Source organism: Staurois parvus, unplaced genomic scaffold (genome assembly GCF_062004578.1).
Source record: "Staurois parvus isolate SC_StPar_1 unplaced genomic scaffold, SC_StPar_1.0 ptg000049l, whole genome shotgun sequence".
NCBI classification, from domain to species: Eukaryota; Metazoa; Chordata; class Amphibia; order Anura; family Ranidae; genus Staurois; species Staurois parvus.
Genome location: NW_028317845.1, coordinates 292,439 through 570,058, shown reverse-complemented (window position 1 = coordinate 570,058; position 277,620 = coordinate 292,439). Strand labels below are relative to the sequence as shown.

Sequence of the window (277,620 nt, the reverse complement as noted above, 5' to 3'; positions counted from 1 at the left end):
TTGGTGTCTCTGACATTAGAGATGAGCGAATCGAAGTATCCGAAGTGGAATTCGAGTCGAATATCGGAAAAATTTAGATTCGTGCCGAATCCGAAAAATAGCCTACTTCGGACGCGCGAATCGAAATTTTTCAGAAAATGGCGGCTGACATGTGCGGCGACGGAGAAGGGATGTCTGGGAAGGCGCGCAGACAAGACGCGCTGACCCATAATGCATTCCTCAACTACATGTGATCGCATCAGCCAATCAGCAGCCAGCCAGCCAGCACTGTGTAATGGTCGAGCTATAAATAGCGGCCATTTTGGAATTCTTCATTTGCCTGCAGTTATTGAACAGAGGCAGACCGCTCTGTACTAGGGACAGGGACAGAGTTAGGGCCACAGAAACGATAATTGGGGACAGAGAAAAGTTACTTAGGGACAGAGAACCATTACTCAGGGACACAGACTTGTTAATGAGGGCCACAGAATCGTTATTTAGGGACAAAGAAACGCTAGTTAGGGCCACAGAATTCATAATCAGGGACAGACAGAATTGTTACTCAGTGCCAGAGAATTGTTACTTAGGGCCACAGAAACGTTATTAGGGCCACAGAATTTTTACTCAGGGACAGACAGAATTGTTACTGAGTGCCAGAGAATTGTTACTCAGGGACAGACAGAATTGTTACTGAGTGCCAGAGAATTGTTACTTAGGGCCACAGAAACTTTAATTAGGGCCACAGAATTTTTACTCAGGGACAGACAGAATTGTTACTGAGTGCCAGAGAATTGTTACTCAGGGACAGACAGAATTGTTACTGAGTGCCAGAGAATTGTTACTTAGGGCCACAGAAACTTTACTTAGGGCCACAGAATTTTTACTCAGGGACAGACAGAATTGTTACTGAGTGCCAGAGAATTGTTACTCAGGGACAGACAGAATTGTTACTGAGTGCCAGAGAATTGTTACTCAGGGCCCCAGAAACTTTACTTAGGGCCACAGAATTTTTACTCAGGGACAGACAGAATTGTTACTGAGTGCCAGAGAATTGTTACTCAGGGACAGACAGAATTGTTACTGAGTGCCAGAGAATTGTTACTTAGGGCCACAGAAACTTTACTTAGGGCCACAGAATTGTTACTCGCACAGACACAGAATTGTTACTCGCACAGACACAGAATTGTTACTGAAGGCCACAGAACTGTTACTTAGGGCCACAGAATTGTTACTCGCACAGACACAGAATTGTTACTCGCACAGACACAGAACTGTTACTGAGGGCCACAGAACTGTTACTTAGGGCCACAGAATTGTTACTCGCACAGACACAGAATTGTTACTCAGGGCCACAGAACTGTTACTTAGGGACAAAGAAACGCTAGTTAGGGCCACAGAATTCATACTCAGGGACAGACAGAATTGTTACGGAGTGCCAGAGAATTGTTACTCTGGGCCACAGAAACTTTACTTAGGGCCACAGAATTTTTACTCAGGGACAGACAGAATTGTTACTGAGTGCCAGAGAATTGTTACTCAGGGACAGACAGAATTGTTACGGAGTGCCAGAGAATTGTTACTCAGGGACAGACAGAATTGTTACTGAGTGCCAGAGAATTGTTACTTAGGGCCACAGAAACTTTAATTAGGGCCACAGAATTTTTACTCAGGGACAGACAGAATTGTTACTGAGTGCCAGAGAATTGTTACTCAGGGACAGACAGAATTGTTACGGAGTGCCAGAGAATTGTTACTCAGGGCCACAGAAACTTTACTTAGGGCCACAGAATTTTTACTCAGGGACAGACAGAATTGTTACTGAGTGCCAGAGAATTGTTACTCAGGGACAGACAGAATTGTTACGGAGTGCCAGAGAATTGTTACTCAAGGCCACAGAAACTTTACTTAGGGCCACAGAATTTTTACTCAGGGACAGACAGAATTGTTACTGAGTGCCAGAGAATTGTTACTCAGGGACAGACAGAATTGTTACTGAGTGCCAGATAATTGTTACTCAGGGCCCCAGAAACTTTACTTAGGGCCACAGAATTTTTACTCAGGGACAGACAGAATTGTTACTGAGTGCCACAGAATTGTTACTCGGACAGACAGAATTGTTACTGAGTGCCAGAGAATTGTTACTTAGGGCCACAGAAACTTTACTTAGGGCCACAGAATTGTTACTCGCACAGACACAGAATTGTTACTCGCACAGACACAGAATTGTTACTGAAGGCCACAGAACTGTTACTTAGGGCCACAGAATTGTTACTCGCACAGACACAGAATTGTTACTCGCACAGACACAGAACTGTTACTGAGGGCCACAGAACTGTTACTTAGGGCCACAGAATTGTTACTCGCACAGACACAGAATTGTTACTCAGGGCCACAGAACTGTTACTTAGGGACAAAGAAACGCTAGTTAGGGCCACAGAATTCATACTCAGGGACAGACAGAATTGTTACGGAGTGCCAGAGAATTGTTACTCAGGGCCACAGAAACTTTACTTAGGGCCACAGAATTTTTACTCAGGGACAGACAGAATTGTTACTGAGTGCCAGAGAATTGTTACTCAGGGACAGACAGAATTGTTACGGAGTGCCAGAGAATTGTTACTCAGGGCCACAGAAACTTTACTTAGGGCCACAGAATTTTTACTCAGGGACAGACAGAATTGTTACTGAGTGCCAGAGAATTGTTACTCAGGGACAGACAGAATTGTTACTGAGTGCCAGAGAATTGTTACTTAGGGCCACAGAAACTTTACTTAGGGCCACAGAATTGTTACTCGCACAGACACAGAATTGTTACTCGCACAGACACAGAACTGTTACTGAGGGCCACAGAAACTTTACTTAGGGCCACAGAATTGTTACTCGCACAGACACAGAATTGTTACTCGCACAGACACAGAACTGTTACTGAGGGCCACAGAACTGTTACTTAGGGCCACAGAATTGTTACTCGCACAGACACAGAATTGTTACTCAGGGCCACAGAACTGTTACTTAGGGACAAAGAAACGCTAGTTAGGGCCACAGAATTCATACTCAGGGACAGACAGAATTGTTACGGAGTGCCAGAGAATTGTTACTCAGGGCCACAGAAACTTTACTTAGGGCCACAGAATTTTTACTCAGGGACAGACAGAATTTTTACTGAGTGCCAGAGAATTGTTACTCAGGGACAGACAGAATTGTTACGGAGTGCCAGAGAATTGTTACTCAGGGACAGACAGAATTGTTACTGAGTGCCAGAGAATTGTTACTTAGGGCCACAGAAACTTTAATTAGGGCCACAGAATTTTTACTCAGGGACAGACAGAATTGTTACTGAGTGCCAGAGAATTGTTACTCAGGGACAGACAGAATTGTTACGGAGTGCCAGAGAATTGTTACTCAGGGCCACAGAAACTTTACTTAGGGCCACAGAATTTTTACTCAGGGACAGACAGAATTGTTACTGAGTGCCAGAGAATTGTTACTCAGGGACAGACAGAATTGTTACGGAGTGCCAGAGAATTGTTACTCACGGCCACAGAAACTTTACTTAGGGCCACAGAATTTTTACTCAGGGACAGACAGAATTGTTACTGAGTGCCAGAGAATTGTTACTCAGGGACAGACAGAATTGTTACTGAGTGCCAGATAATTGTTACTTAGGGCCACAGAAACGTTATTAGGGCCACATAATTGTTACTCAGGGACAGACAGAATTGTTACTGAGTGCCAGAGAATTGTTACTTAGGGCCACAGAAACTTTAGTTAGGGCCACAGAATTGTTACTCAGGGACAGACACAGAATTGTTACTGAGGGCCACAGAACTGTTACTTAGGGCCACAGAATTGTTACTCGCACAGACACAGAATTGTTACTGAGGACCACAGAACTGTTACTTAGGGCCACAGAATTGTTACTCGCACAGACACAGAATTGTTACACAGGGACACAGAACTGTTACTGAGGGCCACAGAACCGTTACTTAGGGCCACAGAATTGTTACTCGCACAGACACAGAATTGTTACTCGCACAGACACAGAATTGTTACTCGCACAGACACAGAATTGTTACTGAGGGCCACAGAACTGTTACTTGGGGCCACAGAAACGTTAATCAGGGACACAGAATTGTTACTGAGGGCCACAGAACTGTTACTTAGGGCCACAGAATTGTTACTCGCACAGACACAGAATTGTTACACAGGGACACAGAACTGTTACTGAGGGCCACAGAACCGTTACTTAGGGCCACAGAATTGTTACTCGCACAGACAGAATTGTTACTCGCACAGACACAGAATTGTTACTCGCACAGACACAGAATTGTTACTCAGGGACACAGAACTGTTACTGAGGGCCACAGAACTGTTACTTAGGGCCACAGAATTGTTACTCGCACAGACACAGAATTCTTACTCGCACAGACACAGAATTGTTACTCAGGGAAACAGAACTGTTACTGAGGGCCACAGAACTGTTACTTAGGGCCACAGAATTGTTTCTCGCACAGACACAGAATTGTTACTCGCACAGACACAGAATTGTTACTGAGGGCCACAGAACTGTTACTTGGGGCCACAGAAACGTTAATCAGGGACACAGAATTGTTACTGAGGGCCACAGAACTGTTACTTAGGGCCACAGAATTGTTACTCGCACAGACACAGAATTGTTACTCAGGGACACAGAATTGTTACTCAGGGACACATAATCGTTTAATTAAAGAGTATGTCAGACAACATGCAGAGGAGTGGCAGAGGAGGCAATGTTTTAGGAGCGAGCAGACGTGGCAGCAGAGGAAGGGGTCGAGGCAGCACTATTCGCAGCCAGAGGCCAGTGCTCCCGGTGTCATCCAGCGGTCGTGTCTCCACCGACAACCCTGCCGTCATCGATTGGTTGGCTCGGTCGTCTTCCTCTTCCCAGGTCACCTCTGACACCTACAGCCAACGGTCGGTGGGTACGTCAGACACAACCGTTAGTTGGCATGGCCCGGGACCAAGCCCACTGAAATCACGTGTCCTCTACCTGCCCCTGTCCTTTGGTGTTCCCTCACCAAGCGAAGTATCGCATGCTGTGGGCTCAGCCCCACTGTACAGTGAGGAAGAACTAACAGAGGGCGGTCAGGAACGGGGGGAGACATCCGCCTTTTCAGCAGCTAGGCGAAGAAGTAGTGGCGAGGAGAGTGGCCCGGTAGCCGGTCTAGAGACAGGTCTGTCTCCTGACCCAGACGCAGCCGAGGGGGCTAGTAGTGAGGCGGAGACCCTACTTGATGATGAGGAGGTTGATCGCACTTGGCAGCCTCGTCGTCATCAGGCAATTTCTTCCGCATCATCAGGAGAAGAGGGTGGCAGCTTGGCAGTGAGCGAAACAGTCGGTGGGTTGCCCAGGAGACAGCAGCAGGGTCGCAGCAGTGTCAGTGGAAGCAGTGTCAGTGGAGCCAAACGGCCACGGAGTAGAGCACCAGCTCCACTGCAGCCTACCACCACGGCCAGTAGTGGTGCCGGTGTGCACGGAGGAAGCAGCAGTCAGCCAGTGAGGAGTATCGGGGGCAAAGTTTCCTACTCGGCGGTGTGGCAATTTTTCGTCAAGCCGCCCGAGGAAGTAAACGTAGCCGTATGTCGACTATGTGGCCAGAAAGTCAAGCGTGGCCAGGGGGCCCATGTTGGGACTATTTGGGCCATGTTGGGACAATGGGAGACCTCCCATTGCTGCTGTCTCCATCGCCACACTCTGCCATGTGCCACTTTCAGGTCTCCTCACACACTGCTGGTGTGTTGAATTTTTTGACATAGGGTGCTGGCAGATTACGGGCCTCCCATAGCTGCTGCCAGGCCCCTAATCTGCCATAGGCCCCTATATACCGCCTCCTCATGCTGCTGCCAGGTCCAGAGTCTCTCATGGGTCCCTGTACGGCCTCCCATTGCTGCTGTCTCCATCGCCACACTCTGCCATGTGCCACTTTCAGGTCTCCTCACACTGCTGGTGTGTAGAATTTTTTGACATAGGGTGCTGGCAGATTACGGGCCTCCTATAGCTGCTGCCAGGCCCCTAATCTGCCATAGGCCCCTATATACCGCCTCCTCATGCTGCTGCCAGGTCCAGAGTCTCTCATGGGTCCCTGTACGGCCTCCCATTGCTGCTGTCTCCATCGCCACACTCTGCCATGTGCCACTTTCAGGTCTCCTCACACTGCTGGTGTGTAGAATTTTTTGACATAGGGTGCTGGCAGATTACGGGCCTCCTATAGCTGCTGCCAGGCCCCTAATCTGCCATAGGCCCCTATATACCGCCTCCTCATGCTGCTGCCAGGTCCAGAGTCTCTCATGGGTCCCTGTACGGCCTCCCATTGCTGCTGTCTCCATCGCCACACTCTGCCATGTGCCACTTTCAGGTCTCCTCACACTGCTGGTGTGTAGAATTTTTTGACATAGGGTGCTGGCAGATTACGGGCCTCCCATAGCTGCTGCCAGGCCCCTAATCTGCCATAGGCCCCTATATACCGCCTCCTCATGCCGCTGCCAAGTCCAGAGTGTGTCATGGGTCCCTGTACGGCCTCCCATTGCTGCTGTCTCCATAGCCACACTCTGCCATGTGCCACTTTCAGGTCTCCTCACACACTGCTGGTGTGTAGAATTTTTTGACATAGGGTGCTGGCAGATTACGGGCCTCCCATAGCTGCTGCCAGGCCCCTAATCTGCCATAGGCCCCTATATACCGCCTCCTCATGCTGCTGCCAGGTCCAGAGTCTCTCATGGGTCCCTGTACGGCCTCCCATTGCTGCTGTCTCCATCGCCACACTCTGCCATGTGCCACTTTCAGGTCTCCTCACACTGCTGGTGTGTAGAATTTTTTGACATAGGGTGCTGGCAGATTACGGGCCTCCCATAGCTGCTGCCAGGCCCCTAATCTGCCATAGGCCCCTATATACCGCCTCCTCATGCTGCTGCCAAGTCCAGAGTGTGTCATGGGTCCCTGTACGGCCTCCCATTGCTGCTGTCTCCATAGCCACACTCTGCCATGTGCCACTTTCAGGTCTCCTCACACACTGCTGGTGTGTAGAATTTTTTGACATAGGGTGCTGGCAGATTACGGGCCTCCCATAGCTGCTGCCAGGCCCCTAATCTGCCATAGGCCCCTATATACCGCCTCCTCATGCTGCTGCCAGGTCCAGAGTCTGTCATGGGTCCCTGTACGGCCTCCCATTGCTGCTGTCTCCATCGCCACACTCTGCCATGTGCCACTTTCAGGTCTCCTCACACTGCTGGTGTGTAGAATTTTTTGACATAGGGTGCTGGCAGATTACGGGCCTCCCATAGCTGCTGCCAGGCCCCTAATCTGCCATAGGCCCCTATATACCACCTCCTCATGCTGCTGCCAGGTCCAGAGTCTCTCATGGGTCCCTGTACGGCCTCCCATTGCTGCTGTCTCCATCGCCACACTCTGCCATGTGCCACTTTCAGGTCTCCTCACACACTGCTGGTGTGTAGAATTTTTTGACATAGGGTGCTGGCAGATTACGGGCCTCCCATAGCTGCTGCCAGGCCCCTAATCTGCCATAGGCCCCTATATACCGCCTCCTCATGCTGCTGCCAGGTCCAGAGTCTCTCATGGGTCCCTGTACGGCCTCCCATTGCTGCTGTCTCCATCGCCACACTCTGCCATGTGCCACTTTCAGGTCTCCTCACACACTGCTGGTGTGTTGAATTTTTTGACATAGGGTGCTGGCAGATTACGGGCCTCCCATTGCTGCTGCCAGGCCCCTAATCTGCCATAGGCCCCTATATACCGCCTCCTCATGCTGCTGCCAGGTCCAGAGTCTGTCATGGGTCCCTGTACGGCCTCCCATTGCTGCTGTCTCCATCGCCACACTCTGCCATGTGCCACTTTCAGGTCTCCTCACACACTGCTGGTGTGTAGAATTTTTTGACATAGGGTGCTGGCAGATTACGGGCCTCCCATAGCTGCTGCCAGGCCCCTAATCTGCCATAGGCCCCTATATACCGCCTCCTCATGCTGCTGCCAGGTCCAGAGTCTCTCATGGGTCCCTGTACGGCCTCCCATTGCTGCTGTCTCCATCGCCACACTCTGCCATGTGCCACTTTCAGGTCTCCTCACACACTGCTGGTGTGTAGAATTTTTTGACATAGGGTGCTGGCAGATTACGGGCCTCCTATAGCTGCTGCCAGGCCCCTAATCTGCCATAGGCCCCTATATACCGCCTCCTCATGCTGCTGCCAGGTCCAGAGTCTCTCATGGGTCCCTGTACGGCCTCCCATTGCTGCTGTCTCCATCGCCACACTCTGCCATGTGCCACTTTCAGGTCTCCTCACACTGCTGGTGTGTAGAATTTTTTGACATAGGGTGCTGGCAGATTACGGGCCTCCTATAGCTGCTGCCAGGCCCCTAATCTGCCATAGGCCCCTATATACCGCCTCCTCATGCTGCTGCCAGGTCCAGAGTCTGTCATGGGTCCCTGTACGGCCTCCCATTGCTGCTGTCTCCATCGCCACACTCTGCCATGTGCCACTTTCAGGTCTCCTCACACACTGCTGGTGTGTTGAATTTTTTGACATAGGGTGCTGGCAGATTACGGGCCTCCCATAGCTGCTGCCAGGCCCCTAATCTGCCATGGGCCCCTATATACCGCCTCCTCATGCTGCTGCCAGGTCCACAGTGTCTCATGCCATGTGCCACTTTCAGGTCTCCTCACACTGCTGGTGTGTTGAATTTTTTGACATAGGGTGCTGGCAGATTATGGGCCTCCTATAGCTGCTGCCAGGCCCCTAATCTGCCATAGGCCCCTATATACCGCCTCCTCATGCTGCTGCCAGGTCCAGAGTCTCTCATGGGTCCCTGTACGGCCTCCCATTGCTGCTGTCTCCATCGCCACACTCTGCCATGTGCCACTTTCAGGTCTCCTCACACACTGCTGGTGTGTAGAATTTTTTGACATAGGGTGCTGGCAGATTACGGGCCTCCCATAGCTGCTGCCAGGCCCCTAATCTGCCATAGGCCCCTATATACCGCCTCCTCATGCTGCTGCCAGGTCCAGAGTCTCTCATGGGTCCCTGTACGGCCTCCCATTGCTGCTGTTTCCATCGCCACACTCTGCCATGTGCCACTTTCAGGTCTCCTCACACACTGCTGGTGTGTAGAATTTTTTGACATAGGGTGCTGGCAGATTACGGGCCTCCTATAGCTGCTGCCAGGCCCCTAATCTGCCATAGGCCCCTATATACCGCCTCCTCATGCTGCTGCCAGGTCCAGAGTCTGTCATGGGTCCCTGTACGGCCTCCCATTGCTGCTGTCTCCATTGCCACACTCTGCCATGTGCCACTTTCAGGTCTCCTCACACTGCTGGTGTGTTGAATTTTTTGACATAGGGTGCTGGCAGATTACGGGCCTCCTATAGCTGCTGCCAGGCCCCTAATCTGCCATAGGCCCCTATATACCGCCTCCTCATGCTGCTGCCAAGTCCAGAGTCTGTCATGGGTCCCTGTACGGCCTCCCATTGCTGCTGTCTCCATCGCCACACTCTGCCATGTGCCACTTTCAGGTCTCCTCACACACTGCTGGTGTGTTTAATTTTTTGACATAGGGTGCTGGCAGATTACGGGCCTCCCATAGCTGCTGCCAGGCCCCTAATCTGCCATGGGCCCCTATATACCGCCTCCTCATGCTGCTGCCAGGTCCACAGTGTCTCATGCCATGTGCCACTTTCAGGTCTCCTCACACTGCTGGTGTGTTGAATTTTTTGACATAGGGTGCTGGCAGATTATGGGCCTCCTATAGCTGCTGCCAGGCCCCTAATCTGCCATAGGCCCCTATATACCGCCTCCTCATGCTGCTGCCAGGTCCAGAGTCTCTCATGGGTCCCTGTACGGCCTCCCATTGCTGCTGTCTCCATCGCCACACTCTGCCATGTGCCACTTTCAGGTCTCCTCACACTGCTGGTGTGTAGAATTTTTTGACATAGGGTGCTGGCAGATTACGGGCCTCCTATAGCTGCTGCCAGGCCCCTAATCTGCCATAGGCCCCTATATACCGCCTCCTCATGCTGCTGCCAGGTCCAGAGTCTGTCATGGGTCCCTGTACGGCCTCCCATTGCTGCTGTCTCCATCGCCACACTCTGCCATGTGCCACTTTCAGGTCTCCTCACACTGCTGGTGTGTAGAATTTTTTGACATAGGGTGCTGGCAGATTACGGGCCTCCCATAGCTGCTGCCAGGCCCCTAATCTGCCATAGGCCCCTATATACCGCCTCCTCATGCTGCTGCCAGGTCCAGAGTCTCTCATGGGTCCCTGTACGGCCTCCCATTGCTGCTGTCTCCATCGCCACACTCTGCCATGTGCCACTTTCAGGTCTCCTCACACTGCTGGTGTATTCCATTTTTTGTCATAGGGTGCTGGCAGATTACGGGCCTCCCATAGCTGCTGCCAGGCCCCTAATCTGCCATGGGCCCCTATACCGCCTCCTCATGCTGCTGCCAGGTCCAGAGTCTGTCATGGGTCCCTGTACGGCCTCCCATTGCTGCTGTCTCCATCGCCACACTCTGCCATGTGCCACTTTCAGGTCTCCTCACACTGCTGGTGTGTAGAATTTTTTGACATAGGGTGCTGGCAGATTACGGGCCTCCTATAGCTGCTGCCAGGCCCCTAATCTGCCATAGGCCCCTATATACCGCCTCCTCATGCTGCTGCCAGGTCCAGAGTCTGTCATGGGTCCCTGTACGGCCTCCCATTGCTGCTGTCTCCATCGCCACACTCTGCCATGTGCCACTTTCAGGTCTCCTCACACTGCTGGTGTGTAGAATTTTTTGACATAGGGTGCTGGCAGATTACGGGCCTCCCATAGCTGCTGCCAGGCCCCTAATCTGCCATAGGCCCCTATATACCGCCTCCTCATGCTGCTGCCAGGTCCAGAGTCTCTCATGGGTCCCTGTACGGCCTCCCATTGCTGCTGTCTCCATCGCCACACTCTGCCATGTGCCACTTTCAGGTCTCCTCACACACTGCTGGTGTGTAGAATTTTTTGACATAGGGTGCTGGCAGATTACGGGCCTCCCATAGCTGCTGCCAGGCCCCTAATCTGCCATAGGCCCCTATATACCGCCTCCTCATGCTGCTGCCAGGTCCAGAGTCTCTCATGGGTCCCTGTATGGCCTCCCATTGCTGCTGTCTCCATCGCCACACTCTGCCATGTGCCACTTTCAGGTCTCCTCACACACTGCTGGTGTGTTGAATTTTTTGACATAGGGTGCTGGCAGATTACGGGCCTCCCATTGCTGCTGCCAGGCCCCTAATCTGCCATAGGCCCCTATATACCGCCTCCTCATGCTGCTGCCAGGTCCAGAGTCTCTCATGGGTCCCTGTACGGCCTCCCATTGCTGCTGTCTCCATCGCCACACTCTGCCATGTGCCACTTTCAGGTCTCCTCACACTGCTGGTGTGTAGAATTTTTTGACATAGGGTGCTGGCAGATTACGGGCCTCCTATAGCTGCTGCCAGGCCCCTAATCTGCCATAGGCCCCTATATACCGCCTCCTCATGCTGCTGCCAGGTCCAGAGTCTCTCATGGGTCCCTGTACGGCCTCCCATTGCTGCTGTCTCCATCGCCACACTCTGCCATGTGCCACTTTCAGGTCTCCTCACACTGCTGGTGTGTAGAATTTTTTGACATAGGGTGCTGGCAGATTACGGGCCTCCTATAGCTGCTGCCAGGCCCCTAATCTGCCATAGGCCCCTATATACCGCCTCCTCATGCTGCTGCCAGGTCCAGAGTCTCTCATGGGTCCCTGTACGGCCTCCCATTGCTGCTGTCTCCATCGCCACACTCTGCCATGTGCCACTTTCAGGTCTCCTCACACTGCTGGTGTGTAGAATTTTTTGACATAGGGTGCTGGCAGATTACGGGCCTCCCATAGCTGCTGCCAGGCCCCTAATCTGCCATAGGCCCCTATATACCGCCTCCTCATGCCGCTGCCAAGTCCAGAGTGTGTCATGGGTCCCTGTACGGCCTCCCATTGCTGCTGTCTCCATAGCCACACTCTGCCATGTGCCACTTTCAGGTCTCCTCACACACTGCTGGTGTGTAGAATTTTTTGACATAGGGTGCTGGCAGATTACGGGCCTCCCATAGCTGCTGCCAGGCCCCTAATCTGCCATAGGCCCCTATATACCGCCTCCTCATGCTGCTGCCAGGTCCAGAGTCTCTCATGGGTCCCTGTACGGCCTCCCATTGCTGCTGTCTCCATCGCCACACTCTGCCATGTGCCACTTTCAGGTCTCCTCACACTGCTGGTGTGTAGAATTTTTTGACATAGGGTGCTGGCAGATTACGGGCCTCCCATAGCTGCTGCCAGGCCCCTAATCTGCCATAGGCCCCTATATACCGCCTCCTCATGCTGCTGCCAAGTCCAGAGTGTGTCATGGGTCCCTGTACGGCCTCCCATTGCTGCTGTCTCCATAGCCACACTCTGCCATGTGCCACTTTCAGGTCTCCTCACACACTGCTGGTGTGTAGAATTTTTTGACATAGGGTGCTGGCAGATTACGGGCCTCCCATAGCTGCTGCCAGGCCCCTAATCTGCCATAGGCCCCTATATACCGCCTCCTCATGCTGCTGCCAGGTCCAGAGTCTGTCATGGGTCCCTGTACGGCCTCCCATTGCTGCTGTCTCCATCGCCACACTCTGCCATGTGCCACTTTCAGGTCTCCTCACACTGCTGGTGTGTAGAATTTTTTGACATAGGGTGCTGGCAGATTACGGGCCTCCCATAGCTGCTGCCAGGCCCCTAATCTGCCATAGGCCCCTATATACCACCTCCTCATGCTGCTGCCAGGTCCAGAGTCTCTCATGGGTCCCTGTACGGCCTCCCATTGCTGCTGTCTCCATCGCCACACTCTGCCATGTGCCACTTTCAGGTCTCCTCACACACTGCTGGTGTGTAGAATTTTTTGACATAGGGTGCTGGCAGATTACGGGCCTCCCATAGCTGCTGCCAGGCCCCTAATCTGCCATAGGCCCCTATATACCGCCTCCTCATGCTGCTGCCAGGTCCAGAGTCTCTCATGGGTCCCTGTACGGCCTCCCATTGCTGCTGTCTCCATCGCCACACTCTGCCATGTGCCACTTTCAGGTCTCCTCACACACTGCTGGTGTGTTAAATTTTTTGACATAGGGTGCTGGCAGATTACGGGCCTCCCATTGCTGCTGCCAGGCCCCTAATCTGCCATAGGCCCCTATATACCGCCTCCTCATGCTGCTGCCAGGTCCAGAGTCTGTCATGGGTCCCTGTACGGCCTCCCATTGCTGCTGTCTCCATCGCCACACTCTGCCATGTGCCACTTTCAGGTCTCCTCACACACTGCTGGTGTGTAGAATTTTTTGACATAGGGTGCTGGCAGATTACGGGCCTCCCATAGCTGCTGCCAGGCCCCTAATCTGCCATAGGCCCCTATATACCGCCTCCTCATGCTGCTGCCAGGTCCAGAGTCTGTCATGGGTCCCTGTACGGCCTCCCATTGCTGCTGTCTCCATCGCCACACTCTGCCATGTGCCACTTTCAGGTCTCCTCACACACTGCTGGTGTGTAGAATTTTTTGACATAGGGTGCTGGCAGATTACGGGCCTCCTATAGCTGCTGCCAGGCCCCTAATCTGCCATAGGCCCCTATATACCGCCTCCTCATGCTGCTGCCAGGTCCAGAGTCTCTCATGGGTCCCTGTACGGCCTCCCATTGCTGCTGTCTCCATCGCCACACTCTGCCATGTGCCACTTTCAGGTCTCCTCACACTGCTGGTGTGTAGAATTTTTTGACATAGGGTGCTGGCAGATTACGGGCCTCCTATAGCTGCTGCCAGGCCCCTAATCTGCCATAGGCCCCTATATACCGCCTCCTCATGCTGCTGCCAGGTCCAGAGTCTGTCATGGGTCCCTGTACGGCCTCCCATTGCTGCTGTCTCCATCGCCACACTCTGCCATGTGCCACTTTCAGGTCTCCTCACACACTGCTGGTGTGTTGAATTTTTTGACATAGGGTGCTGGCAGATTACGGGCCTCCCATAGCTGCTGCCAGGCCCCTAATCTGCCATGGGCCCCTATATACCGCCTCCTCATGCTGCTGCCAGGTCCACAGTGTCTCATGCCATGTGCCACTTTCAGGTCTCCTCACACTGCTGGTGTGTTGAATTTTTTGACATAGGGTGCTGGCAGATTATGGGCCTCCTATAGCTGCTGCCAGGCCCCTAATCTGCCATAGGCCCCTATATACCGCCTCCTCATGCTGCTGCCAGGTCCAGAGTCTCTCATGGGTCCCTGTACGGCCTCCCATTGCTGCTGTCTCCATCGCCACACTCTGCCATGTGCCACTTTCAGGTCTCCTCACACACTGCTGGTGTGTAGAATTTTTTGACATAGGGTGCTGGCAGATTACGGGCCTCCCATAGCTGCTGCCAGGCCCCTAATCTGCCATAGGCCCCTATATACCGCCTCCTCATGCTGCTGCCAGGTCCAGAGTCTCTCATGGGTCCCTGTACGGCCTCCCATTGCTGCTGTCTCCATCGCCACACTCTGCCATGTGCCACTTTCAGGTCTCCTCACACACTGCTGGTGTGTAGAATTTTTTGACATAGGGTGCTGGCAGATTACGGGCCTCCTATAGCTGCTGCCAGGCCCCTAATCTGCCATAGGCCCCTATATACCGCCTCCTCATGCTGCTGCCAGGTCCAGAGTCTGTCATGGGTCCCTGTACGGCCTCCCATTGCTGCTGTCTCCATCGCCACACTCTGCCATGTGCCACTTTCAGGTCTCCTCACACTGCTGGTGTGTTGAATTTTTTGACATAGGGTGCTGGCAGATTACGGGCCTCCTATAGCTGCTGCCAGGCCCCTAATCTGCCATAGGCCCCTATATACCGCCTCCTCATGCTGCTGCCAAGTCCAGAGTCTGTCATGGGTCCCTGTACGGCCTCCCATTGCTGCTGTCTCCATCGCCACACTCTGCCATGTGCCACTTTCAGGTCTCCTCACACACTGCTGGTGTGTTTAATTTTTTGACATAGGGTGCTGGCAGATTACGGGCCTCCCATAGCTGCTGCCAGGCCCCTAATCTGCCATGGGCCCCTATATACCGCCTCCTCATGCTGCTGCCAGGTCCACAGTGTCTCATGCCATGTGCCACTTTCAGGTCTCCTCACACTGCTGGTGTGTTGAATTTTTTGACATAGGGTGCTGGCAGATTATGGGCCTCCTATAGCTGCTGCCAGGCCCCTAATCTGCCATAGGCCCCTATATACCGCCTCCTCATGCTGCTGCCAGGTCCAGAGTCTCTCATGGGTCCCTGTACGGCCTCCCATTGCTGCTGTCTCCATCGCCACACTCTGCCATGTGCCACTTTCAGGTCTCCTCACACTGCTGGTGTGTAGAATTTTTTGACATAGGGTGCTGGCAGATTACGGGCCTCCTATAGCTGCTGCCAGGCCCCTAATCTGCCATAGGCCCCTATATACCGCCTCCTCATGCTGCTGCCAGGTCCAGAGTCTGTCATGGGTCCCTGTACGGCCTCCCATTGCTGCTGTCTCCATCGCCACACTCTGCCATGTGCCACTTTCAGGTCTCCTCACACTGCTGGTGTGTAGAATTTTTTGACATAGGGTGCTGGCAGATTACGGGCCTCCCATAGCTGCTGCCAGGCCCCTAATCTGCCATAGGCCCCTATATACCGCCTCCTCATGCTGCTGCCAGGTCCAGAGTCTCTCATGGGTCCCTGTACGGCCTCCCATTGCTGCTGTCTCCATCGCCACACTCTGCCATGTGCCACTTTCAGGTCTCCTCACACTGCTGGTGTGTAGAATTTTTTGACATAGGGTGCTGGCAGATTACGGGCCTCCCATAGCTGCTGCCAGGCCCCTAATCTGCCATAGGCCCCTATATACCGCCTCCTCATGCTGCTGCCAGGTCCAGAGTCTGTCATGGGTCCCTGTACGGCCTCCCATTGCTGCTGTCTCCATCGCCACACTCTGCCATGTGCCACTTTCAGGTCTCCTCACACTGCTGGTGTGTAGAATTTTTTGACATAGGGTGCTGGCAGATTACGGGCCTCCTATAGCTGCTGCCAGGCCCCTAATCTGCCATAGGCCCCTATATACCGCCTCCTCATGCTGCTGCCAGGTCCAGAGTCTCTCATGGGTCCCTGTACGGCCTCCCATTGCTGCTGTCTCTATCGCCACACTCTGCCATGTGCCACTTTCAGGTCTCCTCACACTGCTGGTGTATTCCATTTTTTGTCATAGGGTGCTGGCAGATTACGGGCCTCCCATAGCTGCTGCCAGGCCCCTAATCTGCCATGGGCCCCTATACCGCCTCCTCATGCTGCTGCCAGGTCCAGAGTCTGTCATGGGTCCCTGTACGGCCTCCCATTGCTGCTGTCTCCATCGCCACACTCTGCCATGTGCCACTTTCAGGTCTCCTCACACTGCTGGTGTGTAGAATTTTTTGACATAGGGTGCTGGCAGATTACGGGCCTCCTATAGCTGCTGCCAGGCCCCTAATCTGCCATAGGCCCCTATATACCGCCTCCTCATGCTGCTGCCAGGTCCAGAGTCTCTCATGGGTCCCTGTACGGCCTCCCATTGCTGCTGTCTCCATCGCCACACTCTGCCATGTGCCACTTTCAGGTCTCCTCACACACTGCTGGTGTGTAGAATTTTTTGACATAGGGTGCTGGCAGATTACGGGCCTCCTATAGCTGCTGCCAGGCCCCTAATCTGCCATAGGCCCCTATATACCGCCTCCTCATGCTGCTGCCAGGTCCAGAGTCTGTCATGGGTCCCTGTACGGCCTCCCATTGCTGCTGTCTCCATCGCCACACTCTGCCATGTGCCACTTTCAGGTCTCCTCACACTGCTGGTGTGTTGAATTTTTTGACATAGGGTGCTGGCAGATTACGGGCCTCCTATAGCTGCTGCCAGGCCCCTAATCTGCCATAGGCCCCTATATACCGCCTCCTCATGCTGCTGCCAAGTCCAGAGTCTGTCATGGGTCCCTGTACGGCCTCCCATTGCTGCTGTCTCCATCGCCACACTCTGCCATGTGCCACTTTCAGGTCTCCTCACACACTGCTGGTGTGTTTAATTTTTTGACATAGGGTGCTGGCAGATTACGGGCCTCCCATAGCTGCTGCCAGGCCCCTAATCTGCCATGGGCCCCTATATACCGCCTCCTCATGCTGCTGCCAGGTCCACAGTGTCTCATGCCATGTGCCACTTTCAGGTCTCCTCACACTGCTGGTGTGTTGAATTTTTTGACATAGGGTGCTGGCAGATTATGGGCCTCCTATAGCTGCTGCCAGGCCCCTAATCTGCCATAGGCCCCTATATACCGCCTCCTCATACTGCTGCCAGGTCCAGAGTCTCTCATGGGTCCCTGTACGGCCTCCCATTGCTGCTGTCTCCATCGCCACACTCTGCCATGTGCCACTTTCAGGTCTCCTCACACTGCTGGTGTGTAGAATTTTTTGACATAGGGTGCTGGCAGATTACGGGCCTCCTATAGCTGCTGCCAGGCCCCTAATCTGCCATAGGCCCCTATATACCGCCTCCTCATGCTGCTGCCAGGTCCAGAGTCTGTCATGGGTCCCTGTACGGCCTCCCATTGCTGCTGTCTCCATCGCCACACTCTGCCATGTGCCACTTTCAGGTCTCCTCACACTGCTGGTGTGTAGAATTTTTTGACATAGGGTGCTGGCAGATTACGGGCCTCCCATAGCTGCTGCCAGGCCCCTAATCTGCCATAGGCCCCTATATACCGCCTCCTCATGCTGCTGCCAGGTCCAGAGTCTCTCATGGGTCCCTGTATGGCCTCCCATTGCTGCTGTCTCCATCGCCACACTCTGCCATGTGCCACTTTCAGGTCTCCTCACACACTGCTGGTGTGTTGAATTTTTTGACATAGGGTGCTGGCAGATTACGGGCCTCCCATTGCTGCTGCCAGGCCCCTAATCTGCCATAGGCCCCTATATACCGCCTCCTCATGCTGCTGCCAGGTCCAGAGTCTGTCATGGGTCCCTATACGGCCTCCCATTGCTGCTGTCTCCATCGCCACACTCTGCCATGTGCCACTTTCAGGTCTCCTCACACACTGCTGGTGTGTAGAATTTTTTGACATAGGGTGCTGGCAGATTACGGGCCTCCCATAGCTGCTGCCAGGCCCCTAATCTGCCATAGGCCCCTATATACCGCCTCCTCATGCTGCTGCCAGGTCCAGAGTCTCTCATGGGTCCCTGTACGGCCTCCCATTGCTGTTGTCTCCATCGCCACACTCTGCCATGTGCCACTTTCAGGTCTCCTCACACACTGCTGGTGTGTAGAATTTTTTGACATAGGGTGCTGGCAGATTACGGGCCTCCTATAGCTGCTGCCAGGCCCCTAATCTGCCATAGGCCCCTATATACCGCCTCCTCATGCTGCTGCCAGGTCCAGAGTCTGTCATGGGTCCCTGTACGGCCTCCCATTGCTGCTGTCTCCATCGCCACACTCTGCCATGTGCCACTTTCAGGTCTCCTCACACACTGCTGGTGTGTTGAATTTTTTGACATAGGGTGCTGGCAGATTACGGGCCTCCCATAGCTGCTGCCAGGCCCCTAATCTGCCATGGGCCCCTATATACCGCCTCCTCATGCTGCTGCCAGGTCCACAGTGTCTCATGCCATGTGCCACTTTCAGGTCTCCTCACACTGCTGGTGTGTTGAATTTTTTGACATAGGGTGCTGGCAGATTATGGGCCTCCTATAGCTGCTGCCAGGCCCCTAATCTGCCATAGGCCCCTATATACCGCCTCCTCATGCTGCTGCCAGGTCCAGAGTCTCTCATGGGTCCCTGTACGGCCTCCCATTGCTGCTGTCTCCATCGCCACACTCTGCCATGTGCCACTTTCAGGTCTCCTCACACTGCTGGTGTGTAGAATTTTTTGACATAGGGTGCTGGCAGATTACGGGCCTCCCATAGCTGCTGCCAGGCCCCTAATCTGCCATAGGCCCCTATATACCGCCTCCTCATGCTGCTGCCAGGTCCAGAGTCTCTCATGGGTCCCTGTACGGCCTCCCATTGCTGCTGTCTCCATCGCCACACTCTGCCATGTGCCACTTTCAGGTCTCCTCACACTGCTGGTGTGTAGAATTTTTTGACATAGGGTGCTGGCAGATTACGGGCCTCCTATAGCTGCTGCCAGGCCCCTAATCTGCCATAGGCCCCTATATACCGCCTCCTCATGCTGCTGCCAGGTCCAGAGTCTCTCATGGGTCCCTGTACGGCCTCCCATTGCTGCTGTCTCCATCGCCACACTCTGCCATGTGCCACTTTCAGGTCTCCTCACACTGCTGGTGTATTCCATTTTTTGTCATAGGGTGCTGGCAGATTACAGGCCTCCCATAGCTGCTGCCAGGCCCCTAATCTGCCATGGGCCCCTATACCGCCTCCTCATGCTGCTGCCAGGTCCAGAGTCTGTCATGGGTCCCTGTACTGCCTCCCATTGCTGCTGTCTCCATCGCCACACTCTGCCATGTGCCACTTTCAGGTCTCCTCACACTGCTGGTGGGTTCCATTTTTTGTCATAGGGTGCTGGCAGATTACGGGCCTCCCATAGCTGCTGCCAGGCCCCTAATCTGCCATGGGCCCCCGTACCGACTCCTCATGCTGCTGCCAGGCCCGTAATCTGTCATGGGCCCCTGTTGTCGCTTGTTGGCATATTCCGCTCGTTCAGATGCTCCTTCTCCTGCTACTCCTCTTCACGGATTCCGTCAGCAGTCTTTCTTGGAATCCGTTTCCAAGAGACAACAGTTTGCGAGCACGCACCAGACGGTGCAGAAACTGAACGTCCTCCTGTCCAAGTTGCTGCTGCCAGGCTCGTAATCTGTCATGCGCCCCTGTACCGCCTCCTCATGCTGCTGCCAGGTCCAGAGTGTGTCATGGGCCCCCGTACCGACTCCAAATGCTGCTGCCAGGCCCGTAATCTGTCATGGGCCCCTGTACCGCCTCCCCATGCTGCTGCCAGGTCCAGATTGTGTCATGGGTCCCTGTACGGCCTCCCATTGCTGCTGCCAGGCCTGTAATCTGCCATGGGCCCCCGTACCGACTCCTCATGCTGCTGCCAGGCCCGTAATCTGCCATGGGCCCCTGTACCGCCTCCTCATGCTGCTGCCAGGTCCAGAGTGTGTCATGGGTCCCTGTACGGCCTCCCATTGCTGCTGTCTCTATCGCCACACTCTGCCATGTGCCACTTTCAGGTCTCCTCACACTGCTGGTGGTTTCCATTTTTGTCATAGGGTGCTGTATGGCCTCCCATTGCTGCTGCCTCCACCGCCACACTGTGGCTCCACACTCTGGTTTTGGCCCCGTGACTGGCCAAATGAGTGAAGTGTGCGGTGATTCTAAGATCGACGGCACTCATCTGCATGTCATACTGCCTGACAGTATTATTTCTCTTCCCCAGCAGACTCCAAGGGCATTTAAATTAAAGGTACAGTGTTCAGCACTAATATTAAGTCTCTCTGAAGCCTAGAAACACCCTTTTTTAAGTTAAATTCACAGCGAATATATTCGACTCGAATCGAAATTTTTCCACGAATTCGCCGAATCAGTCGAATCGAATTTTTGAATACTTCGCTCATCTCTATCTGACATCCCTAGTGACACCAATACAGTGATCAGTGCTAATAAAAAGCACTAACACTGTACTAATGGCATTGGACAGGAAGGGGTTAACATCTGGGGTGATCAAAGGGTTAACTGTGTGCTGGGTGTGGTTTACTATGGGGCTGTGTCTGTGTGCTTCACTGTAAGTACACTGCTTTGGATGGCTGTGCACAGCTATCCAAAGCAGTGTGCATGTACAAGGAGGAGATCTGTATTGTTTACATGGCCATGGCTGATTGACAGCAATGGCCACGTGCGCCTCCTATGCAAAATCATGTATATATATGTGATTTTGCGCACCTGTGCCACCCTGTAGCAGTATATCTGCTATAGGGTGGTCCAGAAGCTGTTGAACACCTCAACACAGGCAAACAGGTTTATCTCCAGGTTTATCTCGGTCCTGAGTGCTCTTGAGAGAAGATTACATTGGATTTGGTACCGTTTCCAATGATAGTATTAAGCCCGTACGTTTTTACTCCCTTCATGAACAGGCCATTTTTTCTTTTTTTTTTTGGTGTTTGGCACTGAGCTACTTTAGCTGGTAATTGCGCAGACATGCAATGCTGTATGCAAGTACAATTTTATATCATTTTTTTTCCCACACAAATAGAACTTTCTTTTGGTGGTATTTGATCACCATTGTGTTTTTAAGAAAAGACCGAATTTTTTTTTAACTATTTTCTACTTTCTGCTATAAAGCATATCCAATAAAAAAAAAATCAAATTTCTTCATAACTTTTGGCTAAAATGTATGCTGCTACATAATTACATAGTTAGTCTGGCTGAAAAAAGACAAAAGTCCATCCAGTTCAACCATTAAAAAAAAAGTTATAATCCTATACCCACAGTTGATCCAGAGGAAGGCAAAAAAAAACAGCACAGCATGATACAATTTGCTCCTGCAGGGAAAAAAATTCCTTCCTGATCCCCCCGAGAGGCAATCAGATATTCCCTGGATCAACGTTACCTATAAATGTTAGTATCCAGTTATATTCTGTGTATCCAAGAAAGAATCCAGGCCTTTTTTAAAGAAATCCACTGAGCTGGGCAGAACCAACTCTTGAGGGAGTCATTTTCATAGCTCTCACTGTGAAGAAACCTTTCCGTGTTTGGAAATTAAATTTCTTTTCCTCCAGACGTAGAGAGTGCCCCCTTGTCCTCTGTGATGACCTCAGGGTGAATAACTTCACACCTTGTTCACTATATGAACCACTGATGTATTTATACATGTTGATCATATCCCCCTTAATCTCCTCTTCTCAAGAGAGAATAAATTCAGTTCCTCTAATCTTTCCTCATAGCTGAGCTCCTCCATGCCTCTTATCAGTTTGGTTGCCCATCTCTGTACTTTCTCCAGTTCCCCAATGTTCTTTTTGTGAATTGGTGCCCAAAACTGAACTGCATATTCCAGATGAGGTCTTATTAATGATTAGTACAGGGGTAGAATGATATCTCTCTCTCTCTCTCTGGAGTCTATACCTCTTTTAATGTAAGAGAGGATTTTGCTCGCTTTAGAAACCACAGCTTGGCATTGCATGCCATTATTAAGCTTGTGATCTACCAGAACTCCCAGATCCTTCTCCACCATTGATTCCCCCAGTTCTACCCCCCTAGTATGTATGATGCATGCATATTCTTAGCCCCCAAGTGCATAACCTTACATTTATCAACATTAAACCTCATTTGTCACATAGTTGCCCAATTAAATAGTGCATTGAGGTCAGCTTGTAAATTGGAGACATCCTGTAAGGATGTTATTCCACTGTACAGCTTGGTGTCATCTGCAAAGACTGCAATGGGATTTTTAATCCCAGACCCTATATAGTTTATAAATATATTAAAAAGTAAGGGTCCCAACACTGAACCTTGGGGTACACCACTGATGACCCTAGACCATTCAGAGTATGAACCATTAACCACTACTCTCTGAATACGATCTTTTAGCCAGTTTTCTAACCATTTACATGTAGATTTTTCCAAGCCTGTAGACTTTACTTTACACATTAGCCATGTGTGGGGAACTGTGTCAAACGCTTTTGCAAAATCCAAGTATATCACGTCCACCGATACCCCGCTGTCCAAGTATACCACGTCCACCGCCACAACCCTGTCCAAGGTTTTGCTAACCTCCTCATAAAAAGAAATTAGATTTGTTTGACAACTTCTGACTTTCATGAATCTATGCTATCTGTTGCTTAAAAGAAAAAATATATATATACAGTATATGTGTGTGTGTGTGTATATATATATATATATATATATATATATATATATATATATATATATATACAGTATATGTGTATATATATATTATTTTTTTTTCTACAGAATACCATCGTTATATCCCTTCTCAACTATAACCCTGAGTTCTTTTTTGTATTATAATACATGGTTACCCCTAAATTTCATATAGGTGTCCTCATCCGATAACAATCTGGCCAGTTCATTATCATATGCTGTTTTATCAAGTACGACAATCGCACCACCCTTGGTGGGACAAATATGTATATCCTTCCCTGTGCAAAGTTTTTCCATTCCTAGACTAATGTCTTTACTCGCTATGAAATTCTTAATTTGTGCTGATTCAAGATCTTTGAGGCAGTAGAATCTTTTCTAAGCAAGGATGGATCTGTCTCAGAACTGCAGAGAAATTTTGTCATGGACCTTCTTCAGTTCTGTATGGCCCATAATTATTTTTGGTATGGGGGCTCATATTATTTGCAGAAAAAGGATGTGGCCATGGGGGCTAAATTTGCACCCAGCATGGCCAAACCTTTCATGGCCAAGTGGGAGGAGGATGTTGTTTTACATGATCGTAGACCAGAGACGTCGAGTCTCTTGCCTCATTTTTAGTTTTCCTCAATGACACTCAAAGGAGTAAAGTTTTGACCCATGAGCTCAGCTCAAATTCGGTGCATTTTCTTGATCTGAAAATATCTATAGTTAATGGTAGTCTCATTACTACCTTCATTTAAAAAATGGATAGGAATGGCTATATCCCTTTAGATTCCTGCCACCACCCTTCTTGGCTGTTGGCAGTACCCAAAGGACAATTTTTGCGCCTAAGGCGTAACTGTACCTTCAAGAAAGAATATGAGAGAGAAGCCTTGAAACTAAAATTTGAGATTTGTCGATAAAGGTTATAAAGCGGATCTTTTGGACAAATTAATCTGTGAAGTGGGTCAATATAATCGTGACAACTTGATTAAGGATTCAGAGGTTGTCCAGGGTGGTCATGATTGTTTTAGTTCAGCTTTTTTCACCACCTTTTCAAGCCAGCGTTATGTTGTTAGGAATATCATTCAAAAACATTGGTCAGTTCTAAAGAATGACTGCATTTTGGGTCCCATTTTACCGGAAGATCCCACTGTTATCTTTAGGGGTGCGGGGAACCTTAGGAATAAGGTGGCACCAAATGTGATGGATCTACCTATTAGGCCTGTGTTCTTTGCTAACCTAGAGGGCTATCATCTCTTTAAGGGTAGGAAAATAACTGAATTTACTGGTACATTGACAGGTACAACATATAAGATTTGATTGTTTAAATCATGTGCGACTAGACGTGGTTTACATGTTGAAATGTCCATGCGGTTTGGAATATGTGGGGCTTACAACACTCGCCCTCTATGTTCGTTTAAGTGAACACATCGCCAATATAAAAAAAGGTTTCAAGGAACACAGTGTATCCAAACATTATGCACTGAAACATAATAGTAATCCTGAGGGTACTACCTTTATTGCTTTAGAGAAATACATTTCGGATTGGCGAGGGAGCAATGCTGAAAGAACTATTTCTAAAGCCGAGACCAGCTGGATTTATCAGCTCAAGAGTTACTCACCGTGTGGTCTTAACATTGAGTGGGACATTCATTGTTTCATCAACAATAGTTCATTATTATTTTATGTATAATTCTTTGTATATAGGATTGTTGACCTTTTAGTCACAGAGGATCAATTCCCGATATATGCATGCCCTTTGATATTGATAGCTGGAGGGGTCATTTTTAGTGTTGATTTTTTGATCCTTTTAAATTTATCTTATTTATTTTTCATTTTTTATTTTTCATTATTTTCATTTTCTTTTATTTTTTAATATTAAAATTTCATTGGTTTTGCTCAAGAACACTAAATGGTGCTCTATTAGTCAGCTCTAATAGGTTGGCTTGTTAATTAGTAAGAGTTTTAAAATTTTTTGTTTGTCAACAGAAGGTGGAGCTATGTTTCAAATTTTGCACACCTTAAGTGGACTGATATAATTTCTAATTGCCATTTGGTGTTTTGGCACTAGATGGCGATATTTCTAGCTGAAGGATAGATTGATTATTCTGCAGGTGTACTTCCTGCTTGCTTTGCCAAGTGTGTCCAATCAAGTGTGATCCTTTGGGGCTTCAGGTCTTATGTAAGGAGTATGGTTAAGTGTGTGCGTGTGCCCCTAATGACGTTACCTGTGACAACGCGTAGGGCAGAGACACGTACACACGCTACTGCACATGCGCTACTGGCCGCGGCCATTTTGGAAACTGGAAAATTTGGATTTTTTTTTTGCCTATCAATGCCCAATGATGTTTGCTTTTATGTGAGTACAACCATACTTTAAATACATGTTGTTTTAATGGTTTTACACTATGTGGAGCACTCTTTTTACATGTTTACTGCTACGAGTCTGAACCTTATCCTGAGTGATGTAGCTACCCTAATTAAGGTCCATTGTTTGGAAGATCTCTACTTGCTCTCTTGGTGATCTAGAGGAGGATCTGATTGTCCGGCTTTCTGGGTTGGTTATAACAAAGTGCGATTGACCACTCTTAACAGGGGGTCATGTCTTTCTGTATATTGATTGGGGGGCATGGCCGGATTTGAACTGAGCAGGACGTACGATGGCTGAGCTCCGCTCCTCAATAATCCTTCCATTAATCCTGTGACAGCGGTTCTGCATTATTACCACCCACGGGCTTCACCCTAACAACGGTCAGCCTGGTGTGAGTGCCGCCTCTCTCTGCTATGTCGTCCAGCAGGTCAAAACCGGGTCGGCCCTCGGCTGTCTCCTCATGCTCCTCTCCCCTGGTGGCCATCTTGGCCACGAAGTTGACTCCTACAGCAGTGTCGGCAGGCTCGCAGACATCTTCGGCGACCATGGATGATCCTGGACAATCTTCGGCCGATATCTTAGCAGCCATCACCTCCTGTAAAGAGGCCCTGATCTCCAAGGTTGACTCACTGTCCACAGACATAGGACTTACCCATCATGATCTGGAGACATACCGCTCTAGGCTGACTGAAGCGGAATCGCGCATATCCCAGGTGGAGGACAGGTACCTGACTCTAGGGAAATCAGGGCTCCCCAGAGGCACTCCATGACAAAACTAGTGATATAGAAAATAGGCTCTGCCAGAATAACCTGCGAGTTATAGGCCTACCGGAGAGAGCCGAGGAAGCCCGCAGACATTGTGGAGCAATTCCTACCCACATTACTGCACCTCTAGAATCTTTCCCCTACCATTGTGGTGGAGCAAGCTCATCAGGTCCTCCTACCCCACCACCACCGAGCGATCCCCTGCGGTCTGTTCAAATCAAGCTTCTAAACTACCGTGATTGGGATATGTTAATATCGCTGAGTTTTTATTTGAAAACTTTGTCACTTTATTACGATTCCAGACCCCCAGGCCTGGGCTAAATACAAAATTAAAACACTGAGACATATTATTGGACACAATGGTTTACTCCCCTTCCCAACTCTCCAATCTAAATTTAATCTACCCCCCCGCATTATTAGCACAGATATCCTCAGGTTTCCCATGCCTTTAGTAACCAATTTCCAGGTCAACAAATATCTCTCTCATACTCTTAAGTTTGGCACTCCAACTCAAAGAAACCCACATCGGAGCTGTACCGATACCTCATGGTGGCAGCTAGCCCAGAGTCAACATCTCTACAACAGAAATGGAGGGTGGATGTCCCTAGCTTAGATGACGATGACTGGTCTGAGATGTAGGATTTCCCCTTTTCCTCCCTTATCTCTGCCAGAGATAAATTGATTCAATTTAAAATTGTGCATTGGGCCTATTTTACTGCACACTGGCTGTACAGAATGAACCCCTCACTTCTTTCAACCTGTTGTTGTTGTTAACATCACACTGGGGGTCTCTTTCGCATATTATGTTCCTGCCCAGCTATTGTGCAGTTTTGGCAGGAGGTGCTACAAACTATTGGAGGTATAGCACAAATTGTGGTACCTCTTGACCAGAAATATTGCTTGTTGGGGTTGATGGAACCCTTAATTCCCACAGTGGCTACATGTATCCTCCTTAATACACTGTTGTTTTATGCCCATAAGGCAATTACATTGTGCTGGAAGCAAACCTCTCCTCCCACAATACATTTTTGGAAGCATTTAGTGAATTCCAACCTCCCTCTGTATCAAGCCACTTACTCTAATATAATTTTTCCTTTTTTTTTATTTTATACATGTAATGGCAATGATCAGCGAATTATGGTGGGACTGCAATAGTATGACAGGCAAAATGATGCTAGGGAGGGACCTGACTTGCTACTGACATCTCCAGTGACTCTAAGACAGTGATCAGTGCTGATAATATGCACTTTCACTGTACTAATGACACTGAGCAGGAAGGGGTTAACATCTAAGGTGATCAAGGAGTTAAATGTGTGCCTAACAATGATTAGTGTGCTGTTTTACTAAGCAATGTGTCAGTTTTACTTTTTTTTCGGTTTTTGCTTTTCAGGGAGAAAAAAAAACGGCATATCACTGCTGTCTTAAGAGATCTCTGTGTTGCTGGGGAATAGAGGTACGTGATTGTACCTGTACAAGCCAACCTGCCATAGTAAGGCTTCCTTCACACCATGGTGCAGAGACATCGGTTTTTCTGCACACATTTTACAAGGACACAACGAAATCAATTGTTCTCTATGTGCCCTGTTCACACCACAACACTAGTATCACGTGCAGATTTTTTCTGTGCAGGAATCTGCAACGTGTATAAAACTAATTGCTGCATGCATGAAAACTGATTTAAACTGATGTCTCTGCAAGTGAAATCTTCATGTCAGTTTCGATCAGTTTTCCTGCACGTATGGTATGAATGAGGCCTAAATGCTGGTCGGCAAGTGGTTAAACTCTTGACCTCTGGAAGGTTTTACCCCCTTCTTGACTTGGGCATTTTTTTTGCTATTTGGCACTGTACTACTTCAACTGCCAATTGTGTGGTCATGCAACACTGTAGCCAAATGAAATTTAAATAATTTTTTTTCACATAAATAGAGCTTTCTTTTGGTTGTATTTGATCACCACTGGCTTTTTCTATTTTTTATTATATAAACAAAAAATACAGAAAAGTTTGAAAAAAAATATTTTCTACTTTGTTATAAAACATAGCTAATAAAAAAAAAAGTTCTTCTTAAATTTAGACTAAAATGTATTCTGCTACATGTCTTTGGTTAAAGGATAAGTTCACCTTTTAGACAAAAATAATAAATGCACATTTTTTTTCAGGTAAAAAAATGTGCATTTATTATTTTTGTCTGCAGGAGGCTGGAAAGCATTGCACCAGTGATTAGTAGATTGCTGATGCCATGCAGGTCTCCTGCAGACCTGTCAGAATATCTGCTTGCCGTACGGGATGTATAAGCAAGCAGATATTCTGACAGGAAGCTTCAATGAACTACCACAGCGTGCCACAGCGTCGTGGAATTTAATTGAAAACTACAAGCCTCAGCCGCTAAGGCTGTCGGGACTTGCAGTTCATCCATTCATGGAACTTATCCTTTTAAAAAAAAAAAATCCCTATAAGTGTATATTGATTGGAAGTTTTTTTATTGATTTATTTTTCACACTGTATACTTTTTTTTCTTTTGGATCAATTTAATGCTTTCAGCAGGGATGACTGTGACGGGAGTCACTTTGTGTGGGGGGCCTATGGAGCACAGCCCACTTTGGAGATGTGGGGAGGCCCCTGTCTCAGCTCCCCATATCCCTCTTATGTGTAAGTCACCCTGTGTCTCTTAGGCTACGTTCACACTAGCCTTGTGTGCAGGCGGCAGAGAGGTGTTTGGGAAGCGTTTTTACCGCTTCCCAAACGCCTCTGCCAACTCTGCACATTACAGCACATGGTGCTGTTCTAACAGGAGCGTTTGCGTCGCGTCGCGGCAAAACGGACGCCTCTGGTCGAGTCAGGAGGCTTTGAAGCCTCCTATTCTCGTCTATGGTGCCGCTCCGCAAACGCCCGGTGCGGTTGCGACACGGTTGCGGGGCGTTTGCGGAGCGGTAACACCACTCAAATGCATTATAGGCGTTTGTGGGGCGTTATTAACGCTCGGCAAACGCCTAGCAACCGCCGCTAAACCGCGCATGCGGCGTTTGCGGAGCGTTTGCCGAGCGTTAAAAACGCTCCGCAAACACCGGACCAACGCTTGCCAAACGCTATAGGGGCGTTTGGCAAGCGTTGGCAAAACAGCCTAGTGTGAACGAGCCCTTAGGGGCACAGTGTGACTAATGGACGCTGAGAATGAGGTTGGAATTACTTCAGATGTGACAGTAATATTTATTGGCTATATGATGACTATTCCTGGTTGTTGATTCTGAACTAGACATGTGAATTGAAGGAGCCGGACCGTCTGCTCTTTAGTGAGATCCTAATTCTTCCAACCATTGTCTCGGTGTGAACTCCCATTCATCTTTTGTTTGGATCACCCAGCTAGCTAACCTAATTGACTTACTGTTTAGAGTGTTAAGTCTATTTCTGTATATAGCTGCGTTTGCAAATGATCATGTGATCAGTCTCAGTGTGTATTGTATAAAAAGCCTGTTTGAGTTTAAAATAAAGAGTTCCATGTTTATACAGACTGGTGTCTTGTAGTCTTGTGTGGTCAGCGGCGGTATCCGTGGATCTGTGTTTGGACAGGGAAGCGGGAGTCTAATGGAAATACCCTAGTGCAGTCGGGGTCCGGTTTCATTACAATGACAAATACCAGGGACCAGCCTTACAGTAGCAGCAGAGTCTAAATGAACTGTCATAGATGTCACTTATCCTCCTGTTCCTCTGATGAAGCTGTTTGACAGCGAAACTCATTAAGCTTAACCTGTGACGTTACTACGCCAACAAGTGGATACTAGAGAGGCACTACTATTTGTTGTTACATGCTATATCTTCTTTTACTTCAATAAGTATATGTCTTTTTATAATAAATTATTTGGCAGTTTTACACTATGTGCCACCTTTGTTCCCCTCTATGAGTATGGATGCTGTCTGGTCCATTCTTGGAGTCTGAGGCTGGCGGAGACCTTTTCACCGTGAATGGATGCCTGGCTAATCACTGATGAACATGCTATTGTTATGGGGATCCAGTTCATTTGGTAAGAGGCCATTGTTGTCTGTGGTGGAGGGCACAAAGTGTTTGGTCGGCTTTTCAAGATCCTTACACTGGATCTGTGGATGGCTGATTGTTTCACTGCCTCTTTGAAATGTATTTTTCAAACTCTTTGTTGTTTCATAAACTGTGCTGAAGAGTATCACATCACAGAAATCTGAATGCCTTTTCACATAATCTGTCTCTTTGGACTTTATTTGGGTTTGATGAGCACCTATGATACATTTAGGTCCATATATTTTTGGACACAGGCACAATTTAATTTTTTTTCAGGTATTTCCAAAACATATTCAAGCTATAGTTATGTAATGGATATGGGCTGAAAGTGTACACTCTCAGGTTTAATTTGAGGGTATGTACATCCAAATTGGAGGAAGGGTTTAGGAATTACAGCTCTTAAAAGTAGCCATCGCCCCTTTTTCAAAGGACCAATAGTAATTGGACAGTTGAATCAAAAGCTGTTTTATGGCCAGGTGTGGGCAACTGCTTCATTATTTCTTTATCAATAAAGCAGGTATAAAGGTCTGGAGTTGATTCTAAGTGTGGTATTTGCATTTGGAATCTATTGCTGTGAAGCCACATCATGCATTCAAATAAGCTGTCCATGCAAGTGAAACAGGCCATCGTAAGGCTTCAGAAACTAAACAAATCCATCAAAGAGATAGCAGCAACTTTAGGAGTGGCCAAATCAACAGTTTGGTACATTCTGAGGAAAGAAGAACATACTGGTAAGCTCAGCAACATAAAAAGGCATGGACGTCCACGGAAGACAACAGTGGTGAATAATCACAGGGTCCTCTCTATGGTAAAGAAAAACCCATTCACAACATCCAGACAAGTGAAGGACACTCTCCAGTGATGGGCGTATCATTGTCAAAGTCTACAATCAAGAGAAGACTTCACGAAAGCAAATACAGAGGGTTCACCACAAGGTGCAAACCATTCATAAGCCTGAACAATAGAAAATCTAGATTAGACTTTGCCAAAAAAAATCTAAAAAAGCCAGACCAGTTCTGGAAAAGTATTCTTTGGACGGATGAAACTAACATTAATCTGCACCAGAAAGACAGGAAAAAGTGTGGAGGCGGCTTGGAACAGCTCATGATCCAAAGCACACAACGTCATCTGTAAAACATGGTGAAGGCAGTGTGATGGCATGGGCATGCATGGCTTCCAGTGGCACTGGGTCATTGGTGTTTATTGATGATGTGACAGAAGACAGAAGCAGCCGGGTGAATTTTGCAGTGCTTAGAGATATACTGTCAGCCCAGATTCAGCCAAATGCAGCAAAGTTGACTGGACGGCCTTTCACAGTATAGATGGACAATGATCCAAAATACACTGTAAAAGCAACCCAGGAGCTTCTGAAGGAAAAAAAGTGGAATATTCTGCAATGGCCAAGTCAATCACCTGATCTCAACCCAATTGAGCATGCATTTCACTTGCTGAAGGAAAAACTAAAGGCAGAAAGACCCACAAAGAACAACTGAAGACAGCTGCAGTTAGAGCCTGGCAAAGCATCAGAAAGGAGGAAACCCAGTCTTTGGTAATGTCCATGGGTTCCAGACTTCAGGAAGTCATTGCCAGTAAAGGATTCTCAACAAAATATTAAAATTTAACATTTTATTTATGATTATATTCATTTGTCCAATTATATTTGAGGCCCTGAAAATGGAGGGACTGCGTATAAAATTATATTTATGTTCAACCCCTTGAATTAAAGCTGAAATTCTGCACTTCAAATTCATTTTGATTGTTTCGTTTTAATTTATTTTGGTGGCATACAGAGCCAAAAGTATGAAAATTGTGCCCGTGTCCAAATATATATGGACCTAACTGTATGTGCATGTTTGCAGAGGTGATGAACAACATCCCCTGTGATAGCATGGGTCGTGACAGGTCCTCTTTATGGAGAAACCTAGAGTCTATTAGACCCCAGTCTCTCCTTTGGCCTCCAATTCAGTCGATGAAACACAAATTGGTCTGATCGGCTGCCTCACTGGCTGGTAGCCTCAACCATGATCCCAGTATAACTGCTTCAATACCAGGCCATATATAACAGTATGGCTGGACTAAAGCAGTTAAACACAAAGCATGTAGGCAAGGGACATGCCCACAGTAATGCAGATTATGAAGTGTTAATAAGCAAAAATGACTAGTTTAACCCATTGCTTTTGCTACTACTGTTCTTTTATACTGAATTTTTCAAGATAATAAATGTAGTGTGTTAGAGCTTGGATGAAAGATTTAGGAGCTCATTTGTAGTGGAGAGCGTATATTGCTTTCTGCTCTCTGTTCTGCACTGCTTTGCTATGCACACTGAGGCCCATCCCATTCAGGCTGCAGTGTGTAGCCAGCTAAGCCTACATAGTTCTCTCTGTTCATTGAAACGGAGAAAATCTTGTGATTTCTAGAGAATCAGTCATGTGACTTCAGGTCAATGACCACACTCTCTTCCCGGCTTTTTTTTTTCTTAACATTTCCACAAATTTTTACTGTGCTCTACTGGGTTCATACAGAAGGCAGCAGAGCGTAGAGCACATTTGCTGTTTTTTAAATGACCCTCTGAGGTTGCATATATACTGCTGGCTTTAGTGCTTTTTTGCCAAAGTCCCTTATTGAAGCGCCGTAAAAGCCTATATGGTTGATTTACTAAAGGCAAATAGGTTGTGCACCGCAAGTGCACTCCAAATGCCCTGAAAGTGCAGTTGCTCTAGATCTGAGTTGAACATGCAAGTAAAATAAAAAAAAAAAACTGCATTTTTGCTTGCACATGGATGAAAATAAATCAGAGATTCGCCTCATTTCAGAGCTTCCCTTCAGATCTAAAGCAACTGCACTTGCAGTGCACTTGGGTGTTTATTAATTTCAATGGCAAATACTCTGGCCAATGACATTAATAAACATCCAAGTCCTAAACGCAGTACCGTTTTTAGTATGACACTTGGCAGTTCATAAATACAATTTTTATATACAGAGCTATATACATTGAATCAAAAAGAGGGACAGTTAAAGACAGTTAAAGAGGAAAGAGGAACATCCTCTATTCTCATAGTCTCCTCTACTTCCTGTTACAGGGGTTGTTCAGGATGTTGTTAAGTTACTGTACAGTCTGTTGGGCACTCACTACACTCAGTAATTGTCATGTACCTGCTAGTGAAGCTTAGATGATGAGGGTGGCCTCTTGTGCAATTCCAATCCAAGCAACCCTGGTGGTGGAGACAGGGACCACCAAGTGAGCGGAAGGGCGCGGTGCCAGTAAGTTAGGGCAACGAACTTGGGAGATGCTGAGATGAGCAGGAGCAAGGAGCCAGTTCACAAGCAGTGTTCGGTAACAGCCAGGCAGACAGGTACAGAATCACGATTAGGTCAGAGACAGGCAGGGGTCAGCAACAAGCTAGCATCGAGTCAAACAGAACTGGGTCAGTAACATGATCAAACAGCCTTTGAGTAACACAAGTCACAAGATAAAGCTGGAGACCATCCAGCAATAATACTAGGCAGGCCTCTGGTTTAAATAGGCTGCTGGGTACCAGAATCTGTGGACGTGCATGTGTGCGTCGTGGCATGTACCTGCATGTGAGCATGAATGTTCTCATTCTACTAAGTTCTGGTATACATCTGTGCTCACAAATATGCGCATGAGCACATCTTGAAATGAAATGAAAATGAGTACTTCCAGCTTCAGGCTCCTGACAGTAACCAACAGACCTGGTCTGCAATGCAAGTCTATATAAGGCAGTTGCAATTAGAGGTGTGATTGTTACTCAGCTGTTGTATGTCAGCAACATAGAAATTATTAATATTATTCAGTATTTATATAACGCCAATAGTTTGCTCAGCGCTGTACATTATAATGGGAGACAGTACACGAGACAGTACAGTAACAATACAATACACGAGGGGTTCGAGGGCCCTGCTCCTTGGAGCTTACAATCTAGGAGGGAGGGGATAGTGGTATAGGAGGAAATAGCTGTGGGGGATGGAGTGGTGGGAAGAGCGGAGGAGATCAGCAATTAGGTGAGGGCTGAGTAGGCTTCTCTGAAGAGATGGGTTTTCAGGGTGCGCCTAAAGGTGAGGAGGTGTCAGGGATCGGTTGCTCTGCCGAAACGCGCCGGGCGGCGCATGCGCAGAACACCAATACACTCTAGCCGACAAGCAGCAGGACCTGGGCGATCGCGATTGCCTCGCAATCGCGGACACGCGCTTGGCACCAATGACAGCGCATGGTGCGCTATTTAAACGTGACAGGAGGTATGTCAATTGCCATTTGGTCTTTATTGTCCTGTTCCTGTTATCTGATCCTGTGAAGCTTCTGTTGCCGACCTCTGCATTGTTCCTGACTCTGCTGATTGTTTCCTGCTTGACCCCTGGCTTACCTGACCATCCTTCTGCCTGATCCTCTGTACCGCGCTGCCCGTTTGTTGCTGAACCCGGCTTGTGACCCTGACCATTCTCTGCCTGCTCATCTGGTACCTCGCTGCCCGCACGTTGCTGACCTGGCCTGCCTGACTATGCCTTACATTACCCTGATGATCCATCCATCCATACTGCACGGATCTGTCCCTGTTACCAGGCTTGCCAGCCTCTTCACGTCAGGCTCCATTTCCCGCACACCCCTGACGGCGCTCTCTACCATTGCCGGACATACTCAGGGATCGCGACCTGGTCTCAGTCTGCTCCAAGTCCATCCCCACCATCAGGGGCCCTGGTGAACAAGCAGATTGGGACTTAGACCCCGCGCCCTGAGGAACCCCGTGCTGTTGGCTGCTAGAGACACCACCAGGCGGTGCATGACAGGAGGGTAGGTGACAGTCTGATGGATTGGAGTAATGAGTTCCAGAGGATGGGGAAAGCCCTGGAGAAGTCCTGGAGATGGGCATGGGAGGAGGAGACCAGGGAACTGGCGAGTAGGAGGTTTTGTGAGGAGCGGAGAGTGCGTTTTGGGTGGTACATGGATATCAGGTCAGTGATGTAGTTTGGGGCAGTGTTATGAACAGCTTTGTACGTCAATGTTAATATTTTGAATTTTATGCGTTAGGTAATCGGAAGCCAGTGGAGGGATTGGCAGAGGGGGGAGGCGGATACGGAGTGGTTGGTGAGGTGGATGAGTCTGGCTGCAGAATTCAGGATAGACTGAAGCGGGGATAGCCTGTGTTGGGGTAGGCCGGCGAGGTGGGAGTTGCAGTAGTCAAGTCGTGATATGATAAGGGAGCGAATGAGTTGCTTTGTGGTTTCTGGAGTTAGGAACGTGCGTATTTTGGAGATGTTGCGGAGGTGGAGTCTGCGTGAATTTGTCAGCGATTGGATCTGGGGCTGGAAAGACAGATTGGAGTCTAGAATGACACCTAGTACTTTGGCTTGCGGGGTGGGGCTGATGGTGGCGTTGTTGATGCCAAGGGAGGAGGTGTAGATGGAGAAGAGAAGGGGCCCGAGGACAGAACCTTGGGGGACCCCAACAGAGAGGGGGAGTGAGGGGGAGGTGGCAGCGTTATAGGTAACACTGAAGGAGCAATGCGATAGATAGGAAGAGAGCCAGGAGAGAGCGGAGTCTCTGAGGCCAAAAGAGTATAGTTTTTAAAGGAGGAGGGGGTGGTCGACCGCGTCGAAAGCCGCAGAGAGGTCGAGGAGTAATAGCACTGAGTAGTGGGCTTTGGCTTTGGCGGTTAGCAGGTCGTTGGTGAGTTTGAGTAGGGCAGTTTCAGTGGAGTGTAGGGGACGGAAGCCAGATTGTAGGGGATCAAGGAGGTTGTTGTCGGTGAGGTGGGAGCTTAGGCTAGTATAGGCTAAGCGCTCAAGGAGTTTGGATGAGAATGGCAGCAGGGAGATGGGTCTAAGGTTGTTTAGGTCGGTGGGATCCAGGGAGCGGTTTTTAAGTATGGGAGTGATGTGCGCGTACTTCAGAAGGGAGGGGAATGTGCCAGTAGAGAGGGAGCTATTGAAGATGTGAGTGAGGGAACGTAGGATGGAGGAGGAGGGTGATCGTAGGAGTTGAGTGGGGACAGAGTCAAGGGGGCAGGTGGTAAGGCGAGCTTCAGAGAAGACCTTAGTGACCTTTTCAGTGGTAGCAGGGTCGAAGGAGTGGAGTGTTGAGGGGGTTTGAGTATGGGGAATGTTGGGCGGGGTAGAGGTCTGGACAGTGGTGAGGTCGAAGGGGAGGAGTGTTGAGGGGGTTTTTGTGTGAGGGATGCTAGGTGGGGTGGAATTCTGAGCAGTGGTGATGTCCCTGTGAATTGCGTCGATCTTGCTTTGGAAGTAGTTAGCAATCTCGTGGGCGGTGAGTGAGGTACTGGGTGGAGATGGGGGCGGAGAGAGCAGAGAGTTGAAGGTGGAGAAGAGCCGGCGAGGGCTGGAGGAGAGGGTATTGATGAGGGTTACAAAGTAGACTTGCTTGGCAGCATGGAGGGAGGAAGTGTAGGTGAGGAAGGTGGATTTATATCGGGTGAACGCTTGTTGGGATCTGGTTTTGCGCCATAGTCAGTGGCTTTGGGTTATGCAAGTCTGACAAGCTGGTGCAACCACCGTATCACTTCCACACACCTTGGTACCTGCAAGCTTTCCACATCGGCAGACCTGGGATTAGCATGGTGTGTGCTGCCTGGTAGAGGGGAGTGAAATCAGTGAATGTCCTTACGTTGATCTCCCTTAATGTTACTTACCCAGAAATGATGTGTAAAATGTTACTGCTGAGTCCTAGTGTCTCTATCTTCAGCCAGTATGGCTGTGGAAAAAAGCTAGTAGAACGCAATTCCATTAGCTTCTCTGGAGAACAGGAAAAAAGTTTAAAAAAATAAAGTTCCACTCAAGCACATAATATCTTAAAAAAAAATTTTTTTAAACCCCACACACATACAAACTTAAATGCACACGTTTCTACCTCTTTTTGCTTATAAAATATTTACTAAATTAATTGATGAAGGGAAATGCTACCAAAACCTTTATTTGCTCAACATCAAAAAAAAAAACTATACAGATCACTTAATGTAGTACTAAAGTCCAAACATTTTGTACTGACATGCCCCACTTCTTCTACCTTTCCTACTCCCTACCCCCCCAAACACTTACCTGTCACCACCGCTGGATTCAATGTCACTCACCTCTTTTTCTGGTTTTACAGGAGCAGCTGGAGGCAGATGAGCCATGGGCTCCTGCTGCTGTCAGTCAAACTCCTGTGAGGAGGGCACGTGGCTTTCCACTACTGGGTTTTAGACACACACAGCTCAGCATAGGACCTGATGGACGCACAGGTGCCACCTTTGCAACCACCCTGCTGCAGGAGACACTTGAAGTAAGGGAAGAGCCTACCTCACTGGCAGGGACTGCTAGAAGAGAGTGAAAGCCATGTTTTTGTACAATATCATTGCACAGAGCAGGTAAGTGTTACCTCTTTTTTATTAAAAAAATACTGTAATGTATCTTAAGTAATGGCAGAATGATTGCTAAATTAACAATCCCATAGTTATAATGTTTAAATTGATATGGTCCATCAACAATAATGGAGCTCCAAATTTATTTTTTTCAGGACTACTTTACAGAGAAGCTGTAGTCTCTTGAATTCTTAATATACTGTACACTTGCAAGAGAGATCAACTACCAGTAAAAATATTCTATGATTATTTATTAATGTTTCAATGAAAAATTTTGTGTCTAGGTATAAACACACGTGAACAGCCATATTTGCTTATTGCATATGCAAGCTCTGCTTTGCAGTTTATACACCTGAGTTGTCCTTTACTACTTTCTCAATTCAAGGCTGTGAGGTGATCAATGCATGGCAAAGGATTCCCAGAACTCTATGGTTAATTAAAGAGACTGCACATCAGAGATGCTCGCTTTTAGACACATTTTGTCTAAATTAAACTTCAGATTGAATCTTTTAATATGGTATTCATCACCGGGATATGTCACTGCCTACAAGACAAACTGCTGTGTTTCACTGCGTGGGTGGTAGTGGCTGTGGGATGATGTGTGGGTTCCAAGCAGTAACCACCCACACAGGTGTGAACCTAGCCTTACTCAAGTGATAAAACTATATCTATATATAATTCTACCACTTTACAAAACTCTGGTTAGACCACATCTTGAATATGTCGTCCAGTTCTGGTCACGAATCTTCAGGAAAGATGTCCTTGAACTGGAGAGAGTCCAAAGAAGGAAAACAAAGCTAATAAGGAGTCTGGGAAACCTCAGTTATGAGGGACAACTACAAATATTAAACTTATTCTCCCTGGAGAGGAGATGCTTAACCCCTTCCCCGAAGCCTCCTGGCCCTTTAAGACATTCTAAACACCAGGAGGTGGAGACTGGCTTTCTGATTATGTTGACAGTAGAGCATGCACTCTCAGCACAGCATTGTTTACATTTAGGACACATATATGTGGCCTCTTGGTGTTAACCACTTGCCCTCCTGAGGATTTACCCCCCTTAATGACCAGGCCTCTTTTTGCTACTCGGCGCTGCACTAATTCAACTAATAATTGCGCGGTTATGCAATGCTGCACCCAAACGAAATTTACGTCCTTTTTTTCACACAAATAGAGCTTTCTTTCGGTGGTATTTGATCACCTGTGCGCTTTTTATTTTTCATGCTATAAACAAAAAAAAAAGACCAACAATTTTGAAGAAAAACAATATTTTTTACTTTCAGCTATAAAAAATATATAGTAAGCTGAAAGTTAGTTATAAATTTAGGCCAAAATGTATTCTGCTACATGTTTTTGGTAAAAAAAATCCCAATAAGTGTATATTGATTGCTTTGTGTGAAAGTTATAGCATCTACAAACTATGGTATAGCTGCTGCAATTTACGCCATTTTTTTGCTATACAGCGCTGCGGTAGTTTAACGGACGATTGCGTGGTCATGCAATACGTTACGTAAATGAAATTTACATCCTTTTTTTCCCACAAATTGAGCTTTCTTTCAGTGGTATTTGATCACCTGTGCGTTTTTTATTTTTTGCGCTATAAAAAAAAGTCTGACAATTTTGAGGAAAAAAAACAATATTTTGGACTTTTTGCTATAAAACATGTCCAGTAAAAAAAATTTAAAAATCAAATTTAGTCATAAATTTCTGCCAAAATGCATTCTGCGATATGTCTTTGCTAAAAAAAAAAACCCAATACGTGTAAATTAATTGGTTTACGTGAAAGTTATAGCGTTTACAAATGGCAGGAAAGATACTGGGATTTTTTTTTATACTAATAATGGCGGCGATCAGCGACTTATGGCAGCGATCAGCGACTTATGGCGGGACTGCGGTGGACATTCTGACACTGGGGGGGAACTGACTTGGGGTCACTGATATCCCCAGTGACACCAATACAGTGATTAGTGCAAAAAAAAAAACACTGACACTGTACTAATGGCACTGGAGAGGAAGGGGTTAACTTTATTATTCACTGAAAGGGATAACTGTGTGAGGGGAGTGTTTTACTAGGGGGCAGGGGCATGTACTGCAGGGAACACCGCTGATCGGGAGGGATAAACTCTTCTCTCCCGTTCAGCCTGTCAGGAGCTGTCAGGGAACTGACAGAGAGGAGAGCTACTGCAGCCCTGCTCTCTGTCAGTGATTGCCGCTAATCGCCGGGACATGGCCGGTAACAATCGGCTGTGACCCGGTGACTGACATCTGCGGCCGTGATCGGCAGGACAGGTAGGGTGGTGGCACACCTTGCGAGCACCCCCTACCTGTTTTGAAAACACACGTTTTAAAACTTGGTTTTCCCCAGCCGTGCCGCCCTGCGAACGTATTCTACAGTGGCTAGGCGGCATGTGGTTAAAGCCCACCCACCAAGAGGCTACATATATGCATACAGTTGGCGTGAAGAGGCTGAGTTAAGACTGCATTACAGAAATCTTTGAATGGTGACACTAGCATTGTGAGAAAACTATTTAACCTAAGGTCTCTAAAGAAGACACTTTGTGATACAGTGAAGTTGGACGGGAAGTGGTTCAATCTTTAACTGTGTAAGGGGTTCTTTAGTGTTAGAGCGGTAGGGATATGAAATTCCCTTCCACATGTAAGTATGACGATTGGGCTGCAGCATACTGCAGTTAAACAGCACATATCCCAGTGTACCGCTGCTATCTTGTGATTTGATCAGACTAATATACAATTATTACTAAAATAGAAAAGAGATAAGTGTTTCTCTGGAAGTGTTTGCCTGTCACACATTACTCTATGGGTTGTTTGTTTATCAGACATCTTTTTAAAATCTTCAAAACCAACATCATATTCTTGTTAGTAGACTGCCTTAATATTAAGTTGTCATTAAACCCACATCATTAAAAACTGTCAGTACATGCTGTATTACATGCTGTTCATACTCAGTCGCATTGGGATTCATTTTCTGTATTCTTAAAATAAATAAAACCTGTCCCCGCTCCAACCTGACCCTGTGTAAACCAGCCATTGCCACATCTACTGAGCATGTTCAGGTTTCTGTACCCTTCTAAGCTTTTCATTTTCTCCTTTTTCTTATCTGTGCAGCCCACATGACTAGTCACATAGAGGTTGATTGACTAAAACTGGAAAGTGTAAAATCTGGTGCAGCTCTGCATAGAAACCAATCAGCTTTAATTTTTTTTTTAATCAAAGCTTAATTGAAAAATCTGAAATTGGAAGGTGATTGGCTACCAAGCACAGCTGCACCAGATTTTGCACTCTCCAGTTTTAGTTAGTCAACCCCATAGAGTCTCATATGTAGTCGTATGCACAGTGGTAAATGACAGCCCACTCCCTCCCTCCTTCTCCATGCCCCCTAAACACAATGGGGGTAGGATATTACATGTTGATTGATGGAGGCTTCACCTCCCTGAATTGTAAGCACATACAAACAATAGATGTAGACTGAAGGGGTGTGCAACACATGGTGCTTGGCAGAAACTCCCTCTAGATAGCCCATACCATGTTTTTGCATCAAAATAATGAAGATTTGAGTTCAAATGCGTATTTGTATGATAATTCAAAACATTTATTTGATTTTATGTATTTTTCCTTTGTATTTTGAAGGCTGTTTTTTTTAACATGTGACCATCGACAGAGGACTAGAAGCCCCTCCTGCAGAAGTTTCCCTGCAGATGGGCTGGGTCACATGACAGCTGTATATCAATTATGAAAAAAGGTACTTAGTGGTTTGTTTTTTATTAAAATTAATACAGTGCCATCATCCATATAAATAAAGAGAAGGGATAATGTAAATTAAACAGTCTGTGTTTAGCATCACTTTAAATAGATCAAAAGGGAACTGTGGTTTAGCATGTGTAGTTCTTACATAGGTATCAGCCTCAGCATATTATACCTCTAATAAATAGTTAGACTGCAATTGTTAATTAAATATTTCACAATGTCTCATGTCAGTGCAGTAGTTAATCCCTCTCTAGCAGACATAGGGAGGGGGGAGGAAGTAAGAATGTCAGAACATAATGGGATTGCCTAGTAGGGAGCATTGACCTGTTTTCAGTTCCACCACACAGAAGCCTCTGATATCTGCTGCAGTTACTGCATCCCACAGATAGTGCATCAATGGAATTCTACAAGTTTCTCTTACATTTTTGCAAAATTCAACTTTATTTCCAGTCATTTATCTGATATGACACATATGCTTCAGTAAGTACAGATTTTGCTGTACACATTTCCCATGTTACAATGTTTCTGTTGTATTGTTGTTTCTTTATGCACAAGAATTGTTATGTAGTTTAGAGTGAACCGCAGAGATGATTTACAAAGTGACAAGCATTTCAGTTAGCATTCGTAGAGTAAGCTAGCAAAGTTTACCTGTTCCTAGAATGGCTAATTCAGCATAGTTTGTTTTTTTTTAGCTACATGTGTCATTAGTTATATGGCTTACTTAGTGTTTCATAATACTTTAGTGTAAACAATATTTTATTTCAGGCATTGAAAAATACACTTGTGTCCCACCTGCCCTTACAGGCACCAGGAGTGCCAAAGAACCCAACCAATGTCCATTAGCATCAAGCACTGCTACTTTGGGAGCCATGCTCCTTCTTTTGGGAACCCAACTCAAAGCACCTCTCTAAAAGGTGAATGACATGTATATTGGTAGGGGACCATGAGAATTACTTGCATGACTAGTGTGCCAGGCTGACAATGTGGGGGGTGTAAGGGTACTTTTTAAACATGTTTTAATATGAAACATGTCAAGCTTACGGAAGACTGCTAAAAATGTATTTAAAGTTATAGTCAACACCTCTATTAGAATCTATTTTCAACGTTCTTGGCTTGGGGCTGAATAGTGCTGCTTAAAGCCTGTTAAATCCTTTGTTTTTTTAGACTAACGTGTACAAGGTTAGAGTAAACAATACATATATGTTTCAAGTCTAAAGCTGGCAATACAGTATTCGATTATTCGCTTAAAAATGTCCATTTGATGACTGGATGAATTTAATTTGAAAGTACTTTGTTTGAGTTTAACATTCTATTTTGGAATGAATATAATTTCCTGAACAAAAACCACATACACTGAGAAATATGTTCTCTCAAGAACACATTTCCATCCTCGTACTTCGAATTTCTCGTCACTCCATTCAGACATGAACAATGATTTGACCCCACTAATAATTAGAAAATCAAGCGAACATACTTATATCTAAATTCTACCAGTGTATAGCCAGCTTTTCAAAACAGAAATATGTGTATGTTGTTACTTATCGAGACCAATTGGTTTCTGTGCAAATCTGTAAAGCAAATCTGATCATGAAGAAATGGCAAAGCAAGCAAGTAAAATGTGCAATTTATGTTCAAATGATTTTAGGTAATCTGCGATTAGAAATTACTAACATGTTATGCATATTTTTTTTTATCTTTAACCAATATATGTGGAGGATTTGATTTTTCTTTGGTTATAGCATCATTTTGTGAATTAGAAGAGCTATTTATTATGAACTGCCTGAATGCAAATGGAAATGGAATGTTGCAGTGAATGGGATAGGGAAGCTAATAAAAAAAAACTGCCTTGATTCAACAAATGTTTCAGAAACTATGAAAAAAAAAAAAAGCTTTCCAATCAAAAGCTTTACCTTATTTAACCATATCATATATTGTGCATATATAATTCCATGATGATATTTTCTTCCCTATAATATAATGTTAAAAGCAGATAAAACAATACAATTACATCTCTTCACAAATCAGTATTTTACATGTCCTCACAGATAACCTGGTCAATAAATTTCCTTGAATAAAATCTATGTACAGACCAGGTAAATAAAACATGTACTGTATAAAGGAGTACTTGAATGATGTCTTTGTCAGTGATGACATTTTATTTTAAATAAATTTAAAATGTTTAATATATTATTAAAGATTTGTTTGGAGATTTTGTCAAGTTTATGTTGTGAATTTTTGGTAAAGTAACATTTACCAATTCTCTTGAAGCATAATTATTATTGATTAGTAGAACACTTAGATGGAACCTAGAGTAGAGTTTATAAGCACTTTGCTTGTTTAACTTTCCTTGGTTTACATTTCAGATTGTCAGTCTAATTTTGATGTCACTATGAAGCAAGACTATGGTAAGCATTGTTGTAGTGTATATGAGAAATGGATTGTCATTTATATTTCAATATTTTTATTGAGAAACCAGCATATTAAAGCGTAAAACAAGATGGCAAACAATAAAAGAGAAAAAAAAAGGGGCCCACCCGCATGGTGGAACAAGATGTAGAATCATAATCATAACACTGGTAGGTACATAAAAAGATTAGCAGACAATAGCATTACAATTCACATAAGAAATGTCATAGCCATCAAAACATACAGGTTTCATAGAACAATAAACAAAAATTGAATGAAAATGAACCAAAAATAACAGAGAGAAAAAAAATGTTTCAACAAATAGTAGAAGAGGAAGAGAGAGACGAAAAGGAAAGTACTCTCAAGTGAAAGAAAGAGAGAACAAAAAAAAAATATATATATATAAGGGGGGAGGGGGGGGGTCAGCTGCCAGACACTCACGATACAGTAATATAATTAATCCAAGGATCCCAAGTCCTCTCAAATCTGGACACATCATCAGTGACGATACTCGTCAGTTTATCATTAACCATTATCCAGTTGAGTTTTTGTTTCACTCTATCCAGCGGGATCAAGGATTGTTTACAACTCCTAGCTATGGTAATGCGAGCCGCCAATATGATATATAAAATCAATTTAATCAATTTTTTGGGAACATCAGAGGGTAGTATATTAAACAAGGCCACTTCCGGTGATCTACGGATATTAATTCCTGTCACTGAGTAAAGAAAATTAAATATGCGGATCCAGAACCTACTTACGACTGGACATTTCCACCAGACGTGGAACATGGTACCCTCTTGACCACAGCGTCGGAAACAGCCAGATGAAACGGAAGGATACATTATGGCTAGGCGAGCAGGAACCAAATACCACCGAAGTAGCGTTTTGTAGTTAGATTCAACAAGATCAGTGTTAATCGAAATCTTCGATAGGGCATGGGTCGCAGTCCGCCAGGTATCCAAATCTAATGAACTATTTAAATCCCGGTCCCATAGAGTCATGTAAGATAATTTAGTTAGGGGATCAACCAACAAAGCATAAACAATGGACAAGCAACCTCGCATCATCCCATTTGCCCCACAGGAGACCTCGAGGGAAGTAAGCGCACAAGGTTCTGTGAGTAGTCTAAGTTTGCTATCAATAAAAGAGCGAAGTTGATGGTAACGAAATATCTCTCCACGAGGCATCCCACAAAAATTCACAAAATAATGAAGAGACCGAGGGCGAACCCCATCCAAATAATCCCCAATACGTAGCAAATGGATTGTCATTTAGGGACAATATTATAAACAGCCATTTTAATAAGTTAAATACACAAATTTAAAGAAAGGGAAATCTAAATGTCCAGAGGGCAGTGGCAAATGCAATCTAATTCAGCAAATATGCAGACATCACCAATGCTTTATAATGACAGGGACAGTTGGGTAAATGTGCAAAATATTAATGGCAAATGTCCAGGAATTGTTCAGCAAATATGTTTAAAACTATGGCTCTTAGTGTGTAAAGACGTTCTTGGTCTGTGCTTGTAATGAAAGGCCTTTACAAGATTATTCTAAGACAAAATAATAAAGCCTACTGATGTGTTAATTGATCCGTTTATTTAACAAAGACCTATGACCAATGACAGCAGTAAATATAGAGCCTCCATTGACAAATCTCAAGGGAATGTTGGCTTTATATACATGTTTTTTCTTTTGTATGGTCGTGACTAAAACTAGATAAAAAAATGTTTTGTTATTTTAGTCAGTTAAGTATGAAATACTGTGCATAAAACAGTGCAGCGCTAAGGTTATGATTCAAACCAAAAGAAAGTATTGAACGATATACTGGTATTAAAAGTTCGATATAAATGACAGTCTATGTGACTATAAAGTGCCAAGTGACTGTTTAAAACTTGATGGTGGTGCTCCGTGGAAAAATGGCAGAATTACGCACTCACCAGATGCGTAATAGTTATACGCATTAAGTATCACATCCAAAGGTTTCCTCATCAGATATAGGTCTGGTCAAGGCTTAGGTGTTCCTCCCTTTGGGTAGTAGTCAGCAAATGCCCAGATGACAAATTACTCGGATCCAGGTAACCAGAGGTCAATTTAAGGGATAGGTAGAAGAGGCTGTCTGCTTACAGGATAACTTCCTTCTCTGGGTAAGGCAACTGCTTATCCGCTTTGAATGGCTTGATGCTCTCCTTCCACTCCTCTGCACAGCTCAGGCCTCCTCCTGCTCCTCTTCACCGATCCCCGTGGATCTGTCATTTATATCGAACTTTTAATACCAGTATATCGTTCAATACTTTCTTTTGGTTTGAATCATAACCTTAGCGCTGCACTGTTTTATGCTGATTACCTTGAGTGCTTAGCTGCTGATTGGATAGCGCTCGCTTTTACTATTTCAAGTATGAAATACTAAACTATTTATTTTGCATTCTCATATATAGCCAGCAGGTGACACTTTAAGGTCATTTTCACATGTTTATGAAGCTCAGTACCTTAACTGCTTGCCTTCAGCCCTATAGCAGAAGTACTGCTAAAGGGCGGCAGGGCTGCGCAAAATCACAATATACACAATATATGTGATTTTCATTTACGGGTAGGGGGCCTGCGTGCCGCCCTACCTGCGCCACTATTGGCAACTAGAGATCACTGGGTCCCAGCCGGCGATTCCAGGGACTCGGCAATCGTCGGGGAAAGCTGACAGAGGAGCTTGTAAACAACACAGGTCTCTCTCCTGTAAGCATAGATATACTGTTTTGTATCTCTGTGCACAGCAGAGAGATATAAAACAGCATGTCTCCCTAGTAAAACACAACACAGTGCACACCGTAAAATGCACACAGTTAACCCTTTGGTTGCCCCCGATGTTAACCTTTTCCTGCCCAGTGTCATTAGTACAGTGTCAGTGCTTTTTTTTTTTTTAGCACTGATTACTGTATTATTGTCACTGGGGATGTCAGTCCCCCCCAGTGTCAGAATGCCCACCGCAGTCCTGCTATAAGTCGCTGACTAGTATTAAAAATTCCAGTATATATACCGCCATTTGTAGACGCTATAACGGTCACTTAAACCAATTAATTTACACATATTGGGATTTTTTTTAGCAATGACATGTAGCAAAATACATTTTGGCCTAAATTTATGAAGACATTTTTTTTCTGTTTTTTATTTTTTTTATTGGCTATGTTTTATAGCAAAAAGTCAAAAATATTGGTTTGTTTTCAAAATTGGTGGGTTTTTTTTGTTTATAGTGCAAAAAATAAATACCGTAGAGATGATCAAATACCAATGAAAGAAAACTATTTATGGTAAAAAAAAAAAGAACATAAATTTCATTTATGTACAGTGTTGCATGACCACACGATTGTCAGTTAAAATAACTCAGCACCACGTCGCAAAAAAATGGCCTGGTTGGGTAGGGGGGTAAAACCTCTGGAGGGCAAGTGGTTAAAGCTGAACTTTTGTTCTAGTTACATAGTTTGTTGTCCCTCACTAACATATGAGGCTGCTGCATGTGTTGTATAAACTGTATGTAGCGGAGGCTACATACAGCATACAGCACTATGTTTCGGTCCGAGCCGAGACCTTTGTGTCTCAGACCTGGAACACAATAGATTCTGCCTGAGTGGCGCTCAGCCATTCAGTGAAAGCGTGTATTCTATCAATGAATAGAAAGCTTCCTCTGATTTAATGGGTTAGAGAGGTGGGCTAATGAAGTTAAAATTTAAAGTAGAACTATAGGCAAAACATTTTTTCATTTTGGATAGAGTAAGGAAGGGTTTAACCCCGTCAATTTATTTTTTGCCATCTGTGTCCCATTGGGAAGATTTGCCTTCACTTCCTGTCCCATAGCCAAAATATGAAGTAAGAAAATCTCTGCAAACTAAGGGAATTCCTTGGGGACCCCAGGCCACCAGAACTAGTGTCCCAATTGGATAATTTCCCCCTTACTTTTCTGGGGACAACCCTAAATTTGGGGTTTCTTTTACTTTCACTTTCAATGATAATGGTAAACAGGGCAAGGAAGTCTCCCTAATGAGGACACATACAGCAATAAAAACTGACAGGAGTTCTAATCCATCTCCCCTCTATCCAAAACTAAAAAATAAAGCCTAATAACAAAAATAAAGAATAACAAGATAAGTAACAATAAACATTTCCAGTAATAAAGCATGTGCCTATTTTGTTGTATGAGTTTTTTCATTCTGCTACATTATGTAAGTCACACTAATTTTATATAATTTTAATTAGCACCGTATGTTGATTATATTCTGTGGCAAATGTATAGTAGTGCACATTAAAGTATAACTAAGGTTAAAAGCACCTGTATTTCAGGTGTCTTATCAGACCTGTTACATAAACCTCTTTCTGGCCCAGTGACCCTGATTTCTTTAAGCGTGTCCGTCTGAGAGATGGTCAGGATCTCTGCTGTTCTCTGGTCCATGCCCTGCCTTTCCATCTCATGTGGTTTGTCCACTGGTGCAGTAAACACGCCCTTCACCGACAACTGACCAGCACCATCCTGGGCTATAGCAGCAGAAATGCTTCCCACCTGGCTGTTAGGAGTTTAAACCTTATTTGACTCACTTTTCATTTGAAATCTTATTTGACTCACTTTTCATTTCTAAAAAAAACCTTTCTCATATATCATATTTACAGGAAGTAGTCCAGCAGCTTACCCAGAGGCAACTTTTAACACCATCAACAAATTCAGAAATAAACCACTTCTTTCTTGTTCCCCTTTGATCTGTACAACCAGCCTTTCGGTGCTCCACCTAGTGGTACTCCGCAGTACCAGACCATCTGACTGTGGAGAAGACACCCCAGTATAGATTGGCTGTACATTCCAAAGTTCAAGCAGGATGCAGACCAGGTGCAGATGCAGGAACGTAGGTGTGGCAGCAGGTAGGTATGGCGGTAACCCGAGTGCAGGCCAGGTGTGGGTGCAGGAACGTATGTGCAGCAGTGTCAGACAAGCCGGGTCAGGATCAATTGGGCAGATCAGGTACAAGGGAGCAGGCAAGCAGATAGTCAGGGATAAGCCGGGTCGGTGCAGGCAAAGTTCTTTCTTAGTCAGGGTCAGATCAGATACAGGCAACAGAATCAGGTTATCAAGTACAGGATGTTATAGACCAGCAGGCATAGGCTAAACTGTGTTGGTGATTTAAATAGCCCGCCTTGCGGTGAAATGTATGCTAGTGTGCATGCGTGTAACCGCACGCTCCAGCGCACTCGCACCGCCTCGGCGGACAGGGATCTGGCGCACAGATGCATGATGGCGAGGGAGCGATCCCTGACACCAACTATCCCAATCCATTGTATATGTGCTCAATTCGCTAGTGCTCCTCAGCACCGATCCATCCACCCAGGAAGACACATAACAATATATGGGCTTAGTTGCAGATCCATTGCACAAATCACTTTGGATCATGTCAGACTTGGATAACACCTGTTTTCCAATTGCTGGTTGCAAAACCTCACATCCACTACTTTGCTCTGGTGGTGCTTAATGAATTACCCATACATTTGCATTTTTCACAGGCTGTATTAACCCGCTGTTTACCTGAACACTTTCAGTATTAGTACACTGCACCAACAAACTCCAATTACAAGGTGCAGTTCCACTGTGCCCTGCATGAGTGACATCACAGTTGTCCAGGGCAACCTCTGGCTCCAATACATGGAGTTCCCTGGAGATTTCTAAGGACCCCTGTGCTGTCTTAACACCAGTTGCTATGGGAAACGACCCATCTTTAATTACAGCTTTTGCACTTCAAGAGCTCAGGGTTTTCCCTACAGCAGTACATTTCTCATCATCACCAACATTATCAGCATTTTTAGCTCTTGTGGGCTGAACTAGCCTACTACCAACTTGTGACTGGCAGACATTAGTGACATCACTTTCTTTTTGAGAACCATGCACAGGTTTTTTTTAACCCCAGCCTCCCCACTGTACAAGTTCCTCTCGAACACATTCAGTGGCTCAACTAACTGGTGTCACTCCTACATCAGAATGGACAGTCCTTCTCAACATGACATTAGCAGTCCCAGCCATGGTTTTGTCACAGACAGTCTTACCCACCACAATAGTAGGTGTTGCCATCTTCATTTGAGTACGTCGTCTCATGAACCAGTCCTCAGCTGCACTTTCCTTGGCAACTTTTGCCTTGTGGCCCCAAGGTGAAGTTACAGACGCCCTCATAGGCTCCATGGACTCTCTAGCACCCCCTGCAGGCACAACAGGTACTTCTTCCCTGTTGCCAGAGGTGGCTGCCAACATTTTAAAACATGAATCTGGGCTTGCAGTTGAAGACATTTGCCCAGTAGCAGCTGGGACAGGTAAAGATCCCATGCCCCCACTGACCACATTCCAGGCAGGGTACATTTGCACAATTATCTTTCTTGGGACACTAAGCCACATCTCCACTGTAGCTCCTCCTTCCAGGCAGTTCATTTTCTCCTGTTGCCATGGGAGACTGCACTCTCCAAGCAGAACTTTACTGGCTCTTTCCAACACACTGTATTGGCTCCTTCTGATGCCACTTGCCATGATCCTTGTACGACATAGCCCCCAGTACACTGACAGCCCGACTGGCCTCCTCTGTGTTGATATGGGCAATCACTCTCGGTCCTGGCCTCTGGTCAGCCCCTCTCCTTGCACATAGCATGGGCTTCTCTCTGTTGGAGCTTCCCTCAAGCCGTGACATATTAACATTTTCCACAACAGCTACTGGTTTAACTGCAGCAGTGTTGCCAGGGGAGACAACACCCTCCCCCAGGTATGGACATCCTGCAGCTCTCTCCTTGTACTGAAGGTTGGCTTGCTTTCCTCTGTAGGTTGGCTCAATGCTGCCAGGTGCCGCTTGCACCAGTCCAGATTCACCAACATTTGAATTTCCTGGCTTAGCTGAGGCATGTGGTATATAACCCTCTAGCCATAGTATCCTTTTCCTTGCTTCAGCAGGGATTGCCTCCTTTTTCTGCTTTGTCCACCCCATCCTTGCAGTCACGCACACAGCAGTTTGTTACACAGTGTCTTTAAGGCAAGTTCCTTTTCTCTGGCAGGTTCTCCTCACCTACACACACAGATAGTGTAGACTTATGCACCAAACACAGTTCATATAACAAATGAACTTACTTCATTGCAGGGATCTCTGGTTCTGCTCGCTGCATCCGCCATCATATGTGGGAACTAGCATCAAGGGTAGAGCTTGTAAAGCTCACAGTCGCTCATTTCCTTTTTTTTAAAGGCCGTTTTTGCCCAATTTTATTTAAAAGAAAGTTCCATACAACATAGGCTTTGTGTGTATGTGTATATATATATATATATATATATATATATATATATACACACACGCACACTATATTGCTAAAAGTGTCCCACTATTGGGACACCCCTCCAAATCATAGGGTTCAGGTGTTTCAATCACCTCCATGGTCAGAGGCATATAAAATAATACACCTAGGCATGCAGATTGCTTCAACAAACATGGCTGAGCAGCTGCATCCAAGCCTTACATCCCCAAGTGCAATGCAAAGCGTCAGATGCAGTGGTGTAAAGCACACTGCCACTGGACTCTAGGGCATTGGAGACGTGTTGTCTGGAGTGAAGAATTATGCTTCTCTGTCTGGCAATCCAATCGATGTGTCTGGGTTTGGTGGTTGCTAGGAGAACAGTACTTGCCTGACTGCATTGTGCCAAGTGTAAATTTGGTGGAGGGGGAATTATGGTGTGGGGTTATTTTTCAGGGGTTGGGCTTGGCCCCTTAGTTCCAATGAAGGGAACTCTTAAGGCATCAGCATACCTAGAAATTTTGGACAATTTCATGCTCCCAACTTTGTGGTAACAGTTTGGGGATGACCCCTTCCTGTTCCAACATGACTGTGCACCAGTGCACAAAGCAAGGTCCATAAAGACATGGATGAGCGAGTTTGGGGTGAAGGAACCTGACTGGCCTGCACGGAGTAATGATCACAACTCAATAGAATACTTTTGGGATGAATTAGAGCGGAGTCTGCGAGCCAGGCCTTCTCGTCCGACATCAGTGCCTGACCTCACAAATTGCTTTTGGAAGAATGGTCAAACATTGCCATAGACACACTCCTAAACCTTGTGGACAGCCTTCCCAGAAGAGTTGATGCTGTTATAGCTGGAAAGGTAGGCCAACTCAATATTGAACCCTACAGACTAAGACAGGAATGCCATTAAAGTTCATGTGCGTGTAAAAGCAGTCGTCCCAATACTTTTGGCAATATAATGTATGTGCCAGTTTTTCCAGTATAAATGCAGAATAAAGCTATTTAATTAGATAAAACGTGAGGGCTTAGAAAGCGCTTACAAGATAGCAGCTATATGCACCAAAAAGGAACCACAAACCTTCTCAATAGATAATAAGAACAAAAATAGTGCTGCGCTAAAACATAATGCAATATATGTGCATAATAATATATACTATGATGCAAATTGAATAATAAAATTATATCAATATATAATATGCATAATAAAAACCGTCCCATGAAAAGTGTAGGATAAGATAATAACAATGGGAGTTGATTCCCAGCAGTAAACTATGTAAACAGTTCTTCAAATCTTAATATAAATCTGTGTGGCCCCAGTGTGGGAAATGATAATCCGGTGGAGTGCGATAAATGGTAAGATTGCAAACTCACCAGAAGCGCAATCTTAATGCGCATTAATCATTTAAATCAGCCAGAGGTTCTCCCATCTAAAGAGGTACAGCCTGGTGCAGGAATCACCTCCTCTGTCGTTCTGGACGCTTATGATGCACTATTTTTGTTCTTAATAAAGTTAATTAATTGTTTTGTAGAAACTCTTGATACATTCTCTTTTACAAGTGAAAACTAAAAATTTAATCAAGACATTCTTGGGAAAACATTATACACCGTCATGAGCAAAATAAATGTTCATATCATTGGACAGAATTACATTTTAAGAAATGTTATTTCAATGATAGCATATATTAGAATATTTTTTTTTATAATAACAGGCAGACCTTTGATTTTGTTAGAGAAGGGTCAATGCTGAGAAACACAGCAACCTAGAAATTGCAGCAATGCTGTATATTGGATAAACTGGATGTTTCAGGAAAATAAACCGTATGTTCTGTTGGCCTTCCTGTCATCACAGGCAAATGTCAATATGAAAGGTATCTGACAGCTTAGCTTTTTTATATTTTGCTTCTATGTGATAAAATCTTAGTATCTTTACAGTATAAGCATAGGCTATTTTCAAGCATGCATTTTATGGCATGCAGTTAAGGGACAGAAATTTGCAGCTGTTAAAATATGAGAGGGATGTCACAAATCTAGAGACTGAGGTGACTGCAAACCTGTAAAGGTTGTATCAAGGGCAAAGGGTAGATGATGCACCTAAGCCCTAAGAATGAATGAAGCCAGAGTCGTAATCTCATACTAGAATAGAGTCTACCATTCTGCAAACCTCTATGACCCTTTTAACGTTTGGGCTCATCAGAATCATGCCCATGCATGAGAATGATTTGCAGAGATCCAAGAAGTAGCTATTGTAAAAAAATATTGACAACCATCTCTCAATTATGTCAGTACTATAATGCATTTTCTAGTGCAATATGTACATTTAGGCCTACTTACTGATAATTTTTTTACCTTGTATTTTTTATTATAACTAATGAAAAGAAACCAAGTAACTCATAAATATGTGTGTGAATTGTTCACTTTTAAAATGGTTGTAAACTTCTACATGTACACAGTGATGTGACAGGCCTCAGGTGATACACAATGAAGAAAACAAATTCTACCACATAAGTTGTACTTGTTTATCTGCAGTATTCTCTTCTCTACAGCCATCCAAAGTACAGAATTTATACAGCTTGTCTGAGCTTTTAGAAGGCAGGGGGCAGGGAGCTCTAAAGTTACACTCAGTGGAGAGAGCTGATTGGAGGGAAGGGAATTCCCCCCCCCCCCCCTTTAAACAGTACACAGGAACAAAGCTGAGGCTGTCAATCACAGTCTGTGTGCTGGAGCTCCATTCCTATTCACTCCATTCACCTTCTTACTTCTTGATGTCAGGAAAACCTGCCAGAAGTGACTTATGCAGATAGCAGAGAAATGAAGCAGTGGACAGAAATGACACTTGTGCTGTGAATTGAAGCAAATACATACAATAGAGGCTATATGCATTATACATATTTTATGAAATATTTTATGTCAGAGGTTTACAACCACTTTAAGTTATTCAATTTTAACTTGCTGTCTCTCTGTCTGGGACTTGTGCTCAGGGAAATTATATAATTTACCCCCTCTGGGAACATTGAATTGCTCCCTGTCCTCCCAGTCCTTGAGAACCCAGCTCATTTCATTTGGTGGAGTACCAACAGCTTTGATGATATATACTCATTGCTGACTCTCACAAGTAGCAACTATGGGATACCCACAATATCCCATAACAGGAACATTTCTTTTACTTGCAACTACATCATTTTATCATATCTTTGCTAAGGGACACATCCTCTCTCAGCATTTTGCACTGTTGCTATAATGACCCATATTCTACTTGCCTCATCTCTTTAACATACATCTCCCCTAGGCTGTCCACAAAACATAACCCAACAACTTATCAAACAAAGTGGTATGCTGATTTGGGTATGTCACTTCTGCCTGGGGACTGGCAGGAGATTTGGGCTGCAATTGTTAAAAGTTATAGAAATGTCTTCTTATTAGAAAACACCTATAAAGTCCTTTACAGATGGTACTATACCCCTGCTCACTTGACTAAATATATTCCTACTTATGTTTCAAGATTTTTCAGGGGTTGCCTTGAACTAGGCACAATGGCATACATCTGCTAGATCTGCCCCTACCTTAACCACTTGCCTACAGGGCACTTATACAGTGGGGCAAAAAAGTATTTAGTCAGCCACCAATTGTGCAAGTTCTCCCACTTAAAAAGATGAGAGAGGCCTGTAATTGGCATCATAGGTAGACCCCAACTATGAGAGACAAAATGAGAAAAAAAATCCAGACAATCACATTGGCTGATTTGGAAAGAATTTATTTGCAATTTATGGTGGAAAATAAGTATTTGGTCAATATCAAAAGTTCATCTCAATACTTTGTTATATATCCTTTGTTGGCAATGACAGAGGTCAAATGTTTCCTGTAAGTCTTCACAAGGTTGGGACACACTGTTGCTGGTATGTTGGCCCATTCCTCCATGCAGATCTCCTCTAGAGCAGTGATGTTTTGGGGCTGTCAATGGGCAACATGGACTTTCAACTCCCTCGCAAGGTTTTCTATGGGGTTGAGATCTGGAGACTGGCTAGGCCAGGACCTTGAAATGCTTCTTACGAAGCCACTCCTTCATTGCCCGGGCGGTATGTTTGGGATCATTGTCATGTTGTAAGACCCAGCCACGTTTCATCTTCAATGCCCTTGCTGTTGGAAGGAGGTTTGCACTCAAAATCTCACGATACATGGCCCCATTCATTCTGTCCTGTACATGGATCAGTCGTCCTGGTCCCTTTACAGAGAAACAGCCCCAAAGCATGATGTTGCCACCCCCATGCTTCACAGTAGGTATTGTGTTCTTAGGATGCAACTCAGCATTCTCTCTCCTCCAAACACGACGAGTTGTGTTTCTACCAAACAGTTCTATTTTGGTTTCATCTGACCATATGACATTCTCCCAATCCTCTTCTGGATCATCCAAATGCTCTCTAGCAAACTTCAGACGGGTCCGGACATGTACTGGCTTAAGCAGGGGGACACGTCTGGCACTGCAGAATCTGAGTCCCTGGCGGCGTAGTGTGTTACTGATGGTAGCCTTTGTTACGTTGGTCCCAGCTCTCTGCAGGTTAGTCACTAGGTCCCCCCGTGTGGTCCTGGGATTTTTGCTCACCGTTCTTGTGATCATTTTGACCCCACGGGGTGAGATCTTGCGTGGAGCCTCAGATCGAGGGAGATCATCAGTGGTCTTGTATGTCTTCCATTTTCTAATTATTGCTCCCACAGTTGATTTGTTCACACCAAGCTGCTTGCCTATTCCAGATTCAGTCTTCCCAGCCTGGAGCAGGTCTACAATTTTGTTTCTGGTGTCCTTCGACAGCTCTTTGGTCTTCACCATAGTGGAGTTTGGAGTGTGACTGTTTGAGGTTGTGGACAGGTGTCTTTTATACTGATAACAAGTTCAAACAGGTGCCATTGATACAGGTAATGAGTGCAGGACAGAGGAGCCTCTTAAAGAAGAAGGTACAGGTCTGTGAGAGCCAGAAATCTTGCTTGTTTGTAGGTGACCAAATACTTATTTTCCACCATAATTTGCAAATAAATTCTTTCCAAATCAGCTAATGTGATTGTCTGGATTTTTTTTCTCACTTTGTCTCTCATAGTTGAGGTCTACCTATGATGCCAATTACAGGCCTCTCTCATCTTTTTAAGTGGGAGAACTTGCACAATTGGTGGCTGACTAAATACGTTTTTGCCCCACTGTACCCCTTTCCTGCCCAGGCCAATTTTCAGTTTTCAGTGCTGTTGCACTTTGAATGACAATTGCGCGGTCGTGCAACACTCTACCCATATGAAATTTTTATAATTTTTTTCACACAAATAGAGCTTTCTTTTGGTGGTATTTAATCGCCGCTGGATGTTTTATTTTTTGCTCTATAAACAAAAAAATAGCAAAAAATTTGAAGAAAAGGTTTCTTTGTTTCTATTATAACATTTTGCAAACAGGTAATTTTTCTCCTTCACTGATGTGCGTTGATGAGGTGGCACTGATAGAAAGCACCGATGGGCACTGATAGGCAGCACTGATAGGCAGCACTAATTTTATATCAGGATTTATATAGCACCAACTGTTTGCTCAGCGCTTTAAAATATAACGGGAGACAATACAGTTCAATACAAGAGGGTTAGGAGGGTCCTGCTCCTTGGATGGGCACTGATGAGGTGGTACGGATAGGCAGCACTAATGGGCACTGATAGGCAGCATTGATGATCACTGATGAGGTGGCACTGATAGGCGGCACTGATGAGATGGCACTGATTAGGCGGCACTGATGGGTGGCACTGATGGGTACAGGTGGGTAGCACTGCTGGGCACAGGTGGGTGGCACTGCAGGGCACAGGTGGGCGGCACTGCAGGGCACAGGTGAGTGGCACTGCAGGGCAAAGGTGGGCGGCACTGATCATTAGTGCCGATCACTTCTCTGACAATTGCCGGTTAGCGGCAGTACTGTGACAGCGCGAGGAAAGCGCAGCCGATAACCGCCAACTGTATTTACCCGGTGATCTGCTGTGTCATTGGACACAGCTGATCACGTGGTAAAAGGCCGCTGTGGTTGGCTGTTTACCATATCACGTGATCAGCTGTGTCCTGCGGACACAGCGATCACCGGCGGCGCCATTGGGGGCGTGTTCTGGAATGACGTCCATGGACGTCGTTCCAGAACTAGACAACCACGTTGTAGCCATCTTTTGGCTATAGCGTGGTAGGGAAGTAGTTAAAGTGTTACTAAACCCACAACAGTAAAATCAGTCTGTATATGCAGTAAAACACGCTTGTTATACTCACTGTGGAACCTAAGGGGTTAATCCTCTGCATTGTGTAAAAACTCTGTTTGATCCTGTCTTCTCTGATCTCTCCTTCTTCCAGTGTCTCCCTCTTATCTCCTGATAAGAGATATAGTGTGGAGACACTCTGCATATGCTCAATTTAGTGTGTATTGCTAGAAAGTAGTGCATGTGATCAGCAAAGGGCCAATCCAGACAGAAGTCAGGGATTCCTAATGAACATACATGAAAACAAACTTCTGAAAGTATGGTAGCCTTGAATTTCGTATACACAACCCACTGTCCCTAATAATTTCTTACTAACAATTTGAACAGTAGACAAAACTACACCTCAGTTTCTCCTGCCTCTTTCTTTTGATTTGGCGGTTTTGCTACCGCAATTATTCACTGGGTTCTATATAAGATGATAAATGTAATAAGTGATTACAACCTTTTGTCTATACATGAATTTAGCCAATCCTGACATGGCTAATACCAATAAAGTTAATACCAAATGATAACAACTGTGCAAAAAATAAAGATCGAATTTATTTACACAGAAAAGAAGCTTGCTATTAATCAAATATAACAAAATATAATGTAGCCGATATAACATTAAAAGTAGTAATATTACAATGCAAATATTATTATTATTTATTTATTTCAGGTACTTATATAGCGCCGTCAATTTACGCAGCGCTTTTACATATATATTATGCATTCACATCAGTCCCTAACCCTCAAGGGGTGTACAATCTAAGGTCCCTAACTCACATTCATACATATACATACTAGGAACAATTTAGACAGGATCCAATTCACCTACCAGCATGTCTTTGGAGTGTGGAAGGAAACTGGAGTACCAGGAGGAAACCCATGCAGGCACAGGGAGAACATACAAACTCCAGGCAGGTGGTCCCGTGGTTGGGATTCGAACCAAGGACCCTAGTACTGCCAGGTGGAATTGCTAACCATTTAGCCACTGTGCTGCCCGAATGTTACCAATACAAAGAGATGACTACAGGAAAGAAAGATACAGAAAAGAAACATAGAATAATACGTTACACAGACATCCTGATGACTGGGCTTCCATAGAGGAAAGGACAAAGAGGTTGTGTGAGTCTCGTTTTGGTGTTATATACTCTTTGCAAAAGACCACCCCTAGACTCACCCACCCAAGTAAATTCACACCTTTCCACATATCTTAACCTCCAATGGGTGGGCTCAGAACACTGGTCAGTTTAGTTAAAGAAAAACAGGAATTTCCAGCTGCCTTCCCCCTCACCTCAACTGAGTTTTTTGAAGTGGCATCCCCCACAGAGATATTTGTACATGACAGCCAGACAATTCCAAGGCTGGCTTATACTTAGACCCCTATCAAAAGTGCACAATAATGTTCATGAAGGTAAAAATTATTATAGGCCCAAAACAGCCATTACACTTTCTACTCCACCACTCTCTTTTGTGTACCTACCCCTTAATTCCTTCAGCCCCTAAAAAAGCCCAGTGCCCACCTACCTGCCGCCCCCTCGTTTTTTCCACAGTTTCTTATCACACGGCCCTTCCATTTCCTCCTAATCTAACATTCTGGCTATACCTTCATACCTTTTTACCCCTTCTTGGCAATTCTGTCTCTCTCAAATGTTGACCTCTTCTAATATACTATACTTCTACCACTAGGAAAACTTAGCAGCTGCCAGGGCCACCCTGCTGCCTACAATGTACCCATGGCCAGGGTTGCACATAGGGCAGTTCAGCCGGCCCTGTAGGAACATTATTTATATTTTCCCTGGGCCCCATCAGTTTTCCTCAGAGGAGGCGAGGAGCAGAGCGGGATTTATTTATTTTTTATTTCTTTTGCAGGCAGCCAAAGCCGCGCTATGTTTTGCAATGCTGATCAGTTGCGACCGGCCACGGCTGCTCACAGACAGTTCATTGGCGGAGTGATTATCTTTTCCTCCACTGAGGATGGTGGAAGGTGAGGTGTAGCCCGGTGGCAGAAGATTCAATAGAGAGGTGGCTGAAGGCACAGGCAGCAATGGGAACAGTGTACAGGCAAACTCACAATTTCAGTTTTCTGAGGCACAGACAGAGATACAGCCATACGCTGTATACAGAGAGACATACAGCACTTTCTGTACTTTGTGATCATCATCATGATAATGATGATAATGATATAGATCACATAAGCGCAGTGAGATACTTCCTGTTCTTATTTGCACTTGTGTTTGAGGGACATTAAAATGTGTGGCTGAGCCACACTTTTACTGTCCCCCAACCATGCCCCATTATGCTGCAAGGACACTGCCACTGTTGTATGGCAGTAGTGGTGGGGTGTTGCGTAAAACTCCCCGTTACTGTACTGTGGTGACAGTGCCTTTGCAGCATAATGGGGAGTGCTTGGGTGTCCCTCAAACACAAGTGTAAATAAAAACTAATAAGAAGCATCTGAGTGTGTGTAAATCTGCCAGACTGTCAAGTGGAAATGATCCAATAGCCGTGCAGCTTGTAGATCACTTCCACACCCCCATGTGCCCTGCCATGCTTCCCAGGCTCCATGCTCTCATCAGCAGACCTGGGACATACATGGTGGGTGCCACCAGTAGAAGGGATGGAGATCAGTGCACACCTGTTTACTCATCTCCCCTTCCTGTTAATGACCTAGAAGCAACGTGTACATTGTCACTTCTGGGTCCTGGTGTCACTGTCCCCAGACAGGATTGGATGATGTTAGCTGGAGACAAAACCGTCTTCTGCAAACTTCAGCTAATCCATGAAGAAAAGGTATCCAGCCAATGAGGTGCCACGCAAGCTGTGCTGCACACAACATCATTTTCTCCCAGCTCCCCAGTCAGTCTCCACACTAACATTGGCAAGGATTAGCTCCGTGTGGAGTTTTATTTTAAAGTTGGGGATTTATTGGGTGTGGGGGGGGGTACAAGTAGCTGGTCTTGCCCAGGGTGCAAAATAGTCTAGCACTGGCCCTGTTCTTAGTATGTTAATGTCTGTATGATGTTACCACCATTTTCTTCTTAAATTGTCTCCTTGTGTTTGGCATAACAAACTCTGAAAACTCTAAAATTTAATAAAACAATTGTAAAAGAAGACCTAGGTGCAGACCTTTCAACCTAGTTTCATTTTTCAAAAACATGACTAGCTGTGATACGCAACACATGTGAAATGGTTAAAAGCCATTAATTTATGGCTATGTAAATGAGGCAAGGAACAGGAATTAGACTGCTAGCACTGAGGGTAAAGTCCAGCACTAAATGAGACAGTGAACAGTGAAATATAACTCCCTTTCCTGGGAATCTTGGCTGGGAAGCACACATAAGGTAAAGGAAATCTTTATATAATATAGAAAAGTGGATTTTATGTAGCGATAAAGAAACATCTCATTTCAAGGGAATGTAGTGTGCTACATTTAGTAATTGCTCATCTTCAACTTAGGGCACAACAACATAGATTTCCAAGAGTGTTACACTGTACGGTATGCAATTCTAAATACACTGGCTTAGCAAAATGGGCAGCATTGTTTATTTTATGTGACCAGATTTGTAGTTAGAGTGGTTTTGCTTGCTAAATGAATTTTTTCCTTCTTAACAACATGAAAAAGTGTATCTTGATAATGATGCTTGCATTCTGTATTTTATAATAGAATTTTAATGTGTAAATAGTGCTAAAAAACAGGAACTTTTTCAGGGTAAATCTTTCACGCTAGAGATTAGGGAGAGTCCGCATCTGTAGAACAGAAGTCAATATCTCTACCTAAATGATACGTGCAATAAAAAGAAACAGATAAATATTTATTCTGTATCAACATTCTAACATGGTTTGAACAGTAAATTAACCCAGGCTTTTAGGCCCAGTTCACACTGCTGCGACTTGGGATCTGACTTGTGAGACCCCAAATCACATGACGTGAAATCCCATGGTTGTCAATGAGAGCTGTGTTAATTAGCACTACTGAAGACTTTCTGACTTTAGAAAAGGTTCCTGTACTACTTCAAGGCGACTTCTGTCCGACTTGTGCCTATAGACTTTCATGGAAGTCGCCTCCAAGTATCGTCATCTATATTGATGTGATTTGGATCCAACATTACTGGAAGATTACCCAGGCATTCCCTGAAAGTCACTTCTAAGTCGCATAAAGTCAAATCAAACAGCATTTTTACACAATGCAGAGGATTAACCCCTTAGGTTCCACAGTGAGTATATCAAGCATGCTTTACTGCATATACAGACTTACTTTACTGTTGTGGGTTTAGTAATACTTCAAGTGTTGGCAGTTTCCTGGTAAGCTAAGATGATCAATGACAACTAGCCATAGGGCTGTTTGTTACCCAGTGAAAATATTAGCCAACTCTCATTTAGTTAATATTGTATTCATTTGTCTGTAAAACTGCAATTTACTTAGTGGTTCACTTTAAGAATAATTTTTCAGGATTTTCACAGGCAAATGTTCCTCTCTAGCACTGAATATCATTCAGTAAAAAAGCTTTGGTGTACATGAATAGATAACATCTTTACAGACGCAAAGGATGTAAGCAGCCCATACATGAATCATTTTTTTCATTCAACCAGCAGGTTGAACAAAAAAATAATGACTTGATTCCCCTTCCACATGTTTTTGGTGGACAGGGGAATCCTCCCACTGAGCTATTGTATTCTGACAGCTGGGAGACTTCCCCACCATCATAATACACTGATCAGTGCTGCTAGCTATAGCCTGCAGTGCTGATCAAGGAATCAAAAAACTTACAGGGTGGTTGTATAGAAGTTGATCGGTAGATCAACTTCTGTGCAACCTCCCTGCCCATACATGGATTGACATTCAGCCGGTCCCTGCTGAAATGGCCAAATTTTGATCCATGTTTGGCCACCTTTACAGCCATAGAGTCAACTTACTATCACCTTACTATCACACCTATATGAACTTGCTGGACATACCATTCCAAAACTATGGGCATTACCATGGAGTTACCTCCACTACTGTGTTTATAACAGCCACTACTCTTTTGATAAGACTTTCCACAGGATATTTAATGTGTCTGGAAAATGGTATGCACATTTAGCCAAAAGTACACTTTTGAGGTCAGGTACTGATCCTCGACAAAAAGACCTATCTCACAACTGGCATTCAAGTTTATTCCAAAGGTACTCAGTAGGGTTGAGGTTAGGGCTCTGTGGTGCAATTTCACTTTGCAAAGAATACCCAGTCTGCTGTGCTGGGGGAGAGGTTTATGGGAAGGCTGAAGGAGTATTTAAACTAGGATTGAGGGGGAAAGGTGAATTAGAATATAATGGGGCAGACCCTAATGGTGGGTGTAATGGGGGAAGATAGGGAGTGTTGTGGCAGGTGACAAGATAAATTTGTCAAGCAAAGTAGGTAAGTTGGAAGCTTTGGTACATGAAGAGAACTATGATTTAATTGGTATTGGTATTGCTGAATCTTGGCTTCATTCTTCCCATGATTGGGCTAATAACATTCCTGGCTATGCTCTCTTTCAGAGAGACAGGGGGTAAATGTAAAGGTGGCGGTGTCTGTCTCTTTGAGATCTGATCTTAAAGCATATGTGAAAAAGGAGCTTGTTGATGGAGAGTGTGATGGTGTTGAAGCATTATGGGTGGAACTGCCTATGGGTGTGTGTACGTCAAAGTTAATTATTGCAGTTTGGTATAGGTCAACCAGGGCTAATGAGGAGGTGGAGAATAAGCTTCTTGCACAGATATAAAGGGCTGCAAGGGTTGGAACAATGATGATAGAGGGAGAGATTAACTACTGTGAAATTGACTGTAGTGTTATTATTATTATTATTATTATTATTATACAGTATTTATAAAGCGCCAATAGTTCGCTCAGCGCTGTACATTACAGAGGGGGACAGAACATGTGACAGAACAATACCAATACAATGCAAAACATGAGGGGATTGAGGGCCCTGCTCTTTCGAGCTTACAATCTAGAAGGGATGGCACTGCTGGAACTGTTAAAGGGCAGAAATTTATAAATATATTACGAGCCCCAACTATAAATAATGCTCTGCTGGACCTTGTAACCTCAAACCATGCAGAGCTTATTGCTAATGTTCATATAAAAGAACATCTGGGTAACAGTGGCCATTACATGGTTTAATTTAATGGTAGCTGTAAGCAACAAACACATACTGGAAAGATAAAACATTTAACCTTCAGTGAGAAAATTTTCTGAGACTGAGGGCTGCTCTCCAAGACTTAGGGCTTGTTCACACTTGACTTCTTCCCAAACGCCCCTATAGCGTTTGACAGGCGTTAGACAGGCATTTTACAAGCGGTAAAAATGCTCCCCAAATGCCTTATGCGCGGTTTTGAGGTATTTTATAGGCGTTTTACCAGCGTTAAAACTGCACCACAAACACCTATAATGAACTTAATGGTATTAACGCACCGCAAATGCCCCACAAACACCTGCCAGGCGTATTATTCCTGATTCTACATGAGGCATCAATTTTGACAGGAGGCGACGCTAACACTTCAGTGTGAACAGCACTGTGTGCTGCCATGTGTATCATGTGTTAAAAACGCACCACAAATGCCTGCTTTCAACGCTAGTGTGAACTGAGCCTCAGACTGGGAGGGAATATTGTCATTGAAGAATATAAAGCAGAAGTGGGAATGCTTCAAAACTACTGTATGCAAACACAATGCAAAATATATTCCAATGGGCAATCAGTCTAAAAGTTACAATCTAAGTGGCTCATGACCAAAGTTAAAAGGCTACAAATAAGAAAATAGTATTTAAAAAATATAGAAAGAACACTATCATCATTTAAATGTTAATGTAATAAAATATGTAAAAAGAAAATCAAGGCTGCAAAAACTCACAAGGAACATCAGGTTGTAAAAGAGAGTAGGACAAATCCAAAAAATTCTTCAAATATTTTAATAGTAAAAAGGTCAGGTTTGAGAATGTTGGTCCCTTACAAAATAATTTTCAGTTGGTGACTGGGGACAAATAGCAGGCAAATTTATTAAATACCATCTTCAGCTATGTGCATACAAAAGTGTCATGGGGGAGCTCACTTCCATAATGGGAATGGTATTGACATAGCCTAAAATGAACCACTATGGCTCCAAAATTGATATAGTCTAGAAATATGTATACAGATTGAAGGCGTCCTAAAAGATTTGAGCTTTGTTATTTCAGAACCATTGTTTCTAATTTTTAGCAACTCCTCAATGACTGGCATAGTACCACTGGATTGTCATAAGGCCAATGAAGTGCCTATATTTAAAAAGGGATTAAAGTCTTTACTAAGTAACTACAGACAGGTTAGTGTAACTTCCATAATTGGGAAGATATTTAATAAAAGATTACATAGATCAGTTTTTGCTAGACAAAAATATTGTAATCATTAGTCAGCATGGATTCACAAGTGAGAAGATGTCAGAAGTAACCAAAAACGTTGACAAAAGAGTGGCTGTGGGTATTGTATACTTGGATTTTGCCAAACCATTTCGCACAGTTCCCTACACACAGCTAATGTGTAAGTTAAAATCTACAGGATTTGAAAATTCATTGTGTAAATGAAAAGCCCTTATTCAAAGGGAAGTAATTAATGATTCATACTCAGAATGGTCTAAGATTATTAGTGGTGTACCCCAAGGTTCAGTGTTGGGACCCCTACCCTTGTTTATATATATATATATATATATATATGTATATAATATAGTGTTTGAGGTTAAAAGTACCATTTCATTTTTGCATATGACACCAAGCTATACAGTGGAATCGTCCTTACAGGATGTTTCCAACTTACATGCCAACCCCAGTGCATTGTTTATTGGGCAACTATGTGGCAAATGAGGTTTATTGTTGATAAATGTAAAATGATGCACTTGGGGGCTAAAAACATGCATGCATCATACATACTAGGAGTAGTATAACTGGGGGAATCAATGGTGGAGAAAGATCTAAGGGGTTTTGGTAGATTATAGACTTAAAGTGTTACTAAACCCAGGACCCTGCATTCACTATATCTGGTCACCCACAGTACACAGAACATGGAAATGCAATTATTTTTGTAAATATAAACTGCTAAATACCTTTTCTCATCAGCAGTTAGAGCAGTTTTGTGACTTCAGCTGACACTGGTTAAAGCTTGTAGGAGGAGTTTTCTTTCTGCTCTAGGAGGATGCAGAACCCCTGACCTCTGTGTGGATAGTGCTGATTGGCCTCGTGCTGATCACATGCACTCTCCCAAGTAAAAAAAAACCTCTAGCAATGCACACTAAACTGAGCATGTGCAGAAAGGCCATGGGTTCAGTCTGTCTTATCAGTGTGGATATTTGAACAAGAGAAGGGGCAGAGAAGTCAGGATCAAACAGCCTTTTTACACAGTGAAGAGGATTAACCCCTTAGGTTCCACAGTGCGTATAACAAGCATGCTTTACTGCATTTACAGACAGATTTTACTGTTGTGGGTTTACTAACACTTTAATAATAGTATACATTGCCAAGCTGCACTTTCTAAAGCTAGCAAAATTCTTTCTTGTGCTAAAAGAGATATGAACTCCAGAGAGAGAGAAAGACATCATTTTGCCCCTGTACAAATTATTGGCAATACCTCATCTAGAGTATGCAGCTCAGTTTTAGGTATCGGTATACAAAAAGGATATTGGGGAACTGGAGAAAGTGCAAAGAATGGCAACCTAACTGATAAGGGGTATGGAGGAGCTCAGATATGAGGAAACATTAGCTGAACCAAATTAATTCTCTCTTGAGAGGAGACATTTAAGGGGGATATGATGTATGTATATGTATAAATACATAAGTGGTCCACATAGTGAACCTGGTGTAGCGTCATTCACTTTATAGTGAAAGTAAAGTCCACTTTAGAAGTTGCGCCTACAGGTAAGCCTATAATAAGGCTTACCTGTAGGTACAGTGAACATCTCCTAAACTTGCACTGTTTAGGAGAAATTCACATAACATGCACCTAGTGACGTCACCAGTGCATGCGTTCTGAAGACGGCATATCGTGCCGGGCCTTCAGATCTTTGTGCTGTAGCCAAGGGCTCCTGCGACAGCCCTGGCTATTCATACAGCTGAAGCCCACGGACCTGGAAGGAAGACAGATGAAGATGGCAATGCCAGGGAGCCGTGACAGCGCTGCGCTGGAGGGCTCCATGTAACGGTAAGTCTGTCATAATATACTAGTATGCGGTACATTATAACCTAAACCTGCAGGGGCCATTGTTTTTTGTTTTTTTTCTTGCGGTTTACTACCACTTTAAGGTCACCATAAAGGACAAGGACATCTGGAGGAAAAGAGATTTAGCCAAATCCCTCCAAATATGGAAAGGCTTCTTCACAGTAAGGCCTTGTTCACACCATATGTGCAGAAACACTGATGAAAACTGACGCGCAGGTTTCACTTGCAGAGACATCAGTTTTTATGCACGCTTCAGTGAGTTGTGTAAACAGGGAACAATTAATTTTGCTGTGCCCTTGCGGAACGCATGCAGAAAAACTGACGTCTCTGCACTATGGTGTGAACAAGCCCTATGGACTGTGAAAATGTGGAATAGACTCACTCATAAGCTGGTTCTGGCCAGCACAGTAGATTGCTTTAAAAAGGACCTGGATTCTTTCCTCAATGCACAAAATGTAAGTGGATACTTATATTTATAGGTATTAGCTCCAGGGGTAGTTGATCCAGGGAATATGCGATTCCTTCTTGGGGAATCATGAATTTGTCCCCCCCACTGGAGCAAATTGGATCATGCTTTGTTCTTTTTTTGCCTTTCTTGTGAGTCAAGTGCATTTTTTTCCTATTGGTTAAAACATATGTATTTGTGTCTTTTTTTCAACCAGACTACCTATATAACTGCTGTATGTATGTAACTATGTACATAAAAAAAAATAAAAAAACTAATGCAGCCACCCCATCTAAGAATTGGTAAGCTGTAATATAATACACTTTTGTTTTTAGGTTTAATACCACTTTAAAGGCTTGTTTACATGTGGTTGAGCTGCAGTTTTACCACCCCCCAATGGCTCCTCCCTAACCCCTTGTATACAAAGGTGCCTTTGTAAACATCACGGTAGACAAGTGGTTAAACCAAGCTCACAAGTTTGATACTGGTTTTAAGAACCGTTGAAGGGCTCTCTGATCTAAATCTGCTAGTACATCTAACACCCCCCCTCCCTCCAGATTGACAATGCTGCTGTCCAAAGCTACTCCTGTGCTCCTTCAACTAGAGAGTAAGCTAATATAGGAGGTGTATTATTGGCCAGATCACCAGGTGAAAACAGCAGGTAAAAAGCTTAAAAAAGAAAGAAAACTAATGCAGCCATCACACTTATTGATTGCAAAATATTAAATGTTTGTTTTTTTGGCTTAATACCATGTTAACTGAACAAGCTGGAGATAAAAGCTGATGGTTGTCAAGTACAGCTGCTTCAGATTCTGTCTTCTCCTGTGTTTATAACCCCCCCCCCCCTTTATATATAATATTGTATATTCTCTATTTTATAAAAATAAAAAAAACATGTTATCAATTGCTCACCTATATCTGTGTAGCTCATGTATTTATCATTTTATTTCCAGAAAATAAAACGCATACAAAATACTGAAAAGCAATGGTTATTCTTCAAAAGGTATGATTATTCTTTATTTTCTTTTCATGAAAAAAATGTGGCCTTTTGAAACTAATTTAGCTTTTAAATTACTCATGCTTGGTATATAGTTATGTTACAGTTGTGTTTTCTGAGTTACTGATCTAGAACAAGCATGCAGATAAGTTGTTGGAAATTCTTTTATTGTTTTTTTCACAAAGATATATAAAACACTACAATACAGGTAACAGCAACCAGGGTTGGATGTAACCTGTCTAATGTGGGGGTGCAGTAAACAATGTCAGTGGGGCAGAGGATGGAAGGTCAGCTGACCTTCCATCCTCTGCCCCAGTTTGTAGGGGAGAGTTCAAGGGTCAGTAGTAAGCGAGGCAGAGTTCTGGGGTCAGTAGTAAGCATGGCAGAGTTCAAGGGCCAATAGTAAGCAAGGCAGAGTTCAGGGGTCAGGTGTAAGTGACGCAGAGTTCAGGGGCCAGCAGTAGATGACACAGAGCACTGATTTTCCTAAAAGTGGGAGGAGCTTGTTGTACATGTAAAACATAATGTATAGAATGCAAGGAGTGACATACAAAACAACATATAGAGAACACCATCAGGATGAGCCCACCTGTTCACATCCGATTCACCCCTTACATCAAGAATCACCGTTAGTAATCATCCTCCCCCAAGGTCCCAAGAGTTGCCCCCACACAACCGCAGGGTTCCCAGAGTAATCCCCCTTACATCAGGGTTCCCAGAGTGATTCCCCTTACATCAGGGTCCCCAGAGTCACCCCCTAACATCAGGATCCCTGGGGTTCATTAGCCTTGCCTCAGGGTCCCCAGTGCCACCCTAAAATGAGGGTCCCTAGAGTCACCCCACTTACATCAGAGTCCCTAGAGTCACTCCCTTAAAGGAGAGCCCCCAGAGTTTCCCTAGTTACATCAGGTCCCCAGAGTCGCCCTTTACATCAGGGTCCCCCTCCTCCTTACATTAGGGTCCTAAGAGACCCTCTTGACTTATAGGCAGCAGGAATGAAAGATAAAATGAAAATGAAATAATCTAAAGCTGGCCATAGACAGATCAAAATATGGCAGGTTCAGCCAGAAATAGCCGAAATTTCAATCCATGTATGGGAAGACTGGTTGTACTAATGTTAATTTATTGATCGACTTTATCATAACCAGTTTGTCTGTTTTTTTTTTTTGTAAGATTACTGCCGGCAGCTGTAGCTGCGGGCAGTGATTAATGTATTCTGATGGCTGAGAAAACTCCCACTGTCAAAAAACAATATCTCAGTGGGAGGGATTCCCCCATTAACACAGACTGTGTTAATGAGGGAATCCAGCAATTTTCTTTCCTTCAACCCGGTGTTGAAGGAAAAAAAATTGCATAATGTATGGCTTGCCTAAGAGTAGCCAAACAATTAATTGCACAGACGTAAAGGGTTAAATCAAAGTAAACTTTCTCGCCTGATAACAGAACCTTCAGTGTACACAGCCTTATTTACTGCCCAGCTGATTGTGTACTTCCACCTCCACTCTATACTGACAGGTCAGGCAAGCATGCATGGACGATCAGTGCACATAGTTACATAGTTAGTCTGGCTGAAGAAAGACAAAAGTCCATCCAGTTCAACCATTTAAAAAAAAGTTATAAGCCTATACCCACAGTTGATCCAGAGGAAGGCAAAAAAAAACAGCAAAGCATGATCCAATTTGCTCCTGCATGGAAAAAAATTCCTTCCTGATCCCCCCCGAGAGGCAATCGGATATTCCCTGGATTAACTTTACCTATAAATGTTAGTATCCAGTCAGGGGCGGACTGACAACTCATGGGGCCCCCGGGTAATAGGGGATCATGTGGCCCCTGTGTCCTTGCCCACACTCAAAGCACACCCAAAAAGCCTATTAAAAAAAGGTGCCAGGGGCATTTCATGGGGCCCCCTACTGACCCCGGGCCCTCAGGCAGTGCCCGAGTACTCTATTGGTCAGTCCACCCCTGTATCCAGTTATATTCTGTGTATCTAGGAAAGAATCCAGGACAGCAATTCACTGAGCTGGCCAGAACCAACTCTTGAAGGACTCTATTCCACATTTTCACAGCTCTCACTGTGAAGAAACCTTTCCATGTTTGGAGATTAAATTTCTTTTCCTCCAGACGTAAGGAGTGCCCCCTTGTCCTCTGTGATGACCTCAGGGTGAATAGCTCTACACCGAGTTCCATACATTCCAGCTTAGTTTTTGTTACTGCTGGGCTGACTGTTAGTGTACAGTGATCGTTCAGTATAGAGTGGAGGTGGAAATACACTATAAATACATTTCCTTTAATTCCACAATGCATTCTGTGCCTTCTTTTAAAAGATGAGAGCTGCTGGAGCTTTCAATGAGACCCTGCCTATATGCAGTGCACCTTCCTTGTCACGTTCCTGGTAGTAGTTAGCGGCTGGGCACAGTATCCTGGGATGGAGGCAGGAGAGAAGGCTGTTTACTTCGGTGTGGCACAACTGAAATCTGGGGGGGCACAAGCCACCCAGCACCCCCTAGATCCGGCTATGACAGCAACATACATTGTTGTGCAACAGCGCTAGTGGCCAGCATAGCCCAGGTAAAAACAAAGGAAAATTTCAAGAAAAGACAGCATATCCACATAGGGGCATACAACATTTTTCAGTGCCAGTCTGCATATTATAACCTTGGTATCAAGAAAGAAATACAGACATACAGTTGTGTTCAAAATAATAGCAGTCAGACATCACTAACCTGATCAATCACTGTTTTTGGTAGAAATTATATTTCTACATGGCAAATAATTTACTAGCAGATGTAGTAGACTAATAGAAATCCAACAGACCCAACAGTAATGACATGCATGCTGCTGATTCTGTGTAATTGAATCACTAATTGAAAGGGGCATGTTCAAAATAATAGCAGTGTGGAGTTCTATTAGTGAGGTCATTCATTCTTTGAAAAACAGGTGGCAATTATTGCCCTTATTTAAGGAACGAAGGCAGCAAATGTTGTACATGCTGGTTACAGTGCATTTCTCTCTGAAATTCTGAGGAAAATGGGTCGTTCCAGACATTGTTCAGAAGAACAGCGTACTTTGATTAATAAGTTGATTGGAGAGGGGAAAACATATAAAGAAGTGCAGAAAATGATAGGCTGCTCAGCTAAAATGATCGTAAATGCTTTAAAATGGCAACCAAAACCTGGAAGACGTGCAAGAAAGCGAAAAACTACCATTCGAATGGATAGAAGAATAGCCAAAATGGCAAGGACTCAGCGAACAATCAGCTCCAGGAAGATCAAAGAAGGTCTAAAGTTACCTGTTAGTACTGTTACAATTAGAAGACGCCTATGTGAAGCCAAGCTATCTGCAAGAAGCCCCCGCAAATTCCCATTGTTGAAAAAAAGACGTGCTGAAGAGGTTACAATTTGTCAAAGAGCACATTGACTGGCCTAAAGAGAAATGACGCAACATTTTATGGACTGATGAAAGTAAGATTGTTCTATTTGGGTCTAGTGGCTGGAGACAGTTTGTCAGATGACCCCCAAACACTGAATTCAAGCCACAGTATACTGTGAAGACAGTGAAGCATGGTTGCGCAAGCATCATGATATGGGGATGTTTCTCATACTACGGTGTTGGGCCTATTTATCGCATACCAGGGATCGTGGATCAGTTTGAATACATCAGAATACTTGAAGAGGTCATGCTGCCTTATGCTGAAGAGGAAATGCCCTTGAAATGGGTGTTCCAACAAGACAACGACCCCAAACACACCAGTAAACGTGCAACATCTTGGTTCCAGACCAACAAGATTGACGTTATGGAGTGGCCAACCCAATCCCCGGATCTTAATCCAATAGAAAACTTGTGGGGTGACATCAAAAATGCAGTTTCTGGGGCAAAACCAAGAAATAGAGAAGAACTGTGGAATGTAGTCCAATCATCCTGGGCTGGAATACCTGTTCACAGGTGCCAGAAGTTGGTTGACTCCATGCAACACAGATGTACAGCAGTTCTCGGAAACAGTGCTTATACAACTAAATATTAATTGATTCAAAGGAAAGCAAAATCTTCAAACATTTTTCAGTTTATATAGTGAATGTTTGAGTTTGTAAAGAAGAATACAAACACTGCTATTTTTTTTGAACAGTCTAATATTCACTTTTCTTCATTTTTTTTTAGAGGAACAACACAAATTTGATATATTTTTCTTCATGTTTTGATTTGGAATAGAATGTGTAGTGTTCCCAATGCATTTGTGTGTATGGAATCAAAAGCTATTGTAAGGTATTTCGATCGATCGGGCAATCAAAGTAACCAACACACACGTATTTCCCCACAGCTATTAGAAGGATTTTGAGCTTTATTCACTTTTTTCAACACACTGCTATTATTTTGAATACAACTGTAGCTTCCACTGGGTGTACTAAAACACTGGCCCACATAGTATTATAGGAGAGACGTGTAAATGTAGCACAATGTACAGTATAGACAGGGAGCCCATCCACCTACTCAAAGATGTTTAACTATCAATGCAAATACAGTAGACATATTGTTCACCCGGCCGCCCTGTACTCTACATAGCCAGCACACCTCTACTGGCATGTGTAGCTTTATAAATGGGTAAGGCTTTCCAGGGCATGATAGGCAGTAGATTTCTTTCCATGAGAGTATAATAAAGTTCCTGGCATAGTAAAACAATAGGGTGAGGAGAGTAGGGATCACTTTTGTGGGGGCCAGGGGGTCTGTTAATCCCAGTAAACAAATCTCCACAGAAGGATAAACACTTATTGTCCTTACTGACTGTACACTTTGCATGACATTCAACCAAAAGTGTTGGATAGCCGTCAAATCCCCAAAAATATGAATGAAGTCAGCATCAGGGGAGCTACATCGCCAACAAGCAGAGGATTGTGTGTGAAAATTTTGGCCAGTCTAACTGGTGTTAGGTAGATTCTGTGTAAGAATTTACACTCACCAGCCACTTTATTAAGTGCACCTGTTCACTTGTTAGCACAAATTGCTAATCAGCCAATCACATGGCAGCAACTCAATGCATTTAGGTATGTAGGCTTGGTGAAGATGACTTGCTGAAGTTCAAACCGAGCGTCAGAATGGGGAAGAAAAGGTAAACAACATTAAAGCATGAATCCATCCTGCCTTGTATCAATGGTTCAGACTGGTGGTGGTGGTGTAATGGTGTGGGGGATATTTTCTTGACACTAACAAGGTGTCCCTAATAAAGTGGCCGGTGAGTGTATATTGAATGAGGTGGTCTTTTGCAGACATAAGTCTGGTAAGGGAAGAGCCGCATACATTGTCCCAATCGTCCCCATCTAAAGTTAACCAACCAAGCATTTTGACAGGGCATGAGAAGCTTGGCAGTGTCAATACACTATTGTTTATATATGGTGGATAGTGCTTTAATCAAGGGGTCACGCAATACCAAGCATGCAGATATGTTATTCTGTCTTCAGTTTAGAACTGTTTGTTCTGGGTCAGTGACTTAGAAAGCACTGCACCTAGAGATAACCAAGTAACAAGCATTTTCAGAAAGAGGTCAGCAGGGGTGTTCTTTATGTTTCTGTTAGTACAGGTTTCATTTGACTACATCAGCCCTGGCATTTTTCACTGCCTTCCTTACCAGGCCATTTTTCTGTTTTCAGCTCTGTGATACTTTGACAATTACACAGTCATGCAACACTATTTAACAACCCTTTTGCTTTATGTTTTTTTTACTAGATAAAGGGAAAAAAACTTTGATAAGTAGACACCCTAAGGTGATCTGATTTTTTTTCCACAATTTTTTGGAAATGAGAAAACATGTCGGTATTTAGGTGGATTAAAACGTTTTGCTTAATACAGCTGCACTAGATGCATTAAATGGACAGGTCATACACAGATGGATCAGGAGGTGAAGAGTTCATACAAAGATCAAACACAATGATAGGGTCAATGCACAGATGTGCAGGTGAGATTAGAGATAGGGTGGGGCTGACATATACTGTAGAAAGTTGAATGACAGAAGGGAGTATTTTATTGCTGTTATGTACTGTACTGTATTGCACTGGTGCTGGCTGGTGGCCAGGAAATATTGTTGCTCTCACACACCTTTTGGTGACAGCTGGCCAGTATGTGACATATGGCTGCTACCTGCAGGCAGTGTTTACATTCTGTGACGCTGTGATTGGTCACAGTTATCACAAGGCACAGAGCCTCTCCCATTGGCTCTGCATCTTACCTGTGATCTGCTGTATCACATCACAGCATCAGCACAGGATTGTGTGCATGCAGGCACGTACAGGAGATCAGCTATTGGAGGACGTGCCAATATGTCCTCCGGGGACAAATAGAGGACTGATGTCAGTCAATAGTCTTCTAAAATTCACATGATGATGCTGGTCTGCTATATAGTTCATAAGATTTGCCCAAGAAAAAATGATGACAGACGACTCCGGTTGGTAATGTGATGTAGTCATGTGACTCTGGGGGACTTATTCTGCATTACACTGTGTAGGCATGAAACGTGGAAATGCTATGCAATCAAACAGCCTCCATGAGTAGTAGTAGAGTCAAAGAGTTGCTAGTGTGTTCAAGCACACTTACTGAGCTATAGTACTGAAAGTGGCAGAATAATTGCTGTTTTATTGCAAAGGCCCAACTATAACAGATATGAACTGTTACCCAGCTTGGGGTTGAGATTTAGTGTCAGATAGATCAAGTATACTGTATGTAAACCAATGATGTAAAAAAAAGTTCTGAATAGGATTTCAGAAGTTTTCAATGTGTATAATATAATGCAGCAGATTCCAGTGCCAGAGTAGTTGGTGTGCAAGGAGGGAGTTAGAAAATAAAAAATGAAAATGAAATTTGGAGCAGATAACACCCTTGTTGAATCAACAACATCAAATAATGTAAAAATAATATAAATGTGCAGCACTCCTTCTTAAAACATATAAGGCCTCATGCACACTGGTTTACTTTAAACACTGTTTCTCCTTATCGTAGATAAAAATGCACCTAAGCCGCATTTTTTTCAAACACATTTAGGAGCATTTAGCTGTGTCTGGGTGTTTATCTATTTAATTGGTCAGAATTTTAATTTATTCTGCCCACTGAAATGAATAAATACTCAAGCGCTAAATGCACCTAGTGGTTAGACGTATTTAAATGTACTTAGTATTTTTTATACCCAAAACCTGATTCTTCTGTGTTCAGGAAAAGGAGCTTTGACTGCTTCTAAATACTGCTGTTCCTTAACTCCTCTACAATCCTACTGTATGTGTGCATGGACAAAAAATGTCAAAAGCCTCAAAATTGTCAGTTTAGGAGCAGCAGTGTGCATGAGGCCTAACCATTACATAACTCAACAAACCAACTATTTCTTGCAAGTGTAAAATTAATAATGGGTGATATCAAAAGCCCCTTGTATAAATTGCATCATTCATATACACTCACCAGCCACTTTATTTGGTACACTTGGTCATTTGTTTGGTAACACAAATTGCTAATCAGCAAATCACATGGCAGCAACTCAATGCATTTACATATGTAGACGTGGTGGAGATGACTTGCTGAAGATCAAACTGAACATCAGAATTTGGAAAAAAGGGGATTTAAGTGACTTTGAACGTGGCATGGTTGTTGGTGCCAGACAGGCTGATCTAAGTATTCAAAAACTAATGATGTACTGGGATTTTCACACACAACCATCTCTAGGGTTTACATAGAATGGTTTGAAAAAAGAAAATATCCAGTGAGTGGCAGTTGTGTGGACAAAAATGCCTTGTTGTTGTCAGAGGTCAGAGTAGAATAGGCAGACTGGTTGCTGTGACATTCAGCTGGTAGGGTCAGAATTTGGCATAAACAACATAAAAGCATGGATCCATCCTGCCTTGTATCAATGGTTCAGGCTGGTGGTGGTGTAATGCTGTGGGAGATATTTTCTTGCACCAGCAAGGTGTACCTAATAAAGTACCTAATAAAGTGGCCAGTGAGTGTATACAAATACCATAAAATGACCAAATAAATCATACAGTGAAAATAATCAAATCATGCATATAGTCTGTGCAAAAAACATAAACAGCCACATAGCACAGTCCATAAAAAAGACAATCCCAAAATATATGCATGATTTGAGGATTTTCACTGTATAATTTTTCTTCAATATTTTATGGTATTTATATTTATGATACAATTTTGTATTTTTTGTCAAAAAGCATTTTATTGAAACAATTTCATATATACAAAACAGCATGTTCCAGAACGTTCAGAGTCATAATGAGACTATACTGTTACAATGGGGTTTCAAAGGTTTCAAAGGTACAGTACTCAACAGCATATCATAGGAATACTAGTCAAAATCCATGCCCTACACAGAGTCACTGAGAATTACCCCGCCATCCTGCTGCGCAGTTGAGGCAGGCTACGTCTGAAGACAGTAGGATACAATAGATAGAGTGATACAATTTAAGGTGCTTTTTATCATCCAATATTTATTTTACAGTTGCAAGAAATTATTGGTATGTTTATATTGTTTGTATTGTTTTACAATGTGTTATGTAAGTGTTACACATTTTAAGAAGGAGCTTTGGACATTTCTATAATTGTTTTTAAATTATATTTAAACAGGGTGTTAGGTTTACATTAGGAAGGGTTAGTGTATGTTTTGGGGTTACAGTGTAGACTATTATGAGTGGGCCTTAGGGTAGGGTATAGCTGTCTACTCAGGCAGCTCTTTAACTGTAGTGCCAGAACACTGCTGGCCCTAAAAGTTAACATACAAAAACTTGACAAACAGGTTGCACCCCACTGGCTACACAGACATTGATTTGAATTAGACACCTTGACACAGCATTGTGCCTATATAATGCATACAGTTACTTAAAATGGATATGCCCCAAGAGAATTCATTTCTGCAATCAGTGCAGTGACTGATTATGTAGCTGCATGTTCTTTTGTCAGATTGGTGATTTACTGCTTGTCCTTGAATTTTTTTTGTGTGACAGATTTTCAATCTGTTGTCTACATACTGTAAATCAGTTCATAAGTATCAGTTACTCAATGTTATGCATGCTTCTTCTTATTTGTATAGCTTTTTTCCCTCAAATAATATTTTTTGTCCTAGTCGCTCGGTACCAGTCTACGAATTCAAACTTATCTCAGCTCAGCAAACCCATGGCCTCGGTTGAGCAGGCCATTAGTGCCTCCTATAAACAGGCCAGTATGAATCATTTATAGTAGGCTTCCCAGCAGAATAGTGTGTAGTATTATAGCGTTAGCTTCTTACCTTCCCCTGCTCACCTCTACCCACTGTCTTGACTTTAAGTCACAGTTATTTATCCATGAAGTTAACATTTGTGTTTCATTTTTAGTCTCTGTGTTATCATTTAGGCCTGGTTCACATTAGTGTGATGAGTTTTGAATGCAATTTGAAATGAGATACATAGAAGGTGCTGTGCACTTTTTGTTTGTGGGTGGCTTGCGATTGTCATGCGATTTTAGTGCTGTGTGGTTTTGGACATGATTTTATGGCTTGGGGCTACTACTACTATTGCTACTGTCCTGGACATGAGGAGAATACATTAGCAAAAAACTCACCAAAATCGCATTAAATGGACATGTACATGAGTTTTCAATACATTTCCATTTAAATCTAAGGGCCACAAAATTGCACTGCATTGCACCAAGGTAACACAGGATCCTTCCAAAAACCTACATCACACTCGTGCTGCATTGATGTGAACAGCCACCATTGAAAACAATGCTATTTCTATTGTCATGCAATTCGGTGTGACTCAAGTCGCATAATTGCACCAGTGTGAACCAGGCCTTAAATATGCTTTGATTACAGCAGCATATTTTTAACTTGGATATATGATTCACCTCTCGCTACCTATTCTTGGTGTAGAACCATAAGCAAATAAAATAGTTTATATGAGTAGTGGCATCCTTGCCATTGTTATTTGTTAAGAATATAGGTAAAAGCCAAGCCTAACAAGCCCATGGCCATTCATAAGTTGTAATGTTGCAGAGTAGGGCCAAATAAAATATTCAGTTAATCATAACGTTTAATAAATTCTCAGTATATTCACAGTTTAAAGTGTTACTAAACCCAGGACCCTGCATTCACTATATCTGGTCTCCCACAGTACACCAAACATGGAAGTGAAATTATTTTAGTAAATATAAACTGCTAAATGCCTTTTCTAATCAGCAATTAGAGCAGTCTTGTGACTTCAGTAGAGCACTGGTTAAAGCTTGTAGAAGTAGTTTTGTTTCTGCTGTAGGAGGATGCAAAACCCCTGACCTCTGTCTGGACAGTGCTGATTGGCCATGTATGATCACATGCACTCTCCCAAGAAAAAAAAAAAACCCTCTAGCAATACACATTAAACTGAGCATGTGCACGTGACTATGGGTTCAGTCTGTCTTATCAGGAGATAAGATGTGGACATTTCAACAAGAGGAGGGGCAGAGAAGAAAGGCTCAAACTGCCTTTTTACACAATGCAGAGGATTACCCCTTAGGTTCCACAGTGAGTATAACAAGCATGCTTTACTGCATATACAGACTGATTTTACTGTTGTGGGTTTAGTAACACTTTAATTTCTGTGTTTGGCTGTTAAGAGCTATTGCACAGTGCACATGGTTTTATGCTGCAACTGCTAGTGTGATTAGTCATCCTAGTAGGAATTTAATTACTGCACCCTCAGACTGCTGTTGCAGAATTATAAGAATACATTGTAGAGGTAATACCATTAAAGTTTTAACAGATGTGTACCTAAAACTGGACAAGAATTTAAACTGACATTGGTGGATATGCCAAATAATTTGAAATCTAATTTTTTTCATGGGGATACTTAAAGCGGCAGTAAACTCTTCCTAGAAAAACAAATACCGGTCCCACCTGCAAGTTAATGCCATAATGTGCTAGTATGCACCGCATATTGCAGACTTTCCTTTTGTTGCATGTTTCCATTAACATAGCATAACTTTGAGCCCCCATTCGCACCCATGCAACTTGTCATGCGATTTGACAGTTCAGATTGCATGATATGTCACACCCTATTATTCGCAATAGAACCGTTCGAATGCATGAAGGTAAAAAGCTTGAGCCTTTAAAACCACTTTAATCTTATTGAATATTAGGATTCCCAAAAAGCCTTGAGCATCAAGAGAACGCATGTCATGTAAGAGACAGAAATCTTGAAATTCAAACTCACTCTGATGGCATTCAGAATTATGTGAAATTTGTGAGGGATTCAATGATTCATTGTGTAAAAAGTGTTTTTTGAGGGTGAGGCGTCATGCAAAATTGTTTACATCAATGAGTGTGAAAAATAAATCAAAATCCTGTGAAGGTGCGAAATTTAATCCTCTTGATAATACTGCTTGTTCTTCAGCCAACAAGCATAATCAGAGTAATTGAGAACCAGATTAATTGTGGACTGAGAGTGTTTCTTGACAGTCCAGCGTTTCTTTCTTATTCTGTTCTTTTGGAAAAACGTTTTTGACACCCCCCCTTTGGTATTTTTTTTGGCTTGGGGGGAGTTGCTGTCTTCTGAGAAGGTATCCTTCAGTTTTCTCTTTCTATCCTTAGTGCCAGATGCAGGTGCAGAGGCAGAGGCAGCTGTAGCCTCCCCTTCAGTATCTGACAAACTGACTCTCTTGGGATTGGTTATCGGTGTGGAAGACGTCAATAAGGATGGATTGTTTGGATTTACCTGAAATGTTAGATCTATTCTGTAGTTATCCACTTGTATACCATGCCCTCCTCATAATCTGATTTGTCTCTAAGAAATTTAGATCTTTTTTGTTTGCAATATGTCTTCTAGGTCATTTTCATTTCTCTTGCTTGAAAATCGGGCTGGGTGCGAAACCTCTCCAAATTGTACTAGCACTGTGATTTCATTTGTTAGGGCTTCAAGGCATTGTTTCTTGTGTTCCACAATTAATTCATTAGTTAGAAAGAAGTCTTATCCAATACCTGAGTCCAACTGGTTCTGAAGGCTTCATCCTCAATCTAAAAAGATAGGAGCTTTTTTAACAAGCAGTATTATCAAGAGGACTGAGTTCTCTTGACTCTCAAGGCTTTTCAGAAATCCTACTATCCTATAAGATTAAGACTCCAGAACATTTGGATGTCACCTCAGCTCAATGGTCCGATTTCTATCCAGTACAGTCCAGAGGTGAAAATCTAGACTTGTTTAAAAATTAGTTAAACAATCTCTTTGGCACGGGAAATAAAGAAGTCTCTGAGATATGATGGATCCAATCTGAACCAGAAAGAGAAGAGAATTCTTCAATCATTAAAATATAATTTGAAAATCACTATTAAGGAAGCAGATAAAGGGGGTGCAATTGTAGTATTAAACACAATTGATTACCATCGAGAGGCACTGCGACAACTATCTGATCCACAATTATACTAGTCCCTTACAACAAATCCCACTCCTCTATATAAACAACAATTAGAATGCGTCATAGAAGAAGCCATTTACCTGAACATTTTAAAATCAGAGGAGGCAAAGAAATGAGTGCCTGGATATCTAGTAACACATATTTTCCACCATTTACCCAAGGCACACAAGACTGAAGTACCCCTAAAAGACCTATAGTTGCCAGTATAGGCTTCTTCAGTGAACCTTTGGGAAATCTCATGGATAATGTGCTTCAGCCATCGGTGACCCATTTGCCTTCTTACATTCAGGACACGAAACACATCATGCAGGCTTTAGAGAATTTCCCCTGGATGGATAACCTGAAATGGCTCACCTGTGATGTATGGTCATTCTATTCCTGCAGTCAACTTAGTCTAGACCTTCAAGCTTTGAAATATCATATGGATTTATATGTGGAGTATGACCAAGAAATGAAGTGTTTTTTCTTGGAAAGTGCCTCCTTTCTGTTGAGACACAACGTCTTTATATTTGATCAGAAACAAGGAGCCTCAGTGGGAGCCAGGTTTGCACCCATATATGCCAATCTCTACATGGGCAGTTGGTAAAAACAGTTCATCTTCAGTAAATCCTTATAAACATCTGGTAAAACATACTTTCGTTATATAGATGACCTGATCTTCATTGTAGACAGGGATTTGTCATTTGAAGAATTTTTCATGTATTTGAATATCAACACATTAAATCTAAGGTTTACAGGAGAACAGAAATCGAATGCAATCAACTAAATGGACATTACTCTACAGGGCTCTCTTCAATCACAGCGTTTGAAAATTACAACATTCAGAAAACGGACATCTAAAAATTCCATACTTCACGCATCCAGTTCTAATCCTCGACACGTTATTCATGCTATTCGCAAAGGACAATTCACCTGCCTGAAGAGAAACTGCTCTTTTACGAAAGACTTTGAAACTGAGGCCAAACAGATGGATAATATGTTTCTTGAACTAGGCTATAACAAACATGTAGTCAGTCAAGCTTATCAGTCGATGACTAATATATCCAGTAAAATACCTCCTTAGTGACAGCAAGGCCTCTAGCTCAAGAAAGAAAACTAAAGTAGCTACTACATCTCTAGTATTTCAACACAGTATAGCAACCAATGGGAGTATAAGATGCATTATCTCTTGATATTTACCAATATTACAAGGTGACCTGGATTAGAACACCATTTAATCTGAAAATGTGAAGTTTGTGGCCAGGAGGGCAGAAACAATTGGTAACATAGTCTCTCCTAGTCTTTCTCTAAAAAAAAACAAGCACACTTGGCTACATACAACAGTTTTTTTTAAATGTAATACCACTCACTGTTGATTGCTGGGGACCCTGATACTGTCACATCTTGTGCAAACGGCACTGACTACAACATCAAACAACTTGTCAATTGCCATACTCGGTACGTAATTTTTGTAATTACCTGCTCGATATGTAATATACAATATGTGAGTTGTACCACAAGATGTCTATGTGACAGAATGCAAGACCACCTATACGTTATAAAGACCAGAAAAGACACAAATATTTCCAAACATTTCAAACTGCACCATAACTCAGATACCAGCTCTCTTAAGGTTATAGAGTGCATAGATTCCCCTTCCAGAGGTAGAGATCAATTTTCTCTTCTCTGTAAAAGAGAAGTTTTTTGGATCTTCATACTTGAAACCAGATACCAAAAGGATTACATTTTGAGTGGGATGTTACCCACTACTATGAATAGCATAGTCTTTAAAGTAGTTTTCTTTTCCATTCTTCCCGTCGATTTCTTTCCAAAATTTTTCTATTGTCTTTTTCATGTCCAAAATTATGTCCCTGATTTGGACAACAGAGCTTTGGTTTTAAGATTTTTTATTTTTCACACTCGCTTGTTTTACTTCAATTGATCTTTTTGTTTCTTGCTTTTTGTTTGTTATTGTATTGAATAAAGAATGTTTTTTTATTTTACATTTTTTTTACCCACTTTTTCATGTTTTTTATCTTTATTATTTTTTTCAACATTTACTCATTTTCTCATACACATTCTTCTTATGTTTATCAGTCTCATTTTTATTTCTTCTTATACACTATATTGCCAAAGGTATTGGGACACCTGTCTTTACACGCACATGAAGTTTAATGGCATCCCGGTCTTAGTCCGTAGGGTTCAATACTGAGTTGGCCCACCCTTTGCAGCTATAACAGCATTTGTGAGGTCAGGCACTGATGTCAGACAAGAAGGCCTGGCTCGCAGTCTCCGCTCTAATTCATCCCAAAGGTGTTCTATCAGGTTGAGGTCAGGACTCTGTGCAGACCAGTCAAGTTCCACCACCCCAAACTCGCTCATCCGTGTCTTTATGGACCTTGCTTTGTGCACTGGTGCACAGTCATGTTGGAACAGGAAGGGGTCATCCCCAAACTGTTACCACAAAGTTGGGAGCATGAAATTGTCCAAAATTTCTAGGTATGCTGATGCCTTAAGAGTTCCCTTCACTGGAACTAAGGGGCCAAGCCCAACCCCCGAAAAAAGGCCACACCATAATCCCCTCTCAACCAAACTTTACACTTGGCACAATGCAGTCAGACAAGTACCATTCTTCTGCCAAACCCAGACACGTCCATCGGCCAGACAGTGAAGCACGATTGGTCACTCCAGAGGCGGCGTGCTTTACACCACTGCATCCAACGCTCTGCATTGTACGTGGTGATGTAAGGTTTGGATGCAGTTGCTCAGCCATGGAAACCCATTCCATGAAGCTCTCTATGCACTGTTGTTGTGCTAATATGAAGGCCACATGAAATTTGGAGGTCTTTATATATTGACTCTGCAGACAGTTGGCGACTTCTGCACACTGTGCACTTCAGCATGCACTGACCCCGCTCTGTCATTTTACGTGGCCTACCACTTCGTGGCTGAGTTGCTGTTGTTCCCAGTTGCTTCTACTTTGTTATAACACCACTAACAGCTGAGCGTGGAATATTTAGTAACAAGGAAATTTCACGGAAGGACTTATTGCAACCTATCACAGTAGCACGCATGAATTCACTGAGGTCCTGAGAGCGACCCATTCTTTCACAAATGCTTGTAGAAGCAGTCTGCATGCCTAGGTGCTTGATTTTATACACCTGTCGCCATGGAAGTGATTGAACACCTGAATCCAATGATTTTGAGGCATGTCCCAATACTTTTGGCAATATCATGTATATTTCTCTGTTTTTCAGTTTTAGTCTCATTTTATAATATATTTTTGTGTTATATAGTTTTTTTCTACAGTTTTTCTTCTTTTTTTTATTTTGTTTTCATACAGTGATTAATTTTCTTTATTTATTATTATTTTCATTCACATTTTTTTCTTCATTTTTTCTTTTCTGCTTTTGTTACTTAGTTTTTTTCTTGTTATTTTTAATTAATTTCTATTTATCCTCCTGTTTCTTTCATACATATGCACACACCTGCTTGTGTTTCACATTTATTATCATCACAACCAATGATGTATATATTCTCTGGCGCTCTGTATCCTCCTCATTTCTGTGACCAAGCCCCAGTGGGCAAGGTGAAACATATCAGAGGGTGTGGCTGAAGCGGCGGCTGTGGCCATCATATCCTATACATACCGGACTCACAGGGCTGGTTAGAGCAGCATTCGTCCTAACACGGAGTAACTGGAAGCATTCTGAGACGCTGCTGCTTCTCTCCATATACCAGCGGGATTACTCACTTTCAGCTTCCAGCTTGGAGCGACTCCACAAGGTCTTTTTTTACAGTCTGTTTCTTCACAAGGTCTTTTCTACAGTCTAACAAAGAGTTACGAAATTATGAACCGCCCTCCTGCAATGTATGTTAATGATGAGTAAAAAAAAATATAAATATATATATATATATTTATTTTATTTTTTTACATTTGCTGTGTGAATAGGAACACATAACAAACATATAGTAGGGTTTTGTCAAATTTGACTGCAAACTGTATGTTTAGAAGAGTTCTTGAACAGTAGCTATGCACCATGTCGACAAAGAAAAAGCCTGGGAACGGCACTCACGTAATGCTGGGTCCTTCTCTACAAAGGAAGTAAAAGAAGGGACACTCTTTTGTACTATACATTCACTTCCACACAGAACTACAGTACCTGTATTGTTAAAATGTCTGCACCATACCAAGGTACCTGCATTGGAAGAACCACAATTCAAGTCAGTTAAGGAAAGATTTTAAATACACTGGCTATGTAATGTATTATCCTCTGAGTAGTATGAAATTTACATAAGAATAAAGATTAAAAATAAAGATTCATACCATGCGTGCAGAAAGTAGGATAGGTTTTTTGAGGGCCATGAATGGAAATCTCTTTGATCTTTATTACACCAAGTTATTTACAATTGCACACATGCAATTACAGGTTGTCCTTTGATTGCCATTTACATGGTCTGGAATTAACAAAATGCATTATAGAAAATAAATTCATTTGTTTTCTTTATGGATGAAGACAGTTTATAGCTCAATCTTACCTAGAAGTAGACACCAGATTTTAGCAAGCAAGACGTTCTGTGAGTTTGGAATCATATGTGATGTTAAACATTACGGCACAAATTTGTGCATCACTGAATTTTAGTTCAATGTATACTCATTGCAGTTTACTAAAGAATGGTAGCGCTTTTCTAAATAAATTGTGACTTTTTGTTTGGATTGTGTAATGCTTATGTGCTTGTTTATGTTGTGTTCTTTTATCTATTTGTGTTTAATTTTGCAAGTCCTTATCTAGGCTAGTACTGTTTGGCAAGGTCTTTTTGTTCGAATTTTATGCCTGATCAGGCAAAACATAATTCATATTTCAATATTTTAACTAGGCTTTGGTTAAAGCCCTTTTCAGTTTTTGTCTGTTTCTCAAAGCTTGAAATAATTCTTTGAAAATTCCAAAACTGCATAAAATGTAAAAATCTTCTTCAGAAGTAGGCTACTTTAACTCATTAATGAAGTGCAAAAGCAAAGAAACATTTGAATATGCCTATACAGGCAGTCCCCGGGTTGTGAACAAGATAGGTTCTGTAGATTTGTTCTTAAGTTGAATTTGTATGCAAGTTGGAACAGATAAATTTTTTAAGTGTAACTCCAGCCAAAAAATTATTTTTAAGTTTTGTATAGCATAGGGAAGTAGGGAAGGGTAACGGCCATGCACTGATGTGGAATTACTAACAGGTCTACCAGACAGTAGGTGGTGAGCAGCAAGATGGCCACCTAGTGGATTCCGGGACCAGCATGACGTCACGTTGCCTCCGTTCTTACGTACAAGTCATATGTAAGTCAGATGTTTACAACTTGGGGACTGCCTGTATACGATTTTTTGTTAAAGTGGTTATAAACCTCAGAGATAAAATATGAACAAATTATATCCCTGTATAGTGTGTACTTGTCTCAATTAAGAGCACTAAGTGTAATTTCTGTCTGCTGCTTTATTCCACTGCTTTCTGCATGCGTCAGTTCTGACGAGTTCTCCTGATGCCAAGAGAAAAATAGTGATGGGAGGGACCTCCAGCTCTGGAAGGCAGTGTGTCACTTCCCTCAAATCAGCTTTCAGAGCTCTCCTTACTGAGCTCTCCACCCCTTTTTTCTGAACTCTCAGACAAGCTTTAAAATGTAGTATTTTGAATGGATGTAGAGAAGAAAAGACTGCAGATAGACAAGTACAATTTATGTAGGAAGATTTGTTTCATCTCTGTGTATCACCTGAGGCCAGTCACTTCACTTCACATATGTAAGGGTTTACAACCACTTTATTTTTTCTTTTTAACTTGTATTTTACTTTCACTCTTTTTGCACAAATGTTTGCTGCATACCATGTGAAACATAGTCCAAAAGTATCAAGCCTACACCACATTACTAGCCTATGAGTACCTAAAATGTACTCATACTATAGTCAAATTCACTTGGAGTAGTAAGTGGTTTATAAAGTACATGGTTTATAATACGAAGAAAAGATAAATCTGCCTATAATCTGAAAACAGGGAGAACATGTGTGGCTTGAAACTACTTCTATAAGCAAAGTGCCCATCGGTGCAGTGGTTCAAGATTCTCACAATGGAGAGACAATGCTTGAAGATGATGATGGCAAGGTAAGTGCTCTGTCTATTCACTCAGTCTGTCTATCTATTCATAGTTTGCATAACATAGTTTGTATTCCAATAAAATGTAACTTTTTAGTTCCATTTTTAGTCTTGAATGGAGTAGTGGGAGATTTTTTCTCTGCTCAGCAAATGAAGAAAATGTCTCTAGCGTGCACATAGACAGCAGTAAAATAATACAACAATTTCAAGCCCTTTCTACTCTACTAAAAAGGGTTTTGTCTTTTTTTATTCTATTGGTGTTATGTCTCTGTCCCAAATGGAGAAGTTCCCATCATTTCCCAACAGAAACACAGACAACAATAAAAAAAGTTGATTTTTATAAATCCTTTCCTGCTCTATAACAAACAAAAATGAAAATTGGCTGCAGTTCCACAATAACTTTTGTGAACAGAGCTATGAGCAGCCCTACACAGATAGCTGTACATACTCTAAAAAGAAGTGTTATGAATTTTTAAAACACCACTGACATTTGTGTACATCAGTGAGGCTTTTGAAGTGAAATTGAAAGTAAAATGTAAGCTAATATGTAGTCTGAAAAATTAGTTTGGTGTTCATATGTGAACTATGTTTCTGACTAAGAGTAGTCCATACTGAGTTGAGTGCAGTCACCATCTACAGTGGGGCAAAAAAAGTATTTAGTCAGCCACCAATTGTGCAAGTTCTCCCACTTAAAAAGATGAGAGAGACCTGTAATTGGCTTCATAGGTAGACCTTAACTATGAGAGACAAAATGAGAAAAAAAAATCCAGGCAATCACATTGGCTGATTTGGAAAGAATTTATTTTGCAAATTATGGTGGAAAATAAGTATTTGGTCAATATCAAAAGTTCATCTCAATACTTTGTTGGCAATGACAGAGGTCAAACGTTTCCTGTAAGTCTTCACAAGGTTGGCACACACTGTTGCTGGTATGTTGGCCCATTCCTCCATGCAGATCTCCTCTAGAGCAGTGATGTTTTGGGGCTGTCGCTGGGCAACACGGACTTTCAACTCCCTCTCAAGGTTTTCTATGGGGTTGAGATCTGGAGACTGGCTAGGCCACTCCAGGACCTTGAAATGCTTCTTACGAAGCCACTCCTTCGTTGCCCGGGCGGTATGTTTGGGATCATTGTCATGTTGGAAGACCCAGCCACGGTTCATCTTCAATGCCCTTGCTGATGGAAGGAGGTTTGCACTCAAAATCTCACGATACATGGCCCCATTCATTCTGTCCTGTACATGGATCAGTCGTCCTGGTCCCTTGCGGAGAAACAGCCCCAAAGCATGATGTTGCCACCCCCATGCTTCACAGTAGGTATGGTGTTCTTTGGATGCAACTCAGCATTCTCTCTCCTCCAAACACGACGAGTTGTGTTTCTACCAAACAGTTCTGTTTTGATTTCATCTGACCATATGACATTCTCCCAATCCTCTTCTGGATCATCCAAATGCTCTCTAGCAAACGTCAGATGGGCCTGGACATGTACTGGCTTAATCAGGGGGACATGTCTGGCAATGCAGGATCTGAGTCCCTGGCGGCGTAGTGTGTTACTGATGGTAGCCTTTGTTACGTTGGTCCCAGCTCTCTGCAGGTCATTCACTAGGTCCCCTCGTGTGGTCCCGGGATTTTTGCTCACCGTTCTTGTGATCATTTTGACCCCACGGGGTGAGATCTTGCGTGGAGCCCCAGATCGGTGCAGGTCTATAATTTTGTTTCTGGTGTCCTTTGACAGCTCTTTGGTCTTCACCATAGTGGAGTTTGGAGTGTGACTGTTTGAGGTTGTGGACCGGTGCCTTTTATACTGATAACAAGTTCAAACAGGTGCCATTGATACAGGTAATGAGTGCAGGACAGAGGAGCCTCTTAAAGAAGAAGGTACAGGTCTGTGAGAGCCAGAAATCTTGCTTGTTTGTAGGTGACCAAATACTTATTTTCCACCATAATTTGCAAATAAATTCTTTCCAAATCAGCCAATGTGATTGTCTGGATTTTTTTTCTCATTTTGTCTCTCATAGTTGAGGTCTACCTATGATGCCAATTACAGGCCTCTCTCATCTTTTGAAGTGGGAGAACTTGCACAATTGGTGGCTGACTAAATACTTTTTTGCCCCACTGTATATGGATACTTTGGCAACCTGGAAATGGGCTGGGCTTTCATAGTCTATGCTATACTACACTAAATGGCCAAATGTTTGTGAGCCACTGACAATCACACCTACATTACACCCAGTAGACCTGGGAGCTGGTGGTATCAGTGGTTGTGCTGAAGGGGTCACTTCAGACAATTTTCTCTTCTCAATGACCTACATTTTGCATCCATTTGACCTCTATATTTTAATTATGTGGTATACATTTTCAATAATTAGTACCTGATAAAGCATAAATTAACATAAAGTCTAAGTTGCATCAAGTTTAACAAGAATGATGATAAATATGAGTAAATGTTTTGCATATCAGACAAGGGTTCTGCATGGGTGTTTTAAATAAATCACTTGGGTACCAACAACCCTCATTTATCACAAATTTGTAATATGGTGTAACCCCACTATTGTTCCGATATGCAGTATATCACACCTAGTATGAACTGTTAAAATTTTATCCAAAGTTTATTGTTGAATAAAGATCATAATAAAATCATTTTGTTATTGATGCTTACAAACATTCAAGTATGTGCATACATTTTTAATCCTACCTTCTTAGTCTCTCCTATCCAGTTGTATGACTGTTATACAAAATGTCACCTATAATTTACATGTTAACATGTCCCACTTAATGCAATGGGGTAACCCAAATAAGTAAAATCATTATCTTTACAGTTGGCAAGAGTTGAGAAGTGTTAAAACCACTAATAGGTTTTCATGGCTGTCTAGGTCCCCATTGAGTAGCTGTCTCCTCACTTTTTGTTCACTCATCAGGAAAGGTAAAGGGAAAATCTTTCCAACATGGATACAATAAAAATGACAAAGTTAGAACATCAGCCAACATTATATATCCTCTTAATTTCCAGTTTGGTCACTGAGATAAGAAGTGACTGAAAATCTATCTAACAGGGACACAGATAGCAATAACAACCAATAATGTTCTAGTTTTTGCCCAGTCTATCTAAAACGTGAAAACATTTTTGCTTTAAAGTGGCCTTTTAACCCCAATAATATCCAAAATGCTGTTAATATATTGAATAGTATTTAATATGATTTTGTCTCTCAGGAACACTGGATCTCTGCTCGAAACATTAACAGCATCCATCCCATGCATCCAAGCTCAACCCAGGGAGTGGAAGATATGATCAGACTGGGTGACCTTAATGAAGCTGGTATTGTCCACAACTTGCATATCCGATACAAAGAGAAAAAAATATATGTAAGACACCAAGATTTAGAAATACCTGTGTATCTATAATTACTTGGCAGAGGATAAAAGGCACATTCTTAAAGATACAGGTTTTCAGAAGCAGTAAATGGGCTGGAAATGGTATTGGAGAAATTCCAAGTCAAATAGATTATGTGATATGCTCTATCCAATAAGAAGGTTTATGTTGGATGTATGTAGTGTTGATAATAACTTATCGGTGTTCTAAGGGATGGTCCTTTTTTTTCTACTCTGGAATTTTTATTCTACTATACAGTTCTGTAAAAGTATACTGTATTGCTGTGTGTCTTTTTTCCTGTCTTCCATCTTTTGGCATATGAACATGCTACACTATATTACCAAAAGTATTGCGACACCCCTCCAAATCATTGGATTCAGGTGTTCCAATCACCTCCATGGCCGCAGGTGTATAAAATCAAGCACCTAGGCATGCAAACTGCTTCTACAAACATTTGTGAAAGAATGGGTTGCTCTCAGGAGCTCAGTGAATTCAAGCGTGGTACTGTGATAAGTTGCCACCTGTGCAATGTCTATCCATGAAATTTCCTTGCTACTAAATATTCCACGCTCAGCTGTTAGTGGTATTATAACAAAGCAGAAGCAACTGGAAACAACAGCAACTCAGCCGTGAAGTGGTAGGTCACGTAAAATGACAGCAAATGCTGAATCGCACAGTGAGCAGGAGTCGCCAACTGTCTGCAGAGGCAATAGCTAAAGACCTCCAAACTTCCCGTGGCCTTCAGATTAGCACAACCAAAGTGCATAGAGAGCTTCATGGAATGGGTTTCCATGGCCAAGCAGCGGCAACCATGCCTTACATCACCAAGTGCAATGCAAAGCGTCAAATGCAGTGGTGTAAACCACGCTGCCACTGGACTCTAGAGCAGTAGAGACATGTTCTCTGGAGTAACGAATCACGCTTCTCTGTCTGACAATCCGATGGACATGTCTAGGTTTGGCGGTTGCCAGGAGAACTGTGTTTGCCTGACTGCATTGTGCCAAGTGCAAAATTTGGTGGGAGGGGATTTTTTCTATCAGGGGTTGGGCTTAGCCCCTTAGTTCCAGTGAAGGTAACTCTTAAGGCATCAGCATACCATGACATTTTGTACAATTTCATGCTCCCAACTTTGTGGGAACAGTTTGGGGATTGCCCCTTCCTGTTTTAATATGACTTCACACCAGTGCATAAAGAAAGGTATATAAAGACTTGGATAAGCTAGTTTGGGGTGGAGGAACTTGACTGGCCTGCACAGAGTCCTGACCTCAACACCTTTGGGATGAATTCGAGTGGAGACTGCAAGCCTGACCTTTTCATCTGACATCAGTGCCTAACCTCACAAATGCTCTTCTGAAAGAATGGTTAAACATTCCCATAGACACACTCCTAAACCTTGTGGACAGCCTTTTCAGAAGAGTTGAAGCTGTTATAGCTGCAAAGGGTGGGCCAACTCAATATTGAACCCTATGGACTAATACTGCAATGTCATTAAAGTTCATGTGCTTGTAGGCAGGAGTCCCAATACTTTGGCAATAGCAAAGTAGTGTATTTCGTGGGTTAAAAAAATGTGAGGACACATCTAATGGGTCCTTCATAGACACTGTTTGTTCATTCTTCTACATTTATAAGTAAGGGACAGAAGTTTTGATTTGACATTTAAGAATAAGAGAAATATTTGGTGCACTAAGAAGAAAAAAAACATGTATAATGTGATGGCTAGTATATTAACCACACAAGTAAAGTCCTTAACGTCCAAAGGTGGTTAAGGGATAATTCAACAATGCTTGACTCAGTGGCAGCCAATTCAAAAAAAGCTAGAAGAGACTCTGTGTGAACCATAAAAGAGAGAGAAGCAGCGCCATCTAAGTGCAGCAATATAAGCATATAATGTATTGCCACAAAATTGGCAACTCACAATAGTAATAAAAATAATACAGTTCAAATAATACAAATAATTAAAACTGTGAAAAATTATATATAAAAGTCCAAAGAAAAAAGTCCAATGTCCCAAAAAATTATAATTATTTACTCAAACTTCATAAATTTTCCAGCTTGCTTACATCTTCTGTGAAAAGCATTTTATTGATCCACACTCACCAAATGCTGTGAATTCCCAAACTGGTATAGCTTTGAGATGCAAAAAGGCAAGCCTGCAGGTGGGGTATGCTGTCCTCAGAAATGATATTACTCTTTATGTGATTTCCCACTGACTCTCCTTTCCAGATATTTCCTCATATAGCGATAAACATAAAAGAAAAAGATGCCAATGATATATTGCTATATACCGATAAAAAATGTATTTTATAAAAAATGCCAAAAACACCTTCCTTACACTCACATAAGGTAATTAAGCACCAATTTTCATAGGATTATTTTATCTCCTAAATCACAGATGGTAATCCACCCTTATCTTTCTCCAAGCTCTCATTCCTGGATGGACGGATGGATAGGGGTACTTTATGACCAGCTTGTTACTCTCAAGCCTTCGCTCATGATTCCTCCTTAATTTATCCCGAATGCATTCTCATGGATGGATGAAAAAGATGCAAAAGAAAAATATACCAAAATAGCGTAATACTGTTAAAAACTATTTAATACTCAAGTGATGCTCCAAATGCACTCACATTATCAAGCTGAATAAAAAGCCTTTTTGTATATAAATCAGGACTCCTCAAACTTGTTTCAATAGCCCCTCTGACAAGTCCAGCTAGGCAGACACAATTGATCAGCTTTGACAATGAAGAACTGGCAAACATTGTGGAATCAGACCTCTTTGCCCACACTAAAGATGGCCCCGGGAAACGCCGCATCAGCGTGCGTTCCACTAACCGGAAGTGAAGTCACGCATACAGAGTTGGAAACGGAAGTTACGTCAATGTGTTTCGCCTTCCCACAAGGCGAGGTCATGGACCACAATACTCACAATAGTATTAGTCAAATGAGCGCTTATCAAATTGGTGTCAACCGCTGTGCAACTCCTGGCCAGTCCTGCTGCAGGCAGGTCTCCAAAGCACTGCCCCTGGCTGTGGTGGTGGTTCCCAGTACTTTATGGTTGGTGTGGATCATCAGGGCAGGCGGGAGTGATGTCAGCTCAAGGTACAGCAGCAGTAGGCGTGGTATGCGTTCGGAGCATGTATGCTCCTTCATCAGGCCATAGAGGGGGCATAAATTGGCAAATGATAGTGGAGGACTATAGGGCCCAGCCAACTCATGGAGAGGCCCAAGTGTCATCATAGGTTAGTACAAAAATCTTATCAAGCCTCCCTCTCTTAAACTAATTAGACTAAGCACTCTTAAAGTGTTACTAAACCCAGGACCCTGCATTCACTATATCTGGTCTCCCACAGTACACAGAGCATGGAAATGCAATTATATTAGTAAATATAAACTGCTAAGAGGGGGACACTGGAAGAAGAGGTGTAACAGAGAAGTCATGATCAAACAGCATTTTTACACAATGTAGAGGATTAACGCCTTAGGTTCCACAGTGAGTATAACAAGCATGTTTTACTGCATATACAGACTGATCTTACTGTTGTGGGTTTAGTAACACTTTAAATTAAAATACTATAAAGAAAATAAACATATAAGGAGGATATTAAGGGAAAATTTTGTAAATTAGGCATGTATTGCAGCTTCAAGACCATAAGGTTCCTGTATGAATAAATAAATAGATATGTGAAAACAAAAATGTTTATACATAGAGAAGTGATTCCATATTATTGAAAATGTGTATACAAGAATTCTAGATGATAATAATAATGCTAGCTGTGACATTTGGGAAAATGAAAATAATGTTGAGCTAGAGAAAATAAATAAAGAATAGAACTATAAGAATCTTGGAAGGATGGCCAGCTACTGGAAATATTAGGAAATGGATGTAACTATGTATAAGCTGAAGCACTAGAGGTATCAAGTGAGTAGGTGTAATTATAGAGTATATGATAATCACTAGCTGGAACAAACAAAGCATATGGTGTACAAACAAACATGTAACGTGGATCAATTATAGTGCCGAAAGAATTAGGGCAAAAAATGGCTCCAAGAGGGGCTGTGGAAACTCCCTATACAATTCCACCGCTAAAAGACTATCAGCTTGCCTACCAAAAAAGGGGAGAACAATGGAGGCATTGCCAAGGAGACACATCCATAAAATATTTAGAGAACTGTGCTGACTTCAAGTTCCTCATTCAGTTCTCCAGGGGCCAAAGTGTCCAAGGTATAGATCCAAAATGTCTCTCTTTCACAGAGACAGAGCGTTCCGCTGTTGGTAGGTCATGCGATGTGAATTCAATGACCCAGACCATCAGACCCTGAGAGGATTTTTGATGAAATTCCAGGAAGTGCCTTAGGACACTGTGTTTGTCAATGCCATCCTCAACAAAACGACAGTGTTCCTCAAACCTCTTCCTGAGGGTCCAGATAGTACGGCCCATGTACAGCAGGCCACATGGATAAAAGAGACAGTAGACTACATATTCAGATGAACAGGTGTGAAACTCAGAAATAAGGTAAATTTTACCTTTCGTGGTAAAGTCTTTTTGTCCATGTCAGACATGCTTGCACATGAGACACCTAGGTTTATTGATTTGACGCTTACATCATCTACCTGCAATTTTCATGCAATATTCAGGAGTAGGGTTGTAGTTCCTATATATTGCTTTACTTTTATTTTTTTGTTTGTGGGGGGGGTGCACATTTCTTTGTCACAATGTAATTACCTGTGTTTCAGACATACACTGGAGCTATCTTGGTAGCTGTTAATCCATATGAGGAACTCCCGTTTTATGGCACTGAACAGATCAAAATGTACAGGAATCGGCGAATTGGGGAACTTCCTCCACACATCTTTGCTTTGGCAGATACTTGTTTCTTCAACATGCAGAAAAATAATAATGACCAGTGCTGTGTTATCAGGTATGCCAGAAGTAATCAGTGTGATTAGTCACAGGGAACTCTATTTAGTCATTTAGTTCAAGTCATCATAACAGTTTAGAATAGAATTAGGTCATTCAAAACCCAGGAATACTATGCAACACAGTAATGCTATACAACTATATCATAATGCTTTGGGGGAGTAGAATTATATTATTGAGTATTCAGCAGGAGAAGATGGAGATTTTCTGTTGTTGTATCAAAGATATGTAAGATGCCAGGTGCTGACACAGCACAACTTTCTCCACCAATATCTACATATGCATATTTCTCTAATAACGTGTACTTTAAATTGTTCACACCAAACCATCTTGTCATATGAAACATTTTAGGGAGTACGATTGGCTAAAAGAGCTCTGTCTTAGAGATGTTAAGTTTATCGAAAGTTGGAAGCCATGGAGAAAAAATGTTTTTCTCTTTGTTTTGTCCCGAAAAAAATAAAATTTTTCAAAAAATTTAAAATTATTCAGTGTGAAGTAAGTTTACAAGTGAAAAGATGTTTTGCTACACTGGGAATGTGAAATGCAGTGTATAATTTTTATACATCAAATAAAAGTACAGCGTATTTAGTAAATAAACTAAACTTGCTTTTTACAATTTGTGATGATCCAGAAGCAGCACAAAGTGTTTCTGGAGTGAGACGTGAAAAGTTACTTGCACTTTCATTATGATCCTCAACACTTAATTATATAAAGCATTTTTTAATGTCTTTTGGGCACCTCTGGCATGTAAGGATCGGTTTTGTCATCCTTGTAGCATTTGGAGAAGAATATTTCTTCTCACAATATTTGCAAATTGAGAGCTTTGCTCTCAGCAGAATTGCACTGTGGAAATGTTTCAAAATTCTAGATGTTGGTATCACCATTTTACTGAAAGAAGGAAAATAAAAACTAATTTAATAACCAGACTATAGATAAACATTCTGCTGTACTTATCCTATCAAAGAACATTAATAGGAATCATTTATAGGTTATGAAAATAAACTAATTTGTCAGACAAATCGGCCCTTTATCTGTCAATTAAGGCCTGAGAGAAGGACAGAAACTATTGTCTACTGTATCCCAACAATCACCCAACTGTAGAAGGTACAAGATGGAGCCCACAAAGAAACTAAACTGGGGCCTTTTCCCCACTGCGCCCCCTAATGGCATAAATGCATATTTCTCTTGTTTGAGAACTGCATTGAGAAGTACAGAGTTACTTGAATTGTATTCCAGGATTTGCTTGTCTTCAGCTGAGATAACTTAATTTAAGACTTTAAATAAATTCTCAAACATCTTTCATTAATATCTTCATGTTATATAGTTTCAATACCATGTCATGGATATATTAGCTATTATTGTAAAAGAGCATAGTCCACACTACTCTTTTTTTCAAGGATTTTTCATCTCTAGTCCTAGGTTATTGTCTACACTTATTTGGTTGAACAGATTTTTATTATTGACAGAGAATGATGAGGATCTGTCATCTTCATTTATGCAGTGGTAAAGATGATTCCATAGGCAGACGAACAATGCTTATATAGAGATGTTGGAATGATATGATAGCAGTAATCTATTAGCCTTGGCCATCATTTTGTTTTTAGGAACTCTATTAGCCAATATCTATTAAAAACCAGGCAGTCTACAAATACAGAAGCTAGTAACATATAACAGATGTGAACAGCTTTCCACAGATTATTTGTTTGGTCTACACTATGTATTTCAGTGGAGAGTCTGGAGCAGGGAAGACAGAGAGTACAAAGCTAATGCTTCAATTCTTCGCACTATCAACTGGGCAGCGTTCCTGGATGGAGCAGCAAATTCTGGAGGCCAATCCTATTATGGAAGGTAAGCAGACTAAATAATTGTGATGCAGAGCAGTGGTCTTAAAGTGGTTGTAAATTTCAGACATGAAATATGAACAAAGCATGTCCCTCTATAGCAGCGGTTCTCAACCTGTGGGTCGCGACCCCTTTGGGGGTCGAACGACCCTTTCACAGGGTTCGCCTAAGACTATCGGAAAACACATATTTCTGATGGTCTTAGGAACCGAGAAACCGCTCCTCTATCCAGGCGGGTCTGCCCACATGCAGATCAGCCCCCCCCATCCTAGAGATGACATGTCCCTGTTCCCGCTCGGCCCGATCTTCCTCTGCCCATTAAATCTATCCCCCTCCCCCGTGTGTTCCGGATGATCGGCACTGTAGCTGCAGCGATCTGGAATGTCATGAGCTGCACATTCTCCTACCCAGGGAAGAGCTGTGTTATAATGAGGAAATGTGAGGCTGTGTGGCTCCCGGAGATGAATTGCTACAATATCCTAGCTGCTGAGCCATGGTCGGCCCTCCCTGAGGCCGCCTCCCATACGTATTCCACTGCACTGCAGGACGCTACAACTCCACGTCTTGTCTCCTCGGAGAACACTCTGTCAGGGAGCGAGGAGCTAGACACACAAGGAGGTGCAATTAAAGGCAGGTTTATTAATATCAAAATAAGACAAGAGTCTATGCAAGTCCAACAGTGGAAATCGTAGCCAAAGCCGGGATCAAGAGCCAGGAAGAATCGTCGCCAGAGCCGGGATCAGGAGCCAGGAAGAATCGTCACCAGAGCCGGGATCAGGAGCCAGGAAGAATCATCACCAGAGCCAGGATCAGGAGCCAGGAAGAATGGTCGCCAGAGCCGGAATCAGGAGCCAGGAAGAATGGTCGCCAGAGCCGGGGTCAGAAGCCAGGAGGAGTCTTAGCCAAAGCCCAGTCGGTATCCAGGAAAGCAATGGGTAGCTAAACAGGAGCTTGCTGCTGTGCCAGAGACAGGGCACGAATGTAATGAACAGCCACAAACAGCAGACTTATATGTGATAAGCCGCCACCTCCTGGGGGAGGAGCTGCAGAGGGCTGAAAGCATAAAGGATGCCACAATGCTTTGCAGACACCTAAGATAAATGCCAGCACATGGAGCAGCACAAGGTCTGAGGAAAGGTAGGACCTTGACACACTCTCAGAATGATGGACTCGGCACAACAGCCTTCTATACCCTGAGCAGCACGGTTGCTAGGTGACGGGGACGCTATGCGCGTGCCTTGTGTGTGACGCTGACGTGGTGGGTGGGCTCTGTGCTGGAGACCGGGAAGCCATACAGCTTACCGACTCTCCTCTCCTAACTCGCTGTAGAATACTGCAAATTTTTTTTTTTTTTTGGGGGGGGGGGGTCGCGACTTAATGACCGAGGACAAATACATACAGCCATGATCTGCATAATCCAATGCAGGGGCATGTAAACAGTAGAAAACTAGGTGTGAGAAGTGTAAGGTGGACAGGATTTTTGGAGGAATGGACAGGGCATAAGGTTATCAGCTGAGGGGGTGGCTCGGTGCCATGAGCGGGACGTATTTTAGAGGATGGATGCTGGGAGTTGAGAGCAGAGATCAGGTGAGCTGGTCATGCATGGGAGCTTATATGGGGGGGTAGCCATCATCATATCCAGTGTCACAGCAAGGATAGTTGTCAGTGAGCAGAAATGCTGTCTGTGTTCAGCCAGACAAGTTGTTCCTCCTGTTCCCACTGTCGTTCTTCCTGCTGACCCCTATCCTTGTTTCATCTGACCCCTGTCCTCCGTCCTGCTGACTCCTGTCCTACTCCCTTCCAACCCCTATACATTGCCCTGCTGACCCCTGTCCCCTGCCCTTCTGACCCCCTATACACTGCCCTACTGATTCCTGTACACTCCCCTGCTGACCCTCCATCCTTTGCCCTGCTGACACCCTGTACACTGCCCTGCTGAGCCCTGTCCTTTAATCTGCTGGCTCCTGTCCTATTCCCTGCTAACCCCTGTATGCTACCCTGCTGGCCTCTGTCCTCTGCCTCGCTGACCCCTGTCCTACTCCCTACTGACCCCTTGTACACTGCCCTAACGATTTTTGTGCTGACTTCCCATCCTCTGCCATACTGACACCCTGTACACTGCCCTGCTGACCCCTGCCCTCTGCTATGCTGACCCTTGCCCTCTGCCCTGCTGACTCCTGTACACTGCCCTGCAAACTAATAGGCTCTGTACACTGCTGTACAAACTACTGATCCTGTCCTTTGTCCTGCTGATCCCCTGTACACTGCCCTGCTGACCTCCCATCCTCTGCCCCCTGACATTTTTTTTTACTCCTGTACACTGCCCTGCAAACTAATAGGCTCTGTACACTGCTGTACAAACTACTGATCCTGTCCTTTGTCCTGCTGATCCCCTGTACACTGCCCTGCTGACCTCCCATCCTCTGCCCCCTGACATTTTTTTTTACTGTACCCCGACATCAGACAGGCTAGATCTGACCCAGTTTACAACCACTTTAAGTCCAAAAACGTTTACTAAGTTTGTTTTACTTTTCAGCCTTTGGAAATGCAAAGACCATCAGAAATGACAACTCTAGTCGTTTTGGCAAATACATAGAAATTCACTTCTCCAAAGACAGTGTGATTGAAGGTGCTCGTATTGACCAATTTCTCCTGGAAAAGTCACGTGTATGCAGGCAGGTCTGTCAGCCCTATACATCATTTATCTACTGCTACCTTATAGTTTGGAAATGACAGAACTATACTATTATGTATAAAAATCTTTCTGAAACTGGTAACACATATTAAAATCTGATTTTACAGTTTCCTTTTGGTTTATCAATAAATATGCTTTTCACCAGAAAAAGGAAAAATGGAGTAGTAAACTTACTAAACATCCTTTTTACAGGTACCACATCCTCTAATTTATATGCTTTAGCAAAGCCCCTCCAAAAAAAAGTATTAGGACTTTAAAGGCACCAGAATTAATAAAATTAAATATAAAACTTTAAAATATTTGTATTATAATGATTAAAATTCAGCATTAAAATCCATCAAACATGTCACTGGAATTATAGATCACATTATACATACTGTATGCATATGTCAAAACATAGTGTACATGAGCTATTTGACATTTTTTGTTATAGATGAAGAAGTAAAAATGAGGTATCCACATTCAACAAGTTTCACAGGTCAACGCCCGATTGTTTAGGAAAGAAAGGAAAATATTTTCCCTTCATCTAAAACACAAATAGGCAGGTTGTATTTTTCCAGTATCCTGTCAGAAATGCAACAATACCCAAGTTGTGAACGCAGAACCTATCTAGAACCGCAGCAGCATGTTCACATATACTACCACCATTTTAAAGAAGAACAGAGAAGACATCACCAGAAATAGGTGGTTCCCAAGTGTTCAGTGTTAGACTATAAAGGAGGGGAACAACTTGATACCAAATTGGGAAACAGGTGGTTAGCTCTGATTGGAGGTCCTCCTCACAGAGTTTATATCATGATCAAATGGTAATTACTTTAACTGCAAAATGCATATCCCACACATTCCACATTGTTACTCTTTATTCTTTGGCTCAGAATCGGTATTTTGTATATATACTCATAAAGATATTAATAATATTGTGGCATAGATTCCAAATGTATTGGGACAAGTAGTTACATAGGCTTAACAAATTCTATTTGGTTGTGTTTGAGTGAGGGTGTCACATAAATAAAAAACCTATTTGGGGCACATTGTTACTAAACTTTACACAGTCTATTTGATTACATATTGATAAGGACATCACATAAAGAGAGCAATATAGATATCCCAATAACAAATAAGCCAGCAAACCTAATGTGGGGCTGAACAGTAAAATAAGATCCATATACATAGAATTACTTTCTGCATACACTATCTGCACAGAACATGGTTGCACTAGGTAAGAAAATGGTGGAAAACAAATGTGGGCATCTGGCTAAGCTAGATCAGCTTCAGGCTAAAGTGACACCTGGACTGAATGGGGTTTATTTACTAAAGCTGGAGAGTCCAAAATCAGACTCCCTTCTGCATAGAAACCAATCAGCTTCTAACCTCAGCTTGTTCAATGAAGCTTTGGCAATGAAACCTGGAAGCTGATTGGTTTCTATGCAGAAGTGAGTCTGATTTTGGACTCTCCAGCTTTAGTAAATAAACCCCAATGAGTCTATGAGTTTTTAACTCTTTCTTTAAAAATTTAGAGTAATCACATTATTGTGGCCTTGTGGATGTGGTTTTCTGGACAAATGGGTTTCGCTCCCTGTTGTTTTGCCAAGAACTAACTTATATGATATTGTTTAGGTCACTTGTTGATTAATATATACAGGCAGTCACCGAGTTATAAACATCTGACTTACATACGACTTGTACTTAAGAATGGAGGCAGTGTGATGTCAGGGAATTGAGGGCAGCCATCTTGCTGCTCACCACACGCTGCCACCTACTGTCGATCAGACCTGTCAGCAATCTCACATTACTGCATGGCCAGTTAACCCTTCCCTATGCTGTCAAAAACTAAAAATTATTTTGTGGCTGGAGTTACACTTAAAAAATGTACCTGATCCAACTTCCATACAAATTTAATTTAAGAACAAACCAATAGAACCTATCTTGTCCCTAACCCGGTGACTGCCTGTATAGGAGTTTATATTACATTGAAAAGTGTAATGTGATATATTTTGTAATAGATGGATTTTTGTACAGAGGAGGACATCGCCAAGTAAGATCGGTGGACCTGGTAAGATCAATGGTTAACATCCAGCTTAACCAGGTGTCCACATTTGTTTTCCAGCTTTTGTTGCTTAGTGCAACCATGTTCACCCTAGTTTAGCCCTGGAGGAGATGCAGAGCCTGTACTGTAGAGGACAGAGCTGAGTGTTGTCAATTTTGTCCCCTCTGTTCTGGGCCTTTGGGGAGATTGCTGGGCATGCTTTTTCTGGTTTGTATCGTGGCTCATGTGCTGTGGTGTCACAATGCATTAGGTGGCTGCGCCGCAATGTCATCAAGCTGGCACCATTTTGGCATCAAAACATACAAAAATGTCAGGGGATCTGGCATACTCTGGAATATATAAAGGTGGTGTGCTCTCCATATTGACAGGATATTCTGTTGGCTTTGAGGGTTCACAAAATAGAGGATAATGAGCTATGTTCCCTCACTTGGGACAATTTATACTGTTATGCAGATAATATTTCTAAGTATATGGATCTTATTTTTACTGTTCAACCCCAAATTAGATTTGTTGGCTTATTTATTATTGGGATATCTACATTACTTTCTTTATGTGATGTCCTTATCAATGTGTAATCAAATCATATATATATAAAATACTGACTTTAGACTCCTTGGTCATAGAGCAGGTGCCCAACAAATCCCAGGTGCCATGTCGCCATGGCGAATAGAAAATATGGGCTGGCGCCCGGGCTGTTGTCAGCCCCAACGGTGTAGCATAGGGGAGCGCAGCCAGGCTCAACATTGCCGGACATCCTGCAGAGGTGTGTCACTGCCTCATGTGTGAGGCCGAGGGGGGGGGGTTAGGGAGGAGCGGCGTTGTAATGGCGGTTTAAAGGAGGAGACTGGCGGGAATGTGAAGGGTGGGTTAGGGGAGATGCGGGGCTGTACATTAGTAGGAGGGGCGAGTCAGAGGAGGAGCGGAGCTGGCAGGAAGTGTCCCCTGAGCAGGTCTCAGGGACACTTGCCGCTCCGGGAAGACTCTTAGCCTCACCTTGGAGCAGAAACTGGCGGCGTGACAGCCAGTGTGGCCATCTATCAGTGCCCCATCAGTGCCCATCACTGCAGCCTTATCAATACCCCATTAGTGCAGCCTCATCAGTGTTCACATCAGCACAGTCTCATCAGTGCCCAACAATGCAGCCTCATAAGTGCCCCATTAGTGCAGCCTCATCAGTGTCCATATCAGTGCCCCATCAATGCAGCCTCATCAGTGGCCCCCTCAGTGAAGCCTCATCAGTGGCCCCATCAGTGCAGCCTTATCAGTGCCCCATCAGTGCAGCCTTATCAGTGCATCCTTATCAGGGCCTCATCAGTGCAGCCTCATCAGTGCCCCATCAGTGCAGCCTTATCAGTGGCCCCATTAGTGCCGCCTCATCAGTGCAGCCTTTTCAGTGCCCCATCAGTGGCCCATTAGTGCAGCCTCTTCAGTGGCTCCATCAGTGCAGCCTCATCAGTGGCCCCATCAGTGCAGCCTCACTAGTGCCTCATCAGTGCAGCCTCATCAGTGCTGTCTCATCAGTTGCCCTATCAGTGCAGCTTCATCAGTGCCCCATCAGTGCAGCCTCATCACCGCACATCAGTGAAGAAAAATTACTTATTTGAGGTTTTTTTTTTTTAATTCTCAGTCTTTTCTTCATGTATTTAGTAACAAATAAACACCCCAGTGGTGATTACATATGACTAAAAGAAAGCTCTGTCTCAAAAAAGATAAAAATTTAATTTGGGTACAGTGTTGCATGACCGTGCAATTATCTTTTACCCTCGGTTCACATCTGTGTGGGTGGTGCCGCTGCGGGACCCGCACAAATACCTGCAGCAGCACCACACACACACAGAGGAATGTGGCACCCACAGGCGGGTGCCATTAATTCTTATGGCATGCCGCCTGCACTGCATATTACAACCATACTGGGAACCTCGGTCCCCGTGCGGCCTGCGATTTCCAAAGTAGTGCAGGAACTTCTTCCCTACGTGTCCTGAGGCACGGGAGTCCATTCAAATGAATGGACTCTCGTGCCTGTGCAAATTGCGGCCTGCACGACTGTACAGATGTGAACCAGTGCTTAAAGTGTGTCAGCTCTGAAAGTTGAAAATTGGCCTGGGTAGGAAGGGGGTGAAAGTAACCAGTAGGCAAGTGGTTAAAAAAAACTGGCTACTAACTTTTTTAGCTGGCTCCTAGATTCAAAGCAAATTTGTCAAGCCCTGTCATAGAGTATAGAGTAACAATGTGGAATATGCATTTTTAGTTAAAGTAATTACCAATAGATCCTGATATAAACTTATTATGTTGTAGTGGGAAAGAAATTAAACGTCTTCTCTGTTCTTCTTTTAAATGGTGGTACTACAGTATATGCGAACATGTTGCTGCTGTTCTAGGTAGGTGCGCTCACAACTTGGGTATTGTATTTATGACTTGATATTGGGAAAATACAAACTGTTTATGTTTCCTTTCTTTCCTGAAGAATCGGGCATTAATCTGTGAAATGTGTTGAATGTAGATACCTCATTTTTACACCTATCACAAAATAGTCAAATGGCTCATGTACAATGTTTTGACTCCAGCAACATTTTTGATGGATTTTAATGCTGAATTTTAATTGTTCTAATAAAAATCTTTTGATGTTTTATATTTAATTTGAATGATTACGTTAATAGTCTTAATTAGTTTTTTTTGGAGGGGCTAAAATATACTTTTCACTTTTTGAATATTCATTGCTGTTGTGTTCCACTTTAAGTATAAATCATTGCAGTTTTTTGTTAGATTCATTCTCTTATGCAGGCCATATATGGGTCGAATTCTAAACAAATTTTCTTTAGAAAATCTGAAATTTTGTGTGTTTTTTGTAATCTGATTGTAATCCGATGGGAATCTGAAATGCAACCAACCAAGCTTTCAATTTCACCTCATGTTGCTTTTGTGGCTGGGAATAGTCTTTTCTTTCTAGGTCATAGCTCATGTTCATTTCTTTTTCAATTATATTTCTTGCACGATTCTCCCATCATTGATTAGATATATTTTTGTTTTTCAACAAATTTCCAATATGTCCAATCACTCAAATTCGGTGGCTGCACAAAAATCGGCCTAAGCTGCACCTCACTAATGGTGTGAAATTCGAACAAAAATTCTTAGTTACAATTTTCAAAAGACAATTTATTCAGAATTCGACCCATGTATGGCCTGCATAAGTTACATTCAGTTGTTTTTCTTTTGCATATTCTGTTAGATCCAGCTGTGGAAAATGATTGATGCAAAAGCATTGCTAGTATGCTGCGCTTTTTGTAAAGTGATCTTGCAAAGAAGTGTAAAGGAAACAGTATAATACCATCTGTGTGCATTCAATATAGGAGTGTTTGCTAGTTAATCAGGAGTGGAAAATTGGATGTTTTGGCATCCATATCTATATTGTCAACTCTACAGCAGAAAACTTCAATGCTGGTGGCTCTAAACACTGTCAGGATAGATTCACACATGTGCATTTTCATTTTCATACAGTAATGTTTTCTGCATTCTATGGCATTTTTCATGCATTTCTCATATGCTTCCATTGAAATCTAGGGGATCAAAAATGTGCATTGTTGCCCCTGAATTTTTTTTCAAGATGTGCAAAAGAGAAATGCACAAGTATACATGAGCCACATAGAAAATAACAGTAATTGTGATTCATTTTCATGCGTCAGTCAATGGGCACAGGTGTGACTGAGGACTCACTTTCTGCATTCTCGCACAAAGCAAAGCACCTTGTGACTGGATAGTATACAACCTCTGGTGCCACTAAATACTTAAAGTGTGCTATCTAGTATCTAGACCCACTCACTGCAGTAACCACTTTAAATATTAGAAACAGTGCAGAGCTAGATTTTTGTGTGACCTTTTGCCAGGCTCAAGCAGCGGCTTGTGGAATACAAAACTTTAAAAAAAAAGTTTATATTTTTAAAGAGTTTTGGGGGATACTGAAAGATTTGTGATTGGTGGCCAGGCACATTAAAGGTACTGGGTGCCTCACTGGAGGGTGCCTTCTACCGAGCTTCTGGATCATTGTTTTGTGTGACCCCATACCAAGCTTACTGTGAGTTTTTTGCTACTGATATAAAGGATAAAAGCAGAAGTATAATGGATAAATTGTGTTGTTGTTTGGTGCTGTCCAGTATGTATAGTAGAAAGTTGCCTTGATTATACTCTTTGCAAACATATTAGTATGTGCTAACTTTGCCCACTTCAGTCACTCTTGCACACAATCATTAATGTGAAAATAGATTTTACTTATAGTATTTTTAATTGCTCACATTTTTGTCATCTATTAGGCTACAGGAGAGCGAAACTACCACATATTCTACTGCTTCTTACTCGGCATGAGTTCGGAACAAAAGAAAAAGCTAAACCTTGGCAACTGCTCAGACTACAAATATCTGACTGTGGTATTGTCACTCATTTGTGTGTCTCAAATTTTCCTTGATGACTATATTTACACAATCTATTATCTAGTTAATGTATAACATATATCAGTTTATCAGCTATATCATACCTGTACACAATGTAAGGTCTACAGGGGTATTGAGTAATTCGCTTATTGTAGTATTTGTGTATATTTGTAATATTTGTGTAAAAACAGATTGAGCAGATTCAAAATTGAGAAAGTTTACTTCCTGAGCTATTAACTAGCTTTTGGTGTGTATGTTTGTATATTGTCCTACCTTTATGATGATAGCAATGATTTACTTAGATCTAGACCAGAGGTATTGAATTACAATTCAAGGATGTCTGGTCACTAAAATTTTCTTCTGGCCGAGGTCCGAATAGGGTGTGCCCATCAGTGTGCCCCCTTACATTAGGTGTCACCATCAGAGTTCAACATTACATCATATAATGCCATCACATCATGTGTGCCCATCAGAGTGCTCCTTTACATCAGTTGTCCCCATCAGGGTGCCCCTTTACATCAGGTATCCCCTTCACAGTGCCACCTTTCATCAGGTATTCCCTTACACTCAAAGTACCGCTTTCAATCATACTTCCCCATCAGATGGCCCCTTTACATCATATTCCCCATCAGAGTGCCCCTTTCCATCACATGTGCCAATCAGAGTGCCCCTTTCCACAGTATGTGCCCATTTGTGCCCCCTTAACATAACATGTGCCCATCAGAGTGCCCCCTAACATAAAATGGGTCCATCAGAGTATCCCTTAACATAACATGTGAACGTCTGAATGCCCCTTAACATAAAATAAGGGGCATGCTGATGGGCACATTTTATGTTAAGAGGCACTCTGACGGGCACATTTATATTAAGGGGCACCCTGATGGACATATCTATGTTGTGCCTATCAGAGTGCCCCTTAACATTCAATGTGCCCATCAGAGTGCCCCTGTAAGACAACACCCTACCTTGAGGGCAGACAGGAGCTGTGCTGGGATTCTTGCTGAAGGATGCTTGTGTACAGGTGGGGAATGGGAGCTGGAGAGTCAGTGAGCTGCAAGGGGCAGGTAGGTATATCTCTAAAATGGGGGGCAGGGAGACATGCCTAATGGGCAGAAACAGTGAAGGTGCCTTCGCTACCTTAGGTTCATTTACAAATGGCCTGATCATCACCTGTGTATCACATCTGGAAGCCAGATCAGAGGCACTTAATGGTTTATGGTCAGCCCTCCACATGTGGTTAAACTGACTTGGAACTTTACTTAACCAATAAGGGTGTGCCAAGGAACTGTTTGAAGCAAGGACATATCTCATACTGGCGCAAAAAAATAATTAAAAAGAACATTGCGATGCCTCACCAGGATAATTCCCAAAATGTGGGAAAATCTCAAATATTATAGATAATAATAATGATTAGGCTGACTCACCAAATCTTGCGGTGGTGTCCTCAGGACCAGAAAACATGCACTAAAAAGGAAAGAAACCAGGGGAAAGAGACCCACTGGCACAGAAGTCCTAATGAGATTTCTCAGCTGTATTGACCGGATGGACTTTTACACCGCTTACTGGCTACAGTAACCAAACATACATTTGGAACCATACATCGTGGATTCTTAGCAACTGGGGTTTGCATGCTGGGTGAGAGTATCCTGACAATCATTGCCGTTACCCTGTATGACCTCTGTACCTGCAATACTGCATATCATACTATGGGCATTTACAGGCTGATTGCAGAACATTGTGACTTTACCAGGACTGTATTACCACATTTACTCCTATTCCTGGCTTGTTCCATACTGATGAATTACCCCCAGGCTATTTAGCTTTACATTAAGCTTACTATTAGCCATTCTATTTAACCACTATTTCCATGCACCGGATAATTACTAAATCTAGGATCCCATTTACTGCAGCCTATCATCTTGCTGTCTAATAGATACTACAGGATTTGTGGTCATAATATATATATATATATATATATATACTGTCTTTCCTATATTGGGTGCAGCACCAACATTTAGGTGTCTCAGATACACCCTATTGGGTGACCACCCTCATACAGGGAATACTGGCAGTTTATTCATGACTGACTCTATCTATCATTGAGGATATCAAGAAATTGAATGAATACCGACTCTGCATGCATGTCAATTCCATATGATTCCATCTGATTTATAACCAGCCTGACAAAATGCTCTGAGTATCATCTGCAAATTTCAGATTCATTGTGCAATCAGTAGGTCACAGTCAATTACTCCCTCTCCATTTACTTATATAGCACCAATCTAGGTGCATACTCTACCTCTATATGAGGCCACTTCCATGATTGGAGAATCAATCAGTACCTAGTGACCATTCACCTCCAACTGGGGAGTCAAAGTGCACTAAATCCATCTGACCTCTACCACTGGACAATTTTGTGCTATTTATTGATTGTTGTTTTTATATCAGATATTTGCACTCTGTGAGACCCTGCATCATATCTCATATTCAGAGCCATTATTATGTACTGAATTTGCTGCACATGTTCCTTCTTCATTTTTTTTCCATTATATTCATTCTCTTTCTCTCCTGGCCTATTGCTGTTCTCATTTTTCATTGTTCCATTCTTTCCATCTGAGTCCATTATTCTATTTCTCAGTGAAGGCTGATTGCTCTGTGTGTGCATGTGTGTATGTCAGAGTGGCCTGGTTCCCGCAACGTGGGCTGTCCTTCATATGACAACGTTGTCATTTTAATTTTAAATTTAGTTCTGTGTTAGGTGGAGGTCGTCTGTGTTTTTTCTAATTTGTTCTATTTTGTTAATAAATATTATATTATATTTTCAGCCGCTGTTTGTTCTCATTAGGACTTCTGTGCCAGTGTGTCTCTTTCCCTCTTTCCCCCTGGTTTCTTTCCTTTTTATTGCAAATCTCATACTGGTCTGACCATGGAGCTTGATCAATGCAATTTATTTATTATTTATTTAATTTAGTCTCAACACTTTCAGTGTATTGCCCAATATAACTTAGTTTTCTCAGATGCAAAAAGAGAATACAACAGTTTTACAATGCATAAATAAATGTTTTTTTGCGCTATCTATTTAGTTTATAAGCTAACTAGTGAACACAAAATCATCAGCATGATTAGGACTTCACTATGCAGTACTGATCACAGAGTAAGTACTTGATCATAATGTTAGTAATCTTCAGAGATCACAATTTAGAAATTCTTTAGACAATTTCTTTAAATCAGATTTCTCCTGATCCTACTCTAGGGCAACTGCATAGAATGTGACGGACGCAATGATACCAAGGACTATGCTGAAGTCCGCTCCGCCATGAAGATTCTCCTTTTCTCTGAGCAAGATCAAGCTGATATAAACAAACTTCTGGCAGCTATTCTTCACTTGGGCAACGTGGAGATTCAAAGTATGTATTGTTAAACTGGATTTTATTGAGCAGTGTATATATTTTTGTACATGATACAAAAGTACTGAAGATTATTTATATTCTTCATGTTGATACTTTAAATAAGTATTTCAGTTCTGGATTTACATATTCCTTTAAATGGAACTTATGTCTAAAACTATACTTAACATAAATCAATAAGACACATCAGCATTGCCAATCTATTTTTTAAGTGTCCCTTTTGAGCCAATAAAACATCTACTGTTCTCCATCTTAGATCATATGATCTCAGGCTATCATTACTGCAGAGAATCAATTGATTGTATTCAGCAGTGAAATAACGAAGTGTTTTAACCTATGTATATCCAAAATTTAAATTCAAAGAATGAATGAATAAAGCCTTAGAGTTTATCCCAAACTAAAAGGCATTTGTTTTATTACCACAACGTAAGAACTTTTCCTGTCCTGTCCAGTGCACATCTGTATTTGGCTATATATTTCCATTTCTGAAGAACACTATGCTCTCATTGAATTATTGCTACACTCTCCTACTAATCTGTTGCCGTGGTAAATCAGGTTGTTGCTTTCCCTCACTGCATTGGTATAGAGTGGTTGTAGGAGAGCCTGGTTTCTCAGAGAGGAGTTTTTGTTTTTTGACATTGTTGACCTTAACCTAAGTTTTTCATATGCAAATAACCCCTTTCCAATATGAGCTTAATAATAAACAAAATCGGGTTATACTGCTGCTTAAAGTAGAAATGGACACTAGGCACATGGAAAACTGTAAACCGGCCTGCTTGAGACTATATTCTCTTATACCTGCTCAGTTTTAGCAAACAAGTACTCCAAAGAAAGGATTATAGCATATGTGGTGAGGGAGTACAAAAAATCATATTTTCTCTATCATTCACTGAGGGACAGAGCTTGATAAAAGGTAACTTAGGGATATCCAAAAGCAGTTAAACATAGAGGCAGATACAAAAAAGCAACACAGGGAAGCAGCCAACAAGAAAAAACAAAGGGGAAAACAGGGGAAGTAAGTAGCTGCTTGTAGAACCTTGCAACCAGAGCAAGCATCTGCCAAGGCAGATGGCCTTATAGAACTTAGAAGACATATGTACATATGTAACGAAGACCAGGTTGCAGCTTTACAGATCTGAGACACAGAGGTCTGATGACTAAAAGCCCAAGAAGAACTTCTCTGCCCTAATTTATCTTGCAACTCAAGCCTGCACAGCAGTCTGTCGAATCTATTTAGAAATAGTGAATCTAGAGGCCGGATAATGTGTTTTAGGTAATACTAGAGTGAAAAACAGGGAATCCATCTGTCTAAAAAAGCGTTGCCCAGAAGGTAAACTCATCAGGACAGTCCTCACCACAAAGCAATGGAGAGAGATCTCCTTGAAGTGAACCAGTGTCGGACCCAGGTAAGGTAATAAAATATCCTCATTTAGGGTGAAAAGTAGAAACCACGTTGTATAAAAAAGCAGTTCCCAGATCTCAAACAAATGTGTCTTTATGTAGGATCATAGGACAATGCTAATAACTCAGAAATCATTCTGGTAAAAGTGATGTCTACAAGAAAGGCTACCTTATGGAATAGAAATGCAAAGTAGAAGACCCAAATAGGTTCAAATGGTGGTTTTTGCATGCCCCAACAAATCCCCCGCCCATGCATACATACCTCAGTCTGAAAATTGCAGCCTCCAAGAATGGTTTACATCCCAAGCTGCACATCTGCTGGCTGCACCTGTGCAGTAGAGCCCTATAGCAATCTACGGGGCCTATCCACCTCCATCTTCAGCTACTTGCAGGCTGTTGGCTGAAACGGAAGTCTTGCAGAAGTATCTGCAACGCAAAGCTTATCTGCTGTCACCAAGAGCTTGCAGTCCTGTTCTCTATGACAAGGGCTCCCTCTGAAGGGAGCAAATGTGTGGCAAGACAAAGAGTGTGTGTGAGCATGCAATAACTTATAATCAGTGCTGCATCGTGAGAAAATCCACCAGGGAGAAGTGGAGGAAATTTCAAATAGCAGTTTGGGCTTACATTTCCCAGGCCACCAGAAACATAAATACACATGTCCGATGGGCAATAAATAGGAGGATTCCTCATTTTGTAAGATTAGGATTAACAATAAAAAATAAACTCAGAAAAGATCTTTTGAATCCTACATACTGTAAAATGTCCAGCTTTTAGCTACAGCCACTTCCATGACAAAAATACTGACTTGACCTAAAAACAGAGTGCTTGGTTACCTGGAACACTGATAAATTGTCATTTCTAACTGCAGGACTAAAATAAAAAAAAAAGATGCTATACTTATCTGCTCTGTGCAATGATATTCCACAGAGCAGCCCCTTATCTCCTCTTTTGGAGTCCCACTTTGGTGCTGTCCACTCCCTCTTTCTCTGGGTGCCCTCATAGTACACTGTGTGCCATGGGGGTACCCATGCAGGTGTGCTCTTAAGCCAGGTTCTGTGCATCCAAAGACACACACAGCGTGGCTCAGCCACGCATCCTGCATTTTCCTCATTTGAGTTGACTGACAGCAGCAGGAGCCTATGGCTTCCGTTGCTCTCAGAGTTTCCTGTGAGACTAGACAGCAGCGCTGCAGCCAGGATAGTGCTGAAGCATGCAAAGACTAACTGTTTAGGGATAGGGAACAGGTATTGGAAGGTTTTTTTTTTCCTTAATGCAGAAGAATGCATTAGCGTGAAAAAAAAAACGTTTGCTTCTAGAACCCCGTTAGAAGTTGGAACTGGGAAAACCTTTGCTTGATTGCCCTCCTGTTCTTTTTGCATTGAACTGTATTGTAATTGTACTGTCCCCCTTATTGTAAAGCGCTGTGTAAACTGTTGGCACTATATAAATCCAATATAATAATAACAGGAGATACTGAATCTACCATTAGCTCTTGATAGGAGAGAAAATTCTTCTAATTCAAATAAAAAATAGAGCAGCAGTTAAAGAGGTATTCATTTTCAAGAGGAAACAATGCAAAACTGGGCAGGTGAGGGATTATAGACTCAAGGGAGTTGGCCGTCAGATTTCTGTGTGCCTAGTGTCCGTTTCTTATGGGGGCATCAGTTTAACCCTAGCTTGCTTACAAATAAGTTTTGTCTGTCAATAGACAATAGACATTTTATGGCTTTTTTCTGATAAATTTGATAGACTGTTCCTTTACAAGATTTAGGTATTGAACCTTTCCATTATTGCAAACACTGGTATATAACCTATTTTTCTGATTCAAAAATTACATTTTTAATTTGTTTTTAATTACACTATCATTTCATCTATATGATAGGAGTATATTTGTATTATGCCTTGCCTCTTTTATATAGACATTGTCCTGTTGTGACTTGTAGGTGCAATGTATGGAAATATTGACAGCTGTGATGTCCGTGAGTCAACCCACTTGTCTACTGTAGCTGCTATGCTTGAGGTATTTATAAACATATTTTACTATCTCTCATCTCTATACCCTGGCGCGATAAACTGCATATTATGCCATGACATATCTGACTGCCTTCCCTTGCTTTATAAGTGGTCCGTTTGGGTACACAGGTCAATTGTAAAGTAAAAAATATGAATCAAAATCAAATACTGGTGAAGTACTTCCAATATGATATAACAAATCAAATATATAACCTCATACCATAACCTTTTATCATAAACAGATCCCCCCAGTATCCTTTTGTGAAAAAGCTTTTTTTTTAATTTTCCTTGCATGTGATTGGGTATTCCTTGCAAAGTAAATTTTTATCTCATTTACAAAGCTCTGGAGCAATTGCACTTGCGGAGTGCAACTGCACTTTGTATGGTTCACAGTAGTACAACCCCTAGCAAAAAGTATGGAATCACCACTCTTGGAAAATGTTCATTAAATCGCTTAATTGTGTAGAATAAAAACAATCACAGACATGTCTCAAAACTATTTTTATTTAACACTCCAAACTTCTGGTTTTAAGAAACACTTAAAAAATTTAAAAAGAAAGAAAAAACTGTAGTCAGTTGTAACTGTTTTTGCAGATTAAGCAGAGGAAAAAAATTTGGGATCACTCAATTCTGAGGAAAATATTATGGAATCATGAAATATACAGTACAGTAAACAACTATTACTTTGTTGCACCACCACAGGCTTTTATAACAGCTTGAATTCTCTGAGGCATGGATTTAACTATCTACAAGCAGTATTCTTCATCTATCCGGCTCCAACTTTCTCTTTTTGCAGTTGCCAGATCAGCTTTGCAGGTTGGAGCCTTGTCATGGACCATTTTTTTAAATTTTCACCATAGATTTTCAATTGTATTGAGGTCCGGCCTATTTACAGGTCATGCCATTGATATTGTGTATCTTTCTTAAAGAAAAGTTTTCATGTCTTTTGCCTTATGGCAAGATGCATTATCATCCTGAAAAATGATGTCATCATCACCAAACATCCTTTCAATTGATGGAATAAGAAAAGTGTCCAAAATCTCAATATAAACTTGTGCATTTATTGAAGATTTAATGACTGTCATTTCCCCCATACCTTTACGTGACGTTCCAGCATCATCACCCTGCCCAGTGCAGATTGGTGATTCATCACTGAATATCACTTTTATCCAGTCATCCACAGTCCATGATTGCTTTTCTTTAGCCCATTGTAACCTTGTTTTTTTCTGTAGGTGTTAATGATGGTTTTTGTTTGGCTTTTCCGTATGCAAATCCCTTTTCTTTTTAGGCAGTGTCTTACAGTTTGGTTAAATACAGTGGGGATCGAAAGTTTGGGCACCCCAGCTAAAAATTTGTATTAATGTGCATAAAGGAGCCAAGGAAAGATGGAAAAATCTCCAAAAGGCATCAAATTACAGATTAGACATTCTTATAATATGTCAACAAAAGTTAGATTTTATTTCCATCATTTACACTTTCAAAATAACAGAAAACAAAAAAATGGCGTCTGCAAAAGTTTTGGCACCCTGCAGAGTTAATATCTTGTACTGCCCCCTTTGGCAAGTATCACAGCTTGTAAACGCTTTTTGTAGCCAGCCAAGAGTTTTTCAATTCTTGTTTGAGGTATCTTTGCCCATTCTTCCTTACAAAAGTCTTCCAGTTCTTTGAGATTTCTGGGCTGTCTGTCACGCACTGCTCTTTTAAGGTCTATCCATAGATTTTCAATTATGTTGAGGTCAGGAGATTGTGAAGGCCATGGCAAAACCTTCAGTTTACGCCTCTTGATGTAATCCCCCGTGGATTTCGAGGTGTTTTTAGGATCATTATCCATTTGTAGAAGCCATCCTCTCTTTAACTTCAGCTTTTTCACAGATGGCATCAAGTTACCATCCAAAATTTGCTGAAATTTCATTGAATCCATTTTTCCTTCTACTCGTGAGATGTTCCCTGTGCCACTGGCTGCAACACAACCCCAAAGCATGATTGATCCAACCCCATGCTTAACAGTTGGACAGAGGTTCTTTTCATTAAATTCTGTGCCCCTTCTTCTCCAAACGTACCTTTGCTCATTCCGGCCAAAAAGTTCAATTTTAACCTCATCGGTCCACAGAACTTGTTTCCAAAATGCATCAAGCTTGTCTATATGTTCATTTGCAAAGTTCAAACGATGATTTTTGTGGTGAGGACGTAGAAGAGGTTTTCTTCTGATGACTCTTCCATGAAGACCATATTTGTACAAGTATCTCTTTATAGTGGAATAGTGTACCACAACTCCAGTGTCTGCCAGATCTTTCTGGAGGGATCGTGCAGTGAAACATGGGTTTTGAATTGTTTTTCTCACAATCCTGCGAGCTGTTCTGTCTGATATTTTTCTTGGTCTTCCAGATCTTGCTTTAACTTCCACTGTTCCTGATGACTGCCATTTCTTAATTACATTTCGAACAGAGGATATTGACATCTGAAAACGCTTTGCTATCTTCTCTTCTTATAGCCTTCTCCAGCTTTGTGAGAGTCAACTATTTTCAGTTTCAGTTTTCTAGACAACTGCTTAGAAGAACCCATGGTGCTGATTGTTGGGGCAAGGTCAGATGAGTCTGAGCATTTAAAACCTTTGAGATTGACATCACCTGGTCTTCCCAGACGATGATTGAGAACAATCCATGACACTGGCAGGTCTCAGCTTGGCAAAGGGAGCAGTGCATGCTATAAATTCTGCAGGGTGCCCAAACTTTTGCAGACGACATTTTTTAGTTTTCTGTTTTTTTGAAAGTGTAAATGATGGAAATAAAATCTAATATTTGTTGACATATTATAAGAATGTCTAATCTGTAATTTGATGCCTTTTGGAGATTTTTCCATCTTTCCTTGGCTTCTTTATGCACATTAATACAAATTTTTAGCTGGGGTGCCCAAACGTTCGATCCCCACTGTACATTGACTCCAGTTTCTGTCCATTGGTTCTTCATTTGTTTTGTTGTGCATTTTCTTTTTTCAAAGCATATTCCTTTAGGTTTTCTATCTTGACACTTTGATGTTTTTCTTGGTCTTCCAGAGCGCTTCCCTTTTACAACCTTCCAATTTGATTTGCACTTGGTCCAGATTTTAGACACAGCTCACTGGGAACAACCAACATTGTTTGCAACAATCCGTGATGATTTATCTTCTTGAAGATGTTTTATGATCCTCTCCTTTGTTTCAACTGACATCTCTCATGTTGGAGCCATGATTTATGTCAATCAGCTTGGTGCAACAGCTCACCAAGGTGTGCAAGCACTCTTTTTAACTGCAGACTAATTAGCATATGTAATCTGATGCAGATGTTTTAGAACTGCAAAGTACATGGTAATTCCATAGTATTTTCCTCAGAATTGAGTGATTCCATATTTTTTTCCTTTACTTGATCTGCAAAAACAGTTGCAACTGACTACAGTTTTATTTCTTTTTTTTAATTAACCTTCCTGGCGGTATTCCCGAGTGTAGCTCGGGTAAAGTTTCAGTACCAAAAACGGTAACCCCGAGCTACACTCGGGCTTACCATGCGGCGTTGCACAGGGATTCCCTACAGCGCTTACCTTGTCCTTCGCTCCCGCGATGCGTCCCCTGCAGTGTCCCCGGCCATCTCCTCCGGCCGATGCCGGCATCTGTCTTCCGTGTTCCAGTCCCTGTGACGTCGGGACGTACGGGCGCCGGAACCGGCGGCAAATTTGAAAATGTAAAAAAAATGACATTTTTTTAAATTGATTATTTCATAGCAAAACATTCCTGTATCAAAGCATTTCACATACATTTTGTCCCTACTGCTTTGTCCTGTGCCCTGCCTGCATTTTGACTGTTCTTTCTGCCTGGAAACTTAGAAAAGTCCACGGCGTCCAAAAAGCGTCCCTTTAGATCAAAATCGGTTTTAGACTGGCTAGAGAACAGCGATAGTAAATCAGAACTACTTGCAGAATTGAGTGATAATGATTCATGGGGAAATTCGTCATCAGACACTGAAAATTATTTTGCGACTTTGCTCAGTGATGTGCGAACTTGGCGCTATATTTCCCCTATCCATCAGACTGTCGTCTTCCCTCCTCACATTCAGGCGCTCCCTCAAAACCCATCTCTTCAGGGAAGCCTACCCCACCCTCACCTAACGGCCATTCTCCCTCTTTCCTCCCACCCCTCATTCCCCTCAGCCACTTCCTACTGTACCATTACCCCCTTCCTCCTAGATTGTAAGCTCGAAAGAGTGGGGCCCTCTTCCCCCTCGTACGTTGTTTGTTACTGTTGTACTGTGCCATGTATTGTCCCCCCCCATTGTACAGAGCTGAGCAAACCTTTTGGCGCTATATAAACGCGATGTAATAATAATAATAATAATAATTTCAGTGTTTTTGGTTTGATTATATTATTGAATTAAATTTATTATTATTATATTATTATTTTTTATGAGTATTTATTAAGTAATTACTAAGAATTGCAGGCCTACAATACATAACACCAAATTTTCATGCAAACAAAATGGTACCGCTTTTGGTACAAAATTCCTGACATAATCATACCGCCAGGGAGGTTAAACAATTAAATGAACATTTTCCAAGAGTGGTGATTCCATACTTTTTTGCCAGGGGTTGTAAATCAACCCCATAGTCCATGTGGAAGTCCCATATACCAACCAATGTTTGTGCAAACTTCAATCGTTATATTAACCACTTGTCGCCCGGCCTATGGTCAAATGACGGCCAGGCGAACACTTCATCCCTCCAGGAGGGCCTTATATGACGTCCATCCTGGATCGCGCTTTGCGTGTGCCCGCAGGGCCGCGCTGTGGCAAGATCTGTCACCGGTCATGTACCTCGGACACGGCCGATGACAGATCTGTGTACTGGCCCCGTTGTCAGTACCATGTGACCTGCTGTGACCAATCACAGCAGGTCACATGACAGTTGTATACAATGGCTGGCTTCCTTTCATGCCATCCATTGTATACAACTGTGTCTAGCTGTGAATGGTCACAGCGATCACATGCACAAGCTGGGCCAATTACAGCCCATCTGTGTCATGTGATTAGCCATGGGCAATCACAGCTAATCACAACAAAAAAACCTGAATGAATCGATTTCATTCAGTTAAATGCTTGCTAATAGCAAAGACATTCTTTGCTATAAGCAATCAAATTGTGTAATTAAAAAAAAATACTGATCACTTCCCCAAAGCAGTACAATGTTACTATGGTAACATTATACTACTTTGGTCATAGTGTAATATGAAAAAGAATCTTAAAAAAAGAGCAAAAATGTAATAAAAATAATAAAAAAATTGAAAAGAAATTATCATTTTTTTTTTCGTACTGTCACCAGTCAGTGTTCCTGATCACCGCCACTCCAGTTATATGCTGACGCTGTACTACATTGGTGACAGTATGTAAAAAAAAAAATTGTGAAAATAATTTTTTTAATTTCTTCATTTTCCGAAAAATTATGACAAAAAATTACAACTTCAAAAAACTCGCCATGCCTCTTATGAAATACGTCAGACTGTCTACTTTGCAAAAGGGGGTCATGGGGGATATCTGTGCTGTTCTGACATTTTTGGGTCTCAAGAAATTAGATTGGCTGTCAGTACTTCAGGACTGATCAATTTTCAGATATATCCCATAGTTTGTGAACTCAATAACTTTCCTACAGACTAAATAATAAATCAGTATTTATTATTTAGTCTGTAGGAAAGTTATAGAGTTCACAAACTATGGTATATATCTGAAAATTGATCAATCAGTATTTGGGTTAATTTCACCAAAGAAATGTAGCAGAATACATCTCGGCCTAAATTTATGAAGATCAATTATTTATTTGCAAACTTTTATTACAGAAACAAAGAAAAACGTTTTTTTTTTCAAAATGTTTTTTCTTTTTTTGTTAATTTAGCAAAAAATAAAAACCCCAGTGGTGATTAAATACCACCAAAAGAAAGCTCTAGTTGTGTGAACAAAATCATAACATTTGGGTACAGTGTTGCATGACCGCGCAATTGTCATTCAAAGCACGAGAGCGCTGAAACCTGAAAATTGGCCTGGGCAGGAAGGGCCTGGTATTGAAGTGGTTAGTTCTTGTCAGAACAGCAACATTACTTTCTTCAGCATGAACAAATACCGCCATGCCTTTAACCACATCTCATGGGTATCTCCTCACCTTATATCATGGACCCCACTGCAAAAGGAGGGTCAATTGCGCTTTTATATTAGAGACCACAATCTTCCTCAGCATTCACCTGGTCATTACTGATCTCCCAGGAATAGATATATTATCCACTTCAGGTCCAGGCACTTTCACCCCCTTCCAGTCCAGGCCAAAGGCACACTTTGAGTGACAATTACTTAGTCATTCAACACTGTACACATAGTACATTTTTATATTTCAATGGTTTTTATTAATTTTTAAACAGTATAAAACAGAGGCAACAAAACACGCCCACGCAGGGGCTATCAATTGTACAGATAAAAAAAATGCAAAATAAAAATAAAAAAAAAACAGTGCTCTAACGCCAACAGGGCAAAAGGTACGCCCACGCAGGGGCTATCAATGGCACATAAGTTACAAAACATTAATGTAACTGACTATAACAACTAAAGACAGCTGTCCACTGTTATACCAAAAACAAACAGAAAGAGCGAAAGGAAGAAAAAACAAAAAAACAAAGAGCAGGGGTCCAAGAGCGCCAATACCGAACGCCATTACATCCCCAGAATAGCCGGGGGGAGCATGGGAAAAGCATATTGCAACCACGGCTCCCATATTTTCAAAAATTTACGCTGGGAGTCGTTGCAGATACTCGACATCTGTTCGTTGAGCATCATAACTATGAGCATACGATCCCGTATCCCAGGAAGAGGGACAAACGGACTCTTCCAGGCCTGAGCAATTGTTCTAGTGGCCAATAAAAACAAATAGGAAGCCAACATCTGCTGGTGAGCTAAGAGGTCCGGTATGGGGCAATGAAGCAAGGCATACCGAGCATCCCGGCGTATGGAGAGATGGAACAAGGTGAAAAGGAGGCCAAACACACGAGACCAAAAACGAAACAGTCTCGGGCATGGCCACCAGATATGCAATACATCTCCACGATGGCCACAACCCCTGAAAACATCGATCACTACAGGCAGGGTTAGCCTGGGCCAACCGAGCCGGAACCCAATACCAACGAACCAATACCTTATAGGCTGCCTCCAGCGTGGTCGTATTAAATGAGCATTTAGCTATGAGTGACCAGGCCTTATTCCAGTCCTCCGGAACCACAGCCACTCGCCAAGTCGCGCTGCCACTGAACAACATATGAAAGATAAGTATGCGACAAGCGTCTGTTCAGAGCTGCATAAAGAAGGGATATAAGGCCTGGGGTGCCTGGACGCTGCTGGCAAAGCTGTTCAAAGGCAGATTTCTGGTACGGGAAAGTAGAAGTGCCCCGCAGCGAGAGCAGCCAGTGCCGCAATTGAAGGTATCAAAAGAATTCCGCCGGGGGGACATCCCAGGATTCCCAAAGAGAGTTCAAGGTGGGGAAGGACCGAAAAATCAAAAAGTGTTGTACCTGCAAAAAACCATTAGTCACCCACCAAGAAAATGCCCTTGGGTGATCTAAACCCGGTGGGAAAAGAGGGTTGTTAATAATTGGGAACAAAGGCAGAAATGGTGACATAAGGCCACTGGAGTAACATACCAAGTCCCAGACTTGTAAGCCATGGAGCAACATTGGACTCAGTACCATAGGGCGCAGGGCAGGGGGAAGCCATAGAAGTGTAATGATAGTGATAATACTTAGTTACATTAGGCACCCCAAGACCACCCTGGAGTCTATGAGCAAAGAGCGTATTTCTGGATACTCTGGGGTGCTTATCGGCCCAGATAAAACGCATAAACTTCGCCTGAAGCAACCGAAGAAAATGAGGGGGAACCCGCACTGGGAGTGTGCGAAAATAATATAACAATTTCGGCAAGATGGTCATTTTCACCGAATTAACCCGTCCTATCCAAGACAGGTGCAGAAATTGCCAAGAATGCATAAGAGAAGATAGCGAGCTAAGCAATGGATAATAATTTGCAGCAAATAAGGAGTCATAGGTGGGGGTCAAGCGAATGCCTAAGTATTCAAGAGAAGAGGAAGCCCATTTGTAAGGGAAGTGGGATTGTAGGCGCGAAACCAAATCTGAAGCCAAAGTAATATTGAGAGCGACAGTCTTATCCAAGTTAATACGGAGACCCTAAATCAAGGAGAAGCGCTCAAGAACCTGTTGCAAATTAGGAAGCGTCATCAGGGGGTTAGTAAGAGTCAGGAGGGCATCGTCCGCAAAAAGGTTCAGCTTGAACTCCTGTCCCGCATAAGGAACCCCAGATACATTGCAATCGGTCCGGAGCACTAAAGCCAGTGGGTCAAGTGCCAGGACAAAGAGCGCCAGGGACAGGGGGCAACCCTGTCTCGTCTCTCACCCAATAGGAAAGGGATCTGAAAAACACCCAGCGTATTTAACGGAGGCCGAAGGAGAAGAATACAAGGCTTGAATCCAAGAAAGAATAGAATCCCCAAAACCCCAACGAGACAGCACAGACCGCAGATATTCCCAGGATAGAGAATCAAAGGCTTTATATATGTCTAAGGACAATAAGAATCCCGGGATTTTCCGCTGTTGCAGAAAATGTATAAGATGGACCACCTTATGAACGTTATCACCCGCCTGCCTTCCAGGGACAAACCCTACCTGGTCCCTGTGGACCAGGCTACGCAATATTTATTGATGCGAAAACTAAGGATCTTGCCCAATATCTTCAGGTCTTCATTAAGAAGAGAAATGGGCCGGAAGGCTTGCAGTTCCTGTACATCATCGGTCGTCTTAGGAATCATGGCGATATGCGCTCTAAGCGCGTCTGGAGAGGGCAAGGAGCCCTGTCGTAACTCATTAAAATAGTCAGCCAAAAAGGGCGCCAACAGGGCTGAGAATTTCTTATAATAGAGACCGGAGAAGCCGTCGGGACCTGGGGCCGCGGTGGACCGTAAGGATTTGATAGCTTGGAGCACTTCCGGTACGGTGACACCGGCGTTGAGGGCCACATGTGCTGCCTCGGATAACCCAGGAAGTCGGAGATCTTGAAAGAATGCCTCTGCTTGAGCCACGGGGAAGGGATCTGGTTTAGCGTAGAGGCGCGAAAAGGAAGTCTGAGAAACGGGAAACAATCTGCTGGGGATTAGAAGTACAGCCACCTGTGGGAAGTCGCAGTTGGATCTGTTTATGGGGTTTCCCCACAGAATTGAGTTTCCTGGCCAGCATCGGCCCGGCTTATTAGCACAGGAATAAAATTTGTGTTTGGTCCAACACAGGGCCCGTTCCGCCTCCGAAGAGGCAAGTAGGTCCAACTGTGCCGCCAGAGCGTCCTGAGCGCGTTTATGGGCCGCGGATGGAGATGACTTCCAACGCCCATCTGCAGAGGCCAGGAGAGAATGAAGCTCCAAAAGTCAGCGCTCCCGCTTCCAGACCGCCGCCAGCTGTATAACATGACCCCGCACCGTTGCCTTATGCGGCTCCCATAGGGGCACAGCCGAAGAGACCGATTCCGAGTTTTCCGTGAAGTATGTTCGTAAGAAAAATTCTATTTGTTGGCAGGTAGTCTGAGTGGTCAATAAAGAGTCATTGATGCGCCAATGAAAAGGGCGCCATTCTGACCCAGAGAGGGCAAGGAGGAGTACCAAGGGATCATGGTCCGACCAGGGGGAGGAGGGAATAGTTATCCGCCGGACCAAGGGAAGCTGCTGATAATGCATGAATATATGGTCAATTCTACAAAAACTGTCATGAGGATTTGAATAGAATGTAAAGTCACGCTCAGTTGGGTGAAGTTCCCTCCAGACGTCCACCAGCCCCGCCGTCCGCAAGAGAGAGCGCGTACGTTCCTCCAGCACTAAGTCGTGAGAAGGGGCTGCCCCCCGTGCATAGCGCCTATCCAATGTGGAATCCAAGGTAACATTTGAATCTCCCAAAACAAGAAGAAGACCTTTGGAGTGTTGGGAAACAATGGTGCAAAGATGCGAAAAGAATTTATGCTGAAAACGATTAGGCGCATAGTAACAGACAAAAGTAACCTCCTGGTCCCTGAGGGTGCCTTGCAGAAGCAAATACCTGCCCGTGGGGTCCGCTATTTTCCTTACACAGACAAAAGGGAGATTGTGTTTGAAAGCTATCAGTACACCCCGACACTTCTCAGGAGCCGAGGCCGTGTAAAAGGTGGAATAGTGAGGTGAAAGATAACGTTGAGCTGAGAAAACCTGGTCTCTTGTAAACATACCACGTCAATTTGTTGCGATTTGAGGTGATGAAAAACTTTAGCCAGCTTCTGAGGTGAATTGAAGCCTTGAACATTTTGTGAATGTATTTTCAAAAGGGGCAAGGCCATGGCAGCATCAGCATAGCACGCTCAACAAAAAAAGCATAAAGCAGCCAACAATTTCTACTCCCACTGGCGATCGGACCGTGGCGTCCCGGAACCCTGCATAAAACAAAAACAAAAAACCCAGAGAAGAAAAAAAAACAAAGAAAGAAAAGAAGAAAATGACACAAGAAGTATATACAACAGTGCAATCGTGTCACGCCAGTGGTGACGTGCATTCTACACTCGAAGGATACCAGTTAGGGGTGGCTCTACCACCAGACACATGGCTGCAAATGGAAACATCAAAAACATAAGCCCTCAAGGGGCAAAAAGGCAAAAGGGCAATGAACATAATAGAACGGGGTACCAAATAAGAATACTATGAGTCCCAGGACCGAGAACCTCCATGATGACCTCCCCATAGAAACCCGGAGAACCATGGGGGCTAATCGCCTCCCACCCAACTGGCCTACCAGGTCAACCTCCCACCCCGGAGCCCGAGGGAACCATCACCCTATGCCACCAACAGAGACCCGAATAACATCACCTGGGCCCAAAATAGGCTGCAACAGCAGAAAGTCATAGTCCTTAAGTCCAGGAGGAGACCCCCCCAACCAGGGATGGAACCCAAGGGAGCAAGCTGGATTAGTCCCAACCTGGAATGCTAACAAACCAGGAAAGCCCAAGGGCTAAACTCACGGTCCCGTCAGAGAAGTGCATTGGTGAAACGATACGTGGGAGGTCCAAGATGCATCTTCAGCCTGGAGAAGAAAAGGAAGGACTTGATCGCGAAGGGGTCTGAGGGAGGGCCCTCTTGCTGTTGGACGACCGCTCCCAGATGTGGCCCGGAGGAAGTGGCCTCGCCAGAGATCCACATGAATGAGCTGGGCTCTGATCAGCAGCTTCCGGCGAAAGAAGGTGTGAAGATTCCAAGAGAGAATGGGCCTCCTCCGGCGTAGCAACAGAGTGACTGCGGCCCTGGTAGTTGAAAGTGAGGCGGAATGGAAAGCCCCATGCGTATTTAATACTGCATTTCACCAGGACCAAAGTGAAAGGCTTCAACTGGCGGCGCTTCTGAAGAGTGGTCTGGGAGAGGTCCGCGAAGAGCTGGTAGTGTTGCCCCTGGAAGCTGAGATCAGGGTTGTTTCTGGCCACCAAGAGGATAGTTTCCTTAGTGCGGTAATAAGTAAACTTGATGATAATATCCCTTGGGTCCCATCCGGCCGTCTGGGGCCCAATGCACGATGCATGCGGTTAAATTCGAGCCGGTCAATGGGGATAGCGGGCGTCAGCTCCTGAAACAGAGCAGTAGCGGTGGAAGTGAGATCTGCGACCGTTTCCAGGATACCCCTTAGCCGCAAATTGCCACGGTGGGAATGGTTTTCAAAATCCTCAAGCCGTAGCATCGTGTCCGCCAATTCTTTCTTGAGGTCGCACAAATCCTGTTCGTGATTTTCAATGACCGTGGCCGCAGCGTCCATTCTATCCTCGAGATCGTTCGTCTGGTTGCCCAACTCCCGAATTTCTCGCGAAAGACGGTTGGCCAGCTTGGAGGTAGCGGAGGACAATTACGCCTGCAGCATGGATTTGAAGCAGCGCAGGAGCTCAGCATCCCACAAGCATGGAATTGGAGACTGCAGGGATGTCTCTGCTGCCAGGTCTTCCATACCACTAGGATTCGTGGGTAGCGGCGGCGGGGGACCCGAAATCGAGGCCGGGGCTTCACTTGCGGCCTCCGGCGGAAGCCGCGAACTCGTGGCCGGGGTCCTGGAAGCTTCCAGCGGCCGGCCCAAAATCAAGGCCGCGGCTTCAGCCGCGACCTCCAGCGGGTAGGCCGCAAATTCCGGCACGGCCCACCGGGTGCTGGAGGCATGGGCCGACGGTGTTTTTTTGCCCATTGGGGTACCTGGAGGACAAGGGGCCAGCGAGCAAGCAGGGGGACTCCCCCTGAGGGTCAGAAATCGGCCGATGTGTCCGGCGGCCAAGGGAGAAATTCAAAAGGCAGCCATCCTAGTTGCTGCTCCCACATATTACATTTTTATCCTTTGTTTGGGAAAGATAGAACTTTCTTTTGGTGGTATTTGATCACCACTGGGTTTTTTTATTGTTTGCTATATAAATGAAAAAATACTGAAAAAAAATTTTTTTTTTGCTTAGTTTTTGTTATACAATTTTGTAAATAATTTTTCTTCATAAATTTAGGACAAAATTAATTCTGCTAAATTTGTGGGGTAAAAATAACCCAAAACAGTTTTTATTATTTAGTCTGTGTGAAAGCTATAGAGTCTACAAACTATGGGATATATATTTGAAAATTGATCAGTTGAGATCCTAAAATGCCAGACACTGGTTTGGCATATGGCAGTGATCAGGACGCTGGTATGGGGTATGGCAGTGATCAGGACATTATCATGAGGTATGGCGGTGATCAGGACATTAGCATGAGGTATGGCGGTGATCAGGACACTGGTATGTCAGTAGCCAGGACACTGGTATGGGGTATGGGGGTGATCAGCATGCTGGTATGGGGTATGGCTGTGACCAGGATGCTGGTATAGGGTATGGGGGTGATCAAAATGCTAGTATGGGGTATGGCAGTGATCAGAACGCTGGCTTGGGGTATGGTGGTGATTAGGGTGATGGTATGGCATATAAGGTGATCAGGATGCTTTTATGGGGTATGGCAGTGATCAGAATGCTGTTATGGTGAGGATCAGGGTGATGGTATGGGGTATTACAGTGATCAGGACACTGGTATGGGGTAAGGCAGGAATCAGGATGCTGGTTTGGGGTATGGCGGTGATCAGAATGCTTGTATGATGTATGGAGGTAATCAGTGTGCTGGTATGGGGTACAGCGGTGATCAGGACACTGGTATGGCATATTGGGTGATCAGGATGCTAGTATGAAGTATGGTGGTGATCAGGATGCTGGTATGGGGTAAGGCGGTGATCAGGATGCTGGTATGGGATATGGCGGTAATCAGAGCGCTGGTATGGTGTATGGTGGTGATCAGCACGCTGGTATGGCATATGGCGGTGATCAGGGTGCTGGTTTGGCATATGGGGTGATCAGGATGCTGGTATGGGGTATGGCGGTGATCAGCGCACTGGTAAGGTGTATAACGGTGATTAGGGCGCTGGTATAGTGTATGGCGGTGATCGACGCGCTGGTATGGGTTATGGCGGTAATCAGGATGCTTGTATGGCATATAGGGTGATCAGGATGCTGGTATGGGGTATGGCAGTGATCAGAACGCTGTTATGGGGTATGGTGAGGATCAAGGTGATGGTATGGGGTATTACAGTGATCAGGACACTGGTATAGGGTAAGGCAGGAATCAGGATGCTGGTTTCGGGTATGGCGGTGATCAGAATGCTTGTATGATGCATGGAGGTAATCAGTGTGCTGGTATGGGGTACGGCGGTGATCAGGATGCTGGTATGGCATATTGGGTGATCATGATGCTGGTATGAAGTATGGCGGTGATCAGGATGCTGGTATGGGGTAAGGCGGTGATCAGGATGCTGGTATGGGATATGGCGGTAATCAGAGCGCTGGTATGGTGTATGGCGGTGATCGGCACACTGGTATGGCATATGGCGGTGATCAGGGTGCTGGTTTGGCATATGGGGTGATCAGGATGCTGGTATGGGGTATGGCGGTGATCAGGGCACTGGTAAGGTGTATAACGGTGATCAGGGGGCTAGTATAGTGTATGGTGATGATCGACGCGCTGGTATGGGGTATGGCGGTGATCAGGATGCTTGTGTGGCATATAGGGTGATCATGATTCTGATATGGGGTATGGCAGTGATCAGAAGGCTGGTATGGGGTATGGTGGGGATCAGGAAGATGGTATGGGGAATGGTGGTGTTCAGGACGCTGGTATGGGGTATGGCAGTGATCAGGATGCTGGTATGGTGTATGGCGGTGATCAGGGGGCTGGTATGGTGTATGGCGGTCATTAGGGCTCTGGTATGGTGTATGGAGTTGATGAGGGCACTGGTATGGTATATGACAGTGATCAGGGTGTTGGTTTGGGGTATACGGTGATCAGGACATTGGTATGGTGTATGGGGTTGTTTTGTGCGCACTGGGACAGGTGATAGGGCCTCTCTACATTATTTATTATGTAAATACTGGGGCAGTGATCAGGGACACAGGGGCACTAAACTGGGGCACTGGGTTGGCTGGTACAGCAGTGTGTGAATGTACACACTGAATGTACAGGACAGCGGGCGTCAAGGCATCTGGCAAGACAGCGGGTGTCAAGGCATCTGGCAGGACAGCGGGCGTCAAGGCATCAGGCTGGAGAGCAGGCATCAGGTCATCAGGCGGCCTAACAAGGCGGGTTCTCAGACAGCTGACCAGTTTGGATACTGGCAGGATGGTACTGGTTGGAAAGAATTTTCGTTTCTTCTTGGGTTTAGTTACTGAAGCACTGCAAGTAAGTGCAGGGCTGTAAATGGAGGGAGCAGCTAAAGACAGAGAAGAGCTGGAGGATGGAACAGAGAAGGGAGCAGTTTCTACAGAGGACTTCTTTACAGAGTTAAAGGCAGGGTAGGTGCAGCGAGTGGGAACAGGGTACTGACATGTGGTTGATAGCAGGGTATACTGGGCTGTAACTGGGGGTGCTGTGGGAAATGGAGGAAGAGAGCTTTGAGCAGAGGAATTAGAAGCAGGACTGGGTTGTTGCAAGCTGACTAAGGCTGGGTGTAACAAATCTGACCATGTCTGTAGTACTGCTTGAACAAAGCTCAGCTTACACATAGCCTGTCTGACCAAAGACTGCACTGCGTTTATACAATCCACTAGCATATGTTGTGAACATGCTGAATAATGCTTCAAGAAACAATCCGGATCATCCTCCAACAACCATACCAGTGACTCTACTTGATCCATACTAAATGGCAGCAAAAAGTCATCCCTGCTTTCAGGGGTACTGGACAAAGCCAATTCAGCACAAGCCTGGATCAATGGCTGCACCTCAGAAAACAACCTGCCCTGATCTACTAGGTAATGAGCAACCCACATGTGCACTCTAGCAACTGATCCCTGGCATACTCCTTCAGAATCTGATAGCCGTATTCTCTGTCTTCTAAGACTAGCAGAGACAAGTACTCAACCTCCTTAGGATGCATCCTTCACAAATAACAGCCAAGATGGCTTCCCTGTGCAGCCACTTCTGGTCAGGACCTGACTGGCACTGATTGCAGGGCTGGTGCTGCTTAAATATACCTCGTACAATCAGCCTCAGGTGATGGCTTGATTGCAGGAGTGAGATCCTGGCTGCTGAAAGCACCCGCTGGCAAGCACCGGTACTGCAGCCCACACGGCAGGTGAGCCCATTCCTGACACACCCACTGGCAAGCACCGGTACTGCAGCCCACACGGCAGGTGAGCCCATTCCTGACACTATCTATGTAACTATGTATGCAGTGAAAAAACTTGATAATTGGTTGCAAACTGTGATCATGATAATAAATAATGAAAAACATCTTTTAAATGTCCATGAATAAGTGAATGAAAAATGTTGTAATCTTCCACCCATGATGCACTCTTGTGAATTGTTATCAGTGAAGCTTTCACCAAAACTCTTGTAGGCACTCCTTCACTTTATTAATGTGAACTTTAAACAGAAAAGGTCTCAATCCTATTTATAGCCAGGACAAGGCTGGTTGTCCTCTGGTGGATGCATACTGCTTAAACTCCTGTGGAGCGAGAGGAGCCAGTTGGCTGTGTTGTACAGATATTGTACAGCACTGCCCTTTTGAAGCTATTGCAAGACTGAAAGATCTTTTTTATATGCACAAGTGAGTGTGTCTCTTTTTTGGAACAATAAAAGGTTTATTACAGAGAGCACTCCTCCACGTTTTTCTTTCTTTGTATCTGTAAGCATGAGTGATGATTCTGGAGTTCAAGCAATGTTCTTGGTGGGGTTTCTTCACCTTATGCTTGCAGCTCACTAATTTCTGTTATTCTGTGTGCAAGATTTTTTGGGGATATTATTGATTCACTGTATATCTGAGTGGACAAATCTCCCCATCACATCCAGCAAACGAATTGAGAAATGCTCAGATGGTTTATATGAGTCTTTTATGCTAGGAGACTGCTCCTATGCCTGTGACACACTACTGCTTAATATCTGCCTTTCCTTATTAATAATCATAATAATAATATAAACTAACTCTTGCTGCATGCCATCTCTTGAGGTAGACCAGGCATTTATCCCATTGGGGTTGTTCAGGCTTGTTCACCTCAGGAGAGAGACATGTTGTGCTTGGCATGTATCCTCTGCTTATGATCTGCTGCCTCACTGAAATGCCTGTTCCCCTGCTGCTAGATCTCCCCCCCTTCTTGTACCCTTTTTAGCTGCACCCCCCCCTCCTCTTTTATGTATCCTTAATTCTCCATTAAGCTGAGCTGGGGGCCATATCCCACAAGCACTGTACTTTACTTAATTTTGATAGCCCTAATCCTATATGAAAGCAGTATAGCCGGGCAGTGAGTGCCTTACAGTTATAGAAGAGCACCAGCCTTTTATACGATATGGATCACTGGGTTCATAAGAACGCTCCATGCTTGGAATATGTCTTTGTCCTTTCGGAATCTAACTTGTTCACCTATTTTGTGCTTAATTGAAAAGGTTATTACACATCCTGCTACACCTTTGAGTTACAAGGAAGAGGACCATTCTTTTTTGCCTCCTTGCCCTATGCCAGGACATGCATCTACTACTATAAATGGGTTATCCCTGCTTCCTGTGGATGGTGCACCTAGGATGCACTGATACAATCTTAACCTGAAGTTGAAAATATGCCTTTTAGCCCCAAGGATACTAATCTCTACCTCACATTTTATTACATCTATCCATGGGCCAGACAGGACACACCAGAGTCTCCTGTCCACCTTTCCCACATAGAATACCTACAGTCCTCAAATGATGCACATTGAAGGTTCAGGAGGATTCTTTTATTTCTCCATTTTTTCACTGCCTCCATTAGGAGAGTACCCTCTCCTCCCTCCCCCACCACCCCAGACCTATCTCGTTCTTTACTTAATTCCCAATGGCTAACATACAAATTGCCTCTTTAACTGTCAGGGCAAGTGAATGCAGCAAGTAAACATCCCCAAATCCTTTACAATATGCATAAATTAAAAATACAAATTGGTAAAACTCCTGTGCTATGCAACCAATATTTGTCTAAATAGGTTCTTAGCTACTATCCTTGACAAAATCTTGGGGTATAGCTTTGGTCTCCAATCCTTGTTTTGGGAAATCATTGTGGAATTAATAGATCATGAGGGTAGATATGTTTTCCTCAAATGCTCTGCTTTCAGAAGATATTTACTTTGGACAGCATATACTCTACGGTCATGTCCCTACATTGTTTACTTTGGCCAACATATAGCGTTTAAACCAGGGTCATATCTGTACATTATTGTTGACTCTTTTTCATATTGATTTCTTCAGAGAGGAAATACTAATCTTGGGTGATGATTTTAATTTGCTGCATTCATTGGATGACAGGCAAATCTTATTTTTCGTTCTCCTCACTGAACAGACTGAAAAAATGCCTCAACTTATTATGGCTTGTCAACATCTGGCAGATATGACACCCAAGACTAAGGATTTTCTACAGTATATTCAAACATACATAAATCCTATGGCAGGATCTACTTTTTGCTTCTCACATACTGTAATGTTCGTACGTACTGGGCACATGAATAGCTGTGTGCAGCAGCCATTTTGTTTACGCCACAAGTCTCTTCGGCCATTTCTTCATAAGGAAGCATTGCACAGTGTCCTCCCCCCCTTACAATACACAGACTGTTAACAGATGCCAAGACCTTGTTGCCAGTCTATTGATCAGACACCCAGACCTCTCCATTACCCAGGCAGCACAGTGGCTAAATGGGTAGCACTTCCACCTGGCAGTACTAGGGTCATTGGTTCGAATCACCACCTGCCTGGAGTTTGCATTTTCTCCCTGTGCCTGCGTGGGTTTCCTCCGGGTACTCCGGTTTCCTTCCAAACTTCAAAAACATGCTGGTAGGTTAATTGAATTCTGTCTAAATTGGCCCTAGTATGTGTATGTATGAATGTAAGTTAGGGACCTTAGATTGTACGCCCCTTGAGGGTTAGGGACTGATGTATATGTACAATATACTGTGTGTGTGTGTGTGTGTGTGTGTATATATATATATATATATGTGTGTGTGTGTGTGTGTGTGTGTGTGTAAAGCGCTGCGTAAATTGACGGCACTATATAAGTACCTGAAATAAATAATAAATAAATACACAATCCACAATTTCATCCCTAATTTAACTGTCACCATGCTTGAACAATCCAGAGAACTAACAGATATATCAGTCATAAATATCTCAGCTGAAGGGAATAGGCAATCCACATTTCTGCTTGAATGATTATCAGTCAAGACTCTAAAACCTCAGCATATTACATAACTCATGAAGTATTGACAGCACAGCCAGAATATAGACATATTCACCTTTATTAGTTACTGGGTAGCATTTTGAACCCAAACACCCCTATGCATTGAGGTACCAGAGTGGATTAGACCTCCACACCCCTCCTATGAGAAATAGATATTAGAAACATGTAATATCAATATCGATACTGAAGGTAATTTTATGCTGGACAATAATCACGGAACACGGTAGGAATTCAGAAATATCAATACTTTTAAGAAACTGTATTTGGGACTTGTTCATCACGTGGTGACCTCATGCAGACTCGCTCCCAGGCCATGCTATATTGACACACAGAGCACTGCTTGACTACCCCCCTCCCGCTCTCCCCTCACTGGCTGTGATGACAGCAGCAGGAGCTAATGATGGATCGAGATGGACAGTGCTGGGTCGGGTAGAGATCAGACTCTGATAAGTATTATGGGTGGGGGGATAAGGGAGAAATGCACAGAGAAGGTTTTATTTGCCTTAATGCATAGAATGCATTTTTACATTTCTTCAGTTACTGGTTTACAGGGCCCCCTTCCCCCCAAAGCACACCCCCATGTAGTAGCCATTTTTAGTAAACTGCAAAAATATTTTTGAAAAATGCTTAGAGGTATTTTACTGTGGATTTTGAAGCAGTAGATATCGCTTTGTGAATGGAGCCCATAGACTTAAAGGGAGACTATGTTTATTTATTTTTCAGATATACAGGTAAATGTTTTCATCCTAGTATAAATTATTTTACCAATATTTTTATTGTTTGCAAATCATTTTTCTGCGTATGGTTTGATATTTCAAATGTATATGGGCATTGTTATTACATATGTAGGCACTGTTTATTGTTGTTGCACTATGGTTGTGTCCCAGGAACTGTTAATGTATACTTTTCGGACGAGATCTTTGACGATCTCTTCTGTTGACATTTAGGTCAAAGGAATGGAATTGAGGAATTGCCTTATCAAACACACCATTATAGTACGAGGAGAAAGTGTTTCCATGCCTCTGACATGTTCCCAGGCATCTGATGGCAGAGATGCTTTTACAAAGGTAATAACATGTGCAATTCTCAAATACTGAAGTATTAGTATTAGTGCTCTAGTTTAACAGTTAATAAAAGTAAAAATCAATTTATTTTCTAACAACTGTTAAAAAAAAGACAGGATATTGCAGATCTATGCCATTCCTGCTTGTGTTGTAGGCTCCATCAGCGTTGGATTTATACTTTGTGTCCCCCACAGGCTAACTAATTCATCCTTTACTTCCATTGTGATTTTGCATAATGTTACTTTTCACATGATGTACATCTTATGTCACATGTTAAATACATGACATACAGCTTGTGTTACATGACACTTTGACAGTGCAGTGAAGGAAGGACGGATAAATTTCTTGGTTTTCCAAAGTTCCTATTTTGTCACTGATCAAGAAGTCTGACGGAAGACCACCTATGGTTGTGGTCACCAGAAGGCCATGGGCAGTTTAACACCTTGCAGTGAGCAGGTATTGTGATTTATTAACGAAGCAAACATGAACAAATGTGTTGCATGTGCACACACACTTTGAGAGGCTTGATAGAGCACTTGGTGATCTGGCTGGCCCTGGGTCACAGCTTAACCCCGTCTAATGAGTTTAACTAAAGTTCATAGACTAAATCACTGTATCATAGTGTTTAAGTAGCATCCAGACTTCTGGCATGCTCTAGGATCTCCTGGTAAATAAATGTAGGTTAAGAGGTTAAGAATATATTGTCACACCTAGACTTAATCAAGCAAGTTGCATGGGGAAAATTGAGGGATTTTGTTTTTTTGAAAAAGCTATTAGAAATAAAGGTTGGTTGCATAGAAATCATAAAATATTTTACAGGCAGACACTTTCTAGAGTTTCTTATATTCCTCACTAGTGCTGCAGATCAGGGTTCAGCTACCATTCTACAAATGTAAACCAATAAAGTTGAAAACGGATTTGATTATGGAAGAAGAGCACTACATAAATTGTGTTGTACTGTATTCTATTGTTTTGTATTATATGATAAACAAAATAGTTTTATTATGTCCATAGATAACATTCCTAAATATACAGTTTTAAGGAAAACAGAACAGTGAGCAACTACATAAAGTGTCTTGTTTGAATTTTCTATTATAGGGCATTTATGGCCGAATGTTCATGTGGATAGTGAACAAGATCAATGAGGCTATTTTCACGCCAATGCCCAAAGAAGGAGCAAATGAACGCAGGTCTATTGGATTATTAGACATCTTTGGTTTTGAACATTTTAATACTAACAGGTAATTTATAAAAAAAAAAATTATAATTTATTTAAAAAAATGCCAAAAACTCCTAAACTCAAGTTTAGGAGCTGCCAGTGTACATGAAGCTTTATGGGGGCTGAGATGGGTGCTGCACCCAGAAGGTTTTTTTTTACCCTAATGCCTAGAATGCATTAGGGTACAAAACCTTCTGCCTTTAGAGCCACTTTAATACACTGTTAAGTTAGTTCCTATGAATACATGTGTAGCACCCTCTAGTGTGCTACTAGAATAGTGTAGACAATTCTATTGTGTAACTGTGTGAGTCTGTGATTAATGTTGGGTTACTGCCAATCAAGCTGGTTGGCTTAACAGGTTGGGACTCTATTGCCTCCACCTGGTTCTGGAGGACCATTGGAACCTTCCAGAAGCCAGTTGGCGGAAGAGTTAGAGACCTAATCTGCATGTTTATGTGAGTCTAACCAATCCCAGGTTTGGAGGCTCTGGTAGAGTGGTGGACCAAACCACAAATATGGGAGAGTCAGGCTGGCAGGGGAGTCGGGTGGAAGATAGAGTGCTGATGAGACTGTCGGTGGCCTATGAGGGGTCCCCTAGATCTATCCTAAAGAATATTCCCTTATTTTTCCCCACTGTGTAAGGCACAAGAGGTATTAATGAAACATTTTGAATGAAGGAAAAAACAATGTCTAATATTAAGTATTTTGTGGCTTATTTCTATCACACACCATTTCATTTCAGCCATAACAGTACTTAGATACCCACATAATTATCTTTTCAGCTTTGAGCAGCTCTGCATTAATTTTGCCAATGAGCATCTGCAGCAGTTTTTTGTGCGTCATATATTCAAGCTGGAGCAAGAAGAATATGCTGCAGAGCAGATACAATGGCAGCTTGTGGATTTCTCAGACAACCAACACACATTGGACATCATTGCTCTAAGGCCCATGAACATCATCTCACTTATTGATGAAGAAAGCAAATTTCCCCAGGTAAGGCTCTAACAGCAATCCTGCAAACAATTAAGCCTTACAGAACAAATCCAGTCGAATGTTACTAACCACTGCTAGCTATACCAGGATTCAAATAAAAAAGAACTCACAGACAGTATATTTAAATTTTTTCTCATGCAAAGTAAAACCTCATGTATTACTGTTGTAAGCTATATAAATCATGATGCATTGTTATGTATGTTACCTAATGTAGTATGGTACTTAATAATCTGAAAAAAGAACAAGGGGAGTCATTTCCTCCTAATTCCCTGCAACTGTTTTTTTTTATAATTGTATCTTCATTAAAGTTTCCAAACTATTACAAAAAAAAAGGAAACCATGTACATCAAGTTTCAGAAAAGGTCTCTCAAATGAGCAGATGATTTACAGTCACATTGCACAGTGTATCGGGTTTCATATATTCAAGTACTCAATGTCTGTAAAGTGTACAAAGAAAACAGGAAAGCAAGATCTTAATGAGACGGATTGACATCAGACATATGCATATGCTTCAGCTAGGGGTGGGACTAGCCAATTCCAGGTGATTGCATATCAAAGGTACATATGCCAAAATAAGGTATATAAAACATAAAGGGGACATTGGCAATATTAAGCAATGTTAATACGTTATGGAGGAAGGAAAAAAGATGAAGGGATATAATTAAAAGTACAATTATCCTGGGACCGATTGAGAAGAGGATAGACCATACTCAGACCGGTCCTATGACTGTAACACAGTAGAGCTATGAGGTACTCCATTCTCCTAATGTCCTCAACAGTATTCAGTATTTGGGAAAGAGAGAGCGAATTAGTAGATAGCTAGCATATTGATATAGCTCTTCCTGCAGCAGTTAAAATATGTAACATCAATTCCTTACAGTGTTTGGCAATTTTGGGTATAGGCAAATCCAACATAAAATGGACAGGGTCAGAAGGGAAACAAGTTTCAAATACTGTAAAAAGCATGTGCGAGACAGATGCCCAAAAAGACTGGAGGCGCGGGCACAGCCAAAAGATGTGGTATAAAGAGCCCAATTCACTGGCATATGTCCAACAAGTTTTTGATAGTGTTGGGTTGGGGGAGTTCCTCGGGGGTTTTGTACCAGAACATTAACACATTGTAAGTAGTCTCTCTCTGTACCATCCAGCATGAGGATTTGGAAATGGAGTGCCATATATTTTCCTGTTAATTGATAGAAATGGGGTGGCTTAACACAGAAGCCCATTTACGCATATAAGAGTGGGTTTCTTCAGTTAGTGGAGCTGATTAATTGAGAATTTTATAAACAGAAGATATTAAATGTGGTAGGTATGGGCCATGAATGCAGGCATATTCAAATTTAGTGGCTCTTTTTAAAGTTACTATAAGTGATAAAGAAAAGAAACAATGTTTGGAGGTAAGAATAAGAGCTGATTCACAGATGTGCAGTGCAGATTGAAGCTCAGGTTTCACTGCTAATTGATACAGTAGTTGTTCAGCGGTTCATATCAGGTTCAGGATAGGATTAGCTCAGGATTTTATCCTGTTCTGAAACGATTCCCATAGAAGTCAATAGCCTGTAATCTGCACCTGAAACTGAAGGCACTGCTCAGAAATCGTACTTGACTCTTTTTCAAACTGCAATCAATCCGCATCGCCAGTGCGCAGGATATATGTAAACAGGTACCATAGGAAGCAATGTTTTTTCACATGTCATGTGGATTGGATGTGGTTCAAACCACAACCAATCTGCATATATGTGAACCGGCACTAAAAGAAGTGTCTTGGAATGTGTTTCTTATAGTCGAGTTCATCAAAAGAATGCAACTTATGGGTGACCAAATTTACAAGGTGGGGGCGCGTGGCCAAGCTGCCGATGTGAGAAGATGCTGAGCCCTTAGCTGCCACAGAAAATCTGCTTGTTATCTGCTATACAACCTCCTCATAGCCACCTAAAATGGAGAATTGTCCGTACTCAGAAGTGGTCCATGTGCCTCTGTACGGGCTGCTGGGGTTGCCCAGATAAACGTGTGACCTGTGGCGCATGAGAGCAGAGAGTTGGAGGCTGAGTTTTAATATACTATATGAAAACTATCCAAATACCAGGATCGGTGATACCTTTAAGTCCTGAAGGGGGATTCCACCACTATTGTGATACCAAATCCGACTTGGAGGATTGGGCAGTTGGCTGCACCTAATAGTATGAAGGCTTTTTGACCCTGTGGGGTTGCTTCATGAAGGGGAGGGGGCAATCTAACCGGTGACGGATACCACTTTTTTTCACCTGCAACATTTATGGTTATTGCTGAGTTTTCATTATATCCAGCTATATTGAAGATCACACACATGGACGATTGTTTTAGTTTTGTGAATAATTGGTGGCACTATTTTTTGTGTACAATTTTGCATTTTAGTTTAATGTTCAACAACTTTTCATATTCATTTCTTAGAGTGTCACTTTTTTAAATTTGTTTTTTCACTAGTCTGTTGGCTAGTTACATAGCAATTAGTCCCAAATGTTGGGGACTTGAGCACGGTATATATATATATATATATATATATATATATATATATATACAGTATATATATATACTTTTATATGTGGGCACTTGTCACGTGTTGGTTGTACATTTATGTGGAAGAATTTTTTATAGTCCTATAATATTGTTTTTAGTCAGGTTAATTTATCCTGACTGTCTTATTGTTCAGTTTAAAAAGGCTCGACTAATGCCATTTGTCAGTCATCGTTTAACTGAACCTTTTGAGCATCTATTTTTTGCCAAGTGTTTATCACGTGTGGTTCAGAGATATTTGTTATTTTACCCTGTTTAGGGACACAAGTGTGTTTGTGCATTGTGTGTTTCTTGTTTCTTTTTTTCACTATTTTTTTCCAATTTTTTCACATTTATTGATCATTATTTATGGTTACTATTGTATATGACTGCATGGTATTGTTAAGCATTGTTTTTTTTATTATTTTACACAGTAGATTATATAAGGGGATCACTATTAATCCTATTCTGGAGTATGCAGTATATATAAGTATAGTGTGGGAGCGCAGCACTAAAATGGTTTATAAGCAACAATTGTATGGTAAGGCAAAGAGCAAGCAATTCCACACTAAATGTCAATACTTTGCTGACTGGGAAAACACTGGCCATCTGCTGGCAGTTATTGCTAGTTCTCAGTCTCAGCCTAGTTATGACACTTCCATTACTACTGCCTCCAGGGTGCTTACACAAGACCCTAAAGAGATTATAGGAGCATTTCACTCTTTCTATGAAGATTTATATTGTAGCAAGGTGCACTATACACCACATGTATTGTCAGACTTCCTAGATGCCCTAAAGCTCCCTTGTCTCACTGTATCTGATAGGAAGCTCTTAAATTCCCCATAACATTGTAAGATTTGGGTAAAGTGGTAGCTGAGACTTCGATTAGTAAGGCCCCAGGTTTGGACAGCCTACCTTCCAAAATATATAAAAGCTTTGGGGACATCCTATTACTGGAATTATTAGAGGTGCTTAATTCATCTTCTGACCTCCATTGTCTTCCTGAATCTATGAATGTGGCAGGTATTATAGTGATTCCCAAATCTGGTTAAGACTGTCTATATCCTGAATCTTACCGTCCCATTTCTTTACTGAATTTGGACATTTAGATCCTTGCGAAAGTGTTGGCCAATTGTCTGCATACAATTATGCAACGCTTGATTCATCCCAATCAATCGGGCTTTATACCCACCAGATCCAAATCCATTAATAGCCGCAGGCTCTTCCTAAATCAGAAGCTCCACTCTGATAATATGAGTAACAGGGCCATCCTATCACTGGACGTAGTCAAGGCATTTAATAGTGTTGAATGGCCATATCTGTGGGAGGTATTGAGGCTCTTTGGCTTGGGACACTGCTTTATTAGATGGGTACAGTTTTTGTATTCTGCCCCGAAAGCCACCATGCTGGTTAATAGATCACACTCTTATTCTTTCCAACTAATGACAAGTCCTTTATTAAAAGGAAAAAAAAAAAACAATGTCCCCCGCATTAGATCCAACGTCAATCACGATGTCCGCCGCCCCGAAAAAGAATTTTAAAAAAAGGCTCCGCTTCTGACGATGGCCCCCCGGCCGTCTGCCTGCTCCGGTGCTTTGACAGTTCTTAAATATGTAAGGGGCGGGGCCACCCGGGGACATAACGCACGTGACCCCACCCCATGTGACATCAACAAAATAATCTCAGTGTACCTTATGTACCGTTGAAAAAACAGAATTAAGATAATTTTGTGTTTTGCCAGCAACCAATTGGATGTCTCCTTGAAGTTCAGGGTACTGCCTTCATAATCTTTGCAGTTTGAAAATTATGTTTTTTTACTAGATTGTATCCTACTTGTAAGGCTGTATAACATCCCACTGGAATCTGTAACCAGCTATTTGTTATTTTTCTTTTCTTTTACTAGGGAACAGATGCTACCATGCTGACCAAACTTAATAGCATTCACAGCAAAAGTAAAATTTACATTGCTTCTAAAAGTGTGCATGACACAAAGTTTGGAATAAACCATTTTGCAGGAGTTGTATATTATGAAACAGAAGGTGAGTATTAGGCTACATTTGCACGGGTGATTAGCACACCGTGCAATTTTTAGCAGCAATTATCTCCGGATTCCTGCAGCTAGAATGACAGGTGAGTATGAATAGCTGGTGTGGCTCAGACTATACAATGCAATGGCAGAATCAGTTATTCATGATTGTTTTCACAGCCAGCGATTCCATCAAGTTAGGGACAGATGATCATTGTTGGATGCTCTCTGTATACATCCAGCCAAGATCACTGCAGGTAATAGATGACTGTGCAAACCATTGTGAAGAGTTGCAGCCATCGTCAAACTGTCAGTGCATTGTATGAACTGAGCAACTACAGCTATTCATACGCACCTGTCACTCAAGGTGCATGATTTGCAGATTCATGCCGCTGGATGTGGCAGGGTGTGCTAATTGCCTGTGTGAATGTAGCTTTATAGAAGATAAGCTTTAGCTTCTGAAACCTGTTGCCTTTGTTTAAGTAATATTTACATTTTGATGACCACCAGATTCTATATTATCATTTTCTGCTGTGTAAAACCTTTTTTAATTTATGTGAGCTGTGATAATATGCTAAGAATCAGGTTCCAGTTTTGTGGATAATGCTTGAAATGTTACATTTTAGCTTTAAGGGAGGATTTTCTCTTCTAAACAAATGCAGTTTTGAGCTACCCATCTTACTCAGTGCTGCCAATACTGAGCCCAGAAGATAGACTACTTCCTACTAACCCACCATGCTCCCTCTCAATCCTCATTCATTCATCAATTCCACCTCCCCCCCAACACACACACACTCACACTCTCACATGCACATTTCCCTACCAAGCTATCCCCTGACCCAACCTCCCCAAACTAAGTTGCCTTTTTTATAAACCCAACTACAGAACAGGTTACTTTAGAAGTAACAAAAATTTCTAAACAAAAGCTTACTGAATATTCTGCATTACTGAACATACATGTTACAAGCAACATTAGAGTTGATAATGTTGTAATGTAGCCAATAAACACATTCTAAAAAAAACAGTTGCAGTTTTAAGGATGCATAATGTTCTATTTTTTTCTGATTTAGGATTTCTGGACAAGAACCGTGACTTGCTGAGTACAGATTTTATCCTTATGATCCACTCCTCTACAAATAAATTCTTGAAGCAGATCTTCCAGCTAGATAAAAATACTAATAATGCTTCAATTCGTGGAATTATCCGAAACTCAGGCTTCAGCGGCCAGAAGGTTGTTTCCATACTTTCAAAACTTGAATAACTTGGGCCTTTGTCTTCTAATTTGTTTTATGCACTTTTATTGTCTCTGAAAAGAACATTTCACATGATATACATTTTCATTTACAGTTTATTTTCAATAGAAACAGTTGACCTGGCCCTTTATTGATATTCAGGTCCACAATGCCCAGTATAGAAATGCTTTATTACCATTGTTCTACACCATTCTTCTTTAAAATTCCTTACTGCCTTCTAGCAAATCCACCCCTTCCTTTCTACAACTCTTAATTTGCTGCTCAGCTTCTCAACTCTGCCATGGACTGAAGAAGGGAGAGAAATGTCATACTGGAGCATTGTGTTATAAAGAACACAATTGCCTAGGCTTTCAGCTGAGAGGTAAACCAGCATTTTCTATGGAAAAATACCATAGCTCTAAATATAGATAGTAATAGTAATAAGAAATCAAAAGAAAATGTCATAACTCTCAAAAACTTTCATAACACAACAAATACATTAAACTGAAATAAAAATTAAGATAGTTTAAGAACTACTGGACCTTTTGACAGTAAAGCCTAATTTTATGTTGCATAAATAATAAAGTAGATGTAAACAAATAGTACCCATTTTCTCTTAAAATTACTTGCCTGTTCCTGGTTGTGCCACTTTTTTTTTTTTAGTAATGTAATGTAACTATTGCACATACAGAACCAGACAAGTGGTTATACAAGATTTCCAGTCTAAACAGAAACATTCCTATATAGTTTCTAATGGCAAAGATAGATCTCCAAATATAACCTATCAGGCAAGTAGGACAACTCTAAGTATTGGAACATTACTTAGTATTAGGACAACATGTCCCAGGTTTGCCAAGTAGAAGTTCATTCTAAATTAAGCAGTGTTTAATCCTTTGTGTCCTCTGCTCACCTGCAGATCTCAGACACAAACAAGTCTTTACCTACTCTTGGAGGACAGTTCAAGCAGTCACTGGAACAGCTAATGAAAATTCTGGGAAATTGCCAACCTTACTTTGTTCGTTGTATCAAGCCCAATGAGTTTAAGAAGCCATTGGTATGTGAAACCTTTTTTGTAGATATTGTTTGTAGAGTTGCTTTAGAAAGCATTTAAGAGAAAACATCGCCATCTTCATACCTGCTTTTCAGTTCATTAATTGCACAACATGTTGTGTATATTAAAATTACACACAAGATAACATGCTTCTCTAGATGCTTGACAGTAACAGATATATTGTGGCATAGATATCTGGGCACACGTTTTTAAGGTCAGCAATTTATTGCATGTTATCTCAGTGCCAAATATTGGCCCTGTCATTTTAGAAGAAAAACATTTAAATTGCTTGACACAATATTATCATTAATGGTAGGAATGTGTACTAATTGTTTCATGATACCATATTTTTATTGTAATTACAGAAATGTTTATGGCACATCTTGAGTTTGGGATTCAATTTATGGCCTAGGATGAGTTTTAGGGTTAGATATAGAGTCTAGGTTTAGGGGTTCAGCTGAGATAACATTTCAGGTAACTTAACCACTTGCTCTCCTGAGGATGTACCCTCCTTCCTGACCAGGCCATTTTTTGCGATGCGGCACTGCTTTATTTAACTGACAATTGCGCGGTCATGCAGTGCTGTACATAAATGAAATTGATATAGGCCAAAATGTACTCTGCTACATGTCTTTGATAAAAAATCCCAATAATTGTATATTAATTGGTTTACATGAACGTTATAGCATCCACAAATGGCGGTATAAATATTGGAATTTTTATTTTTTTATACCAGTAATGGTGGCGATCAACGACTTATTGCGGGACTGCGACACGCATTCTGTCACTGGGTGGGAACTGACTAAATGCCACTGACATTCCCAGTGACACTAATACAGTGATTGGTGCTAATAAAAAGCACTGACACTGTACTAATGATACTGGTTAGGAAGAGGTTAACATATGGGGCGATCAAAGGGTTAACAGTGTGCTGTGTGCGTTTTACAGTGTGTGCTGTTTTACATTTTTTTTTGGTTAATAATTGTGCTCATAAATATCGTACTGGATACATATTGCTGATGAAAATAGGACATACTTTTAGTTCAGTGGTAAACAGTTAAAATGTATCTAAAGCCAAAAAGCCAAAACGTTTTCTTTTTAATTTTGGAAAGAGTAGAGAATAGTTAAAACCACTGTCACACATTTTTGCTGCCTGTGTCCCAACAGGAAGATTTCGTTTTACTTCCTGTGTTGGAGACATAATGGAAATTAAAGAAAATCTCTGTAAAGTAAAGGAAATCTTCTGTTAGACAGTTGTTACCCAAACAAGTGCCCCCAGTTTTTTTTTCTTTTTGCTCTTGTGTTTTTGGATTGGGTCTCTCTTGACATTCATATCAGACCACCATTAAGGATACAGATCTGGTATGTATTTTTAAAGGGAAACCCCACATCTTTATTTGTGTGTGGTCCTCCATTACATCTATACTAGAACCTCATCTCAAACAACATAAATTACTTTTTTTCTTTGTCAGTTTTGCTGCAGTAGGCTGTATACATTGTGCACTTCACAGGCAAGGGTATCCTCCAAGCATGTTTTTTAAAGAAATTTAGCTTTTTTTATGGTTCGCTTTAATGCAATGCAATACGCTTGTGACCTGTGTTTGGGGTGTTGTTAACTTTTAACTGATCCTCGCAGCAGATTGCAAGGGCAGTGCGATCAGAATACGATGTTGGAAGCCACATGGGACTGCTCTTCCACACCGCATTCTAGTGTTAACGAGCCCTGACAGCAAAAAAAAAATAAAATTCTACATGCGTTCCCAGCTCCACTCAACTAAAATGCTATCACAAAAATCATATTTATCTGAAGAACATTTCATTAGTTATACTCTATTGAGTATACTGATGTAGAAGTGAAACTTACTGTACTGATGAATAATCGTGTCAGCAAGGAAAAGCCAAAAATGTTGTTAGTGCAGACACCTCAATTTTCAAGTTCCTAAGAGACATAAAAACTGGATGGGGGATTTAGCTTACCAGTATCTACCTTCAGCTGAAAAATAAGTTTTGAATGGATGGATTTTTAGATTTTTAAACTTACAAAGGAAATTTTATTTGTGCATTTAGGAAATTTAGGAGACTTACTTTCCAGGTCGAAATAAGGTAGAGGCCACTACAATGAATTGATTTAAATGGGTCAAGGTTAGAAGATCCACAAAGGTAACATTAAAAACTCTAATGTCTTCAACTTTAAAATGTTTTCTTTGTGTTTCTCAGCTCTTTGATCGTGAGCTTTGTATTCGGCAACTAAGATACTCTGGAATGATGGAGACCATACGAATCCGAAAAGCAGGATATCCTATCCGATACATCTTCTCTGATTTCTTTCACAGATTTCGAGTGTTACTGCCATTAGATTCTCAAAGTCGCAATAAGGTAAAATATAGCCCAGTCTGATAAATGATCGTGTTTAACCACTAGCCTACAGGGCACTTATACCCCCTTCCTGCCCAGGCCAATTTCCAGCTTTCAGTGCTGTCACACTTTGAATGACAATTGCGCGGTCATGCAACACTGTACCCATATGACATTTTTATCATTTTTTGTGACAGATAGAGCTTTATTTTGGTGGTATTTAATCACCTCTGGGTTTTTTATTTTTTCTTAAACAAACCAAAAACCACAGAAAATGTTGAAAAAAAAATTTTTTTCTTAGTTTTTGTTATAAAATTTTGTAAATAAGTGATTTTTCTCCTTTACTGATGTGCTTTAATGAGGCTGTAGTGATGGGCACTGATAGGGTGCACTGATGGACACTGATAGGTGGCACTGATGGGCACTGATGTGGAGGCACTGATGGGCATTGACAGGCATCACTGATAGGCACTGAAAGGCAGCACTCATATATGGCACTGATAGGCGGCACTGTCAGGCAGCACTGACTGGCACTGATAGGCGACACTGAATGGCACTGTTAGGTGGCACTGACTGGCACTGTTAGGCGGCACTGATAGGCAGCATTGACTGGCACTGATAGGTGGCACTGATAGGTGGCACTGACTGGCATTGATAGGTGGCACTGACTGACACTGATGGGTGACACTGAAAGGCAGCTCAGATGGGCACTGATATGTGGCATTGATGTGCACTGGTAGGCACTGAAATGTGGCACTGATGTGGCATGGATGAGCACTGACAGCTGGCACTGATAGACACTGACAGGTGGCACTGCTGGGGCTACACAGATCATCAGGGCACACTGATCATCAGTGCTTTGATGATCTGTGTACATGTCCCCTCCGAGGAATGCTGATTACTGGCTCTCCTCTCCTCACGAGCTGTCAGCGTGACAGCTTGTGAGGAGAGAAATGCGGATAACCGGCATTTCCCTGTTAAAATGTGATCAGCTGTAATTGGACACAGCTGATCACATGACCAAGCTGACATCTTCGGCTCTTTCTGTTGATCGGTGATCCGCTATGTCCAAGGGACACAGCACACCACCGATCGCTGCGCTACGCTACGCGCTCCTGGAGCTGCGCATGCACAGTTAGAATGTCATATGACGGCCTCCCAGAACGAGAGAACCGCTTTGCGCCCATCATTGTACTATATGGCGGGTGGGAGGCGGTTATTATTATAAAGACTAGCAACATTGAAAACCTTATCTTTAAAAGCCCTGCTCCAGCCAAAACTAAAATAAAGCAGTTTTGGCTGGACTGATAAATTTGCAGTAAGTCAAATTATTGTAAAACTGGTCTATTGTGTTTTGTCTACTTTATAAAACTATTAGTTTGAGGGGTTTTAATAGATTAAATTAAAGAAAGTCATTCCAAAGCAAAGAGTAGTAACAAAATAACATTACTAGGTTTAGCAAAAAAACATTTTTAAACAATATGTTTTTCTTGAAGTTTAAGGATGTTTACAAACAGAGAAGAAAAATAGGCCCTAATGTCATCCTCATGATGTTCATGATCAATCATAAATGACCACAAGAATAAGCTATTTCAGTAATGTTGTACAATCAGTATATCAGGGATAGAGACTAATGAGGTTAGTCAGTTAGTTTTGTGAAGATAAGATCCATTTACAAATGGTTTCTTGTGTGAAAGAGTTTGGACCGTCACCAATCTAATGAAAAGGGCCAAGAGTGGCTTAGGGTTTAAGAAAGAAGGGAGTTATAGAAATAAAAGATCTTTAGAAGAGAGGGGTTAAAGAGGGGAGGGCTGTCCAGGTGATAGCATGTTAAGCTATGAAATTCACTCTTTCAAAGTATTAGAGCATACAGATGTTCGCTGGGTAAAGAATGATAATTTTTTCCCATTTTACATTTTTTGAGCAGTTACAATTTTGTCAAATTAAGCACTTTTATTCCACACAATATTCATTTATGAGATCTTCTCCAACTTTCTATGAAACTATCTGCCATAAATATCCAAGAGGCAAGGGTATTATCTCTGACTTGTATAAAGATCTGATTAGTGATGATCCCACACAGAAATTAGATTACATGTTAAAATGGAAGTGAAGGTGTTCTAACCCTTACTCCTGAGAAATGGAATAAAGCCATTGGTAAAATTTGCAAATTCACTAAAATATAAAAGAAACTGATTTGAAAGCATTCACCATGGTGGTACCTAACCCCAACTAAACTGCATGCCATCTATCCCAAAGTATTCCCGCATTACTTCAGAGGTTGCCCTCTCCCTGGCAATTTTGTATTTATCTTTTGGTCCTGTGTTAAAATTGGTCCAGTCTGGTTTAAGATTGATGAGCTAGCATCTAAGTTAGCGGGAAACCTTCTTAAAATCTCCATGGTCAACTGTTTGCTCTTCGTTCTGGTACCTAAAGCCTCTCGTTCCTCTGGGGGTTGATAAACACCGCTTGTGTTGCTGCCCATTGGGATATCAACTTTCACTGGAAATCAATTGATGTACTTGGTGTGTGTATCAGAAACCGATTAAACTCCATAATGCTTGTAAAACAAATGTTTCATACTCTGCATCATACTATGCCCCTTTTTCCATAAACAATGGGATCTGTGGCATGATTGTTAATCATTATTTACATGTTTTTCTACCTGATTGGATTTATAATATGTCACTTGTCTTGTTCCTTTGTGACTTAGAAATTTGCATATATTCATACCAACCATGTCTACATCTTGCTCTTTTGTCTTTTTTCCTGATTGTATTAATTAATTAAGTAGCTTCCAGTTTTTGTTGTGCTGTTCACAATTCATGTATCCTAAAATACTGAGCATCTTTCAGGATGTAAACAAAAAAAAAAATCAAAGTGCGCTAATAGAAGTAATAGTGATATAGTAAAGTGATCACCAGGTTAATAGGCTGCAAAAATCAAGGCAGTCACAGAGCAGTATTCAAGGAAGCCACACCTCTGAGAACTGTGAGTATCTGTTATGACAGCTATGTATATATTTACTTTAAATTGGAGGAGCAAGATTAGGTGCAGGTGTCTATTTTTCACATATTTTAGATATTTTAGGTGCTGCAAATTTAGGAAAGCTCTTTTATGTGGATAATTGATGCTCATGCTGTCATGTAAACATTTTTACATACTTTTTGCATTAATTTCATTTGCATTACTGTTGCAAAAGATATAAATTTCTCTTTATTAGTGGGATCATCAGGCTTGCAGTGTTGATATTTGTGGTGCTGTTATTGGAAAACATGAAGATTGGAAAGTAGGAAAAACAAAACTTTTTCTAAAGGTAATGATTAATAGTACTTTCTTCAAATGTAGATATAAATGTATCTATTTAACCCTTTTGCTGTCAGCTCAGTTTTTTTAAGCCAGTAGATTAGTTAAAACCCCCAAACAGTCTATATTCTCTGAAAGCAGAGATATTGGAAAATAAAATTTTAGTAGATTATACAGGTCATCAGTTTAGAGTTACAGTAACTGTGAATAATGGAACTAGAATTTCTGCTCTCACTCTGGCATGTACAGATATATGTAATATGTGTAATGAAATCTATACTTTCATACATAGGTTCCTCCAGCATATGTGTGTATGTACATATTTGCATGGGGATGGGGCTCAAAGTTTTTGGAAGGGGTTTTTAAGTGCTTGGGTGTACTTTTTAGCTTTTACATTTTTTTCCACTTAACATTATTGATATTACAGCCAGACCAATAGCCCCCCTATACGATAGTATACTCCTATACTGAAAAGAAAAAGGACCGAACTGCTAAGTATGGTAAGGCTATGGATTCTTTGGGCACAGTAAGAGACCACACAATAAAATACATATAACCATTTATTGGCATAAAAGAATCATATGTCCGTAATAGGACCCATTGTACAAAAGATACTATTCAAAACAGACGCTAAGAACAAAGCACATAAAGTTGAGCACAAACCCCCCTCGTGTATAGTAAAGGATAACCACTCAGCACGTAGTGACAACATACATATATTTTAAAATACGGTCAACACTATTCGCCTGTGCATTTGGCTTCTTCAGGACCGTAGCTTAAAGATGAGGGAGAGTAGTGCTAGTGCATAAAGAAAATACTAAATAAATATACAAACAAACATATAGATGTAAATAAGGTGGACACAATATACATACAAGAAATGAGGCTGAGCTTACGTGGAGACGGTAAGTCAGTGGCATAGATATCTGGAGGGCGGACATAGGGGACCAGGGATGGAGGAGAGGCCTGAGCACAAAGGCCAACCTTAATATAAGGAATTTCTATAATAGGAAATATATAAAAATGTACCACCAGGAACAAATGTAAATAGAACCATATGGTTTAAATTGGCCAGTACTCACAGAAAATATATAGATTGTTAGTTTCCAGTACAGACAGAACAACCTTATCTCCGCAAGAACATAAGAAAGAAAGAGAATGGCTAGAACAGTGGTGGGCCTGCAACATAACCATATGTTAATAAGATAAGTTAACCAAGATAAATGTACTTGACATATAAGGCAGGATACAAGTTACAATCCACCTGCATATCTGACCAGCAAAAGTAAAGTAGTGACCTGTTCACATATATAATCTCAGTCCAGCCGGAATCCCAGATATTCCCATATATTTGAAAAGCCAGATGAAATGGCAGACTAATTGGCCGATGAAACCAATAGTCATCCGAAATATGCTACTTATAATGCCAAACAATAATCAGTGACAGGCTGACAAAAATAGAACAAGAGGGAAAGCACACGCAGTGTACATTTAAGTACTCAACCTTAATATGGCATGCGTGTATGACATCACAGTAGGTTTGCACCCAGATCTTCATAGGCATCCTCTGTGAAAAAGATGATAACTAAATAAAAACCACTGTAAGTAGGGAACTGAACGTGTACCACAAAGGGAGGTAACCCCCTAAAAAAACGGCTATAAAGGTAATACCTGTCAGAAGGAAACAGAACACGCCACGCTGCACCTGATACCCCCACCCGGCCGCACATGGAAGGCCGCAGGGAAGCATGGCCCAAATCCAAGATGGCGAGGTGTACGTCACCCCTAAATGGGCCCGCATGGATGACGTCAGATGCACACGCGGCCTCAGGAAGTGGCGTGCAGACCATTGGCGCAAGCACAGTGACATAGAGGAAAGTCCCCAGGAGAGGAGACAAAAAACGACCACTCCGCAGTCACCATCCCAAAGGGGAGAATGGCAGGCAGGCAAATATGCCCGCCCCCAGACAGGAAGCACCAACACCACTCCACAAGAGGCCGAAAGCCATCCGATCAAGCAAATAATACCTAGAAATACAATAATAAGGCATAACAAATAGCACTGCAATCTAGTACAGATAAAATAGGCGGATACAGTTAACAGCAAAGGGATTCAATACATTCACAGAGATGACCATGATAACACCTAGACCGACAACAGAGGGTATACAATTATTGAAAAGGCTTATAGCTTAAAGCTTCATTTAACCCTGGAGGTGAGGTGGCTTTCAATTGGTAAATCCACCGTGCCTCCCGTTGCAAGATATATTTATCAAAATCCCCTCCTCTGGAATTTTCCTTGATACGTTCTAATGCAGCAAATCTAATTATCTCGATATTATGTTTATGGCATAGGCCAACATGTCAATCTATAGGGGTAGATAGTATGCTATTGTTGATGTAATATATATGATCTTTAATCTTAAGCCAAAATTGGCGCTTAGTCTTGTCTACATAAAAGCCTCTGCATTGGTAAAACATAAAATAGACAATTCCTATAGTTTGACCATTGGGTAAGTATAGTGATTGATTCTCATAAATCCAATTGCTGAAGTTACATTTCCCGCATTTCCATGTTCTTAACGTGTCCTCATCATTAGGAAGCCCCACTTGTTCAAAATGACTCCTAGTAACCGTGTCCCTGATGGAGCGGGCTCTTTTATTGGTAATTTCCGGATAGTTTTTAATATATTTCTTGAGCATAGTGTCATTAGTGAGTAGATACCAATGTTGTTGGAGCATGTGACATATTAACACATGTTGCTCAGTAAATGGTGTAATAAGCCTCACTGTATTCGGGTCATTTTGAGTTCTGTTGTGAAATAGGACTCTCAAGTGGAGCGGCAGACTTTATTATATGCTTTACGAAGAGTAGTACGTGAATAACCCCTTGATGTGAGAGGTAAGCTTAAGGTTAAAGTCATTCAGGTGAAGCGCTGCCGTAAAATCAGTGAATTCCTGAGTCGAGCCTATCCATAGGACAGTCACGTCATCAATATAGCGTACTTAAAGCAAAATGAATGGACAAAATTTGCTAAATTTCTCATCTAAGAACAGTGCCCCCATCCTACTCTATTCTCTACCTGGGGGGGTAGGAATGCATGCTGTTCTCAGATGAGAAATCTCAGATGATCTGGTGCAGACCTACTGTGATGTCATACACGCATGCCATATTAAGGTTGAGTACTTAAATGTACACTGTGGTGCTTTCCCTCCTGTTCTATTTTTTGGCAGCTTGTCACTGATTATTGTTTGGCATTATAGGTAACATATTTCGGGTGACTACTAGTTTCCTCGGCCAATTAGTCTGCCATTTCATCTGGCTTTTCAAATATATTGGGATATCTGTTGGACTGAGATTATATATGTGACCAGGTCACTGCTGTATCTTGTCTTATGTGGCTAATACATTTATCTTGGTTATCTTATCTTATTAACATATGGTTATGTTGCAGGCCCACCAGTGTTCAAGCCATTCGCTTTCCTTCTTATATTCTTGCGGAGATAAGCTTATTCTGTCTGTACTGGAAACTAACAATCTATATATTTTCTGTGAGTACTGGCCAATTTAAACCATTTGGTTCTATTTACATTTGTTCCTGGTGGTACATTTTTATATATTTCCTATTATAGGAATTCCTTATATTAAGGTTGGCCTTTGTACTCAGGTATGGCTCTCCTCCAGCCCTGGTCCCCTATGTCCGCCCTCCAGATATCTATGCCACTGACTTACCGTCTCCACGTAAGCTCAGCCTCATTTCTTGTATGTATATTGTGTCCACCTTATATTTATCTATATGTTTGTTTGTATATTTATTTAGTATTTGCTTTATGCAGTAGCACTACTCTCCCACATATTCAAGCTACGGTCCTGAAGAAGCCAAATGCACAGGCGAATAGTGTCGACCGTATTTTGAAATATATGTATGTTGTCACTATGTGCTGAGTGGTTATCCTTTACTATATACATGAGGGGGGCTTTATGCTCAACTTGATGTGCTTTGTTCTTAGCGTCTGTTTTGAATAGTATCTTTTGTAATATGGGTCCTATTACGGACATATGATTCTTTTATGTTAATAAATGCTTATATGTATTTTATTGTGTGGTCTCTTACCATGCCCAAACAATCCATAGCCTTTCCGTAGTTAGCAGTTCGGTCTATTTTCTTTTCAATATTTACAGGATTTGGCACTAGGAAGCTTGTTTTGATAGTTTTTATACAGGTTCTCTTCACTGAGGAATAAAGAACCCTTTCAGACCTGCAGCCTTTGATCAGTGTATTCTCACAGCAGAGGGTGTTTGTGTGGATGGATGAATCTGTTTTTTTCAGCTTGTTTTCATAAAACAAAAAAAAAGAAAAGAACCATGTATCGCCAGCTTTAGTTCTGCTTTACCTTTATTCCCCCATTCCTCCATGGTCCAGGACCCATTTCACCATTCCCTTTTGCATGAGGGTTCTGGGCTTAATAGTAGCCTCCTTCAATTCAGTACCATACACCCAATTTTACTCATACCATTACGACTCACATTCTGACAGTGTGGGTCAAGCAGACAGTCTATTGAAGAGTACAATGGGAGGTGTCCTGGACAGGCGCCATATGCCTGACCAGTAAAACCAGGCTTGCCCTGGTGTGGTGGATCTCTAGTCTGGTTCTAGAATTGGGAGATCCTTTTTCACAATGACTTGGAAGGTGCTCACAATGGATGCCAGCCAGTTGGGATGGGGGGGTCCTGGATACCCTCCTGGTATCTTGGTACAGGGGTCTTTGGAAGAAGCCAAGCTTTTGAATTATAACCTGGAACTCAGAGCAATTAGGCTCTCTCTTCTACACTGGAGCTCTGCAAGGTCGCCTGACCTGGACTCAGTCAATGCCACAGCAGTGGCCTACATCAACAACCATCAGGAAGCCATCAGATGTTGCACAGATCAAACAGAAGTGGACCTCATTCTGGCTTGGACAGTACTGTACTCCATGTTCTGTCCCTGATCGCCATGTATATTCCCGGCATGGAAACAATTGGCAGGCAAACTTCCTCAGCCATCAACATCTGAATTCCAGAGAATGATCTCTCCATCAAAAGGTATTTCTATCCCTCTGTCACAGCTTGGGGAAAACAGACATTGACCTTCTGGCATTCAGGTTCTACAACATACTCAGCGGATTTGTCACCAGAATTAGGGGTTTACTTTTACTTCTTGTCCCTGAGAAGAAATTCCTCCAAAAAGATGGAATTCCCTTCTTAAAGTTGTACAGATGTCAGTAAAAAAAGACAAAGGGACTAAACAATCCCTACTCTATCCAAAATTAAAAAAAATATTTTGACAATGTGTATACTTTAACCCCTTACCATTGCCGCCTTCCGGCCCTTTAATAGGATCTAAATGTTGGGAGGCGGTGGCGGGCATTCCGTTTTTTGACCGCTGTGATTGGCAGGCATGGGAGCTTTCCAGTACCAGTATATTCCTGAAATGGGAGCGCACAGTGAGCACACTCTGAGCACAGTAAAGTATTTACCTAGGGCTATATATATGCGTTAAAGCCCACCCACCAAGAATCCATATATATATGTATGCTCCAGGTCGGCGGCAAGTGGTTAACTAAACATTTACTAAATTTGAAGTGCAATAAAAACAGAGCACATAATTAAATTAGCACATTTATATTTACTCAGGTCACATGAGTCATAGTACACATTTGACTTTTATATGCAATGAACTTAGAATTTAGTTTGTGCTTTTATTATATTTACTCTAAAGATGCTAAAATATATCACAAAGTAGAAACTATTAGCATTTCCATTACTGTATAGCAGGCACATAACAAGCCGTACAATGAAGTACTGTGCAGTCAGTGTGTGCATATATATATATATATATATATATATATATATATATATATATATATATATATACTGTAAGGCTCCATGCACACTAGGAGCTGAAAAATATGCTGGAAAAACACTGAATAAAAAAGTGTTTTTCCCTTTTGTGTGCCAGCGCTTTGCCAGCATTTAGCTGGTTGTTAAGGAGCAGACTGGCAAGCTGGCCACTTCATCCTTAACCACCGATGACACCCTGCTGAGAATTGCCGTACACGAAAATTTGGAAAAAAACAGCGTGGGGTCCCCCCCCAAATCCATACCAGACCCTTATTTGAGCATGCAGCCTGGTAGGCTAGGAAAGGGGGGGACAAGTGAGCACCCCCCCACCTTCCCTGAACCGTACCAGGCCACATGCCCTCAACATGGGGGGGTGCTATGGAATAGGCGGTCTCCCTCCCAAAGCACCTTGTCCCCATGTTAAATGGGACAAGGGCCTCTTCCCCACAACCCTGGGAAGTGGTTGTAGGGGTCTTCAGGCAGGGGACTTGTCGGAATCTGGAAGCCCCCCTTAACAAGGGGGCCCAAAATCCTGACCCCCCCATGTGAATGAGTATGGGGTACATTGTACCAAAAAAATAAATGTGCCCCGGAGGAGATCCAACATCAATCACAATGAACGTCGGCCGCTGACCCGAGCCCACAAAAAAAGGTCCGAACCTGACGCTGGCTCCTGCCATCTAACAGCTCCGCTGCTTCCCACCACTAAATAAAATAAACTAAGGGGAGGGACCACCCAGTGACCCTGCCTCCTTGTGACATCATCAAGCCAGCATGCCCCAGCGTTCATAGTGCTTGACGCTGGATCTACTTCGAGGGACATTTACTCACTTGTAACACAACCTGGGGAAGAAGCCCTTGTTTCCATCAACATAGGGACCAGGAGCTTTGAGGGAGGGGGAAACAATGTTGAAGGCATGTGGGGGGGGGGGGGGGATCGAGCCATCAAGGCTGTATGGTCAAATAAGGATGTGGTATGGATTTTGCGGAGGGCGGACCCTACACCATTTTTTAAAAAAAATTTGCATTGGGGTTCCCCTCAAAATCAATACTAGACTTGAGGGTCTGGTATGGATTTGGGGGAGACCCCACGCTGTTTTTTTGGCATGGGGTTCCCCTTAAAATCCATACCAGACCCGAAGGGAAACGATTGGAGGGGACCCCCACGCTGTTTTCTTTCTTAAATTTTTATTGCCGGCCATCTTTTGTTTACATTCAGCTGTCAGCGGGAAACCCTGCTGACAGCTGATGAGTCATCTGTTGTTAAGGATGTGGCAGCCAGCTTGCTTGCCCGCTCCTTGACAATCACCTATTCACTGGTTGTTAAGCCCACCAGCAGCCACCACTAGAAAAAAAAAATGCTGGAAACTGGCTAGCAGCATTTAGGAGCATTCAGCATTTTTTTTCTACCAGCGCATCACTCCCAAAATCGCAAAAAAGCATTTTATTCTGCTTCTAGCAGCTGAATTTTCAAAAACTCTTTTAGCCTACAATAGTGTGCATAAACACAAAGGATAACACTATTTGCTTCTAGGGGGGGAAAAAAAAAAGTAGCTGCTAAAAAATAAGCTAATGTGCATGGAGCCTAAATGTTTCTGCGATATTTTTTTCTTAATTTAGAACTGATGTAGATGTTTGCTTGTTTTTATTCTTTGTTCAGGATTTCCATGACACCAAACTGGAGGTGGAGCGTGAGAAATCCCTCATTCACAAAGCTGTTGTTATTCAGAAGGTTTTGAGAGGATATAAAGACAGGTAGAGTAAAATTGCATGCTAGTACTCTTGGTTAAGTTGTGCTTTCTTTCTTGTGACTCTACTGGTGTTGTGTCTCAGCAATGCAGGCAGACTTTTATCAAGTCAGAATCGTTATTAATCACACAAGCTTCCAAGTACTCCCACTCTCTCTTAACCACTTGCCCTCCAGATGATTTACCCCCCTTCCTGACCAGGCCATTTTTTGCATTACTTTAACTGACAAATGCGTGGTCATGCAGTGCTGTACATAAATTAAATGTATGTCCTTTTTTCCACAAATAGAGCTTTCTTTTGGTGGCATTTGCTCACCTCTGCGTTTTTATTGCGCTATAAACAAAAAAAGGCCGACAATTTTGTAAAAAAAAACAATATCTTTGACTTTTTTCTATAAACACGTCCAGTAAAAAAAAAGTAAAAAAATCAAATGTCTTCATAAATTTAGGCCAAAATGTATTCTGCTACATATCTTTGCTAGAAAAAATCCCAATACATGTAAATTAATTGGTTTATGTGAAAGTTATAGCATCTACAACTGTCTAACTGCCACTGACATCCCAATGACACTAGTACAGTGATCAGTGCTAATAAAAAGCACTGACACTTTACTAATGACACTGGTCAGGAAATGGTTAACATGTGGAGCGATCAGGCGATCAAAGGGTTAACTGTGTGCTGTATGCTGTTTTACTGTGTGTGCTGTGCTGTGACTGACAACCCATGGGGCCCCTGGGCAATAGGGTATCATGGGGACCCTGTGTCCTTGCCCAAACTCAAAAAAGCCTATGAAAAAGGTACCAGGGGCATCTCATGGGGCCCCCTACTGACCCCGGGCCCTCGGGCAGTGCCCGAGTTTCCAAATGGTCAGTCTGCCCCTGGTGCTCTGTGTGTTTTACTAGGGAAAAATGTGCAGAGAAATACACAGCAGCATGTTACTGCTGGCAGGAGAGAGACCTGTGTTGCTTACACACAGGTCTCCAACTGGGACCCGGTGACCGACATCTGTAGCCGGCAACGGCGGTGCGGATAGGGCAGTGCACGCACCCCCTACCTGGAAATGCAGATCACGTATATGTACTTGATTTTGTGCAGCCCTGCCACCCTGTATCAATATTTCTGCTGTAGGACGGTGGGGAAGCGGTTAAAGTGGAACTAAAATCCTGATGTTGCTAAATGTGAGCAGGCAAGGTGTTTTTTTTGTAAAATAGATATGCAAGGTCTCTTCTGCAATAAAATCAACTTATGTGCCTGCTCTCAATGATCTATGGCAAGTAAACTTAGCATGTGCAGATTTCAACAGTTCTCCAAATTCCTTTTTGTGAATTGGTGCCCGAAACTAAACTGCATATGCCAGATGCGGTCTTACTAATGATTTGTGTAGGGGCAAAATTATGTCTTTCTCTTTCTGGAGTCTATTACTTCTTATAATACAAGAAAGTATTTCCCTAGCATTAGAAATGCAGTTTGGTATTGCATGCTTTTATTAAAACTTTGATCTACCAGAACACTCAGGTCTTTTTTTTCCACGGATGCATGATGTATGATGCATGCACGTTTTTAGCCCCCAAATGCATAACTTTACATTTATCAATATTAAAACTAATTTGCCACATAGTCGACCAATTAAAAAGGGCATTGAGGTCGGCTTGTAAATTGAAAACATACTGTGAAATTATTCCACTACAAGCAAGGTGTCATCTGCAAACACTGAAATGGTAATTTTAATCCCAAACTCTATATAATTTATAAATATGTTAAAAAGTAAGGGTCCCAACGCTGAACCTAGAGGTACACTAATAACCTAAGACCATTCAGAGTAAGAATCATTAATCATTGCTCTGAATCTAGTCTTTTATCCAGTTCTCTATCCATTTACAAACTGAATTTTCAAAGCTTGTAGACTTCAACATGCACATTAGCTGTGTGGGGAACTATGTTAAACGCTTTTGCAAAATCCAAGTATACTACATCCACAGCCACTCCTTTGTCTAAGTTTTTGTTTACTTCCTCAAGAAATCAGAGGTGTTTGACAACTGTAGTTTTTTTGTGAGTCTATATAGTCTATTGCTTAAAATATTGTTTTCTAGCAAAAAGTCTTTTATATGATCTTTTATTAAACTCTCAAGCATCTTCCTGAATATAGAAGTTAAACTAACCAGTCTGTAGTTACTTGGTAAAGACTTTGATTCCTTTTTAAATATAGGCCTTGTAGTACTATGCCAGTCAATAAACAGCCCCTAAAAATTGGAAACAATGGCTTTGGAATACCAGAGCTCAACTCTCTGGGGACACATGGGTGCAAGTCAACTGGTCCAGGTGTTTAATCACCTTTATTTGTCGGAATGTTTCTGGACTATATTGATTTTGGGCCATTGTGGTTCTTTTGAGTCTATGTCAATATTATAACCATTATAGACTTCAGCTCCCCCATTTTCCATTGTATGCACAGAGCTGAGGAAAGTATTTAATACATTTGCCTTCTTTTTGTCCCCAGGCACCAACTTTTAATTATCTTGTAAAGGGCCTACAGACTCAGACATGACCTTTTTACTACTAAAGAATAAGTTAACCCAAAATTTAATATTCCTGATATGTTTCTCTTCTACCATGTACTTGTATGAAAATGTATTCTGTTCTATTTGTGTTGCTTCCTTTGTGTGAAATCCCTGGTGTTCCTGCCAGTCACTCTGCTTTCCTAGTAAAAACTGAACACACTAAGCATGAGAGCAAAGAGTGGTCCGTTATCTAGTTATGCTAAAATTCAGCCTGGTCTTTTTTGCTGACAGCCCCCCATCCTGCATAGGCATTTACAGGGAATCTGGGTATGTGATCATTTTAAAAAAAGGGGAAAAAGGTATTTATAATGTTTTTTATATGTATACACAAATATGTTGCCTTTCATTTCTATTTTAAACCGAATGGGTTGTTTTACAAGGTGAAGGTTTACATATACTTTAACATATTTGATGAATTTTTGGTGGCTTGTACTAATATCTTCTACAGCCTGTCATTCGTTTTGAATTTTTGTGGCCTCGATTTCCTTTTTACATATTCTGTTATATTCTTTGTAACTTTTAAATTATGATAGTGTTCCTTCATTTTTATATCTTTAAATGCCTTTTTCGATTTACAGCTTTTCTAACTTTGCAGATGAACCACATAAGGGTTGATTTACTAAAACTGAAGAGTTCAGCTCTGCATAGAAGCCTTCCAGGTTTTTTTTGTCAAAGCTTAATTAAACAAGGTAAAGTTAGAAGATGAGTTGCTACCATGCACAGATGCACCTGATTTTGTACTCTCCAGTTTTAGTAAATCAACCCCAAAGGTTTTATTTTTAGCCTTTGAGGGCTGTTTTTTCTGTATCAAAAATGCATGCATAGTTATCTTCATGTATTCCAATGGCCCTAGTTCACACCAGCGAAGTCAGTTCCAGTCAGTTTCCTGTGCAGAAAAAAAGTTGAACATAGTGCATTTTTTCTGCACAGAACTGTGCTGGAACATGGCCAAAGCATCAAAAACGCATTGGAACGAGTGTGGTGTGAACTGTAAGCAAAACCGCTTCTGGAACACATTGTGGAGTGCATTTTTGTGGTGTGAACTGGCCCTTAAACGTATTTCCCACAAGAATATATTTTGCAGTGTGTTTGCATACAGTCAATTTGAAACATTCCCATTCTGTTCCGTGTTCATCAATGGAAATATTCTCTCCCAGTGCAGGGCTATTATACTGTAGCTAACAGCAGTGTTTAAAGGTATAAATAATACACAATGACATATAAATGTACATGATGCCAGAAACAAATAGAAATAGAAAGATATGAAAGTGAAATTAATGTCCTCCAAAAAATCCCAAAGTACCCCAACATGTCAAAAAGTTATTATAGGTTTCAAACACTAAAAAAAAGTAATCCAGAGATACAGCAGAGATGTGCATCGGAGGAAAACTCAGAAGACCTCTAAATCCCAAGAAAGTAGTGGTATACTACACCACGCCTGTTGCACTTGGGTGGCGTTGTATACTACTACTCTCTTGCAGGGGCGTATTTACCGCAAGGCGTTTACCTAGGGTGGCATTTGTCAGGGGGATGGCACGGTGCCGCCCCCCCTTTCCCCTGGTAGAAGTGACACAGGACACAGAGTGATCTGAGTGCTGGGACTGGGAGCAGCCGGCACTCAGCTCTGCTCATTATGTGTGCAGTGGGGACGCGGACCGAAGCAGGGTCCATCTGCAGGGGCACCAGAGCTGAAACCGCACCAATTACACTGATCTGAAGCTCTGTCCCCAGCTGGTTCCCAGCAGAGTGCACCAAAGCCGCCTCCCTCTCCTCCGCTGTCTACATGTACGTGGGAGGAGGAGGGGGAGGAGGAGAGACACCGCTGTGCATGTCTGTTCCTATCTGATATCTGTACAGATTTTCTTATATTGTTTCTGGGCAGAGAATGGGGACAGAGTGACCTGGAAGGGGAGGGGAGAGGATCTATGCTAGAAGTTGGTTTTGAATATTAAATCCAAAATCACACAAGAGCACAAGCCCTCTCCCTTCCCAAAGCGCCCCTCCAGCACATATCCACCCCCCCACCTCCCTACTAGCACAAGTGGAGGGTGGTCTGTACTGAGAGAGGGGGGGGTCTATAATGATGGAGAAATGTGTGTATTTAGTGGGAGAGGGGTCTATAGTGAGGGAGGGGGGATCTATACTTAGAGGGGAATGAGGTCTGTACTCAGGGAGGGGGGGGGGTCTGTACTGAGGGGGGACTATACCTGGTGGAGAGGGGTGTCTATACTTGGTGGATAGGGGGTCTGTACTGAGGGGGGGTGTCTATACTTGGTGGCGAGCAGGAGCGTATTTACCGCGAGGCAGAATTTTTCAGGGGGGGGGGGTGGTACCATTGGGGCAGGGAAGTGGGAGGGGGGGTGGAGGCAGTGGTCAATTTTTGTGTTTCCTTATGCAGCACAAAACTAAATACACCACTTCTCTCTGGGGATTTGGAGCTCTTCCGAGTTTGCCTTCATTGCACATCTCTGCTTCTCTGCTATATCTCTGAGGACTTTTTTTCCTGTTTAAAATCTATAACTTTTTGACACATTGGAGTATTTTGGGGTTTCTATTAATACTTTTTTGGAGGACATTAATTTCACCTTTATATATTTATATTTGTGTCTGGCATCATGCACATTTAAATGTCATGGTGTATTATTTATACCTTTAGACACTGCTATAATTAACTAATCTTCCAGGAGAAAGTCTTGCTTATAGCGCTGCACTAATTGATTTTTAGTTTTTATATACTTTGTACTTAAGAGTTGTGCCAGCTGCTTTTAGAATTTAATGGGCCATAACGTGAAAATTTTCTTTTTGCAACATTCTCTCCCAGTCTAAGTCTTGGAGAGCAGCCCTCAGCCTTAGAAATTTTTCTCAAAATGAAGTGTTTTTATCTTTCCAGTATGTGTTTGTTGTTTAAAACTTACATTAAATGAAATCATGTTATGGTCACTGCTACCCAGGTGTTCTTTTATATGAATATTAGTAATAAGCTCCACATGGTTTGAAATTAAAGGTCCAGTAGAGCATCATTTCTCATTGGGGTTTTTAAAAACTGTAAAATAAAATTGCATTGTAATAGGTTTAAACATTTACGCCCCTTTTTTAATGTTACAGTCAATTTCAGGATAGTTAAAATCCCCCATCATTAGAATTGTCCCAGTTCTTGCAGTCCTTTCTATCTATGCAAGGAGCTGAATCACCTTCTCATTAACACTGGGTGATCTGTAACAAACTTCAGTATTTAACCACACCGTCTCATTCTCAATCAACAAGGTCCTCTTTCAAACTCAATATGAGATCACTTCTCACATAGGGACAGACACCGCCACCTTTTCGTTTTACCCTGTTTCTTTGAAAGAGCATAGCCAGGAATATTAATGACCCATTCAGGAATGAAGCCAAGATACAGCAATATTAGTTAAAGTGTTACTAAACCCAGTACTCAGCATCTACTCTTTCTGGTCTCCCACAGTACACAGAACATGGAAATGCAATTATTTCAGTAAATATAAACTGAAAAATACCTTTTCTCATCAGCAGTTAGAGCAGTCTTGTGACTCCTATCAGTGTCTAGCTGAGCACTGGTTAAAGCTTGTAGGAAGAGTTTACATTCTCCTTTCACAGCACTATGAGATTGCATAACCCCTGACCCTCTGTCTGAGCAGTGCTGTTTGGCCCTGTGCTCATCACATGCACCCTCCCAAGAAAAATAAAAAAACTCCCTAGCCATACACACCAAACTGAGCATGTGCAGAGTGTCCCTGAGACTGTGTTCTATCAGAAGATGAAATGGGGAATGTGGAAGAAGGGGAGGGTCAGAGAAAACAGGATCAAACATCCTTTTTACACAATGCAGAGGACTAACCTCTTAAGTTCCACAGTGAGTATAACAAGCACCCTTTACTGCATATACAGACTGATTATACTGTTGTGGGTTTATTAACACTTTAAATCTTTTCATGCACCAAAGCTTTGAACTCTTTTTGCACTTGTGTTTTTCATATGGTTTTTTTGTAGTTAAAAAAGTACTATAAGGCTAGATTCAAACTAGAACGTGGTGCAGGAAACCCACGATCCGTGCACGTTTCCTGCGTCGTGTTTAAAATGCACTGCAGTTGCGATCTGCAGTGGGTGTCATTATTAAGGTAACAACACTCCAAATGCAGGTCACAGATGCAGTGCATTTGTCTGTTCCAGATCTTGTGGAACAAAATAACAATGCGTTCCATTTGCAGGGCATTTCTTTTGGTGTGATGCAGTGCAATTTGAGCCCATTCAAAATGAATGGGCTCAAATCACACCATACTGAATCACAGTGGCTGTGTCCATGAAGTTATGTTGTGCTTATGTGTGATAATAATGATCTTAGTGTATTTTTAGTGAAAACAGTGATCTATGCAACTATTGCAGGGCCTAAAAAATCGACTATTGCCGGGATTGTATTTGGGTCAGTGTGTCCTACAGTACAATCTCCCCAGGTCAGTCTGACTTGAGGGGATTATATTGGGGGACAGACTGACCTGGGGGGAATTATACTGGGGGACAGACTGACCTGGGGGGATTTTATTGGGGGCAGATTGACCCAAAGGGGAGGAGGATTACACTGGGGGGGATTATACTGGGGGAAAGACTGACCTAGGGGGGATTATACTGGGGGACATATTGACCTGGAGGGGGGGAGAAGGATTATGCCAGGGGACAGACTGAGCTGGGGGGATTATACTGGGGACAGTTTTTTGTAACCATGCCCCTTAAGCCCCTGCCACTGTTAATGCACTCTATATCACTAATTTACTTAATATGCCCTAAGATGCTCCAGGTCTTTCACAATCCTAGCAACACCCCTAGCACTTTTGAAAATCATGCCCACTCCTCACTATGGTGCACTAAGCACACTGCCTTTTTTTTTCGGATCAAGCAATGTGGCACAAATTATGATTTTGCACACAGACCCACTGACTTCATAAAATGTCCCTGCTGTCACCACTCCCTACTAGATGAGCTACTCCCCCAGCTGTTAGCGGTAGTAGTGACATCTAAGGTTGACATCTCTGAATTTGCCACACCCACATTTTCACCCAATTTGGAAAATGTATTTGGGTGTTCAAACACAGGACTGATATTCCTTTTCTGCGAGCCCCTACCACTCCCTCTAACTTCAATAATCCACCTCTGTACATGATCATCGTGACTTTCCTCTCCACTCTCCACATCAACCCCATTAACCACCTGCTTAGTAAGCATAAGGCTCTGTACCAGGCAGTCAGTTTCAGTCACTGTTGCAATTTGCTCCTCCAAATCTTTAATGTGAGCTTCCTGAAGGGCAGTGGGCTCACATCTGTCACAGCAGTATTCATTCTGGAGCTGTGGCTTCATCATTGCATACATATGGCACAACGTGCACTGAACAAAACCTTCAATCTTGCCAGCACTCATTATCCCAGTTACAATACTAATATTACTTATAGGAAGTTTAAAATAATACTTTCAGGTGGAAGACTCCATTTTCCTTAACTCCTGTTGCTTTCAACTCCTGTTTTTTACATCTCCTCAATTCCAATGTGAGAAAGCTCAATGCGAGTTAAACAGATAGTTATAGAACACCTGAGAACAATGTGTTTTAAAAACTGATAGCAAAGTTTCCAAAGAAGAAGATAAAACACTTGCATCACAAGCAAACACCAAGCTGTCAAAAGCACTCCTGTTTTTTTATTCTCCACTTGGTCAAAATCCCACTTTGTTCACCACACCAAAAAATAGAAGAATTTAAAATATTAGGATTTAGATGCAGACCGGCCCGCAATGACAGATCTGCCGCTGAGCAGGGCGGTCGTCATAGCAACATGACATCATACGTGTGCCCCGCCCCTTACAGCTCACTTTCTCTCCGGTTCCTGCTCCCTGCCTGTACACAAGCGTCCAGCAATGATCCCGGAACAGCTCCTGTCTGCCCTCAAGGTAGGGTGTAGTCTTACAGGAGCACTCTGATGGGCACATTGAATGTTAAGGGGCACTCTGATGGGCACAACATAACGTGCCCATCAGAGTGCCCCTTAACATAACATGTGCCCATCAGAGTGTCTCTTAATATAAATGTGCCCATCAGAGTGCCCCTTAACATAAAATGTTCCCATCAGAGTGCCCCTTAACATAAAATGTGCCCATCAGTATGCCCCTTATTTTAATTTAAGGGGCATACTGATGGGCACATTTTATGTTAAGGGTCACTCTGATGGGCACATTTAATGTTAAGGAGCACTCTGGGCACAACACAGAATGTGCCCATCAGAGTGCCCCTTAACATAAAATGTATCCATCAGAGTGCCCCTTAATATAAATGTTCTCATTAGAGTGCCCCTTAATATAAATGTGCCCATCAGAGTGCCTCTTAAAGTGTGCTCATCAGCATAACCCTTATTTTTGCCCCTTATGTGCTCTGACGGGCACATTTTATGTTAAGGGGCACTCTGATGGGCACATTTTATGTTAAGGGGGCACATACTGTGGAAAGGGGCACTCTGATGGGCACATGATGGAAAGGGGCACTCTGATGGGGAATATCATGTAAAGGGACACTCTTATGGGGAAATATGATAGAAAGGGGTACTTTGAGTGTAAGGGGGCACTCTGACGGGAATACCTGATGTAAGGTGGCAATGTGATGGGAATACCTGATGTAAAGGGTCACTCTGATGGGCACAACTGATGTAAAAAAAAGTACTCTGATGGGCACACCTGATGTGGTGGGAATACATGATGTAAAGTTGCACTCTGATAGCGACACCTAATGTAAGGGGGCACACTAATGGGCACACCTTATTCTGACCTTGGCCAGAAAAATTTTTTTAGTGACCAGACCTTCTTGAATTTTAATTCAATATTCCTGATGTAGACCATGCTCCTTCCCATCAAACTAGGAACTATATTTTCTGACAGTCGTTAGAACTTACTATAGATATTTTATTTGGTATACTTCATGCAGCAGTCAGACTGATGCAATAGTGTAAGTGGGCACGGAAGACACAGTTTCCACTGAACTTAATACATGTCAGAATTTCTTAGCTCCTCCAGAAAACCCGTGACTTGGGACGTTTGGGCACTAAATTTAAAAATAGAAGTTGAAGAGTGACATCACTTGAGAGAGAGGTGCCTTCTGGGTGGGAACACGTAGTGCTGTGATGTTTCTTCTGGAAGCCACTATTTACATTTTAAGAACCACTAGTTTGCAGGTTCCCTGGGTGCTTATTAAAATCTGGAGGTGGAAACTTGGATGTATCACTAGGTATCAGTGTTAAATCATTTAGTGGGGCTGCAGGTTTACTTTAAAACCCAGCATTTTGTTTTAGAAAGTGTAGGGAATGGTGATAACCTCTGTCTGTCTCTTTTTGTTTTGCCATCTGCATACAGTTGCCAAGATATACCCTATTTATTTTTTACTTGTCTATTAAAGGATACATGAATTCCTTTACTGTCTGGTTATCACCAGGAATGGACACTGGTGATCTCAGGAGATTGTGCATATTTTCTACAGCTATGCTGTTCTTTGTTGTGACGATATTTCTAATATTAACGGCTGCTGAAGGATTCATACTGGATATATTAAAGGCTACATACACCTTTACAAAAAAAAAATAAATGTACATTTTTTTTGCAGAAACAAAGTGAATTTATTTTTTTTTTTCCTGCAGAAGCTTGGAAAGCATTGTACCCAGTAGATCCCAGGTGCAATGTGGGCTCTATCAGACATTTCCTCCGGCTTTCAACCCATACCTCTATATGGACTTTCTGTTTGAAAGCCAGAAGACTATGAGAGTGCTCATCTATGCCTCCGCAGCCCACTGAAACTACAGATCCATCTGTCACAGTGGCAGATGGTACTTGTAGCTTATTTATTCACAGGAATCTGTGAATGAATGAATTGACTGTGTGGGATGAGCCATGCTGTTTTTAAAAAGTGACAGCAGGTGTAGGGAGAAGAACCCCTTACTTCTGTCAGAGGGAGGGGGGATTGGGGGAAAGGGGGTAGGAGTTGGAACATGTTCCTCCCTAAATACGGGTAGAACATGTTCCAAAGGTGAACTTAGCCTTTAAATCTTGAAAGTCTTTACAGTCAGCTAATGAGCACAGGTTTTCCCAAGTTTTACTGACGCTGTCTCTGAGACAGCCCTGAATTTCTGGAAGTTTCCGAGCCAGCTACAGACCAAGTATGGAAATTCTGTTAAGTTCACACAGGACTCCATCATTCAGCTCAGGTCAGTATGTCTGGGGATTCCTTATGGAGGCATTAGTCCAAAGCTGAGGCAGTTTCCTTTTCCCTGTCTCTGTAACTAACATTTTTGGCTACCTAGCAGGCTTACCTAGTAGGCTACAGCTGCATCACAGTTCCAAATCAAGAGGGGAGCACTCACAGTGGAAGCTCTCCCTGGGGATTGGTGTCATCCATTACACGGCAGTTTCCAGTATCCATACGTTACATCAGCTTTGCCAAGAAATCATTGGTGGTGGATTACAACCCTAAGACTGTGGGCACAGACTTTTACAGTTATGCTCGCATGAGAATGGGAGCCTGCATGTACTCACTTTGTAATAGCAAGTATGCTACTAATAGGCAAGCTAAAAATAAGCGGTACCAAGAAAACTCATTGATCACAATGGATGCTGGTAACGTCAGTGACATACTTCACATTCTGGGCAAAACTCATGTGCATGTTCTTGCTATTGTAGGCTGAGTGTCCGGTTTTACTTTATGTAGGAGCAACACAGTGGCTTAGTGGCTAGCACTTCTGCCTTGCATCACTAGGGTCCACTGTTTAAATCCTAGCAAAGACACTAACTGCATGGACTTTGCATGTTCCCCCTTTGATTACACATTGTCTAACTGGCTAGCCTGTGTAATTCATTTAAAAGAGATTTCTTCACTGCTGAAATTGATCACTTGCCTATAGTAAGTGTGGACAAATTGCTGTAATCTGCTAAATGCTTCTCAGTTTGCACATAGTTCTGCAATTAAGTTGCGATGTTGCAGAATTCTTGTATAATAAGCGTTTTGTTCCAAATGGTGTTCAAATGGTGAGCTCTGCTGTGCTCTTGTGGCAACCCCATTTTAGGAATCTTAGACAACCTCCTACTGAGGGAACAGTTGGTGCATGCTCTGTCAGGCCACATAGCTTTCCAGAAGTTAGAGTGGTTCAGGTAGATTTTGAACGTTCAGAAATGATGACTGAAACCAACTTGTCTTGAGTATCTTGGTCTAGTCCTGGACATAATACAGGCCAGAGGTTTCCTTTCAAATAAGAAATGTCTGAATCTCCAGTCCAGGGGTTTTCCAACCCTTTTCAATGAGGTCCTGGGCCTGGTGAAAAAATTCATGAGGCAGTTCCATTTATCCAATTTCACTCCTGAAATCTACAAAGTAAAATTCTGTTGTCAAGGGTCAGATTTCTGTCCTATCTATTATGTTTCCAGAGTCAGTCAACCCTCTCTCTAATCATTGGATTCAGATGTTCCAATCACCTCCATGGCCACAGGTTTATAAAATCAAGCACCTAGACATGCAGACTGCTTCTACAAACATTTGTGAAAAAATGGGTCGTCTCAGGAGCTCAGTGAATTCAAGGGTAGTATCGTGATAGGTTGCCACCTGTGGAATAAGTCGATCCGTGAAATTTCCTTGCTACTAAATATTCCACAGTCAACTGTTAATGGTATTATAATAAAGTGGAAACAACTGGGAACAACAGCAACTTAGCCGTGAAGTGGTAGGCCACTTAAAATAACAGAGTGGAGTCAGCGCATGCAGAAGCGCACAGTGCGCAGAAGTCACCAACTGCCTGCAGAGTCAATAGCTAAAGACCTCCAAACTTTGTGTGGCCCTCAGATTAGCACAAAAACAGTACTTAGAGAGCTTCATGGAATGGGTTTTTATGCCTGAGCAGCTGCATCCAAGCCTTACATCACCAAGTGCAATGCAAAGCGTCAGGTGCAGGGGTGTAAAGCACGCCACCGCTGGACTATAGAGCAGTGGAGATGTGTTCTCTGGAGCAGGGGCGGACTGACCATTTGGAAACTCGAGCACTGCTCGAGGGCCCGGGGTCAGTAGGGGGCCCCATGAGATGCCCCTGGTACCTTTTTCATAGGCTTTTTTGAGTTTGGGCAAGGACACAGGGGCCCCATGATCCCCTATTGCCTGGGGTCCCCATGAGTTGTCAGTCCACCCCTGCTCTGGAGTGATGAATCACGCTTCTGTGTCAGGCAATTTGATGGATGTGTCTGGGTGTGGCAGTTGCCAGGAGAATGGTACTTGCCTGACTGCATTGTGCCAAGTGTCAAGTTTGGTGGAGGGGGGATTATGGTGTGGGGTTGTTTTTCAGGCATTGGGCTTGGCCCCTTAGTGAAGGGAACTCTTAAGGAGTCATCATACCCAGACATTTTGGATAATTTCATGCTCTCAACTTTGTGGGTACAGTTTAGGGATTGCCTTTTTCCGATCCAACATGCATGTGCACCAGTGCACAAAGCAAGGTCCATAAAGACATGGATGAGCAAGGTTGGGGTGGAGAAACTTGACTGGCCTGCACAGATTCCTGACCTCAACCCGAAAGAACACCTCTGAAATGAATTAGACTAGAGACCGAGAGCCAGGTCTTCTCATCTGACATCAGTGCTTAACCTTACAAATGTGCTTCTGGAAGAAAGGTCAAACATTCCCATAGACACACTCCTAAACCATGTGGACAGCCTTCCCAGAAGAGTTGAAGCTGTTATAGCTGCAAAGGGTAGGCCAACTCAATATTGAGCCGTGCAGATTAAGACTGAGATGCCATTAAAGTTCATTTAAAGGCAGACATCCCAATAGTTTCAGCAATATAGTGTAGCTTCCCTCATCTGTTCTCCTGTGACTTAAGGTAACGATGACAGACTGCTAGGCCACCATTCCGCAAAAAAAACAATAGCTGAGGACGCACATATAACCGGAACCTAGCTGAATCCCAACAACCAATGCACCGAACGACGTGTTCACCCAAACCCCACCGAGCAGCTTCCGTAGCCGCCCCAATACGAAAAGAATGGGACGAGTAGTGCTCTGCACCCAATCCCAATGCTTGAAAACACAGTTTAAACACTGCCCCAAGTGAGACAAAGCCATCCCATTTTCATGCAAAAAGAAAAACCCCAGGAATAGCGGGTCTCAACCCAAGAAATCCCCGAACGGCCGGAACAGGACAAATCTGGGACTCTGGATCCCCGCCAACTCCACCCAAGTGCCCCGACCCAAACGATCCATTTTTGACCTGCACAGAAAAATACGTAACCCATCACCCCGAAAGACCACATTATCCACAGCCAAACCACCCTCATCCCGCGTGTTCCGACTAACCAGCTCCCCAACTCGAAAAGCCCCAAAAAAGGCTAGCACAAATGCCTCCCGAAACAAAGTAGCCTCGTACAATGAGGCACAAAGACCATCCAACTGGCCCACCACCCCATGGAGAACCTTAAAAGAAACAGGCCATCTAGCATCAGGAATTGAACGGCCTTTTCGATAACCCCGCATAGCCTGCCTAACAAGGAAATCTATGCTAACATCACAGCGCCCCACCAATTTTAAATGGAAAGCCAACCCCGCCAGCTTCTTGGATATCAAAGATGCAGAAACACCAGCTTCAAAATTCCGACCGATGAAATAAAGCAGGAGCATCGTCCACCCCGGACCCACACCCAACCTCACTCGCCAAATCCAGCCATTCCCGCCAAACCTTTCCGTAAAAGGCCCAAGTGGGCTCGCAAACCAATTGTCTAATCAAGGCTGCAGAAGAGGCAAGTTGACGCTCCACAAATGATCCGGGCAAGAGATACCACACTGTTCCGCCTCCGGTGCCAGCTGACGAAAGCTGTCCCACTGGAAACGAGACAGAGCATCAGCCACCGAGTTATTCACACCCGGAACATGAACAGCCGAAACAAAACAATTAAGACGTAAACAGTCCAAAACCAAGTGCCGAAGCAAACGAACCACAGGCGTAAAGGAGGCCGAGACACTGTTAATGGCATGAACCACACTCAGATTGTCACAACAAAAACGAACCCGTTTATTCCGAAAAACAGGACCCCACAAAGAAATAGCCAAAACAATCGGAAAAAGCTCCAGTAAAATGAGATTGCGCAACAAACCCGCCTTCCTCCATTGCAACAGCCACGGACCCGCGCACCACTGACCCTGAAAATAAGCCCCAAAAGCAGTCGAGCCCGCCGCATCTGTAAACAATTCCAAATCAAATTTAGATACAGCCGCATCCAACCACAGTGATCTGCCATTGTAGGAAAAAAGAAACGTCCTCCACACCCCCAAGCTCACAATTCAGCAGGACCCTGTGATGCGGGGCAGCCACACCAGCCATTGCAGCTGCCAAGCGCCTGGAAAATGCACACCCCATGGACATGATTCGGCAAGCAAAATTCAACTTACCCAATAAGGACTGCAAATCGCGTAGTCTAATTTTTTTGCACTTGCCCACCGCAGTTACCAACCCCCAGAGCTCCTCCAACTTATCCAGAGGCAAACGACATTCCATGGCCACCGTATCGATAGTAATGCCCAAAAAACACAACTCTGTGTGCGGACCCACCGTCTTATCCGGAGCCAAGGGAACGGCAAAATATTCGAATACATGCTGCACCATGCTCAGTAGCGACGCACATATGGAGCTTCCCGGGGGGCCAATGCACAAGAAATCGTCCAAATAATGGAAGATGGATGCAAGCCCAGCAACATCCCTCACTACCCATTCCAAAAAGGAGCTAAATGTCTCGAACAGGGCACAACCGATAGGCAAACAACGATCCACAAAAATGGGTCCGCGCCATTTGCAACTCAACAGACGGAGACAACTGGGATGTATCAACAAGAGGCGAAACGCCGCCTCAATATCAGTTTTTGCCAACAAGGAACCCCAACAAAACCGCCGCACCCACGAGACCGCCGCATTGAACAAAGTGTACGAAATGGAACACAAATCCGGGTCAATCGCGTCATTGACTGATCCCCCCCTCGGATGCGACAAGTGATGGATTAGTCTATATCTATTGGGCTTCTTTTTAGGAACAACACCCAACGGCAAAATGACCAGATCAGGCATCGGCGAGCAAACAAACGGGCCAGCCATACGACCCAAGGACACCTCCTTGTCCAGTTTTGCAAGGACAAAGTCCGAATGCATCCGCGCCAATCTTAAATTATCCGCCGCGGGAGGAACAACCGCCAACGCACAAGGGATCATAAAACCCTCCACAAAACCCCGCTGCAACAGGCAAGCCGCTGCCCTATCAGGGTACCTCTTTAAAAACGGCACCATCCTTCCTACTCTCACCAGCGTCATCCCTTTTTCCAGTGTCACCACCCCTCCCCCTTTCCTGTTTAAAACACCGGGACAAGGAATGGATCCCCCCACAGCCCGCGCACTCGTGACGAAATCGGCACCCAGATCCAAACTTGCAAGACCCCTCATTGAATTGCCAGCAGTATCCTTTTTTATGTGCGACTGGCTGCGCACCAGAAGTTGCATCTCTGGCCCCCTCTGGAAAAGGATGAGTGGTCCGCACAGGCGTCATCAGTTTCATCCACAAACCTATCTCCTTGTGGTCCCAACGCAGAGACGGCGGAACCGCCTTCCGTTGCCGAAACTGTTCGTCATAATGCAACCACACAATGCTCCCATAAACCCGCTGCGCTTCGCTGATAGCATCCAAGTAACAAAAAAGAGAAGAACAATGTTCAGGCGTCCGCTCCCCAATAACAGAATGGAGAAAGCCTGAAGCCAATTAGAGAACGTGCGGGGGATCAAACAGTACTGCCATTTTTCCTCCTCCTCCCTCTTACTCTCATTCGGCCGCACTTTGTCCAAGTTGAATTTCTCCCACAATAACAAAGAAAGGATCGCCACATATTCACCCCCCCAAATGCGCTCCTTCACCTCTTGCTTCTTATGAGCCCTTAAGGGCCCCTCAAAGCACACATAAACCTCGCATTTGGCCGCATCCGCCAAACGCACCCCATCAAACCCCGGCACCGCTTTGTCCCCGCTGTGAGCCCCTGGACCCTCAACAGCCGCAGCCCCCCCAACCGCCTCAGACTCAGGGCCAGAAGAACCACCCACTGCCGGAGCCACCACCGTTCTAAAGACATAAGTAGCCCCAGCGAACTGCGGAACTGGAAATACCCGAGGGGGAACCACCCTGGCAGCGTCTCTACTTTCCACGGTGACAACCCCGCCTCCCGAGGTCGCATCCTGAACAGCTGACCACACAGCCAAAGATGGCGCCAAAGCCTTCCACGTCGGGCTTGCCGAGCCCCATAGGAAGGCCCAGCTGCCGAAGCCCCATTCTGCACCAGAAGCCGGCGCACGGGAGTGCCGTCATCCTCAGCCGTGGAGGCCCCAGCGATCTGAGAAATTGCTTGCAGAATGTGAAGTATTAGTGTCAGAATCTGTTACAGCATGCTGTGAGTTAATATCTGTCAGTCTAGGTTTAGATGTTGCTGGGCTCTCAATAGAAGAAGTAGAGAAAGCAGGGGAGACAGGATGCAGTAAGATAGAACTGTTTTTCTGCTTAATAGGTGTCACAGGAGAAGCTGCAGAGACTTGCCTGTGTGCTGAGTGAGAGGAGAAACCTGAGCTGCTGCTGCTATGTTGGGGATTGCTGTGATCCAGCCGAGGGGGAAACTCTGTTAGTCCAGAGTTCGCTCAGTCCAGGCCCTGACTGATTGTCAGCAGATTGGCCTCTAGTGACTCTGATTTTAATCAAAGTGCCAAAAAATAGAGAGCAAATAAGCATGTGCAGAGCAGGGTAAGACACTGTATTTCTGGATTTTAAACAGTTTAGGCACTTTTTTTTAATGTTTTACATAGCTATACCTGCAAAAGGGGCCTGACTGAAGTGATCTGGCAGGACTTAATTTTCTGACTAAAGTTCCACTTTAAGGCATAGGTGCTTTAGGTGTCTTTGAGCTGCAGGTAGTCCCTAGTTTTCTGTTGTTTCTTGTGTGTTTGTTAGGGCTTTTAATCTGTGTTACACCCCTCTGTTGGACTGCTTTTGGACATCCTGACATAGTCTAAGAATCTTTGAGTCTCTCACTGGATGAGAACGAGAATAGGATCTTTTTTAGTCATTGTACAATCCTTTTCTTGGAGACCATTAAGGGACACAGACCTGTGTTTATGCCCTCAGTACTACTTTGCTATGAAACTGAGGCATGCTGGCATTAGGCAGGGTTATCCTGTGCTGGCTAACAGTTTTTGTTGTCAGTGTCCATTTCTGCTGCAGGCAACAGTATAACCCGACAGTCTAACAATTCCTGTATCCCTCAAAGGACTCCAAGTAAAGGAGTTTATCGTGAATATAAAAATCCTATTTTTTCCTAATAACCATTGTTGCTGTGACTGACAGCAAGGGAAAATTAAACATTTTAAGTTATCACTGAAACAGGAATAGAGGGGAAATGTAAAAGGAACTTCCTTAGTTTCTCTGTTCCTATTGCTTCTTAAGACAGAAAGTAAAGGAAATGTTACTTCCAGGGCAGCACAGTGGCTAAATGGTTAGCACTTCTGCCTGGCAGTATTAGGGTCGTTGGTCCGAATCCCAGCCACGGCACCACCTGCCTGGAGTTTGCATGTTCTCCCTGTGCCTGCGTGGGTTTCCTGCGGGTACTCCGGTTTCCTCCCACACTCCAAAGACATGCTGGTAGGTTAATTGGATTCTGTCTAAATTGTCCCTAGTATGTGTATGAATGTAAGTTAGGGACTTTAGATTGTACATCCCTTGAGGGTTAGGGACTGATGTGAATGTACAATATATATGTAAAGCACTGCGTAAATTGACGGCGCTATATAAGTACCCACAATAAATAAAAAAAAAAATGTTTTCCAATGGGCCACAAACAACAAAGACTTGACAAGGGTTCTAACCATTTCCTATGCTACAAATGACTAGAAAAATGGGTTTTAAAATGATTCTAAAGGCCTTCTTTCCCTAAAAAAAACAAACATATTATGCTTACTTGTTCTGTGCAGTTGGCCTCTGAGAGATAGATTCAGATAGGCTGTTCCCAGGTAGCATGTAGGGAAGCTAGTGAGGATATTTGGACAGCCAAATAATACTATAGAATAATGTATATAGGCGAGCTCTGGAAATAAATATGAAGCAGATTGCACAAAGGAAAAGGTAACAACTCCTAAAAAACGTGATATAAAGTGCAGCGCTGAGCAAGTAATTAATCAATAAATTAATACATATAAAGAGGAACATCCAAGTGCAACGTATATGAAACTTCCAATGATTAAATTTAAATACAGAATAAAAATGAAAATGGGTGGAACAGTTAAGTATACCATATAAGAGCTCTTAAAAGTGCAAACGGACTTGTAATTCAAGTGTGGTATTAATATCCATATAATAGTAAGGCAAATTAGCCACAATTATAAGTATCAGATAATCATTGTCAAATGAGTGACAGAATAGAAATAAATAAACTGTTGAAGTCCATAAAATATATTAAAATATATTAGTGTCTGTAGGTGCAGCAATCTTAAGTGCAGGTTAAACTGTAGGTACAAAGCAAGTGAATGGGTCCACCACCTCTGTCCAATGTAAACTCATTGGAATCAAACATGTAAAACAGGTATAAAGGAAATACCAAGATGGCCTCCGTTGCTTGCTTTGTACCTACGGTTTAACCTGCACTTAAGATTGCTTTACCTATGGACACTAATATATTTTAATATACAGTTGTGCTCAAAAGTTTACATACCCTGGCAGAAATTGTGAAATTTTGGCATTGATATTGAAAATATGACTGATCATGCCAAAAATGCTCTTTTATTGAAGGATGATGATCATATGAAGCCATTTATTATCAAATAGTTATATATAAAACAAAGTGAGCGCTTATTAAGTGAGAGAAAATATCAATGAGTAAGCAGCTAGTGGCACAAGAGGGGATCACAACCTCCTCTGACTGTATAAATAGATAAATAAAGTGCAGCGCTAAAGCATATCAAAAAAGTTATTTGTTGTCAAAAAGTTCATAAGATGTCGCGATCAATACAATGGTATACACAGCTAGAAGAATCCAGTGGAAATGACAGAAATGCGCACTCACCGACCGCGCATAGGAAATGCGCATTTGTGTGTTATAATCACAGGTATCAAGCTCCCTCAGGACGAGGTGTCATCAGGTGGTGATCTGCCAGGCTCACAGGACCTCCTTAGGATCAGGATTAAAAACGGCCAGGTGAGGGCTCCCTCCTCCAGATATAGCTGTGTCTGCCAGTCTGATAACCCCTCAATAAGGGGTAAAAAACAGGAAAATGCCCATAGTGTAGTATTTCAAAAGTTTATTTGATAACACATATAACAGGACAGGTCAGTATAAAAAACTGGCAAACAGCCAGAAAGTGCAAGGTGAAAGGCTGAGGTCAGCCTCCCCTCTGAAGATGTGCCTTAGCACGAAAGGCCTCAGGAGGAACTGACAGCTTGTGACGCCTCATCGCCGCCCAGACCACGAGGAGGTCTGGCGGCCATTTTACTCTAGGTCAGTACTTGTATCTTTCACCTTGCACTTTCTGGCTGTTTGCCAGTTTTTTATACTGATCTGTCCTGTTATATGTGTTATCAAATAAACTTTTGAAATACTACACTATGGGCATTTTCCTGTTTTTTACCCCTTATTGAGGGGTTATCAGACTGGCAGACACAGCTATATCTGGAGGAGGGAGCCCTCACCTGGCCGTTTTTAATCCTGATCCTAAGGAGGTCCTGTGAGCCTGGCAGATCACCACCTGATGACACCTCGTCCTGAGGGAGCTTGATACCTGTGATTATAACACACAAATGCGCATTTCCTATGCGCGGTCGGTGAGTGCGCATTTCTGTCATTTCCACTGGATTCTTCTAGCTGTGTATACCATTGTATTGATCGCGACATCTTATGAACTTTTTGACAACAAATAACTTTTTTGATATGCTTTAGCGCTGCACTTTATTTATCTAATTATCAAATAGTTGTTTGCCTCCTTTTTAAATCATAATGATAACAGAAGTCACCCAAATGGCCATGATCAAAAGTTTACATACCCTGGAATGTTTGGCCTTGGTACAGACACACAAGGTGACACACAAAATGCCAATTAGAGGTTAATGTCCCACATCTGTGGCTTTTTAAATTGCAATTAGTGTCAGTGTATAAATAGTCAATGAGTTTGTTAGGTCTTACATGGAAGCACTGACTGGGCTAGATACTGAGCCATGGGGATCAGAAAAGAACTGTCAAAAGTCCTGCGTAACAAGGTAATGAAAATTTATATAGATAGAAAAGGACATAAAAAGATGTCCAAAGCCTTGAATATGCCAATCAGTACTGTTAAATCACCTATTAAGAAGTGGAAAGTTCGGGGATCTCTTAATACCAAGCCAAGGTCAGGTAGACCAAGAAAGATTGCCACCGCAACTGCCAGAAGAATTGTTCAGGATACAAAGGGAAACCCATAGGTAACTGCAAGAAAAATACTGGCTGCTCTGGAAAAAGACAGCGTGGTTGTTTTGAAGGAGCACAATATGATGACACTTGAACAAAAATGAACTGCATGGTCGAGGTGCCAGAAATAAGCCTTTACTACCTAGTGGGGCACCTGAAATGGCCTAGTCCCACAGGCAAGAAGTATATCTTGACCATTGTCGACTACACCACCTGGTACCCGGAGGCCGTAGGTGAGAGATGTGCAGGGAGAAACAGTTGCTCAAGCCCTGCTGCAGATCTTTACTCAGGTAGGATTTCCGCAGGAGATCCTAACCGACCAAGGCACGCAGTTCACGGCCGAGCTTACCCCACAACTTTGGAAGTTGTGTGGGATCAGACTGCTGTACAGCTCTCCCTACCACCCCCAGACCAATGGGCTCTGCGAACGGTTTAACGGTACACTGAAACAGCTCCTTTGAACGTTTACCATGTCCCATAAGGACTGGGAGCAGCATCTTCCCCACCTCCTGTTTGCCTACCGAGAGGTACCGCAGGAGTCCACTGGGTTCTCTCCCTTCGAGCTGCTGTATGGCCCAAGGGTTTGGGGACCCTTGGAACTCCTACGCGAACACTGGGAGGGAGCAGTGGCTGAGGAGGGGACCTCGGTGGTGGCCTATGTGCTGGAGCTCAGGGAGAGGCTACAACGGTTGACGACCCTAGTACGAGACAACCTTGAGGCCGTCCAGAGCTGACAGAAACGGTGGTACGACCGGTCTGCCTGAGACCGAACGTTTCACTTAAGACAGAAAGTGTCTTAGTTTCACTTAGACAGAAAGTTTGAAACCAGTCAGGCATGACAAATTACAGGCTGCCTGGCAGGGCCCGTACCAAGTGGTGGAACAATTCTGTGATACCACATACATTGTAGCTCGCTGTTTGGATGGAAGGATCCGGCGAACCTTCCATGTGAATATGCTGAAACCGTTCATCGAATGACAGGAGGAGAGTGTAGCTGCTATTTGCGCTCCGGCTACCGATGACTCAGAAACACTCCTTCTGCCGGGGCTGCCGGGGGACGGACAGTCCCAGCTGAGTGTAGCGGATGTAGATATTAGCACACGGCTGCCTCCCAAGGCCCAGGAACAGGCCCGCCAACTGCTCCAAGAGCACCGAGGGCTGTTCTCCTCTCTGCCCGGTTACACCACCACAAATACCCACTGGGTAGACACGCAGGGTCAGGCCCCCCTGAAGCAGGCGGCGTACCGAGTGCCCGAGTACATCAGAGAAGGGATGAGAAGAGAGATTAAGGAAATGTTACATTTAGGTGTGATAGAACCCTCTGACAGTCCCTGGGTCTCCCCGGTAGTCCTGGTACCCAAGAAGGACGGAACCGTCTGGTTCTGTGTGGACTACCGCAGGCTCAATGACCGGACCGTGACCGATGCATACCCCATGCCCCGGATGGACGAGCGGCTGGACCAGATGGTCAGAGGTAATTTTCTTACCACTATCGATCTCTGCAAGGGGTACTGGCAGGTTCCGCTGGATGCGGACGCGGTACCAAAGACGACATTCATCACCCCGTTCGGCTTGTACCAGTCCAGGGTCATGCTGTTTGGGATGAAGAATGCCCCGGCTACCTTTCAGAGAATGGTAGATAAGCTACTGGATGGGCTGCAGGACTTCTCCTGCACCTATCTAGACGATATAGCTATCTACAGTGATAGTTGGGAGGATCACCTCCGACACCTCCGGGAAGTGCTTGATCACATTGGGCAAGCAGGGCTGACCATCCAACCAGACAAATGCCATGTTGGGGTGTCCGAGGTACAATATCTAGGACATTGGGTAGGATGTGGGAAGCAACGACCAGCACCAGCAAAGGTGGAAGCGGTAGCAAACTGGCCCACTCCCCAAATCAAGACCCAGGTGCTTGCCTTCCTAGGCACTGCGGGGTACTACCGTAAATTCATCCCCAACTACAGCACCATTGCTAAACCCCTAACAGATCCTGACCCTTCCAAACGGTTTTGTGTTCACACTGATGTCTCCACCTTTGGATTGAGCGTTGTTCTGAGCCAAATCGGGGATGACGGGAACGACCATCCACTGGCCTACCTAAGTAGAAAGTTGTTACCCTGGGAGGTGGCCTACGCTGCTGTGGAGAAAGAGTGTCTTGCCTTGGTATGGGCCCTCAAGAAATTACAGCCCTACCTGTACGGGCGCTCCTTCACCGTACTCACTGATCACAACCCCCTGGTATGGCTAAACCTGGTCTCCGGGGACAATGGTCGTCTGCTGCGGTGGAGCTTGGCCCTCCAACCCTATAACATTACAATCCAGTACCGACCGGGGAAGCAAAACGCCAACGCGGATGGGTTGTCCTGGCAAGCCGAGTTGGAGAAATAACGCTCTGAACCAACCAGCCCCAAGCGGTCCGCTTAGAGGCTGGTCGGTTCAGAGCATTACTTCTCCAACTCGGTTTGAAGGTCTCACCGGGTCTGGCGGGTGTTACACAACGGGGGAGCCTTGTGACGAACCGTCCCTTTGTGATAACAGTTTTCCCTTTCTGTTCTGATGTTATCCTCTTTGTAAAGCAGTTTGTTTCACAGACATTCTACACTGTTTGTTTAGGGTAATGTGACCTTGTAGTCTTTCACTTCTAATAGAGTTCCAACAACTGTATTGTTGTATTGTAGGGTTTGTTGTGGGTGGGGAAAACCTGGTGCCAGGCTGTCTGGTGGGACTGAAGGGGGTGGGGATTACTGCCAGGATGTGCTGTATATACTGAGCTGTGTTTAATAAAGAGTCATTCATTTTCACCCTACACGAAGTTCCGACTCGTGGTTTGGGAGAGCAGGGAAGGGAGTGTTTTTAGCTATAATACCTGCCTTGGGAGAGTGCTGGAAGACTTGCCGGAAAAGATGACCATTGGGTGAGACGCACTGCTCCGCACGAGGAAGCCAAGCAGAACGGTTCCGCCACACTGATATTAGAAATTGTTAGTAGGTGGGCAAGAGAAATGTGGGCAAGTTTTATTTTAGAACAGGGATCTTCTATTAAAGGAGAATTATCATTATTTACTGTAAGTTTAGGATGATCATCAATTACTGTTGGTTTACTGCACACTAAGTTGGAAACATTTACCTTTTTACTTTGCAGGAAACAGTTTCTTAGACAAAGAAAGGCTGCTTTGAAGATTCAGGCAGTATGGAGGGGGTTCCATTGCAGGAAAACATATTTGAAGGTAATATTTTCATGTTTTAGAACTTTGTAAGGTAACTGTTGTGCTTTGTAAGTCAGCATGTGGGTCTAAATAAGTTGCTAATGCAAAATTTGGCTGTTGGTAAAAATATTCACCTGCTCTTCAGACATTTTCTCATGTCACTTTTTTTTGCCTTAGATGCGACATGGTTTTCAGAGGTTGCAAGCACTGGTGCGAAGTAGACAGCTTCGCCTGCAGTATCAAAAATCTCAGTTGGTCATTACAAAACTACAGGCAAGATGCAGAGGTTATCTCCTGCGACAGAAGCTTTCTCGAGAAAATAATGCAGCATTGGTTATACAGACTTACACCAGGGGTATGCTGGCTCGTATGAATTACCAGAAAAAAAAAAACAATGTAAGAATAATCAGTTTATATTACAGGGAATGATACCACTTTCCTTTTGGTGTTATGAACTCTGTTGTCTTAAAGATATATTGTTATTGTTAACAGGGGTTGCTGAGCCAGCAACAACTGGACATACAAGAGCAAAGGAGGATGAAGCAGATGGAAATGTTTCAAGCCCAAGAAAAAGAAAACCTGGCCATGGTGGAGCAAGTCTTTGGCTTTTTGCCTGATGAGGTGGGTACCAAAACAGTTTATTGTAAAAGAAGGATTACGTGATAGAACATAACAACATATTTGTTATACAAACAACCATCCTCTTTTCCTTCTAGGACATGGATTCCCCCCAGTTTTTGGTTGAAACAGACTTAGATGCACTGCCTCTTAAGCTGGGAAAAGACATCGACCACCTGGCAGAATTCACTTTTCCCAAGTTTGCTGCAACCTACTTTCAGGGCTCAGCAACGGATAGCCATATACGAAAGGCAATACACCAGCCACTTCTATATCATGAAGACCAAGGCGATGTTCTGGTACTGGTTACAGTTTTGATGTCCTCCCCCTTCAGTGGAATCTCTTACTCTAGCTCATGAAGTTAAAGAAAAAGCTGTAGGATAAACCAGTATTTTTTATAGGCAGAAGTAACATGATGGATATTAAAGTAGAACTATAGGCAAAAAAAATTTTTTTTTCATTGTGGATAGAGTAGGGGAGGGATATAACCCCTGACAGATTTTTTTTATTTTTTTCGCCATCTGTGTCCCATTGCAGAGATTTTCCTTCACTTCCTGTCCCATAGCCAAACAGGAAGTGAGATGAAATCCCTGCAAATTAAGGGATTTCCTTGGGGACCCCCTGGTCAGCAGAAATACGTAGTGTCCCCATTAGAAGATTTCCCCTCTGGAATCATGGCGCTGTGAGCAGCGTATCGGAGGAGCTCCAAACGCTCACCTGTGTTCCACATGTCCTAGGCTAAAATGAGAGCCTACCTGGGCCCTCGTGTGGAGCAACTGGGAAGTTGAGTGCTCGGTGACCAGACGCTTCGTTGGGAGCCGGTGTGGTGGAGGTGCCTGGGTGGTGTCCGCGGCCAGTCTCCTGAATCCCTTGAAGCCCGCGGGCGACTAGTGGGAACTGAGGGCCGGAGGATGGAGAAGAGGCGGGGACATCTGGAAGACGGAGGGAGCCAAAGGTGCCCAGGAGACTGCCTGTGTAACGGGGCCATAGAACCTGGAAGTAACGGGGGAGTAATTGCAAAGAAGGATTCGGAGTCGATGGCTCTCACAGTGAGAAAGCTTTACAGAGAGTTCCCCTGCATCACATCACATTACTTTACATCATGCCCCTCCTCAGGAGTTACCCCCTGTTATCCCAAGACCCCTGACTCGGGGGAGACCCTCTAGCTCGGGTGTCGGCAACCCGCGGCTCCAGAGCCGCATGCGGCTCTTTTTCACCTTTGCTGCGGCTCCGGAGCACACTGCCCACCAGGTGACAGGCAATAGGGCAGCAATGGGCAAACTACGGCCCGGCGGACCTTTTAATCCGGCCCGCGGAGCTAGGCTCCCGCGAGGCTCCTCTCACAGTCCGCCCTGAAGACCGGTGTAGCATGAAAATCTGTCTCCTATGAGGATCTGTCCCCCTCGACATATCTGCGCATGTGCCGGAGATCGCCGATCGGCTGCTAATGCCTGAAACTGGCACATGCGCAGATACGTCGAGGGGGACAGATCCTCATAGGAGACAGATTTACATGCTACACCGGAACGGCGCGGGAACACCGCGAGAGGAACGCGCGGAGCAAAGGTAAGTGAATTGACACAGGGGGGACTTGGGGACTTAATATGGGGGATGAATTAATATGGGGGATGAATTACTATAGGGGGGATGAATTACTATGGGGGATGAATTACTATATGGGGGATGAATTACTATATGGGGGATGAATTACTATATGGGGGATGAATTACTATGGGGGATGAATTACTATATGGGGGATTAATTACTATATGGGGGATGAATTACTATGGGGGATGAATTACTATATGGGGGATGAATTACTATATGGGGGATGAATTACTATGGGGGATGAATTACTATATGGGGGATGAATTACTATATGGGGGATGAATTACTATGGGTAATGAATTACTATGGGGGATGAATTACTATATGGGGGATGAATTACTATATGGGGGATCTATTTTCAGTTTTAAAAATGTGGCTCTCAAAATAAATTTCAATCGTGGTTTTGGCGAGATTTGGCTCAGTTGAAAAAAAAGGTTGCCCACCACTGACCTAAGGCTATGATTATGATTATGACGATACACTGTGGCCCTGATTAACCCTTTGCTTACTGGGCCCTTAAACCCCCTTCATGACCAGAGCGCTTTTTGCAATATATGCAGTGTCGGATTTGTTTTAAATGTTGCAATGGTTTTGCGGCTCCCAGTCTTTTTTTCCCTCTCGGAAACGGGTCCAAGTGGCTCCTTATGTCTTAAAGGTTGCAGACCCCTGCTCTAGCTGGTGTAGTACAGCAAATACTGTAAACCAAGAATGGCCAGAACAGCAGCATACATGCGGCACGCAAGCAGATGGTGAGTTGCCGCAGATTGCAGTTAAAACTTTTCTAAGAACTTCATTCTTACAGTATATTTTTATATGCAGTGATTACTGTGTAGAAAGAGAAGAACTTGACTGGAGGGCTCTGGTGGTCTTGAGGATTGGAGGGTCCATCTATCATTTATCATATATCATCTATCAATATAATTTCAAAGCATAAAGAGACTTTCTAGGACTATTAGCGGAAGGAAAATAGGGCAGTCCTGGGTGCAGTTTTCGTGATATATATGAAAAGAGGAAAACAAACTGTAATGTTCCAAAAGAAATAAAGAGTAGATTGACTAAAGGGGGAATCCAAAACCCCCCAACCAAGTGTAAATACTAGCACTATAAGAAAGTACATGCTCCTACAGGAAAAAAGCCCTGAGTCGTAAACCCGAGAGAATCACTGTGAAGGATCAAAAAAATCTGCTGGAGATCAATCTAGAATGTCATTTGGAATACTGGAAGAGAACCAGAGTAAAGAAATTTTAAATAGGGAAAATGCAGGAGAACAAGGAAATAGGGAACAGCAGGGACTCACGTCACAATTACAGAAATGTTTGCAAAATTAGAGATGTCCATGAAAAGTGAGATCGGGACAGTTCGCACTGACCTGGTTCAGATATTAACCCGAATTGAAGAAGCAAAAGGAAAAATGGAAGGATATGCAAAACAAATTAATAAACTGGAATTGCAGGTGGAGGAGATGCAGAAAGAACAGAGAGAGTTATTATTTATAGTAGAAGATCAGGAGAACCGTAATAGAAGAAACAACTTAAGGATTACATAGAGGTCTACCAGAAGAAAATGGACAGGAAGAAGATTTACAGGAGAAAATGAATAGAATCTGTAACCCAATCAATGTAAAACCAGCGACAGATAAATTGAATATCGAGAGAGTGCATAGGATTAGACGGCCAAAAGGAATATCGGCAGAAAGCCCCAGAGATGTGATTGTTAGGTTCCATAACCTTGGATAGGGTACAAATATGGAAAGGGTTGTGGGACTATACTGAAATAAAATATAAAATATAAAAAATTCCCCAGAGACGCTGGCGAGGAGGATATCCTTGAAACCACTTCTGAACCAGATTTAAGAGAAAAAAGTTCAATATAACTGGGGCTTTCCAGCTTGTCTAATAGGATGGAAAGATGGAAGATCAGTGAGGCTGAGATTCCCAGAAGAATTTAATGACTTCTGTGAGAAATTAGACTTACAGAGAATGAACATTGAAGGATGGTCAAAAGGGTCTAGAGAGAGGGGAAGGCAGGGCCTGGGAGAGTGGCAGTGGGTATCTGGGAAGAGGAAATAAGAGGACATGGTGGGGGGGGGGGCTCGGGGGTAGAGTTGAAGTTTTTTTTTCTCCTCTCTCTCTCTCCCCTGGCCCTCCCCGGCCATGTCATAGTTTCCGTATCCCCTATATGTCTTTTTCCCAGAGTATGAGCAAGTGGGGAGGAGATGGTGGGAATTGTGGAACGGGCAGGTGGTCTGGAGGCCAAGCATGTTACCGTTTCCAACCTAGGAATGACATCGGTCAAGGAGAAGGGTTGGTGTATGTGTTTTGGGTTTCACCCAAAATTAGGAATCACCAGTATGGAGTCTCCTTGTCATATTCCAAGGCAAAATGTAGGCCAGGAGGGTTGGAGGGACGGGGAGTGGGTGAGGAGGGAGGGAAATGGGGAACGATGGAAGGGGGAGAAAGGAGATAGGCCACACTCCAAACTGTCTATATCTGATTTTTTCATTTTTTTCATTTTTTCTTCCACAGTGAAAGGAACTCTAGTAGGGCAGGAAAATAATAGCTAAAATTAATGTCATGAAGTTTCTGGCTTATAATATGAAAGGGCTGAACTCCCCCACTAAAAGGCATAAGATACTTAGGGAAATCCATCAACACTTCATAGACATAGTGTTTCTTCAAGAGACGCACACAACCCATAATACAAATGTGAAGATCTATTTGAAGCAATATGTAACATGGTACTATGCAGAGTCCCCAGTTAAAAGGGATAAAGGGGTCACGATAGGGCTGGCAAAGAATGTGAGCTTCGCTTTGAAGGGAAAAATGGAGGATCCAGAGGGTTGATTTTTTATTTCTGAGCGGAGAATTGCAAGGATCTGAATATACAATGGCTAATATTTATTGTCCGAACCAAAATCCAGCTACATTCCTAGAGAGAGTGTTAAGAAAACTGGACGAATTTAGAAGAGGTAGCCTGGTTGTGGCGGGGGACTTAAACTTGTGTATGGATCCTCAGTTGGATTCATCAGCTTTTACAATGAGAGAAGGGGGAAGGAATTTAAAATCACTAAAGAAATTACTTTATCAAGATCAACTAATTGATACCTGGAGAGTTAAACATTCAAGAGAAAAAGGTTATACCTTCTTCTCTACTGTACATGGATCATACTCAAGACTGGATTACATATTGATTGAACATAGACAATTGGAATCGTTGGTTAGTGCCAACATAGAGGTATGTCTATTTCAGATCATGGTCCCGTAACAATGAGACTACGGGTGGGTGGGGACCAAGATAAAATATTATGGTGGAGTTTAAATGAGATGCTTATCCACGACTCAGAACTAGAAAAAATATTAAGGGGGGAAATAGGGCTATTCTTTGAGCTTAATGAGATGGAGGATATATTAGTAGCCACAGTATGGGAGGCGCATAAAGCCTACATTTGTGGAATACTGATCTCGATGGGAGCAGAAAAAAAGAATGAACAAGGAAAAAAAATAAAGGTAGCGATTGAGGAGCTTTACAAGTTAGAACTGTTACATAAAAAGAAGACGTTTACCAGAATTTAACAATTAAAAGAGAGTAATTAAAAGATCTTATGGAACAGGAGGCAAGAAGGTTATTTAATATGGTCTCGAAAGAAAGATATCAGTAGGGGAAAAGACCTGGAGAATATCTGATGAGGAAATTAAAGGAAAAGAAATTAAAGAATTTTATATAAAAAATTAAGGATTATAAAGGAGAAATGGTATATTCCACCACCAATACTGCTAATAGGTTCCAAAAATATTATAGTCATCTGTACAAGGTGAGTCCCAGAGATCAAGGGGGAAAAAAAGAGAGGAAGAAGCGAGGGAAAAGAGACTAAAATATTTAAAGGAAGTAGAACTGCCAAGAATAGTAGGAGAAAAACTAGATGCCCTAGAGAGACAGATTACCCCGGAGGAAATTAATGTGAAGTTAAAAAATATGGCTAAAGGAAAGAGTCCTGGGCCAGATGTATACATCGCGGGGCATTACAAAAAATGTAGTGATCTATTAGTCTATAGCTTGTGTAGCTATATGAATGTAATACGGGAAGGTGTCAGGAATAGACTCAGCACTGGTGGTGGGACTCACCTGCCGTGTGGGCTGCAGTACCAGGGCTGACCAGCGGGTGCTCACAGCAGCCAGAAGCTCACTCCTGCAATCGGCCAACACCTGGGGCTGATTGCAGGAGGTGTATTCAAGGAATGGCCAGACCTGCAGTCAGTGCCTTGGTGCATGTTTCCCATAAGCCCCTGTACCTGGTATCCTGTGTTCCTGCCTATCTGCCTAGTTGCTGACCCTGCTTTGATCCTGACCTCTGCTGACCGTCACCTGTTGAACCCCTGGCTTGCCTGACCATCCTTCTGCCTGATCCTCTGTACCGCACTGCCCATGAGTTACTGAACCCGGCTTCTGACCCTGACTATTCTCTGCCTGCTCCTCCGGTACCTCACTGCCGGCACATTGCTGACCTGGCCTGCCTGACTACGCCTGACACTATCCAGACGATCCATCCATCCCGCACAGGTCCAGTCACTACTGTCCAAAAATGCCAGCCCCTTCACATCAGGCTTTCCCCTGGTACATACCCTCGGCGGACCCCTCTACCACAGTTGGGTGCACTCATGGGCCGCGACCTGGTCTCAGTCCTGCGCCAAGTCCATCCCCACCATCAGGGGCTCTGGTGAAAAGGCAGACTGGGGCTTAGACTCCGCGCCCTGGGGAATCCTGGTCTGTGGGTCGCTAGAGATCCCGCCGGGCGGTGCCTGACATTACCTTACGGCCCACCTGACCATTCCACCTCTCCAGCCCTGACTACGCCTGTGTTCCTGAAGCCTGCTACTTCCCTGTGTCAGTCCACACATTTCTGGTCACATCCCGATCCCTGACAGAAGGGTTGGAAGTAAGTGATGAATCACTGCAGGCCCATATAATGATCATACTCAAAGAAGGGGATGATAGTACACAGTGTGCCAGCTATAGGCCAATATCTTTATTAAACGTCGATACTAAACTGTATGCTAAAGCAGGGCTTAAAATTTCAAGTCCTGAACTACTAGCCAGGCCTTAAGAGTTACTCGCCCCACCCAACCCCTACTCTGCTACACCCCTAATTCCACCCCTAAACATGCCCTTGTGAATTATTTCATGAAATGACACAGACACATGTACAGACACACATACATGTAAATACACACAGACAGATGTACATACACAGAAATACACATGCACAGATACATGTACATACACACAGACACATGTACATACATACACAGACATGTACATACACACAGACACATGTACATACACACAAACACACACACACACGTACATGCACACACACATGTACACGCACACAGACACACATGTACATATACACATACATGTACATACACGCAGACACATGTACAGATACACACATGTACATACACAGACACACACAAACACACACACAGATATATGTACATACATACACAAATAAACACACAAACACACACACACAAATACACACATACAAATACACACACATACACTCACACACAGCCCTATAAAAATTTGCAGTATATCGTTACCTTCACTAACAGAGCCGGGTACAGCACACGCTCCTTCCTTTGCTTCCATATTGCTCAATTATTGAGCAGTCTGAAGGCTCCCAGTGCGAGTGACAGATCCGGCCCTGAGTTCCGAGCCTGCTCAGCAAGACGGCACTGGGGACACACTCTCCCCCACCATAATTTCCACTCACCAATTCGAGCAGGCGAGTGGAAATTTCAAGCCCTGTGCTAAAGTGCTGGCAAATAGACTAAAGCCTACCTAATAGACTACCTGATCCAGATGTGGATACATCTGGATCAGGTAGGTTTCATTCCTGAAAGGGAGGGGAGGGACAATGGTTTGAGATCATTGCTCCTCTTACAAAAGATAAAAAAAGAAAAACTGCTGGCATTACTCATGTCAATAGATGCTGAAAAAGCTTTTGACAGGGTTAATTGGGTCTTTATGATGAATATGCTAGATGAATTAGGCTTAGGGCCTAAAATGATGAAGTGGATAAAAGGGCTTTATAGTGCCCCGTCAGCGGCAGTCAAGGTCAACAGGTCACTCTCTCAGTCCTTCAAAATGTATAATGGAACCAGACAGGGTTGCCCACTCTCCCTCCTATTGTTTGTTATATCTTTAGAGCCTTTTCTGCCAAGGGTGAGGGAGTGCATAGATATAGCAGGAATAAAGATTGGACAAGTAGAGCATAAAGTGGCAGTATATGCAGACGATATGTTGTTTTATATAGTAAACCCTAGAATAACGTTTCCTAACTTATTGAAATTATTAAAACAATATGGGGAGATATCAAATCCTAAAATAAATCCAGCAAAGTCAGAGATTTTAAATATTAATATACCAAAAGCTGAGAGTCTTAATTTACAAAAAGAATTCCCATTTACATGGAGGGAAAAGGAAATAGGTTATCTAGGAATAAAACTGACCCCTTCAATAAAGACTCTTTATCAGGCAAACTATATCCCATTAGTAAATTAAATAAAAGGAGAACTGGGGATGTTGTCAAAAGGCGGCACTTCCTGGATAGGTCGTATAAACCTGGTAAAGATGGTGATAGTACCAAAAATCCTATATAGGTCCCACATGTTTCCAGTATATATACCAGTATCCTTTTTTGAGATAATGCAGAAAACGATACTTAGGTTTATTTGGGCAAATAAAAAAACGAGAATTTGGCAGGAGACACTGTGTAGGGCAAAAAGTAACGGGGGGTTGGGGATGGAAGAAAAAAAGATTTCCCCTCTATTACTTTTCTGGGGACAATCGAAAATGTGGGGGTTTTTTTTACTTTCACTTTCAATCATAATGATAAACATGACACATAAAGAAGGTGAATCTCCTTAACAAGTGCACAGAAAATAGAAACTGGCAGGGGTTCTAATGCCTATGCACTCTATCCAACGTTTTTTAAAAAGTTTTGCCTTTAGTTATACTTTAACAGGTTCCAGCCTAACTTGTAAGCATAAGGTCATTCAATTCATGTGCTGAGAAAGTTTTACAAAATGCTTAAAATGGAATTCCAGTCAAATTCTAGCTAATCCTAAACCTTCTCCTACCCCCGTTCTAAGACTACTCTATCTACCCTGGCAAAGGAAAGATGTGTGTACTTTACTATTCTGAAGCTGCTCAAGTTTGGTCACATGGTCAGGTCCCAGCGGCGGCTTCAGTGTAGAGGAGAGGCAGTGACAATGGCTGCAGAACCTGGGTGATGATGTCACTCCTAGGCTTACTATGGGCCATCCATTGTCAGCTGTCCCTCTTCTACACTGAAGCCAGCGTTGGGACCTGATCATGTGACCAGACCAGAGCGGCTTCATAATAGGTAAGTATAGACACCTTTCTATTTACAGGGTAGATAAAATTGTCTTAGAATTGGGGGTAGGAGCAGGTTTAGGCTTAGTTAGAATTTGACTGGAATTTCACTTTAAAGGTCAAACATGAATAGTAATCTTGGCAACGGGTGGATTTCATTCCTACAGTAAAAATCACATTTCTTTGTCCCCTGTGTTTTAAAATGAACTTAGCTTTTCAGTAATTTCTAAATGGTAGGAGGCTATTAAAGTAATATGTCCATTTTATATTTTTTTCTGTACATTTCAGGATGCAAAATTATGTTATATTCTGTTTTAGGCCTCATTAGCTGTTTGGAAAATCATATTACGTTTTATGGGGGATCTGCCAGAACCAGTATTATATGCGGCCAGATCTGCAAGCCAAAGCAGCTCTATGATGACACAGATTTATGACACCTTAAGCAAGAAGGACAAAATTCAAGTTGGAATAAAAGATACTATGCAAGGAGTAAGTTGAAAATATATTTATTGACCTGTATCTTCATGGTACTTTGTGGAAAAATGGAAGCGTCTTGGGTATTTCTGGGTGGAGCTGAGATATATCTGGGTAAAACCTTGGCAGTTGTCAGTTGGAGTTTATTTGTTTTCTCTGATATGAGGTAATTATTTATATAGTATGATATCTATGCACATTGGTTTGCTATTTTGTTAATGCAGAGTAAAACATTAGAAACAACATTTTTTTCTTAAAGCTTAGAGAGCCAAGTAACTTTTTTTTCATAAACGACTAAAAATTAACTGATTTTTTAAAATGATTTCTTGTTTTCACAGTCAAGAATGCCATTATCAAATACAATGTAAGGTTACAGTGCTACATGACAGTTGATAGATAAATTACACTACAAGGAACCTAACACAATTGCCATTTCGGGCAGTCAGAATATCAGACAAGCCACATTTAATAGCCTGACATGTGTACAGTAGTAGAACATTAGCATATTTAAAACAGTTCCGATGCAATTACCATCCTTGGATGAGATTTCTCTTTTGTAAAAAATAATGAAAAAGGGTATAATAACATCTGGGCTGAGAGAGTGATAACAGTGAGAGAGAAAGTAAGAAGGGAAGCTAGACTGGTGAGGTCTGAAGAAGGAGAAAAGAATTAGAAGTAGGTGTAAAGATAAAATTTGGAAGGGGGAGGGGGCGGTGCGCAGAGTAGGGAAAGGGATACTAATTGGGCCCCATGAGTGTTCAATAACAAGGGGAAATCATCTTGTATTCTTGGGAGCACGTAAATTATATCCAATAAAACTATGCTTGTCTCTGTTTTTCCTCTTGGTGTATAAGGGAGGCTGTCAGACCTTCCATATGCCAGATTTGCAAACCAGTGAGTTTTGGGATTATTCCTGCCTCCAAAGTGTGAGTATGCAAACCCTGACTGCATCTAAAAGGTGTATCAGGAGGGTCCTTTTGTATCTGCGCCTGAAAAATGTAGAGAGATGGAGAAGGTAAACCACTGGCTCATTTACAAGCTCCACCTGTGTCAGGTTTTGGGCACATTTGCGTGCTCCTTTCTAGAGCTCTCTGAACTTATCACAGCACCAAAAGATTTGTAACAGAAATCCCTATGGTCCTGCCCTTTTTCTGCAAGATCAGGAAGTGTTTGGAAAAATTTTGTGGAGGACATTGAGCACTCTATGTTGGAATTTTATAGCCTGATTCTTGGAATTTTATAACTAAATAGTGGTTTGTTGAATTTGGCTTCTGTCCATGATAGGCATGAGAGGGGTTTTGTTGAATTTGATGGCTCCAAAAAAAGCCACTTTTTGTATGCTGAGTTTCTACACTGTTCCATGATTCTGGCAAAGGGTGTTGCTTCATAGTATTTTTCAAAGGACTGGAGAAACCAAAACCCCCCAGTGAATGTTAGTTAATGTGTGAAGCTTGTAGGATACCCCTGGGGTGGGATTTGTACCATAGAAAACAGAATATTTAGTGAAGAGACTTCAGCAATTAGGGCGGTAACAAAATTGGAGGGGGTTTGGAAAAAGTAAAGAATAAAACTATTTGTTTAAACTTGCCTTGAGTGTCTGTTTCTCTCCTAACAGGTGCATGTTAGCCACATATACAAAACATACTTCTTATATTAATTTGTGTAAAATAATATGTGCCTGTGTTACTTTCACAGCAACTGAGCAACTTTAAAGATTTCACTAGGTATAAAGGATCTGATTGGTAGCATCAAAGGTCCATATTTCAGACCAGTCAGTGTTGATATATATATATATATATATATATATATATATATATATACAGTCATGGCCGAAATTGTTGGCACCCTTGATATTTTTCCTGAAAATCAAGTATTTCACACAAAAAAGGTATTGCATTAACACATGTTTTGCTATACACATGTTTATTCCCTTTGTATGTATTGGAACAAATATAAAACAGAGGCAGAAAAGCAAATATGACATAATGTCACACAAAACCCCAAAAATGGGCTGGACAAAAGTATTGGCACCCTTAACTTAATATTTGGTTGCACACCCTTTGGAAAACATAACTGAAATCAGTCGCTTCCTATAACCATCAATAAGCTTCTGACACCTCTCACCCGGAATTTTGGACCACTCTTCCTTTGCAAACAGCTCCAGGTCTCTCTTATTGGAAGGACACCTTTTCCCAACAGCAATTTTAAGATCTCTCCACAGGTGTTCAATGGGATTTAGATCTGGGCTCATTGCTGGCCACTTCAGAACTCTCCAGCGCTTCTTTGCCATCCATTTCTGAGTGCTTTTTGACGTATGTTTGGGGTCATTGTCCTGCTGGAAGACCCAGGATCTTGGACGCAAACCCAGCTTTCTGACACTGGGCCCTACAGTGCGACCCAAAATCCTTTGGTAATCCTCAGATTTCATGATGCCTTGCACACAGTCAAGGCACCCAGTGCCAGAGGCAGCAAAACAACCCCAAAACATCATTGAACCTCCACCATATTTTACCGTAGGTACTGTGTTTTGTTCTTTGTAGGCCTCATTCCGTTTTCGGTAAACAGTAGAATGATGTGCTTTACCGAAAAGCTCTATCTTGGTCTCATCTGTCCACAAGACGTTTTCCCAGAAGGCTTTTGGCTTACTCAAGTACATTTTGGCAAACTGTAGTCTTGCTTTTTTATGTCTCTGTGTCAGCAGTGGGGTCCTCCTGGGTCTCCTGCCATAGCGTTTCATTTCATTTAAATGTCGACGGATAGTTCGCGCTGACACTGATGCTCCCTGAGCCTGCAGGACAGCTTGAATGTCTTTGGAACATGTTTGGGGCTGCTTATCCACCATCCGGACTATTCTGCGTTGCAATCTTTCATCAATTTTCCTCATCCGTCCACGACCAGGGAGATTAGCTACAGTGCCATGGGTTGCAAACTTCTTGATAATGTTGCGCACTGTGGACAAAGGCAAATCTAGTTCTCTGGAGATGGACTTGTAACCTTGAGATTGTTGATATTTTGCCACAATTTTGGTTCTCAGGTCCTCAGACAGTTCTCGTCTCCTCTTTCTGTTGTCCATGCTTAGTGTGGCACAGACAGACACACAATGCAAAGGTTAAGTGAACGTCTCTCCTTTTTATCTGCTTTCAGGTGTGATTTCTATATTGCCCACACCTGTTACTTGCCCCAGGTGAGTTTACAGGAGCATCACATGCTTGTAACATTCTTATTTATCCGCAGTTGTGAAAGGGTGCCAATACTTTTGTCCAGCCCATTTTTGGAGGTTTGTGTGACATTATGTCGAATTTGCTTTCTTTCCTCCCTTTTTTTGTTTTGTCCCAATACACACAAAGGGAATAAACATGTGTATAGCAAAACATGTGTTAATGCAATACGTTTCGTGAGAAATACATGATTTCCTGGAGAAATATCAAGGGTGCCAACAATTTCGGCCATGACTGTATATATATATAGTGGTAGTACGGTATCCTGCCACGGTGGAAATCATGATGGAGACCCAGGATTCTCAACTATACAGGTTGAGGGGCTCCAGGCAGATCTCATAATGTAGAGGAAACTGGTTTATCAGTTTCCTCTTTGGTTTGTAAAGCCTGTTTTGGGACCTGTAGCCTGGAGATTTCTTAGAGATTTGGGAGGGATGAAATCTCCAATCCTGGGCCCATATTTTGGGAGCAGCCAGCGTGCTGATTGCACAGGTGTGTGTAGGCCTTTTAGGGGAGGCCAGGCCATGATTTTGAGCTCCACCCCGGCAGACGGAGTCAGGAGGGCTCCACCCCGGCAGACAGGAGGTCTCTGCCTTGGAGTCAGGTGAAAGCCAGACTAGCTGTGTGCTAGTGGCCATAATTTGGGAAGAGTCTGCAGGAGACAGACAGTGAACTGTGTACAGGCCAGGAGGCTGAATCGTTGTTTAATTTGTGTGATGGTGGAAACCCCTGCGTGGGAAGCATTTGTGTTATTTGAACTTTCTTTAAATAAAAGTGGGCAAAAAAGCCCTTAAAGAAGCGAGTTGCTGTGTGCTTTACCAAGAAGAGCTCTACCATTTGAAGCAAGGTCCCACATTATATATATATATATATTGTAGGTCTCCTCAAATTTAAAATCAAGATGGTCTTGGGCTTCAGAGAAAAGCATTTTATCCCTATAATAAATATGCAGATTGAGGAAGTATGATGAGGCTTCTGGTATTTGCTCTGAATAAGTTTAAATGTATCCAAAGAATAAAGGTATACTGCTCAGGCAAACAATCCGGATCAATCCACAACAGGTTCAGGCTCTGGCTTGCCACAACACACGATGCAATAGAAAGAAGAAGAGTCAGCCGCACACCGGAGGATAGATGAATATAGTGTGTATTTATTGATCCATAGGACACACAAAACACCAGGACATGAAGACAGGACCTGTTAATGCGCTTCACATGATCTCATACTTAATAATCAATCATTTATACTTTTGGAGAAAAACACATATGTAGGCATTGTCAGGGGGCACAGGAATATCTCTGAGAAGTAATAACTATCTGTGAGTGTTACACTTACTTCTTATTTGACATCCATGCACTTAACGTAAAACAAAATGCTGCATATCTGTATATCTGATCTGGACCTATAACATGAGATCATATGTATACTTTTACAGTCACAAAGAAACAATCCGAGAGCAAATTATTCCAGAGAAATTTCATCCATGAAGCTGAAACGTTCTTCAAAATTAGCTCAACAGGTAAAACATAAAGACCATAAGAAAACAAATTAACATTGCTAATTGCTTTTCCCTCTGTATCTCCCATTCATACAAAACTATATATTTACATTTATTGTTTATAATGTTAAAGGTTTCAAATCAGCTAAGCAGCGGAAAAGATATTCCAGATGATGAAAGCTCCCTGATCGATAAGCCCATGTCCATGTTGGAGAAACTACATTTCATTGCTGGCAATGGAATCATGCGTCCTGAAATCCGGTGAGAAATATTTGTGCCTAACAAAATGTGACATACTCTGTACATATAAACTACTTGTGAGACAGTGTGTTGGAAAGCACCAAATTCAAAATGTACATTTAAGGGCCAAGTCAACAAGTCAGTTCAAAGAATAGTAAATCATTAAAAGGTAGGTTTATTTTAGTAATTACATCAACATGTGATTGATGTGGGTTACTATATTTTATATAACTTAAAAAATCTGCCAAGTATTCCTATTCAATTGTGGAAGCCACAGAAAAATTGTATTTAACAAAAACAGAGAAGAATAACCTTCATTAATATAATATCATTTTGAATCTGTTGCCATTATATAATGTTTGTTATAGTAATTTATATTGCAGAAGCAAGTTATTTCTTTTGTTCTTCAAATCAGATACAAGTAATCTCCTAAACGACCAAACTTTATACATATTTGTAGTTTTCCTTTTTCATTTGCTGTGTTTGGTTTATGGACACCTAAAAATACAGTGGAGGAGATTTACTAGACCTGGTGTAGCTGTGCATGGTAGCTACTCAGCTTCTAACTTCAGCTTGTTCAGTTAAGCTTTGACAATGAAACCTGGAAGCTGATTAGCTTCTTTTCAGAGTTGCACCAGATTTTACACACTCCAATTTTGGTAAATAACCCCCAGCGTGTCTTTAGAAAAGCTTTCTGTTATTTTTCTGGGGGCCGAAGAGTAATTACACTGTCCTATATCTGTATTAATGCATAAATATCAAACAGGTTGTGCTGCAAAGCCACCAAATATATATTTATGCATGTCTGAATTTTTTTAAACATTTTATAGAATGCTTTTTTAAACTATATCATGTATATGTATCATTCATCTTCACATCAATACTGTTCTTTGCACTAATGCCCATTTTCACTTTATCTTCTTTGTTCACTTATGAGCAAATTAAGCGAAAATGATGTTGGCAACAGACTCCGCAGCTCAGGTAACACACAGCCATCATCTCTTTTTCCTGAGTCTTCTTACTGGCGGTGTGTACAGACTGGTGGGTGATCTGTAAAAAAAAAAGAAATAATAATAATGTAGTTTGTTGGATTATATGCCACATCCTGCTTTTACGTTTTGCAGTTCTGTCACAGACATGTTCAAAAGAGAACTAGAATATATGTAAAAATGCATATCATATACAAGCTCCTTGAACATCATGAACACCTAAAAGGAACCTGGGTGCATCTGTATAGGGTTTTATCTTTTGCTGAACCACCAAAACATTGGCAATTCATTGACAATAGGTACTCAGTGTAAGAGCCAGTATGTTAGTTTTGTCCTTTATCAGTTTTTTAATTAGTATAATGTTAGTATAATGATCACAAGATGGCAGTATCACAGATGACAAATGGATGCGGGAGAATCATTGCTTTCTATCTTGTATTTTAGAGATGAAATATACTGCCAAATCTGCAAGCAGCTGTCTGGCAACAACAATAAGTCTAATTATGCTCGTGGCTGGATCCTGCTATATCTTTGTTTGGGCTGCTTTCCACCTACAGAAAAGTTTATCAAGGTAAATGTCTTGATAGGGTCCCACAGAAGTGAAGCAGTCAATTAAATATGTAACTTTAAAATATTCACTGCCCATTAAAACTGTAAGGCTGGATTTTGCTAAAACCTGAAATGCACTTTGCTAGTGATTGCAGTGTCCCTTTATGACCAGTGTTAACTTTAGCCCAGTATATATTTAGTTTTGGCTTTTGAATTCTGAATATGCATCTGGTCAACATCTCTGTTAATATAGTCAATAATATATATAACAATAATGATAATTGACTCACAACTGTAGTGGAAAGTTTTTAAAAGGTTTTTCACTTCCCCTCAAAAAGTGGAAGATATACAGCGAGGAACAGAAGTATTTGAACACCCTGCGATTTTGCAACTTCTCCCACTTAGAAATCATGGAGGGGGCTGAAATTCACATTGTAGGTGCATTCCCACTCTGAGAGACAGAATTTAAAAAAAAGTTAAGGAAATCACATTGTATGACTTTTAAAGAATTTATTTGTCTTGCACTGCTGAACATAAGTATTTGAACACCTGAGAAAAGCAGTGTTAATATTTGGTACAGAAGCCTTTGTTTGCAATTATAGAGGTCAAACGTTTCCTGTAGTTCTTGACCAGGTTTTCACACACTACAACAGGGATTTTGGCCCACTCCTCCACACAGATCTCCTCTAGATCTGTCAGGTTTCGGGGCTGTCGCTGAGCAACACAGAATTTCAGCTCCCTCCAAAGATGTTCTGTTGGATTTAGGTCTGGAGACTGGCTAGAGAATACAAATCAGTAACTCCTGCGCTATTAATCATAAGACACACTAAGCAGCCAGCACACTAGTGCCACAACCTAGGCACCAAAACATACAACAGAAAATGAGTCTATATCCTATTCGGATGGGTACCACTCCATAGACATTCCCAGTGAAGCAAAGAGATCCAACATAGTATAAAACCCTTTATTACAATCCTTTCAATACAAAATGCTTACTCACATAGTATCAGTTGTCAGTCAGCGTTTTCACCACACTGTGGGTGTACTGCGTGTGAGGATACTGTTAAGGGTGCACCAAGATGGCGCCCATGCCGGATATGACGTCACTACGCGAACTCCTTCGGCCCCTCCTTCTGGCGTATCTACGCGTTACGTCACAATTAACACCACTTGACTTCCTCAGGATATACACCTACCAAGGGATGGAGTTCTATTTATCTCTCCTCCCGGCCAATGACATGTCTAGGGGCGGTGGCTCGGCGGCCATACTACTGTAGTTCGCGTCGGCTCCATAGTTTAGGGACATCTCTTAAATAGAGACGGGATACAAGGATACCATTTGTATCCCACCATAGATGCAAATAATTTAATACATATATATATATATATATATATATATATATATATATATGGGTATGAACTCTCCCTATATCAATTAAAAACATAACTTTTAATAAAACCTAAAATGAATAAAATACTCATATACTGATATTGATGTATATTGAGTTTCCCCATATAAACACATGGGGGTAGCACTACCACCAAAGTAACCGACAGTGTGATGTCACAAGTAAATTCATAAAAATACAAGTACATAGAATACTTAAATACCATAGTACCTATTATAAACTAAAATAATAATAAACCAGATCTATTCACATAAAGTGAGATATAGATAAAATATTCATAATTAGAAATTAAAAAACATTAAAAAAACTCCCAGCCCATAAATAATGGGTTATTATTGCACTAACAATCTTCATATATTCCTAGGTGTATCTACATACATCAGTATACCAAGGGGGGAGGGGGATTTGCGTTGTATGGGGGAGGGCAGACCTAATAATCACTGATGAAGCAATTCAGGTCGAACTCCACGTTCAAAACTCTTGGGGCCTGTGATTTCATCAAAAAGATCCATTTGGACTCAGTCTGGCTGAGACTCTTAACTATATTACTCCCTCTCCAGTGACCCTTATATTTCTCAATACCCCAGAAGCTAAGTGACGAAGGGTCATTTTGATGGTATGTGGAAAAATGTCTGGAAACACTGTGCTTGGGGTGGCCTTTTTTAATGTTTTGCACGTGTTCTCTAATTCTTTTCCACATGGGTCTTTTAGTCCTACCCACGTATTGTAGGCCACACTTACACTCAAGACAGTATACTACTCCTTTTGTCCGACAGGAAATAAAGTCTTTGATGGTATACTTCATTCCCGTAGTAGTTGCCTGAAATTGTTTAGTTCTTATGTTTAAACCATTAGTCTCCTTACACGCATAGCACGTCTTGCATGGATAAAATCCCTTTAGATCAAGAACCATTTATCTGATTGACCTTAGGAGGATCAATTACATTTTTTACTAGCCTGGTCCCTGGAACAGTTGGTGCCTTTCTGTATATAAACCTCGGTTTTTCGGGTATACACTTCTCAAGACCTGGGTCTGATTGAAGTATGGGCCAATGCTTCATAAATATCCTTTCCACTTTTTTATATTGTGTATTAAAATCAAGAATAACTGGTACTTTACCATCAGACTGCTCTTCTCTACATCTGTCCATAAGGAGTTGGGCCCTCTCTACTTTTCCTATGTCCTCTATCTTAGTGGAAATAAATTCTTTGTTATACCCTTTTTCTTCAGATCTTTTCCCAATGGTTTGGACTTGTCGATCATAATCCTCTTTCACGGTGCAATTTCTCCTCAACCGTACAAATTGGCCCTTGGGAATATTAAGCAACCATGGGGGATAGTGACAACTGTCCAAAGGGATGTATCCGTTACGATCAACTCCCTTAAAATAGGTAGTTGTAATCAGTTTTCCTCCTTTTATTTGAATACTCAGATCAAAAAAAAAATTATTCATTCTTGACTGGTTTCCCAGGAAAACCTTATATTCCTGGTGTTATTATTAAGAGAATTAAGGAATTCCTGTAGGGTCTCCATGTCTCCTTCCCATAAAATGATAACGTCATCTATAAACCTTTTATATAATAGTAGTTGTTTTGGGGTTCGATGATATACTGCCTCTTGCTCCCAATGAGCCCTAAAAAGGTTGGCTACACTTGGGGCGAAGCGAGCCCCCATGGCTACCCCTCTAATCTGTTGGAAGTATTGGTAACCATGCCAAAAATAGTTATGCGATAGACAGAAATCAAGGCAGTCAATAATATACTTTTGTTGATTACACATTGGCCGGGAGGAGAGATAAATAGAACTCTGTCCTTTGGTAGACGTATATCCTGAGGAAGTCAAGTGGTGTTAATCGTGACGTAACGCGTAGATACGCCAGAAGGAGGGGCCGAAGGAGTTCGCGTAGTGACGTCATATCCGGCGTGGGCGCCATCTTGGTGCACCTTTAACAGTATCCTCACACGCATTACACCCACAGTGTGGTGAAAACGCCGACTGACAACTGATACTATGTGAGTAAGCATTTTGTATTGAAAGGATTGTAATAAAGGGTTTTATACTATGTTGGATCTCTTTGTTTCACTGGGAATGTCTATGGAGTGGTACCCATCCGAATAGGATATAGCATCTGAATATTCATCTACTAGAGGAGGAAAGAGTTGTGATACCCCAGCTTTAAAGGACTCCGCCCTTCTGGAGGATCATAAAGAGGCATATCTAGCTCAATGGTCCTGAGGGGCCTGGGCAGGAAGGTGAGGGGGCACCCCTGTTATTGTGGATTCACACAAAGCACCTGCATGAAGAGTTTTTGAGTGTGGTGTGTTTAATCACCTATAAGGACACTTACCTACTGGGGACTCACTCATTTGCTATTGTATTTACCATCAGGAGAAGCCCCCTGTTATGCACGAGGTTTTGCAAGGTGTATTATATGATGTTCCCACCTAATGCATGTCTTGATACGTTTTATGCTTAGTTTTCTGTTAGCGCTGCACTACTATTAGACTCATTTTCTGGAGATTGGCTAGGCCACTCCAGAACCTTGATGTGCTTTTTACTGAGCCACTCCTTGGTTATCCTGGCTGTGTGCTTCGGGCCGTTGTCATGTTGGAAGACCCAGCTCAAAATCTCACAATAAATGGCCCCATTCATCCTCTCATTAATACAGTGCAGTCGTCCTGTCCCCTTCGCAGAAAAGCACCCCCAAAGCATGATGTTACCACGCCCATGCTTCACAGTAGGGATGGTGTTCTTGGGATGCAACTCATCCTTCTTTTTCCTCCAAACACGAATGAAGTTTAGACCAAAAAGTTCTATTTTGGTCTCATCTGACCACATGACTTTCTCCCATGCCTCCTCTGGATCATCCAGATGGTCATTGGCAAACTTCATACGGGCCTGGACATGTGATGACTTGAGCAGAGGAACCTTCCGTGCAATGCATGATTTGAAACCATGACGGCGTAGTGTTCTACCGACAATGACCTTTGAAACTGTGGTCCCAGCTCTCTTCCTGTCATTGACCAGCTCCTCCCTAGTAGTTTAGGGCTGATTCCTCACCTTTCTTATCATCAGTGATATCCCACGAGGTGAGATCTTGCATGGAGCCCCAGTCCGAGGGAGACTGACAGTCATCTTTAGCCTCTTCCATTTTCTAACAATTGCTCCAACAGTTGATCTATTTTCACCAAGCTGCTTGGCAATTGCCCCGTAGCCCTTTCCAACCTTGTGGAGGTCCACAATTTTGTCTCTGGTGTCTTTTGACAGCTTTTTGGTCTTGCCCCTGGTAGTAGTTGGCGTCTGACTGACTGTGGGGTGGACAGGTGTCTTTAAAGAGCTCAGACAGGTGCTACTAAGTTAGATTAATGAGTGGAGTAGAGGTGGACTTTTTAAAGGCTCAGTAACAGGTCTTTGAGAGCCAGAATTCTTGCTGGTTCTTAGGTGTTCAAATACTTATGTTCAGCAGTGCAAGACAAATAAATTCTTTAAAAATCATACAATGTGATTTCCTGAATTTTTTTTTTTAATTTTGTCTCTCAGAGTGGGAATGCACCTACAATGTGAATTTCAGACCCCTCCATGATTTTTGAGTGGGAGAACTTGCAAAATCGCAGAGTGTTCAAATACTTCTGTTCCTCACTGTATAGTTGCCATGCCTTACATCACTCCTTCCACTATGCTTTTTCCAAGGCAGATGTGTGTCTTCTGTCCTCATATGAGAAAAATAGTGATCATTGCTGAGCTCTGTGTAAAACTAGAGTGTGTTTAGGTATAAGGTGTGCGAAACGTCACCTCCACAGTTGTGCATGAGTCCTGTCACAGGAAGAAACAAGGTAGCAACATCGTAGCAAACACTCAATAGCTGCCCTTATTCATCCATGTGAATTCATATTAGGTTATTGTAGTTGTACAGACATTAACCATATTATTCGATCCAAAGATCTATAAATGCCAGGCAAGTAAGCCACACCTATCAGGTTATCAAGTCTTTTTGTTTAATATTTAATCTTCAAACGTATATGTGGATTCTAAACACATAACATAAAGACTTCTTTGTTTTCAGCCTAGAAAACCTTGCAAATGAGGTCATTTAAACCAGACTATTATTACATTTCCTTTTTGCAAGTGCCAAATGTGTTTGGCACTTCTAAAGAGGACTGCCCAATAACAGCATTAAAATACATTTAAAGGTCATCATCTGAGGAAGAACAGAAACTATTCATCCCCTCATAAGTTAGAACAATACTGTCTGCACAAAGAGCACTAGCAGCTAAACTCTTCTCTGAAAAAAGTAATTGTCTGCTTCTTTAATAATGAAAGACTTTAACCCTTTCAAGTAAAAGTGTTAGTAGTCATTTTATCAGTTCTAGTAGTATCACTCTCAGATGATTCTCTGTTCTGCATATTGGTGCAATCATATTGCTTTCTGAGTCTCATATACTTGGTATGGAGATTCAGGTGAATGGAGAAGACACAAATGCTTATTTAAAACTGCTCAGAGCAAAGTAGTTTGTTTCAGTGTCAGCACAGAAGACTAAAAGACATTTAAAAAAAGCTTCAGTAAATTGCACAATAAGTGTAAATAATAGATGAACCCACCATTGATATATATGGATCGGGAAAGCTTTCTAAAAATGCATCTTCTCCCTAAACCTTTGTATATCCTGGCTAACTTCCCCTATGCCATTCCCTTCATATATTTCTTAAAAATACATTTTATCTGTTCATCATTCATATAGCAGCAAAGTACTCCTAGAATCACACTTGCCACCATTCAGATGCTTCCAGCACTAGCCAATTTAGCCCACTCCCCCACCCTCCTCCTTCATGCCCACTAACAAGCTACACAATGGGAGTGGGATATTACATCTTGATTGATGGAGATTTCACCTCCCTGTTGTTATTCTAAGACACAGACTGCAGGGGCATGACACATCCTGTGACTGGCCGAATTCCATCCACACCATGTTATTGCCAAAAAATAATAAAGATTTGATTTAAAATATGAATTTGTATGATGATTTAAAATAGTTTATTGATACGATTTATTTATTCATTTATTTGTTTATTTATTTAATTTTTTTAATTGATTTTGTTGAGAAATACAAACAACAGGAAATACAAACAAATGTTTCCCTCGCAGGGACAGAGCCATAGGCTCAACAGGTCTACCACATAACTAACTAAAAGTTTAAAACAACCCCAGAGGATGGGGGGGACATTACAGGACATACAAGGCCTAACCAAATACAAGTGAATAACAAGATCATGGAAAACAAGAGGGAACCCATTTCAAGTCAGGAAAAAAAGCACATTAGTAACTTCCTACAGCTCAATTCCCCTCACCATCCACCATAGTGGTGGTGGAGGTAGCATCAAGCCAGCAAGACCAAATTTTATAAAATTTGCAGGGGCATCCTCTATTAGAATAAGTAGTTTGATAAAGGGACAAATTAGAGTTTACTAATCGTTTCCAGTAGGTTATGTCAGGGGAATTTGGTCGTTTCCTGCTTAAAGTGATGGTTTTGCGAGCATAAAATAACAGGATAATTAATAGGGTGCGCTTGGTCATAGCAGGAGCCAGAGATTCCACCAGCCCCAACAAACAATATTTTAGGTCAAGGGGAACTGTAATATGTACTGCTTCTCCAATTATTTGTAAAACTGCCTGCCAAAATGACACAATAGCAGGATAAGTACAAAAATATGAAAGAACTCCCTATCTTGGTGTGAACATCGCCAACATGCTGGAGAAAGGGAAGGATTCATTCTGTGCAACCAATGTGGGGTGAAGTAAGCCCTGTATAGAATTTTAAATTGGATCAATTTATCTCTGGAAGAAACTATGGGAGAGAAGGGATAATCCCAAATCTTGGACCAGTCATCATCATCCAGACTAGGGATGTTCATCCTCCATTTCAGACATAAGGATGCCAATTCGGGGCTGGCCGCCACAAGAAGATATCTGTAGAGTTCTGATATGGGTTTTTTCAAGTGCGGTACACGAAGGATAAATTCCAGCTCAGAGTATGAAAGAAAGATCGGTTGACCGGAGAACTGGCCTCTGAAGGCATGGGAAATCTGGAGATATCTGAAGTAATAATGCGGGGGGGGGGGGGCAGATTGAATTTAGCTTGGAGAGTTGAAAAGGGAAACCGTTCACCACGACCCGTGATGTGCTCCAAGGTTTTAATTTTGTATTTCGCTCAAAGCTGGGGGTTTGGGATTTGTAGCAAAATGGGAAAGAGAGGGATTTAACCACAGTGGAGTATGCAGGGACAAGGTGCTAGGGGCAAGAGATTCCAGTCTAAGCCCAGCCCCCCAGGCCCGAAGAGTGGTACACATAGTTGGTGTGAGACCATGCGGTGATTTTGATCCCCTGAACACTAGAGATTGAAGGGCTTCCAAGGACTGTAAAATCGCCGTTTCCAGGACAATAGATGAATTAGTGAGATATGGCTGCAACCACCAGTGCACAGTAACAAGTTGTGCAGCAAAAAAATACTTAAAACAGTCCGACGGCATTGCCAACCCCCCCGTCCGTAGGTCTGGTGAGGCTAGTGAGTTTATATCTGTGAGGTTTGGTTCCCCAAAGAAGTGAAAGGAACAATTGATTCAACTTCACAAAGAATGATTTGGGGAGCCACTGAGGGGAGTTTCAGAACATATACGTAAATCTGGGGAGTATTTTCATCTTCAACAGATTAATGCGGCCAATCAGAAAAAGGGGCAAATTACTCCATGACTTCAGTTTTGACCTGACCTTGGACAGAATTGGGTGGAGATTCAATTCCATAAAATCAGATACCGTTCCAGAGACCACAACACCCAAATAAGTGAATTTATCCACCCACTGCAAGGTATAATTAGGGAAAGAGGAAGCCAAGGCTCCAGCATCTACCATGATTTGTGCCAGTTAACCTTCAAACCTGTGAATCTAGAGAATGAGTTCATGAGAGAAAGAGCTCCCTGAAGGGAAGGCTCGGCATCATTAAGAAACAACAACAGATCGTCTGCATATAAGGCCACCCTCTCCTCCAACCATCCCACCCGGAGGCCAACAATATCAGGAGAGATCCGAAGGGCCTTCACTATAGGCTCCATCACCACAGCAAAGAGGGCTGGAGAGAGGAGGCATCCCTGGCTAGTGCCACGTTGTAAATGGAAGGCAGCTGAAAGAAGGTCTCCCACTCGTATCTTAGCCAGGGGGCTCGAGTATAGGGTCCGTAACTAATCTATAAAATGCAAGGGAAAACCCATCCAACGCAATACCTCCCATAGGTATGCCCATTCCACTGTATCAAAGGACTTCTCCATATCTGCTGTGGCTATAGTCCGAGAACGCCCATTCAGGTGAGTAGTATGTATATTAAAGAACAGACCGTTGATGTTAATATCCATGGATCTGCCTGGCACGAAACCCATCTGATCCAAATCAATAGCTGATGTTAGCACCTTATTCAACCTAATGGAGAGAATGTTGGTAAGGATTTTGAAGTCACTGTTGAGAAGCACTATAGGCTTATATGAAGCACAAAGTTTGGGATCCTTGCCCGGTTTATGAAGCAATAGGATATGCGCCTCAGACATAGAGGAAGGTAAGGAGCCAGTGTGTATACAGTCCTTATACAAGGATGTCAGTATAGGGGCTAAAAGCTCTACATGGGTTTTGTAAAAGTCCATTGGGAGGCCATCAGGCCCCAGGGCCTTGCCATTTGCCATTAGGGAAGGAGCCCACAGCCGCGGAGAACTCCTCTAAGGTAATATCTGAAACCAATAGGGCACGCTCAGAGTTGGAAAGCCATCCAAGGGCCAAAGGGTCTAAAGCCTGAAGGGTTAAGATCTGACAGAATAGGGGAGGAATAGAGGGAGGTGTAGTCATTTTTAAACTTGTGCAAAATACTCTCTTGGGAAGACACCACCACCCCATCCACAGCACAGATTTCCGGGATTATAATGAGAGGCCTATCGTGCTGAGACATTGTTGCCAACAACCTACCATTTTTGTCTCCAAATTCAAAAAATTCATGTCTGCAAGTCTGTACATCCAACCTAGTGATTTTTGACAATATGTAGATGCAACTCCCGGCGAGCTGAGGAGAGGGAGTCATCATTATCTACAGTAGGAGTAGAGGAATATTGGGATGATGCCTCTGTTACATTGGACTGTAGCAGAGATGGGAGGGCAGAGTTTTCTGACTTGATAGCAGAAACGACAGAAATATATGGCCCCTACTATGCGCCTTAAAGGCATCCTAAACCATAGCAGGAGAAGCTGACCCAGCACTATGTTTCCAGTAATCACGCAGACCTGGTGGGATGCGTTCCTCAGAGAAGGCATGATGGATCCACTTGGGATGAAGCCTCCAAAGAGAACCATTACACGGCCGCTGAGCGCGAATTAGCAATCTAAGGGGACTGTGATCTGATAGACCCGCTGGAAGGTAGCTAGCCTCCTGTATATCACCAAGAAGAAAAGGGTTAGCAAACGCTAGATCAATACATGAAGCAGTCTTGTGAGATGAGGAAAAACAAGAATAAACCCTATCATGGGGATGAAGCCAGCGCCACACTTCAGATAGGTTAGCAGCCTGTACCCAGATGGCCAAATCTGAATTAAAGGATGCTGGGGGGAATAGGCCTATCTAAGGACTGTGAGAGGGTAGCATTAAAATCTCCCATAAATAAAATTTTGGCAGGGCAATATGGGGACAGCTTCTTCAGCAACAGATAGAGAGGGGCCATATGACTGGGTGGTGGCAGGTAAGTATTAACAATAATATATTTCTGGTTCCATGGTGACCAGCATGACCAGCATGACATACCTCCCATTAGAGTCAATATCAACCTCCTCAACCACAAACAGGACTGATTTGCTTATCAAGATGTTATATGGAGTAGGTGGCGTGAAACGCCCTCTGCACCCACGGCCTCTTCAGAGCCAGGATTTTGCTGCCCAGAAGCTGAGTCTCTTGCAGTAGATCATATATGTGGATTATGCAATTTAAGGTATTGAAATAGGAGTGAGTGTTTATACTTAGATTTTAGGCCCCTGACATTCCAGGAGAGGATGGAAAAACAATCTTAATGTATAGATGCCATGATGTCAGAGTCACGGCAGCCATAGCCACCCTAAAACCAGGAGATGGAGCAAAAGGGTTCCCATGAGCAGCAAAATCACACTAGGCCATTGCATATATAAGTCTAAGCGAATAGAAAGGTATGGAAGTATAACTAATACACAAATAACCCCCTTAACCTAAAAAAAAAACAAAAAACCCTGCCCGTGCCCCATAAAAAAGGAAAAACACAAAAAACAACCAGTGCAGGGCCTTTACCCTAAACTGGAAAACAAGTGACATATCCATCCGACAACAAGTCCATATGTCCATCCGACAGTCCGTCTTGGGGAAGCTGAGGGTGTGTAGACATGCAAGAGGCTTCCACTCTGAGACCATCGAAGCGAATTGACAGGATGACAGAAGAAGGGCCAGGACAGGAATCTCTTTGCAGGCAGACATTTCAAGCAGCAGAAAAAGATTTCAGAGACAGCTTCAAGCAAATGTCAGTAGCAGGTGAACAGAGTGCTTACAGGGGACTTGAAGTTTCATGCCTTAACGAGCCTCCAGCCAGGTATCCACAGCAGCAGGAGTGTAAAAAAAAATTGAGCGGTGCCTCCGTCTAGTACACGGAGTCTGCTCGGGTATAACAAGTGTATTGCAGGCCACGTTCACATAGATGTTTACGGATCTCTGTGAATGAGCGACGGCGCTGTTGCACCTCAGAGGAGTAATCAGGATACAGAGAGATTTTGCCATTTTCAAATAGAAGTTCAGGAGAATTCGTTGCGGTCGAGAGCAGTGCATCCTAGAACCAGTAGTTTAGAAGTTTAACTAGAAAAGGCCTCGTGGGAGCCTCAGGTGGCAGTGGAGTAGGAGGAATTTGATGGACTCGCTCTTCCACAAAGGTGGAGGAAAGATGTTGGAGGCCCAATAGTTTCGGCAGAAACTGCTCCGCAAAGTTTGCAGGTTTCGCGCCTTCTCCGGAAGGACTAGTATCCACAGGTTATTCCAGCACAGCCTATTTTCCTTGTCAATAGATTTGTCTTGGAGAGCTTTTACCTGCCACTGGAGAGCACTGAGTTCTCTAGAATCCGTACGGACCATGTCCTCCACCTGTGATATGCGGTATTGCGCCTCAGTCAACCTGGTGTGGTATTTCTCCATATCATGTTGGATAAGGCCTACATCTGTGGATAATCAGTCTATTTCGAAGGTCAGGGCCTCCTTGCAGGAGGTGATAGCCACCAGGAGGTCAGCTGAAGATGGACCAGGATCCCCCATGGTCTCCTGGGATGTCTGTGTGCCCACCGACACTGCTGTAAGAGCCGGCCTCGTAACCAAGATGGCCACCGGAGGAGAGGAGCTCGAGGGAACCACCAAAGGCTTGCCCGACTTTTGCTTGCCAGGCGACATACGGAGGAAGAACGGCGTGCCCACCCAACTCACCGCTATCAGGAGGATGTCCGCAAGTGAAAGACAGGGACAGGATCAGTGAGAGGATGAGTGAGGAGCGGAGCTCAGCCGCCACACGTCTAGTTCTCTTCACATAGCCACGCATCCTGAATTATTTATTTTTACACTGTATCTCAAAGGCTGTTTTTTTATTTTAAACATGTCACCAACAGAAGAGGACTAGAAGCTCTTTCTGGTTATGTTTCCCTGCAGAAAGGCTGGGAAAGAGCTGGGTCATTTGACTGTATGTGACTGAGCTGTATATCAATTAGGAAAAAGGCACTTCGATTTTTTTTTTAATTAAAATAATTACAGTGCCATCATCCACATACATGGAATAGTAGAAGAGAAGGAGTGCCCAATGTCCAAAAGAATGCACTTTTGATGGTAGATTAGGAGGCATTTATTGAGAGTAACAAGTAACATCAAGCCAACGCGTTTTGGGAGAAAAGACTCTCCCTTCTTCAGGGCTATTAAACAAATATGAAAAATATACAGAGAAATAAATATATGAGAAAGAACTAAATGAAAAAGGAAAAAAAAAGTATGTATATAAAAAAAAAACATATATTTATACATATAATAAAAAATATGAACATTAAGTCGATTATGTAGAGGCAAAAATATCAAGGTAAAATAGGTCTTAAAATTGCAAAAAAATACAAAAAATATATATATTAAATTACAAAAAATATGCAGTATATACAGTTAGTTCCATATATATTTGGACACAGGCACAATTTTTAGTTTTTTTCAGGTCTTTACCAAAACATATTCAAGCTATAGTTATGAAATGGAAATGGGCTGAAAGTGTACACTCTGAGGTTTAATTTGAGGGTATGTACATCCAAATTGGAGGAAGGGTTTAGGAATTACAGCTCTTAAGATTAGCCATTCCCCCATTTTTAGGGACCAAAAGTAATTGGACAATTGAATGGAAAGCTGTTTCATGGCCAGGTGTGGGCTACACATTTGTTATTTTTTTTTATCAATTAAGCAGGTAAAAGGTCTAAGTGTGGTATTTGCATTTCAAATCTATTGCTGTGAACCTACAGCAAAGGAGCTGTGTATACACGTGAAACAGGCCTTTGTAAGGCTTCAAAAATGAAACAAATCCATCAGAGAGATAGGAGTGGCCAAATCAACAGTTTGGTCCATTTTGAGATAAGAAGAACGCACCGGTGAGCTCAGCAACATAAAAAAGCATGGACGTCCATGGAAGATAACAGTGGTGGATAATCGCAGGATCCTCTCTATGGTAAAGAAAAACCCATTCACAACATCCAGACAAGTGAAGGAAATTCTCCAGGAGGTGGGCGTATCATTGTCAAAATCTACAATGAAGAGAAGACTTCAGGAGAGCAAATACAGAGGGTTCACCACAAGGTGCAAACCATTCATAAGTCTGAAGAATAGAAAAGCCAGATTAGACTTTGACAAAAAACATCTAAAAAAGCCAGACAAGTTCTGGAAAAGTATTTTTTGGACAGATGAAACTAAGATTAATCTGTACCAGAATGACAGGAAGAAAAAAGTGTGGAGAAGGCTTGGAACAGCTCATGATTAAAAGCACACAACGTCATCTGTAAGACATGGTGGAGGCAGTGTGATGGCATGGAGGTGGGAGCATGGCTTCCAGTGGCACTGGGTCATTGGTGTTTATTGATGATGTGACAGAAGACAGAAGCAGCCAGATGACTTCTGCAGTGTTTAGAGATATACTGTCAGCCCAGATTCAGCCAAATGCAGCAAAGTTGATTGGACAGTGCTTCATAGTACAGATGGACAATGATCCAAAACATACTGCAAAAGCAACCCAGGGGCTTTTAAAGGAATACAAGTGGAATATTCTGCAATGGCCGAGTCACCTGATCTCAACCCAATTGAGCATTCATTTCACTTGCTGAAGGCAAAACTAAAGGCATAAAGACCCACAAACAAAGAACAACTGAAGACAGCAGTTAGAGCGTGGCAAAGCATCAGAAAGGAGGAAACCCATTCTTTGGTAATGTCCATGGGTTCCAGACTTCAGGCAGTCACTGCCAGTAAAGGATTCTCAACAAAATTTTAAAAATTAACATTTTATTTATGATTATATTCATTTGTCCAATTACATTTGAGCCCCTGAAAATGGAGGGACTGTGTATAAAAATGGCTGCAGTTCCTAAAATTTGTACTTGATATTTATGTTCAACTCCTTGAATTAAAGCTGAAAGTCTGCACTTCAGATTCATTTGGATTGTTTAATTTTAATTTAGTCTGCTGGCATACAGAGCCAAAAGTATGAAAATTGTGCCTGTGTTCAAATATATATGGACCTATCTGTAAATCAAGAGTTCCTGATCATTATCAAAATAATCAGAATAGAAATAATCAAATTAGAAATAAAATGAATAGTAATGATAATAATGACAATAGTAATTGTAATCATTGAGCTGAGAGGAAATCTGCAGATAAACCAGATAAAAATAAAATAAAAATATTTTGAATAGTGATACCAACACTAATAAAAGTGATCATCGAGTCTAAAGGACTTTGCAATGGAAAGTATGTGGATTGCGCTAATAGGTCAGGTCTTAGGGGATATAAATCAGTGTGTTGATATTACTGTGACATAGATTATGTTAGATAATGTAAAGCCATTCGTGAATGTGAAGCAAATGTGGGAAAATGAAGCACCGAAGAAGGAAAGTTAGGGGGTGATTATACTGTACGAGGCTACTGTTGTAGGATGGAGCTGGGTCATGTGACTGTATGTGACTGAGCTGTATATTAATTAGGAAAAAGGCACTTAGATTTTTTTATTAAAATAATTACAGTGCCATCATCCACATACAGACAGAAAAATGATAATGTACATTAATCAGTGTGTGTTTAGTATCACTATATTATTCCCATATGAAGCAATCCATATCAGTTGGAGTTCCTATCAGTCCCTAGTGCGAGGTTCTAGTCCTCTTTAGGCCTCAAATTCATCCAATAATTTTCACTGAGGAACATTAAGGAGCTTCTAAACTATGAAGCGAAAGTATGCAGTCCTTGACAACTATACTATTACTCAGACATGTAGTTTCTGCCCAATTTGAAAGAGCCAAGGTGACATTCACACAAACCCCTTTAGAGAAATTTTCCTGTCACCTGATACCACTAAACTGATTTTCCAGTACTACTCAGTGCTACTCTTCTTTAAGATGAACCAAAAACCTCAGATCCAATCTGAATGACACAACATCCTGTCCCAACTTACAGTAGAAAACTGGGAGGATATTGAGGAATTATTACAGTATGTCCCCCAGTTATTTCTTCTAAGGACAATCTCATCCAGTTTAGACTTTATTAATTTTATATGCCACACCTCCTAATGTTTGTATAAACTAAAGCTTAGGCACTATCTGTTTACTTTTGAACTTGTAATCAAGAGGCTGATTTCTTGCATGCATTGTGGTCCTGTCCCCATGTAGAGTCATTCTGGATACAGGTTAGTTCCTTTATTAAAACCGCATTAGGCCTACCCAATCCCTTGTGTCCCAAGCTGTGTCTCCTGGGGCTCATAGAGGAACTCCAAATTCTTTCATATGCTATAGACTTACTAAGGGACGTTTAAACCAAAAAAAACAGTCTACTCACGTGGAAGCCTCCTCCTCATCTCTAATTAGATGAAAACATTTGATTCTTTCTGCCCTTCTCTTATGCCATCTCACATATACTAACAGTGGTTCTCTCTGAAAGTTTGATAGAATTTGCAGTCTGTGGTCTACATCCCTGATTACACCATACCCCACAAAAGAGAATGTCAGGGGACTACACTACTGTCTATGGATACACCCTACTCTGTATGGCTACATCTTTACCTATTATAATGTTATCACCATGGCTATTGAAACTGGCTATCTCTAAACGAAGGACATGAAGTTGTTTAGTTTTTTCCTTATTTTTCTCTTGATGTACATGTAACTTAACATAAAAGACCTAGTGGTTAGTGTACTGTTATGTATACATAACTGTTTTGTTTATCTTTATACTCAAATTCAATAAAAACCATCTTTAAAAAAAAGCATTAAGAAAACGAATTAGAAATCATGTTACTTAGAGAAATAGTGCAAGATTTGTAGATCAGATCTCTTCCATGAAGGCCTCGTACACAATTTGTATTAGAATAAAAAGGATATATATAACATTTCAAAGAACCTATTTATGTATATATCAGAATTAAGCATACCAGCATACTGAAACCCAGCTGTCTCAAGTAAAAGACAGTCAAATTTGTATGTGGAGAAATTCTACTTGCCTGCATATTTCACAGAGAAGTTGCAGGCACTGAGAAAAGAGTCTTGTGTAGCTTCAGAACAGTCCACCAACAGCATGAGCAAATAACTTCAGATAGCTCAGCTTGCTTTCTCTGCTATCCAGTGCACCTGGGCAAGTGTTTCAAAGTACTAAACTGATTGTTTAGCATCGAGGTTCCTAACACCCTGACTACCTTACTGATTTTAACTTGGCATTATAATTGTTTTCTTTTTAATATATAGGTAATATAACTGCACACTTTAAATATTATTAAAGCATGACACTTCCATTTCTATTCTCCTCTCACAGTACTTGAAGAATTTTATCCTCGGACAGCAGATAGCATACAGTTCTGTGTGCATAAAACAGTTGAATCGTGTTGTAGCTAATGGAGTCCGTTCAGAGCCTCCCAGCTGGCTAGAACTACAGGTATTCTTTATATAGCTTATAGCTTTTCACTTCCCTTCATCATAACCAATTCATAATTGCAACCTATGATTACAAAGCATTCCTATCTCCTCTGATTTTATTCCTTGCTTGTTCAACTATATATGCGATTTTTTAATATTCTTGGTTACATCGTGGTGTTGAATGTCCGTAAAGTCATCAGTTGATCATTGCCTAATACCCTGGTGCCCATATCATACCTTCTTTTACTTATTTTGTTAGCACTGTTTTTCATGCCTAGGTGCTTACTCTGACCTAATCAGAGCATGACCTGGAACACTGCGTGGGGAAGTGTTCTTGCACCTTTTGTTGTGTACTCAGTGACATAGGAAAAGTCTGGGGACTTCCCTTCCTCCATGCTGGGTACTGCACTGATGAGAGGTTTGAAAAGTCCACTATTTAACATTTAGAAATTTGCCACACTTGTAATGCACCACCTGGCGGTACCTCTAGCAACCCACAGAATAGGATTCCCCAGAGTGCGGAGTCTAAGTCCCAGTCTGCTTGTTCACCAGGGCCCCTGATGGTGGGGATGGACTTGGAGCAGACAGAGACCAGGTCGCGGCCCCTGAGTACACCCACCCATGGTAGAGGGATCCGCCAGAGGTATATTCTGGAGGAGAGCCTGACGTGAAGAGGCAGATGGGTCCGTGCAGAACGGACGGATGGATGGCTGAACAGAAGCTTGGTCAGACAGGCTGGGTCGGTAACGGTGGGGACAGCGCTGTATAAGGCAGCAGGCACAGAATAGTCGGGTCACTCGCTGGGTCAGTAACAGGAGGTCAGATCCAATGGGGGTATCCAAAGAGAAGTCAAACAGGCCAGGGGTCAGGGCAGGAGAAGACAGCACGGTGAGGATCAGGCAGGGTCGGCAGCAATCAAATAACGGGTACACAGAAGCAGGAACAGGTAGATAGACCATACGGCAACCAGTGTCAGTGCAGAGCGGATTTAAATAGCGCGCCCTGCACTGTCATTGGTGCTAGGTGCACGCCCGCGATCCCGAGTGCACATGCGCGAGTGCCGTCGCAGGCGCCCAGAACCTAGTGCCCGCACACTAGTGTGAATCGGCACACTGCACCTGCGCAGAGCCGCACGTCGCGATGGATCCTAACATTGCCCCCCCCCTACGGGCAACCTCCGGATGCCCAACTGATCTCTCCTCCGTGGGTGGTTGCAATAAAACTCCCGGACAAGTCTGGGGGCATGATCATTTTGGGCTGGTTCCCATGAGTTCTCCTCAGGACCATAACCCTTCCATTTAATCAGGAATTGTGTCTGGCCACCTCTCTTCCTGCAATCCAAGATTGCTTCTACCTCAAATTCCTCTTGTTCGTCAATGGTTACAGCCTTTGCCCCGAAATGATTGGAAACAGAGGAGATGCAATGGCATCCAGACGGAGGAACTCCCGATGGTGGCCAGCCACCGTAGTGCAGATAGGTGGGGTCTCCCAGTCCACTAACCCTGATTTAATGCATGACCCATCAGCTAGGAAGATGTTTAACCCACATTCCCTGGTCTGGAGGGGAATCTTCTGTTGGGTTGCAAGGTCTATGTCCACAAAACAACTACACGCCCCAGAATCAACGATTGCTGCCGCTGACACGGTTCTTCCTGGAAGCTGGAAAGAAACGGGTATGGCTAGGTAGTTTGAATGGTTACACTGATTAGAGGACACAGTGGAAAAAACAGCAGTACACTTACTCATTTTTGCTGGACACGTACGTACCACATGACCTGCTTCCCCGCAATAGAGACAAAGGTTGTTCACCCGTCGTCTCTGGCGTTCCTCGGCTGACAGTGATGGACGTGCCAATCCGAGCTGCATGGGTTCTGGTACATCATCAGACTCCGGATTCTGGCTTTCCACTGGTACGGACTGGAACGGAGCCCAAGAGAGTACCCATGTCGGTGTCTGACCCTGGCTGGACCTCTCCAATCTGCGTTCCCGCAGTCTGCGGTCAATCTGTATGGCCAGAGCGATGAGATTCTCTAAAGAGTCGGGTAGGCCCACTCTAGCTAACTCGTCCTTAAGGGACTCGGATAAGCCCATGCGGAATTGGTGGCATAGAGCAGCATCGTTCCATTGTGTGTCACCCATCCAACATCTGAACTCTGACGCATATTCCTCCGCTGCCCGGCGACCCTGTCTGAGTGAATACAAGGCCGTTTCGGCTGAAGCTGCCCGCTGCGGATCATCATATAAAACGGCCATTGCATCGAAGAAATCCGTTACTGTCTCCAGATGAGGGTCGTGGGTCTCCATTAATCGGTGAGCCCAGCCCTGGGGCTCATCTTGTAGTAACGAGACAATGAACCCCACCTTCACAGCCTTGGAGGAGAATGTCCGCGGTTGCAGACTAAAGTAGAGCTGGCATGCGTTACGAAAGGCCCGGAATTTCCCTCGATCCCCGTTAAAACGTTCCGGTAATGGTACGCGGGGTTTCGGTGGGGGTAACGAGACCACTGCTCTGGCTGGAGGTTCTGAAGGTTCTCCGGCCGCAGAAGGAGTAACCGGGTTCTGGGACGTGGCGGCTGGTGAGCCTAATGTTTGGAGGCGGTTCTTGAGATGCGTGTACCCCTCTTGTAATGCTCAGTCATGGCCGTATGGTTCTGTAATGCACCGCCTGGTGGTACCTCTAGCAACCAACGGAATAGGATTCCCCAGAGTGCGGAGTCTAAGTCCCAGTCTGCTTGTTCACCAGGGCCCCTGATGGTGGGGATGGACTTGGAGCAGACAGAGACCAGGTCGCGGCCCCTGAGTACACCCACCCGTGGTAGAGGGATCCACCAGAGGTATATTCTGGAGGAGAGCCTGACGTGAAGAGGCGGATGGGTCCGTGCAGGACGGATGGATGGCTAAACAGAAGTGTGGTCAGACAGGCCGGGTCGGTAACGGTGGGGACAGCGCGGTACAAGGCAGCAGGCACAGAATAGTCGGGTCACTCGCCGGGTCAGTAACAGGAGGTCAGATCCAATGGGGGTATCCAAAGAGAAGTCAAACAGGCCAGGGGTCAGGGCAGGAGAAGACAGCACGGTCAGGATCAGGCAGGGTCGGCAGAAATCAAATAACGGGTACACAGAAGCAGGAACAGGTAGATAGACCATATGGCAACCAGTGTCAGTGCAGAGCGGATTTAAATAGCGCGCCCTGCACTGTCATTGGTGCCAGGCGCGCGCCCGCAATCCCGAGTGCGCATGTGCGAGTGCCGCCGCTGTCGCGGCCGCCCAGGACCTAGTGCCCACACGCTAGTGCAAATTGGCACACTGTGCCTGCGCAGAGCCGCGCGCCGCAATGGATCCTGACAACACTATACTACAGTACCTGCACTGGCAGAATTGCTGCACCATTTCATTGCACCTGCATGCCCAAAAACAGAACTCAGGCCATCAGGCCAGTGAAGACAAAATGTTAGGTATGCTGTTGCCTACTTTGATATGATTTATTTCTTCCACGCTGCCTTACTTTTTCATTACCAGTCTATTTCTTTTTCTCCTTTTTGTGTTTTTTCTTGTTCTTTTAACATGAATCTTGTAGCAAACACCAACTGGAGTGACAGTATTTTTTAATGTGACTAAAGGGTTCACATACCTGTATATGAAACTAATGATTTGTAAATAGTCTGTAATGCCAATGATATCTAGCAGTCTCTTGTAACGCGTCCTCAGTTGCTGACTGTCTCCTGCAACATGCCTCCAATCACCGGCAACACCAGTGGCATGTTCAAAGTTTCTGATGGTCTCCTGTAGCAAGTCAGGCAGTTTCATATGGTCTGTGCCAAGATTATGTGCTGTTTTTGGTAAGGTATGGCTGAAACTGAGGCTCCTAAAATCTCTATTAGGTTGGCCTAGTCTAGCTGGTTATGATTGAGTGAAAAGACAATGGGAAAAAATTGACTAGATAAGAACCAAAGTACCACCCCCTCTCCCCTTTAGGGCTTCTTTAGATGTGCTTTGCAGTCTTAGATACCATGGACACCCATTAACTAACGATTACATTAAGATGTGTTATTGACGTGTTGGTGGTTTTCTATTTTAAGGATTCCTGTACTATCATCTTGGTTAGTAATGCTTTGTAAATGTATCTGAAATGCACTGTAAACAACATAGTAGCATTTGTGAGGCATCTGCAGTGCATTTAAATTGACATAAATGGAGGCATTTTGGGAGCAGTAAAGCCAGCTGAATACTAGATGTTGGATACATTTTGGTGCAACGGAAATATGAACATGTGAAGAACACTGTCTACTGCAATGCACATAATTGACACAGAGACTGGGCTGGTATCCACGAGGCTTCAGAAATGCAGTTGAAACGCCTGCTTTTGACGCTTGGGTAAACTTAGCCTTAGGGTTCATGAACACTGGACGCTCTTAACCAACTCCCTATACGTTTTTCTTCTGGCAGCAGAAAAATGTTTGACGCTTGGAAACACATGTACCACGTTAAGCTGCATCAAGTGCTTGATCGTTAATTTATTTATTTGGCCAGAATAATATTTGGACAGTGAAATTAATTAATGCTTAATTGCTAAATGCGCATAGCATTAACGTGCGTTTAGATGCATTTGCTCATGTTTTTACCTAATTTTTCTGCCAAAACTCTCCTCTCTTGAATGTGATTTTTCTGTGTTCAGGAGAGGAGCATGTTACTGCCTCTAAATTCTGCTGCTCCTAAACTCTGGTAAAAGCCTATGTGTGCATGGACACAGACTTTTTTTGAGGTGTGTTCAGCGGCTTATGCAAAAAATGCCAAAAAGCCCCAAAAGCGTCCATTTAGGAGCAGCAGTATGCATGAGCCCTTACAGTAGTTAATCTGTGAGCATGCACACTGTATTATTATACTTGCAGTTTCTTATAAGGGTCAAAGGTATCCTACTCCCTTTATCAATGTGAACATGTGTAAAGACCCCCCCAGTGTTCCTGTAATTACATTGTATCTTTTTCAGTTTCTTCTGATATGAATTAGGGCTAAAACTGAAGAGGCAGATACTCAATATTGTCATCCTTATATTGGTGGCTTATGGTAAATCCCTATCCATCATATTTTTGTCTTAAACAGCAAATGAAGGGAGCAACATCCCTAGAAATATCTATCAAAATCATGAATGGAGAAACTGTAACCATCAAAGCAGATTCTGCAACCAATGCCAAGGAGGTCTGCAGGAGCATATCCCAGAAGCTAAAGCTGGTGGACACATTCGGATTCTCGGTTTATATATCAATTTATGATAAGGTGCTTTAAAAGCTTTAGTATCATATATATTATGTGCTGAAACTACTAAAGATTGATTTAAGAAATAAGAAATTTAAAGTTAAATATTTGTTCCTCTGCTGGGATGCATCTAGTTCATGATATAATATTACAGATAAATGCACTCATTGAGACAAATATGACTTGTTTATTTTAGCATCTAGTAAGCTTTCTAATAGTTAAAGCCCAGCTGCAGGCATCATGCTTTTTCCACAGTTTTAGTCTCTATTTATCCTTTTGCTCTAAATCTGCCTATATTATGTTGTCATCACAGGCTGTGAATGGCAATGCAGAGATAGTGTAACACAAACCTTGCGGATGATGGTGAGTGCTCAGAGGAACACTGAGGTACAACAGGACTGTTACTAATAAGGTAGGGTATGAGGAGTAGGTTAAATGAGCTTGCAGGAGGGTCACAACATAATTAATTCACTTAAACAAAAAAGGCAAAGACTGAAACTGTAAAAAAAATGGTGCCTGGAGTTGTGCTTTAAGGTTTGCAATGCTGCAGCAAATGTAGATTACCTCTATAGGTAACAATGCTACAGAAACTGTCTCACTAAATGCATCAAGACCTGCATACATTGTGACTGCCATATGGAGTTAAATTGTAGTGCAGTGCCTTTTAAAATGAGTACGAAATTTCAGATTGATGGCTGCACGTTTACTTTGATCAGTTTAACACTTACCATCCCTGTAACCCTGACTGTAACTGTAGTGTCCCCTGTGACCCTCATACTAACCCCACACCAGTGCTGGAATTTAAAAGACTGATTTAATGCACAGCTTAAACTAAGCATAGGCAGCACCATCACAAAATGTTAAAATCATTTTCAATGTTTATTAAGAGGAGATAAGATGGAATTGATATTATCTGCCTCAGTTTTCTGATTGCCTTCTGTGGTTTTTAGCCATATCTTTATTTCATTGTATAGTAGTTTGTTTTGGTTTTATGGAATGTAGCACAAATGTGTGCTAAGTGGGAGTTATTTTGATTTCCACACTGAGATGTTGGTTATATTTTTCTTTGACCTTTCCCTGTGTTTCAGGTGTGGTCACTGGGAAATGGATCAGAGCACCTGATGGATGGTGTCTCTCAGTGTGAACAGCTAGCCAGAGAAAAGGGCGAACAAGAGAAACACGCACCTTGGCGACTCTTTTTTCGTAAGGAGATTTTCACACCATGGCATAACTCTTCAGAGGATCCCATTAGCACTGAATTAATCTATAACCAGGTCATACGTGGTCTGTGTTTTGGAGAATATCGCTGTGAGAAGGTAAGCTCTGATAAACAGTTTTTATTTCATGAAAAAAAAAAATTGTGTATCATGTACTAATGAAAACACTGAAAAATATGTATTATTTGTCCAACTAAAAACTATATTTCAGCTTTTGTACGAATGCAGTTAAGCTAAATCACTAATTTCATATAATGTATCTGGGGGACTCAAGTGGAGACATCTCTGCACTTAATTTCCAATTTTTGTATAAATGGCTTCATAATGACTGCAACATGGACAAGAGCAAGGAAGTGACTGAGAGTAACATTTTTTGGTAGATTAAAAACCATAATTAGGAGGTCTCTTCCCATTTAAACAATGATCTGGGATATCAAACTACATTGAAAAAGGGATTATCATTTATTCACCAGGGCTGGTTGGGAGTAGCGGCAATCTTTTCCTCTTTACATTGAAAAATGTACGTTTGAGTAATAAAAAAGGCACTTTTGGGAGTTACAGTATTTGTCACTAAGCTTATTTCAGCCTAAAATTACAACATGGTGTAGCATTAGGTGGGTAGTTAGATGTGGAGTCATGGGATGATTTAATATAACACAGGACAAAAATCTATTACACACAGAATTTTATTAGGTATTTTAGGTATAACTAAAGGCAAAACTTTTTTTTCAGTTATGGATAGAGTAGCAAGGGATGAGAACACCTGTCAGACTTTTATTGATGTCTGTGTCTTTGTTAGGAAAATTCATGTTCTCTTTTTGTCCTGTTTACTGTTATCACAAAGAGTAATAGTAAAAGTAATTTCTGAATTTTGGGCTGTCACCAAAACAAGAATAGAAGAGAAATCTTCCAATGAGGACTCTAGTTTCGGTGACCATTGTAACAATGTGAAGAGTTGTCTTCTCACTTTCTGTTTTGGCTATGGGACAGGAAGTGAAGGGAAATCTACCAAATGGTACACAGGTGACAAAAGAAACACAAATGACAAAGTTATAACCCTCCCTTACTCCATCAAAAATGAATGGAATTTTGACTTACCCATAAATTCCATATCTTGGAGTACAGTACAGGTTACAGGCTGAGTATTCATAGACCCTGGGTTACATAAACTTGTACCTTCAGGTAATTGGACACTGGCAAGCCTTTAAGGACACATCCCTGCCTTATAAGTTATAACTCTGTCCTTGGACCTCTCCTATTCCCGATCTACACTTCTTCCTTGGGTCAGCTGATATCTTCCCATGGTTTCCAATACTATTTCTATGCTGATAACACACAAATCTATCTCTCTACTCCTCCGCTCACCCCATCAGTTTCCTCACGTATCACCGATTTACTGACAGACATATCAAACTGGATGTCACACCACTTCCTAAAACTCAATCTATCCAAAACTGAGCTCATAATATTTCCTCCCCCGCATGCCTCTTCCCCTGATTTCTTGGTCAGGATCCCATCCCTGCATGCCAGGGTGCTAGGGGTAACCCTGAATTCTGAACTATCCTTTCTGGCCCACATCCAATCCTTGTCCAAATCATGCCGCCTCAACCTCTGCAACATCTCCAGAATACTATAATTGTAGTGCTGTGAGCTACTATGGTGTATTACAAAATAAATTTACAAAAAAACAATAAATATTAGAATTGAAATTTAAATGTGTGGGTCACTTACACCATACACATAGCCATATTATTGTGTACCTAAAGTCAAATATTTGTGGAATTTGTGTCACGCTCCACTAGTAATCAATTAATATTAATTATTAAGTATGTGTATTAATATCCTTATGTGACCAAATCTCTTAAATAATAACCATATATATCATATCGTGATCCTCCAAAGAAACATTTACTAATTTTTAATATTACCGTGAACCATTAATTCTTGTGCAATCTCAAAGCAACAAAAATTATATAATTAAAAAAAAAATATATATATATATATATATATATATATAATTTTTTTTTTCAAATATATATATTTATATATTTTAATTATATAATTTTTGTTGCTTTGAGATTGCACAATCATTAATGGTTCACGGTAATTTTAAAAGTTAGTATATGTTTCTTTGGAGGATCACGATATGATATATATGGTTTTTATTAAGAGATTTGGTCACATAAGAATAATAATACACTTACTTAATAATTAATATAAATTAGTTACTAGTGGAGCGCGACACAAATTTCACAAATATCTCCAGAATACGCTCCTTTTTAACCAATGATACCACAAAGCTCCTAATTCACTCCCTGGTCATCTCTCGCCTCAACTACTGCAACTCCCTCCTCATTGGCTTACCTTTACATAGGCTATCCCCCCTCCAGTCCATCATGAATACTGCCGCCAGGCTCATCCACCTTACCAACCGTTCAGTGTCTGCTACCCCTCTCTGCCAATCCCTCCACTGGCTTCCACTCACACCAACGAATAAAATTAAAAATACTAATAACAACTTAAAAAGCTATCCACAACTCTGCCCCCAGCTACATCACCAACCTGGTCTCAAAATATCAACCAAACCGCTCTCTTCGATCATCCCAAGACCTTCTGCTCTCTAGTTCCTGTGTCACCTCCTCCAATGCTCATCTCCAGGAATTCGCCCGAGCTCCCCCCATCCTATGGCACTCCCTACCCCAATCTGTTTGACTGTCTCCTAATCTATCCACCTTTAGACGATCCCTGTAAACCTTTCTCTTTAAAGAAGCCTATCCTGCTTCTACCTAGTAAACTGCCATTTGTTTCCTCCATCTGCTCATCCCCCACAGCTATTACCTTTTGTATCATTCAACCTCTCCTCCTAGATTGTAAGCTCTAACGAGCAGGGCCCTCTGTTTCCTCTTGTACCAAATTGTATTGTAACTGTAATGTCTACCTTCATTTTGTAAACGCTGTGGAAACTGTTGGCGCTTTATAAATCCTGTATAATAATAATAATAACTCTGCCCATCTCCATGATTCCTCAGTTTTGTAGCAATGCAGATTAACCAAGGAATATAAGGGAGGGTGGCCTGTGTCCTGTACTGTACTCAAAGATATGTAATTTACAGGTAAATCAAAATGTATCTTATGCTAATCATACAGTACAGGACGCAGGCCCAATACCAACAAGGGTCAGCAGACCCAATTTGCTTTGAAGTAGACTCTTTTGGCTCTGACTACATTCAGGCAATGGAGAGAAATGTATTTGGGTGCTTTGGAGCAGGGCATAAGGATGGTTGGAGGACTTAATTGAGGTGGAAGACTGATAGCACCTTAGGACAAAAAGATAGTCTTGGGTGTACATTGCCATTGTAAAGAATGAGGAACATATCTAACTGATGTGACAGCGACCAAAAAGGCCACTTTGCAGGAGAGATCATCTAAGGGTACAGTATATCCCTGATGGGTTCAAATGGTGTTTTTTCATGGCAGAGAGAACCAAGATGAGATCCCAAGGAGGTACAGAGTGCTGCAAAGGGACCTTGATGCAAGATACACTTTGAATTAAGGTTTTGACAAGGAAAATCAAAGCCAGGGGTTTTTGAAAAAGAATGAACAAGGCCAAAACCTGTGCTTGCAGTGTGCTTAAGGCAAATATCTGATCATGACCTAATTGTAGGAAGGCCAGAATGTGACCCACATAGTAATCACTGGGACTGAAGTGATTATGTTCATAACATGCAAAGAAGGATTTCTAAGTATGATAGTAGATATTTCTGGAAGTGGCTTTTCTTGCTTTTAGTAAGGTAGAAATTACAGAATCAGAGACTCTTCAGGCCTGTTGGAAAAATGCCAGGGGTCATCTCCTGCTAGTCTGAGTATGTCTGTGTACTAAGTTATTCTGGCCCAGTTTGGTGCAATGAAAATCACAATTGTCTTCTCTTGCTCTATCTTGTGGAGCTAATGAGGTAGGAAGCTTACCCTGAACTTTGACCAAGGGATTATCAAGGCATCCAATGCCAGTGCTAGGGGGTTCCTTGGTACTGGCTATAGAGCTAATGTATTGTTGAATCTGGAGCCCAGGATGCTCACATCCTAAGTCCCCTATTTCTGACAGATCAGGTTGAGGATATCTGGGTGAAGGGCCAATTCTCCTTGATCCAGGCGGTGGTGGCTGAGGCAAACCTCTGTCTAGTTTTCCACTCTTGGGATGTGGACTGCAAAGATCACTGGAAGTGAGTCTTCATGAAGTGAGTCTTCATCCATGAGAATATTTGGGTTGCTTGCTGCAAGGCTGCCTGACTCCTGGTGCTCACTTGATGGTTGGTCTAGGTCATGGCCTTATCTGACTGCACCCTGATTGGGTGTCTTTGCAGAAGTGTGCGTGTGTGGGGTGGTACAGCCATTCTTATTGCTCTGACCTCTAGGTTGTTGGTGAGGAGCTCGGATCCCTCCGGTGACCAGGTTCCCTGGACTGTGAGGAACAGGAATACTCCTCCTCAACCTGAGAGACTGATATCTATTGTTATCACTTTCCAGTGATAAAGAAGGAAAGACTTCCCTATTGTTAAGGCTGAGCTGAATATCCAACAAGTTAGGGAATTTCTTGCTTGGCTGGACAGGAGTATGGGTCTATCATGATAAGGAGCATTTTTCCAGGTCAAACAAAGGGTATTTTGGAGAGCTCTCAAATGAAATTGGCCTGGATGCTCTGAGATTTGAGAAGGACAAGAAAAGGTGCTAGGACCTTTATGAATACTTTGGGGGCAGAGCATAAATAATAAGGCAGTGCGGCAAACTAGAAATGATTGTTTGCCTCTACAGAGCACAGCAAATCCTTATGAGAAGGATGAATGGGAATATGCAGTTAGGAATCTTGGATATCTACGGACACCAGGTATTCCCCTTTTCTCTGAGAGGCAATGACCGACCTTCCGAATTCCATGCAAAATTTTGAAATTTGAAGGGATTTGTTGAGAGATTTTAGGTCCAGAATAGAACAAATACCTTCACTGGGCTTTGATACCATGAACAGGTTTGAATAGAATAATTTGAAACTGTCCTATAGGGATGATAGCACAACACACTCCCTATGACAAGAGATGATTCAGCAAAGCTGATTGACCTTAGACCGTTTTTGTTTGATTTAACAGAAGAGAACGCTGAGGGCGTAAAGTTTTGAACTCTATTTTGTACCCCTTTAAAGCCACTGATTAAACTCACAGTTGTGGGATATCTGTAATCTAGAGAGGGAAATTGTAACAAATGTCCCCTACTCAGTCAGAGCACCCCTTCATTGGGAAGAGGGTTTTGTGGAAGACTTGGTGGGCTGTTGTGTACAAGAAAGAAGTAGCTGAAATTAGGTTTTGAAGTTAAAACCTGGATAGAGTGATTAGGTGCTATGTGTTTTGAAAAGGTAGAGGCCTCCTAAGGAAGGGGAATTGGAATCTTTCATCATGGAAGTAGAACCTTCCTATCTGTGACATCTTTTATGAATTTGTCAAGAGCCTCCCAAAAAAGACATCTGCATCAAAGGGCATGTGTGTGAGGCAGAAAGGTAATTTCTGTAATTGCCCAGTTAAGGCTTCAGTCTGGAATACAGGTTGTTCATAACTTTAGTCAAGTTCACTGCCGTTTGACAGACAGAAATCGAAACAACAGCAAAGTGTTTAAAGAGAGCGAATGTAAAGAGAGCCCTTGGGAGCATCTCAAACTTCCTATCTGCAAAATATTGAATGGAGCAACATTTTCGATTGGTATAGTGGGATGTTTGTTTAAGACTGAGACAGCAAGGCCAACTGCCGGAACAGACCACTTTTTAGTAAACTCTTTTTCCATTGGATAGAGTTTGGCACTAATTTTTAGAACCATTTAGCTCTTTTCTGGAATGATCCAGTCATCATATATTGTCCATGCTTATGAATGGGAAATATCTTTATAGATTTTGCATGTCGCTTTGTGCCCAAAGGGGCATTTATAAAATATTAGAAAAAAAGAATAATATCAATGTAGCATCTCTCTCTGCTGAGCAGGGGAGAGGTGTTCAGAATATTCACTCTGCATATTCACTCTGGATACCAGCACACATGAAGAACTTAACTTTGAATGAGCCGTACTTCATTTTTATGGTTAAAGCAGGTATGTCAGGTGGTTAGTTTGTATCTACCCCCTTTCTGTATTTTTCTGCTTTTTTCACAATTGTTTCCTTTTGCCTTATGGCCTTCTGGCCTACTGCATAGTGTAGGTATTTAATTGTGGTACCATGATATTGTCACTGTATATAAACTCATCTTTCTCTTGCAGGAAGATGACATGGCAGAACTGTTGTCTAAACACTACTATATTAAATATGGTGAGATCTTGAAGGATGAGTTCATACAAAGTGCTATGAAAGACTGCATACCATCAAAGCAACTGCCCACAAAAGGAACTCACTGGGCAAATTTGTTGAAAGATGAGCATGCTAAGGTAATAATCTTGGCAAGAACTGCTTTGACAAACATTCATATATGGTATATTATGTTAGTAGTGATGTTTATGCCCACAATCCAACAAGTTAAAATGTATGTAAGCAAAAACCTAAAGGTGAGTATCAAACTTAAGGAGCACATGAAAAGCATATCAATAAAGGGTTGGTTATTGCTTTTCCAGGATCAGTGTATCATTTTCATCCCACTCTCACTTAATACACTCTTATTGTTCCATCTTCTGCTCACAAAACCTTTAGCCCCACTTTGCCAATATCACCTTGCGCCTTACTCTATCCAACCTAGGCTTTAATTTTTTCATCCTTTACACCTTTACCTTCAACCCCATGCAACTTTTGCCTAATAAAGTTCACAACACCGTCTACTCCATGCTGTTCACTCTCGGCACCCTCTCACTACACCATGTGTTTCATATGCAAAGTCTGAGTTTTCCTAATGGAGGTAAGGAAAATGTGGACTGTTCACAGTGTTCACATTGTCAAGTGGGTAAGTGTATTTTAGAAATTTCAGAGAGCTGTCATCTACAGTATTTTCTTGTGGCAAGGGCTACCCCTGAAGAACCATGTAAACCTCTTCTCCTGGTAGCAAGGCCACTTAGGCTCAGGTGATATCTAGGGACACAGTGACCGTTACCTCTCAAGTCTCCAAGTGTCTTTCGATGCTGCCTGTAAAATGATGAATGTATGCTAGATAAAATAACACCTAGTATAAATACAGTATTAAAAAAAGAATACTGCAAATATTAATCTACAATAGGGATGTGGCTGTAAGACATATTTACAAACAGGCATCTTTTTCATACCTTCTTTGCTAAAGCAAAGTGGAAAAAAGAGAAAATAGGATGAAAGGAAGCTCCTGACCTCCCAAAGAAATCAGCTAGTTTTTGATTAAACAACACAACTGTGGGAAACAGCAACTCCATTCATATGATAAACTAACAAAAAGGTAAAATTATTATTGAGTCTTGACAAAAAATTATCCAATTTTGGTGTCCATACCCATTGTCTATCCTAGGCATTTATATGCCTGCAGCTGTCACTTCTATATGTAAAAAGATGCTGTGTAGAATACTTAATTTTATTATCTCAACTTTCTTCCCAATTTCTGTATTCTAATCACTCATCTTTTATTATTTGTATAACTTAAAATGTGCTTATTTGTTTTAAGTACAACTTTGCTTTAGACAGAGTAGGGAGAGGTTAGAACCTCAGAGAGATTTACCCTCACTTCTAGTTCTGTCTGACACATGCCATCTGGACATGAACTGAAGGGAAATCTTCTTTATGGGGCCAGAAATAAAACCGTGACAGAGATTCTAAACCTTTTTCATTGTACTAGAGCATGTGCCTTTATCAAGGGTATTTTTCTACACTTCTGGATTTGTCAGACACCTATCAGATAAGTGTTACTTGCTCACCCTTACACCCATCAATTAGACAGGTAGTGAGAAGAACTCTCTTACACAGATACAAAAATAATAATAAAAAGTCCCTATGCTGTCCAAAACTAACAAAAACATTTTAGCTAGAATGGAACTTACTCTATGCCTGCTTAACCCCTTGTACAACTCTCACACAGACTTTCCTGCCTTATGTCACTGAGTTAATTGGAGCACTGCATGAAATGCTTTCTTAGAGGAATAGTTAGCGACTTCCTACAAACATAACATAACAAGTATTAGGTGGTCTTCCAATATATGTTTATGTGTTAAAGGCACAGTATGTGACAAGTAAGACTCCAGTACCAGAAGTAAAGGCGACAGTGGTGGATTACTCATGGCTGCAGTGGCCTCTGTTGTTTTCAAAGTTATTTGAAGCATCCAAGTTCTCTGGTAAGATAGACCACTACTATATCCAATCTTTATTTTAACTGTTGTGTACCTAGTCATGTTTATGTATCTCAACCATCATTTACGTCTTTTTGCAGGACCTAGTATAAACAGGAACCATTTTATTGTTGCAATAAACTGGAAGGGGGTTAGTTTTCTTGATGAAACTGAGAAGAAACTGCTGGACATTTCTTTTCCTGAGTTAATTGGCATCCATACTAAGAGGTGAATTCAGCCTAAGTAGTGATACACCATGTGATTTTGTTTCAGGATTTTATTATTATTATCCAAAGTCCACTGTCGCATGCAATGGGTTCTAACTGTTTGGGGATGAGTTGTTCAAGAAAGTAAAATTCAGATGTTGGCTAGAGGTGGGATAGGCTTGCCTGAAGAGAGTTTTCAAAGATTACTAAAGGTGAAGAGTGGAAGTTTATTACAAATCCAGCTCACCAAAACTGATATATTAACCACTTGCCCTCCAGAGGATTTACCCCCCTTCCTGACCAGGCCATTTTTTGCATTACGCTGCTGCGTTACTTTAACTGACAATTGTGTGGTCATGCAATGCTGCATCCAAATGAAATGTATGTCCTTTTTTCCCACAAGTAGAGCTTTCTTTTGGTGGTATTTGATCATCTGTGTGGTTTTTATTTTTTGCGCTATAAAAAAAAGACCCACAATTTTGAAAAAAACCCCCAATATTTTTGACTTTTTGCTATAAAACATATCCAGTAAAAAGAAAATTAAAAAATCAAATTTCGTCATACATTTAGGCCAAAATGTATGCTGCTACATGTCTTTGCTAAAAAAAAAAATCCTGTGAAAGTTATAGTGTCTCCAAATGGTGGTATACAGTGAAGGAAATAAGTATTTCATTCCCTGCTGATTTTGAATGTTTGCCCACTCACAAAGAAATGATCAGTCTAAAAATCGAATGGTAGGTGTATTATAACACAGAGACAGAATAGCAACAAAAAAGTCAAATGAAATGCATGTCTAACAAATTATGCATTGATTTGCATGTTCATGAGGGAAATAAGTATTTGATCCCCTTCACAAAACATGACTTAGTACTTGGTGGCAAATCCCTTGTTGGCAATCACAGAGTTCAGACGTTTCCTGTAGTTGGCCACAAGGTTTGCACACATCTCAGGAGGGATTTTGGCCCACTCCTCTTGGCAGATCCTCTCCAAGTCATTAAGGTTTGGTGGCTGACATTTGGCAACTCGAACTTTCAGCTCCCCCCACAGATTTTCAATCGGATTAAGGTCTGGAGACTAGCTAGGCCACTCCAGGACCTTAATCTGCTTCTTCTTCAGCCACTCCTTTGTTGCCTTGGATGTGTGTTTTGGGTCATTGTCATGCTGGAACACCCATCCACTAACCATTTCAATGCCCTGGCTGAGGGAAGAAGGTTCTCACTCAAGATTTGATGGTACATTGCCCCATCCATCGTCCCTTGTTGTTCTGTCCCCTTAGCAGAAAAACACTCCCAAAGCAGAATGTTTCCACCACCATGTTTGACAGTTGGGATGATGTTCTTGGGGTCATAGGCAGCATTCCTCCTCCTCCAAACACGGCGAGTTGAGTTGATGCCAAAGAGCTCAATTTTGGTCTCATCTGACCACAACACTTTCAACCAGTCCTCCTCTGTATCATTCAGATGTTCAGTGGCAAACTTCAGATGGGCCTGGACATGTGCTTTCTTGAGCAGAGGGACCTTGCGAGCACTGCAGGATTTCAATCCTTGGTGGCGTAGTGTGTTACCAGTTATTTTCTTGGTGACTGTGGTCCCAGCTGCCTGGAGATCATTGACAAGATCCTCACGTGTAGTTCTGGGATGATTCCTCACTGTTCTCATGATCATTGACACTCCACGAGGTGAGATCTTGCATGGTGCACCAGACCTAGGGAGACTGACAGTTGTTTTGTGTTTCTTCCATTTGTGAATGATTGCACCAACTGTTGTCACCTTCTCACCAAGCTGCTTGGTGATAGTTTTGTAGCCCAGTCCAGCCTTGTGTAGGTATACAATCTTGTCCCTGACATCCTTGGACAGCTCTTTGGTCTTTGCCATGGTGGAGAGTTTGGAATCTGATTGTTTGATTGCTCCTGTGGACAGGTGTCTTTTATACAGGTAACAAAATAAGATTAGCAGCACTCCCTTTAAGAGACTGCTTCTAATCTCAGCTTGTTACCTGTATGACAGACACCTTTTAGCCAGAAATCCTGCTGAATGATAGGGGATCAAATATTTATTTCCCTCATGAACATGCAAATCCGTGCATAATTTTAGACATGCATTTTTTTTAGAAATTTTTGTTGCTATTCTGTCTCTCAGTGTTACAATACACCTACCATTCAATTTTTAGACTGATCCTTTGTTTGTGAGTGGGCAAACATTCAAAATCAGCAGGGGATCAAATACTTATTTCCTTCACTGTATATACTGGATTTTTTTTCTTTATATACTAGTAATGTCAGCAATCAGTGACTTATAGGGACTGCGGGACTGAAGGGGGTATTCTGACACTGGGGGACGACGACTGACTAACTGCCACTGACACTAATACAGTGAACAGTGCTAATAAAGATCACTGACAGGAAGGGGTTATATCTGGGGCGATCAAAGGGTTAACTGTGTACTGTTTTACTGTGTGTGCTGTGTGTGTTTTACTAGAGAAACGTACTGCTGTGTATTTCTCTGCACAGCAGAGAAATACACAGCAGCATGTTACTGCTGGCAGGAGGTCTCTCCCATGTCAGTGATACTCGGCGATTGCCGGATGCTGGCGGGGAATCTCCGTCCGAGACCCAGTGATCGAAATCTGCAGCCACCAATGGTGGCACGGGTAGGATGGCACGCGTGCGTGCCCCCTACCTAGAAATGCGAAATCACATATATACAGTCAGGTCCATAAATATTGGGACATTGACACAATTCTAACATTTTTGGCTCTATACACCACCACAATGGATTTGAAATGAAACAAAGAAGATGTGCTTTAACTGCAGACTGTCAGCTTTAATTTGAGGGTATTTACATCCAAATCAGGTGAACGGTGTAGGAATTACAACAGTTTGCATATGTGCCTCCCACTTGTTAAGAGACCAAAAGTAATGGGACAATTGTCTTCTCAGCTGTTCCATGGCCAGGTGTGTGTTATTCCCTCATTTTCCCAATTACGATGAGCAGATAAAAGGTCCAGAGTTTATTTTCAAGTGTGCTATTTGCATTTGGAAGCTGTTGCTGTCAACTCTCAAGATGAGATCCAAAGAGTTGTCACTATCAGTGAAGCAAGGCACCATTAGGCTGAAAAAACAAAACAAACCCATCAGAGAGATAGCAAAAACATTAGGCGTGGCCAAAACAACTGTTTGGAACATTCTTAAAAAGAAGGAACGCACCGGTGAGCTCAGCAACACCAAAAGACCCGGAAGACCACGGAAAACAACTGTGGTGGATGACCGAAGAATTCTTTCCTGGTGAAGAAAACACCCTTCACAACAGTTGGCCAGATCAAGAACACTCTCCAGGAGGTAGGTGTATGTGTGTCAAAGTCAACAATCAAGAGAAGACTTCACCAGAGTGAATACAGAGGGTTCACCACAAGATGTAAACCATTGGTGAGCCTCAAAAACAGGAAGGCCAGATTAGAGTTTGCCAAACGACATCTAAAAAAGCCTTCACAGTTCTGGAACAACATCCTATGGACAGATGAGACCAAGATCAACTTGTACCAGAGTGATGGGAAGAGAAGAGTATGGAGAAGGAAAGGAACTGCTCATGATCCTAGGCATACCACCTCATCAGTGAAGCATGGTGGTCGTAGGGTCATGGCGTGGGCATGTATGGCTGCCAATGGAACTGGTTCTCTTGTATTTATTGATGATGTGACTGCTGACAAAAGCAGCAGGATGAATTCTGAAGTGTTTCGGGCAATATTATCTGCTCATATTCAGCCAAATGCTTCAGAACTCATTGGACGCCGCTTCACAGTGTAGATGGACAATGACCCAAAGCATACTGCAAAAGCAACCAAAGAGTTTTTTAAGGGAAAGAAGTGGAATGTTATGCAATGGCTAAGTCGATCACCTGACCTGAATCCGACTGAGCATGCATTTCACTTGCTGAAGACAAAACTGAAGGGAAAATGCCCCAAGAACAAGCAGGAACTGAAGACAGTTGCAGTAGAGGCCTGGCAGAGCATCAGCAGGGATGAAACCCAGTGTCTGGTGATGTCTATGCGTTCCAGACTTCAGGTTGTAATTGACTGCAAAGGATTTGCAACCAAGTATTAAAAAGTGAAAGTTTGATTTACGATTATTCTGTCCCATTACTTTTGGTCCCTTAACAAGTGGGAGGCACATATGCAAACTGTTATAATTCCTACACCGTTCATCTGATTTGGATGTAAATACCCTCAAATTAAAGCTGACAGACTGCAGTTAAAGCATATCTTGTACGTTTTATTTCAAATCCATTGTGGTGGTGTAAAGAGCCAAAAATGTTAGAATTGTGTCGATGTCCCAATATTTATGGACCTAACTGTATGTGATTTTGCGCAGCCCTGCCGCCCTGTAGCAGTAGTTCTGCTATAGGGCGGTCGGGAAGCAGTTAATTATAAGTGGAATTGATGAACAGTGAGGTCTCCCTGGTATCATTCCTGATGGTAAATAAACTTCTACCTCACCTCCAAGGAAAATATAAAAGTGCAGAAACATTTTGAAGACCCCTTGTATATGTAATTACTGAAAGTGCACTACAGTTTTTCCTTCTAAAATTAATAGTCCAATAAAAAAAATGAAAACATGGAGCCTGAGAAGAGGACCTAAAGGCTACTCAAATAAATATTCTAGAACTGTCCTACATGAAAACCTAGTATAATTACCAGGATACTGCATTGCTAAAAAAGGGCACATTTTGTTATTACAGTAGATAAGACAAAGTGACATTTTGAAGTTTCATAAAGCATAGGGGCACTGTAAGGCTCCAAAATGTCACATTGCCTAGCCTGATAATTATATCTCTGAGCATAACAGAGTGCTGGTAATTATACTAGATCTGCAATTTATAGAGTTGCACCATCTGCTTTTTTTTCCCTAGAACACACTATTTATGGTCTGGAAGCCATTTTGGCTGAAGCTGAATATGCATTTTCTGTCCTAACTGAAAACACATAATTCACATTCATTCTCATTTGCCGAGAACTGCCACTTTGGCACAGGGACCTTACTGACAGTACAAGAAAGCAAAGTAATCTTCTTGGATGTACAGTAATGCTCTTTGTTTGTCTAATCGGTAGGCTTGGGTAGGTGAACTAAGCTATATTGATGGTGGCAGACAAACATGAGGTCATTGAAGTGCTGTTTTACATGGTTATGTCAATTTTACTGTGTCCTTATCAGTTTAATTTTATTATTGGAAATAAGATGGAGTGAAATAGATTGAATAGATAGATATAGACAGCACAAAACAGACTTGAAGAATGGACATTATAGCTTAATTATATCTGTGGAGAACTACTGTAAAATCCTAAGACATATCTTGTCATTTTTTTTTAGGGCTGCAAAGCAGTTTGGTCAGTGCTGTGTTTTAAATACAGTTCGTGGAGAACAATTTGTCTTAACAACACAAAACAGTGAAGAAATCTCTAAGCTGCTCCTTTACTTTGTGGATGGCCTGAAAGCCAGATCTGTGTTTGCGGTGGCTCTGCAGGACAGCTCCCGGACAGCAACCGAGTACAACAGCAAAACAGGCATGACCTAATGTCCCTACTTTGTAAACACAAGGAACAGTAAAATATATCTAAAGCCACAACTTTTGTTTTGTTTTAGATAAAGTAGGGAATGGATAAAACCTTTGGGGAGACTTCCCCTAATTTCCTTTACTAGATGTAGAAGGATTTCTCTGAATGAGGAAACTCTCTGGTTTGACAGTTGTCATTGAAACAGGTGTTTCCACTGGGTGATTACTTCTATATTCTTTTTTCAGCTATAGTTTAAAAATTTTGACTTTGGATTTTGATCTGCAGGACAAACAGAGAGAATGGATCTCTCCAGTGGGAATACAGACAGCTATAAAAACTGAACAGGGTTTCTAACCTTTACCTACTTCATCCAAAGCCACAAAAAAGTTCAGATTTTTATGCAAATCACATAGGAATGTACTGTTGTTTTTTGCATTTGCAGAGATATTATATACATAAATTATTGGAATTATTCCAACTGCTATGCAACATTATACACCACTTTGAAAATATGTAGCAGCGCAACCACGTTAGGAATCCTGTACCCATGTAATGTGTGCTGGCCAACCAAAAACACCCTATGGCAGGAGGACTAATAATACAGCTATGTGTATTTCTATATTCACTTTTGTATATTAAAAGTAGCAACTGCCATTATTTCATCACAGTTAATAGCCAATTCAGGAATGTTTCATATCAAACAATCCTATAATATTTTTCCTCTTCCAGAATTTTTGTTGGCGACACCTGCTTTTTCCAACATGTAAGCAGGTATCTGATGGGAAGGCTTTTATTTCTTTCCATGTTGGAGAGAAAAGCTGTACATGCATTGTATCTGTCACAAAGTCTTCAGTGAGATAAGGGAAAAGGGCCAAACTATCAGGTTTCATCTACAACTCATTTAGCGTAGTCATTATGAAGAATAAATTATGATCAATTGTTAGAGGTTACAGCAGTTTGCACATTTTTTCTTTTCTTACCATATAAATATGTTTTAAACAAGGCTTTCTTTGAGACAGTGCAGTGGACTGGGTTCCATGTAAACACGCACAAGTTAAAGTTTTACGAAACCCACAACAGTAAAATCAGTCTGTATATGCAGTAAAGCATGCTTGTTATACTCACTGTGGAACCTAAGGGGTTAATTCTTCGCATTGTGTAAAAAGGCTGTTTGATCCTCTCTTCTGTGATCCTCCCCTTCTTCCAGTGTCTCCTAAATATCTCCTGATAGAAAAGAGGCTTGGGGGCAAGCTGCACATGTTCAGTTTTGTGTGTATTGCTAGAGAGTTTTTTTTTTCCTTGAGAGTGCATGTGATCAGCACAGGGCCAATCAGCACTGTCTAGACAGAGGTCAGGGGTCCTGCAGCCTCCTACAGGAGAATTAAAACTCCTCCTACAAGCCATAACCAATGCTTTTCTGGACACTGATTGAAGTCACCAGACTATAATATTTTGTACTGTGGGAGACCAGATATATTGAATGCAGGGTCATGGGTTTAGTAACACTTTAAAATTGCTAATGGCAGTTTTTAGATTGTTGGCTGTATGTATCATCTTACTTAATAAAGCATAACCTGATTCATGTATAGGTTTTGCATCAGATTACAGAGGACACAGAATGTGCACAAAGAGAGAGAGTTTTTCTATTTTATTGTTCTCTATATATCTAACTATCATTAGAGCATTAACACAGATATATCATTCTTTCCCTAGATGAACCTGAGCTTTTGAGTTTTCGGAGTGGAGACCTTCTACAGCTTAACAGGAGTCCAGAGTTCCAGTCAGGGCGCAATTGGATCTATGCCACAAATGAGAGGACTGGCAATAGTGGGACTGTGCCACTGGATGCCATCCATATTGTACCAAGTCTTAGTAAACCCACCCCTGAGATAATTGTACGCATCTCTACAACCTTTTTATGTGAAACAAACAGGCTTATTAATGAAAGTTGTGAGGGCAACTCATGATGTTTAGTGATAAATATAATTCAGTCAGATTTCTTAATGAAATCGAATTAGTGAAAGACGAACTCTGGGTAGTAGTGTTGGTAACTTTCCTTTGTGTTTTTAGTTTTACTATTGAATAACCTGAAATGTACCCAAAAAATCTTCACCAAAGTTAAGGAAAACAAAATTGTTCATAGATACAGGATTTGTCTTCAAAAACATAAATCTCATTTGCAGGAACTTGTCATGGTGCAACCAAGTAAAATTGCATATGAGCACAAACACTTGGGTTGTCAACAGTTTTTCCACCTATTAGTTGAAATGTGTGAGTTGATTTCAGAAAGATATGTGTCCATACACAATATATGATTGTCAACCATATTGGTCAGTGATGCTTGGAATAGGAAGAGCTTTAGTGCCTTTGAGCAATTTGCAGACAACATCTGACCGATCAGAAGGTGTCTGCAAAGGCTGACCTGGATTTCCTGGATGCTTTATCTTTGATGTGCCATACTTGAGCCATTGTCAATGGCTTCTACTCTCACAAGAGAAAGGCATGCTTAGTTGCAGATAATGCATAACTTCTCTATATTTTTAATATGACACGAGCCAGCTGGTGTGTGTCAGGCCTTTGTTATGATCACCAGTAGATTATATAGAAATTATAGGATGTAAACTAACCTGGATATTTTGTCATGCTGTGTTTTATTACAGAATTGGTATGTTATATTGTCTTTACTTCTTAATAATCTTAAATATTTCCAAATACGTGCTTTCCCATTTTATGTTTCAGCGACTGATTGCATTGTCTCCAGAACAGCGCAAATCAGAATTTGTTAACATTCAGTCTGATGACTTTGGTGAGCCAGAAGAGATAAAGCCATATACTTTGGAGGAGTTTGCTATGCAGTATTTCAGGTACTAAAAATAACACCAACAATGAAACACAGCATCTACACTCAGATGATATCATAATGCCATATATAAATGTAATTGATTTGATGATGACATTATGTGTATTATGCAGGTCTCCAGAGCCTGAGTCTGTTTCCAGGGCCTTTCTCCAAAGATCGCGAGCTAAGACTCAACTCTGGGCCTACTCCAGGGAACCCCTCAGACAGCCTCTGCTCAAGAAAGTGTGTAATATGCCTGATCTACGGGATTATGCATGCCAAGCTTTCACTGATATCCTTTTCCAATTCATCAAACTGGTGCTACCATAAAGGCTATAACCTAAGAAGTGGATTCAATAAACGTATTTAAAGTTATTTAAATAAACCTGTCGTGAAAGCAATGTGAAGTTTGTCTTTGCGCACACACACACTGACTTTACCGTTTTTTAAACATTTGCTTTATCCTGTTTTTTGCACTTTTTTTAAACCTTAACATGTTTTACCTATCATGAAGTACATGGGTGACTATCCATCAAAGCAGTCTCGCTCCCCAGTGGAACTTACAGATCAGATATTCTCAGGCCCAATACGTGAGGAAGCTCTAAGAGATGAAATCTATTGCCAGATAATAAAGCAAATGACAGGAAACAACAACAGGTATAAATATATTTTAGTGTAAACAAGTTCATTATTGTTTAGATATGGGACTAAAACTGGCTATACACTGATCAAAATGTGGACAGTTCAACAGGGGCCAGACAAAGTTCAATCAGTGTGTGGCCATCCCTGCTCCAAAGAAGGCAATTGTTTGATTGATTTCTGTCAAAGGGACATGCGGGAAACTTTTTCTCAGCTGCAGCTACAGTGTCTTCTGATCAATCTATTCTAACCATGGCAGGTGAAGTTGTCACAATACAGTGTACCAGCAGGGGGAAATTCCTCCATCCCCCTTGTTTGTGTGGATGGAGGAATCTGTTAGTTTAAAAAAAAAAATAACAGTATATGGCCAGTTTAGGTTAGTAAATTAATGAAAATAAACACAAATGGTTTAGGTTTGACTTGACTGACTAGTGTCTAGAACAAGGGCCTTGAACCTATTTTGGTGAAAACGGGAAGACGTTCTAACTAATAACTACACCATTTCCCAAGTTCTCAGAGACTGAACAGTTTACAAATTTGCAGGTAGAAACAAAAATGGTTTGATGGCTTTATTCATATATCAACAAAACACATTAGAAGTAGCCTATTATCTGAATTTCCCCTTATGCCAATGCACCTATGACAGCCTTTGTTTATTCTATGATGTTTGGAGCTTTTATACCTATGTAGTGCAGTGTTGGCCATTTATGGACCAGAACTACATAAAAATCAATTCTTGTGTACACCAAACTCTACAACAATAGCTATGAGAAGAAAGGCCACCACACTCCTTGAGTATTGCTGCTCTCCAGAAGGTGAAGGCAAATGCTACAATTACACCAGAACTTCATTAAATGGCTAGTCTACCTAGAACTGTTATTCAACTCCAGACTGGGCCAACCTCTCACGTTTTTTGTTTTACATTTGTATACATAACTTTTTTACCAAGGTCTCTGGTGTGGTCAATTGACATCATGGGTTATGCTGCAGTTCTCTGCAGCATGCTCCTATGAGCCCACGGTGGTTTTCTGACATGTACCCTGGAGACCCATTATCTTTAAACCCAGAAAAGGAGTGGTGCTGGATTGTGAGGACAGCTGGAGAGGGTGAATTTTGCAGCAATATCTGTTTTTTTTTTTAATTCTAACTGGTATAAATCAGTTGTATTATTTTATTGCTTTCTGTAAGCTACAGTTGGGCTTTTATTATTTAGTACATGTTAGGGAGTTGAACATTTTATGATTTCTTATATCACTGTGGAATCCTGTTCCTGAGTTCCCAAATGTACACACCTGTAGTAACCAAGTAAGGGAGATTTCATGACAAGAGACCCCAAGAGATATAAAGACAGAGGATGCCTGTGCCCAGAATATTCTGCTTATAACTAAAATATAAATTTTGGTGTTATACAGTTGTCCTCAAAAGCCCACTGTACTGCGCTTACATACATAGTTACTGTACATAGTTAGTGTGGTCTAAAAAAAAGACAAAAGTCCATCCAGTTCAACCATAAAAAAAAACTTAATAATCCTATTCCCACAGCTGATCCAGAGGAAGGCAAAAAAACCCCCAGCAAAACATGATCCAATTTGCTCCTGCAAGGAAAGAAATTCCTTCCCGATCCCCCGAGAGGCAATCGGATATTCCTTGGGTCAACTTTACTTATAAATGTTAGCATCCAGTTATATTATGTGTATCTAGGAAATAATCCAGGCCTTTTTTAAAGCAAGGAAATAAAAGCCATTTCAGTCTTTGCAGATGACACCAAGCTGTGCAGTGGAATAACGTCCTTACAGGATGTCTTCAACTTACAAGCTCACATCAATGCACTGTTTAATTGGGCAACTATGTGGCAAATGAGGTTTAATGTTGATAAATATAAGGTTATGCACTTGGGGGCTAAGAATCTGCATGCATCATACATACTAGGGGGGTACAACTGGGGGAATCAATGGTGGAGAAGGATCTGGGAGTTCTGGTAGATCACAAGCTTAATAATGGCATGCAATGCTAAGCTACAGTTTATAAAATGAGCAAAATCCTATCTTGTATCAAAAGAGGTATAGACTCCAGAGAGATATATATCATTTTACCCCTGTACAAATCATTAGTAAAACCTCATCTGGAATATGCAGTTCAGTTTTGGGCACCAATTCACAGAAAGAACACTGAGAAACTGGAGAAAGTACATAAGAGGCACAGAGGAGCTCAGCTATGAGGGAAGATTAGAGGAACTGAATTTATTCTCTCTTCAGAATAGGAGATTAAGGGGGGATATGATCAACATGTATAAATACATCAGTGGTTCATATAGTGAACTCGGTGTAGAACTATTCACCCTGAGGTCCTCACAGAGGACAAGGGGGCACTTTTTACATCTAGAGGAAAAGAAATTTAATCTCCAAACATGAAAAGGTTTCTTCACAGTGAGAGCTGTGAAAATGTGGAATAAACTCCCTCAAGAGTTGGTTCTGGCCAGCTCAGTGGATTGCTTCAAAAAAGGCCTGGATTCTTTCTTAGATACACAGAATATAACTGGTTACTAATATTTATAGGTAAAGTTGATCCAGGGAATATCCGATTGCCTCTGAGGGGATCAGGATATGCTTCCTGCAGGAGCAAATAGGACCGTGCTTTGCTGATTTTTTTGCCTTCCTATGGATCAACTGTGCATATAGGACTATAACTTTTTTTTTTTTTAATGGTTGAACTGGATGGACTTTTGTTTTTGTCAGTCAGACTAACTATGTAACTTATTGTTGTAGTCTTTTTAAATGTTTAAACAATGATAGAGTTCCTTAATTTTTATATTTAATAAAAGCTCTTTTGTTATTATTTAGAGCTTTTTTAACTTTGGCCGTAAGCCACATAGGTTTGATTTTTAGCCTTTTAAACTTGTTGCCCATGGGAATATATTTTTACCTGCGTATAAATCACAACTCTATTTATCACAGAAACTGAGGCTGTCATAACATGTCCTGCCGCATATAAAATACTCAGTGACAAGTTTTATCCATCTGATGTGCTTCTTCGCACAGAAATATTAGTCCTAAAAGATAGTCCAATATTAGTTCAGCTCCAATTTTATGAAGAAGCCTTGAAGGCATTAATTTGATGGACATTTCTATATCTTGATCTGAAATCCAAGACATTCCTATAATTAACTAAAAATAAAAAGATTTTTTTTAAATTTGAATTAAAGTTTAATTTTAGCAAGCCTTTGAATAAATATTCCAGTTGACACAGAATTGATGTACAAGTAATATAGCATACATTCACAAGATAGATAATGTGCAATAAACCTCCTCATACAATTCCCATTTATACATGATGATTTGTTACATTGCCTTAATTGTATGATTTGGAAATGTAGTGACAAGTTTACAGAATAAATAAAAGTGAGACTCCTGACCTTGGTTTTTACACTTTTTTAAAAAATTATTAGTAAAACGTGTACATTTGAGGCATAAAAATAAACACATAGCAAAAAAAATAGGTTAAAAAAAAAATACCCATCTCACAAAAAATGCTAGGTATTCAGTCTGCTTCAATTTTTAATAGTTCACTGTATTTAGCTTTCAGCCTGTATTAGTGTGATAATTATTTCTATGTAAATGATCCTTGTATTTGCCTACAAATTAATTATATAATCAAAAGCGAATTGAAACCTTTAAATAGGTAGGAGGGTTGTTCAAGTCAAACCAGGACTTTTAATGTTACATGTCTAAAAAGGGATGCTAGCGTGGCGGTACCACACGCAGTAGTATGTGGCATGTGTGTCCTAGGCGGCGCACATGTCACAGGCCAGTTCAGAGACCATTAACCACTTGCCCTCCAGAGGATTTACCCCCCTTCCTGACCAGGCCTTTTTTCGAGATATGGTGCTGTGCTACTTTAACTGACAATTGCGCGGTCGTGCAACGCTGCAGCTAAAAGAAATTTATGTCCTCTTTTCCCACAAATAGAGCTTTCCTTCGGTGGTATTTGATCATCTCTGCGGTTTTTATTTTTTGCTCTAAAAAAAAAAAAGACTGACAATTTTTGAAAAAACAATATGTTTGACTATTTGCTATTAAACATGTCCAGTAAAAAAAAATTTAAAAATCAAAGTTTGTCATATATAGGCCAAAATGTTTTCTGCTACATGTCTTTGCTAAATAAATCACAATATGTGTAAATTAATTGGTTACGTGAAAGTTATAGCATCAACAAATTGTGGTATATATACTGGAATTTTTATATATATATACTGTATATATATATATATATATATATATATATATACTAGTAATGGTGGCGATCAGCGAATTATAGCGGGACTGCGGAACTGCGGCGGGCATTCTGACATTGGGGTTGGGACTGGCTAATTGTCACTGACATCCCCAGTGACACCAATACAGTGATCAGTGCTAATAAATAGCACTGATGCTGTACTAATGACACTGGGCAGGAAGGGGTTAACATTTGGGACGATCAAAGGGTTAACTGTGTGCTGTTTCACTGTGTACTTTGTGTGTGCTTTACACTGTAAGCACACTGATTTGAATAGCTCTGCTATGCAAAGCCATACAAAGCAGTGTGCATAAGCTGACAGGGGAGAGATCTGTATTGTTTACATACAGGTCTCTTCCCCATCCGTGATACTTGGTGATCACTGGGTGCCGGCGGGGAATCACTGGCTGGAATCCGGTGATTGACAGCCGAGGCCACCAATGGCGGGGCGGGTAGGGTGCACGCGCTTGTGCACACCCCCTACCCGGAAGTGCAAACTCACAAGTATACAGTATTTTTGCTATAGGGCGGCGGGAAAGAGGTTAATGAAGATGGCAGACAACAGTGTTAGTGCATGCATGGAACAACATGTGGTGATGAGGTTTCTTGGGAACAAAGGCTTAAAACCTGCGGATATCTATAGAAAATTTCAAGCACAGTATGGTGATGAGATGAGCCACAGTAAGACATTTAAATGGTTTAAATGTTTCAAAGATGGCTGTACGTCCATCAGGGATGATCCCTGCCGTGGTGGTTCCCAGCTCACAGCAGCCTTTTCTTTTAAGCATTCAGCGTGTGGAATGCCTGATCCTGGATAATTGACGCATTATGAAATTGCACAAGAGACAAATTTTTCTGTGGGAATGGTGAACACAATGATGACGAAGTGAAGCAGGCTGTCCTAGGATGGTTCAAGCGTACTAACAAATCTTTCTATGCCGAAGCTTTCCAGGCATTAGTTACATGCTGGGATAAGTGTATAAATGTAGCAGGGGAATATTTTGAAAAATAAATGCAGTTTCCTTGAAATGTGTTCTTTTGTTATATAAACTCAAATGTCCCGTTTTGACTTGAACACCCCTTGTATGTGATCTGAAAAATTCCATATATTTTTTGATGGCCTATTGTTTGGGCACTTAGGAAATATGATAGTTTTAGTATAACAATAGTACTACTATATATACAACAATTTTGATTAGTTTAGTTTTACTACAGTTGTCAGCAGGAAAAATTGTTTTGCCATTTCAAAAATGTATTCTTCCATTCTGATGTTATATTTATTGTACCATCATAGCTCTCACCATGTGTTTTCAACTGCTGAATGTCAATTTGTCTTTGATTCCAGCTATAGCATGGCCAGTGGATGGCAGTTGTTTTGGCTCTGTACAGGACTGTTTCCACCCAGCAAAATTCTGTTGAACCACGTTCAGAAATTCACTGAGAATCGTCGAAAAGAGCCACTAGCCAAGGACTGCAGACAAAGGATGCAAAGAGTGCTACAGTAACAGCTGTTCATTTTATATAGATTTTTTTTTACCATTTCACACACACACATACATGTAAATACATGTAAATACACCAAGTCATCAGTGCCTAATATTTAGTATTTAATTTGCACAAGGTTTTGTAGAAAAACAGTTTTAAATATGGCCTCATTCACACAGGTGTATATAACCTACACCTGTGTGAGGGCAGTGTTTGCCTTCATTGAATACACAAACAAAACCGCTGCTTCCATTTTGATGATCATGTGGGAGCATATTCCCAAACTCACACTGTTTGAGTTCAGGGACACACACCCACACCGATGTCAAATTTGGAACAGTGGCTGTGTTCACACAGCTGCTGTGTGGCAATTGACATGAATAGGACTGCCTGCATCCAGATGCACGGAACACCCGTGCATCCTGTGCAGGAAAACACATCCCTCACATGGGTGTATGCTTAAGTAGGGCTATCACTCTTTTGTTATTTTCATCCATTTGGTCACATCTAATGATACACAACCAGTATGCATACTGTATCATCTGTAGGGAACATTTAGGCAGTTTAAAATGTTTTAATTACTGTATTCAAGCCATGTTAGGGAACTTGATATAATTGATAAACTTAATTCCTAACTGTTTTTTCTGTGTCTGACAGAACTGGTGTCAGGAAACTGCCCCCTCATATGGTGGAGGTTGAAGCCATACAACAAATGAGCACCAAGATCTTCCACAAAGTGCTCCTGCCAAATGACACAGAAGAGGTATGAGTGCCCTCTAGGCACATTTGTGATACCTCAGTGCTTGTCATTGCCTTTGTGTTCCCCTGTACCCTAATGTGTATGTGTATGGTCATCTCATGTACTGCAAGGTAGTTTTCCTGAGCAGTGGAGTTTGCCTGAATTTTTCTTGTTTTCCTTCAGACAACTGAAGTTAGGACTAACACCAGGGTGAGAGAAGTGTGTCAGACTATTTCCAGCAAACTACAGCTAAGCTCCTGGGAGGGCTTCAGTATCTTCTTAAAAATAGGAGACAAGGTAAATTTGAAAATCTTAATGTTGTCCATTTTTTACATACATAATATAGCATACTGATATTAATAAAGACATATAGCAGGTAAACCCCCTATAATTGTTTCTATAACATGAAGACGACAGGATCACTCTAGTTTGTGAGTTTTTTTTACAAAATTTTTTTATTCACACAAAAGAGCATAGCTATAGCCTTAGCGACTTGTGTGGCTGCTATGGGGCTTGAGGGCAAAGGGGTACCTTGTCTGTGTTTGTAATGGGTTTATGAAAAAAAAAACAGATATGTTCCCCTCATTGGCTCTGAACTGTGTTTCTGTACACTGATCAAACATAGATCCACCTGCCTAAGTCAGCGTAGGTTGACCATGAAGTTCCTCTAATTTGTGTTAAAAAAACAGGCACAGCAAAGCAGCATCTTATGAAGAAGAAGCTAAGTCTCTGAATATCTTTTTCAACACCTTCAAACTCTCATGTCTCATTCAGATTGCTTAGCTATCAATTGTAAGTTCAGTTACAATGCCCATTAGATAAAAGGTATAAAAAGAAGCCCTGTTGTTAACCCACCTCTTACCATCCATGTTAAAGGGTTGTAAATAGCTTTGCATTATATGCCATCTGCTGCCAATGGAAGCACTATGAAAACCTTGCTCTTGGCTCCTCTGATTTACAATGTCATCCCTGCACACACATCACTTTTCATTACCATACAAGAGAAGCTCTAGTTCACAGCTCTCACAATAGAAAACTGTCTGTAGGGCTCACCAAAAACTCTACAATCTGGAAGTACAACCTCTGTACAATCAATTTTATATTTACCAAAACTATGTGATATGAGGACCTACCTAAATTACCCAAATAAAATAAATTAAGAAACAACTTCCTGCGCTCAGAATGAGGCCCTCTCCCTATAGCTGCTGACACTTAACCTCCTACCAATGTGAGTCAAATCAATAAATAAATAAATAGTGCAGGGCTAAATACTAAAACAAACATACATATAAATAAATAAATATTCAAATCAATATATATCATATAAACGTGCAACAGTGCAAATAAAGTGTAACACGTGTATTCCACCGGGAATAATCAAAGTGACCAAGTGATCAATTTTACTCAATAAAGTGCAATCCGTGTATTCACTATAAGGGAATATTCAAAGTGACCAAGTGACCAAACAAACTATATAACACAAAATACTCTAAAAAAAATCTCCACTCTGTGTGAACATGTCCATATATATATATAGTGTATCTCATACACAATCTTTATGCAAGTGTTGTCAAGTGTCCACACTGTGTATATCCAAAGATAGCTGCAATGGCCCCTCACCTCCTTACATAGACCCTGCAGGGTCAACTCGCTTTGGGAAACAGACACCACTCTGGTATATCACAAGATCCTCCCCAGCGATGTATGCTCTATAACCAGCTTCCTCTCCGATTCCTCCTTACACAGATCATACAGGGACAACTCGCCTTAAGAGACAGACACCACTCTGGTGTATCCCAGGATCTTTCCAAGCGCTGTATACTCTATATTCACATTCCTCTCCGGTTCATGCATAAACAGAAGACTCTCATAGTGTAAAACCGCATTTATTGGATAAACTATACACAGAGATATCTACTCACATGCTGATTCATCTTTCATGTACACATAAGGCTCCTTCACTTCATGCTATGCCTGCCTTGCATGGGTATTAGATATAGGGGTTTCAAATATGGCCGCCACGCCGGAAATGACATCACCGCGCTTCCCAGAATCCTCCTCGCGCACCGACGCGCTGCGTCACGCTGATCACGTGACTTCCTCAGGGTACCCTTGCATGAAGATTGTGTATGAGATACACTATATATATATATGGACATGTTCACACAGAGTGGAGATTTTTTTAGAGTATTTTGTGTTATATAGTTTGTTTGGTCACTTGGTCACTTTGAATATTCCCTTATAGGGAATACACGGATTGCACTTTATTGAGTAAAATTGATCACTTGGCCACTTTGATTATTCCCGGTGGAATATACATGTTACACTTTATTTGCACTGTTGCACGTTTATATGATATATATTGATTTGAATATTTATTTATTTATATGTATGTTTGTTTTAGTATTTAGCGCTGCACTATTTATTTATTTACCTAAATTACCCGCTCAATCTGTACAAATTGTGCAGGCCATTGTACCACATCTGTTGGTAGATCTGTCAGAGATTGTACAGATTATAACTTGTGTGGTAAGCTTAAAATGTCACTAAACACGCAACATAAAAAACTATCTATAAATGCTGTATTACACACTGTTCATACTCACTCAGTCACTATGAGATTAATTTTCTGTACTCTGTAAAAAACCTGGTTGATCCTGCTGCTCTCTATCTCCACCTTCTGTTCATGTCCCCAATTCAGCTAGGGATTTTGCAGCTGTTGAGGCAACTCTGCCACATGCTCAGTTTTCAGTGAGTTTATATGTTGAGCCTTTCCTCCCTATCACATCTGAGCAGCCCATGTGACTATACTGTCACAAAAGTGGGTGTATACACAATGGTAAATGAAAGCCCACTCAATCTCTCCTCCTCCATGCCCACTAACCAGCTAAACACAATAGGGGTAGGATATTACACATAGCTTAACCAATTCCAGTCCGGACACTTTTACCCCCTTCCTGGCCAGGGCAATTTTCAGCTTTCAGCGCTATCACACTTTTAATGACAATTGCGCGATCCGCAACACTGTACCCATATGAATATTTTATCATTTTTTTGAGACAGATAAAACTTTATTTTGGTGGTATTTATTCACCGCTGGGATTTTTATTTTTTTTGCTATGTAAATGAAAATGTCCAAAAATTTTGAAAAAAAGTGTTTATCTTTTAAAATTTTGCAAATTTTATTTCATCATAAATCTTGGCCAAAATTTACTCTGGTATCTTTTTAGTAAAAAAAAAATAAGCCAAATTAGTTTATAAGCAAAAATTATAATTTTTAAAGGTTTTTTTACATTTTTATTTTTTTATATTATTTATTTTATTTTATTTTTTTTTTTTACATACTGTCACTCTAGCAGTACATGGTGACACTGTACTACTTGTGGGGGGTGATGAAGATTTTTTTTTTTTTTTACACTGATTGCTTTTACACCCATATAGGATGTAAAAGCAATCATTTCTCTTTCTCTGTCTGCATTCTTGCAGCCATTGAGAACTACTGAGTGAGCTGTGATTGGTCACAGCTTGTCACATGGCACAAGGCTGTTGTGAATAGCCTTGTACCATGTGACCTCTGTAATCATTCACAGATATCACACGTAGTAAGCAATGATGTCACAAGTGACATCTTGCTTACTACTTTGCATGTGATCACTGATTGGCCAATCAGTGATCAAATGATCGGGACCTCGTACAGAGGTCCCATCCGACGATCGGTGTTTCACTGTGTTCGGAGGACACAGCGGACACTGGATCACGGTGCTGCGCACTCCTGGGGAGCGCGCACAAGCAGGGTGCGGGGAGGCCGTTTGTAAACGGCCACCCAACCCTGCAGTGCCACCGTCCGGCCGTTTATATACAACGGCCGATCGGGAAGTGGTTAATGGAGGAATCACCTCCCTCTTACTCTAAGACAGGCTGGAGGGGCGTGACACAGCCTGTGAGTGTCAGAAATCTGCCCACACTATGTTATTGCCAAAAATAAAAATTGATTTCAAATACAGTATTCATACCCCTTGAAATATTTCACATTTTGTCATAAATGTATTTTATTGGGATTTTATGTGATAGACCAACACAAAGTGGCACATAATTGTGTAGTGGAAGGGAAATGATTGATGGTTTTCAAAAGTGTTTACAAGTAAATATGTGAAAAGTGTGACAGGCATTTGTATTCAGCCCCCTTTACTCTGATACCCCTAACTAAAATCTAGTGGAACCAATTGGCTTCAGAAGTCACCTAATTAGTAAACCGAGTCCACCTGTGTGTAATTTAATCTCAGTATAAATACAGCTGTTCTGTGAAGCCCTCAGAGGTTTGTTAGAGAATATTAATGAACAAACAACATCATGAAGGCCAAGGAACACACCAGACAGGTCAGGGATAAAGTTGTGGAAAAGGTTAAAGCAGGGTTAGGTTATACAAAAAATTCCAAGCTTTTAACATCTCACAGAGCACTGTTCAATCCATCATCCGAAAATGGAAAGAGTATAGTACAACTGCAAACCTACCAAGACATGGCCGTCCACCTAAACTGACAGGCCGGGCAAGGAATGCATTATTCAGAGAATCAGCCAAGAGGCCCATGGTAACTCTGAAGGAGCTCAGGTGGAAGAATTTGTCCACAGGACAACTATTAGTCGTGCACTCCACAAGTCTGGCCTATTGCAGTTTGTGAGAAGCCATGAGGGGGACATAGAAATCATGTGGAAGAAGGTGCTCTGGTCAGGTAAGACCAAAATTTAACTTTTTGGCCTAAAAGCAAAACACTATGTGTGGCGGAAAACTAACACTGCACATCACCCTGAACACACCATCCCCACCGTGAAACGTGGTGGTGGCAGCATGTGGGGATGCTTTTCTTCAGGAGGGACAGGGAAACTGTTCAGAGTTCATGGAAAGATGAATGGAGCCATTTACAGGGCAATCTTAGAAGAAAAACTGTTTGAGTCTGCAAAAGACCTGAGACTGGGGCGGAGGTTCACCTTCCAGCAGAATAACGACCCTAAACATACAGCCAGAGCTACAATGAAATGGTTTAGATCAAAGCATATTCATGTGTTAGAATGGCCCAGTCAAAATCCAGACCTAAATCCAATTGAGAATCTGTGGCAAGACTCGAAAATTGCTGTTCACAGGTGCTCTCCATCCAATCTGATAGAGCTTGAGCTATTTTGCAAAGAAGAATGGGCAAACATTTAATTCTCTAGATGTGCAAAGATGGTAGAGACATACCCAAAAAGACTTGCAGCTGTTATTGCAGCAAAAAGTGGTTCTACAAAGTATTGACTCGGGGGGGGGGGAGGGGGGGGGCTGAATACAAATGCAAGCCACACTTTTCAGAAATTTTATTTGTAAAAAATTTTGAAAACCATTTATCATTTTCCTTCAACTTCACAATTATGTGCCACTTTGTGTTGGTCTATCACAAAAAATCCCAATAAAATACATTTATGTTTTTGATTGTAAGATGACAACATGTGGAAAGGTTCAAGCGGTATGAACACTTTTTCAAGGCACTATATATATTTGCATGCCAATTTAGGACAGTTTATTGATAATATTTATTTATTTTTACTCTGTATTCTGAAGGCTGTTTTTTTTTTTTTTAAATTTGGACATGTGACTAGCAGCAGAGGGCTAGAGGCTCTTCCTGCTTATGTTTCTCTGCAGACAGCTTATATCAATTAGGAAAAGGTACTTAGATTTTTTTTATTAAAATAATTACAGTGCCATCATCCATATACAGAAATATAAGGGGTAATGTAAATTTTTATTATCACTTTAAGTTTGAACCTTGTCAACCTGCCTCTTGCACAGCATTCAGATGCTTTAATCACCATTGTTAGTGCTAAACACTTTTCAGTGGGATCACCTCCAGTGGGGGCGGAGCCTGGCCATGGCGGCGTAGGTGAGCACGGTGTGAGTGCTTTCCGATGCCTCTAAACCGCCTCGGATACCTGCAGGGGTAAAGTCAATGTGCCAGAGACCTACCTGAGTGTGGTTGGGTCCGGAGCTGAGTCGGCGGCCCCGGGAGCGGTGGAGAGAGGGAGGACTGCTGTGACGGGACTCGTAGGAGGAAGTACGGCCCAAAGAGTGGGGCTGCTGGGAAGACGAGGAGACACGACATGACCACGTGGTCAGCTGCAGAGGAGTACTGGGAAGGGGAAAAGCCGGCCGGCGTCCGAGGTGAGAGGAAAGACGCCGGTGCTCTCCCCCCCAGTACATGAGTGATACAGCATACGGACAGCCTGCTCCCCTGGTGAAAGGAGCCTAACCACAGGGGAGTGGGAAATGATCTGACAGAGGAGAAGCCCGGAGGAATCCCCCTGACGAGAGCAATAGAAGCCTGAAGTTTTTTGCTGGTGGCCTGTGCTGTCTTAATGGAAGAAAACGCAAAATTGCATAATAGTGACTGTTTGCTTGAAGGGAAAAGAAGAAATGTGAAGGGGGGGGATTCCCTTGGGGAGTTTTGAATGAGTTAAGGAGAAATCAGCAGCACTAGAAGGAGAATATAGCAAAAAAGTGTGGATTAAAATCTGGGTCCCTGGCTTACATTGTTTAGAACTTACTGTGGTTCCAGTATTTAAGGAGAGAGGAGGAAGAGAGAAAAGGAGGAGGAAAAAGAGGAGCAGAAGAGATGAAGAATAAAAACGTTAAAAGTAGTGGGCTAAAGGGGTCTCAAACGGGCACGATAAAAAAATATACGTCTCAAGGAAATGTGACTCCAGAAAGGTCTCAAGTTGTTGGTGAAAAAAGTGAACTGGAAATGAGCTTGGAAGGTAGCCCTAGGCCCTCCCTGGGAATGAAATATAGTAGTCAACAAGTAATAGAAAATTTGGAGATGAGAGAACTGGAAAGTGAACTACAAGTACCGAATAAGAAGGAGATGGCAGATATGTTTAAAAACCTAGAAAAAACAATAAAGCAAGAACTGGTAAATATACGGAGTGATTTGGGGCAGATGTTATTGAGGGTGGAGGAGACGGAGGAAAAAGTTAAAAACCATGCCCAAGATATCTCTGATTTAGAAAAAAGGACAATAGGTATCCGGAAAGATCAAAAAAAATTGCTTTACAAGATGGAGGTAGAAGAAAATAGAGATAGGAGAAATAATCTCAAGGTAAGGGGAGTTCCAGAGCTTGCAAAGGGGGAAGAAATACAAGGCCTTATCTGTAAAATTATAAACTCCATAATAGACAGACCAGAAACAAAAGGTGTTAACCTGGAAAGTGTTTTTAGAGTAGGAAGGATTCAACAAAGAAGTGGAATAGAGAAACCGAGAGATATAATTGTCCAATTCCTGAAGTGGGGAGATAAAGAAGAGATTTGGAAAAAGATTAAGGGAAGAACAAGTATTAAATATGGAGAAATGGACATACAGATTTTTGTGGATTTAACACCAGAGACAATATGGACAAGGAGATCGTTGAAACCCCTGTTAGAGCAGATGAAAAAGAAGAATGTGCACTATAGATGGGGTATTCCGGAGTGTTTAATCGGTTGGAAGAATGGAGTTACAGCTCACTTGAGATTCCCTGAGGACTTAAGAGACTTCTGTGATAGACTTGATTTACAAATTATAGAGATCCCTGGTTGGGAGGATGAAGAGGGAGATTGTGAAGTTAGAGGAAAGGAAGATTGGAAATTAGTTAGAAGAAGGAGATGGGGGGATAGAGGGGAGGGGGGGATTGTGAAGGGAGATTTTTTTTTCCCCCTCTCCTTTCTTTCTTTACAGGAGGTAGCTCTATATTGCATTTTTGGGTCTTAAGAATTTGCTGGAACCATATGAAATTTATTAGATAGACCTGGGGTATCTGAGGTGGTGGGAGGTAGGGGGTGCCGTTCATGGGTGGAGTTCAACCCCAAGGTGGTAAATCTATGGTGGGCTTGGTCCCTCAAAAGATGTATAGGCAAATTATAAGCCTAAATAAGGGAAGGGTGGTGAGTGGTAGGGAAGTGGGGGATGGGTTGGGAGGGGAGGGGGGGCGGGGGGAGGGTATTAAGGTTGACACCCTGCATGAAGGAAGGAGTAATAAAGACAGAGAGAGAAGAGGAGAGGAGAAGGTAGAGAGGAAAAGAAAGGAAGAGATATAAGGAAGATGGAAGAGATAAGGTTTATAACTTATAATGTAAATGGGTTGAATTGTCCAGGGAAAAGGTTTAGATTATTGAAGGAATTACAGCATAGAACAGCTTCAGTGGTTTTCTTGCAGGAAACGCACTTTGAATTAGAATCAAACGTTAAGTTGAACTCGAGATACTATCCAACATGGTATTACACAGATTCCCCAATTAAGAGAGCAAAGGGGGTAGCCATAGGATTTGCAAAAAATATAAGGTTTGAGCTGGAGGATAGAAAGACTGATCCCGATGGGAGGTTTTTATTCCTGAAAGGTAAACTACAGGATATTGAATGCACAGTTGCTAGCATTTATTGCCCAAATAAGAAGCTGGAGAAATTCTTGAAAGGAGTTTTAGGAAGATTGATGGATTTCAGAAAGGGATATTTGATAGTAGCTGGAGATTTAAATTTTTGTATGGAGCCAAAATTGGATACAACTTCTTCTGTACAAAGGGAGGGGAGTAAGTCCCTGAGATCATTGAGGAAAGTGATAAGGGAATATCTATTGGTGGACAGTTGGAGAATTATGCACATGAAAGATAGAGACTATACCTTTTTTTCAAAGGCCCATGAGACTAATTCTAGGTTGGATTATGTACTGATAGATCACCGATTAATTGAATCTTTAGTTAAAGTAACAATAGAGGTAATGTCCTTCTCGGATCACGCTCCGGTCATGGTGAAAGTAGGATGGGGAAGGAGTCCACCGGGAGGTTCGGTATGGAGGTTGAATGAGGCACTTCTTTTGGATCAAGAAACTGAGCGGATGATTGGGGAGGAGATTAGGAGATTCTTCGAAGAGAATGAGACAGGAGATGTGTCGGTGGCTACAGTTTGGGAGGCGCATAAGGCGTATATAAAAGGAATCTTTATCGCAATTGGGGCAAAAAAGAAAAGAGAAAGGAGAGAGAAAATTAGTGGGCTCCTAAAGGAATTAGCTGAGTTTGAATACATAAAAAGAATATAACAGAGATAACTCAGAAAGTAAAAAAAAAGAAAGAAGAATTAGAGAATATGATGGAAGAGAAGAAGAGGAGAGTTTTTAATAAAGTGATATGTGAAAGGTATAGATGGGGTGATAGACCAGGAAAGTTTTTAATGAGAGCTTTGAGGAAAAAGAAGACTAGGAACTATATAGATAAAATAAAAAAACCCCAAGGGAGAACTGGTTCACTCAACTAAAGATATTGCGAAGGTATTCAAGGATTATTATAGTAAACTATATAACATTGCCTCCCATGACTCTATAAATAAGGATGAAACAGCAATTATTGAAAAAAGAAGATTATACTTGAAAAATGCAGGTCTACCGAAATTAAATGAAGAACTTCTGAACTCCTTAGAGTCTGACATTACATATGAAGAAATAAGGACAGCATTAAAAAACTCCATGACGGGTAAAAGTCCAGGGCCAGATGGATACACTGTTAGATATTATAAAAGATATAGTGAGTTGTTAATACCTAAATTGAAGTCCTATTTGAATGTCTTAGGGGGAGAGATGGAAATGAGATGGGAATCCCTGCAGGCTCAGGTGGTTCTTGTTCATAAGGAAGGAAAAGATGCCGCCAAGCGCTCAAGCTATAGACCAATATCGTTATTGAATACAGATACAAAGCTATATGCAAAGATTTTAGCAAACAGGCTGAAAGATTTAATGCCCGAGTGGATACATGGAGATCAGGTGGGTTTTGTCCAGGGGCGAGAGGGCAGAGATAACGGGTTGAGATCTTTGTTGCTCATTCAGAAAGTAGAAAGGGGAAGACACCGGTGGTGGTGCTTTCAGTTGATGCGGAGAAGCCATTTGATAGAGTTAATTGGGGGTTTATGATGGATACATTGGAGGCCCTGGGAGTTGGAGCTAGAATGAGGGTGTGGATAGGAAAAGTTGTACAAGTGCCCCTCTGCAGTGGTTATGGTGAATGGGGAGATGTCTGAGTCTTTTGGGATGACAAATGGAACAAGGCAGGGCTGTCCACTGTCCCCATTGTTGTATGTTTTGTCTTTGGAGCCTCTGTTGGCAACAATAAGGAAAAATTCAGATATAAAGGGAATATGGATAGGAAATATAAAACATAAGGTGGCCGCTTTTGCGGATGATTTATTGTTTTATGTTGGAAATCCTAGGATAACGCTCCCTAATTTAATGAAGACATTGAAGGATTATGGGGAGTTGTCAAATCTAAAAATCAACCCTACTAAAACAGAGATACTAAATATATATCTTCCAAACAATGAAAAAGAGGTGATACAAAGGGAGTTTCCCTTTGTTTGGAAAGAGAGAGAACTAAAATATTTAGGGGTAAAACTCACTTCTTCATATAAAAACCTGTATAAATTAAATTATATAGCAATGTTAAATGAGATCAGAGAAGAATTAAAGAGATTAGGAGGAGGAAATCCATCCTGGTTAGGACGTATAAACTTGATAAAAATGGTAATTGTCACCAAAATCCTATATAAATTCCAAATGGTCCCTATCAAACTTCCAGAGGTATATTTTAAAATTAGAAAGATGATAATAAGGTATATATATGGAGAAACAAAAAACCCAGAGTATCCTATGAAGTGTTAAGTAGAAATAAAGAAAAAGGGGGATTAGGAGTGCCAGACTTTAAAAGATACTATAAAGCAGTAATTTTAGCTAGAATATTTGATTGGACATATAATTTAAAAGGGAAAAGTTGGGTTACAATTGAAAATTCACTTAGTGGTAATAATTTAAGTAAGCGTATATGGGTGCCAACACAGTATAGAGGTTTAAAAGAGAGCACGAGTGTGTATACTTTAAATGTTTTGAGAGTGTGGGATAAAATGCACAAGCAGATGAAGTGGGATTATAATTCATTCTTGATGCCATTGAGGAATTCAGAATTCTTTCCGCCAGGTAAAGAGGAAATTTCAGGAAAATGTATTAAGAAGGAGGATGCCCAGCTGAGAGATATAATGAAGGGAGTAGAATTGAGATCTTTCAAGGATTTGGAAAAGGAAGAGAGAGAGATTTTCACTAAAATAGATGTGTGGAGGTATAATCAATTAAAATATTTTGTTGGGAATCTTCCAAAGCCCTTGAGATCTAAAAAAGATTGGAATTTGTTTGAGAGGTTGTTGGAATCACAGGAAGATGGGAAACATGGCACGGCTAAAATATATAAAATTCTCACTGAGTTAGACACAGAAAATTTATGTGTATAGAAAAATGGGAAAGGGATTTGGGGGTGGAGATTGAAGAGGTTAAACAGAAAAAAATATATAGATTGATTCATGAGAATATAAGCTTACAAGAGGTGGAAATGAATTATAAATGTTTGATAAGATGGCACATTACACCGAGTATAGAACATAAGATGTGTGGGGGGAAATCACCTTGGTGCTGGCGGGGGTGCGGAGAGATAGGCATATATGGTGGGAATGTCCAAAAATTCAAGTATTCTGGAGGAATGTAGTACATCAAATCAGGATGATTACCGAAATAGATGTTAGTCTGGACCCTGGTATCTGCCTTTTACATAGTACAGAATTATCAGTAAATATATATAAAGAAACAGGTGTATGGTACTATTTAAATGCTGCTAAAAGTCTGATTCCCAAGTTTTGGCGTAAGGTAGAGGCTCCAAAAGAAGAAGATTGGATAGATAGAGTGGATCAGATTGGTAGGATGGAGAAACTATTCTATATGCAGGAGGATAAGATGGAGACGTATTTTGTGAAATGGGAAAAATGGGAAGAGTTTAGATCGAAGGTGAAAGTTTGAAGAGGTGACTTTTATAAATAGGAATACTCTTCTAGTGTTTTTGTCTCTTGTCTTGGAGTTGATGATGTAGAGAAGTGCGGGGTGGTTAGGGGGTGGGAGTGGGAGAGTTGTGGGGGGCAGGGAAAAGGGAAGGTTTGTTAGGGGGGTGGATGGGAGTAATAAGGGAAAATATTGTGAATGTTGGGTTTTATGAGATTGTTAAAAAGAATTGGTATTGTTGTTTTTATTTTTCCTATTATCTTGAAAATTAATAAATATTTAAAAAAAAAAAAAAAATAAACACTCTTCAGTGGAATGTCAGTATAACGTTTCCATTGGCACTGTCTGTCTATGTATGAACATTCAGGTTTAGCATTATATAATGTCTTATAAGTGATAATTGTTTGATGCAGGTTATCAGTATGAATGAGCAAGATTACTTCTTTGATTCCCTGAGGCAGCTGAATGACTATATCCGGAAGAGCCGTCCTACTGCAGGTGAGCTAATCATGTGGACACTTATTCTAAAGAATTTTTCTTGTTGTTTTACTGCTGTATAGAGATAAAACAAATATATGATTAGAAATTATTGTAACCCTGTTCATGTTTTCCCCATTGAATAACATATGGTTTAAGTCTTAGGGTTGGTTTACTAAAGGCAGATAGGCTGTTCGCTTTGTAAGGGAATTCACTTTTCAAAGATTACCCAGTCCAGTGTGCAAAAAAAAATAGTAATTTTGCTTCTGCAGGTTTGAATGATAGAAGTCAGCAGAGCCATTCAGTAAGCAAAGAGAAAATTCCTTTGCAAATTGAACAGCCTATTTGTCATACTGATTTTGAAGTGCATGCACTACTTTTTGCAAGTTCAGGTGCGACTTGTATAGACATTTGTGTCCTGTAAGTCGCAGATGTCTTGCAAGTCGCACCTGAAGTCGGACTGATAACCGGCTTTGAAATCATGCAACTTCATTTTGCTGCTTGTTTCTGTACACCTGACTACTCAGAATCCCATTCTTTATAATTGTCACTGTTCTCATTGTTGCCCTACGCTCAAAAAAGTGCACACGTTTTTTGTTTTGTTTTTTAGCATAGTCAGGCATTTTTGGCTCCATGGGCTTTAATTGGAATGTCTATAAATGTTAATTTTCACAAGTTTTTATTCCCGAAGAATTTCTCTTCTCCAATAGAACTGTTCTCCTCCCCTTGCCCAGCTCAAGAATCAAACTTCTGATGCTTGATGCATGTGCAAAAACATTGATAATATGCATATGTAACACCTGAAAGTGTCTGAAAAAAAACTTCAAAATCATCAGGAACACGAGCTGCCAACACACTGCCCTGTGAGTGCAGGCTAAGAGGTTCAGAGTCCAGAAATGTTTATTACACTAAAGTCAGTTCACCAAAATCAGCAGGTCCACCCGACGCATTTGGAGGGGCCCAAATATCCCCTCCCCCACCCTCTTCAGGGCTTATGACGTGTGCAGAATTGTTACTTGGTTTAATCAGTTGGATAATATAATTGTGGTACTTAAATTCACGGGAACACTCTTCAGCAGCTAGTGCATCTCATACCAGCTGTTGACAAGCTTTTCTGTGTATCCAAGTATCATAATTTTAATATCCATCCAGTAGCCATTCTGTATACAACAAAGCCTGATGAAGGATGCATCTTTATGTCCCTGGAACACTTTGGCTGTACCTATCAATCTTGTTAAAACTACTTAATTGGAATAAATATTTTTTACATTAAGCATGGTGTTCCTGTTCTTTGCCCTCCCTTCAACTCCATCCTGAAGTTGCTTTGGAAGTCCTTCTGTACATAACAGCTGCCTGCCCAAGGTTAAAACACTGTAGTAGTTCCCCAACTCTACATTTCCCATGAAAGTAGAACCAACCTGAGGTTAGAGTGTCAACTCCCAATCACCTCAAATCATTTCATGCACTGTCTCCCAGCACCTACTACTGCATAGCAGTAGCAAATAACAGAAGCTATTATTTTCCGCTTATCTTCGGGGCTCTCTTATTGTGGGAGCTGGAAAACAGTGTGTAAGCAAGTAGTGGACAGGACTTACAGCTTAAAGTAGAACTATAGGCAAAACCTTTTTAATTATGGATAGAGTAAGGGAGGGTTATAACCCCTTACAGTTTATTTTGCCATCTGTGTTCCATTGGGGAGACTTACCTTTACCTCCTGTCCCATAGCCAAAACAGGAAGTGAGAAAATCTCTGCAAATTAAGGGAATTCCTTGGGGACCCCCAGGTCACCAGAACTCGTGTCCCCATTGGAAAATTTCCTATAACTTTTATGGGGACAACCTACAATTTGGGGTTTCTTTTTACATTCACTTTTGATGATAATGGTAAACAGGACACATAGAGAGGGTAAATCTCCCTTAATGGGGCAGAGATGGCCATAAAAACCTGACAGGAGTTCTAATCCCTCTCCATTCCAAAATTTTAAAAACAGTTTTGCCTTTCTTTAGTTTTACTTTGTCAAGCTTAGACAAATAATAATAAGTAAGGGGGTAAAAATAAGTGTTCATAAGTAAGTTATAATACTTTAAGACTGAATATATAAAATCATGCAAATCAAAACCAACTGATATGTTTTTATTGTTTTGACTTCTTCATGGAAAAGCATGTAAAATGTCAGGTGTGAACTTGTGCCATCTCCTTTAGCTGTGCAATACAATACTCCAGCTCATGGCTTATCAGCACTTCAGAAAGTCATGTATTGACTTATCAATACAAAGATTAAATAAGAGAGTTTACTGGTTAGGAAAACATATACATCGGGGCTGGTAACAGTATTATGTAAACTGTATTCACATACAGTAGTAATTAAAAAAAAAGCAATGCTACTTGAAAGTTTCAGGTGATAATGTTTCTCTGAATGGTCTCTATAATTTCTGAGAATGGGGATTTATGACTTCTTATTCTAGGGGCACCTACATTTTCCAGTTTCCACTTGTATTTTATGCGGAAGTTGTGGGTCAATGCCAACCCAGGAAAAGATCTTAATGCTGATTGCATATTTCACTATCACCAGGTTAGTGGTAACAACAGAAAAGTCTAAGTGGGTCTATTGTAATTAAGAGAAAATGAAAGTATCTGATTTTTAACTAAAATTTATATTCAGGAGCTTCCAAAATATTTGCGTGGATACCACCGCTGCTCTGTAGAGGACGCTGCAAATCTAGCTGGTTTGATATACAAAGTACAGTACAACAATGACCGTACCCAGCTCGCAAATCTAAATAAGATCCAGCGAGATTTAGTTCCAGAGTACCTGCTGCGCCTTGGTACACAAGAAGAATGGAAGAAGGTCTGTAATGAATATTTCCTTGAATTTTTCACACTTCCATTAAATGATTCTCTTTTTATCAAAGTTTTTTTTAAGGATTTAGCTCTTTGGGAGTGTAATTTCTATTTTTTAATAAGGCTGCCATCCATGTGGTGGGCCAGAAATGAGGCGCAGAAGGTTGGAGGGTGTGTACCAGACATGATGAAAACTGCAACTCAACTTCTGTTTATATATGAAAGTTCACTAGCTGTCAGGGCTTCTACTGTACTTCCCATTATATCAAAAACAATAGTCACACACTTGGTAGCATCTTTTATTTAAAAGGAAAGTATTTTGGATCATACAAGACTGTGTTCGATTTCTAACTGTATTGCGCTCAGAAGATTTTTGGCAAGGTCCTACCTTTCTTCAGAGCTTGTGCATCTCCATGAGCTGGCATCCATCTTGGATTTCTGCAAAGCATGGTGGGAACCTTTATGCCTTCAGGCTTCTGTGGCTCCTCCTCAGAAGGGTGTGGTTGAGCACATTTAAACCTGCTGTCTGCAAGTGTGCTCTGCACTTGTGTCCTGTATGTTGCCCTGTTGCAAGCTCTTGTGTTGTTCCCATTGCTCTCCTGGTAACCGACTCGGCTTGGACAAGACTACTCTCTGCGTTAACCCTTTACCTGACCTCCCGTTGCTGAACCCGGCCCGTGACCTGAGTATTCTTTGCCTACCTTCTAGTACTGTCTGCTCCGTTGTTATTGACCCGGCCTGTCTGACTACTCTACTCGTGTTCCCATCTAGCTCCCACCAGCTGTACACCATTGGCGGCAGTCGTTATCGCAGCTGGGGTCACTCGGGGGCCGCGACCTGGTCTCAGGCTGCGTCAAGTCCATCCCCACCATCAGGGGCCCTGGTGAAGGGTAGCCTGGGGATTAGACTCCGCGCCCTGAGGGACTCTGGTCTGTGGGTAGTGGCTGTTGTCAGTCGCGGCGTGACTGTACCATAGGCCAGCCTGCCCATTCCAGCGTTCCTGCCCTGACAATTTTCCATACTTCCTCTCCTATGGCTTCCAGAAATGGGGGATACCTTCGTGCACCCTTTTTGCAGTAACTTCAGACCAGGCATAAAATGGTCCATAGTTCTTTAGAGGCAAGTGTCCATTAAGGCAAATCATTCACAAGAGGTATCAAAGAGTCCATGGTTAGAAGCTACAGGTCCATGAGGGTCTCCAGGCTCCAGACCCTCATCAGGAACTCCAATTGGGCTCCCATTACCCCCAAGAAGGTGACAACTCCGGCCAAGTAACAGCTACATTTATGGCAACATTTCCCAATGCAGCTCTCACCAGGGAACCGAAGAGCCCCTTTTATGCGGATCTCTGGAAATTGGCAGGAGAATCCAGCCAATCAATTGCTCAGATCCACCACACATCTACATTGCAACAGTTTGCACCTGGCTGGCTCAGTAAACTAGAAGACATTAGCACACACAGGAGACACAGCTTCAGACGGATAGCTGCAGAACACATGTCAGCATAGCAGATACATTTGAACCCCCTGTAGGCACCTACCTACACACATGGAATTTGCCTATCCTGGGGCACATAAAAAATGTACAAGGCTCAGCATTGACATGAGAGAGTTTAGTGCTGGTCTCCCCTTCCTGTGACCACAATTAATAGCCTAGTCTAGTATCTTAATTGAGTTGCAAGGAACAGTAGGGGGAAGGCCAAACCTTGATTTCACTTTCTTAAGTCGGTGTCTGCTTATTAATGCTCTAGAATTGTAGGCAACTAGGACACTAGAAAATAGTGAAATAAATGTACAGGGCCTGCTCTATTTACTGTTCTGAACAGAAAAGATTACTTTAAGTTACATATATGTTCTGTTCATTGGTAAATTACTAGGGCACTACTACGAATAATGAGATAAATGTTCTTTCGTCTATAGAGAGTATGGGATCTAGCTTTATGTCTCTTTTCTGAATATAGAGTATTTCACAGAATACTAACAATGTTTTTTCTTGTGAACAGAACATCATAGTTGCTTATAATAAACATGAGAAGAAAACAGTGGATGAAGCCAAAGTGTCATTTCTAAAGCATATTTGCAGATGGCCAACATACGGCTCTGCCTTCTTTGAGGTCAAGGTGAGCATATAGCATATAGGTTGTATTGGAAAGTCCTGGGGCTATTCTGGCTATTCAACTACCTGTAACAACATGTTCGAGGAAGTTTATATACTAGAGTGGTTGAGACATATACCATACAGATTATAGTGAAAGGAGATTAAAGAAACCAAAAAGCCCACCACAGTATCAGGGAATGTCTGAATTATTAATTTAGTCAGCTGTATCGATCATTTAATCGATCGATGAACAACAGTGCCTCCAATACAAAAATAAGTTATAAAAATTAATTAAGCTGACTTAATTATTCCCAAGTTATTTTGCCCTTGCAGAAATTATTTGATTAATACAATACTATCGGGTGTAAGTATGAACTGCAGTTTATAGAAATAAATAACATTTATTTGCAATAAGTCACTTTACAAATAGTCTGATTAGGATGTTGACACAGAAACTAAATTTATTTTTACAATGATCTGCTTACGATATTCTGCTAAAGCCTTCGTATATATATATTGAATTAAATTAAATACTTTATTTCCCCTTGTAGACAGCATAACCATTTACAACTACCTGGCAGACAATAATCTGCATTTTACAGATTCCAACTTTTTATTTGTGCGCCAATACGGCCAAAAGAAAATAAAAATAACAAATAAATAATAATAATAATAAATAAGGTCTTACTCTAGCGGTTATGTTATCATAGGAGAAATACTAAGTTACAGCAAGGATTATTGAAATTGCCATATTAAGCAAACAAAATTCACCAAGGAAATAATACACGATAGTTACCCACCAAGTATAACAGGTAGGCTTGAAAATGGCTGCTGACCAATGGGTGGATTTATCTTCCCAAAATGGCATCTACCTATGCTGGAAGATGTGTTTCCCAAGATGTCTGATGATGTAATCTCGAATCTCTGTGGATGACAAGCGTGTGATGTTTATCATGTTGATGATGAGGAGGTGTGATGTCTGCCTACCTGATTTGCCATTTATTCAGCGAAGACAATGCACTCATAAAACCCCAGAAACCTGGCTCAGAAGGTGTAACCTTATTTCTTTTTTGTGGATCAGGTTACTAGTCAATTATGTGTTTGTACAAGCATTAGCTCACGAGGCCACCGAATGGCACTCCAAGACTAGAACTTTTTAACACAACTGTATATAGTAAATTAATCTTTTCCTGCACAGATTGAACTATGTGATTTTACCTATTAAATTTAATTGAGGGTCTTGTGATTTCTAATATATGATCATTACTCTTTTGGTGTAGCAGTATTTTAAATGGAAACTTTTAACTAAACTAACTTTCAGATATAGCGATTAAAATTTGAATTATACACATAAAAATAAATTGCACACTTTAAACTACTATTTGAATATGGCTACCTTATAACACGCACATTTCGAATAATAATGAATACTACAAATCAAAAATAGGATAATATTAATCATGACTGAGGTTTACAACATTCCATGAGGTTTTACATTATTTTGTCCTCATAACACTGGAATATAGAAACTTTTCCATGTTGACTTTGATTAAGAAGTTCTCACAGAGACCTTCAGCTTCAGAACAATCACCACCTGGGCAAACAGTTGATGTCTCTTCAACAATACACATTGGTGAGACCTGAAGGCTTTTGTAAACATTGACCTGAAGTTTTATTCAGCTTTCGGCCTGTTCATAATAAAGAAAAAAACTTTGTCCATTTGGCTGATACCATCTTAGTGTACCCAGGACTATTGGGTTATTTACTTGTTAATGCGGAACTTCACTCTTTCAATCAGTATGGACTAGTTTTAATCCGTATGTTGCTAGCATTAGTAAATAGGAAAGTATATTATATTTACAAGTTTTAGTTTTATTTTAACATTTTTCAGTTACTTCCTGGTTTCCAGGCCTAGGCAAATGATGTCATACATCCCAAGAGTCTTTAGAAGGGAAGAAGGGGTTTTCTAAATGAAGCACACCCTCCTGCTTGCATGCCTGAACCCAGGGCAGATGGATTCCAGGAAGTAAATTCTACACAAATCATCTGCCCTTACTCAAGACAGCCACGGCTAGAAATGCTAGGGGGTGCTTTTCAGTGTGTAGTTTCAGTGTAGTTCCCCTTTAAATTCCCTCCAATATCTTCGATATTGTGCTCAGTAGTATCTCATTATCTCGACAAACAGTCCTTCCAAGGCATTTTAATATTAACTAGGAGACATTCCACGTGAACCTATTATTTCTAAAATTAAATCCAGTCTCTTAATTCAAAATGGGAAAAATGACATCATATAATTTTTATTCAGAAACTCTAACAACTGTAATCAACTGTAATCAGTTCATAGCACAGTAAAGCTTTCTTTAAATACTTGTTCCATCAAATATCCCAAAAATAAGAAATAACATTTGTAGTAAGGGGTTTTTCATAACTATGTCAAATTTTTCTGTCTTGCAGCAATGCTCTGACCTATCATACCCTGACATTGTGCTCATTGCAATAAACAGATTTGGAGTATCGCTCTATCACCCAAAGACAAAGGTAAAATAATTAAAGGTCTTAAGCAGGCCATAGATGGGTCGAACATCGGCCGATTTTTAACCGCCTCCTGCCCGCCATATAGTCCAATGACGGGCACAAGGTGGTTCTCTCATTCTCAGAGGACGTCATATGACGTCCTCCCATTCTCACCGCACATGCACGGCTCGGAGATCGGACACAGCGGATCACTGATCCTTGGAAAGAGCCGAAGATGTCGGCTCAGTCATGTGATCAGCTGTGTCCAATCACAGCTGATCACATGTAAACAGGGAAATGCCGGTTATCTGCATTTCTCTCCTCACGAGCTGTCACGCTGACAGCTCGAGAGGAGAGCCGGTAATCAGCATTCTTCTGAGGGGACATGTGCACTGATCATCAGGGCACTGATGATCAGTGTGCCCTGGTGATCAGAGTAGCCCCAGCAGTGCCACCTGTCAGTGTCCATCAGTGCCACATCAATGCCACATATCAGTGCCTATCAGTGCAAATCAATGCCACATATCAGTGCCCATCTGAGCTGCCTTTCAGTGTCACCCATCAGTGCCAGTCAGTGCCACCTATCAATGCCAATCAGTGCCACCTATCAGTGCCACCTATCAGTGCCAGTCAGTGCCACCTATCAGTGTGCATCAGTGCCCATCAGTGCTGCCTATCAGTGCCACCTAACAGTGCCAGTCAGTTCCACCTAACAGTGCCAGCCAGTGCCGCCTATCAGTGCCAGTCAGTGCCGCCTATCCGTGCCACCTATCAGTGTCATATATGAGTGCTGCCTTTCAGTGCCCATCAGTGATGCCTGTCAATGCCCATCAGTGCCACCTATCAGTGTCCATCAGTGCAGCCTCATTAGCGCAAATCACTTATTTCCAAAACTTTATAACAAAAACTAAGAAAAAAATGTTTTTTTTTTAAATTTTCTGTGGTTTTTGGTTTAAGAAAAAATAAAAAATCCAGAGGTGATAAAATACCACCAAAATAAAGCTCTATCTGTCGCAAAAAAAATTTTTTAATTTCATATGGGTACAGTGTTGCATGACCACGCAATTGTCATTCAAAGTGTGACAGTGCTGAAAGCTGGAAATTGGCCTGGGCAGGAAGGGGGTATAAGTGCCCTGTAGGCTAGTGGTTAAAAAAAAAAAAGAAACATTGGTCGTTCGATCGAACGATGTTACCACCAACGTTAAAAAAATTGGCTGATTTTCGACCCGTTTATGGCCGGCATTACCCCCATAACTTCTGTCCCTTGCAGAGACAGGGGAGCAAACCATACAATGTGACAGCAATACAAATACATTATTTGGATTACAATGTTTTTATTTGGATACAGATGTTTTTATTTGGATACAAATGGATACATTTGTTGCAACCGCAAGACTTTTTCATATAAAATATGATAGCAGACTGGATATCCAGTTCGTAGGAAGGATTCAGGTGTCTCCCATTCCTATGATGGATTCACTTTAGCAGAATAAATTTCTTCTTCTTCTTCTTCTTCTTCTTCTAGGTCACGGCTTATGCGCAGATTTTTTATCTGTAAAACGATCGGCCAATTTGCCCATCATTGCCGGGAAAATCGGCCGCAAATTTTCCAACATGGTCGATAAAAAAACTGTGCAAAAACCCCGAAAAACGACCGACCAATTAACCCACTAACGGTGCGAAAATCGGCCGAAAAATTGGTCGATTCTTGACCCGTCTATGGCCAGCATTACGTACAGAGGATCAGGTTTATAATCAGATCAGATAATGCAGCTGGGGTACCATCGTCTGACTTAAATGTGAATGCAAACCAAATGCATTCTAAATACATGCATTATAGAGCATGTGTACACACTAATTATAGCGCATGTTTACATAACTGCCTAGTGCCAAGTTTACATCTTCTCTGCAAGATCAGCCAAGCAGGGAGGTTAGAGATTGCTATGGTTGATTCCAATGATGTGTATGCCATTTCATAGACTTATCTCTTTAATTTACAATTTGTATTTTTACTAAGTGCCAGAAGCATAGCTATTGCTATACTTCCAACGTTGGACCTTCTGATCTCAGCTACTGGGGCTGCAGAGTTGCATGCAGCCACTGTGCCTGCCCCTCCCATCTTTCTGCCCAATCACAGAGCACTTTGTAATGTGTGAACTCATTTACAAAATACAGAGACTTCTGTGAATGATCAGCAGGTAGGAGGGGCAGGCTGTATGAGAGAGCAGCATGTCTTCTGTCAGAGCCCCAGGAATGTAGCAATAGCTGTATTCTTTGACCTCTATAAAACTATCAGATGTAAATAAAAGAGAAAAGTCCATGAGGTAGCATGCACCTTGTTGGACTTAACTCCTAGTATTCCAGTGCATTGTACAAAGAGGCTGAATTCCCGGAGTTCAGCTTTCAATTGGTTCTAAAGCCTCAGGGTTTTTCACCTTAATGCATTCTATACATTAAGGTAAAAAACCTTCTTTGTTTCAGAATGCCCGCTCACCCCCCTCATACTTACCTGAGCCCCATCACAATCCAGTTGAGCTGCGGCTCTCCTGGCTTTGTCCCTCCTCACTGGGCAGATCGATAGCAGCGGGAGCCATTGACTCCCACTCTTGACAATCAATTTCAGTGATGAGGGAGCGAAGGGTGGGTCAATAGACGCAGCAGTGGGACATGAGAGCTACCATGGGAATCGGCTTCCTATTGGGGGCACCAGCAAGAGAGGAGCCAGGAGCGCCGGTGGGGGACCCAAGAAGAGGAGGGTTGGGCTGGTTTGTTCATTTCTATTGCACAGAGCAGGTAAGTATAGATATGATTGTAATTTTTTCCTTTACAACCACTTTAAATAACTAATATAGGGTATCTAAAATATTTAGGAGATAAATATCAAATATTAACATTTCATTAACTACTAACTTTCAGCATTAATTGAAAACTGTCATGGTACAAAACTCCACTATTTACTATTTTAAATTTGTTGAACTTAAAAATGTGCTAATATGACTTGAAAGATTTTGTAATTCACATTTATTTGCAATAAATGTACACCTTGTAAAACAAATGTATTTAAAACATGTTTGAAACCCCTAATAACCTTTAAAATATGATATAATATGATATTTAATACCTGCAACTTTTTATACTAGTTAAAGGATAGCTATGTGATAAGAAATTTATTGATGTAATTTAAAATGTGATACATTCTTTTCTTTCAAAATGAGTATAAAACCATTAAAACATTATTTTAAAAAAGCTCCTTTAATATTTATGACTTTGCCTACATGCATATGCATTAATAGATGCCCAGCTAAGTTGATCATTTGCTGTGTCCAGTATTACAGTCAGAGCACTTACATGTGTTTGACTTTGCCATGTAATGTGAACTCTTGGCAGCCTTTGATAAATTCAAGAAAAAAAACCATTCTCTTGCACTTCTAATCACTTTAGTGCCAATAATGAGGATGATTTTGTTGACAACAATTAGTCCACACTAGTCTTCCAAGCAAAAAGAGTAAAAATAGCTGCTCACAATAAAAGTCAAGGTTAGGTTTATTGAAACAACCTGATGCACAGACAAGGCGCTCTTGTTGCAGCCACCTGGGGCAATCCCATGAGGTTGTCTCCATATCCACAGACAATACATATAGGAATAAACAGTGGTATATGTTATTACCTGTGAAGAATGTAATCACATATACAGTTCCATATACATGTTATTACATTCATTACAGGTAATAACATATACTACATACTGTGTTTGAATGGGATGTTTCCCATTATTATGGTTAGGTGAAGATATAAGGTTATATATAATTTTGTTTTATTCTCCTCTAACTGACTTCAAGCATCTATGTATAAAGCCCTGTCAATTAAAAAATTGAGACAATAGGTATCAAAGAAAATGTCCTATTTCATTCTATGTTGAATGACTTTTTATACGAGGGCAATGTCTATTATCTGTTTTGATACATTTTTCTAATGATTTAAAATATTTTCTAATAAATGGATATGCTGGGTGGATGGTTCTATGATCTAGTAAGCTAGAACTATAAATTGACTTGGATCAATAGAGAAGCTTACAACTTTTATAGTTATGAATAAACTAAAGTGTAGCTATATACTCATAGATCTAGTATTAATGTTGGTGTTTCCATTACCTGGAATAATGGATTCAAAATGATGAATATGTTGTAGGTTTCATTAATAAACACTAAGGTAATGGTTTAATTTAATTTATTTTATTGTGATACACTTGGAGGTTAGAGATTATTGTTACAGTGTTGCTTGTTGTTAAATTCACTGTGGCTAAGAGCAGTTGAATACGGAATATTAACTTCATGCTGTTGTGTGCAGTTAGTGCTTGGGACTGGCCACTGTGAGAGCTGATTTATACATGTTCGGTGCGGATTGAAGTTCAGGTTTCACAGCTAATTGACACAGTAGTTGTTCAGCGGTTCATGTCAGGTTTACATCAGGTTCAGGTCAGGATTCTATCCTGTTCATACATGTGCTGTTTAGAAATGTTTCCCATAGACGTTAATAGCCTGTAATCTGCACCTGAACCAGACCGCACTGCTCAGAAATCAGGCAGCACTCTTTTTCAATCTGCACTGAATTTGAACTGCCAGTGCACCGGTCATATGTGAACAGGCACCATTGGAAGCAATGTTATTTTGCAGGTCATGCGGATTGGATGCAGCTCAAACCGCATCCAATCCGCATATATGTGAATTGGCACTTAACTAGTGGGCGGTTACTGTGAGAATCATTCACCTAGCTCATTGATGCAAGCTCAGAGATGCAAGTGTGTATGCGATCTGGATATAAGGACTGTCTCCCTGTGCTTTTGATTAAGCCCCATTTGGTGCTTGCTTGCACCAGGTGGACTTGTCTGGGCAATAAACTAAACCTTAGCTTAGTGAGCAGCTATTTTCCCTCTTTTTTTTTTTTCCCCGGGAAAACTAGTGTGCTGCATGTGAAGCAGTTCACATCCACAGGGAGCCTGCTCCTGAAGTCTGGGGACAGAAGAGGGAGACGAAGCCTGTAGCAGAACACAATCTTGTTAAGTAAATTAGTCCACTTAGGTAATTTCCGTGTTTTATTAAATGTTTTTACTGTATGTATTCATGTTCAATGTGCATTCTGCCATGTTATAAAAGGCTAAACAAAGACATTCTCTCTGCTGAATGTGTTTACTGTATATAATACATATTCAGTATAAGTCGCACTATAGTAGGCTCAAAGTATATTTTGGATAATACAACCTGTTCACAAAGAACTGAACATAGCACTAAAGGTTTTGGTCTAATTTTCTGAAGAATATGACATTTTGTTGTCTATTGACTTGTCAGCCTCCAGTAGTGCTACAACAGATTGCTTTCAAACCACAACACAGCAAGGATGAGCTACAAGTGTTATGATAACATCCTTTAATGCCCAGTTGGATACATAGTTACATAGTTAGTCTGGCTGAAAAAAAGACAAAAACTCCATCCAGTTCAACCATAAAAAAAAGTTATAATCTTATACCCATAGTTGATCCAGAGGAAGGCAAACAAAACCAGCAAAGCACGATCCAATTTGTTCCTGCAGGGGAAAAAATTCCTTCCTAATCCCCTGAGAGGCAACTGGATATTCCCTGGATCAACTTTACCTATAAATGTTAGTATCCAGTTATATTCTGTGTATCTAGGAAAGAATCCAGGCCTTTTTTAAAGCAACCAACTGAGGTGACCAGAACCAACTCTTGAGGGAGTCTATTCCACATTTTCACAGCTCCTAGTGTGAAGAAACATTTCCGTGTTTGGAGATTACATTTCTTTTCCTCCAGACGTAAAGAGTGTCCCCTTGTCCTCTGTGATGACCTCAGGGTGAATAGCTCTACACCGAGTTCACTATATGAACCACTGATGTATTTATACATGTTGATCATATCCGCCCTTAATCTCCTCTTCTCAAGAGAGAATAAATTCAGTTGCTCTAATCTTTCCTCATAGCTGAGCTCCTCCATGCCTCTTATCAGTTTGGTTGCCCTTCTCTGTACTTTCTCCAGTTCCCCAATGTTCTTTTTGTGAATTGGTGCCCAAAACTGAACTGCATATTCCAGATAATTTGTACAGGGGTAAAAGGATATTTCTCTCTCTGGAGTCTATACCTATTTTAATACAAAAGAGGATTTTGCTTCCTTTAGATGTCATTGCATGTCATTATTAAACCTTTGATCTACCAGAACTCCCAGATCCTTCTCCTTCATTGATTCCCCCAGTTGTACTCCCCCTAGTATGTATGATGCATGCATATTCGTAGCCCCCAAGAGCATAACCTTACAGGGTCCATTTACTGTCATATTGGTATCTAACATTTTTGTCTTGTCAACTCAGGAGTTGCTGGTCAATCACCCTTTAAACAAAATTGCTCGCTGGAACAGTGGCAACACATACTTCCAGATGACAACTGGAAGCCTTCTGCGAGACAAGATCCTGTGTGAGACTTCACTGGTGTGTATACATCCTGTCTCTGTAACACTGTAACCAATACAAAGATTCTAGCCCTTTCTACTGCAAAAATGTGATAGGACAGAATGAAAGAGTCCTGGTAGGTGTAGATCACTACCTTATATCATATATATTTTGAATTGGCTTGTGTAAGCAACCAGGAATGTGGCATTGTGAGCAGGCAATCTAAACACTAAATCCAGCACAGGGATAGTATGCCAGTTCTTTATACTTAGTCAGGACAAAAAAAAAAGAGAATCCTCAGAGTAGCCCATCAGGCCACCTTTATTTAAAGTGATAATAAAGGCTAGGATTTTATGTTTTAAACATAACAAACATGTTATACTTACCTGCTCTGTGCAATGATTTTGCACAGAGCAGCCCCAATCCTCCTCTTCTAGGGTTCCCCGCCAGAGCTCCTGGCCCCTCCCTTCTGCTGAGTGTCCTCTTAGCAAGCAGCTTGCTGTGGGGACACCTAAGCAGGCTCACTCCCCAAGCTGCTTCTCTGCATGTCCATTCACACACAGTGCTGCAGCTCAGCCCCACTCCCTCTCTCTCCTCACTGGCTCACTGGCTGTGATCGACAGCAGTGGGAACCAATGGCTCCCACTACTGACTCAGCCAGTAAGGAGGGAGAGTCCCCGGAGAGCTGAGGTTCTCATGCACATTGCTGAATTCACGATGGGGCTTAGGTAACTATTAGCGAGGACTGAGGAGGCTGCTGCACACAGAAGTTTTTTTACTTTCATGCATAGAATGCATGAAGGTAAAAAATCCAGAGCCTTCACAACCACTCTAAAGGGTATGTAAACATAAGAAACAACTCCAGTAAAATGCAGCTTACCTGACTTTTGATGTGGTAGCTGCAATGGTTTTCTTTTTCTCCTTAATTATCATTTAGAGATCCTGCCAGTAACATACTTGCTGTCCTAGGCTGACAATACTAACTCACCATACTGCATTATCAAATCTAGAAGAGGACAACAGAACAACTCCATCTCTTCTCCTTAATAGGGGGGTGGTATATTGTAGTCCATAGTAAGGACTTCTGGCGAGATTAATGATTATTTATTCTGCACCTATCGAACAGATACACCCAAACAGTTTCAATGGTAGGCAGCACAGTGGCTAAGTGGTTAGCACTTCCACCTAGCAACACTAGGGTCATTGGTTTGAATACCAGTCACAGCACTACCTGCCCAGAATTTGTATGTTCTCCCTCCTGCTTGGTTTCCTTCGGGTACTCTGGTTTCCTTCCACACTGCAAAGACATGCTGCTAGGTTAATTGGTTCCTGTCTAATTTGGCCCTAATATGTATGAATGTGAGTTAGGGATTTTAGATTGTAAAGAGGGCAGGGACTGATGTGAATGTACAATGAAATGTACCGTGTAAATTGTTGGCGCTATATAAATACCTGTAAAAAATAAATAATTTAACAGACCAAAAGGGAGCAAATATAGTACGTTAATTTTTAGGGTTTATATACACTATTATTATTGTTATTATACAGGATTTATATAGAGCTAACAGTTTGCTCAGCGCTTTACATTTTATGCTCTTACCAGCATTTATAAATTTTGTTTTAGATATATTGTTTTTCAGGTCCCACCAACTCCAGTTTATTAAACTTTGGTTTGATAATGTTGCAGTGTTTTGTTAGGCTGCTGTTGGTTCATCCTTAGAGGACTTTTGTTTTCCTATTTGCATTGATAATTTCTTTATCTTTGTTAACACCAATCCTTTCTATACCCTCTCTTGCACCAATTCTGTTTATTCCATTAAACTGTGTGGTGTGCAGTTGTTCTGAAGAGTGCTGATGAGAAATAATCACTGCTTCTGAAAGAGATGCTTTCTATTTTTGCTTGTTATTAATATGCTAATTATTATCCCGCAGGGCTATAAAATGGATGACCTGTTGACATCGTACATCAACTACTTTCTGTTAAAGCAGCAAAATGCAAAGGATCCATAGTGCAGCTGTTCTGAGACCTCTAAATATATTTAAACTGAGAAATGAATTGTAGCCAAGCCGTGCCTGATGCTGAGTTCAAAATAAAACATGGCAGTCGGAATGGTGACTACAGAAACCAGTCTATCCTTAAATCACCAGCTGGCACCAGCATCTGTCTTATCTCTACTAATAAACATTAGTGCCTAGTGTTGTATTCAGTTAACTGAAGAGAGAAAATCCATTTTGTGACAAGCCATCTGGGGGATTTTTGTAATGTCTTTAATTTTACACTGATTACCACAAGAAATATCTGTTCACTGACAAACAATTGTCAGGCTCCAGCAAAGCAGGTGCATTAGCTGAACCTTCTACAGAGCATCCGTGTGCCACATCAGTGCCAGAACTGGTAACTGTCACAAACAACTTAAGATCACAGCATACACTTTATAACACCAGCACTGTAATAACAATACAAACATTAGTTATTTTTGACAATCTAATATGAACTTACGTGAAAAATCTCCTTTCATGTTGTAAGTACTGCCTGTCTGCTGGTCATCTCTTTCCACAACTTCCTGGATTTCCTGCATGCTTTGCAGCTTCTCCTCTGCTTTTTAATTTTGACTTCTATGGACTACATATCCCATAGTATCTTGCTGTCTGCAAGCTGTGATTCCTGTACTGATTCTGCCTCCTGGAACTCCTCCTCTCAGCAACTCAGTTCAGAAGGCAGGCTCTGTAAATTCTGTGACACAGCAGCACCTTATAGGGCACAGTAAATACACGTCACAATAATCAAGATAGTAAATGTGTGGGGATTTTCAAAAAGTAAGTTTGCAAACTTCAAGATCATTCAGATTATAATGAGTAGGCTAGAAATACTTGAATTCAAAGTGGAAATGAATATATATAATTTAAAATTTTGATCATAAATACACTTTAAGCACCAGATTATAATCTAAGCAAGTCATCCACTAGTTCTATGTATCAAACTGCCAGGTGATTCAGAAAATCGCTATCCATTGTGTGCAAAAGAACTCTTATAGTATTTATGCCATGTATTATATTTAGAGATGAGCGAATCGAACCAGGCGAAGTGGAATTCGATTCGAATTTCAGGAAAAAATTTGATTCGCGTCGAATCCGAATATTAGCCTACTTCGGGTGCGCGAATCGGATTTTTCCCGATCAGCCGGCAAAAGTGTCCCTGCAGAGAGCTCCGCTATTTCTGACAGTTCTCTGACAGTTCCTTCACATGTACAGCGGTTGAAACATTGTATCTATTTGTTTCCATTTAGGATACAGATGTTTTTATTCGGAAACAGATACAATGTTTCAACCGCTGTAAATGTGAAAGTCAGAGAACTGTCAGAAATAGAGGAACTCTGCAAATACACTTTTTGCCGGTTTGGAATTATTCTTATTTTCATCCTACTTCTTCTTCTTCTTCTTCATCCTCATCCTCAGAAGAAGAGGATGAGGATGAAGAAGAAGAAGAAGAAGAAGTAGGATGAAAATAAGAAGAATTCCAAGCCTGCAAAAAGTGTATCTGCAGAGCTCCTCTAAGTGTATCTGCAGAATAGAGGAGCTCTGCAGATACACTTTTTGCCGGCTTGGAATTCTTCTTATTTTCATCCTACTTCTTCTTCTTCTTCTTCTTCTTCCTCTTCATCCTCATCCTCTTCTTCTTCTTCTGAGGATGAGGATGAAGAAGAAGAAGAAGAAGAAGTAGGATGAAAATAAGAAGAATTCCAAGCCGGCAAAAAGTGTATCTGCAGAGCTCCTCTATTCTGCAGATACACTTAGAGGAGCTCTGCAGATACACTTTTTGCCGGCTTGGAATTCTTCTTATTTTCATCCTACTTCTTCTTCTTCTTCTTCTTCCTCTTCATCCTCATCCTCTTCTTCTTCTTCTGAGGATGAGGATGAAGAAGAAGAAGTAGGATGAAAATAAGAAGAATTCCAAGCCGGCAAAAAGTGTATCTGCAGAGCTCCTCTAAGTGTATCTGCAGAATAGAGGAGCTCTGCAGATACACTTTTTGCCGGCTTGGAATTCTTCTTATTTTCATCCTACTTCTTCTTCTTCTTCCTCTTCATCCTCATCCTCATCCTCTTCTTCTTCTTCTGAGGAGAAGGAGAAGGAAACAAATAGATACAATGTTTCAACCGCTGTATGGAGGGAATGTCACAGAACTGTCAGAAATAGGCTATTTCTGACAGTTCTGTGACATTCCCTCCATACAGCCGAATCGAATTTTTGAATAATTCGCTCATCTCTAATTATATTATATAGCCAAAACTTCACAGCTGTCACCCAGTAGTCTACAAGATTTTTTACTTATGCAAGCTACATACCGCTTACTAGGAAATCTCCAGCCAGAAAGTAGTTGCTAGGAAAGCAAGCAGTATCTGCCCTTCCAAATGATAATACTGATTTGCATATATCACTGAAATTACCAGCCCCCACACGATATTAAGCCACCTTCTGGATACCTCCCATGCATCGCTTGCCAGCAACCATTTTGCTGTGAGTTTGGAGGCCTTATATGCTGGTGCCTTTATCAGAACCAACCTATGCAATTAGCATAAACCTACTCCGTACATAGCAGGTAATAGCATTTGTTTATGTGGCTAATGTAAAAATAAAACAGTTTCAAAATATACATGTGTAATCATTAGTCTGTTCTCTGTTATTCAGTTTATATACGGAAGGTCATTGTACATGGTACAGTAGGTCAAAAGTCTAATAAACAATAACAAGGAGTTCCATGACCATATAAAGGCATAAAACCTCAGGTTGGGTACTTTCACACTGGTCAGAGAGGTCTGAGTAGATTTCTCATAGTTTATAAACTACCATAGAAGGTGTGTTATCCAGTGCAACGTATAGGAAGTTGTGTTTTTCACTTTATGAAAAGTAGGCTTTAGATTTAAAAAGGAAATCAAGGTGCCAGTGCCTCATGATAGCACACCTTTATCAGATTGGTAATTGTTATGTTGAGTTGTATCTGTACACAATTTACAATATGCATACTGTTAGTATCTATGCAAATTTTTATTACTATCCTGTTGGAGAGTACCCCCCTTTCAGTTTGTCTTTGTGACCATTGTCATTGAGACAGAAAGTCATGGGCAGTGCCGACACAAGGTCATCTAGCGCTCAGGGCAAAGATGACAAATTGTGCCCCTTCCCAATATTTGACCATTATACGCCAGCAATAACCCCCTAAGCATATATTCCCTTTGCAATCCAAAATTCTCCCCAAACAAAATTTCTCCCTCCTCCCAGTACAAATCCCCCTCTTCTGAAATCCCCCCTCCCAGCACAAACCTTTGACTCCCCCCCAGGGTTTCCTTATACGCCCCCATCTCCTCTTTGCTGGGAGAAGATGGAGGCAGGTAAGGAAATCCTGTACAGTCCAGATGCAGGAGTGCTGCAGTGGCAGGAGGAGGAGCTGGAGGGGAGAGAGAGCAAAGCCCCTTAACAGTGAACCAGTTTCTTGTTACACCATCTATTGGTTGCTCAGACAAACCATTATCCAAGCTTTTGGTCACGAGGTAAGGGTTTCACCCTTTCCTGTCATGACACATTCTACTAGAGCTGTGAATGTATCTTGAGCACTTTGGCATCAGGCTACTGTTTCCCAGATTTGTAAGACTGTCATCTGTTCTTCACACCTTTTCCAAGTTACATAGTTACATAATCTGGCTGAAAAAAGACAAACGTCCATCCAGTTCAACCATTAAAAAAAATAAAAGTTATAATCCTATACCCACAGTTGATCCAGAGGAAGGCAAAAAAAACCCCAGCAAAGCATGATCCAATTTGCTCCTGTAGGGAAAAAAAATTCCTTCCTGATCCCCCGAGAGGCAATCGGATATTCCCTGGATCAACTTTACCTATAAATGTTAGTATCCAGTTATATTCTGTGTATCTAAGAAACAATCCAGGCCTTTTTTTAAAGCAATCCACTGAGCTGGCCAGAACCAACTCTTGAGGGAGTCTATTCCACATTTTCACAGCTCTTACTGTGAAGAAACCTTTCCATGTTTGGAGATTTAATTAGAGCTCATGTACATTGCAGCTGATAAACTCACGTTTAGGAGCTGTTCAGTGTTTTTTTTCAGCAGCCCCTGAACTCACCCTAATGTTTTCCTATGTGTCCATGTACACAGCTTCGTTTACAGATGTTTACAGGCAGTTGAGTGTACAGTCGTTTTTTTGAACGCAACAAACTTGCGTTCAGACATCGATTTTATCAGCGTTTCAAATGCAAAATGCATCTAAACGTGGCAAATCGCGTTTATAAGCGTTTGAAATTTTTTTTTAACTCTTCCAGTTTCCAATGCTGTCCAGAGCCTTTTTTCATCATGAGAAATACATGCAAAGAGTTTTCAAGGTGCTCAGATGGACAAAAAACACTGAAAACAGGATGTTCTGACCAAGCTTGTCACACATTGTAATGACCAATTCACACCTCAGACCTCTCCCACCCTTGGAAACAAAAGATATGTTAATGCCCATTCACAACTCAAATTCCTCATGAAGACCCCCTGCCAAGTGCTCTTAATGACTCCCTCCACCAGACACCTTCCCACCCTTGGAAACAAAAGAAATGTTATTGAGCAACTCACACCTAATTATCTCAACACATACTGCTGTCTCTGCTTCTACTGTGTGTATTTCTCTGAAACAGTCTGAAATAGTCAATAGTTTACCACTTTTCAGTGCATTCTGGGCATTTGGGAGGTTCTCCTGTGCTTATCTTTAAAAATGCTTCTAAACACAAACGCACACAAACGCGTTATGCAAACGCAGCTAAACAGATGTGTTTTAACCTACGTTTTACAACAGTCAGTTTCCATTGTTCAGAAACGTCCCGTGTACATGGGGCCTTAATCTCCTCTTCTCAAGAGAGAATAAATTCAGTTCCTCTAATCTTTCCTCATAGCGGAGCTCCTCCATGCTCTTATCAGATTGGTTGCCCATCTCTGTACTTTCTCCAGTTCCCCAATGTTCTTTTTTGTGAATTGGTGGCCAAAACTGAACTGCATATTCCAGATGAGGTGTTACTAATGATTTGTACAGGGGTAATATGATATCTCTCTCTCTGGAGTCTATACCTCTTTTAATACAAGAGAGGATTTTGCTCACTTTAGAAACCGCAGCTTGGCATTGCATGCTAATGACCCCTTTTTAAATATTGGAACTACATTACACCAATCCAGTGGTACTATGCCAGTCATTAAAGAGTCCCTAAAAATTAGAAACAATGGCTTTGAAATGACAGAATTCAATTGTTTAAGGACCCGTGTATGTATGCCATCCGGTCCAGGTGCTTTATTCACCTTTATTCTGTCTAAATATTTTTGGATCATATCAGGTTCTGCCTCTTCTGATGCCATCTTTGAGTGTGAGGTCCTTCGGGCAGCTCTTTGAGCTGCAGACAGTCTCCAGTTTTTTGCTGTTTTTAGTGGGCTTGTTAGTGTTTTGTTTGCTGTGTTGCCCACCCCTCAGTTTAAATGCTTTAGGATGTCCTGGCAGTAAATTACTTACTGTGGCTTGCAATGGATACAAAATAAAATCAGATTTTTATATTCACTGTAAACCCCTATTCTTGGAGTCCATTGAGGTATACAGGTCTCACTTCTCTGCTAGGCTGCAAAACTGAGGCCTTCTGAAGTAGGTGGGGTTATCCTGAGCTGGCTTACAGTTTTTTTGTTTGCCCGTGTCCAGTCTCTCTGTAGATGCCAGTATAACCCAACAGTTTATGGCTTCCCGAATCTCTCAATGGACTCCAAGAAAACAATTTTATGGTGAGTATAAAAATCCTGTTTTTGGCTAAAGAATCACTGTAAGGAATGTTCAAAATACATAAAATAAACACATTCAAAATCTAAAACCACCCAGTGGGATGAAAGTCACCACTATCTCATGACCACTGTCAAGGGTAACAAAATAGCTTAGAAAACATCTGTGATTGCGATTGTTTTCCCCTGTGATAAACAGTATTTGCACCTGACAGCCTCACCTCTTTACCCCCTCTTCTCCATAGAAATAAACATGAGGCTTGGCCAAGCTGAGCTTCCATGTTTGTGTGCCTGTGTAAGCCTATTTGTTAGTAGTTAAACCAAATAAAGTTTGGCTGCTTTCTGGACTTAAAAGCATAGTCCACCTTTGTGATCATGTTTCATGTTCCACCCATATATAGGGAGCATCTTGGGGGGGGGGGGGGTAGGTTGCACTAGCGTGCTTGCAATGCTTTGCAGGTTTCCATGCAAAAATATCATAAATGCACTTTTTTTGGTTTATTAATCCAGGTGCATTTTGTTAAAGGTGGACAATGGCTTTGAACATGCTAATAGTAAAGATTATGCCAGTAAGTACAAAAATACCTGTAGCCTGAACAACTTTAGTTCAAGGACACCTGTGCTATGGATGTATGGAGGTTGTCATCCTTGACTTCTACAAATTACCTGCATTACAGCACTAACAGGAAGGCAGACAGGAGAACTTGACAGGCTGTGGGGGGGGGGTCAACCAACTGCAACTTGTTTCCGAGGACCTGCCTCCTTTTTCAAGCTTGTAACCACCACTCTAACACCTGAAGCAGTCTACAGGTCTTTCAGATGTAAGTGAGAAATGGCATTAAAGTGTTTCTTTCAACCATACACTAATCAGGCGCCCTGCTCTGTTTCCTTTGTATGTTCATGAGGGATTATCCAGATCCACTGGCTAGGAGCTGCTG

General features: G+C 42.1%; 1 protein-coding gene across 1 annotated transcript; it reads left to right on the top strand.

The window, feature by feature from the left end:
* Nucleotides 1-60,415: 60,415 nt before the first annotated feature.
* MYO7B (myosin VIIB) lies at nucleotides 60,416-272,083 on the top strand. Its single transcript, XM_089665566.1, has 48 exons — nucleotides 60,416-60,471; nucleotides 67,729-67,778; nucleotides 86,181-86,288; nucleotides 89,488-89,640; nucleotides 94,380-94,564; nucleotides 96,290-96,411; nucleotides 98,941-99,083; nucleotides 105,451-105,564; nucleotides 108,821-108,974; nucleotides 112,319-112,395; nucleotides 132,189-132,308; nucleotides 133,404-133,546; nucleotides 134,307-134,517; nucleotides 138,953-139,088; nucleotides 140,146-140,306; nucleotides 141,224-141,361; nucleotides 143,576-143,734; nucleotides 146,937-147,029; nucleotides 154,561-154,655; nucleotides 178,869-178,953; nucleotides 179,110-179,328; nucleotides 179,425-179,553; nucleotides 179,649-179,849; nucleotides 188,878-189,048; nucleotides 193,687-193,770; nucleotides 193,883-194,010; nucleotides 195,423-195,549; nucleotides 212,048-212,167; nucleotides 217,248-217,421; nucleotides 218,489-218,716; nucleotides 224,906-225,070; nucleotides 226,804-226,921; nucleotides 227,017-227,143; nucleotides 232,484-232,677; nucleotides 234,382-234,563; nucleotides 235,408-235,532; nucleotides 235,642-235,799; nucleotides 236,011-236,164; nucleotides 241,764-241,919; nucleotides 242,561-242,666; nucleotides 242,826-242,939; nucleotides 254,915-254,999; nucleotides 257,444-257,550; nucleotides 257,641-257,826; nucleotides 259,822-259,938; nucleotides 262,371-262,454; nucleotides 268,805-268,921; nucleotides 270,815-272,083. The coding sequence occupies exons 2-48, from the start codon at nucleotides 67,761-67,763 to the stop codon at nucleotides 270,890-270,892; spliced, it is 6,369 nt and encodes a 2,122-aa protein (XP_089521692.1). The 5' UTR covers nucleotides 60,416-60,471; nucleotides 67,729-67,760; the 3' UTR covers nucleotides 270,893-272,083.
* Nucleotides 272,084-277,620: the final 5,537 nt, after the last annotated feature.

Coding starts and splice junctions, on each gene's coding strand:
- MYO7B (XM_089665566.1), top strand. Junction 105,565..108,820: donor ACTACAAATATCTGACTGTG/GTATTGTCACTC, acceptor ATCCTACTCTAG/GGCAACTGCATAGAATGTGA. Junction 235,533..235,641: donor TTTGCTATGCAGTATTTCAG/GTACTAAAAATA, acceptor TGTATTATGCAG/GTCTCCAGAGCCTGAGTCTG.